The 267,216-nt window shown below is 40.2% G+C and overlaps 6 protein-coding genes and 1 pseudogene across 35 annotated transcripts; 4 read left to right on the top strand and 3 right to left on the bottom strand.

The window, feature by feature from the left end:
* Window positions 1-62,811: 62,811 nt before the first annotated feature.
* On the bottom strand, window positions 62,812-185,108 carry nfasca (neurofascin homolog (chicken) a). Of its 26 annotated transcripts, none has more exons than XM_035151927.2 (35): window positions 184,894-185,108; window positions 146,847-146,916; window positions 124,431-124,494; window positions 118,744-118,914; window positions 115,015-115,032; window positions 112,714-112,819; window positions 109,307-109,503; window positions 108,511-108,633; window positions 106,307-106,477; window positions 105,994-106,041; window positions 101,470-101,581; window positions 100,838-101,022; window positions 100,612-100,743; window positions 100,284-100,427; window positions 99,919-100,030; window positions 99,621-99,787; window positions 98,640-98,787; window positions 97,744-97,868; window positions 95,754-95,798; window positions 94,046-94,147; window positions 93,250-93,447; window positions 92,872-92,942; window positions 90,643-90,865; window positions 90,359-90,474; window positions 89,965-90,175; window positions 89,434-89,556; window positions 88,908-89,081; window positions 87,507-87,533; window positions 84,290-84,547; window positions 83,503-83,625; window positions 79,252-79,401; window positions 77,951-78,079; window positions 76,256-76,291; window positions 75,622-75,691; window positions 62,812-67,780 (listed from the first exon to the last, which is right to left on the bottom strand). In XM_035151927.2, exons 4-35 carry the CDS (start codon window positions 118,835-118,837, stop codon window positions 67,552-67,554), a joined length of 4,167 nt encoding a protein of 1,388 aa, XP_035007818.1. In that variant the 5' UTR covers window positions 118,838-118,914; window positions 124,431-124,494; window positions 146,847-146,916; window positions 184,894-185,108; the 3' UTR covers window positions 62,812-67,551. The 26 variants fall into 26 exon arrangements, 24 of the variants coding, with proteins under 24 accessions (XP_035007818.1, XP_035007840.1, XP_035007817.1 ...); XM_035151949.2 differs by lacking the exon at window positions 184,894-185,108 and adding an exon at window positions 74,000-74,041 and having other exon boundaries at window positions 146,847-147,131; XM_035151926.2 differs by lacking the exon at window positions 184,894-185,108 and adding an exon at window positions 147,053-147,102.
* A 5,008-nt stretch (window positions 185,109-190,116) lies between these two features.
* Window positions 190,117-193,397, bottom strand: LOC118105489 (zinc finger protein 235). The gene is made up of 2 exons (XM_035153334.1): window positions 193,079-193,397; window positions 190,117-191,803 (listed from the first exon to the last, which is right to left on the bottom strand). The coding sequence occupies exons 1-2, from the start codon at window positions 193,263-193,265 to the stop codon at window positions 191,046-191,048; spliced, it is 945 nt and encodes a 314-aa protein (XP_035009225.1). The 5' UTR covers window positions 193,266-193,397; the 3' UTR covers window positions 190,117-191,045.
* Window positions 193,398-196,321: 2,924 nt separating this feature from the next.
* On the top strand, window positions 196,322-201,900 carry LOC124851550 (annotated as a pseudogene).
* A 622-nt stretch (window positions 201,901-202,522) lies between these two features.
* On the bottom strand, window positions 202,523-213,998 carry zc3h11a (zinc finger CCCH-type containing 11A). 4 transcript variants are annotated; one of them, XM_035151573.2, is made up of 18 exons: window positions 213,884-213,978; window positions 213,542-213,615; window positions 212,324-212,396; window positions 211,792-211,929; window positions 211,556-211,675; window positions 210,131-210,254; window positions 209,861-210,043; window positions 209,652-209,717; window positions 209,373-209,546; window positions 209,032-209,109; window positions 208,811-208,909; window positions 208,561-208,623; window positions 207,933-208,442; window positions 207,720-207,778; window positions 207,207-207,630; window positions 206,674-206,846; window positions 206,162-206,349; window positions 202,523-203,868 (listed from the first exon to the last, which is right to left on the bottom strand). In XM_035151573.2, exons 4-18 carry the CDS (start codon window positions 211,843-211,845, stop codon window positions 203,649-203,651), a joined length of 2,535 nt encoding a protein of 844 aa, XP_035007464.2. In that variant the 5' UTR covers window positions 211,846-211,929; window positions 212,324-212,396; window positions 213,542-213,615; window positions 213,884-213,978; the 3' UTR covers window positions 202,523-203,648. The 4 variants fall into 4 exon arrangements, with proteins under 4 accessions (XP_035007464.2, XP_035007463.2, XP_035007465.2 ...); XM_035151572.2 differs by lacking the exon at window positions 213,542-213,615 and having other exon boundaries at window positions 213,884-213,998; XM_035151574.2 differs by having other exon boundaries at window positions 207,720-207,775; window positions 212,324-213,993.
* Window positions 213,999-215,241: 1,243 nt separating this feature from the next.
* Window positions 215,242-236,281, top strand: sypl2a (synaptophysin-like 2a). Its single transcript, XM_035152644.2, has 6 exons — window positions 215,242-215,458; window positions 215,672-215,746; window positions 224,786-224,904; window positions 225,984-226,182; window positions 226,697-226,870; window positions 231,938-236,281. Exons 1-6 carry the CDS (start codon window positions 215,444-215,446, stop codon window positions 232,067-232,069), a joined length of 714 nt encoding a protein of 237 aa, XP_035008535.1. The 5' UTR covers window positions 215,242-215,443; the 3' UTR covers window positions 232,070-236,281.
* Window positions 236,282-241,517: 5,236 nt separating this feature from the next.
* Window positions 241,518-261,908, top strand: atxn7l2a (ataxin 7-like 2a). Its single transcript, XM_035152642.1, has 10 exons — window positions 241,518-241,748; window positions 242,751-242,819; window positions 244,112-244,451; window positions 247,022-247,281; window positions 247,838-247,920; window positions 250,632-250,843; window positions 251,646-251,826; window positions 252,656-252,777; window positions 257,438-258,449; window positions 261,538-261,908. The coding sequence occupies exons 1-10, from the start codon at window positions 241,619-241,621 to the stop codon at window positions 261,553-261,555; spliced, it is 2,427 nt and encodes an 808-aa protein (XP_035008533.1). The 5' UTR covers window positions 241,518-241,618; the 3' UTR covers window positions 261,556-261,908.
* A 139-nt stretch (window positions 261,909-262,047) lies between these two features.
* Window positions 262,048-266,978, top strand: LOC118105175 (probable transmembrane reductase CYB561D1). 2 transcript variants are annotated; one of them, XM_047339415.1, is made up of 4 exons: window positions 262,048-263,343; window positions 263,461-263,649; window positions 263,874-263,911; window positions 265,342-266,978. In XM_047339415.1, the coding sequence occupies exons 2-4, from the start codon at window positions 263,493-263,495 to the stop codon at window positions 265,846-265,848; spliced, it is 702 nt and encodes a 233-aa protein (XP_047195371.1). In that variant the 5' UTR covers window positions 262,048-263,343; window positions 263,461-263,492; the 3' UTR covers window positions 265,849-266,978. The 2 variants fall into 2 exon arrangements, with proteins under 2 accessions (XP_047195371.1, XP_047195370.1); XM_047339414.1 differs by having other exon boundaries at window positions 262,048-263,369.
* The last annotated feature ends 238 nt before the right edge of the window (window positions 266,979-267,216 follow it).

Raw genomic sequence — 267,216 nt, 5'->3', positions numbered from 1 at the left:
ATTTTAGCATGTTTTACTTAAGAATGTCAGCTGTTATGTACATTTGGTTGCCTCTCCTTGTTATATATAATAATTTGTTTAAAACTAATTGAGTGTACTGATGTAGTAATGATGCAATGTATTTGGTTTTTAGAATGAGGCTGCTTTATATGAGAACAAGAGAATTGCTTAAATAAAGCTGGTTGGTGACCTCACTCAGACATAGTGTCATGCCTGTCTGTGTTTTAGTCCATCCACCTCACCCAACCACCACTGCACTGTCTGCTCTCTGTGCACCCTGTCATCCTATTCATTTTCATTTGGGCTCTGCATGCACACAAATCATCCACCAACTGTCACTATCATCTTCTCCAGGCTGGTTTGGGGTGTGTGTGTGTGTGTGTGTGTGTGTGTGTGTGTGTGTGTGTGTGTGTGTGTGCTGATGGTGTCAGATTTATCAAATGAGGTTTACAAATAGCGATGTTCAGCAAGAGTAAGTTAATTCAGTATGTCGTCTAATGAAAACCCACAGTGACAAATATATCTATATTATGACACTGAAACAATGGTATACAGTGTACTTTGCCTTATAGGTCTTACAGACTTTACCAAGGACTGGAGCCTAGTAACTTGAACCATTCTTTCTTCTAATACAATTTAAAAAAGAATTCACTAAAACATGGGTTAAAGCAAGAAATTATTTGTGACATGAAAAACTTTCCATGAGGAAATATGTGCAATGTATTGAATGAAGTTTAATTTAAAAAAGGCCAGTAATGGAAAATGTGTTGCTCTGTGTCGTCGGAGATATTATCCACATTATCATCAACGATGGTTATCACGAACATATGCACTGCGCCTCTTCTCTGCACTGGTCTCCCTGTCTTGTCTGTTTCGTCTTGAAATGTCTTTTATGTTTTATGCCGTGTTACATAAATCTGTCTTGATGTTGGAAAGGTGGAGCTCGATGATGCAAAATACAAAAATGACTTATAATTCACCTCAAATGCAATAAAACTAAAGTAACAAGCCTTTTAAGTTATATATAAATATATTTGTGTTAAATGTAGGGAGTAAAAGTTCACAGACTAACTGAACAGCTGTCAGGGAGTATTTGGGGCTCTGTGACTTGGCTAAGGACACTTAGTCATGTTGACTGGAGTAGCCAGGGATCAAACCACAACATCTGTTATCTCTCTTCTAGAGGTTACATTGTAGTAAGGTAAAATCGGACTATTTCTATATAGGGAAAGATAGGTAATTGTTAAATACCTTTTTTCAAAGTTGCTTTTTGGGCATTTCATCTTTATTGAAAGGACAGTTCAAGCATGAAATGAAGAGAGAAGTGGGGAAGACACAGGACTCAGAACCAAACCTGTAAGCGCTGCAGGAAGATTCAAGTTGGCTTCTGTATGAGATGCACCTGCGCTACCAACGCTATTGACCCCTTGGCACAACTAATAACATCTAACATTCATTCAGATTTTCCATAAACCAACAACAAAATCAGGACGAATAGACTGGAGTCCGGTCATTAGGTTAGTTTTACATCTATCCTTAGGGTTTCTAGATATGTCTGCCTTTTTAAACCCTTCAATGAAAAAAATTGACTTTCATAGTTTCTTGTTATCTGTTAACTGTTCTCACATGAACTATCACCATCATTACCTTGTACTGATTAGACAAATCCACAATTGTTTATGATTTACAGTATAATAAACTCTCAAGAGGTGAATGACAGACTGGCCAGAATGACCCCTAAGGCTGCGTCCATCTGTTGCTCAGGGCAACAGAATCAATACTGCTGATAATAATGGCGGCTAAAAGCCTACTGAGAAACATGAGACTATTTTAGCCCAGTCCTTGAAGACAGATTTGCCAAACCCAAAGAGGTTTCATTGTGGAATATCCATGTTGGCTGAGATTTTGCTCCAGAAGGCTATGTGCCAGTCATGTAAAAATATTTTTTACATTTGAAGCGTTTATGTGATTGTGAAGGCGTAAACCTCTCACCAAATGCACTCTCTATCCCCGATGCTCACAAATGCAGCATAACCGATATGTTTGTTGCGTCTACACATAATTGCGTGCATTCATGAGCACACTCATGCATGCGTGCACAAGATACAAGCTAAATTTGGACAAGATTTGCTCCGTTAATTCAGCAGTTATTGTCACAATTTCAACTGTGCCTGAAATGGTAGTTTTTGCATATTCCCTATCAACCCGATCCACACCAGACACACATTGACCATGGAGGCTTTGGGGGGCTAATGCTACTTTGCCTAGTAAACACACCATGAAGAGAACAAACAATGCGACATTGACAACATTTTAATCAGCATGGTAACAAATAACTTTTGTAATTCTGTAATTGCTGAGGTCCAAGGCAGGCTACACCTGGAGAAAAACATCAACATCCACAAGATCCTGTTGATCATTTTACAGGCAAAGGTTATATTGTAATGAATTAGAGTACTGTGATGTACTTGTGTGACATAGCTGTATCTCAGTCATCCAAGCTAAGTGGGCTTGGGATTTAAGGTGTCAATATTTATTGTTATTCTAACGTGGAATGATTTTGAGACCTGAGGGTTGAACCAGCAGGAAAAATCTAGGCAGGAATTTGAGAGAAGCTGTGCTGGTTCTGAAAAAAAGGTTATTCTTCGGAAATTTTAATAATGTCCTTAACAGTCTTCAACATACAAACACTGGGCACTCCTGAATACCTGAAACATAAAAGAAAATGCAGTGAGAAAAAAGTCAGTCAGAAGTATAAAACAAAGGAATTCAGAAAACTGCACCATAGTCTCTTTAACACTGAGATAGAATCCAGATGATTGTTGTGTTTCATGCTTTATCATGTTTTACAAAGTGTAAGAGCACAACAGTATTTTAGGCTTGGTGACTGTTTCCGACATAAATCCTCCTTGGAAAATCCCAAATTCATTATCCTGTATATTTGACTTATTTATTTTGTCCAAAGAACCAGATAATTTCTGAAACAGGTGCACACAAACAGGGGACTATTATGTCCATACATGCCTGGAAGTGCCCCTAAATTGAACAGTCACATCAACAATAATGTCAATGGAAAAATAAGAAGGACTTTTAGTTGGATCACTAGAGAATCCTAAAATAACTAATCTTTATTGAGGATCTATCGTGCATCATTCAGACCAGGAATGTGCAATGTAAACATCATCCATCACACAGAACATTTAATATATAGTGTTTCCAAAGCCCCACATCTATCCAACTGTCTCATACATCTTGAGCTTCTTTGTAAAGTGCCTTGAGATAATGTACATTAGGATTCTGCGCTATACAAATTAAATTGAATTGAATACTTGTAAACAGGACCACACATGTGGCAGCCACATCTTCAAAACACATTTCTCCTGCTCCTAAGATAAGCTCTCAGCACATCATCATCCTAACTGGGCTGTTTATTCACTGATGTGGTAAACTGTACAAGGTGTTTGTGGCACAGTTGCATCAGGAACTAAGTGTCTTGTATTTCATGTTGTGTAAAGTCACATTGCAAGATATTTCATAGTTTTCATAACTTCTGCTCCTTTGCACCTGGCAGAACAATAATCTATACATGAGCCCTGTGCTCGTGGAACCTCAGTTGTGCACGCAGACCAGAAATGCTGGGTCCCGAGTATTTCCCTATCCGGTCAATCATACAAAATTTTAGACTAGGTAGGACCACTGCTGTAGGATCACAGTTTACTCTCTAATTTATTTGTCCTTCTAACAGACTAAAACTAAGGGTGTGATTGTCATGTGAAATAGCACAGATAACTGCAGTTAATGTAATACACGCCACTTGCAGTGAGGCTGAGTGAGTGAGTGAGTGAAAGAGCCAAAGCAGCTGCATGACTGAATGTGATGTATTTGACTTTTGTCTGCCTCTGCTGATTTAGCATAGTTGTCAGGTGTGGTATATCTTCTATTTTGGGGAAACTGAATCTTGATAAAAATCCAAGAAAGGAGGAGAAATCTGCGAACAGACCCTTTTGTTTTACAAAGCATAACTCTACCCCAGCCTTCCTAATAGTGCAGTCTGGACCAACTCTGCTAAGTTTTGGGGGTTTGTTAATTTGATGTTGTTTCTGAAATTTGACCCCACCTCTCCTTTATTGTGGCCTTCTATTGCTGTTATCTAGTTAAATGGAGACAAGCCTTTTATTTTGTACACTGTAAATAAAGTCTCCAGTTTATTCTGGGTATTGTGCATTGATTATCACCAGAGAACTCTGTGTCCTTCTTTCCAAAGAAAAACTTCAAGCACCACTATCAAGTTACCAAGCATGGAGTTACCAGGGACTCAATTTCCTTAGAAGCATCTCTGCTATCCAAGAAATCCAATGCACCTCTCTTCTCCTGTCAAACTATCTCCTGGCAGTTAGAGGCACCAATCTCCAGTCACTAGCCCTTCCTGGCCACATCAATAATGCTGTCCAAATTATTCCTTAAGCCAAATCCTTCCTGTCGAGCTTTTGATAGAGGCTGCATCATAATGATATGGTCATTCTGGACATTGCATGCAAAACGTAAATTCAAATATCACAACATTTCCTATTTTCCTGGAGCAACATTTCCTTCTTCTTTGATGAATTCACTCAAACCATGGGCATTCAACTTTACACAGACATGACTCCTTCCATAAATTTCCTTGGCTACTATAGAGAAGGATGGTTCACTTCTGCTCAGCCATCACAATTCAAATCTCTTGATTCAGAGTCTGACTCTGCTTCATCTGCGCTATTAGCTATACCCAATCACAGCTGGGGCATGAATGTTCAGGACGTCTAATCATTCACATTGTCAACACTGCAGCTGTTGAGATCATAAACAAAGGTTGATCTCATTCCTCAGCCATTATAGTTTCAGTGCAGCGCAGACTGACTCTGCGCTCAATATCAGTTCATATGAGTTTCTTACATATTCAACATTTATAGACATTCAAACTGTGGTAAGAGATCATTTTCACTATTTTGCTGTAAACCATAAACTGTACACAGAGAATAGGCGAGACCCAGACTCTTTCTAACAGCAGCAAGGCTAACATGCAGGAAGTGAGAAGCTCACCCTTGCAGTGTGGCCGCTCTAACCTGATAACATAGCCAAAATGAAAAGGAAGACATTTCCCAATGCACACGTGCTGCTCACGCATCCAGTTTGGCCCAGACAAGTCCCTTTGCGAATGTCCCCTAAGATCTGCTTGACACATCTTGGTCTTGACACACTTTTGGCTTGTAGGTTGTTGCTGACCTACAAGCCAAAAGTTCAAATTTAAAGGAGCTGTAGTTTGCATCATTCCTGTCTGCAGGATGAGGGCTTCTGCTGGCATATGCTATGTTTCTGCACCTAGGCCAAAACTGCATCGGTATAGTATCATGATAGAAGATTAGATAATAACAAATTAATTAACCATACAGGAGAAACAATTCAACTTAGTGACATATCATTCACAGCTGAGGAGAAAGCATGGCTCAATGATTGATGTCTGAACATTAATCAACATCCACAGTGGCTACATGCTTTGTTTTCTTTCCATCAAACTAATTTATTCTGTCCTCTCTTTCATTTGTCAATTTTTTTCTGAGCCATTGCTTCTCATGTCCACCCCTTTGAGTAAAGAGATATCTTGCCCATTCTGAAATTACTTTTGCTCAGATAACAATCCAATCCACTCTGGCTCTTCTGCCTTCCTATCTCCAAAGTAATTTTTTGGCATTGCTTTACAATTAGGTTAAATGGTGTTTGTATTTGGAAGCAGTGCCTGAGTGGTGAGCGTTTTGTTTTGGTTTTCGAAAGAATTACATTGAAGGCTGCCTATAGAGCCAGACATCATGGACCCCAAATATTTACTGCCTGTATGTGGATAGTAATTGATGATGAATATCAGACTTATCTGCTTATTCAAGTGTAGTATTTGGATGCAGAGGAGACAGGATTTTGTATGCACAGTGGAGCTTTACTGAATGCACAGCATATGTGATAACTGACAGAATGGAATAGGACTGATTTGAATCCAATGATCACAAACATTTTTAAATCTTTTAAAACTTTGAGACGACAGGTCATTACAAAGTGAGCACATGGTGGTACAGATGCATGTGCAACAATTCAACAAAATATAAAAGTGCTAATATATATCAATATTCAAATCCAAATCTTATTTGGCCTCTATGCATAGTCAAGGGAAACAAAAGGAGATGAAGTGATTTAATACGACAAATCAAAGATGCATGAAATGATACAAAAGATCAGGGGCCTGTACTATAAAGCAAGATTAAGATAGTAAGGATATCTTTCCATTCTCTGGCTTCACAAGGTAGAGCCTTCAGCTACCAGGCTCTTCTCCTGTGGAACCAGCTCCCACTCTGGGTTCGGGAGGCAGACACCATCTCTACATTTAAGGTTAAATGTTCCTTTTTGATAAAGTCTACAGTTAGCGCTGGATCAGGAGAGTCCTGAACCATTCCTTAGTTATGCTGCTATCTATATCTCTGACTCCTGAGCTGCAGGAATAAGACAACAACTATAATAATAATCATAATAATAATAATAATTATTATTATTATTATTATTATTATTATTATTATTATTATTATTATTATTATATTATGAACTGTTGCTGCTATCATTAATAACATCCAGCTTGACGATAAGAAGTTGTGAAAATCAGACAGACTGTATAGGACTGAATAACGCAGGCAATCTTGATAGCTAGGCAGAATTATCAGAGAAAGGAAATTCAAGGGAGACTCCTATTCTCCTTAAAGTTGAATGTTTTGGCAAGTTTTCCAATTAACAGGAATTTGTTTCCATTTGCATTGGAAATGTTCCCAGGTTGATCAGTTCAGAGGAATGCATACATTTAAGCTCTTGTTCTTACATCATCATTATCTTACAATCAATGTAAAAAGCCTGAAACAATAGCAGCAGTCATATTTGTGTTACTGGCAGTTTAGCTTCTTTATTGAGGACAGTTTATCTACTGAGATAGTAGTTGGTTAAGGACTCTTCAGAAGGTAAATATTTGTGTCTATTTTTAATGTTGTACCAATTTTACACCTTTTGTAAACGTTGTGATGCTGATGCTTAGGAGATGGACATTTGCATTCACTAGACAGAGGCACGCTCTTCGAGAAGTAGATGTCTGCTGTAACTTTAGTCTGGACTGTTGTACTGAGGTGCAGTACTGGAACAAAACTTACAGTTCATCAGAAAAAAGTGGAGGTGCACCAGTGTTCATTCATCTACATCTATTGTGATCTGAATCAAACAGTGATAACACGCAGATACACATATAGTTATGTCAATCAGAAGTAACAGTTAAGATTGTCTCTATAAAAAGTTTACATTTCTTGTTATCAAATAATTAAAGTCAAAGAAGAATCTGAAGTTATAGCATAATCACACATGACATTTATATGTATGACTATGATTAACATGATCTACAGATGGGTTATGTATAAATTAATACTAAAAACAGCAATGAAAAATAGTGTGTTACAGGTTACAGGTCCCAATTGTGATGCCTGATGACCAGATTATGTGTAGGGTATTTATTTAGACACACCTGCATAGGTTTGACTTTACCAAGGTAATTTGGTCAAAGCTGAAGTTGCTGGCAGAGGGTTGGGGGTGCTTACACCACTCACAATCAAATCACAACTCATTTATTCTCCAATTTTAACAGAGGGTGAAAAATATACAACTGAGGGCAATGCATGTTTTGCACCCCCATAGAACTGAGCCTGGTGTTCACTACCAGATTGAACTATTGCAGCAATGAACCTGACGTCCACTGAGAGCCATCTATCTTTTCATCTTTCTTCACATGCTTCAGATTTCATGCACTTCTAAATATCACTACATGTTTTTGTCTGAGCCTGTACTAGCAGTAGAACCAGACTTATTACAGGCTCCAACAACCCTGTTCTGCATTTTATTCTTTTCGCTAAAGCACATTATTTCTTTAGTTCAGCTGCGTGTCTGTGTGGATGTTTGTATACTTGTGGTAGGCTAAGACTAACAAATTGAGAGAAATTTGAAATTAATGGGGGAAAGGTTGAAAGTCCTTTTATATATTTTTTTCTTGTGTGTGAAATGTTAGAAGTTCTCATTAGGTGAGAAATGCAACTGAGCTTGAAGAATAATTCAGTTTTGTGGTAATGTTGTAATTTAAGACAAAAGATACCCTGTGTGCACATTGATTTCCTTTGTGGAGAAACATAGATGGACACTTCATTCATTTTTGGTACATGTGCAAATGGCCTGTAGGGTAACCTCACTCTGATTAATACTGCATTGTGGCCGTGTCATCCAAATATGCTGATTACATGATGAGTTTCTGCCACCAAAAAAACCCCACAGTGTGGACACCCCACTCCCTTCCAGGAACAACCCCCATCATATCTACTCAATAGGTCGCAGGGGATCAGCCCTATTAAACCCATTAGAATAGATAGAAAGGGGATGGGGGGCAGAGGCATTGATTTATCTGAGTGGGCACATCTTGCAATGTCACATACAGAAATGGATGGAGTTTGTCAGTTACCTATCTATTGAGCTGAAAACTAGCGGTTTAGAAAAAGTAATTCATGCACTTGATCAGTCAGGCTGCATAAGATCAATTCCAACTGATCCAGAACCATGCTTTTGACAAATCCAAGACTGTACTTCATTTTATAACCTATTTTTTATTTCAAATTTAAGTTGCTTATGGGTCCGTTACCTGTTCAGAGGTAGGTCGTTTTGCACTCATGACTAATGAGTTTTGTCTCCCTACAAGTCTCCCTACAAACCCCACAGAAGCTGAATATAACAAGAGTTTGACATTGCTTTTCACTGCTGGTGACAGTTTTTGGTGAGAAAAAGAATGTTTGATGCTGAACTCAGGGTGTTTCTGAAAGATTCTAATTAAAACAGAATGAACTGAATTCATTTCAGTCTTTGTCTATCTACTAAAAGCCATTTTAAAAGCCTTTTACAGAAGTCTTCAGTTCAAAGAAGCCTCTTGGATGAGAGGTGAGACATCTTCAAGAAACACAAGCAAGTCCAGTTGCCTATACTTACACATTACAACTTGACAACCTGACCTGGATGACTGAGAATCTTGAGAGACCCTTTTACAAAAGGTTTGTAAAGACAGTTGGTGTTTGTGTTTTAATCATTCAAAACACTGCTGTCATATTTGTTTGGCTTTCATATATCTTTCTTTCAGTCCCCCACCAAATGTGAAATGGTAAATATTTTTTCTGTTCAAAGGAAAAAACTAACAAATAGTGGATGTTCTTAGTTAAAATAAATTGGGGAAATGTACTGCATATTGATCTATTGTAAGATCCACTGTACAGAATGCTGCCACTGCTCTTGCACAATATACTGAATGGCTTGACAGAACCATTTCAACCAATTTTAGAAGTATGTTAAAATCTCACCACAGTTGTAAGTGATGAGGAGAAAACCATCTTAAAAGTAACAACACATCCAACCTTCAAATGGATGGTCTGTAACAGCACAGTCAGGTTCCTCTACTCTCAGCCGAGGACAGAAATGTGAGGCTACATTGACAGTATTGTTGCTGACCATGTTCCTCCCTCTATAGCCACAGTTTACAATCTTCTAATGGCTACTTCAAGCAGGATAATGCTTCATGTCACAATGTAAAAGTCTCAGACTGGTCTCATGAACATTTCAATCCACTTGAATGACCTCACGAGTCACTAGATGGGACTCTATTAAAACATTTTGGGATGTGGTACAACAGGAGATTGGCAGCATGAATATGCAGCTTACAAATCTGCAGAACTGAGGCTGCTTGGAAGAAAAGGAGAGAACTACTCAGTGCTAGTATGGTGTTGCTACAGCTAAAGTACAGCACTCAGTGAGTGTACATTTACAATATTAATACAATCATTCACACAGAATCAATTCCCAAAAAATTCATTGAAGATATGCTGAATTCTTATGGCAGTACCATGCTGCAGCACATTTTTGCACATGCTGTGAGATTAATCCATAAGTATAATCTTACTTGTAAAGCCCTTACTTGTAAAGTATTTATACAAAACAAAAGACAATTGTGATAATAGCGTTATTGCCAATAATGGTAGTAAAATGGTTTTTAATGGTAAGTATTTATAGAGTGCATTTCTGCATTTTGATGACCACTCAAAGTGCTTTACATTACAGTTTGCCATTCACACATTCACAAACACACAGTCAAACAGTGCATCTATTAGCAGCACTTTTTTGTTCTATGAGGGGCAATTTGGGGTTCAGCATCTTGCCCTAGGATACTTCGGCATTAAGATTAAGAAGTCCTTTATTAGTCCCGCAATGGGGAAATTTGCAATTTCTCATGCAGATGGGGATCGAACTGCCGACCTTCTGGTTGGAGAACGACCGCTCCCTTAGCCAAAGCTAGTACATGTTAGAAGGCATATTGAATATCTAAGAAATCTAGTTGTAATCATGAATCTCGATCAGCTGTAATCCTAGATCTGCAACAATAAAGCACAAGGTCTCCAGGGAGGTCAAGTCAGTAACAGGTATTGATGTGTCAAGTGTCCGCCGACATTCTAGACCTATAGCAGCATAAATAAGAGCTGGTCCAAGCCAGAACTGAACGAACTCAAACTATAAACTTTATCAAAAAGAAAGGTTTTAAGTCTATTCTTAAACATAGAGAGGGTGTCTGCCTCCCGAACTGAAACTGGGAGATGATTCTACAGGAGAGGAGCTTAATAGCTGAAAGCTCTGGCTCCTACTCGACACATTAAAAACTCCAGTGTTAAATCAACTCCCACAGACTCGATTTCAACACCTTTTCAGGTTTTAGATAGCTCCACACTCTCCAGAGTTAAATTGTCATTTTTTTAACAAAAACATTTACTCTAATAAAAAAATAATTTTCAAAAACGTTTATTTTTGCCTTTTCTCCATTGTATAAAAACAGCACATGTTGCATGAACATTTTTGGAGACTTCAGTGCTGGTGGAAGGAGATATATCGGCAACAACAGGGAGGCAGTTTCTTGGTCAGTCACAAGAATTACCTGAAAACTCTTCAAATTTAGTGCTGTACAAGTTTTAATGTGAACAGGACAGCATTTTGTTCATATTTATCAGTACTCACCAATCTATTGTTCATATTTATCCCACAAACCAGATCAACAAATTAAACAATAAATGAACAGGTGCTCTTGTTTCCCAATTTTAATCAAATTGTCTTGAAAATAATGAATGATTCAACTGTAAATGTGTTTTAAAACAAGCAAAATCAAACACAACTCTTGCTTCATCCAGAGCACATTCTGGTGGACTTACTGCTGTCTGCAAGGGCAGAGGATGTCACACCATGTTAAAGCCCTATGAGACAAATTGTGATTTGTGAATATGGGCTATACAAATAAAATTTGATTGATTGATTGATTGCACCGTGCAGTCCTTTGGAAATTTGAAAGTGAAGTAGTGTTCCTGAAAAGAAAAGAATTAAATGTGTTCTCATTTTCAATCTCTAGAGAACTCAAATGTGAAGGCCAATTACTGCCTTTTGGAAGAAGAACATCAACAAACATGGCCGAAATGATGGGCATCTGAGCTCGACTGGAGTTGGATTTATTGAGTTGGATTTAAGACCGTGTTTGGTTTGTTTAAGTAATCGGTGGATCGAGTTGGGAGTAGTTTGTGGGAGCAAAGGCCGACGGCCTGTACAGGTCCGGTAGCGGGGCTTGCACGCTATTATTCCTTGGGCCTGATTGCAGCGGCTAAGGCGAGACTGGGAGCCAGCACTGCTAACTCTGCTTATAGGATGCAGCACTGAGCAGCAGATAGAGAAGGAAAAGAAAATGACTAGTAATGGGAACATTTTAATATCTAAAGTTGTGAGAGTGGGGGAGCAAAGGACCAGTGGCTGCAAGGGAGTAATCAGGGGAATACCTCTCACAGTAAGCATGGAAGAACTTGTGGAGATCTTGAGGGTGCGGAATAGGGCAGTGAAAAATGCTAAGAGAATGACAAGGTGAGCTGAGAAAAAAGAGACAGAGACTACAATGATTGAATTTGAAACAAAGGTGCTACCACAGGAGTTATACTTTGGATTCATGAAATATAGATTTAGGGGGTTCGTACCAAAGCCAATGAGATGCTTCAACTGTCAAAAGTTTGGGCATATTGCTAAGATGTGTAAAGGGAAGAGGAGATGTGTGAGATGTGGCGGGGAACATAAATATGGGAAATGTGGGGATGGGGGGAAATGTAAGTGCTGCAATTGTGTAGGAAATCACAGTGTAGCTTATTGGGGATGTGAAGCACTGAAAAGGGAGGTGGAAGTGCAACAGATAAGGGTGAAACGAAAAGGTTTCCTATGCTGAAGCAGTTAATGTGATAAGACAGGAAAGACAGAAAAGGGAGGGGGAGTGTAGTAAAGAGAAACTGGTAGAAAAAGAACAGCAAGGAAAAAAGAATGCATGGATTGAGAAAAAGAAATTGGTGACCTTTATAGCTGGAGTAATAAATGCAACATATGAGATCAAGTCTAAAACTGAAAGGATCCAGGTTATTGTGAAAGCTGCAGAACACCACCTGGGTATGATAAGACTAAAAATGGGAAGAAGTGATAGATGAACTCAGGTTACAGGCAAGTCAAGAAACAGTATGTGTGGGCTGATAATCAATCAATCAAATTGTATTTGAATAGCCCATATTCACAAATCACAATTTGTCTCATAGGGCTTTAACAAGGTGTAACATCCTCTGCCCTTAACCCTCAACAAGAGTAAGGAAAAACTACTAAAAAAACATTTTAACAGGGTAAAAAGAAGGTAGAAACCTCAGAGAGAGCCACATGTGAGGGATCCCTCTCCCAGGACGGACAGAAGTGCAATAGATGTCAAGTGTAAAGGAGAACATCAGCAAGATAAGGGTGTTTACAGCATTGATTAGAATAAACACTTTGTAGCATAACTGAAGGTCAATGAATTGATGGATTATTGTCAGTAATGGTTCAGTATCTGAGGAGAAATATTATATATCAAGCAGTCTTGTTGTAATCATAGTCCATCAGGATCCACTGCCGCCATCAGGATCCACCATCAGCTGCCACCTCAATCGTGGTCAACCACCATTATCAGATGCCAACACGATACAGGATCCGACATTATTATCATGATCAGGCAGCAAGATACAGGATCCGCCATTATTATCACGATCACTGATACGCGATCCACCATCATAATCCACGATGTGGCCGCAGCCGCGGCCCTGGATCTGCGGACGATAAGGCAAAGGGACTCCGGGGAAGAAGTCAAGTCACTAACGTGTATTGTTGAGATATTAATTTCTTTGATGTGATCAGGATGGAGAAGAGGAAGGAGAAGCTGGGAAGAGAAGCTCTGTGTGTCATGTGTCCCCCGACATTCTAGACCTATAGCAGCATAACTAAGAGCAGGTCCAAGACAAGCCTGGACCGGCTCTAACTATAAGCTTTATCGTGAAGGAAGGTTTTAAGCCTACTCTTAAACGTACAGATAGTGTCTGCCTCCCGAACTGAAAGTGGGAGATGATTCCACAGGAGAGAAGCTTGATAGCTGAAAGCTCTGGCTCTGGGAGCGCAGTGCTCTAGTGGGTTGATGAGGTACTATCAACTCTTTGAGGTATAATGGTGCCGTATTATTAAGGGCCTTGAAGGTGAGGAGGAGAATTTTAAATTCTATTCTAGATTTAATCAGAAGCCAGTGTAGTGAAGCTAATACAGGAGAAATGTGGTCTCTTTTCTTGGTTCTTGTCAGGACACGTGCTGCAGCATTTTGGACAAGCTGCAGAGTCTTTAACGACTTACTGCTGGAGCCTGATAATAAGGAATTACAATAATCAAGTCTGGATGTAACAAAGGCTGGACTAGTTTTTCTGCATCTTTTTGAGATGTTACGCAAGTGAAAGAAGGCGGTCCTAGAAATTCGTTTTAAGTGAGAATTAAAGGACAAATCGGGATTGAAGATCACTCCCAAGTTCCTGACTGTTTCATTGGAAGCAAGGGCAATGTCGTCTAGCGCAGCTATATCATTAGATAATGTATCTCTAAGGTGTATTAGAGTATTAGAACCTCTGTTTTATCTGAGTTTAATACGAGAAAATTGCGGGTCATCCAGGTTTTTTTGTCCTTGACACATGCTTGGAGTTTAGTTAATTGATTACATTGTTCAGGTTTTATTGACAAGTATAAATGGGTCATCCGCATAGCAGTGGAAATTTACAGAGTGTGTCCTGATAATGTTTCCTAGTGGAAGCATATATAATGAAAATAAAATTGGGCCAAGCACAGAGCCCTGTGGAACACCGTGGTTAACTTTGGTGTGCACAGATGACTCATCATTAATTTGCACAAATTGGAATCAATCTGAAAAATAGGATTGAAACCAGTTTAGGGCGGTTCCTTTAATGCTAATTAACTGTTCTAGTCTCTGTAATAAAATGTGATAATATCAGTTATGTTAATCCTTCAGCGGAATGCAAGGAGTTTGATTGCAAATGGGCAAGACTCTAAGCAATTTATTGGTGGTAGGAAAGAAAAAACAGATGTAATGGAAAATTCCACTGAACAATGTCTTACTACTGTTATGACTGTTTTCTGTGCACTTAGCGGATGCAACCTCAAAGTTCATTTCATGGTAATTTCACCTCCCTTTGACCCTGATCTGTGCAACTGGGTGCTGGGGTTGATCCCTCTTTCTGAAGCATATGGTTTAGGTTATTGAAGAGTTGCTAAATGAGAGAAATTTAGTATGCTTAAATGATGGCAGCTATGTGAAAACAGGAAAGGAGTCTGTACTGGACCTTACACTGGTATCAAGTGACATTGCAGCAAGATGTGATTGGTCAGTGTATCAAGAAGGAACTATAGCGAGTGATCATTATCCAGTCTGGTGCACGATAAATATTGCTTCACAGATCATAGAGAGTACTAGTGGAAGGTGGATCTTGGCAAAAGCAAACTGGGAAATTTTTTTGAAAGAAAGTGACATACGTCTAAGCCAGCTTAATGAGGAAATGAGTATAGAAGTGAGTGACTGCAAAATAAAGCAAGGCATTATAGCAGCAGCCTTAGGGTTATTACAAAAAGGAAAGGAAAGGTAAAGAAGAAAATAGTACCGTGGTGGGATAATAACTGTAAAGAAGCAGTGAAAAATAGGAACAAAGCAGTTAAACTAGTCAAAAGAACCCACAACTTTCAGCACCTGATTCAGTATAAGCAAGCTCAGGCAGTGTTGAGAAGGACAATAAGAACACATTGGAGGAGTTACTGTGACTCAATAGGAAGCAAAACACAGGTAGGAGAAGTGGGAGGTGATTAAGAAGATGGGAGGGGGCGGAGTTACCCTGTTCTGACAGATTAAAGTATCTATCATAGCAGTGACAAATAACGAAAAAGCAGAAGTGATAGTAAACACCTTTGTTAAGGTACATTATTATAATAACTTATCAGAACTTATCAAAAAACTCTTCTCCATCTTTTCCAACTTCCTTGATCCCCCCCAGTCCCCCTCCTCCTTCCACCCTTCTACCAAGTCACTTTGTCAACTACATTACAAAAAAGATAGATATCATACGTGTCACAACTTCAGTCAGCTCATAACATTTTAATTTTCTGTTATCTTATTTTTCATGTACTAACTCATGTCATTTCAGAATTCAGCCACTCCCCCCTGCTCTGCATCACCTTTTCCCACGGATCCCATTACCTGCCCCACCCCCAGACTCACCTGCTTTCCATCAGTCATTAGTCACCCAGTATATATACCGGCCAATTTCCTCTGTTCTCTGCCAGATCGTCTAGTGTGTTTTTCCTAGCTTTCCAGCGTTATCCCTTGTTTCATTGCTCTGCCTGATCTCCGCTCTGACCTGCCTTCTGGACCCTGGATTCCCGTTTTGCCTGCTCCCTATCGGATTTGTTTGCTATCTCTGACTGTCTGCCTGGTTTTTGACCCCGTCCCTTTTTGCCTGCTCCCTATCGGATTTGTTTGCTACCTCTGACTGTCTGCCTGGTTTTTGACCTCTGATCATCCAATAAACCAGAACTCTTGCTACTCCCATAACTGCTCAAGTGTCGTGCTTCTGTGTTCACGTTTGCCATTTTGTGCACCCTGACAATACGCTCCTCATTTTCAAATCCACCTTCTGTAACTACATTTCCATCAACTTCATCTTCATCCCCATTGCTTTCCTCTTTCACCCCCCTGTCTCCCAATCAAGTTCTTACCTTGGTAACCTCCGCCCGCCCAACCACCTGCCCCCTTGACCCCATTCCATCTCACATTCTCCAGTCTATTGCTCCTGACCTTCTTCCTTTTCTCACCCATCTTATCAACACTTCCCTGTCAACTGGCTGTTTCCCTAACTCTCTGAAGGAGGCAAGAGTAAATCCTCTACTGAAGAAATCCACCCTGAACCCATCTGAAGTAAACAACTACAGACCTGTCTCTCTTCTTCCTTATTTCCATCCCTTCAGGACCTGGGTGTCTCAGGCTCTGCTCTCTCCCTGCTCTCATCCTCCCTCAATGACCACACTTATCAGGTAACTTGGAGAGGATCTGTGTCTGAACCTTGTCCTGTCGAATGAGCTCCCCAATGAAATCAGGACAGCAGAAAGTCATTACATCTTCCGCCGCAAACTAAAAACACACCTCGCTCCCAAGTGGCTGGCTTCCTGTCGGGGAAGGGGCAGTGGGGCAGGGTCACCATTTTGGGGGAGCATGAGGTCAGGAGTTAGGGGAGGACCAACTATTTGGGATATGTTGTGCAGAACTGCACATGCCCTGATTATGTGGCACACTTTGGTGGGGGGTGTAGAGAAGTCTGCCACCTGAGGCATAAAGGCACCACCATCGGGACTTCAGGAGTCCGATGGCACGCTGCACAACTGAGCGCGCTCGTGTGTGTGCCTCATTGTAGCGCGTTTCCTCTGCACTGAGGATTTTGAAACGGAGTGAGGAGCCAGCGCCTGAGGGTATAGCCACTGTCACCTGCAGGTAATAGCGGAGAATCATTATACAACAGGGTTAAAAGGTAACATTTAATACAATACGTTGTTTATTAACTTACCAAGAAGCCAGCCACTGCTATGTGCCAGGATAAATGAATCATTTGTAGAGCCAGGCCATCGTGCCACCAAATTCGTCATGACCAAGTTTGAGTCACATATCATTTGAATGTTTATTGTGTGCACGTGTTTTCTGTTAACATACACATACTCGTTCTCTGATGGAGCCCTTATAGCAATATATTTTTTATCATATCAAACACATACCTGTCAGCTAATTCCCGCTGATAAGAGCCGTTTGCCAGAAACCCCAGAGTGATTAATAATTGCGTTGGTACTGGGATGGCACGGTTAGGTCGGGTCGGTCTCTTTAATGCTGGACCCAGTTCAGCACATAGATCCAAGAGAGTCATCATCATGGGCCAGGAGATCTGTGTTGTCCCTAAACACCCGTTCTCTCCTAATTCGCCTGTTAGCATAGCTCTCCAATAGAGCCAGTGCATCCATCATCACGCACAACTGTCACTGCAGTATTTATAGGTTTACAACAATCTGACAAATTGATCACACCTTGCCAAGTTCGTCTGTGCGCTCCCTGCGCTCTGTGTGCTCTGTGCGCCTGAGAGCACAGTTGCAGGGGTTGCAGGCGTCGGCCTTTCCGCTGACGAGGGACCAGGAACAGGGGTTGCAGGGGCTGCAGGCGTTGGCCTCTCTGCTGACAAGGGACCAGGAACAGGGGTTGCAGGGGCTCAACTTAAACTTCTTCAGCTTTTTAGCTCAGTCTCTCCTCCCTTGTGTCTCTCCTGTTTGAGTCTCCCAGTCTCTCTCCTCAGTGTCCGACCTACCTGCTAGTGCCATCTGACCTCTGCAGCTCATCCAGAATGCAGCAGCTCGACTGGTCTTTAACCTACCTAATTTCACTCACACTACTCCGCTCCTCCGCTCCCTTCACTGGTTACCAGAGGCTGTCCGCATCCGTTTCAAAACACTAGCACATGCGTACCGTGCTGCAAATGGACCGGGCCCAGTCTACTTCCAGGACATGGTCAAACGTTACACCCCAGCCCATCCACTTCGCTCTGCATCTGCCAATCGGATTGCTGCTCCTTCTCTGCGAGCTAACCACTCAACAAAATCACGACTCTTTGCTCTCCTGGCTCCTAAATGGTGAAACAAGCTCCCCAATGACAGCAGAAAGTCTACACATCTTCTGCTCAAATAAGATTCCGATTAGACTATGGAACACTATAGTGTATGGGTCAGCAGTAAAATCAGTGCTAGCAAGCCTAGATATGGCTCAGGCTCTTAGATTGTGCTTAGGAGCAGTCAGAACCTCACCTGTGGGTGCTCTTCAAGTAGAGGCCGGAGAAATGCCGTTGAGGAGGGAACAACTGGTAGCCCACTACTGGATCTGGATGTGCTGTGGCCTGTTAGACCTGTCTGGCTGTGTGAGAAGCGAGTCGAGATTTTGAGGTATGGCATATTAAGCGCAGTTATAAGAATGCAGATCTAATAAGTGAATTCTATTGCCATATGTAGAGTAGATATAAGGATTGGATGCAGATATTTACAGATGGATCAAAGGACCCACACACAGATGCAACAGGAGCTGCAATTGCAGTACCAAGTGTTCAGTTTGGATGCAGTAAGCGAACATCAGATCGTCTGAATGTGTCTGCTGTTGAGATGTTTGCCATGGTGATGGCTTTAGAGTGGGTTGAGTTTGGTAGCTGCAATAAGATAGTTATATGCAGCTCTCTGCATCAGCCCTCATAAGTATCAAAACAGGAGAAGCAAAAATTCATCAAGATTTATTGCTTGAAATATTATTTACAGTTACAAGAATGGATATAATGTTCATGTGGGTGCCAGCTCATTTAGGCATTTTAGGGAATGAGAGGGCAGAAATTGGCAAAGGAGGCAGTTAAGAGAGAAGCTGTTGAGGTCAACATTAAGTTGTCAAAGTCAGAGGGCAGAGGCATAGTGTGGAAGAAAGTAATTCAACAGTGGCAGCAGAACTGGGATACGGAGACAAAAGGAAGGCATCTACATTAAGTACAGAGCAGGGGAAATAAAAAAGGTAAGTAACAATAAGCAGACTAAGGATCGGCAATTTGAACGGCACACTACACATTATGGGAAAACACCCAACTGGATTGTGTGACTATTGTCAGGAGGATTAAACAGTAAAACACATGTGGGAAATTCGTACAGGAGAGACAAATAATGATGGATTATATAAAGGGAATAGGACGGGCTGAGGGAAGTGTAAGGGGCATTTTAGAATGTACAGATTGTGCACAAGGGAGGAAAGGCATTATAATGTTTTAATTATGACTGGACTAGACTAGCCGATATAAGATAACGGCATAATGAGAGAATGGAACCTGAAGGTGGCAGTAATGCAACATTCTGGATGCCAGCTGGCGTAAAACAACAAAAAGAAGAAGAAGATTACTGCCTCTTTGTCTGATGCCTGGTTGATGGTGACTGCTGTGTTTATGCAGGTAAGGGAGACTGGGAGACTGTTTTATTTTTCTACTTGAAATCTAATGAGGTGTCTTATACATTCAGTTGGGTGGCTGTGTACAGAGTCAGCCATCCATTGTTGCTGTGAAGTAAGGCCCCTTATTAAGCAAGGTAATATTTAATAGCAACATAAAGGGTGATCCCCCCCCATGTATTTGGTTGCAATTTGACGACTGACCTCTTTGCAGATTAAGTGCCAGACTGCTGCTTTGCCTACGACATTGGTTTCTGCGTTGGTTTTATACTGTTTGTCCAACATCTCATGCATCACATTCCTGATGGACTGTTCGACCTTTAACTGTTGTGATGGAAATTCATCTTGAGATTTGAAATAATGAAATTCTCAGACTGGAGTTGCCTTTGAGTCTTTATAATAGTCAGCTCTGCAGAGGTTACACAACAAGCACGGGTGCTCAAAATGGAACTCGCCGCAAGTTCACAAAAGCCAGAACTTATACAAAGAGGCGTTTCATAAAACAATATGAAAAAAGACAAGCCAGAACTAATACAAAGAGGCGCTTCAAAAAACATAATATGAAAAAAAGACATGAAATCATCATCTGTGTCTATCTGCTGTGTCCGTCCGCTGTAGCAAACTCCCTGTTTGTCAAGGTCACAGCAGTGAGACACCTGGTCAGTAGAATTTTCCCACCACATTTCTCCCTTTGATCATCAATAAAAATATGATCACTAACGAAAAATAATCAATAAACACCATAACAAACATCAATAACAAACATCAAATCATAGAAGAATATCGACGAGTCTTCAACCCTCTCACTTTGCGTACGTACAGGGTCACATCCACCATGGAGAGGTTCTAGAACATCGATGCATGGCAGGGAGGTGCAATACGTAGTCACTGCTGTTTTTGTGGAAAGAAAAAAGTTCTTTTCCTGTAATTGAGCAAGCATTTAAAATGAAAATGGAAGGAAATCAGGTCAAACAACATCATCATCTCATTAACCATTATCAAAATTTAACATACTGTATTGATTGGCAAAAGTAACTCATATTAAAATGTAATAAAACGTTAAATGTCAACATACAGCATATCTAAGGTTGAAAATATGCAGTAAAAGCTTTTTAAATTCTTGCTAGGAAGTAAAAATTGATTAAGTATGTACAAACTTCATAAAGTAACTCACATCAACCTTAAAAATTCACAGAGATTCAAATTAAAGCATCATAAAATATGAAGTTGAAAGGATAATTGCAGTAGCAGTTTTTGTCTAGTGAAATCACTAAGAAACACATAAGCAAGGTGGGGGGAGAAAATAACATAAAAAAACTAAAATTGAGTATCGTCATCAGAACCATCTGTGCTGTCAGTGTCCAGTGTGGAAGTATCAGTGTGTGTGCTTTGAGTTGAAGGCGTCATCTGGTCAGATGGAGCTGGTACTCATTTGCAGTGGCTGGCGTGGATCCAGGTGGCTCTTTCAGCAACTTTCACTGCTGTGTGGGTTGTGAGCAGTACCTGGTAGGGCTCTTGCCACCTGTTTCCTGATGTCTGAAAGAGAAGAAGTCAGGTTAGAGCAATAGGACAACATATCATGATCACACAAGTCTGTGGATGGAAGCGGAGAAGACGCAGGATCCACACCAATGTGGGGAGGAGTTGCAAAAAGAATCTCATAAGGTGAAAGATTAGACCTGGTTCGTTTTCTCATCCTCATGTACATCAGCACCAGAGGCAGGACTTTTGTCGATGCAAGACCTGTGCCTTCACAGCACTTTGCAAGTTTAGTTTTGAGTGTGCCGTTCTCTCGTTCCACAGCTCCACCACTGGCTGGATGATATGCACAGTGTGTTCGCACATCCATAGTTAGATGAGAACCGAGTTGTTTGACAGCTTCGTTTGAAGTGTCTGCCATTGTCACTGGAAATTCTGCTAGGAATTCCCACCGTGGAATAATGTCTCTTAACAATGCAAAATGGCAGACAGAAGATCTGTGATGAGACCGTGGTGTGCTATCTTTTTACCAGAAGATGTGAGGAAGTTTCTGTGTTGCCAAAGGGCGCCAAAATCATGAGTTACACCGAACGCATATCTGGAGTCAGTGTAGACTGTGAGTGTTTTACCAGTAGCCAATTTGCATGCTTCCGTGAGTGCGATGAGCTCTGCTGCCTGTGCTGAGAGGTGATGAGGAAGAGAACTCGAGAGGAGAACTTCGTTATCTGAACAAACAGAAAAACCAACACAGTTAGTACCAGAGACAGGGTCACGTGAGGCGGACCCATCGACATACAGAATCAAGTCAGAGTTAGAAAGGGGTTCGTCAGAGAGGTCAGGTCGTGGGGAACACTGGACTTGAAGTTCAGCCACACAGTTGTGTTCTTCCCCGTCATCCGGAAGCGGAAGAAGCGTGGCTGGGTTCAAAGTTGAACAGCGTTTCACTGTGATGTTGGGCATGTCAAGAAGAACAGTGTGATACCGCAACCAGCGAGCAGCAGAGAGGTGTGAGGTCTTCTGTTCTGTAAGAATGAGAGACACAGCATGAGGAACAAGGAGTGTCAAGTCAGAGTAACCTACTATGTCTCGTGAGGCAAGGACGGCTTTTTTTTTTTTTTCAGGCGGCCACTGCACGCAAACAACCACCGGGGCCAGCTGCCACCGGATCAAGTTCGGCGGAGAAGTAGGCGACAGGGCGATATTTGTCACCATGAGACTGAAGGAGGACAGAAGTCATGCAGCGGTCTCTCTCATCCACAGCCTGAACAAAAGGTTTGTCAGGGTTAGGGAGAGCAAGAGTGGGAGATTGCTGCATCGTCTTCTTCAGTGTGACAAATGCCTCGTCTGCCTCTGGAGTCCAAACGACACGTTCGTGAGGAGTGAGTGATTTGCCATGGTATAGAGCACCTAAGGGGGCTTCAAGAAGAACAAAGTCAGGAATGAACGTTCTACAGAAAGAACATGTGATGATGAATGACATAAGTTGTTTCTTCATCAAGGGTTTAGGTATGTTAACAATAGCTTCTGATCTCTTATCAGACAGGGATTTGCCATCTTTGGTGACGACATGACCCAGAAACGTGAACAAACTAGTTTGCTGAGGCTGACATTATGGCCCTCACGAGCCAGATGTCTCAGCAAAGTGATCGTATCTGTTTCACATTGCTCCTGTGTGGGACTGGCAACTAGTAGATCATCAACATACTGCAAGAGAACTGAACCCGGAATGAGGATGAGGGATTCAAGACTGTTCCTGAGAGCCTGATTGTATAATGATGGAGATTCACAGTAGCCTTGACATAGGCGTGTGAACGTGTAGGCCTTGTTTTCAAAATTAATAGCTAACCAGTACTGGCTGTCCCTGTGGACAGGAACACTAACAAAAAAGCATTGGATAAGTCTACAACCGAAAACCACGCTGCCTTAGACGGAATTTGGGAAAGCAGCGTGTATGGGTCGGGAACAATATGCGATCGAGCAATTACAGCATTATTCACAGCCTTCAGATCCTGCACAAACCGCCACTCAGTAGGTTGACCTTTGTCTCTGATCTTCTTAACTGGGAACAGTGGAGTGCGGACCGATGAATCAGGGCAGGGGACAATTACACCAGCCTGCAAAAAGGATTCAAAAACAGGACGTATCCCCTCCACTGCTTTCTGTCTGAGTGGATATTGTTGTTTACAGGGCCTATAATCAGATTTTGGAGTGATTTTGCCCACATTATATTTGTCCTTTGCCCACAGTGTTTCAGGCAGATCTGAAAGTAAAGGAGAAAACATCAGAGGGGCTGGACAACATTGCATAAGAATGAAGGTGATTTTCAGTCACAACAAATGAGCATGTGGCTGGAGAACAGAAGGTTGGAGACATTTTTGGATCAAATGCACTCAGACTGGGTGAATACATTACATCAGGCGTGGTTGTGGGTTGCCAATCAACGGCAGCCTGGCATGATCTGACAAATGGGCCTAAGTCTTGCCACTGGTCATCATGGGACTTGGAGAGCGAGATGTGAGGGCTGGAATTCGAGACGCGAAACTGCCATCTGTTGGTCAGTGAGTGAGACGGAAGCTGCACTTCTGGAACCAGACCAAAAAATATTGGACACTTTCAGAGAATCATCAGGAAAAGGCAAAAACAGAGATTCATAAACGTGATCTGCTGTGTCTGTCACATGTGAAGTGCAATGCAGTGAATCAGTGTGCATAAAATCAGAAAAAGGGGTGACAAGAGAGTGTGACGTGGAGAGCAGATCAGTGGAGACATTTATAGGAAGTTGCCACTGATATACAAACAGCTGCTCATGTGTGGTCTGTGACATTGTGAAGAAGAATAACGTAACTGTCACTCCATCAGGGGAGGATACTAAATTGAAGCCTAACACAATCATCAAATCTCTTTCTAATAGATTAATTGGGCAACAGGGAGACAACAGAAAATCCTGTTCAAACCTTATGGGATGTTTGTCAAACTGAGCGGCACATTTGAGAGGTTTTGTGAAATTTTATTTTACAGTGGCACCGCTGGCACCTTGAGAGAATATAAAGCGACCACTCATCTCAGGAGATGTGGGCAAATCTGACATCCTAACCACAGAATAACCTGCACCAGAGTCGACCATGAAATTAAGTTTGTGACCGTTAACACACAGTTCGAGTTGAGGCATTTTCTTAAAAGCGTCACTATTGTACTTAACATAAGAACCACAAAGTTGTGTTTGCTCTGGTGTGTGTGTGTGTGTGCGGTTAGTTTAGCAAGCGATTTCTTCATTGCTTTAGCTTCTGTGTGTGTGTGGTTAGAATTGCAAGCATTTTCTTCATTGCAGTGGCATGTATGTATCTGTGTTTCACTTCCCTTTCTCTGATCCTCGGTGGGTAGATTGGTCGTCTCCCCGCCGTCTGCCTCCTCCTCACTTTCTGTATTTCTGTCGGCAGTGAAAGTTCTTGGCTCCCCGTCCTCTCGCCATTGGGGGCAGTTCTTTGCCCAGTGTCCTTTTTGTCTGCAGATTAAACACTCATCTCTGGCAAGTGGGGGTCGTCGAGAGAAACCTCTCCCACGGCCACGTCCGTGACCGCGCCCCTCTCTTCCTGGTTCAGTGAAGTTGGCTCTGCTATCAGCGTTATCTTGTCTGTGTGGCCTTGACAGGGCAGACACAGCCTGCATCATGGTTAGCTGTGCTTTCTGGAGTTGTTGATCCTTTTTCTGCTGAGCTTTGTCTTTGGTTTCTTTGTGTTGATGTTCAGCATGTTCAGCATAACGTCTGACCTCTGTCAAGTGAGCATCCTCAAGCCCGATGCAGGTGTGGCCTACGTCTGCCCGTAGTGGGGGGAGCAGACTATTCAGGAAGGCCTGTTTCAGATGTGTTTCATAAGCCCCTGGCTCGTTGCCAAGGTTGTCAGGTATGGGGATGCCGCTGTGTTGATTAAATAGGACGGTCAGACGTGTGAGGAAATCTCCTACGGTTTCGCCTGGTAGTTGTCTGCACCCCGTTATTTTGGACATGTCAATTTTATTGGGGAAGGCGGTCCTCAGGGCATTGAGGAGTGTGTTGAGAGCGTTGACGTATGCTGCATTAACCGCATCATCCCAGTCTGGTGAAGTCAGACGGAGGTCTCCCCCACAGTGCTGACATATCTTTGCAAAGTCAGTGGGGCCTAATTTCTTCATTAGAAGTCGTCTGATTTCAGACACCGTTGGCATGAATTCACGGCAAAATGTTTCAAACTGGAGGGCAAATGCTGTGCCAGAGTTCCGTGGGTCTGGGAGGTGATTCAGTGCTTCGGTCATGTCTGCGTCAGTCCATGGGCGGTAGACGAGGGCTGGGCCGGTTGGTCCCATGACGTTTATCATAGGAGCAGTTATCACTTCTCCCTGCTGTTGATTTTGACGAGTTCTGTTTGCAATGGGAGAGAAGGAGGCGGAGCCTAGAGATGAGGAAGAGGTGACATCATCATTCAGTCCTCCCGCTGCCCCGTCTCCATAGACTGGGAGAACGGTGGGTGGAGTCTGAGATGGGCCTGATTGTTGATTGGTGGAGTCTGGTCTCTGCACATCATATGGAGGGGGGTTTTGTCGTTGGGGAGGAGGGAGGCAGGCGTCGAGAGGAGGACCGCCACACCCTGTAAGGGGAGGATAAAGAGATCTATATGATTTATTTTCAACTTTCTTTTCTACATTCTCAGTTTCCTTCTTGTCAACCTTAGCCATCTGTTTAAATGTTTGTTTTCTGTCCCTACATTCTGCCTCTTTTTCCCACATTTCAAGACACTTTTTATTGTCTTCTATGTATTTCCACATTGTGACCTTGACTTTTTTCTTGCTTTTTAATTCTTCCTCTCTCTCGAGGAGTTTCTCTCTTAAAAGTTTAATTTTTTCGACACTGAATGACCCGTTATGAGGAAAAGCAAAGTCTCTGGACCATACTGGAAGAAATGTCACACTTTCCCCTCCGTATCTTGCAACCATAGAGTCCACAATTGGACCTTCTGGGTTTTGAAGTCCCTGACTTCCCTTGTTACCCATCTTTATCAATTAAGTGTATGAAATTGTGCACGTCTACAATTTCCCTTGAACACTCAATTTAAGACGTGGACGTCTCCACGAATCCTTGTTTCTGACTTCTTTCTCCGGCAAAACAGGAAAAATGCCATCAACAAGGATGATTGCCACAAGGACGAGTCAGATTAACATCATTAATCCACAATAATCCAGAGAGAATGACTAATACACCCGTTCCAAATAAAACCCTTTAAATGTATTATTTCTTATGTTTGATTTTGTATTTGAGAAATCATCTAAACAGTCATGAAAATCAGAATTTCAACATCTCACCAGATATAAGATGACCACAGAGAGGTCTTTGGATCTCTGTGAAGAAGGTCCGGAACCCAAGTTATTTCGGCCCTCTCTTCTCTTCAATGTTGGAGGTAGAGGCAGAAGATTTTCTCTCCTGGGTGATCAGCCACCGAAGACTTCTCGGGTCCAGACGATCTTTCAAGGGATTCTGTTCGTGACGCCAAGTTTGTGATGGAAATTCATCTTGAGATTTGAAATAATGAAATTCTCAGACTGGAGTTGCCTTTGAGTCTTTATAATAGTAAGCTCTGCAGAGGTTACACAACAAGCACGGGTGCTCAAAATGGAACTGGCCGCAAGTTCACAAAAGCCAGAACTTATACAAAGAGGCGTTTCATAAAACAATATGAAAAAAGACAAGCCAGAACTAATACAAAGAGGCGCTTCAAAAAACATAATATGAAAAAAAGACATGAAATCATCATCTGTGTCTATCTGCTGTGTCCGTCCGCTGTAGCAAACTCCCTGTTTGTCAAGGTCACAGCAGTGAGACACCTGGTCAGTAGAATTTTCCCACCACACTGTGTTGATTGTTTTTTTTTTATATTTTAGTGTGACCCTGAACCAACTGAGCCTCTAACTCTTTTCTACGGTGGCCCTGAGAGCTCAACGCACTACAACTTAAGAAAACACATGCAACTAGACAAAACACAAGCAAAGTAAGAAAACATCTTCATCAATTTGACAACACAACACAACACATTACGCACAACACAACACATTCCAGAAACGCACTGCAATTCCAGAAACGCGCTGCAATTGCAGAAAACAACAACGGAAGTGTTTCCAGAGGACACCTAAAAGTGATGGACACGTCCGGTTGTTGTTGCTGCCGCAGTTTGGAGTTGTTAAAGTCGGTGTCCGTCAGTGATATTGGAAAATTAGCTAAACTGTAAACGTTTTTGGTTTATTTTAATAAATAATAAACTATTACTGCATATGTCTACTGTTAACCCTCTGAGACTCACTGGGCCGTATACCGTGTCCGTGGGTCTGGGAGGTGATTCCGTGCTTCGGTCATGTCTGCGTCAGTCCATGGGCGGTAGACGAGGGCTGGGCCGGTTGGTCCCATGACGTTTATCATAGGAGCAGTTATCACTTCTCCCTGCTGTTGATTTTGACGAGTTCTGTTTGCAATGGGAGAGAAGGAGGCGGAGCCTAGAGATGAGGAAGAGGTGACATCATCATTCAGTCCTCCCACTGCCCCGTCTCCATAGACTGGGAGAACGGTGGGTGGAGTCTGAGATGGGCCTGATTGTTGATTGGTGGAGTCTGGTCTCTGCACATCATATGGAGGGGGGGTTTGTCGTTGGGGAGGAGGGAGGCAGGGGAGGACCGCCACACCCTGTAAGGGGAGGATAAAGAGATCTATATGATTTCTTTTTTTAAATAATAAACTATTACTGCATATGTCTACTGTTAACCCTCTGAGACTCACTGGGCCGTATACGATCTCAAATATCATGTTGTCTTTAGAGCGTCATGACTCCTCAATGGTTTGAGCTAGAGACATGCCGTTTTTTCCTGTTAAACTGAATAAACAGCGCTAACAAGCAAGCCCATGTTTGTGAGTAATTTACAGCACTTAGCATTCACATTCTTCCTTTTCTCCAGGCAATGTATTGTCCATATTGTGGAACCGAATTTGTTGGATGTATTGGACGTTTTTGTGGCTCCTGTGGCAGCAGTGTCCATCACTTTTGGGTGTCCCCTGGAAACACTTCCTTTTCTATAATTGCAGCTTATTTCTGTATTTGCAGCTTATTTCTGGAATTGCAGCGCGTTTCTGTATTTGCAGCGCGTTTCTGGAATTGCAGCGCGTTTCTGTATTTGCAGCGCGTTTCTGGAATTGCAGGGCGTTTCTGGAATGTGTTGTGCGTAATGTGTTGTCAAACTGATGAAGATGTTTTCTTACTTTGCTTGTGTTTTGTCCACTTGTGTTTTCTTAAGTTGCAGTGCGTTGAGCTCTCAGGGCCACCGTACTTTTCCTTGTTTTAGGCAGCTCGACGACCTACGGGGAGTAGTTGTGGGATGCACACCACTTTGCATGCAGTGTAGTAGGCCTGAAGGATGGTGGTCACTTGAACAGTGTGTTGCGGTTTTGTCCTTGCAGTGTGATTTGCAGTGGTAGTGATCAGTGTGCTCACGTGGTGGTGTCTATTGGGGTTTGCAAAATAATCTCCCCATGGTATGCTGCCTACATAATGGTCCCCGCTATTTAGGTTAAAGTGTGTTTTATCTCTGTGGTCTCAGTATTTGTTATTTTAGCTTTTATAAAATTAGGACATAAAAACTTATTTGTTTTTACTTATAACTGTAATCTTTTTTTCCTTTCTCAGGTCCTCCATTCTAGTCCTCCCATTATTAAATAAAGATTTAATTGTGAACTGAATGCACGTCTCTGCTCTTCTTGATACATTTTATTGTGTCCAAACACACTGCGGTCATTGGGTTCTAGTATGACCCGTAGGCTGTTTCAGTTCTAAAACAGTCAATCTAAACACTGTGTGTTCACATTAGCATGCTGCGTGGCTAATCCAGGGAACATCCAAAGAATGGAGCCATCTGTGCCAAGCATAATTGTATTCCCATTTGTGCAATAAATTGTTCAATCATGACAAAGTGTTCCTGACTGAAATGGTAGACAGTCCACACCGTGACAATCCAGAGTTGAAACGAGGAGGCAGAGTTCCAATCTTACAAGCTTCTCTGCACTTCTATTAGAGCAGTAATCCTCACAATATACCTCACACTATCCTATAGAAACTGTGTCTGCCCCCAGACCACCTAAATTAATAAAATCAAAAGTAAGGAGAGGAGTAATACACTCAAACCTAATAAAAGTTAATACAACCAATATATCAGTACCAAAAAATAGAAGTATAAAATGCGGTTCAAATATCAGGTCACTCAATCCCAAATCCCTTAATGTTCTGATTACGGACCATCAGATCGATTTACTATGTCCAACTGAAACCTGGGTGCAAATGGTAAATATGTAGGTTTAATTGAAGCAACGCCCCCCACCCATATTAATACTCATTTTCCTAGAAGCACAGGCAGAGGTGGAGGGCTTGCAGAAATTTGTAAGTCCGATCTATCTATCAACCCTCGACCGAAAGATAATTACAACTTGTTTGAAAATCGTATAATCAGCCTCATACATCCAAGCCTGAAATCACATAAACCAGTTCATCTAGTTATCATATATCGTCCGCCTGCCCCTTACTCTGAACTTTTATCTGAATTCTCAGAATTTTATGTGAGCTAGTTCTTAGGACAGATAAAGTAATTACAGTAGGTGATTTCAACACTGATGTAGAGGTTGCCTATGACAATCTTAGTTCAGCATTTATCAATAGACTCAATTGGTTTTACTCAACATGTGAATAAACCCAATCACTGTTTAAATCACACTCTTGATCTTGTTCTGACATATGGCATAGATATTGCAAATGTAATAATATTTCCCCAAAACCCTATTCTGTCTGACCATTTTTTTTATTACATTTGAATTTACAATTATTGACTAAACTGATTCTGGACAGAAATTATATGGTAATCGGTGTTTATCTGATAAAACTGAACAAATTTAAAGAACTGCTTCCTTTGACAGTAACCTCACAGCCATGTGTTTGTACAGTACAGGGAATTTATCAAAAATTCACTCCCACTCTAGTTGATAACTTTGTTAATAGTACAGCAGCCACATTAAAAACAACCAATCAGAGGAGATTAGCTCCATGGTATAATTCTCAAACATATGTTTTAAAACAGACATCACGGAAGCTGGAGAGGAAGGGTCGTTCCACCAGCCAAGATGATTTTCACCAAGGCTGGAAAGAGCCTGATAAATTACAAGAAAGCACTCAAGAAATGCCAGAACCTCCTATTATTCATTATTATTAGAAGAAAAAAAGACCAACCCCAGGTTCCTCTTCAGCTCTATAGCCAGGCTGACACAGAGTCATAGCTCTACTGATCCATCTATTCCTCTAACTCTGAGAAGAAATTATTTCATGAACTTCTTCACAAATAAAATTGTAACCATCAGGGAAACAAATCCACCCCCTCCTCCGCATGAATAGCACAGATACATTGTCTAGTCCAGAAACCATAGAACCACCTGTAAACACCAGATTTATATTTGGACCACTTTTCTACAATTGATCTTTCTGAATTGATCCCTCTAGTTTCATCATCTAAACCAGGGGTATTCAACTAAAATTTAAAGAGGTCCAGTTAGAGAAAATTTCTTGAAGCAAAGGTCCGGAAGATCATAATGTCTAACTATTTAGTGTGATATATATTTAAGTAGCCTAGTAGTTGTATCAACATCTGCATGTACTAAATACCTGACTGTCAAATCAAATGAATTCAGTAGGATTCAAAAACCTTTTCACAATATTTATTGTCACGTAACATAGAACTGAACATATATGTATGATTGCAGATATGTATAATGTTCTCTTATTAACTAAATAAAAGTAGGGCTGCATTTCAAAATAAGAGAAAATAAATAAAATGTGAAAATTGTGCATGTTCAAATAAAGGGCTTAACTTCAGAAAAATAAAATAAAGGGAGCAAAAGCTGGAATTTCCCTTTTTCTGTTTCACATCTTGACTCAAAAGTCTCAACCAATTTTACAGATAATAAATCTCAACACATCTTAACAATTGAACAGTTTTAGAATCACTTTCTTCCCCTCTTATATCCCACTCCCCCACTTTGTTCGTCTGTTTCTTTCCCTTTCTCCGTCTCAGTCCTCTGTTTCTCTCCCTTTCTCCGTCTCACTCCTCTGTTTCTCTCCCTTTCTCCGTCTCACTCCTTGTTTCTCTCCTTTCTCCGTCTCCTGTTTCTCAACTTTCTCCGTCTCACTCCTCTGTTTCTCTCCCTTTCTCTGTCTCACTCCTCTGTTTCTCAACTTTCTCCGTCTCACTCCTCTGTTTCTCAACTTTCTCCGTCTCACTCCTCTGTTTCTCAACTTTTCTCTGTCTCACTCCTCTGTTTCTCAACTTTCTCCGTCTCACTCCTCTGTTTCTCTCCCTTTCTCCGGCTCACTCCTCTGTATCTCTCCCTTTGTTTTCTCTACCTGTATCTCTATCTGTCTTTTTCTTTCTACCGTCTTTTCATGTGTAACTTGCCTCTAACTCTCTCATCTGCACTGTAGAGTCACAATGTTTACCGCCTGGAATGCACAGACTTGATTGGCTGAGTAGTATCACGTGGGATGGCTTAACTCGCATGCAATTGGTCTGTGCGTTTCCTCATCCGCTAAACCACTACCGTAAAGACTACAAAAGCTGCGCCGGTTACAAATAGAAGTGCCCCGTCAGGTTTTAAATCATAACCTTCTGTTTTGGCTGTAGGTCCGGGTCCGTACGGGACGGCTTCTGGGTCCGGACTCGGACCGCGGTCCGCCTGTTAGTGACCTATGATCTAAACCAACAACTTGTCTATTAGACCCTGTCCCAACTAGACTTTTTAAGGAAGTTTTTCCTCTAATTGACAGTTCCATATTAAATCAGATTAATATGTCTTTGTTAATCTGCTACGTACCACAAGCTTTTAAGGTAGCTGTAATTAAACCTCTGCTTAAAAAGCCCACTCTTGATCCAGATGTTTTAGTTTATTATATACCCATATTAAACCTGCCCTTCATTTGCAAAATCCTAGAAAGAGCTGTTGCTAACCAGCTATGTGATTACTTAGATAGTAATGGTCTGTTGGAAGACTTTCAGTCAGGATTTAGAATCCATCACAGCACAGAAACAACACTATTAAAAGTTACTAATGACCTTTTCATGGCATTAGATAATGGACTTGCCTCTATACTTGTCCTGTTGGATCTTAGTGCAGGATTTGACTCCATAGATCATAAGATTCTCTGACAGAGACTGGAACGACATGTAGGGATTGAAGGAACAGCATTGGGCTTGCTTAATTCATATTCAAGTCAGATAGATTTCAATTTGTCAATGTTAACAATGACTCCTCCATGCACAAGTTAGTCATGGAGTTCCACAAGGTTCTGTCCTTGGACCGATACTCTTCACCTTATATATGTTTCCTTTAGGAAACATCATCAGAAAGCATAACTTACACTTCCATTGTTACGCAGACACCCAGCTGTACATATATATGAAGCCTGACGAATCTAATCACTTATTTCAACTTCAGGAATGTCTCAAGAACATCAAGGCCTGGATGACCTAAAACTTCTTACTTCTAAATTCAGACAAAACTTTGGAGTTATGTTTGACCAGGACATGTCATTTGACCCACATATAAAACAAGTCTCTAGGACAGGTTTCTGACAAGGTAATCACATTATCTCTTCCTGGTTTTTACAAAAGTTATTTTAATGTCCGGAACCTTCTAAAAAAGGCAGCAGGGGGACTCCCTGCACTGGCTGCTGCAGGACACTGGACACTATCCTGTACGGGACTGTGTTAGATCATCACCGCTGGGCAGAGGTCACCCTGTCCAGAGTGCTGCAGGCTGCGGGGGGTCTCCACGCTGGGCCAGGTGATGGAGCTGGCCGGGCCCCAGCTGGAGGACCTCTTTCTCAAAAAGATGCAGAAAAAATTAGTCCATGCCTTTGTTACATCCAGACTTGGTTATTGTAATTCCTTATTATCAGGCTCCAGCAGTAAGTCGTTAAAGACTCTGCAGCTTGTCCAAAATGCTGCAGCACTTGTCCTGACAAGAACCAGGAAAAGAGACCACATTTCTCCAGTATTAGCTTCACTACACTGGCTTCCGGTTAAATCTTGACTAGAATTTAAAATTCTCCTCCTCACCTTCAAGGCCCTTAATAATATGGCACCATTATACCTTTAAGAGCTGATTGTACCATATAATCCCACTAGAGCAATGCGCTCCCAGAATTCAGGTTCACTTGTCGTCCCTAAAGTCTCTAAAAGTAGAGTAGGAGCCAGAGCTTTCAGCTATCAAGCACCTCTCCTGTGGAATCATCTCCCACTTTCAGTTCGGGAGGCAGACACCATCTGTACGTTTAAGAGTAGGCTTAAAACCTTCCTTTACGATAAAGCTTATAGTTAGAGCTGGTCCAGGCTTGTCTTAGACCTGGTCTTAGTTATGCTGCTATAGGTCTAGAAGGTCGGGGGACACATGGCACACGGAGCTTCTCCTCACAGCTTCTCCTTCCTCTTCTCCCTCGTTATCACATCAAAGAAATTAATATCTCATCAATACATGTTACTTACTTGAATTCTTCACCAGAGTCCCTTTGCCTTATCATCCGCAGATCCAGGGCCGCGGCTGTGGGTTAGGGTTATGATGGTGGATCGCGAATCAGAGATCGTGATCATAATGGCGGATCCTGTATCTTGCTGCCTGATCGTAATAATAATGGCGGACCCTTTAACTTGCTGGCTGATCGTGATAATAATGTCGGATCCTGTATCGTGTTGGCATCTGATTGTGGTGGTGGACCACGATCGAGGTGGCAGCTGATGGAAGATCCTGACTCTTGTTGAGGGTTAAGGGCAGAGGATGTCACACCTTGTTAAAGCCCTATGAGACAAATTGTGATTTGTGAATATGGGCTATACAAATACAATTTAATTGATTGATTGATTGTTTGTTAGTGAGGTGGAGGTGAAGAGCGATCTTATGGGACAGCAGTGATGTCACTAATAAAGAAAGTACACCGATATGCTGCTGCTGCAGATAAAACAGTGAGAGTGACGACAATTGAAAGAGTCTGAAATAAAGGTGGAGGCAAAAAAAAATAATTGCCTCACACTGTCGGACTGTGAGGGAACCTGTTGTATCGACTGTTCATATTTTAATCATCCAAAACAGCAGGATTATTACATTCAGAGACAACTGTGATGTCCAAAATCTATAGAATTTAACAGAATTATTATTATATGCTTGTGTTTGTACTGGGATGGTTCTGTTCCGTCGGTCGATCTGTGTAATACTGGATTCAGTTTAGCACAAAGATCACAGATCTTCAGAATCTATATCAGCTGATCAGACATCATTATGGGACATAACATTTTTGTGATCGCTGAACCCTCGTTTCCTCCTTATCCTTCCATTCGCGTGCATCCATCACGAAGCAGTATGCACGAGTGTCACGGCAGTATTTACTTAGAGCAATCAGACCGATTACCTCACATCAGTGGATGCTAACCTCCACTTTATATATTATTTGGAAAGTGAATAGTTTCTTTATTTTTGTGAGTGATCTCCAGTGCGCTCTGTGCGCCTGATGGCACAGTCACATTCACTGCAGCAATTTGATGATACACGCACAGTGTTAGAAGATATTATTAAAAACTATTAATGACTCGGCTCTGTATCTTCGCTGTTCTGCATGTAATTTGCTGTAAGTTTTTATATATTTTGCAATTAAAAGGTTTGTGTGGAACAGATATGTCGCGCGAGCACAACTAAAGCTGTTGGTTTTAATCTCAATGATGAAGTGGATCAATAATCTGACTTCAGTTCACCACCTCACGTCTGCATCAGCACTTTCCCGTCTCCAAAACATTTGCAGGCATGGGTCAGAGTTTGCGTGGAAATGGCGTACATATGTTTCAGGCCCCGTTTTGTGCCTACGCAATGGTTATAAATGAAACCCCTGGTCAGGTAACTAGACGTTAGAAAATTTGCTGCCAGTTTTTACAGAGATCTCTTTAAGAATGAACTGGCAGACATCAATCAGGGACAGTTTCCTCACTGGTCTCCCTAAGGTGGACAACAAGACCAATACAAAACTGGAGTCTCAGGTCTCCCTCCAAGAACTGCACACTGCTCTAATGACACTTCAAAATGGAGCTCCAGGGTTAGATGGTGGGCGGCTGTGGCTGAGGTGTAGAGCGGTCGTCCTCCAACCAGAAAGTCAGCAGTTCGATCCCCAGTCTTTCCTATCTGCATGCCTATTTGTCCTTGGGCAAGATGCTGAACCCCGAATTTCCCCTCATAGAACAAAAAGTGCTGCTAATAGACGCACTGTATGAATGGGTGTATGAATGGGTGAGCAAACTGTAATGTAAAGCGCTTTGAGTGGACGTCAAGACTAGAAAAGCGCTATATAAATATTAACCATTTACAAACCATTTAGATGATCTCCCATCCTTCTAGTCTGTACTGGGTGAAGACCTGTGGGAGGTCATCACAAACAGCCTAGAGAGTTGACGGCTGCCTCTAAGCTGCAGGAGGGCAGTCATCACTTTATTGCCCAAAAAAGGAGACCTGCAGGAGATGAAGAACTGGAGTTTCCCTGCTCTGCTCGGACTATAAGAATCTGTCTAAGGTCCTGGCTGAGAGAGGTGATGGCTTCTGTCATCCACCCTGACCAGACTTACTGTGTTCCCAGCAGGCTGATAAGTGACACTTTAAATCGGGATGTTTTGGATACATCTGGAAAAAAAGGAGGATTTCAATATCTGGGAGTCTTTCTTGGAAACGATACTTATCCCTCGTGTTGTTCCTGGGTCGGATTGACCCAGAGTGTGTGTGTGTGTGTGTGTGTGTGTGCGTACGTGAGTGTGATCATACGCAAGCCCTGGCCGGTCAGGGTTAGGGTTAGGGTGACCCAAGGATTGTCATTATCCAATTCTCCTGGGGTAATTGAGACCAATGGTTTGTCATTCTCCTACCGCACCTCTACAACCCGGGGCCCGAAGTGACCATGGACGAGCAACTGGTTCTGTTCAGATGTTAGTCTTTTTTTTCGTTTAAAAAAATATATATATTATTATGCTATGTTATGTTATGTTATGTTATGTAGATAGCGGCTGCTAGTCCTCGTCCTCATCTCATCTCCTCTCATCTCTTCTCCTCCTGTTTTTCTCCCTAGGCCGGTGTCCGTTCCGTCAGTACATGCCCAGCAAGCCGGCGAAATACGGGATCAAGTCGTGGGTGGCCTGCGATGCGAAATCCAGCTACGCTTGGAAGATGCAAGTGTACACCGGAAAGCTGAGCGGCGGACACCCAGAACGGAACCAGGGGTTGCGGGTAGTGCTCGATGTAACGGAGGGACTGCACGGTCGTAACGTCACGTGCGACAATTACTTCACCTCCTACGAACTCGCGCGGCAGCTCCTGGAGAGGAAGCTCACCGTGGTCGGCACGGTTCGGAAGAACAAGCCCGAGCTCCCGACCGGGCTGCTCGCGGTCAAGGGAAGAGAGGTGTTCTCATCCAAGTTCGCATTAACACCCACCGCCACTCTGGTGTCCTACATCCCAAAGAAAAACAGGAACGTGGTGCTCCTGAGCGCACACCGAGGCCGACATCAGCGACTGTGAGGAAAGGAAACCGGTCATCGTCCTGGACTACAACCGCAACAAAGGTGGCGTGGACAACCTAGACAAGGTGATCGGAACGTACAGCTGCAGGAGGATGACCGCGCGCTGGCCCCTGGTCGTCTTTCACAACATTCTCGACGTCTCTTCCTACAACGCCTTTGTGATATGGAGAGAGATCAACCCAGACTGGATGCCGGGCAAGCGGAACAAGCGGAGGGTGTTCCTAGAGCAGCTGGGAAAGGCTTTCGTGACTCCGTTCATTGCACGAAGGGAGCGCACGAAGTGTCCGCCGTGGTTGTGAAGGCTGTAAAATCTGCCGCCGCACAGAGAGCTCTTGACTACGATGCTCGACCCGAGCGTCCGGCCTCCTCCATAGCCCTAGCAGCAGCCCCGCTAGGGGCGAGTAAGAGGAAGAGGTGTCAGATATGCCCCAGGAAAAAGGACTGTAAAACTCACACCGTGTGCCGCGGGTGTAACAAATACATCTGCAAGGGCTGCTCACTTGTCTATTGCCCTACGTGTGCGTCCTAATATGGGGTGGGCTATGTGAGGGGGCTAACAGCCGGGGGAAGCAGGGACAACACAAGGGTTATAAAAAAAAACTGTGAAAATGTCCTGAAAAGGGTCAAAGGTCGTCTGGAAAAACGGACCTGGATTTTAAAAAGAATATCATATAAACACAGAGTGCTAATCACAAACAATCTCACGTCTTCTGCTTTGTGGCATCGGTTAGCCTGTGTTGATTCCCCAGCTTCTCTGTTGTCACAAATCCAGAGGGTTTTAGTAGGGGTCAAGCTGCACTTGATTCCACAGTGTCCTGTTCCTTCCAAAGGGTGGACAAGGTCTGGTTCACCTGGTGAGCAGAGATGCAGCTTTACGCCTCAGGTTTGTTCAGAGGCTGCTGACTGGACCAGCTGACCTGGCATGGCGACCTCTGTCCTGTTGCATCCTGAGACGTGTTGGTGGTTTGGGACTGGACTTTACTCTGTTGCTGAGCACCTTGTCTTTGCCAGACTTTTATCAGAGCCTTTTTTTAGTGTGGTCTTTGCTGAAGAAGCAGAGACAAGAGCAGACGACCTCTCTATACTGGCTTTGACAGGAACCGGTACTGTATGGACAGCATCTGGATTGTCCTAGCTTGGGCGGATCTACTCTGTCCAGAAATGCAGAGTGGGTATTTCTTTCTGAGAATCAGAACCTTTTTAAAAGAAACAAAGGGACTGAGGGCTGTAAAGGTTGAGGATCATTTCCCTGACCTGCAGCTCTTTCATGACTCTGCCAAGTTCTTCATGAGGAACACAGGAAGCTTGGGGCAGTCTACTATCACTGATCCTGAGATCTTCAGGTCAAAGAAAATGTTGGTGAAGGTTCGAGCCCAATTAGAAAATGAACATGTGTGACATCAAGCCGGGTTCCTTAAATATCAACGGTGCTCAAGAAGAGGTCAGAGAGCTTCTCTGTTTAATTTAATTAAAAACAAGAATTTAAATGTAATGTTCCTTCAGGAGACTCTCAGCACAGTTGATGAATGAGTGTGACTGGAAGAGGGAGGGGGGGTGGGGGATTTCTCCTTTCTAGAGATTTCTTACCAAATCATTACCTAATCATTCCAGGTCGATTACTGAAACTATGTGGTGTATTTGAAAAAGTCAAAATGTTTTTTATGAATGTGTACGCTCCAACTGTGGGTTCAGAGAAACTGTTGTTTTTAGATGTGTTAAAAAGTGCTCTCAGCAACTGTAGCAGTGAAGATTATCTGTTTGTGGGCGGTGATTTTAACTGTACACAAAACCTGGTGTTAGACAGGAACCATCAGGAACCTCACCCTGCTTCTAAGAGCTGTCTCATTAAACTCACAGAAACTTTTGAACTGTTTGATGTCTGGAGACATTTCCACAAAAGTCAGCGACAGTATACCTGGTATACTCCAGAGACATCTTCCTGTCCCTGGCCAGACTCGATCGTGTGTATTGTTTTAAGCATCATATTAACGTTTTTAAAGCTTGTTGTATTAGTCCAATTGGCTTATCAGATCATTCCCTTGCACAGTTTTTCAATTTTTATAAAATTAAAATGTAAAAGTGAGTATTGGCAATCTCCCTATTGTCCGATAATGTTTTTGGCATAACCACTGACAGGATAAATGTGAGTACAGCTCTTTACAGCAGTGGTGGGATGTAGGCAAGGTAAAAATCAAACAACTTTGCCTACAGTACACTCTCAATGTCACAAAAGACATGGCCAGATCTATGAGAGCTCTGGAGAGAGAATTGGTGGAGCTGCAGGGTTTAGCAGACTCCACGGGCGAGAAAACTTTTCAAATTTTCAATAGAAAAGAATCAGGTCTGTCTGACCTGTGAGCTTTTATCAGGAACTTTACAAAACAGAGTTTCAGGACGAACCAGAGGTGGTGTGGTCCTTCTACGAGGGCCTTCCTAAGGTCTCTGAGGCGAAAAATACAGAGTTGGAGGCTCAGAGGTGCAAGAGGCCCCGCAGAGAATGCAGTGTGAAGGCTCCTGGGATAGATGGTCTCCCTGCAGATTTGTATAAGACTTTCTGGCCAGTTATCAGTGAAGATCTGTTGTTGGTCCTCAGAGACTGTGTGAGAAAGGGGAGGCTGCCTCTGAGCTGCAGGAAAGCTGTCCTTACCCTCCTCCCAAAGAAAGGAGACTTGCAGGACATTAAGAACTGGCGTCCTGTGTCCTTGCTCTGCCCTGACTACAAGCTGCTGTCCAAAGTGTTAGCAACAAGACTGAAGAAAGGGATGTTCAGGTCATCCATGTAGATCAATCATACTGTGTGCCCAGCAGGTTGATATCTGACATCAGTCTAATCCGGGACATTTACGAAATCTCTGGTTCATTGGGTTGTGAGCTTGGTCTGATTTCTCTAGATCAAGAAAAGGCTTTTGACCGAGTTGAACACTAGTACTTGTGGCAGACAATCCAGGTGTTTGGGTTCAGCTCTGGTCTCATAGATAAGATCTAGGTCTTATAAAGTGACATTGAGAGTGTACTTAAGATTAACAGTGGTTTAAGTGCTCCTTTTAGTGTTCAGAGGGGAGTCAGACAGGGTTGCTCTTTGTCTGGCATGTTATACTCTCTGGCCATATAACATGTTTTACACAAACTAATGTCACTTTTATCTGGTTTCTCTTTACCTGGGTGTGGGAACCGTTTTAAATTGTCTGCATATGCCGATGATGTTATTGTTTTTATAAAAAAATCAGTTTATCTGCAGATGTAGGATTAAACATACCGAAAGACAAGTGTTTGACTTTGTGCTTGATTCACAGAAATTGCCACCACAAGCTGCACAGAGGAGAGGAGAGGGGCAGAGGGACAGAGAGCACACGGCTGGAAGGAGCTGGGCAAACAGACTTTGACCGGACAACTACATGCAGTAAAGTACAAAACAGACCTGCAGCCAGGAAAAACATTCTTGGTTGAGTTTTTTTAATTCTCTTGAGTTTGAAGAACCTTTTTCTCCTCTGGGATGTTTTTCGTTGTTGGATTTTGATTTAGTGAATTACCTGAGTTGCCTGTTTATCGAAGAACAAAACTTCACCTTCTTTTTGAACCTTTGATTTTTTCAGTTAAATTGCACTACCCAACCCTAGCCCCCCCTAGTGACCTCATGACATAACAATGTCTGGACATGTTTTTAGCAGCCTCTTGACGTTCAACCGTGGTGAAGGAAAAAAAAGGCTTCAGTTAGCTCTAGCCTCAAACAAGATTTTATGCAAAATCAAAAACACAAAGCCTTGGATTTCAGTGCAATCAGCTTGCATGTAGATTGTTGTCAAATCCTCTTTGATAAAATTAGAGACGGTAATAGACTGTTAGTGAATGGAAAGGAAAAAGGGAAGGATTAATAAACTAACCACCCGTGACACTGCAAACCAACAAAACGTATCGTGAAAAAAGCGCATTACCTGTGTATAGGGGATGTCCGAGTGGTGCGCTGGCTGTTGCACCAAACGCCAACTCCGCCACGTCAACGAGACGATGGAAGGAGGGAGAGCTATGCACGGCCGCTTCGTTAAATATTAGGGCGCATTATGTCGCCTAGCAACCAGCGCGCCATGAAAGCAGGCACAGCGCCACGCAATGGCAGGGAGGGACCGCGCCTCCGGCTACAGCTAGCTAACCTGGACAAATTTGCTGTTAAGTCCTGGCAATAAATAATGCATTATAAAGCATATATTCTGCGGAAAGGTGTCTATACTAAATTTAATAGGAAGCAGGACAAAAGCGATCTCTTTTCCTGGTTGTTGTCAATACGTGGACTACAGCATTTTGGACACGCTGCAGAATCTTGAGAGTTACTGGTGGAGCCTATTAATATGGAATTACAATAATCAAGTCTGGAGGGAACCAAAGTGTGGCTTAATTTTTCTTTTTTTGAAACAGGGCGTGCCTGATTTTTGCAAGGGTGATGCCATCCCAAGTAGCTATATCATTAGATTATGCATCTCTGAGATGTTTAGGACAAAGTATTAGAAATTCTGTTTTGTCTGAGTTTAATAAGAGACAACTGCAGGTTATCAAGGTTTGTATGTCATAGCAATAAAATTGTAAAGGCATTTTGCTGTAACAAGATTAAGGAACTATTAAAAGGAACTGACAGTCAGAAAGAGAGTTTCATCTTTAGTGGAGAAAAAGATACATTACAGAACATTTACACAAGGACACTGGGGAGGCGTGAGACTCCCAAGGAGACAGACAACAATGGTCATTTCAGCAAGTAGGCTACATTTTGGCGATAACATGCACCAGGGCTATACAACTTCAATAGCTAGTGGGACAAATTGGACATTATTGTGGTAGCATTATACTAAAATCCAGACAGGAGCCAGTTCATAAAATGGAGGATAGCTATGGTTACAAGGCTTGATACGTATGTGCAAAAGGTTACATTTCACCACAACAAACAACAATGAGGTTTTTAGGACACATCAATATCCACAAATGAAGATACCAATAATATAATAATAAATGAATAAAATATCTGTATCCATCGGACTATTTAGCGTTTGAGACTCAACAGCTCTGATTGAAGTAACTCATCGACCAGGACATGAAATAACTAGTGGCAAACTAACAAGCTACCACACCCATGCTGGAGAAATAAATTGGCCTTAAAACCTAAAATTCTGTGCCTCAACACTACACTCAGACTCAGGTCTCAATGTATGAAATAAAAGTTGGTTTGTAGGTTTTTGAGGTTCACAGTGGCTGAAGTCATAACCCAGCATTCGATGGTCAAAGTCATATAATTAACCAGCCCCCTCTGCCCTTCAAAACAAAAGCGAAGTGACAGCAACTATAATGAAATGTACCATGTGAATGATTAATAAAGATCACTAAAGGCATCCCCCAATTAATAAAAGATGTGTTTGTTTTAACCTCCTCCCCCTGCTGTGCCCATCCTCCTCTAGCCCCTCCATCCTGTCCCAGCTAGACAGCCATTACACATTGAAATTCCCAGAAGGGACCCAGTGTTTGGGTGAGTGTCAGCTCAGAAAGGCACTGCTAGTCATGCAACACTAACAAGCTCAACAAGGAGGTGGGATTGGAAAGGATGTGGGGTGGGAGGAGAAGAGGGATAAGGGAGTTTTCTCAGACCCCTTTCAGGGAGGTTTCAGACTAAGACATCTTTGTCCATCTTTTTTATCATTATGAAGATTGTGTTGATTGATGGGCAAAAATGGCAAATTTATCAACACAACAAAGCTTTCAAAAGTGAAAGGGTCTGAACACCTCCCGTAGCTATACTGTAACCTATATGTTAGTCATTATTTAAAGGAGCAGAATGGACAGTGTGGGACCGGGTCTAAATACACCACGGTGTATGCATTCATGGTGATGAAGGAACATGTCACCAATGACTCATGTCTATGTGTCCCATTGCTGTGTTTTTAATAGTATGTGGACAACAATGGATCTGTACGAGTCCGATAAATATGAAGCACAAATCTTTAAAACTCTTGTTGGTTAGATACATTCCCTTTTGATTTAAGGCTTTTCATGAGACTTGTTGTTTTATAAGAAAAAAATGTAGAATATAACTTTATACCATATATATATATATAAAAATATATATATTTTTGGGACTTGTAAGGGAAATGTAACATTTTGATCACAATATAATCATGTTAATTTCCCCTTTGATTGATCATGAATGAATCTCATACAATGTAACCTTGATCATGCTGTATCCTGTACAACTGAATGAATCTTGGCCTGATTGCTTTAACTAAGGCATTGTTGCCTTGATGTCATCAGAAGATCCTGACCTTTGACTTTGTAACAACCCCAACCAGAGTGGGAGGGATGAGCCAAATGTATAAAGACAAAGAACTGCTTCCCATCAGGGTGCATATTAAAAACTATCCTTTGTCTTGTGCACTATGCTCTGAGCATTAAAGTGTGACAATACTGTAAGAGAATTGTGTCTCGTTCCTCGTTGTCAGAGTGGGATTGCAGAATTGCCACGACAGACTGTACAGAAGACTTAAGAGAATACATAAATGTACATGTTCTTGTTCTAAGTCTATCACACCCATCTTGGAAAACTCAACAGCCAATCCTATTTGCTGTAGTTTGCTGTGCTCCTATGGCTTATTCTGATTTTTTAATGGAATTCTTATCGAGCCTTAAGACAGACAAAGTAATTATTGTAGATGATTTCATGTTGACATTAATAATGATATCCTTAGTATGGAGTTTATTTTTACATTAGAATCGTTGTTTAATCACACCCTTGACCTGTGGTCACACCTGAGGTGTAAAAATTGAAAATGTAATAGTGCTTCCACATGATCTTGTTCTATCAGATAATAATATAATAACCTTTGATATCTTATTACTGGACTATCTGAAAGTGCTGTAACTATTTCAGGAAATAGTTCCATTGACATTTAACTCAATACCATTCCTCAATTTAACAGACGAGTCCTTTAGAAACCTTAGTTCCACTGAGATTGATCATCTTGACGATAGCACCAGTTTCAAACTTTTAAGAGTAACACTAGACTCCATAGCGCCTCTAAAAAAGAAGCAAAGGAAATCAGCCTCATGATATAATTCCAACATGTGTGAATTTTTGTTTGCAAAAAGTAGAAAAGGAAGTGGTGCTCTAACAATCTCCTATTTCTTTCTACATCCTTGGGAAAGTTCAACTGTGTGACTTTCTTCAGAACAATAATGTGTAAGAAGACTTTCTTCAGTCTGGGTTTTGAGCTCATCACAGCACAGAAACAGCTTTGACAAAGGTCACAAATGACTGCCTTCTAGCTTCACAGATAAAGGCTTTGTCCAGATTGTGGATCATGACTCGATCCCAGTTTTCCCCTTTTCGCACATGATTCCGCATGCTGAAGTGTCCTTGAGGAAGACAATGTACCCTACATTGGCCCTGACAGGAGTGCTGTTCTCATAGCAAAAGCGCTGCTCATAGATTTACTGTAAAGCGCTTTGAGTGGACATCCTGTCCAGAAAAGTGCTATATAACTACAGATCATTTACCATATTGCACTTCTGTCCATCCTGGCAGTTTTGATTTTTACAGTTATTATCGTGTTAAATTTTCAACTAATATCATTACTTTTTTTACATTTTTATTTCACAAAGTCTCTTAACACACAGATGTAATTGTTTATATTAGAGTTTGTTCCTATCATAAATTCATCCTCAAGAACTGAATCCTTTTCAGTGTATAAATATGACTGTGAATTGGGAGTAATGATCGTGAAACCCACTGATTACATTTTACAGCAGCTGAATTCAAGTGAGATAAAACTGACAAATTTATTTATTTACTTATTCATTTGGTCCCAGGAAATGCTTAAGGGGCTGCTGGAGGTCCACAGCGGCCACTCTATGTCCCCATTGACTCAGACTTTTTTTATTTAATCCTATAGATAATATTTTGTGCTTTATTTACCTCAGATATATTGATAATATATAATAATATAATATTGATTTTAATTTAATAAAACATCTTGACTGAAATTATGACTGAAAGTCATACAGTACTGAAGTAAACCCTTGATCAGCAGCATAACATAGATGAGACAGATTTGACCATATCTAACACAAACTGGTGACTGTTGGTCTAGGGTTGGCAGACGTGATATGAGCTAATGGCTGTCCGATGGCATCTGGCTACTTAGTATACATGCAGCTCATTAAGGAGTCTCTGTGCACTCCCCGAGAGAGGGAGAGAGACAAAGGAAGGAAGGAGGGGACGAGTGTAACACATGGTGAGGCGTCACACAAAATAACAGCAGGACACTGTTGTACACAGATTGAGTAACGTCACACTGCATTTTCGTTGAATGCCATTGTTCCCTGTAGCTGTTCGTCAGATTCAGAATCATGTTTATAAAAACACATATAAAGAAAACTTGTCCGTAGATGAGGTTTTGTCCTTATTTCTATAAAATTTGAAACTGTAATGCTATGAAAAGAACGCCTCGACCATGATTTCCCCTTAAGACGGGCTAAATGTTTCCGAAATGACACTCTGCGCTGTGTGTGGGGAGGTTGGAGAGTTCGTCAGCTTGAAATGGCGCCTTGTATGGCTGAGCGGGGGGTCGTTTTACACATTTGCCATGTTTTTTTTTTGGTGCATAACAAAACGAAAAAATGGTGGAGAAAAAATGAGGGGAAAGATCAAATTTAAAAGTGTTTAGAATATAAGGACGAAGACAGATCCATATCAGAACCATAATTGAATGTTATCCAATGAAATGAAAAATATAATTGCAAATGTATTTTAAAAATCTATTTGTAATTCAGGAATAATTGTTACATATGTTATGTTTCTGGAGAAAATTTGACCTTTTTTTGTAGTTTATTCTCTCCTTACTTTCTTGCAATGCGCGCACTTGACATGTGCAGGGCTTTTATTAATCTAGCCCTTTTTTTACTGTGAATATATTTGACTGAGAAGCTTGGTGATTTAGAGCATTTATGTTGCTAACACGCCAATAGCCAATGTGGTTCCGCTTGCCTACTGATTTATGATAGCCAGTCAACCTGGATTTGTCTTTCCATCTTACACATTATGGAATAATTTGTCATAATAATCCTGGCAGTAGGTCTAGTTTTGTTCCAATACACACTATACAGCCCATAAGGGACTGGAAAAATGTCAAATTTTTCCTAGCTGTTCACATCTTGTGTCATTGGGAATTCCAAAGTGACGTCAAGTCTAAGAGGTTATAACCGTATCTACAGCCCTACGTTTTGTAAAAAGCTGAAAACATTTAGGGAATGAAATGTGACATGTTTTAAAATTGACTGATGTGGTCTCAATTTAAGTCATTGATTATTTTAATGTCACAAGTTGTTCATAAAGAGTATAACTGACTGGACCAATTGTCAGGTTTTAAGTGGAAACAGGAGGATCCAAGTTGTAGAGACAAAAATGTTTAACTGAAAGTGTCCTTTTAAATGAGGCAAAAATCCACAAACCAAAAAGCACAGGAAAACTAGAGGCAGAGCTGACAAAAATCCTCAAACAGAAAAACACTGGGAAACTAGAACAAAATTCAAAGGGGCTAAACTGAAACAAGCATCACAAAAACCAGGGAAACACAGAGAACTCAAAGTGCAGGATCTAGGTGGGTGACGTGAGGGGACATGAATACGACGAACCGACAAAGACAGCACTGAGGACTTAAATACAAACTGAATTGATGATAAACTAGAGACAGGTGGCACAGGACAAACAGGTGAAACAAATCAAGGCAGGAAGAAAAGTAAACAGAAACACAAGGGTGATCAGACTTTCAAAATAAAACAGGATACAGAGTGGAACACAAATCTTAACAGAGTGGAACACAGAATGAAACACAGAATGAAACACAGAGTGGGACACAGAGAGGGACACAGAGTGGAACCAAGGAAACACAGGTAAATAAGAATCAGCTTTAAATTCTACAGACATTCCAGTGGTCTCCTACAGTCTTCATGCACATTTAGCATTATACATGTTTCCTAGTTTCTTAGTAGGATTTTGAGTATTTAAACACATATGCCAAGTAATCAGAGCATATGTTAGTTAATTGTATATTGGAGTTTGGAAGGACTTGCATGACAAGCGATTGATCAGGGATCCAATCATGGATCCAGGCAAAGTCAAGATTTAATGAAATGTTGGCTGTAGTTAAGACTCTATGATTCTGGGTTAGAGTGAGGGGTGCATGTGAGCCTAGCTGTAATATATGCCAACAGTGTATGTGGGACAGAAAATGTAAAAGCAAACACAGGCAGGTGCAGATTGATAAAGGAAATGAGAAGCAAAACATATAGGAAGGAGTTTGATTTTATTTGATTATTTATTTTGGAAGATAGCATGATAAGACAATGGCTGGACTGTTAAAGAGAGATGGATGAAAGAAAAAGAGAGAGCATTAGGAATTGCTGCCCATAAAAAAAAGCATGTGTTGAGATGGCCTGGTCCAGACAGTTTAAAAACCTAATGTGGAGCTGACAGCATGAAAGGATTGTGCTTCTTTCTCTGGACACTGCTCAGATCCAGCATTTTCATTTATATTCTCTGTTTGTGTTGGTTTTGTTTTAACTTACTTAATTCTGCTTACTCTCTCACTATCTTATACATCATCACAGCCGGAATAAGGGGAATTTTCAAAATACAACTTACAAACAGATAGCTCGAGGCCCATTGTAGACTTGCTCATTTGTGGATATATGGACTAGGGTTGGGGAACGCAGCATATAACTCATGATACAATACAAGATACATGGCCCACGATAACAATAAAATAACAATTTATAAACGATAATAAGGATCAATCAATATATTGCAAGACATTCATTTAACTATACATTACGATATCTGTCTAACTGGTGAATACAAAATGCCCCAAAGAGGTAAAGTGCAGGATTTGTGTATTTTTTCACTGCAGTTTGGTATTAGTTTCACAGAGTTTCACACAAACTGAGATTAAACTATGTAAAAAAAAAAGCACACAAGATCTTATCTTAGTGCGTATACATACATAAATAAATACATAAATACACTTTTACTGAAAATGTTTTGTTGACTTGTCTACTGTTATCCATGGTATATATAGGGACAATGAAAAGTGTCCTTGCATTTTTGTATTCTCCTCAAACTTTTCTATGTACAGTATAACTTTTAAGCATGTAAAGGTTAAACAGAAATTATTAAAAAAATGTATTCATCTTGTTACCTGTTAACCATGTTTTTTTTCTTGTGACAGGGTGAAACACTAACAACTTAGTCATCCTGCTTAATTTCTTGTTTCCAATCTCTTCCTTGAGCAGAGATCATTCGATTATATGAGTGAGGGGAGCAAATTGTTCCATATGTTTAATTGAAATGTCACAAGCATTCCATTTTCACTCACATCATTTATAAACCTGACACCATGGTCAGATAAATTTCCTCAAAATATTACTTTACCTTCAACTAGGGTTTAACCATATTATTTGCTGCAGAATTTCCTACAGACTGTCTGGGAGTTGTAACTAAAAACACAGCCAGCACTGATTTGCTTCGATAAAAAATATTCCTCATCAAATTAGCTGTATGACTTATATGAGCCAGGTAAATCGTTTTATGAAACAAAGGATGAGTTCTTTCTAATAACTGACTGACATACCAGCCAGTGTCCGGAGGCATTATGTTTTCGGGTCTGGTCCATATGTTCGGTCATGCTCAAATGGAATATTATTTAATTTGGCACAAATATTAACTTGGACTCAAGGATGACCTGATGACCTCTATGGTTAAAGGCCAAAGTCACTGTGACTGAGAGCTTGCAAACAAGAATATACTGGATTTAATAGTAAACTAGTGTAATTCACATACATTGAAATGATTGTTTGCACACCCACAACTTCAAGTCCCTCGATGTCCCCATTAGACCTCACTCTCGTGGCTAATATTTACATAGCAATTATAAATAAATATGGAGACAGGGGGCATCCCTGTTTCACTCCTCTCATTAGCACATATTTAGATATATGACCATTATTAATCCTTCAATTAGTGTCATTATAAAGCGCTCTTACCCAATCAATCAAGGACTTGGCAAAATTGAAAAAACCTAAACTTTCAAAAGACTAAGCATATCTTATCAAAAGCTTTCACCAAATCAGCAATAAAAATTAACCAAACTTTCTTACTCAGCTCATTATTTTTAATAATCTCCAGTAACTGTCTAATATTCTTACCAATATAAGGACCCTTTAAAAATATTACAAAATAAATACAATATGTCTTCATGTCTGGCCTATCTAACCTCTTTCCTCATCTCTGTAAACAGATGTCCAATGCAACATTAATTATTTAGTCCTGCCAGATTGAGCCTGTAGTGGCTCAGTGCTTTTTAAGCTACCACACCACCTTTAATAGCTCTGATCAATGACAAATGAACATTAATGGCATTACATGCTGAGCTGTGACACTTTTATCATTCTCTCTTTGATTAATGAACAACATATGACAAATAACACAGATTGATTATTTAAAGGCAGGCGGATGCACACATAACCAGGAGGGAGCTTGAGTCCTGCTAATCAGGTTTCCAAACAATGAATGAAGTGTCTCAATGGATAAGAATTGACAAAGATGGACTGGACTTTAGACAAATGGATGATACTAATCAGCTGATTGACTGACAAAAACGCAGATGAATGACCTTAAAACTGAGATTAAAAGAAACATTTCACAGATGAAAAAGGCAGCATGTAAAAGGAGACACGGACAGCAGAGCACCATGAGGAGAAGAAAGCCAGCCTCTTTTTCAAAACCAATTCCTTTAGAAACTACAATAAACGATGACCGGTTTGTACAGGAAGCTGAATAAATCATGATAAATCTGGAATGTAGGTATAGACATGTTTTATGTTGTTACAACACAGCTGTTTTTTGCAGCATAGTATAGGCTCCTTTTTTGTTACCTATTGTAATCCATCATGATTTAACACTGCCACAGAGCTGCTCCCAGGACAAGACAAGACTGATCAGAATCAGAAATACTAATTGTTCCCAGGGGGATATTGGGTTTCATTAAAGTCACTCCAACCAAGAATAAAAATATATACAAACCAAAACACTATCAATAAATAGAAAAACTAAATATTGGTAAGAGTTTAAAATAAAAAGCTTGTTAAATGTGTGCATTTTAATACAATATATCAAAAGAAGCAGAATAAGAATATTAGACATTAGACACATTGGACTGTAGGTCCAATCCAAGCTGTGTCTTTGGAAAAAATTGTAAGTAAAAGCACATTTTATGAATTAATTTTCTTGTGGTTACGAAAACTATCAATGTAATTGTTCAGTCAGTTGATTGAAAGATATTTCCACTACAGTGTGCTCTTCCAATTCCTTCCTGTTTGCTGTATTTGGGACAGAGTTCACCACAACTGGCCGGGCCCGGATCTAGAGGTGGGCAGGGCAGGGCAATGCCCACCCTAATTTCTGGTCTAACCAATGATATTACCACAAACGTAGGGCTCCCGAAAGCTCCCATAGACAGTAAAAGCAGACAAACTTAGTCATCTCTGTAATTGGAATAATAATAATAATAATAATAGTAATAATAATAATAATAATTATTGTTATTATTATTGGTTGAATTTCCCATTTTGACGCATTCTTTGAAACTTGGAAAAATTGCCTCTCCCACCCAATCTGAGAAATCTAGATCTGAAACTGGCTAAAAAAATATTATTCAACCTTTCAACCTTGTTCCTTTTCACAGAAACAAATCATATTCTTGACAGAACTAAAGGGGAAGCACACTGAATGCACAACACTTTCTAAAAACTTCCCAGGAAGACGCCTTGTAATGTTTCCAAAATGTTCCTGGACTATTCCTGGACTGTTCCTCATTCCACGAAGTGGGGTTCTTTTAAAGGGCAATGAAGTTGTGAACTATGCATAGACACACGACAAATGTTGAGTAAATTGCTGCCCTCCCATATAGACTTCCACATAGAGCTCCAAATCCTCTTTTAAAGACTGAGCCCAGCCATCCTACGCAGGAAACTAATTTTAGGGTCCTGTACCCACGATGTCATTCTTTTAGCCACGAGCTAAAGATAATTGACTGATGAAAAAAAGCTTTGCCTTCCAGCTCAGGTGGTGCCTCCTACAGCGCCTTGGCATACACATTCAACAGGAAGCTAAGCAGTGTGGATAATCAGTCGTCATTGCTGCGTGAATTTGCTCATTGTTGCAATCCCTACTTACATTAAAGAGTCCCAGCTATTACAGAGCACTAGTAATTTGTTTATTCAAAGTTTGGTCAGTCTGTAGTCCGAGTTGAACATGTCCTCTTCTACGTTCTTGGATTTAGAACAGCAGTGGTCAGTGACGGGGTTAAATCGCGGGTAAAAATCATCTACTTCAGAATTTGATTATTTGATTTCACCGTATCTGACTGACAGACATTCACCGGTGTCCTAGGTGCTGATCTCCATCATGGCAACAACATTCATTGGCTGTGTCTGAAATCACTCACTTATCACTATACTACATTGTGAGTTCGAGCTAATCACAGCACGGAGACAGCCTTGGCAAAAGTCACTAATGACCTTCTAATAGCTTCAGATCAGGGATTTGTGTCTGTCCTCGTTCTGTTAGATCTTAGTGCAGCATTCAACACAATTGACCATCACATTTTATTACAGAGACTAGAACAGTTAATTGGCATTAAAGGAACCGCCCTGAACTGGTTTAAATCCTATTTTTCAGAATGATTCCAATTTGTGAAAATTAATGATGAGTCATCTGTGCGCACCAAAGTTAACCACAGTGTTCCACATGGCTCTGTGCTCGGCCCAATTTTATCTTCAAATATATATTTGAGGATAAATGTTTTCTATGCTTCCACTAGAAATCATTATCAGGACACACTGTAAATTTCCACTGCTATGCGGATGACACCCAGTTATACTTGTCAATAAAACCAGAATAGTGTCATAAATTAACTAAACTCCAAGCATGTCTCAAGGACATAAAAACCTGGATGACCCGCAATTTTCTCTTGTTAAACTCAGATAAAACAGAGGTTACAGAGAATACTTGGCCCTAAACACCTTAGAGATACATTATCTAATGATATAGCTGCGCTAGACGACATTGCCCTTGGTTCCAATGAAACAGTCAGGAACTTGGGAGTGATCTTCGATCTTCAAGACCCTTAATAATATGGCACCATTATACCTCAAAGAGCTGATAGTACCTTATCAACCCACTAGAGCACTGCGCTCCCAGAATTCAGGCTTACTTGTCATCTCTAAAGTTTCTAAAAGTAGAGTAGGAGCCAGAGCTTTCAGCTATCAAGCTTTTCTCCTGTGGAATCATCTCCCACTTTCAGTTCGGGAGGCAGACACCATCTGTACGTTTAAGAGTAGGCTTAAAACCTTCCTTTACGATAAAGCTTATAGTTAGAGCCGGTCCAGGCTTGTCTTAGACCTGCTCTTAGTTATGCTGCTATAGGTCTAGAAGGTCGGGGACACATGACACACGGAGCTTCTCTTCCCAGCTTCTCCTTCCTCTTCTCCATCCTGATCACATCAAAGAAATTAATATCTCATCAATACATGTTACTGACTTGACTTCTTCCCCGGAGTCCCTTTGCCTTATCGTCCGCAGATCCAGGGCCGCGGCTGCGGCCACATCGTGGATTATGATGGTGGATCGCGAATCAGAGATCGTAATGGCAGATCCTGTATCGTGTTGGCATCTGATAGTGGTGGTGGACCACGATCGTCCTGGGAGAGGGATCCCTCACATGTGGCTCTCTCTGAGGTTTCTCCATTCTTTTTACCCTGTTAAAAGGGTTCGTTTTTTTTGTAGTTTTTCCTTACTCTTGTTGAGGATGTCACACCTTGTTAAAGTCCTATGAGAAAATTGTGATTTGTGAATATGGGCTATACAAATACAATTTGATTGATTGATTGACACATGAACAGAAATAAAACAAATTCAGTTTAATTTTGGGAGAAACATATAAAATCATAATTTTGCAACATAGACTGCACATAAAAAGCTCTGTAGACAACGTCCAGCCCACAAACAATAGAAAATTGTCAGTATAGTAGGCTTGTTTCTGTTTATCTTGTGGAGCTTGAGAGGATCTGCCAGGAAAAATACGTTAAACTACTCAAATCCAGCTGTGTAATGCCCGGGACAAAGTGACAAAAAGACATACAAAGACAAAAAAAAAATGAAAAGAGGTACAAATAACTGTAATCTGTTTGGGTTTGTATATTATCATGGGGCTTTACAGGATGGATGTGGTATTTTGTTCTGTTCATTCATGTTACATACATGTATTTCCACATACATTTTTCTGTTCCGTTCTTTTTTCCCTTTTTCCTTCTCTGTTTTCCTTCTTTTTTTATTCTTCTTTCCTCCCCAGTTATATGGTTACATTACTTTACTTTTCACATTGCTGTGGCATTAACTATTTGGGTGGCTGTGGTTGAGGTGTGAGGGGTTGTCCTCCAACCAGAAGGTCAGCAGTTCTATCCCTGTCTTCCCTATCTGCATGCCGAAGTGTCCTTAGGCAAGACGCTGAACCCTGAATTTCCCCTCAGAGAAAAAAAAAAGTGCTGCTAATAGATGCACTGTGTGAATGGGTGAATGGCAAACTGTAATGGAAAGCGCTTTGAGTGGTCGTCAAGACTAGAAAAGTGCTATATAAATACAAACCATTTAACTCACAGGATAGATTTGAGGATTGTTGAGTAGACTTTATTGAACTCTTCAAACTGTTTTTTTGTAGTGCTGATATTGTTCCATTGCCACTGCCTCCATCGACTGAAGCTGAGTTCCTCTGACTCATTAGCCCACAAGACCGTTAGCCCAACCGCCAGCTCCCCAGAGCAGGTGCTCTCTCCTGGTCAGTCTGAATTGACTTTCCCTGACAATTTATCTGCAATTGAGCAACCAGCCAAATTTGAATGTATTTCAAGTTTTAGCAAATTTTTTCCAGGAAAAGATGGCCCTTCAACTTTTGTATGGACCACCCAAAATACAATTTCTTCTTATGCCACTGGGCACAGCCAATTTGATCTCTCTTTTTATATATATTATTGATTAAGCAAACAGAATGGCATTAAGATTTGGGTAGGTTGAGTCAGATTATTTGTAGCCAATGACAATAGGGGTTGTCCTTCCAGGATGAGTGTGCTATGTATTTGATTTTTAATGTAATTATGGCTTGCATGTTCAATAATTCCTTTCGGTTGTGGTTTAAAGAGTTTGATGCATGTATTTATAGTCAGAGTATTATATAAATTGTAACTCGAACTCAAGAAAGGCAATTCAGATTTTAATGCTTTTATTGTTTTCAGGTGTAATTGCCAACTAAAGTAACTGCCATATCAACCTTTTAATGTCACCTTAACCAGTAAGCCATTCTCTATCAATCTATTCGCAATAAAACGTTCAATTGTTGTGGTTACTGGGGACAGAGACCAAGAGAACTTGGAGATATCTGACACTTTTACCTGTATCAAAGTCTTAATTTTATATTCTGTAGGAACAGGACCAATTAAGCTTTTTCGAAAAATAACATACAGTTACTTGGACACAGCAAAGGACAAGGCAAGAATGTTGTTGGTGGAGTTACGTTAAAGGTACCCGGCACAGTATTCGACAAGTAATGGTGTTATGGGACAGTTACCAATGCTTTACTAGAATGAATTGGTAACTTTACACCTGAGCAAGTAGGTGGCACAATACAAATTAATTTTGGTTTCATGAGGTAATGCAAGTAATGCAAAATGTGTAGTAGATGAAAGCCATATGAAACAAAGAAGGCAAACAGGTAAACAAGATGCAGAGGAGGTATAGCTTTTCTGTCAAAGCATAGAAATGCAATGTCCGATGCCACTGGGGTCTCCCACACACAGCCAGAGACGAAACTCTTGCTTTTCAGCATACTTTTTATTCTTTAATCAGCAATCATAAATCAAACTCAACTCAACTGAAAGGGTCCAGCTATTTCTGCTGGCCTGGCAGCTCAACTAAGTATTTTCCATGCGCCTCTGTGTCTCTGTTTCTTACATGTGCATCCCTTGCGTGTGTCTCTTTCCTCATGTGGCAGCTCAGCTGCTGCCTTTTGAATTCAGGAAGAGTTGATTGGCTAACTAGTCTCAGCTATGCCAATCACCTCTCCCTGGTTCACCTCGAGGTGCTCACTGAGCCACCTCCAAAATGTCTTTACAATTACAATATATATTTAAATGTCATTTAACCAAGTTAAAGAAAATAGAAGGAGGGAGAATGTGAACAATAAAGAGACAGGAAGGATGGATATAGAATGAAAGAGAGGTGAAATTAAAACTTTAAATTCATCTGATTATTTATTTGGTGTGATTCTGTGTAATTATGTTGTTAATTAGTTTATGTTAGCATATGGAACGACTAGGATGCTTTGATAATCAGGGACAGAAGTTCTACTTGTATAGAATCTGTCTACATCGTATATTCTATGCCAGAATCTGTGCTGTTTACAGAGCAGATTTAGGCCTCATCATAAATCAAGCATCTCTGCAGAATTCACATCATTTGTCATTGGAGACTGTCTGGCTTAGTTAAGTTGTTTAGCCTCCAGATATTGGTCCAGGGAGAAGCCCAAACTCCCCATGGAAAGTCAATTCATTCCAATGACAATGAATAGTGTAAGCCCATTCACTGGCAATATTGTCTTCAGTGCAGGAAAATGCTTGACAGACTGAGGCATTTGCAAAATGTTCAGGTCAAGATATAATTACTTTCAATATCAGGGGGCAAGAGAGGAGACAATGACCTCGCCATCAAACCCAACGACTCAAATTAAATGCTGTCTTAAAGAGATTCATGAAAGGAGACATGGAAGTTGACCTTAGCACTTACAATACTGTATATGTCTGTGTGTGTGGTCCTAGGAAAGGTAGCTAATCTGATTGGGTACCTGGCAAAAGGCTTGTGCTGTCTGCAGAGCATCTGTCAGTGTATACTGTGCACTAACGTTTCCCAGTGGACATGCCACATCTGTGAGAAAAGTGAAACACCTTTTTTCACATCACACTATGTGTTAGATCACAGTGCACCAGAAGTCCATTCATTCTTATGAAAGATATTATTTTTTAGATCTTCAACAAAAACCGGATAAGTTTAATTCAGAAATTGGAAGGATGGGGACAAAGACAAATGTCCTGGGTGTGATTCATACGTCAGAAATCATTTTATAGGCTAAAAGTGATAACATGTTTTTTCTTTTTTATCTCCGCCAAGGAGGATTTTTTTCACCCCTGTACATTTGTTAGTCAGTTTATATGTTTGTTTGTATTTTTGGAAGCAAGATTAGACTAAAACAATTGAACAGATGTCCACGAGAAGGATGCGGTATGGATCGAGGAAGAACCCCTTACATTTAGGTTAAGATCTGGATCAGGGGCCTGATCCAGGAATTTATTTTGACTTTCTTTAACATTGCCAGATATTCATAATTTTCCCAGTGAATAATGCATGGATCCTGATGAAAAAAATCTATGTGTTAAACCTTTGGGCATTGGAGGAAGCATGCATTGTACTGGCATTCTAGTTTGTTACTGTTACTGCAACACACACATTTCTGTGTATTTTGACCTCATAATATACAGTAATTTTGACTGAGTCCCATACACCTTGCTGATATCAGATGTAGCCTTCTATATTTGGATTAATACACTGCTGTTTCCCAAAGTGGTCCTACACAGTTGTGTATTTGAGTCTATTTACACTTTGGGACTATTTGAGGTCGTGATAGTGCTCTATTATATTTCTGATAGGACTGTGTACGTTTTTTGAAATCTAAGAAATATAATTATAACATTTTTTGTAAGTCAGTGAAGTCATTATACAGTCACTTGAATTTAACGCAGTGATTAGGTTACTTAGTACATATATACTGATTTAATTGAGTCCATGACCTCAGACACAATTTCAAGGAAAGAATAAACTCACTTAAACAAGCATCACTTCAAAATCAGGTTGTTGTCTAACTCGGTAAATGTTCAAAGTAAATTTCACACACACTGATTAAATACATACAACACAGATGCACACATTACATACATTACAGAGCAACACAGTTAGCCTTGCTCTCCATTTCCAGCTCAGATCACAAAGCAATCTAATTAGTTTGTCTTCTTGCTTTGGTTTGGTCACTGCAAATACCGTAGCTGTCAGGTTGAAGGTAGAAAAGGTGTAATAATTACCCAACACTTCCTCCATGGCTGACTCAATCTACTACTGTCCTGCATTCCATGAAGCGGGTTGCTAATGGCTTTTTACCCACTTATGTACAAGACGGTGGGAATGTTCATTTAAGGGCAGAGACATTAATATTTACCTTGCCTTAAAAGGTTCAAGGCAAACTGGATCAGGCTATCTTCAATTAAACATGTCACCACCAAAGCGACCACTCCCTTGTGCTCTCTCTTCCTCTCTACCACTGTCAGACCCGCAAAAAGATTTACAGTTGGAGTGTTTTATATTGATCTTTGAGCTGGTTTTGTGTGTTGTCTATGTAAAATGAGATGAGTGGTCATGACAATTTAATGGGAATGGTGTAATCCACTTATCTCAAGATACAGGGGATAAATCAATAGACTATAATGTTCTGGTTTGGTTACTCTGGAGGCTAAAGCATGACTGTGGTGTCTGAGGGTGTAAAAGCTTTTACACAGAATACCTGTGTAGGCTATCAAAGTTTTATCATCCTGGCTTTTAGACGCTACATATGAGGATTAAAGGAGTGGATTTATAGATGTCCTGGGCAGCAGAGTGTTCACCATTATTTAAATGTAATGTAGAGGTAAATCTGGTAGAGAAGGACATCGAGGCATCATCATTGATTTTTACTGGAGAAAATGTGGACATATCATGTATAATGTAACAGTATCTGGGCAAGACAGAGGAAACCCACACACATTTGATATTTGTGGGATCACCTGTTTTCCAGAGGAGTGTTACAGTGTGCATAATAGTGTGGCTCCGGTCCCTGCTCTCTGGATAACCGTCTGGACCTGTCACCTTTACCCCCATCGCTCCTGCCTCTGCCTAAAGCTCCTGGCTCACCACTACCAGCTCCAACTCTCCCTAAACTGCAGCCTGGCAATAAATATCTTTCACCTACTCCTGTCTCCACGTCTGTGCTTGCACCTGGATTCACCTGTCCAAAAGTTCCACATAACAATCAGTTTGGATACAATTTTATTCTGTCTATTGGAAGTACAACAATATTATAGTAGTGCAAAACCAAATGTTTGGTGTGCATGGGACTGTCCACCCAAAAAAGAGTGAACATTGTGTGAACATTATGACAGTGGCGTGTTGTCAAGGCAAGCCAAGCTAAAAATACATCAATTATATGATATAAAAGTGGAAGTGAGGGCGCTGTGGAGCAGGCTATGGAGTAGGATGTGCTTTGGGTAGCTCTGCAGAACAAGCTGTTAAACCATTACATTTAAAGGCACTTATACCAAAGTTCATCCAGTGACATTGTAGTACTAGGACATTAGATTGACATCTACGGGGTATTATGGCGCACAAGACTACTAAAAGCTGACAGAACGCTGCATCTGTGCAGAAGCCTAGTTCACCTGCTGCAACCTTCCATTATGCTACAAAGTGTTTATTCTAATCAATGCTGCAAATACCCTTATCTTTCCGATATTCTCCATTACACGTGGCATTTATTGCACTTCTGTCTGTCCTGGGAGAGGGATCCCTCACATGTGGCTCTCTCTGAGGTTTCTACATTCTTTTTACCCTGTTAAAAGGGTTTTTGTTTTTCCTTACTCTTTTTGAGGGTTAAAGGCAGAGGATGTCAAACCTTCTTAAAGCCCTATGAGACAAATTGTGATTTGTGAATATGGGCTATACAAATAAAATGTGATTTGATTTGAATACACAATATGGTTTTGTGGAGTGGGCCGGTTTAAATCATCTGCTTCTGAATATGGCCAAGACCAGGGAGATGGTGATCAACTTCAGGAGGAAAAGGACGGTTTCCTCGGCACCTGCGTATTCTGGGAGAGGATGTTGTCACAGGGGAGGATTACAAGTACCTGGGCGTCCACATCGATAACTGACTAAAGTGGAAAACCAACACAGATGCTGTGTACAAGAAAGGGATGAGCAGACTCTATTGCCTGATGAAGCTGAGATTCAACGTGTGCAGCATGATGTTGGAAATCTTCCATCACTCTGTTGTAGCCAGTGCACTGTACTTTGCTGTGGTCTGCTGGGGAGCAGCATCGGAGCCGGTGACACCAACAGACTTAATGTAACAAGCTGATTAAGAAGGCTGGTTCCATCATTGGCTGCAAACCAGACTCTTTTGAAGTGGTGGTGGAGAGGAGGCTTTGAACAAACTGTTATCCATCATGGACAATCACAGAGCACCCTCTCCACCACCTAGTGGACAGACAGCAGAGCACTTTCTCCAACAGACTGGTTCAGCTCCGCTGCCTGAAGGACAGATACAGGATGTCTTTCCTGCCCACAGCAATAAGACTGTTTCTATCCACACCAAAACTCTTGGTATACTCCTGCAATAACTGTGAATATATATTTTTTGCACATATTATATTTATATTCATATTTTACTGCACATCTTATAGTCCTGGTTATTTATTTTAGTCATGTTTCAAACAAATACTGCAATTTTGCACGTTTTTCTCTTGTCGTCTTTGTATTTAACCTTTTTTCTTTGCTCTATGTGAAATGCCCTTGATATGCTGTTGTGATACAATAATTTCCCAAATTGGGATCAATAAAGTACATCTATCTATCTATCTATCAATCAGCCAGTGGAAATTTAGGGTTCAATGTCCTGGCCATATAGACCCTTTGGCATACGTACCGGAGGAGCTGGGGATCAAACCACTGACCTTCTAATAAGCTGATGACCTGCTCTTGAGCTACAGCCACCCACAGTATATATGATATGTTGTGCACACAAAGGAGCAGATTGAGTCGTTGGCTAATTGTTAATAATCATAAAATATGATTATTAATAAAAAATTATAATAACGGGGAACCACCCTGGTATCAGGGACCAATAATCAAACTGTAAAAATCTAAATCAATCTCAATTTGGAAAGTTCAATTAATAATATCAATATGTAATATTAATGATTATAAAATTGAACAGTGAAGGTTTAAGTCTGAGCACTAACTGTCATAATCCAGCTGTAATCACATACAAATGCGCAAATAATCACAAACGCTAGTTCTTTAATTACAAATAGAATTTATTAAAAGATAGTAACAGTAATGCAAATCACTTAACACTATCTCAACAAAATCCACTATACCAAAAACACTAACTACACAAGCGACTATAAAGATGGCAACACACATGTAACACCTCTGGTGTGTGTGTGTGTGTGTGTGTGTGTGTGTGTGTGTGTGTGTGTGTGAGAGAGAGAAAGAGGAGGGGGGTATAAAGATGGCGTACGAGGCCACGCTGGTGACGTCGTATCGCCAACTTATAAATGGCGGCTGAACCGCGTGAATTAACGAAGGGGAGGTCGAGAACAGAGAACCAAAGTGACCTAACTCGTGGCTCTACTTGCCAGAATGGCGATGGATAACGACGTGGTTCGATCACGCTATCTGGCCCCCAGAATGTATATAAGTGTGATTGTTTGTGTAGGTACGTCTGAATGTGTGTGTTAGGAGAGGGAGAAAAACAAGAGTGAGAGAGAGAGAAGAAACATGCAACAAGTAATAAGAGGAGATCTTAATCACCACCAAAGGCAATATGCAGTGATTCTACCACGCAGTAAACAGGCGGGCAATCCAGCTGTGTACTGGTTTTCTTATGTGTAAAATAACCGCTATTGCTCTAACGGCGGCGAGTCTAAACAGCGCGTCGGTGCTGCGTAAAACGCTGTCTCTGGACACGCGCAACAACACAGTAACAAACGAGGACTCAGCGGTCCGACACAATATTACATTCAACAATAAAACTAACTATTCAACTAGTCTCTGCCCAGACAATAAGCCTCTTACTTTGTGCTGGTTCGCGGTTCGTCCGTGCGTAACTCAAGAAAAGAGAAGTTAACAACGAATCTGAAGATAAAACAAACGTCTGCCTGTTTGCTCCCTTTCAGTGAACGGGTCACACGGAGCAACTTGGAGAGGTCCTTCTAGTAACAACGGCGCTGTGGAGCCAGGTTCCTTTTATCACCTGAGTCGCGTCACGGGCAGCTCTTAGGGGGGTCATGGGCGTCTGTTGGCTCTCAACCAGTGAGAGGCCAGAGTTCGAATTCAAGCAGCGGTTTATGACTTCGGGTGTTTTCCTGAAGGAATTCGGGCACCCTCTTATCAAGATGCTGAAAACTCTAGCTTAGGCTTCTGGAGTTACATGTAGGCCCCTCCATTGTTCTCTTTACCTGGCTTTAGATCCCAACAGATACATGTATATGAATGCCAAGCTGAAAAAAGAGATGGACAGAGCTGTTACAAAGCAGTAAACTTCCACATTTGAATCTCCCCATTGAGATAACTGGTTCACTTGATAAAAATAAAACATAATATAAACAGTATATGGCTGAACTGTGGATATATATATACAGGTATGTGTGTGTGTTCCTTTTGTTCATATAGAAACAAGTTACCACGATCATAGCTTAGTTGTGAAATCCCATTACATGATGGAGTGTCTCTCCTGCCTGACAGCATTGCTAGCCACTGTTAACATGGGTAATTTATCATTTTTACTCCTGTAACTTTGCTTTCAGACATGGACTGAACTCCAGAGATTCTCCAGACATTCTCAGGAGGGGCTGTATGTGAAAACGCAAATCTGAGCGCTTTCTCCAAAGTAGGAGATCCTCTACAGGATTCACCACAAGGTGTGTTGATGACATTTCTAGCAGGCAACAGACAAAAAAAAAGACAAAATAAAAGAAAATCATCAAGATGAAATTTTGATAATTTCTGTACATCATCTAGACAGTATAGGGATGCCTGAAATTTACTTTCACAAAGTTTGATTGCTCCATGAGTGAGAAACTTATGTTTAAAGATTATTTCCATTGACTGCAATAGGTGACATGACAAAACATTAAAAAGAATTCTGTTATTAAGATAAAATTCTGACATATTACACATTGCATCTATCATGGCATGAAGATTTAGTCATGAACATTGGGAATCTGTTTAGTGAGAATTTCCTGTATCTGTTTGAAATACTGTTTACAGAAAAAACATATTGATGCACTGTTAGTAGGGTTTTTTGGTAAAATAGGACAAAGGATGTCGCACCTTGTTAAGCCCTATGAGACAAATTGTGATTTGTGAATATGGGCTATACACATACAATTTGATTGATTGATTGATTGATGCACCGTGGGCTCAATCTTTGATAAATAAAAAATCTGGCTGGATAATTTGTGGAGGACAGTCTGAGGATGCAGTGTAGCAAGTTTGGTGTCAATTGATCTAAAATTGTGTGAGGGAATAGCTTTAATTAGTTTAGTATTGGACTTCATAATTGATGCCATTCAAGTGTATGAAAGTGTCTGCTCAAATGGGCCTCTCAATTGAAAATATAAAGTTCTAGAAATGATGGTTGATTTGCTATGAATTTTCGAAGTTTTTTAACGTATTTATTGTTGTAGCACCACCATCAGGACTATTGGCCCACAAAGCCAGTTGAGGACTTTTGGCATAGGACTAGACCTATTTGTTAATTTTGGTTTATTTTCATGCATGGGACGGTGGATTTCCTAATAATAATGATAATAATGATAATAATAATAATAACATTGAGAAAAACAAGAGGGACGGCAGCAAAGCAGCTTGGCCCCTAATAAATATCTCAGTTCTCTTTACCTTTGGCCTCAGCGTACCCTCAAGTTCAGCCTGTATCATTGATTACAAGGCCTGAACACTTGATGACGCTAAGGTGCAGAACTGAAGTTATGTACCTAACATCCGCTGGTGGCCACTGACACCTGCTAACATATACTGGTGGTAGTTGGTGACCTAAATTGTGCAACAAAACAATGGTGCACATGCTTTAGGAAAAATATAAAAAGCTAAGAGATGAACAAAGAGACAAGGAGTCGGGAGGTAGAGAAAAGGAGATAGCTTTACTATAAAGAAGGCGTCGCTAGCAGAAGTTGCAACATCTCATCATACACGCATACATGGTGAATATATTAATGCAATTTTCTGTTGAGTAGATGTACCTAACAAAAGCCGTCAGCATGATGAAGCAAGACGTTGCTGCTCTGATACACTTGGTAAAAAGAAGATGCTAATGTGAGAAATTACAAAAAGCCATACCGCATGTGATCAACCATTTTACAAAATCCAGTTGCGAATATCATATGTGCATCAGGGAAATTCAAGACTTATATAAACTCAAATAAAAAATAAGCTGAAAAACTGCACGCTGACATTTTTCCCACATAAAAGGTGAGCTGAGACAAAGCAGTAAATAGAGACGATTGATTCTGTATGCACCTCAAATCAATGTTCACAGACAAACAAAATGACAGAAAAAGCACTGTGTATCAGCAAATATGTGAAGTTCACTTTGCTTCAGTTTACATTTCCCCACTGTGACACACGGGGAGAATAAGACATCTCTTTCTTGTGGAAGAGGTGAGAAGTACTAGACCAGAGCTGTTTTCAAAATGGCTGCCTGTAATCTGGACAATATCATAGTGGATCCATTACATCTTTCCTAATGTACAGATTTCCAAATAAGCAAAGAATGGCAGCCTCCTTCTTCCTGAATTTGGAAAATTGAATGAGAACCATTTACATGTTAAGTCACAGTTAAACTGTTCGTTCAGGTGAAGTCAACGTGAAAATAAACTTGAGTTGGCTCTTGAATTTGTTGTCCTAGTTTACCACTGGTATTTATCGCTTGTAACTTGCATTGAAACAAAGCAACACAAAGATAACAGGTGGCCATTTTCATAGGTTCTGCTTTTGGTCTCACTGTTCTCCACCTGATTTGAGCTTGTGGAACTACACTTTATGCAGGCGGTGATACTTTCAGTTTCTTTCAGGGGTTGGCAGCAGTGCTGTTGATTATGATTGGACACACGTGTTATCATAAAACAACAATTACTATAACGACATCTGGCATGTAGTAGGAATGGGGATACTGAGAGCCAGATACCACAGGGAGAAAGATGAACCGAAATGATTAAAAGATTAAGCGCATGATGGTGTAAATGACTAAAGCTACTGACCAGTTGGAAGCACTAGATGATATTTTGAACCAAAGCCTCATGGGAGGCCCCAGATAATGGATTTTTAAGATCCTGCAGTGAAAAGGTTACATTATTTTAGGGAAAACTTACACATGGTAATCTTGGAAATGTTACAAGTTGACAACAATCCGAACTGCAGCATGATAGGCCGAGGCAGATGGCCGCCCACATTGAGTCTGGTTCTGCTAGAGGTTTCTTCTAGTTACTGAGGAAGTTTTTTTCTCTCCACAGTCGCTAAAGTGCTGTTGGGTTTCCCTATAAATATGTAACATAATATATTGTATGATTCGGTGCTATACAAATAAAATTGAATTGAATTACTAAACCTGGACATAAGGAAACAGGCAGCATGGTGGACAGTGGACATGTATCAACCATATGTTTACATTATACTAGACATTTAAATAGATGGACATATTCTCATGGGCTTAGAGTATGGTGTGAGTAAAGTTTAGGCGTCCCACAGATTCTTGTGGACTAAATGTCACATAGACCCTCAGGGACATGGAAAGAATAATCTCAGCTTTTTCTTTTTGGCTATGTGAGTACTCAACTGTGGAGGAAAAGGCTCAAGTTTTATTCCTCTGAAATGGGACACAGCTATGCAACAATGTTGGGAAAAAGGCATTTGGAAAGAAGGAGTAGACAGTCTCAGAAAGAATAGTGTGAAGGACGGAGTTTGTTCCAATACATCAGAGAATGCATGTTTTTTAGGCCTACTAGCAGTATTTATGCGACAAATGCTACAAATGGGATATTGCAGAATGTATTTACATCATAGAGAATCTTACATATTCCTCTTTCACAATATAGAATTCAGACCATCATTAAGCAAGTGACTGACTTGTCACAGTCAGTTCTATATATTACAATGTCAAAGCAAAGGGAAAGATAGAGTGTAGGGTGGATCTTGTTGAGTGCAAATGCTAGTCAAAGCTACATAACAGAGGTACATGACACACTAGAGATGCACCGGTTGCATTTGCTTGGTGGATGCAAATTTGTGAATCTTTGTTTTCTTTTCAAATAAAGCATTTTTCAGGGGAAATTGACCATGAAATATTTACAAAGATAAGAGACCAACGTGTACAAAATATATGCCAAATAAATAATAAGCAACAATATTAATTTTCTGTGTGGTAGAAATGGTATGTTACATAAATCAGAAAAACAACACAGAATAACAGTAGTACAAGAAGAGCAGCACAACGGACAGATAACATGATGACAGGTACAGTATTTTCTTTTTCTGGTTTTGTTTACAGCAGAAAGCCAGCTGCTACAAAAATATCTTATTCATACTGTTGAGTTCAATGCCTCTCATGATAAGCAATAACAGATTCTGAAGACATCTTTACTTTGGCTATTTCTGGTGTGTGAAAACTAGAATAAGTCTGTCATGAGTGATTATAACAATTATTAAATAAAGAACTAATATATTAATACTATCCACATAATGTCATAAATAGAAATATAAAATAAATATTTAAAATACCATGTAAAATACAGTTTTTAACTGTATTTAAGTACCATGTGATTTAGCATTGGAGGGTCTAATAGCCCTCTTGACCAGCAACTACAGTAAGAGCGGCAAAACTCTGTGGTAAAACCAATGAGCACTCACTGAATGATTAGTATTAACTAAAGAAACATGAGCAGATGATTGAATGGCAGTCCATAAGTCTGCAAAGACAATGACTAGATGACTTATATGGTAGTAGGACAAGTGAGATACCGAGCATGCCAACTACTTAAAACATATTCTGTTAATTAAACAGTTTTCTCTTTTTTGTCTTTCTCTGCAAAAACTAAAACCTCAGCTTGTTTCATTTCAAAGTGGGTTGTGAATTTAATTTATATATCTTCATGCTGTAAATACTGTAGTTTCAAATGTTTCCTACATGACCCCATTGCTGTATTCTTTTTGTATGCATAACAAATTGGTCAAATTTATAAACAAAAATTCTGGAACTGGAAAAGGTGCTGACCATTCTGTACATTCTAAACACAAAAAACCTTTAGAGGCAGTGTGATTGACACAATGTCATGAATTGAAAATGGAGGTCTGGAGGAAAATATCAGAAAGAACTGAAATAAGTTGGGGCATACAGTAGGCCTACAAGTTAAGTTAAAGCTAACATCTGTACTCTGGCTGTTTGGGACTAAAGATTGTAATAAAAATCCTTTTCAATTTGTGTACAATACAATGCAACATTTTGTCTGAACACACCTTAAACTTCTCATATTGTATTCATGTCACACAGGAGAGAATGTATATCAGCCTCCAACCTGAAAACATAAGGATTTAGGAAATTTGGTGTTTTGATATGTTTTAACTAACCACAATTAGTCATTGCAATGAGCAATGCAATCCAACAATGTTGGATTTATAAAACGTACTTATGATACTTACATATTCATATGGTTAACAAATGAGAAACTGACAAAAAAGCAACAGAATATTGTAATACAGAATTATCGAATATTAATGGTAATAGTTGGAGCTTTACAGTCACCATTTGAACTATCCCATTTGACATGAATGCAACATTAGCCTGCATGCTGACTAGGAAATTCACTGAGTTGTAGTCCACTTGCCTTTCTACAGTGCTCCAAAATATTATTTAAATGGATTCATTGAAAACACACTATAGCAAAGTTGGCTGTTTGTGGTGAAATGGCTTTTGTTATGGCAGCCATTTTGATCGATTGGATTAAAGGTAAAAAAAAAAAAAGTCTACCACATGATACAAGGCAAAGTTAATAGAAAGCATGGGAGTTTGGACTGTATATGGTAAAAGTGAAGTTAAATGTACTGTTTACTGACCAGATTAAAACCATAATGATATTGTGGAAGTGACAGTGCATAGTTTTGCGGGGCACTAAAATGTGTGCCAGGACTGTATACAGCATTCATTAAGATTTAATGACTCATCTACCAGCTGTGGAAAAACTAAAATCTTTCATTGCTTAAATATCAATATGATAAACATATCTGCCAGCATCCTGTTGAGTTTGATGGTTCAAAGCTGATATGTTAAAACACGGGGCGAGTGTGTGGGTTTGTGTGTAACCACTGTGTGAACTTTACTGGGATGCTACACTAAAGTATGAGGGGCGCATCAGGAAGGACACTGAAAATGTTCAGAGCAGGAACAAACAAAGGAAAAATCTCTAAATAACACTTGTAGATGCCTCCAAATACTGGAGGCTGCCCAGAAGGCACACTTCAAGTCTGTGTGGGTAAAGGGCAGGCAGAGCACAGAGTAAAACAAGCACTGTCCACTTTGTCCAAACATCACCTCAGACAGGCCATATTTTAGAGCTGGAAACATAAAGTAAAGGCTTGTGGTCTAGTTGCACTCCCGAGTTTCTCGTTGTTATCATCAGAGGAAAGTCTACACAGTCTCCAGACAGGCCCTGCTGCATTTCTTCTGTGTTATTGGTGTTTCATATAGTAATATGTTTGTATGTGTGTGTGTGTGTGTCTGTGTGTCTGTGTGGGGTGTATGGTGCTGTTGTAAAACCCTAAAATCACTGGGTGGATGTTTGGGGCACTTAGCCCCCCATGTGCTGCTGGGAGGCTATGCCAGTGAGTAGATGGCATTGACAGGTGAAGTGGCCTCGGAGCTCTCGTTGCCCTCTGTCTCATCCTTGTCCTTCTTCACTGTGTACTGGCCAATAAAAGAGCCATCCTCGTTGAACTGACCATCGCCACCTTCACCATAGTCCACGAGGCTGTCGTCGCTTTCCTTCACATTGCCATCCAGCGAAGTCTGGCTGCCCTGCAGAGGCTTGTTGTCCTCATCGCTGCTGCAAAGGGAAATGAGGAGAAGAGAGTTTGAGGTTAAAATGTGAGCAGGGTGTTTTTAAAGTGTCAGCAGGAGTTTGCGACCTTGCCATTGGCATAGGTTAAAAGGGGAAATGAAAGGTTACGGAAGTTGAAGATAAAGAAATTAGATCAAAGTTAGTTATCAAATTGTATGGGTAAAAATTGTTTTGGGCAGAGTGTGCTGATCTGGGCTATTGTTCTATTTAAGTATTATGCTCGGTTAAGGGGATATTCTTACATGTCTTACATGTCATGCTTCAATGGAATCATGTCATGACCAAAATGGACAAAAGAAATAATTTATATTCTATCAATGTACATATGCAATGTGAGTACTCAAAATACTCAAAGAAAATCCAAATCAATCCTTTGAAAACATAGCTGCACTCACATTGTGTACCAAAGCTGCGTGTAGATTTACAGCAAAAGTCTAAACAGTATTCAAATCGGGGTTTTAAAACAACCCTGTCTCCTAAAAACATTTGTACAACTTGCATTAATATGTTTGAAGGAAACATATTGCCACCTGAAAGTAAGTTGTTTTGAACATATCAGTGAATGTACCTGCAAACCATTCACTGTAAATACAAAATGATTGCACTCAAAAAATCTGCAAAACAATCACTGTCAGCATAAAGTGCTTCATTTGTTTTCTGACTCGACATGAACTTTAGACTCCAATGTCCAAAAATTTATGTCAGCAGAATATATTGATGTAGGAATTACATTTCCTCCAAAACATGATTGGCAAAGCAATTAAGTTAACCAGTATTTTGTGGTAATGAAGAGATAAATACTGTCCTCAAAAATTCAAACAAGACATTTGCATACACATGCTAAATGCTGGCCATATTCTTTCATGAGACATAAGCCTGAAAAGTCCACTGCAATTCCTGGAGTTGCGGTCGATTTCAGTTCAGAGTATGGCTGCATGTCACTTCACTCTGATTTCAGGGAGAACATCATGCACAGGGAGAAAGAGCTCTAGACTAGCAGATGCTTTCTTGTGTCATATTAAGCCAGCAGCATGACGGTGGCAAATGCATTAGAAGAAGGCAGAACTGAGATATTTCTCTTCTCTGCTTGCGGTGGAGCATTATATTTCAAAAGGATCAAACATCATGTATTCAGATGCTCCAGGAGGACAGTATCTGTACTGTTGCTTCAGAGAATCATCATGCTCCATGCTAAAACACAAAGGGAATCGCACACATCATTAAATACAGTTTAGGATCTAGATATGTAATCATCAGGAATACAAATGGACCAAGGAAGATGCAGCATGATCAAGGTCCAACACAATTTTAAATCCAGCAAATTCAGCACAGTTGGAATCCAGAATATATTTTATCAAAGTACAGAAACTCTAGAGTACAGCAAGAAGCAGTGAAACATTCAAAGCTTTAAAAACAAATGCTAGCATGTGATAATGTGAGGCTCTGAAATAAAGTTATAAGCTAACATAAAGTGGATAAATGCTTGAGAAGTTTTGTCATCTTTTAACTGAGTAATATGCAATCTGATTACAATTGTAGCATAAATTCAGTTAGTATGAGGCCAGTGATGGTTTCTGTGTTGTATTTTGAACTAAATAATGAATTTTGATGGGCTGATTCTTAGCTGTTTACATTCATTGTAGCCCTTTTTTCAAGACTATCAATTGCAGATGACACCACGTAACAGCCACACAGGCAGTTCATGATTACACCTGGGTAGGGATTTATGATGTCACAAAACCTAATTATCTTAGATATGGACGCACTGTTGACATCATTCAGAGCCAGAGTCTGTGCAGTGGGTGCTGAGCTGAGGTAGTGAGGTCCCACCATACACCCTCCAAAGAATCAAGACAGCTTCAGTTGTCAATCATGACCTCTCACCTAATTTTTTATAGCATCGAATAATTAAAACCAAACCCACAAGAAACATGAACACTTGGACAACATCGGTACGACAAGAATAACCTATAACGATAGTAACCATCTTTGGATAAACATTTATTTAACATGTACTAAGATTTTTTATGTTTATGTCCCAACTCTTGGAGGAGACATGCTTTATGAAAGATATTGCAGCCAGCTACCAACAGCAACACAGTAGCTGGCAGATAGAAGGATATTCTTTAAGAGTGCCAGAAGTAAGTCAGAGAGGCATGTCTCCACACACCACCGCCTATGAAATGCTTCAAGATTGTAGTTTCCGGTAAGCTATCTCCCATTGCAAAACAGATTAACATGAGTCAAGAAGTGAATGCTGAGTTCACTTAGGACATTTGTATTGGGAAATAGTTTTTTTCTATTGGATTACACATGCTTAGTTCTTAGAAGTTCTCTTGATAGATAATATTCACTAGGATTTTAACAGTCAAGAATGGCTCTAACAAATGAAAATGCACTGCAAAGAAGCAATAGAAAGTGAGATTCTCTTAGAGTGGGATTAGGAGGACTAAGGTGGTGATACTTCTTATTTTCATACCTTTCAAGAGACCTTTTCACCAATGAGGAAATGAAATCCCAAAAGAGATAAAGAACACATAAATGAAGGTGAGGTGGGTAGAACAGAAACAAACAGCAAACAAGACATGCTAAATAAACAGATACTAAAAACGATGTTGATGCATTGAGATGAAGAATAACACTGACATATACAAGTCTTCGCTAAGGTTGGAAGCGAATACATTTCATAAGATAATGACATAAAACAAAGTACTGGTTTGACCTTTAAACAGTTATGACAATCAATTATAACAGTAAGGTCACACATTTTTAGGATGTGTTGACCATAGAATCATGGCCAATTTTGATGGCGCAGGACACAAGAGCATGTTAAGCAGTCAGACAATCAGACAGATGACAACAGCCCAGTATCTTATAATGACTACACACTGGAAAATTACCACCAACTGGGCGGCTGTGGCTCAGAAGGTCCACTAATCAGAAGGTTGGTGGTTTGATCCCCTCCAGTCTGGATGCTGAAGTGTCCTTTGGTCACTCTAAATTGCTCCTAATTTTCTGCAGTGTGTGAATGATGTTGGATAGAAAAGTGACTTATGGGAGTGAATGAATGTGACTAGTAGTGTAATACACTTTGGGCCTGATCTACTAAAGGTTTGCGTGTGTAAAAACGTGTGCAAACTTGATTTCACCTGCAAAAAAAAACATGCAGGCTGATCTACTAACGGTGCGCACTGAGGATTTCATGCAGAATAACACACGCTGTCCATTTATTTATATTTCTACCTGAGTTCGCGAAATATTGGGAGGAGTAGATGCAAATGCACAGATAGCTGCAGTTATTGTGGTGAGGAGATGGCAGGAAGAAGACGGAGAGAACTGTCTTTTTCTGCTCATGGCAGAAAGTGAACTGCACCTGCTGCTCAATGTTGGTCAGGCATCTCTTCCAATGTCCCCCCACCTGTTTTATTTGCAGAGGTTTTATCATGAGCTATTTTTTCTTTTTCTTTTCTTTATCTTCTCTTAATTTCATCGTTTTTTGTTTACCCACAGCATTAACTTTCTCGCGGATTCTCTCCCATATTGCGTTTCTTGAGTTATATTAATATTTCTTTGCTGTAGCTCAACAACATGTTTGTTTGCCTCTTCCACTAACACCTCCAATATCATTGTATTAAATTTTGTTGTGCGATTAGTCACTCTGCTATCAGTAATGCTCCATGGTGGAAAGCAGTAGCGCACGCAAAACATTCATTTAAATACTACTATCTCTACCATGTTTGATCCTGTTATCATTTACGCAATTATTTATAGTAGATCACCCGCAAAATGCCCACAAACAGAACGTGCAATCTGCACATGCAATTCAGCACTCTTTAATTGGGATCTTATTAGATCAGGCCCTTTGAGTGGCCAGTAAGACTAGAAAAGTGCTATACAAAAGCATTTAATTTAACTAATGATAAAAATTGCCAAGTTTTCAAATATTGACATTGTAATCTGGCGTGAGGCTTTGGGCTGTAAACACGTTTCCAGTGGCTAAACCACTTAATTTGGAGGTCAAACCTAAAGTTAGGTCATCTGAGATGTCACTGAAAATCCTTCATTGCAGAGGACAACCTACAGTTAGTATGGCAAGTTGAAGTTGGAGCAGGCTGTAAACTGTAATGGATGGTTATGAGGGTATTAACTATGGTATTAATTGTTTCATATGCATTTCTTCACATGTGGTTTCCTCTTCCTTTGTGTAGAAGTATTTCCTGACCGATCAGACTGTCACCATATTCTCAGAACTCAGCCATTAACTTGTTTGTACAATGCTATACACTATAAAACCCCATGTAGTTTTTAAATAGTAAATCTGTTTTTATAATAGAGTTATTATGTTTAACTCTTGCCCTGTACAACAAAACTAAACTAAGGATCCAGCTGAAAAATGTATGTTGTGTAAAACTTGTGTTTCTACTTTGAAGTATTGCAACAAGATGCATGAATTTCAGTTCAGAACATTTTTGATTGTATCTCCAGCCCTTATGCACCTGGTGGTAGATGCTTTTAAAATGTCCGGCAACAAAGGAAAAACAACGGAATTAGCCTTGAGAGGGGTGAAGTCATGTTAGCTGTAACAGGAAGGTGCAAGCTCCCACACTGTTCACTCATGCTGCTATCTGGAATCAATGTCTTCTTGCTGGAACAACTGATCCATGAAGAGCCTATCATGAGGATGGATGCTTTTATATGTACAAGATGAAGTTTGGCAACTCTGTACACCTCTCTGGCTAACAACATCCAACACATTAAGATACATTATAATCAATGGAGTTGTTACTTGCTGATTGTAAAGTGGTGCAAGCCGAATTTAACATTTCGACCCTCAATGGATGAGTGGAATAGCCAATGAACAAATTCAAATAATAAATTCAAATTACCATTCAGGTTCAATTAATGGAAGGTTGCAGTTGATTCAATTCAAAGTCATGCATAGATTACATTATTCTAAAGAAAAATTTAATAAAATGTATGTACTGTCCTATAAAGCGCTTTGAGTGGTCATCAAGACAAACAAAAATCTCTATATAAATACTTACCATTTACCCAAATGTATCTGATATACAGATGTAACTCCCCAAAGGTCACTCCGGTCCACGACCTTTGGCTTTGTCCCATGATTGTCCCTTTTTGGTAGGATATCTTTAATTGGTATTCTAACAATTATGATCTGATGCACTGTTTGGCTGCTCAGTAGATTCTCTTGCACTGCAACATACTGTACAGCAGACCTTATGTTTGGTATGTTAGTTGAAAAGAGGATAATACTCAGTGAATGGACGAGTGCTCTTTGTTTCTCCAGATGGTTTATGGTTAATGAAAAATTTGAGAGCTCCTGGGGCCCAAGTATTAGGCACCCTATCTTCCCTGAATAACTCCCTTTTGTGTGATATCCATTGTGGCTATTCCTCACCATATGCTTTGTTTTCATCAAATGATTGACTGACGGAGGCTGTAACTGCAGCTATCTCTGTCTTGTCTGGCTTTAATGTGGTTTTTGTTTTTTATGCTTTTGTATGTTTGTTCTGTACTGTATGTTTGTGTTGATGTTTTTTTTGTCTGTGTGATACATTTATTATATAATAATAAAAAATTATGAATTTCACCGTATTTAGCTCCAAACAACATTAAACAATGTAGAGTGACATTTTTAAAGTCACTTGTATCAGATTTACTGCAATATTTGTGAACTTTGTCATTTATTTATTTTCCTGTAAAAAATAGAATGTTGATTTTAAATCCAAATCTAAATGGTCACCAGACTATCCTTTACTGTGTATATGTATGTATCACTTGGATGTAATGTGACCACCATGGTCTGAAGTTTAGGTTGTTGACACTGGGATAGTTTTGTTACTGGTGATTATTAGATTTCCAGTTTGAAATTGTTATGGAACTGAAGCCTACAACTCGGCTGCTTCCATCTCTCTGTTAATCGGACCTCACAGCTAGGATGTCTAATACTTTCTATGATGTCACTTATAACATTGTTAAAATGATACTTTAAAAGCTAAAGCGGGACTGATTTTGCTGACATCGTCTAAGCTCAACAAAAAGCCAATAATGCTGATTGTCCCTGTTTGAGCAGACCCAAACAAGTTACACTTTATCCACAGCCCCTCTCCCCAGCTCAGGCGAAATATCTACTCCACCCGACATGCACAGGCTGCGAAAAATGCCGTGCCAAAACTTAAGTACCTGTTTTCGTTTTCGTTCCTGTCAGGGACAGATGACCCATTTCAGCGTGGGGGAGAGAGACGGACGAAATGTGAGGAAAAAGTGGAGACAGCAAGATAGAAGATGTGCAGAGAAAGAAAGAGGACAGATGACAGAGAAGCTTCACATGATACATGCATGTAAGTTCTTGCATGCACACACACAAAAACACAGAGACACAGAGCTGGAGTGGAGTGGGATTGATGCATTAGCACCAGGGACAGAATCAGAGTAAAGCAATGACCTTGAGTGTAAAAGAGGGGTTGAGTGTTAGATCCATATTAGATCCATTATTGATTAACAAACAGTGCAGGATCTCAGATATTGGGGATGCATGAATCACAAAAGCACACATTAAGCACAAAAACACAGCATTACAATAATTTTAGCAAAGAGGTTCATTATGTGTGTACTTTTCATTTATGTAAAAAAGAGTGTAGATTGTATGGATACTGTAAAGGGCCAGATTCTTGTGACTGTATGTGTGCTCATATATGGGCAATCACAGGTTACTGTTGTCTTTTCATCATTAGGATCCAAGGTCAGTCAGATGTTGTTGTTTTTCATTTAAGGGTATCTACAATCAAATATAAAAGCTGCACTGTCACTCTCACAGAGTTAGAACATGTACATCTCAGGTTTAGAAAGCAGGTTAATCTAAGCATGTTTTTAGTCAAAGTTCAGTGGGACCTGGAAGGAGATAAAGGCACATCATTCACCAACACATTCTTTTCAGACACGTTCTACAGCATATACAGTACATCCTAACATTACAGAAATATAGCATACTGTGTATGCTCAATTGTTATCATTGCACAACATAGCATGTGTCATTTTCATATGTGACCGTGCTTAAAAAATGGTGCCCAGAAAAAGGTGGTGCAAGGATGGTAAAGTGAACATGAAATAGTAGGATTCATTGTACCTCAGCTGCTTGACCGAGAAAGTTTTCATCCATGTGAACTCTTATGCACATATATTGTACATGACAACAACTCTCTTATGTTGCCCACAACTTTCAGTTTAGCCAATCACAAGATTAGCGTGTTATCACTAACAAATCTTTCTGTCTGTTGTCAGACCACTCCATTGAAGGGGTCAGCTGACCGCGGGTCATTAAGGCTACCTGCTAACTAAGTCAAACTCATCCTGGGAAGCTGCATTAAGACCTACAAATGAAGTCATGGTTATAACCTTAAATGAAGGGTGTGTTAACAACAACACGTGTGACTTTTTAATGTTTTAGTCCATGAACTGGTTTATTAAATGTATCTATAGAGCCTATAGAGCTGCATGAGCGATGGTAAGAGTCCTGTTCTCCATGAATCAGTTGTAAGCACTAGACTAATTGGCTGAACTCCATCATAATTGATGCACATGTCATCTGATCTGAATTTCCACCATCCAGCCTTCTTGCATCACTTGCTGTTGACAATTTCTGGACCTGGCACCAATAATTAAGGGGAAAAATGGAGTGGACACAATCCTAATCAATTTACCACAGATTCCTGTGACCTATACTTCAAATTATTTGAAAGGTCAGTATACAAACACAGATGATGTACCTAGGCAAGGAAGTGAACAGTCTGTATAATTATACTTACTGGTAATCGAAGGATCCATCCTGGTCTTTATGGTCCACTGAGTCTAAGGGGAGATCTTTTTTGTCACGCACTGAAGAAACAAGAACAAAAGTTACATTATTAGCCTTTTGCTGATATCGGCAAAATATCGACATGTGCAGGAGTTTCTGGAGTTAGTTTGAAAATATTACTAAATTCCATACATTTGTCTTTGGCCTTCATTTATCAAAGTGTTAAGGTTCACTATGTGCCAGCTGCATACTTATTCCCTACTATCATATCATACTGATGCGTGTATAAAGCAAACAGATGTGGACAGTGCACTACTTTGGCAAATTGTGTACAAGTAATTAATGTGCATGATATATCATGCCTATTAGTTCAGTAGCTTTACATTTTTGAATTTGAAAACATCAATAACATAGACAATAAATCTATGCTTTGTTTGCTGTTTAATCTTAGTATACAACTGGAACACAGTGCAAGTTAAGAGACTTTTGAGCTTGTTTTAGTTCAGTTGTTGGGTTGGATTTGTAAAGTGCATAAGTACTTCACTCAGTACTGAAAACTTGTTTACTCCAGTGTGTGTATTTGTTGCTTTACTTAGTTCATCACTGGGTGTTAGTTCTTAAAAGCATCACATGTCAGCACCTACCGAGATATTTTGCGAAACCAGTCACACAGCAGCCACCTAAATATTATAGAAACTGTAAAACATTAACACGATCCTCATTTCTTTTGTTTCAATACACTTAATTATCACATAGATCAGGATCAAAAGCAGGAAACTTGACTTAAACCATGGGAATGCACCAATCAATAAATTAGTACTTGTATAGCCCATATTCACAAATCACAATATGCCTCATAGGGCTTAGCAAGGTGTGACATCCTCTTAACCCTCACAACCTTATTCCCTCCCTATTTAGTACCTTGATAACTTAGAAGCAAACTATAAAAGACATCCAATCAGATAACTTTAAATGTTATTGCCATGGTAATGGAAGACAGAAATTAGAGTGTGAGCTAAGTAGAATGTTTTGTATAAATTCAGTAAATTGAGCCCATTCACTTTTAATTAATTGAATACAAAGACATGTTCTAGTCCTGATTACTGTGTTTATTAAGTCTTTAATCTTATTTAGCACGTGGCTGAGAAGAGCCACGTGCTAAACACTCACAACTGCTCAAGACCACCAGCAGTCGCTTGCTCGTCAAGTAAATTTTTGACAGTCTGGGACAGTGGCTGATGCTCCCCTCCTTTGATTGGTCATTTTTAATACTCCTTCCCCTTCATTTTTCTGCAGCAGCTGTAAACTTAACGGACAAATGGATAAATATCAATGCCATCGACACAAAAAGTTTATGTTCAATGTTGTTTCGTTTGGGGACCAGTCCAGAGTTTCTCCTGGTGAAAGATCATGAAGTGTTTGATCCCCTGTTTCCTGTCAGCCGTGTAGGATGAACAGACAACTACTACAAATCTCCAGATCACAAGGAAGTTATGTCGTGAGTACTGCTCAGCAGTTTATGGTTGAATGTGGGCGTGTAGACAGCAGACTTTGAAGCAGGTCCACCTACGCACGTTTCCAGGTGGACTGTGATTTATAAAGGGAACATTTCCTTCACGTGTGCACACAGTTTTATAAATCTGAATCTTTTTTGCGTACGCCATTTTTGGCTTTTGTGCACACATACACTTTTAGAATGTACACACTGTTTTATAAATAAGGCCCCAGGTCACTTGCCATGCTCCTCATTTACACAGGTCCAAGTACAATGATGAAACTGGTGTCATTGATTTTTCTTGTTTTATATTAGTCTCGTCTTCACTCCATACAGAGGGTTTTAAAAATGGGAGGACTGAGGAGAGGACTGCTTCCTGTGTTTACTGGCTGCTATAGCTGCCTATGTGCTTCTACATCACTGGTTCGAAACAGTCACGTACAATTATTATTTCCACCCATACACATTTTGTATGTGGACTGACAACACAACTGCATCTACAATTGTGTTCACGATGTGTCACTAACAACTCCCTCAGGTGATTTTGCATGCATTAACACCTGCACTTTCCTGTGGTCAATCACCCAAAATGCATTTTATTGCCAGGTGTAAATGGGGTAAAAGTGTTAAATATGTGACAATTACAGTATTTCAATATGTAATTTGACATAACGGCATAACACTTTATTTCTCAAAAACAAAATAAACCAAATAAGCTACAACTTAAAAACTCAGGAGACTATGCTGAAAATCGTTGAGTTTATTTTTTAAATGCTATGTTAAAATGAAAAGAATATAAGAATCATCCTATTACTGGTATCAAAGCCCCAGTGTCAGGTCTCACCTGGATATTTGCCACCACGACTCCTTTTGATGAAGCAGACGATGAGGAGGATCAGTATGATGAGGGCAATGGCACACATCAAGCCGATGAACCAGCCCTGAGTGGCGATGTCTACCTGGTCTATGTAAGCTGGAGACATACATAGAGCACATACACAGGGTGGGGCAGAGGGAGAGGGAAGAGTTGAAACACAGTGAGTGATTCTCAGGGCCATAAGGAGTCAGAGCAAACAAACCAGACAATCGATTCACATTGCAAAGCACTCAACTCAGAACCAGCATTTCCCCCAGCTCATATCCAAGATTCAGTTGTACACAGAATCTCATCCATAACAATAAGGCACTTATCTTCTCAGAAAAGTGTGGGAGAGACAGTTTTGGTGTGAAAGATGATTGTTACTTTCAAGACAAGGTTTCAGTACAACATAAATAATGCAAATACTTTGAATGGATTAGAATAAAATAAAGGCAAAGGTATTTGCAGCAGCATTTGTAACAATGTACAGATTCTTGTCAACACTGTCGTTACAATCATAAGTCTCATATGCCAGATCAGACCAAGCAGTTGTGGTGATGGCCATAGGGTCACCTTCAGCTCCAGTAGAACTGATGACTGTTGTTAACCTATCATATCCAGCAGTAGGTGGCTGCTGGGAACAGCTATTTTTACATGTTAACATCTTGTAACTAGCCTGACAACTATTAAACAAAGTAACAAAGCAAAACAAAGTTTATTCAGGTGAACCAACTGGAACCTTAAGACACCACAGCACATTAGCTAGACTAAGATTCATCATTACTTATGTAATGTAAGGGATGTATTGACAGGACACATATTATGTTTCCCTCCATGTGTATTTTGTATATATGATTTAGTTAATGATGTCATTTGGATTATAATTTTAAATTGATATTACACATACAGTACATGAGCTGTAGTGTGTGCTGTCTCAAAATGAAGATCTTGATGCATTAAATATACTTTTTCTACCTATTATGTGCAAACGAATCAAAGAATTTACAGTAGACGTGTATTTTCTTGACATGTTAACTACATACTTATAGATAATACTCATAAACACAAACAAGTTGAAGTTGGTGGTGCCCACATACAGAAGAGTGAAATGCCTTCTCGTAATTGACTGCAGGTTACTTTTGGAAGAACATGCATGCTGTAAAATAACAAAACCGTAAGAAGTCACCAAGCTTTTACTCGGTTGACATTTTACTACTGACAGACTTGCTCCCAGAGTAGCCCACCTGGCAGGAACGCTGGTTCCACCTAGCCTGGTGTGGTCTCACCTGCTTGGGTCTTAAAGTTGAAATAATTGCTGCTGATGCTGTTGAATTCATGGGAGTAAACCCTCAGACGGTACGCGGCACCTGCGATCAGATCCGCCACTCTAATGGGGGGCTGTTGAGTCACTCGTACTGTTCTCTCCGTGTTGTTGCCTTGGAGACACAAGAAAGAGGCCAATCACACTCCGGGGGGTGTGGCCTTCATCCCACAATAATGCCTGTGTTTTCTAGTTAAGGTCACAGCATCACAATGTTTTGAAGGGAGACTTTTTTCTCTGAGTGATAGCAGGGTTGGTGACGTGAATTGAGACTGATAACAATGCAGTGCCCAACCTCATCATTATGATTTATTCACCTCTGTACAGTACAGAAGCAAACACATGTTACTATTGAAATCTTCTAGTCATTACACCTAATGGATGAGAAGCAAAACTTTGAAGCTCAATTCAGCTGACATTCAGGATCATTCTCCTCTTTTATGGCTTGGAGACTATATTTAGTGACTAACTCTCCACAGAAGAGAAGAGAAGCACAAGGAGCAGGTCTTCCTGGCAAAACCACCACTTTGGTGTTCAAACATTCACACTCCTAAACTGTCTTGGGAATGGGCAGGTCTGCATCATGTTTGAACCAGATAGAATTGATTGATTTTGACTGCAGCAGAACTTCCTTGTGTAACATCAGGGGCTAAAGTGGCAAAGCATTGTTCGTCTCAATTAATCACACAGCGACTACAACCCGCGTCTTTCCTGCAAAAAGACATGTCGGTCATGACATGGCCAAGCTATGAGCATGACCCTGAGGTGAGAGAAGAAGGCAGCACGTGGTGGTGACATCATGCACCATGCTATCAACCATTTAACAACACTGAAGTCATCCAACAGTTTTCATTCCAATGCCATGCTATTAACTACCAGTCCTCAAACCCGCCAAACAAAATGTCAATTGTTGAAATAAGCAAAGACCTTCTTTTTCAATAATTAGTAAATGAAGTACTATGAAAATGGCCATGGCTGATATTTAGTACTGTTATAGTGATTTTTATGTTTTCAGGTCAATGCAGAGAAGACAGCAGCCCAGGAGCTCAAAGCACTGCAACTTAAGAAAACACATGCAAATAGACACAACACAGGCAAATTCATCGTCATCAGTCTGACAACGTGTACTGCAAACAACTCAACCAAATACAGAAAAACACTGCAAATACAGATGACTAAAGTGTCTCCAGGACGAGACACAAAAAAGGGACAAAATGTTAGTTCAATTGTAAATAACACATGTGCTGATGAAGAAAAGTTTGCCTGTGTTTTGTCTATTTTTATGTTTTCTTTAATGTGTTCAGTGTGTGGAGCTCTCAGGGCCACTGTACTCCAAAGTCCTTAAAGGTTTAGTGTTTAGGATTGAGTGGTGAAGTTGTAAAGTTCAAGGGCAACTGAATTCTCTCTGTTGAGAATTTAACAATTGTGTGAGTGCGAGGGTATTCAAATAAATTGGTAAGTAAGTCAGAGATGTGCTACTAGATTATCTTTTTGTTTTAGAACATTCTTTTATAAAGAGAAGTTCCTTTTTTTCTAACTTGAGCCCCTGCCCCAAAAAATGTCTGTGCACGTCCCTGCCTTCAGGTCACATCTTACATGAAAGTCCTGTGTTTGGTTTGTCTGTTCTGGGGTACTAGGTGATACAAGGTGTATTTTTAGCTTGTGTAACCCAGTGGTGGATCTCGGATTTTTCTAAATCAGGTACCAATTTTATGTCCAACATTCAATATACACAACTGATTCAGTAAGTTACATATTTAGGTCATTCCTTGTTCACTGTTAGCTCTATAGCTTTGAGCAAAGCAAGATATCGGTGAATATATTTTGAAAATTACTCCTTGTCTAACCACATTGTGTACTTCAAAAAAGATTACAAAGTACAAATTCTCAACAAATTGTCATGTTCAGTGTTAGTATTGTTGGTAAGAGACTATATTTTAAAGACTAAAGACAGGATAGGGTGACTTTGGGTCCAGCTCCCCCTGGCCTCACCCCTGGATCTGCCCCTGATGTAACCATTTCAACAAATATTATTAGAAATGGCAGAGCGATATAAGGATGGGATCAAGTGTGTATTCTAGTGTGATATAACTCTAGTGCTGTGGAAATGTACTTTTTCTTGAACATATGAAGATGACTTGGAGTGAACATGAAGGAAATTAAATGTAAATAGGATGGAATATCAGATGTATTTACATACTTACATATTTAAATTTAGGAGGATATATTTACAAAATAATGGAGAATTTGAAATGAAGGCAAGTCTACAATATTTAGACTGTTTCAAATAGCAGCTTTTCAGAGTTGATACAAAATAAATGATGCTTTCAGTGAATTTTGCTAAATTTCTTGGATGATATTATGACCAAATGCTAACATAGCAATTAAATGCACAAATAATATGGGGGTTATGTTCCCCCATTATTAATGGTTAAAAAGTGGCTACAATTTTAGTTTGGGAAAGGCAATCAGTTACACAAGTCTACATGAAACAAATTACTAGAATGATGTGCAAACACTCTTGAATTACAGTCAGGAAGAAAGAGGAAGAATGAAGGGGTTAAGATGGTAAGTGGTGGTGGTGGGGAGGGTGATGGCAGGGGCTCACTGCCCCTCTTTTTTGAGTCAAAGCTTTTAGATTTGACCTTGAAGAACAAGGGATGGGTGGGAGGGATGGAGACTATTAGATCAGTCCTATCACCCCCCCCCATACCCTTTCTCTTTCTATTCACATTCAGACATCATTAAGAATTTCAGCCACTGCCCAAGTACATGAATAACACATCCTTCATTCTTTCGGTCCTTAATGAAAGCTCATTGAGTGTTGAATTGGTAGAAATGGCCAGAGACTCTAAAGACAGTGGGTTGTTCAATCTCAACCAGGAAAGGAGGAATGATGTGTTTTAAATAAGCTGACTTCAAAATAAGCACCCAATCCAAAACAAGAGCAAGTGATTATAGAAGCTTGAAGATATTACTCAAACAATTCAGCAATAGCAATCCCAACAGCCCACTGACAGTGCTGATAAAACCAGAGCCATTCAAAGCCAGGCAGCATGTTGAAAGGAAACTATTGTGATGGTGGACTGCACAGGAAGTAGAGAAATGATGATGAACATTTTCTAACATCAAGAAGTGACAGAAAGAGTGCAAGAAAGACATAGATACACAGACTCCAGTATATTTCACATTTTAAGTTCAAACTGAGAAATTTATCATTAACTACCAATGTCACATCCTCAAGTAAAAAGCTGATAAAAAACAACAGGCCAATGTGACAGCAGCTGCTGCTACAGTTAAAGGTTTCGTCTTGTGAGAGATCTTCTGTTATGATAGAAGAGCTGTAAAAGCATATTTAATTAATTCTCTTTCTTTTCCCTTTCCTTTCTTGCATTCTGTTTTACCTACTCTTGCTCTGTTGCTCTGTGAGTATGACAGGAACAAGGACACATTTCAGCAAAACCCTTTAGAGGGGGGTTGGGGGGGTTAAGGCTAAGACCCTAACATTCAGGAGGTATCAAAGTCTGTATGGAAAAATGAGGTATAAATTACTGAAGCAGAATCATTCTTTAACTTTTCTGTAAAGGGACCTCTGATCATGTCAACCATGATCAAATGCTGGTAAAAGGACTGAATATGATCAGAGATGCAGGAAAAGGGAAATCTAATGTGAATTTCATAAATAAAGATGGACCGAGCAGTATTCAACCAGTGCTGTTTAAGAGAATGTTCTAGAGTCTCCTGTGAAACACACTAAACAAATCTTTGGATTGGAAGTGACAACATATAATATGAGCTCTTACAAGCATTTTAATCTTTTAAATTTTTGCATTTGGGGATAAAATGTTTGCAAATAATTATCAATTCACTCTGCAAACAGTGATGATTGCTAATTACCAAAAACTATAGCAGATGGAAACTACAATTGGTCAAATAAAATCTAATTCAATTATTTGTCATTTGAATAATTGCTTATATAAAAAAATATTGATTAGTGCAACTTTTAAATTAAAGCTGGTTTTAATTTAATAAATGTTGGATAATTTTTGAAATTTTGCCTGCTCTCTGAAAAAAGCCCTCTGTTTGCTCCTACTCTTTGTACTTAGCAAAATATTGTATCTCCACTGATATCTCACTACTATAGTTTTGGTTTACTCATTAATAAGTTCAGCGCTAGGTGTTGATAGCTCAAGGTGGGCTTGGTCTGGTTTCTTACTGTCCAGTGTGAACTCTAGCACAAACTCGCTGCTGCCGGCCGGGAAGTTGTGTCTCCAGCTGACGTTAGCGTAGTTACTGTTAGGCTCCACCGTCAGATCCCAGATCTTTTGCCCAGGGACCACTACACAAGGGGTGACGGGGGTAAAGGGTTAAAGGTCAAAAGCAGGGGGTAAAGAGGGCACAGTTACAACAGCGTCACACAGAGCTCCAATTAGAACTATGCATGGTACTATCACTAAGGGAATGGTTGTTTAGGTTAGGATTCATGCTGAACATGGTCCTCTCAAACCCCAAGTAGAAATGTTCATGGACAGAAAATTCACCCACAGTAAAGTTCCAGAGGATTTTTCAATTCATGAAAGGTGTAATTGCAATATTTACTTTTGGTTTTGAGTGAATTCCAAAGCTAATTAAACTAGAATAATAGAATAAAATGGCGAACTGAACTTGAAATATGTAGCTCTCCTAACTACAAAGTGTAAAGGGTATACTATCCAATAACGTTACAATCATCAATGTCCATTTAATGCAAAATACATTTTGGATTCTCACTCCCTGACTCAGAGGATAGTTGCTGGCTACATCCCAATATTCTGAAGTAATTCCCCACTTTTTGTGCAGTAGGTACAGCACAGCTTATCGGAATGCAGCCCTGATGTAGTTTCCTGATTTCGTCAGGTGGGAGAAGGCAATTGTCTTATGATATTCATAAATTAAATTGCCATTCAAGATCAACTTAAACACAACAAAGATGGTTAAAACCACAATGGGGCAACAGCATGTACCCAACACATTCTGATCGGTACGCCTGGTGGTGACTAGCACAGGAGGTGTGGTGGTAGTTGTTGCCTCAGTTGCAGTGGTGGCGGTAGTAGGAGTTGTTGTAGTAGAAGGAGAAGTTGTAGCTTTAGGAGTGGTAGTAGTTGAGGTGCTAATGGTTGTAGGAGCGATGGTTGTAGGAGCCATGGTAGTAGGAGGAAGAGAAGCGAGAGGAGGAGGAGTGGGAGTGAAAGTTGAAGCCACAGAGGTGTCTGTAAGGTTGACTACAAGGGAGGAGGTGGGAGAGAACAGAGGGTTAAACAAGCCATAGGATCATCAAACAGGCAGACACACACTGACACACACACACTGACACAGATAGGAGAAAGTCAATGAAGCCCAGAGATGAAACATAGTTCCACGATTTCCCCACGAGCTGCACTTAATCAGCCTGCCCATCACATGTCACACAACACACATCACACACACTGGAATCATCATCAGTCAAGAAATGATTTCAGTTTTCACTTGAGTGTCTTTCACTTCATCTCTATTGGGATAACCCAAATATTGCATCGGCACTGTGCTGCACACACTTAGAGGCCACTGCCACCAAGAGGACAAATGATGATATTACACATCCGTCCCAATGACTCTTTGAAGATGATGCAAATGATTAAAGCATTAAAGAATACAAATATATTGTAGAGCTCATAGCACCTTATTATTCCAATAGATCTCCTTGCTCCCTAAATACAGGAGTAGAACAGGAGGTAGAGCCTTAAGCTCCCAGGCTAAAGACTAGACTTTTTTTGTTGTCATTGCATTTACGTGGCACTCAAAAAAGTACCATTCTGTACTACTCATCATGTAACAATAGGCTATTGATGAGCCACAAAAAAATTACTTAAATTATGAAAGAATATCCCCCGGTGTCATCATTTGGTGTTACCTCTTTGATGATGATGCCATTTGGAGTTAGTGCCCTTCAGACTTGAAGGGCGAAAATGCAGTTAAGTAAAGTGCAATACTATGTTGTTTGTAGTAACTGACTTAAGAGACACGATGGCCAACCTCAGGCTCGTAAACAGCACATCATTTTCCAATGATTTCCACTTGAAAAGTTGTTCACTTTTACAGTACCTTGAAGCTGAGGTCATTTTCAGCCAGTGAAGAATCCCGCTACTGACGCAGCAACCCAAAAATCTCCCTCATACAACATGCTTGTATCATCATGCTGGATGCCAAGCATGCCCTGAAGTCACTGTGCAAGGGATAAATAAAGTGTTCCGGGGTAATGGAAACATCAGCCGCCCAAGGTTTCATGACACCTTACCTGTTGTTCCCAGTGTGTATAACTGACTCAGTGAACAAGCGATGGATAAAGATGGCAGAGTGATATGAGTGTTAAAAAAGCTCTGAAGCAAGACAATCAAGCTATTGAGTGAGCAAACAAGCCAACTGCTGATGGAATTTTGTTTGTCTGTCCTCCATGGCACACTCACCAAGTCACATCATTCATCAAAATGTTTCCAAAGTCTTTACATTCTAGTGTAAGGAAGGGAATTTCCTTTCCACCCCACACCCATGCACACACGCACGCAAAAACACACGCCCCAAAACAGCAGCATTTTCATGACATTGTATCCAATGACAGTGAGTGAAAAAAAATATTTAAACATATAGATGTTTAAATATGTATATATTGTATATAAATATGTTGCAACACAAGACTAACTTGTGTCTCATAGCAGACAGGGGGAGTGATGCTGCGAGATTGAATCGTAAAAGTGCACCGTCACGGACAGGCTCAGAAATCAAAGGTTGAAAGTTAAGAAAAGAGCAAAGGACTTGAAGGAAGATTGTGCAGCATCTCTCAGGGTGAACTATGAAGCCCACTTAGTGGATAATGATACAAAAAGTTTTGAGGGTGTGAAGTATGCAATATACCCAGTGTGTTATACTGTTGCATACTGTAATTGAGCTCAATTAATGTATATCCCGTTCACTAGAAAGGATTTAGAGAGTAACCTACAGCATTTAAAACCAATGATGACCTGAGCATGGTCAGTGGGCTTATTCAGTCTCTGACAGCACATGGTAGCAGACAAACAGCAGTTTAACATAAAGAGGAGAGATGAGGAGAAGCGGATGAGAAAAGAAAGAACAACAGTAGTTCAGTCCAAGAGTAAAAACACAGTCTGTTCTAAGTTGGAGCTTCGACCTGTTCTCAATTTAATATAATAATCATAAAGATGATGATTTCGGGTCTTTAAGAGTCACTTGCCAGAATAATGAACACATTTACTTACAGGTTGGGTCACCTGTGATAAGTGATTATTATGTTTAATGTTTTCATTTAAGTTTAAACTCATCTAGATAGGAAGTAATCCACTAATAAATCACAAACTTAAATATTAGTTGCAGAGTTTGCTCAGCTGGATCTGTTGACAAACAGCTGACATACTAATACTATAGTATTGCAGTATAACTACTGACATTGAATCACTAAGCCCCATCATATCTTAAAGAGTTCATAGACCCTTATTATCCCAGTGGATCGCTTCACTTCATAAATAGAGGCTCACTTTTGGTTCCTAGAGTTTCTTAAGAGTAGAATGGGAGGTAGAGCCTTCAGCTACCAGGCTCCTCCCTTGTGGAACCAGCTTTCAGTTTGGGTTTGGGAGGCAGACACCATCTCAACTTTTAGGTTAACTTTCCTCCTTGATAAATCTTAAAGTTATTCCTGGGGAGCAGGTGACCCCTGAACCATCCCGCAGTTATGCTGCTGATTGTTGTGATGTTTTCTTCTCTTACAGTTTGAGATCATTAATAACTTACTTGTCATTATGGGGGTTGTGGCATTAACAATTGCTCTGCCACTCAATACAGTGATTACAGGGATGGTAGATTCAAGCTTTAATTGTCCCCAGATTGACACTGGAGATTTAATAAACCTAACTTCTAAATGTGCTCCAGTATGTTTACATAAACAGGTCTTATTGGTCAGACTGTATATATTAACATGGAGTCTGTGTTAAGGTTCATTTGACTAAGAGCTGGAGAGTGAAATATTTAAACCCAAAGGGATTGATACAAATGCAGCAGCTCTACTGGTGTGAGCTGCAGGGTGGGGGGTGAAGGTGGACTGCACTGCTGCTGTGTTTAGATGGATAGAAAGACAGAGGTTGAGGGTGGGTGGGGGCGACAAGCAAACACACTGTGCTTCTCATTCCCCATTACCTAGACCTGTAGTATCAGTAAAATTATCTGCCAACAACAAGAACAAAAGAGACAGGAGAGAAGGGAGAGGTGTCAGAGAGGACGGAAAGAGTCAACAAGAATGACTGGAAGGTCAATTCAACAGATTCTCTTGCTTACCACAATCTAACAGTTTTTTTCAGTTTGTGTTGAATCTTTTTATCTGGACTACCCTATGCCATTTAAAAACTGTTCATTATGAAGTCTGCCCAGAGTTATAGGGGACACAGTTTTTTTCAAAAGAATCAAGTCCAAAGAACAATCACATCCTATTTATTTCAGATCTACTGGAGTTGACTAGAGGTTAATTCGAATATCTCAGAGGTTGATATCTCTAAACCTGGAAGAATAAAATCCAAACTATATGGGTGGGCAGATACCACTTGAGACACCAGAGGGTCTCTGGCTGATTTTAATCAGTGTGTGTGTGTGTGTGTGTGTGTGTGTGTGTGTGTGTGTGTGTGTGTGTGTGTGTGTGTGTGTGTGTGTGTGTGTGTGTGTGTGTGTGTGTGTGTGTGTGTGTGTGTGTGTGTGTGTGTGTGTGTGTGTGTGTGTGTGTGTGTGTGTGTGTGAGAGAGAGCGAGCGAGAGAGAGCTGTGAAACACCAGCTCATTCTCCTCTTCTCCATTTGATGTCATACACAAAGAGACCTGTGTTTGCTTAAGGGCTACAGCCTCTCTCACTTTCTGTATATTTCTACATCGCCCTCTCTCTCACACACAGACACACACTCACACATACATACAGCCTCCAGTGATTTACAAAACAAGACTCACAATGTATGCACACTTTCTCACCAACCAAGTTCCAATGTAGGTAAATGGTTAGAGTCTGTTACAAAGTCACATGAGAAGCTGAAGATCAGTGTCCTGTTCCTTAGACAGTAAGAAAAATATATGATATATATATTTTGCCTCATCATTTAAAAATCTAAATGTAAAACAAATGAAACGCAATAGAGTGATGTGAAAGAATTAACATTTAAATGCTAAATGTATTCAAAAATAATGTATATATATATATGTATATACGTTTTTTGTGAGACTGTATTAGAAATTTAGGTTTTTGAATTACGTGGAGGATGTAGTTATTGCTGCTGTAAACTATCTTGCATTCTGTTATACTTCTGACTAGCCTCATTAATATAAACAGCACCACTAACATCCTCCAAAATTACCATGCAGTTGAGTCAACACTCCTCTGTAACAATTTTAATTAAGCCTGAACATTATTAATTTCTTTAAATGCAGAATTGCTGCATGAGATATCGTGTTAGTTTTAGTTAGGTGTGCCTCATAATCTAATTACTTAAACCTCTGCAGTTTATAGGGATTTTGCAAATGTATATGTGTGTAATTTTATGGAAACACTCATTGTACTCACCCTCATTGGTGAAGTGTGGGGACTCCTCAGCGAAGACCTCTCCTGCTCCCACCTGTGTGAGCGCTGACAGTAAGAACTTAAAGCGGGTAGATCGATCTGGCAGGCGAAGGGTGAAGTCTGTCATATTTGGAAGAAAAGTCTCCAGCTGTTGTCGACCCACCCTGGAGCCATTGACTAAACACACACACACACACACACACACACAATAAGTAAGCTTCCAGTTTTTGCCCAAACTTTCTGTGAGATCTTTTGGATCCTTTCCCAGTTCATCTACCTCACTACTGCATACTGCAGTTGTGTATGATGTAATAATAATAATGTAAGAAGCTTCAGCTTTGTTTTCACTTCCAAATTAGCAGTCAAGATAAAAGACTAATACTGGTTTAGTGAAGATCTGTGTGACCTATTCCCCTGAGATATATTACGAATATGATGAATTCCCAAACCTAAGAAAAACAAATATTTAGAGTTTTTACATCAATTCCTCGCCACTATCAGTACTTGTATGAACATTGGAGCAGCTAACCTGTTTGATATTTGAGTTGGTATCCAGTTAGAATGCCGTTTGGCTCCAAAGGTTTATCCCATTCCAAGTAGATAGTGTCAAAACTCCTCCTGTTGATCCTGAAGAATCTTGGAGCATCGGGGACTGTATATGCATACACATAAAAATTAGTAAAGAGAAGAAACAACTGACACTACTGGCACTTTTACTGGCATTAATACTCACATACTCTCTAGGTAAATAGACATCCAATTGGGTCAAAAGATATCTCAAAATGTAAAGTCCTGTAGAGGGTCCTGCTGCTATTACATTAGTGTACTAAAGACATACCAAGTGTTTGTGTGATTGGCACTGCCATACTGACTTCTAATGGTTTATGTAATTCCACTCTAGGTTTAATGGATGGAACAGGAATTTTCTGGCTAAAGTAACAAAGTCGTAAATATGGCAGAAGGTAGGATATCTACATACTGGATTCAAAATGTCCCTTAAGAAACCTATAGATATGTGATTTGTGATGAAATACACTGATTGAGCAGCTGCCATCCTCACCTCCCTCCTTGGTGGAGAACTCCACAGTGTTGCTGGGAGGGCCTTCAAAGTGTCTGTTGGCCACAACTATAAACATCTTATATTTAGAGTAGGGCACCAGGTCACTGAGGATGCCAGATGGCTCGGACGTGGTGCTGTAGATCCCTTTGGTCTTATTCTCCTTACTGACCATCAAACCTGGGACTATACTGGACTCACGCCAGTAATACAGCTGGGAGGGAGAAGAAGAAGAAGAAGAAAGGGGTTAACAGGTAAAAGGTACAGAGGGGGTGAGGAGATTAAAACAAAAGACATTTTTAGAAATAAAGAAGGGAACAAGAGAAGAAAATACCATGCAAAATTTTCTAGACCAACTCTGCAGTGAGTTTTATTACAAAAACGCAGCTCTTCTCACCTTGTACTCTTTGAACTCTCCCTGGACAGAGTTTGGGTCCACAGACTTCCAGTGGATGTTTGCTTTGGTGCTGTCGACCTTTGATACCCTAAAGTCAGTGGGAGCATCTGTGGGCTCTGAACACAAAAAAAAAAATTGAATGTTTGTGCTGAGGTGTTTCTGCTGCACTAATAAAGGCTTAAAAATCAAATGTGCATCATAAAAAGCTATTTGTATAAATCAATAAATCAATGATGGTGTTGTCTGTCTTTCAAAAATATTATATCTTGTGTATATCTACTTACTGTCCTCTCCAGAGTATCCAATGACCACATTAGACTCAGGTCCTTGCCCAAACTCATTTCTGGCCTGGACTTTGATCTCATAAGGCACATAGGTTTCTGTGTTGTGGATGATATGTTTGGACCCCTCTGTGGTCACATTACTCCACTCTTCCCCCACATCCTTCCGTCTCCACCACACGTTGTATTGTAGATTTGGACCATTTCTCTCCAGATCAAGCAGTGGCTGAAGGAAAGAAAAATCGCACTGTTACTACAAACTGATTGAAGAGTAGATGCTGATGTGATACTTCTACAAATAAAAGGTATTTAATAATATAATTATGGAATAAAATTATAAAATTAGTCTGACACAGAGAGATTGCCTTTATATGGCAACAATAAAAGTTTGAACCTCCTTAAAGTTTCAGTTGTATACAGTTTATTAGTACTAATACTTCCCTGCAGTGTGATCTGCAAGTTTACCCGGAAGGGAAATTTTGTTGATTTTACAAATTGATTTTTTTTTGGGTCATAAACTGTATATAGAGATAGACGACATGACAGGTTCCAAAAGTGAAGCCAAAACATCCTGATTGCCCCCTGGTGGTTGGTTGCAGTATAGGTCATAATCGCAGCCCCCTCCATGTTATTGGATGGGAAACGGACCAAACTAAGAAATCAAAGTCAAATATATTTTTCCAAAGTTAGTTTCTGTGATTACACCCTGATGCACGTTCAAGTGTTCAAGTTTTGTTTTTAATTAATATATATGTACATTATTGATGCTATTAAAATGCTAGACTGCTGAGATTGTGATTGGTCAAGCACATGTATTGGCATTTATAACACATTTATTTACAATCAATCATCTTTTAGAAATTTCATATCGGGCCATAAATAAGTGTATGAATATGAAGTTTTACTTTTGTTTGAGTGAATTTTCTCCAGGTACTTCGGCTTCCTCCCACAGTCTAAAGACATGCAGATAAGGTTAATTGTTCTAAAAGACTCTAAATTGCCCATTGGCAAATGGTCTGTATTTTTATAGCACTTATTTTAGTCTAGATGACCACTCAAAGTGCTTTATAAGCGCTTTTCTACAATTTGGGGTTCAGTAGCTTGGCAAGGACAGCATGAGGAATGAGGAAGACTGGGATTGAACCGCCGACCTTCTTGTTAGAGGACGACCACTCTGAACGTGGCTGGTCCATTGTATTTTATGCAGCGTATGCTTCATATGCAATTAATGTCGATAAATGTTGAAAATGTCTGAACACCCTTGTGCTATCCAGAAATAAAACAAAAACTGAAAACAGAACCAGTCAGCCTTCATAAAGCAAGACATCTTAGCCTATTATTATCATACAGATGCATCCTAAAAGAATGTTCCTCTCGGTAGAGGAGTTTGGATCATTTTTCAACTGAACATGCCAGTATAGGGACAGCTTGGTGTTGTCTGTTGTGTGAGTGCCAGTCCATCCATCCATTATCTATACCGCCTATCCTTTTGAGGGTCACGGGAGGAGCTGGAGCCAATCCCAGCTGACATTGGGTCAGAAGTGGGGTGCACCCTGGACAGGTCTCCAGTGTTTCACAGGGCCAACAGAGACAATCAAGCATTCACACTCACATTCACACCTTAAGTCAATTTAGAGCTACCAAACCCCCAATCTGCATGTCTTTGGACTGTGGGAGGAAGCCAGAGTACCTGGAGAAACATACATAAATACTCCACAAGACCAAACCAGGCTTCGAACCAGGAACCATGTTGCCATGAGGCAACAATAGTAAACACTTTACCACCACAAGTATAAGTAAAAACAAGGTAAGAAGTAGGCAGCCTGTAAAATTACAGCCCCATAGCTTTAGGCAGCATACGAAAAAGACTTCTGCTGGACAGATTCAGCTTTACTTTTATTGTAGCACTGACTTCTGTGTCTTCCTTAACAACAACAGAGTTAAAAAAAACATACCACGTCGCATGTGTTTTATGTTGTGTGTGTGTTAAGGATCAACATATATGATTATGATATGCAGAACCAATATTCCAAAATGTGAGAAATGTAGAAAAAAAGTACATGACCTCAGTTTATTGTGTCAACTTTGTCACATTCCTTGATTTCATTTTCACATTTCCATGATCACAATAAAGAGTTTACACTTTTCTGTTTTGTATTACTATTTACAGTCAGCAGGCAGTGAGTTGAATACACTCACAGGATGTAATTTCTTGCACTGTACATGACTTACCTCCCAAGTGATCTCCATGTTGTCCTTCTTGGAGCCCCATCCTCTAAGACCTCTGGGAATTACATCTGGAGCTTGTTTTAACATAACAAAATTCACTCAGTTCCAACATCAGCTTCAACAAACCCCATTTCCAGAGATGCAGATTTATGACCTTGGGCTTTCTGGCTTGTGTTTGCAAGAATCTGTTGTGTATTCTGTCTCAGAGAAGAAGCTGGCATTTTATCATTATTATTGACAGATTTTTTAAAATAGGAATAAAAGCCCTTGATGAACAAGATCATGACTGTCCTTGATTAAGAGGCAGGCAAGCTACATTTAGCCAGGAAAAGTGTTTGTAAAGACAAATATGATTTAAGATGAGTGTGTCATGCTTCTCACCCGCTCCACTGGTCTTGTATCTTGGTGAGGGACGGCTGGGCTGACTCTGGCCAACTGAATTAATGGCGATGACCCTGAACTGGTAGTTGACAAATGGGGCGAGCTGCAGGATGACAGAGTTGAGGTCCCCAGGGTAAGTGGACAGGTTCTGCCACCTGCCTGGCTCCCAGCGGTCCTCCTCAAACTGGACCAAGAATTCTGCAGAGACGCACACATGGCTTGAGAAAAGGCAGAACACTCACTGTTTAAACACTTGAAATTTGGGGCTATCAGGTTATGATGGGGTTCACAAGGTTGTCTGGGATCTCAAAGTCCCCTCCTGCACCAGTGGGGGACCACCTGCAATTTTGGCTTTATGTATTCCTGTATCGTGTAATTTCATCCCCTCTACTCTGAAATTTGTTAAAAGGCCATACCGAATGAATGAGATGCATTATACAGATTATATTTAATACTTTATTAGTAATAAACCTCATTTGTCAGATGGATTATAATTGTGGTCTGTTAAAATGTATCCAATTTGCTTGGAAATGAGAATTTCTATCCCACCATCACGTCATCATCCTTTCTTTCAGAAACTAACTTACAAACCTGTCTTTTACTCACTTGGTGTGCCTACAGGATACACTGTACTTCCATGTGAGGGCACTGTGAGATAAGCTGCACTATTTACATACATAGACCTTATAGTATGCTTGTGAAAAGAGATCATTAAAGGCCATTTAACCCTTCAAATGATGTCCAGGAGAGCCCAGAAAGTACAAGTAGAGAGTATGAGGAGTGTCTGTACAAAAACCTGTGATGACACTCCTGTGATCATTTCCAGGGATCCAGGTGAGGCGAACACTGCGGGCTGCTGGGTCAGACAGATCTAGATCTATGGGAGGGTCTGGGCGGTCTGCAGAGAAACGGGGAATGATCGGATCTCAGACATGTCTAACACATAGATGCTGCAATACTGCAAAACACATCACTCATACTGTACAGTGTCATAGATTTTCATGGCCAGTCCTTGAAACTTGAGTTAAAATACACTTATTATTGGAATATTATAGGTTATTATTAGGGCTGTCAAAATTAACGCGTTAACGCGGGATGATTAATTTGTGGAATTAATTTGTACCGAGCTGGAGTTTCTGTGTCCTCCTCCACTCTGCTCTCACTGGAACTAATAAACACTCATCACTAGTTATCAGGACCTGATCAGCACATGAAGTCACTCAGTGTTTGTTTGATTCGCTCCAGAGTTTATGAGGCTGCATTTAATGAATTGTCAACATGTTGCTCAGTACAACACGAGACGTGACGTGAACAGCAGGACTCAGTGTTAAAGTGACCGGAGCGACATGCAGACATGATCCGACACCATCGATTCATAACCAAACACATGATTGTGATGATTGTCATGATGTTTGTCACCTAAATCATCCCAATAAAAAATGAACTATGAACGTGAACAAGTTCATTTTCATCTGCATGAACTGAACTTGGAACTCGTTCTTTTTAAGTGTGAACTGGCTCAACACTGCTTCTACAGATGGGCTCAGATTCAGATTTCACATTCACATTTAATTGTGTTAAGGTTTGGTTGGTTGTTTGATTTAAAAAAGAAAAGAAAAAAGTTTTATTCAACCATCCTATATTTGATTTTTTTTAAAAAAGAGCAAAGGCTAAGATGCCCCAATTGTTTAGGATGAAGGTTATCTTTGAGTTTGATAAATAAAAAAATTGTGCCTATATGCCTCTGAGCAATATGATTGCTCAGAGGCATATAAAGACACAGCCAAACTTAATTATGGTGTGGTATGTTTTAGTTTGATTTTATTTAATTTTTCAATCTTAATAACTCTATCATTTGGACTCATCATGAATAAAAATACAAATGTTAAATGTATATATCTGCCTTCTGTCATTTATCTTTGAGTTCCCATAACAATACATAGAAAATGTATTGTTAATAAAAAAAATGTAATTTTCGGGCATTTTGAAATGGTGATTAACCGTGATTAATCACAGCTACCCTGTGATTAATCTGATTAAAGATTTTAATCGTTTGACAGCCATAGTTATTATATAACAAATGCCCAATTGCCTCCAAATCTAGAAATGTATTGAGAACAATTCAGGAAATCACACTTATATACAATGAAATGAAGAAAAATATTAAAGTCTACACTACTAATAGCATCAACAACAGACATTTTCAGACTTAATATGAGAGTCAATTATTTGACAGGATGGATTGTGGTGCATGCATTAAAAATCCATTCTGCATCAAAATAATTCCTCTCCTCAAACACAAATTGGGAAAGAATATTAATTGGCACATAAGGAAATAATATCCATTAAAACGCCCATTAAAAGTGTTTTAATATAATCATTAAAATGTAACAAAGGCACAAGTTAAGACAAGGGCAGAGGAAAGTCAGACCCTAAGAACAAAAACTAGCGTAAAGCCAGCAAAGAAAAGACAAACAAAGACTTCCACCTGAGCCATGTGTTACCTGGAGGCAAGGCACTAGAGAGTGAGGGGTTGAGGGAGGCTTCCTCTGTGGGATGGGGTCAAGGACCAGGCAGTGGATATAAAGGTTTGCATGTTAGTCTACCAGCTAATCAACAGCAAGACAGTTAACTGTTAACATGTTATTTAGAACACAATTTACTAATGTTAATTCAGATCACTTGGCAAGCAAAAGTTTTTTACAGATGAGACTTTGGCATTAAGGTCTGAGTCACAGTTGTAAGCCAAAATCATTAAAGCATATACTTTAAGAACTCAGCAGATGAGTAACCCGACAGTAATATTTTCTGAAGACAAGTCCATAATCTCAAGAAAGTACAGAGACACAAACATTTGGGTCATTTCTGAAGGATCTGTTAATCTCTCTTTATTAACCAGTTTAACAGTAATATTTGCTGAATTTGCTTTCATTTTGTTTTCGGCTTATTTCCGGGACTCTTAACCACTGCAAAGTATCACATGTCAAAACACTGGTCACACAGAATGAATAAAGCTTTACTTTGGCAGTTTTGTAAACAGCACTACAGTACCTCAACACAATGCATGCAAACCGTTCTATCAGTGGGAGTACGTTGAGTTCAAGCTAAGCGAGGTAAGTATGTATTTAACTGCATCTAAACATGCGTGATTTCCATTTGAAGGGTTAGAGTTGAAAAACAGTACAGCGTGAAAAAGAGATGTTATAAAAATGAGAATATAAGATATAATATAAGAATTTTAAGAAATATAACAATTCACTAAAAACTGTTTATGTAGTCTAAATGTGTGTCACACATGAAAAGACATTTACTCTGAAAACATTTTTTGAACAACTGGTCCTTGTCTTCAGTATGTTAACTTTGTCAGCCTTTCTACTTTTCTTTTTTGAGTTTTTTCATTATATTTAAAGCTTGAGTATTATTACTATTACTGGGACAATTTATATGTTCATTTGTATATGCAAGTAGTTTTAGCACATTCAGTCTTAATGTACCCACATGATGAGTAACGTCTTGGCTAGCCCTTAATCCAGTATTCATCAGGTGTGTGTACGTAGATTATTTGGTGAGTGTGAGTATAATAGCATACAATGCTAATGCAAAAGTAAGGCAGGGAATCAGCAGACTCTTTCCAATAATTATTTTTTTGTTTTAATTTTTTAATACAGGGGTATTAAATTAAAATTGAGAGAGGTCCTAATAAAGAAAATTTCAAGAATATCATTGTGTCTATATATCATTATGATTCACTGCAACATATATTAAAACATTAGATGTATCAACATCATTGTGACTGTCAGTTCAAAGAAACTTTAATGCAATAATATATAAAAAAAATTTGAGCTGGAGGGATTATAAATAAGTACGAAAAATAAATGCTAGAATGGTGTAGTGTTGTTTCACATTGCTGCATTTAACAATCTCAACGCTCTCAGAACATATGAACAAATGTTATTGAACTGCCTGTCGGATGAAAGAACATGAGTCTGTTCAATCTTGATAAAAAACTCTTTTGTCTTCTCTTCAGGCCATATGAATTTACTTTTCTCACTTTTCTCTGAGTCAATTTTCCCTGTCTATTCGCCCTTCTCTCGTCTGTCCAGGCCTGTCCACTGACTTTGCAAGGAATGTTCATCAGTATGCTTGGATTTGATTGGCTGAGTGGTGTCACGTGAAATGATTTACAATGCATTCAACTGGTCTGTTTCCTAGGCCACTAAACAGGCTAGAAAAGCTATGCTGGTTAAGATTGAAAAGTTCCATTATCAGAATTTGACAACTCGAAATTATTTTTCTGTTATAGGTTTGGGTCTGGATTGGCCAGCATCTGGGTCCAGGTCTATAACAGGGTCCACCTATTAGTGACCCCTATTTTATTCAACTATGTAATTAAACTACAACTGTTTTTCTTTAATGTTTTAATTGGGTGATCTAGTGCTGTTTTTTACTTTAACTGAAGCCCACTGTTCCAGAACTGCTCTGTATGTGATGTACCTAACACAGTCAGGCGGGCAGATGCGGAGTCCTGGTCAATCTCAGATTTAACAGTGCAGGTGTATGTTCCCTCATCACCCTCATTCACATTGGGGATGGTCAGTGACTCATCATCCTTCCTCAGCCTGGGAGAAACAGAGATAGCATATAAATGATTCAATCTGAGCATAATACAAACTGTTGACTGTATTAAAAGTAAGACTACACAGTGTTTGTTTACCATAGTTGAACAACAACAAAAAGATTTTGTTTGCTCTGGAGGAAAATCAAGCTCATGTGTTATTTAGGAGCTGGGTGGAACTATGCGCCACTTGACAGTTTATGTTAGTGAAACATATCCGAGGGGGATTGACCTAATATCTATATTACAAGCAATATGAATTTAAATGGATTACTCAGTCAAGACAAATAAAGAAATATAACTGTATTTAAAACAACAGAAATGGAAAGTCTACCTCTCAGTAGGATACTATAGTTGCAATAGTGAGAGGACTCCTGGACACTTTAGGCTTTAGGCCTTTTGGCTTAAAACACGGTTTAAATTACTTAGTTTCAAGTTGAATATGACACTTGGATGCGACCACACGAGCAGTATGGAGGGAGTTGGAGGCCGTTGTTTTATTAAATCAGAAGTTTAGGTCGCCAGTTATTTCAATTGTATCATATTCGGCTGCTACAAAGTTCTTCTGGAGTCTCCAGAAGTGTTTTGTGGACTTCAACACTTCACCCACCCCTCCAACGGCATAGTGGTGAATACATGAGTGAATTCAAAATTTTGGGTGAACTATCCCTTTAATTTACAACCTGTATAAATATGTGGTGTTTTGTTCTTACAGGGGCATGAGAAGAGTTCATAATGTATGAGGGGTGTTAAGGCCACCTTTAAGTGCCATTACCTCCATCCTAGATAGAGAGCCTTGTCATCCTTGGTCCAGGTCACAGTGACAGGCAGGCTGGGATCCGACTTCACTTTACAGTTGAAACGAGCTGTGGAGCCCCTGATGGCTGACTGGTGCTCAGGGAATCTGACTATACGAGTTTGCGCTGAGTTGGATGAGTTAGTGCAAACGAACGAACGAACACACCCACACACACACACACACACACACACACACACACACACACACACACACACACACACACACACACACACACACACACACAGAGAGAGACCATTAGAACTCATGTTTAGATGGATGCAGGATATCAGTGGAAGATGAGTTGGTGTCAGATAACAGCACATCGTACAGTCCTTTCAAAAAAGGCACATTCACACCAATACACTTTACAGTGACTGTAGGGCCATATAAATCTGAGTATTAATTTCTTCTCATACTGTAAGGAAAATACTAATACCAAAAAATGACATCTATATAAAACAAGTCTTGTGTTGTGTATGTTCAAACATCCACCCTGAACTCCTCACCTCTGCACAAGAAGTCACAAGAAGCCCGATAAGGGTCCTTGCCACTTGAAAGGCAGCCTTGGTAGATTAGTTGGCTTGTTTTTTATTTCATTCAATGCCGTGCTACCTCGAATGCTACAATGGATATTTTTGAAGTACATTCACAAATGTTTGTTTGCAAGGCATTTTAATAAAAGGCACCTGAGATTTGCATATCATCCGAAAGTGCAAGCTATTTGGCAGAAGGAAAGGAAATCATTTCGTCTTTCACACAAAAATTGTGGCATGATTTGTCATAAAAGGTCATAAAACCTGCAGGAGCGGATAGCTACTGCACATATCGACTGCACAAGATACAAGTCATGTTAGATGGTTACAGGATAACTTCATACCAATATGTTACTGTGTAATTGATGATGATGACTTTAGTTCTCAGGTTTGCTCAGAGTGCAGCAGTATTGCAATGTCTGACCTTTGACCTCCAGGCGGACCTGGTTCTCGGCTGAGCCCAGGATGCTGTTGGCAACACATGTGTACGTGCCCTCGTCCTCTGTTCGAGCCCTTTTGATCTCCAGGGTGCCGTTGATGTAAACACGGTACTGACCACCATCCAGCCCACTGCCCTGTCCATTCTTAAACCTACACATGGTGAAAACACAAGCACATGGGTAAAGAAAAATTATATTAGGAACTAGTTTATTCACCTGGAAGCATCTGTGTAGAATGATTCCAAAACAAGTATGTCTTTGCAAAAAACGCTCAATTCTCACCAGCGTAGTTCAGGCAGAGGGGAACCAAAGAATGGACAATCCAAAAAGGTGCGGTTGTTCTCAATGACTTTAATCAATTGGTTTTTAGGGCCCAGCATCCTCGGAGGCATGTCTATAGGGGAGGGACAGTGGATAAAACTTTTATCATTTTGACATGAAAGAAGTAGATTTTCCGGAAAAATCGCATTTACTTTCTTTAACATAATCAGTCTCCATACAGACCCTCATATTTATATTTTCCGAGATGCCGTAATTGTTGAAGAGTAATGCTAAGGTACTGCATAAAGATGCATACTGCTCCCAGCCAATGTGATTTGGCTTCATTTTGAAATCAGCACACACCCCAACCCCCCTCCATGTCTTACCGAGAACACTGACGAAGGCATTGGACAACAGGTACCCATGCTGGTTGGAGGCGTTGCACTGATAAACAGCACTGCTTCCCATTTGCACTGAGCGGAAGAGGATGGTGTCACCAAGCACCTGTCTGCTCGGGTTAGCAGGAGAGGCTTTTGGGGAAAGGGGGAATGATAGCACTTTAGGACACTGTTTCTGAAAAATTCCAGGACAATAACAATGTAAAAATTGAGGGAAATCAGGCCCCTGCAATAGACGGGTTTAGGGGCAATATCAGAAACCTGAATGAATGAAAGAAAGAAAGAAAGAATGAATAGCTGAAACAGCTACACCTACTGTCTATAGGTTGTCCATTGATCAGCCACTGAATGTTAGGTTTAGGGTTCCCGTTGGCCCGACACACCAGGCGGCCGTTCTCATCCGGGGCTAGCACCAGGTCCGTAGGTTTGTCCAGCCAGTAAGGAGCCGCTGTCAGACACAAGGAATCAGCTTAGCAAGATTGACTCACTCACAAGTTTAAATACAGTAGTTGTGCAAAAACACATAATTGTGACCTCTTCACCTTTAACCTGGACAAAGATGCTGTGGCGTATGCTGCCTAAATGACTGTTGGCCATACACACATACTCCCCAGCATCCTCCTCTGACACACTGATAATCTTCAGGGTCTTGTTGAAATTCTGAAACTTCACTTTGTTTCCTGGCAGGTCCCCGCCCTTCTTGAACCACTTGACGGTAGGAGTTGGTCTGTAAGGGAGGAATGAAACAAACGCAGCTTTGTCATTAATTGAACACTGAACACACTATTATGCAGAAAGAGAAAGTCATCACATTTCAAGATTTTTTTCAGGAGCATAATCAGTTTCCTATCATCCTTCAATATCATTCTTCCAGTGCCGTGTTACAGGTGTTTGGACTACTTACAAATAGTGTTAAATGTTAAATAAATATATAGAACCTAGTTACAAACAGTGTCAGCTATAGTTAATCACCTACTGTTCATAGTGTGTGAATTCACATTTGTCTCCGAACAACATGCTGTTTTTTTTGTTTTTTTGTTTTTTAATTGAACACAGAGATGCTGTGTTTTATAAAACAAGACCATACTACCTAAATCTTATTCATCTTATTTTTTGCAGAGAGAGAGAGAGAGAGAGAGAGAGAAAGTGAGGAAGAGAGAAAGAGAGAGCTCACAGTCCAGCAGCGATACACTCCAGTAGCAGTTGCTCATCTCGTTGCACAATTTTGGAGCTCTCACTGCCTGATGGTGAGAGGAAGGTCGGCGTGGACTCGGATACTTTACGGCCTGCAGACGAGAAATTAGGAGAGGTTACAAAAAACAAACGTTCAGAATTTAATCCAACTGACTAATTACAAACAAGAAGAGATAGACATCTAATGTTGTTCATCTACAAAGCTCTGCTGTTAAAACTTTTTAAACTAAATTACCTAACCTCTCTTCTCTCATATAAAACCAGTACATACAGCACAAGATCCAGTAACTACTTAACCTTAGACAAATCCCTCATGTACGCACCAATGTTGGCAGAACTGGTTTGAGTTACTATGCACCTTATCAATGGAATTATTTACAAACTTCCCTCCAACTACCGCCTTGTATTCCCCTTGGAGATTAACATTTTTAAATTGTGATGTTTTTTATTAATCTTGTGATTGTTTTATTAATTTATTTTTACTGTGTTTTGTTGTTGCTTGTGTTTAATTGTTTGTTGCTAATTGTGAATGTTTCTTGTTCTCATGCCTCTCTTGAAAAATAAATCTCGATCTCAATGTGACTGCCTGATTAAATAAAGATTTAATATTTCCTACAAGGAGCTAAACATCTGCTCTGTGGGCACTGCCACATACATCTAACACTATTATTCTGATCATTTCCTTGTGGCTGTGCTCCATCTTTGCCTTGCTTTGACTCTCTCTGTAGTGAGGCCAAACACAGACATAGCAAAGACTTTGATCGAAAACTAAAGTAAAGTAGCTGATAAAATAAGCCTAGTATTTAATTCGGAATGAGATTAGCTCAATATCAAGCTGAAGTATATTTAGAGGCATGTAGTTGTCTTTAGCCTAATGTTAAATCTTCCCATGTGAATTATGCCTTAACCGCAACATGTAATTGGTTGCCATTACTAGACCTTGTAGACCATTAAGGCCTTCTCTAATCCACACAACAATGGGGGAGGATAAATCTATGAGCACATTTACTGGAATAGTACGACATTAGTTTTGCTTCACTTGAAAAAAGGATGAAACTAAACTGTGAATAGACTTTTGAGTATCAGACTGAGATGTAAGCAAAGTGCTGTCTTTGTTTGCGGCTTAACACAAACATGTGGCATTTTAATCAGGTATGAAGTCGATTGTAAAGTTACAAAACTCAATCCTTTCTCAAGGAAGGGAAGATAACTTGTCTTGGTTTGTTGAGAATTTAGCCTTGTTGTTCAGCACATACAGAGGAATAACTTTCTAATACTATCTCAAACAACAGTCAAGTTAAAAGCCAATTAATTACAATGTGGATGAGATTTTCATAGTTTTGGTTATCATCATTTATCAGTTATGGTAACATTGTAGTCATTTCAGAGATGTGAGGACAATGACATTGCTGGAGAAACAGCATTTAGTGGTACAATTGAAAGTGAGGCAAACTGAAATGTTGTGTGCATATTAATTTTGTTATAGCCATTTTCAGACAAGACCTCCAGAGAATGCTTTGAGAATTGGGTCCGGACTTTCTAGGGAAGTTGCCTCTTACACATGCACAATGTAGGAGGTTCTCCACTTAGACAACCACACAAGAGCATTCAGGTGAAGTTTGGTGCAGCAGGCAGAGACAGGATGTAACGTATAAATTTGGCTGCTGAGATCACGTGTTTTTGTGTACTGCACATCAACACCGGCCCTTATCAGCAAGAATTCTCTTGACATCCTCATCGGTGTCTTCTATGTGAATGGCTCTGCGATGTTGGTTTTCCCTTCTTCTAAATGTTTGCATCTGTCGCGTGTTAGAAACATCATCAACATCCCAACTCATTCGTGGAGAATGGTGCGGAGGATCCTGTGATGTGTTATCACATAAGCTCCACCGGACTTTCTGTAGATTTGATACTAGTGGACTAGACGGAGAAATACTGCAGAAAGTCTGGAGGCTCTTAGTCGGACATTTGCGTTCACACATACAGTCTGGAGAATGTCCGAAGGATCTCCAGAGTTTAGTGCACATCAAAATGCACCTTTATTTCAAAATTGTGTTGATGTTATGCTGCTTCTGTTTCGGTGTATGTTAGCCAATATCTACACTTTCTGCAAGATCAGCAATTACTTTTGGTAAATAGAATATTTCACTAACCAACAGAAATCATAGCCAAACATATAAAATATGATTCAATATGTAATAAAGCAGAATTGCCCTATAAATGCCACACAAATCTGAGAAGAATCTGTCAATGATATTCCATTACTAGTAGTAATTGTTTGCAACTACACCACTGACTGAACCAATTAAAAATTCTCCTTATTTTTATACAGTCTTGTTTTTCTGGATCTTGATCACTACTCAGGGTTGTAGACAGCACATTACCAGACTGCTCCAACCCAAGCACGAGTACCTTTAACACCATGGACACCAAATCCAGTTTGGGAAAGATACAGCCTGCTGACAAGTGTGTGGGATTAAATTAACATTGGGCTCCTTTGTAATGGAGATCTTTATGGGATTAAAGCATATGTTAGCAGGGAGTTTCTCCACTGGCAAACAGAGAGGAGTGGGTGAGGAGGATTGGTTATTGTTAGTGACACTGTGAGGAGAAGAAAAATTACAAGAGAAAGAGCCTACAGAAGACGAAGGCGTCAAGGGTCAGTGGCAACATATGCCAAAATGCTTAGGCACACTATCATTATGATGGATAGCTATGGGGATGAAGTAAGCACCCTGGAAACATGGCAAACAGCATGAAAAAAAGACAAATGTGGCCTTCGCATCTGTGTGTGTTAATAAGAGATAGGTTACAAAGTAGCTAGTATGTGTGAATGAGTGTGTGTTAGTAGCTGTGTGTGAACATGTCAACAGCTGTCTCTATCACTTGCTCACACTCACACAGAAACGTGTATAAGAGTAGAGGTAGGAGGAGGCAAAGCTTATTAATATACATACATGACTATTAATGACCACGGCATGAATCCAGACTGATTATTCAACATTTGACCTAATTCTTCTCATCGGTATCCTCAGTCCTACTGGAACTAAATTGGCAAGCCTGATCAGTCACACGGACTATGTGCTCCCTAAGGGACATATCCAGTCTTCCCCTGGGCTTCCTGAAAATGGAATATTCTGATTATAAACTGAATGATAATAAAACTTTAATATAAGCAGGCCTTGTTGGTCAGACTACACATACCTTGCTATTTTTTTAGATTCAAATTTGGGAAACATCAAATAATGATACATTTTAAACTGAAGCTTCACTCAAACAATGGAGGATGTTCAGAAATCAGTAAATGATGCAACACTCTCAAATGTCCTTAAACTCCTAAAATGTGGCCCAGATAATGTTCAGTTGTTTTTCTATTACTACATGTTGTGAACTGCATGATTTCATAGGGGGTACTCAATCTAAGGGTGTATAATTTTGTTACATGGATATTAAGGGTGCTTTTGAGTAGTCCATTGAGATTAGGAAGGTTCCTAACTGAGTGAAATGATCCGGAAGTATTTCAGCAGCTGCCATGATAAGAGCGTTTCTGATTCTCTAAATCCTAACTTATCTCCTTAGCATCGTAAACACTAGACCATCATTATGACAGGAAAAGAGAAAATGTAATCCCACAATTCTTTGTGGCAGCATCAACATTTAAAGCGACGCAGCCTCGTAGTGTGTAGGCAAACCCACGTTAATATGAAAAATCAGAAGAGATCTTTAATTCTCTTGTCATGAACCAGAACTGATGTGAATCCACATATGATTGTCTGATCTCCTGATTTCCTTGCTGCATCTACATCTATATCTGTCCAGTCAGGATTCACAATGCACAACAAGCATATTGAACACAATATCATTATCAGAACTAAATATAAATCTCATTTTAATCCCCAGATGTGGACTGCACACAAAAAAAAAATGTCTCCACGTATATTCCTCATGTTATTATTTCAACATTTCAGTCCAATCTAGTTAAATTCTATTTAGCTTAAAATCTATTTTGTTGCTTCTTTCTGTGAGTAACTGATAGCAAAATATTCTCTCTCTAAGAACTAAAAACATCTTTCCTCAGAACGTGTCATTCTGTTTTGGACAGGAAACTTTACTAAAACTGGGGTTGAGGGCCTATCCCATTTCACCCCTTCTTCCTACCCCTACAACTACCCCTTGTTTTCGAGGGTTATCTTGACGTCCCTTGAAACGGAGTCACAAGGGACGTCATCAGAAGTCGTCGATGTAAACAGACAAGACAAAACGTTTTTTAAATATATTTTATATTGATAACTTCAACCCAAAATGCCTTAAAATAAATTCAGCAACACATTTTCACTTTTCCATATGAAACCACACAGGGAATTCTACGCCTACAGAGAGCAGTTAGGAGGTTAGATCAGTGGACAGCTTCAGCCAGCAGGTTAATGTTTCTAGCCATGTAATTGTGGGGCGTGACTAAACAGGTAAACAGGAAGTGGAGCTGTCCTGACAGGAAGTGACTCACCACCATAGGGGTCAGTGGCATTGTAAGATGTTTCATTATATGGCTCCTCTGAAAAAAAGGCACACATAGTGGATCATCAGTCCACACAAAAACAAATACAGAGGGCATGATGGCACATAGTGGTGTTGAAGATACACGAGCAAAGCCGAAAGAAAGGCTTTCATATTACATCCAGAGAATCCAATATTTCATGTCTTCACTTTTCTGGTGCAAGCTGTTACATTCCATTTTAGTTTATTGGTATGTGATCAAAACACACAGCAGACATGACTTTCTCTCTCTCTCTCTGTGTGTGTGTGTGTTGTCTACTCACTGGTGAGAACTTTGAGTGTGAAGGGGTTCTTCTGCTGGATGGTGTGTGTGAAGAGGAAGCGAGCATTGCAGCTGTAGTCTGTGTGAGCATCTTGAGCAACAACATTGGAGAAGTACAGGTCTCCATTCAAACCTGTAGACACTCTCTTATCTTGTGATATTGGGTTCATAGCTAGAGAGAACAGGAGGAGCACAGAGGTGGGATAGAGGGATACGGAAAAAAGGAAAAGAAAGAGATGAAAGAGATGAAATGAAACCACATTAACAGCAACTATTAGACACTTGAGCATCACTCATGGCTGTATTTACATACTACAATTAACTATTCCTTTTCTAAAAGCCCTGGACCAAAGACATGGATTTGCAAATTAAATGTTAAATTGAAACATGAACTTTAATTTAAAAAACAAACTTCACCTTGGACAAGTACAAAACAAAGACGTATAGAGGAACATGGAATACACCCATTATGATTGTCAGGGAAAATGAAGATAAAGTAACACTTTATTTCATTGGCCTATAATTTCCTGAAGGTTTCTTGGGAAGTTTTGTGGATAGAACTATGTAATAGCTGATGCCAATCTGCTAATACAAGAACAATGTCAGTATTCTGTCTGAGCATTGCTTTATTTAATTCCAGGAAATGTCTTGGTATATTACTGGGAAATTATTCCGAATTTTTCAGCCAATAAAATAAAGCATTCCTAACACCACAAATGGATTAGAGCATCATGTTTAATATGAACATTAACTGACACTCCTGACCTATATCTTCAGGATCTTATACACTTCACTCCACCCACATAATTGATGGATTGAATAATAGTATGAAGGAGCAGGTGTACAGAGGTTCCTAATAAAGTGCTCAGTGAGTGTATTTTAGCCTGATCATAGCTGTTCCAACCACACACATTCCCTGCAGTGTCTTAATTTGAATTAGCCACCTTCACTGAAACAAAGCAGAAATTTAATTACCAAGAAATTGCTGTCACCATCAACTGAATGTCATAAAAGTAGAATAATAAAATGAAGGCAAAGATCATTTTAATACGAACCACTAACTCGCAGATTGCATATATTTTTACAACCAGCTGTTCAAGTCAGCTCTGGTAACCCGGTTGCTGTGTCATCCTACAGTCACTAAAGGCAAATGTTCACCCACACAGATGTCCAGACAGTTTATCGTCCACACTGTGTGACTGCACAAACTGATGTGAGGTGGTCAAGACAGTGCCCCAGGACTAATCAGCACCCAGCCAGTAGTATTCATCATGCGTTGGAGTGTTGAAGTGTCTGGGCTATATGACAAGTTGATATGATGTGTTGTGGTTGTGAAATTATATGATTGTGTGTGTATCATACAGAATGTTAACTGAGTGGGAAAAGTTCTCTTGAGGTGATTGGGCCATATTGCTAATTCATCTATTTTCTAACTCAGAAGGGCATCTTTATTGTTGTGAAATTTTCATCTCAGAGGTACAGGTACATCCTCAGGTTCTAAAAGTTGTATTCTGTGTTATTTTACAAGGTAACTTTGATGGTTCCTCTCTATGGCCATAAGATTGCCTCTGTCTGAAAGGGACTCTCTCTCTCACACACACACACACACAACCTAACATGGGAGAGGTGAGGAAAGGATGTCAGAGTGGCTCAGGACTGAAATGTCTCCTTCAAAGTGCGGAGAGAGAGGAGGTGAGAGAGAAAGGACAAGAGGATAAAAACTAAATCATAGGATTAGGTTTAAAGTATATCAGAGGACTTTTAGCCTAAAAACACAGTGTAAATGACGCTGTTTTGAGTCAATTTGAATGTCGGGGCCTCTGGACACTTGGATGACACCACAGGAGCAGTATGGAGGCATGTTATGTTTTTTCTGTTGCTTTATTACGTCTCAAGTCAATGTCACCATTTACTTGAATTGTATTGGATTTGGCCGCAACGCTGTTTATGCCTGAAACTCCAAAAGTGTTTTGTGGACTCAAACACCCTCCCCTCCATCGGCATAGTGGTGAGCAGATAATGACAGAATTTTCATCTGTGGCTGAACTATCCCTATAAGAGATAAAACTGCACCTAGTTGTCTGATAGTGTCATTTTTACTGGCTAATGCACAGAAAATCAGCAGGACACACATACAACACACTTCATTAGGAAGGAGAAATAAACCTGTATGTAGGTGTATATATGTGTGTAATTGGTGCTTACCGCTGCTCATCCAGAAGGTAAAGGGAGGAGGTAGTCCTGGTGGGGGGTTACAGGTTAGAACCAGTGGGGAGCCTTCAGTCACCACCACTGGCTCCAACACCTCCTTGGGCCACAGAGGAGCCTCTGATGGACAGAGAGGGGGAGGCAAGGGAGAGAAGAAAAGGAGATGATAAATGTGATCACATAGAGGTGAGGGAAGGATTTTCATTGTAATGATGAGATGATGAGAATGGAGCTTGTCATTATTGTTCTTGGAGTTTATTGGTTATACTGACAAAATGAAAGGTGTTTCTGCTGATTGAAGTTGTGGGCAACACAGTAGTATTAGTGGTCATCAAATTCATAAATTTCTTAAACATCAAATTGTTTAAAATAGGTCAAATTTGCTTAAAGAACCCAACACAGCATTCTTTGAGACAAAGATCAAGGTTTATCACTGTAAAAACCATTAGAACGTTTCTGATCACTCTGTGATCTCAGGCCTTCTATAAAACATATTGTCTAAGTCGAGCAGTAGAGATGGAGACTTATTTACAAGCTGAAGAGCCAAGACACAATGGAAGACAGATCAGCAACACATAACCGTAACAAAAATATCAAAAGGACTACAACATTCTATTTTTGCAAATAATAAGTAATAATATATACATATTTTTAATTTGTATTCACATACATTCAAGGATTTTAAAGATGTGTAGGAACCCTGAATAATATTTAAAACTTTTTCTGCAAGAAAGGATATGACAAAATATCATCAGAATTAGATTATTGTGTCATGACGTGTGTAAGTTCTTACTTGAGACCCGCAGCAGGATTTTGTTGGACAGAGCTACTCCAAAGTCATTGGTAGCAAAACATTGGTACTCTCCTTCGTAGTCCTCTGGTCGTCCCCCGCTACGGAAACCAATCTCCAGTGTTCCTGAGCGTTTTCGCATAGTCACCCTGGGATCTTTCCCAATGTTGAAGAACTTCCCATTCCTTCGCCATGAAAACCTGAGCAACAAAACAAAGAGCCAAAGAGTTTCATTGTTGTAATATTGCCTGGACCTGAAGCACACTGCGCTGTCCTCTTTATGTCTTCCAACCCAAAAAGCCACTGTAGTCACAGGACATTTATCTCAAGAAGCTAACATACCATTTATATTTGCATGATGTAAGATATCCCCCAGCAACTAAACACCTCAGCACAAATTTATATCCAGGCAAATGGTTGTGTGAGAGTACACTCAGAGAAAGGTTAGAGTGAGTGCAACACAACTCTGTTGATTGTTATACGGCCATTGAATGGGAGTTATCAACCCACGTCTGTCCCATACATATGGGCTGGTTGGGGCCTACTAAACCAAGGCCCAGGAGGCTATGATTACGTGCTTTGAAGTTTGTTATCAGTTGTTTTTATTATTATTATTATTATTATTATTATGATAGATAGATGGATAGATAGATAGATAGATAGATAGATAGATAGATAGATAGATAGATAGATAGATAGATAGATAGATAGATAGATAGATAGATAGATAGATAGATAGATAGATAGATAGATAGATAGATAAATAGATAGTGTTTTTTCTGGTGATCAGACTTTATTTGATCTTGCATTTGAGACTTTGTTGGACATTTTGTAGTTTCTGTCTCAGCAATAGAAAATGAGTCTGACATCCTTTTTCATTCTTCAAAACAGTCACTATCAAAATACATGGATTTATGTTGTTTAGCTTATACATAAGAAGAATCACCAAGGTGATTTTTTAGGAGGAGACGAAGAAGGAAAGAGAGACGTGGGCTGTAATCATGTTAACATGGACTTATTGTTAACAGCTAGAAAATGAGTAACTCCTTTGCTTGCCATGAATTTGCTACAAAAATCTATCACACAGCACAGCCTCTATGTAATAGTGCTGTTGCTTAATCCTGTTGCATGTGGTGCTCCCTGATTAGTGAAGAACACTGAATATGCTTACATAACACGCCTCTATTTTTAGTGAGCAGTGTGGATTTACAAAAGATGCTTCCTGTCATTTTTAAGTGAGTTAGTCAATTGGGGCGTGTTTGAGTTACAGCACTGAGCCTGAACAATCGTCTACTGTTGACGCACTGGAGACCATTGCTGTTTTTTGGTGTGTGTTTGTAGTCAGACGCTGATTGTGAGAGAATAAGTGAACGATCCCCTTCCCTGAATGTTTCATGAGCATGAATAGTCAACTGAGTGCATTACTGGAGGACAATGCCTGTCCTGGGAATGGGAGAGCCAGTATGTGTGCATGGGAGAGTGGCTGAGTGCTGTATTGTGAGGTGTGTGTGTGTGTGTGTGTGTGTGTGTGTGTGTGTGTGTGTGTGTGTGTGTGTGTGTGTGTGTGTGTGTGTGTGTACAAGTATTTGGATTGGTGTCCATGTGTATGTGTGTCTGTGTGTCTTACGTAAAGCCAGTCTGTCTCCTTATGAACAATGTACCACTGTCCTGAGCTGGTCATACCCCCACTGATGTAATCACTGGAGGCCCAATGTGTGTGTGTGAATTATGTGACTATTTCGAAGCAGATGAATACTGATGAATGAGTGTACATCACAACAAGTTTCGAGTGTGCTTTTGTGTTGACATACATTTTTTGTCTGTGGACTAGAAGAAAAAAGTAGTACTGTGGTATTGTAGAAGTTTCACATTTCACAGTTGAGTGACATGACTTATAAAAAGAGCAGTAAACAAAAACGTTTTACAGGACAATCACAAGCAGGGTTTAAATAATTAGAAAATACTGTATAAGAAGACAAGCAAGCAAGAGTTGAATAAGTTTGCAGCAGCTAGAACAGACAGTCAGACAGAGTGATGAATGTAACTGAATGAAAAATTAAAATTTTCCTTCACCTGAAAATATCTAGAAAGCTTTTCTGATTTATGTGTTACAAGACATCAGCTAGTCAACTCAAACAAAACAATAACATTGCTTATCTTAACAGTGATCAGTGCTACCATAGGAAAATAATGAAAGTTATGGCTCAGCTTGATTCCAGAGCTTATACAAATGAAAACACAAGTTTCATAAATCTCAGTGAGAGATGACATACTGTACATAGATGGAGGGATGTGCATCTTCATCACAGAGGCCGATGCTATACTCATCTTGAATGATCACATACATGCATATTTGATTGCATTTGTTTGGATCTTAGACAGAGAGCAAACCAAAACTGATTCCAATACTGCAACTCATTAAGCATCTGTTAATCTTTGACTTTGGCTTTTCACAAATGGCATTCGGTGTGCATCAAGCAGGTTTCACAAGAGGCCCATTCTTACAGAGAAAATGGCACGTTTTCAAACAGAGAATTTGTGCGGGAGTCGTGTGGCTATGTACAACACTTTGAATTGCCTTTGTGTTTGAAACGTACTATATGAATAAAGCTACCATGCATTGCCTTTTCTGCAGAACAAGTAGCTGGGCGGGGCATTGAAAAGCACAGCAGACTACTTGTCAAGCAGAGGCTGTACAAGGCATGCAGACAGGTGTCACACTGAGTTTAAAGGTTTGTTAGAGGGCAGCAAAGGAGCTTTAGGGCAAGCAACCATTCATGTTAGGGGAAAGGGGGTCACTGAAAAAGGAAGGGTGGTTAAGATGAAAATGTGCTATTGTGTGTGAGAGAGACACAGACGGTGGAGGACAGACTGGCAGGAGAGCACATCAGAGTGGCACTGTCACCCCTCATAATTCTCACTGGCACGGACAGACCAGAGTCAATGGAGATAGAGGAGTGGGGAGGGCAAAGAGAAAACCAAAAACAGACTGAGCAGGGTGACAAAAGGCAGCAGAGGAGAGAAATAAAGACAGAGAAAATACAATGCGCTTGAGTGAATGGATTAAATGATAAACAGTGGGAATGCATCACATGAGCCTTCCCTGCTTTGTCCTCAGCTTCATATCCCTGATTAGAATCTAGCTTGTTTGTTCATTTTGTCACATCAGTCTTAGTGTGACCTTTTCAGCATGTTTTCAGAATTACTGTCAGATTTGTGAAACGTGTCAAACTATTTAATTTTGCTAACCTTTAGCCACTCAGCTATTGTTCTTTAATGTCCATTATGGTTTAGGTTAAGTTAATAGTAGGCAAGTAGTAGCTAGAGTAAATGAATGTAAGTCAATGTAATGTCTTCTGACACCATGGAAATACGACTCTTAGTGTGTGTGTTTGTGTGTGTGTGCTTACGTTGGCACTGGGTTGCCCTTGGCCTCACACTCGATGATGATGTTATCTCTTGGGTCGACAATGTAGTCCTTCACTGACTGTTTGACTATAGTGGGGGGTTGCTTCACTGTGGAAGGAGGAGGGAGACAAAGAAAGGGTTACAGAAATTTGGTTGTGTATACATAATGAACACACACATTCATGCCCATGCACACACACACACACACCGTTCTGCTTTGCATGTCATTTCATTTCAGCTACTGAAAACTAGTAGCTAGTGAATTATGTACTTAAAGATCGATACATTGATTTCTTGCGTTACAGTAATAAAACCAAATGGAGAGACATTAGATGGCAAGAACTGAATGCCGACCAAACAAGAATATGTTTGAGTTGCAACATTCATGTTCAACTCAAAACAAGGTCATTTACACCATGTTTTAATCCTAAATGACCGCTGATATCTTCCTACGAGGTGCATTCAGGGACCCTCAGACAACCCATCGTGTAGCTAAGTCCGCTTCTGTTGGACCTTTAGGCTTAAAACACCGTTTAAATGACCTTGTTTCGAGTCAAATATGAATGTCCGGGCTTGCGGACACTTGGATGACACCACACGAGCAGTATGGAGGCATGTTATGTTTTTTGTGTTGCTTTATTACGTCTGAAGTCAATGTCACCATTGACTTCAATTGCATTGGATTCTGCTGCAACAAAGGTTACCCCTGAGGCTCCAGAAGTGTTTTGAAACACTTCACCCACCCCTCCATCGGCAAAGTGGTGAGTAGATAATGAGTGAATTTTCAGTTTTCAGTGAACTATCCCTTTAATCTTCTGCACAATCCTTAATATATTAAACCTATTGTCATATTTAAATTTTTAACATATTTTTTATAAATGTTATTTAAATCTCTATATATGTGACTAGGTTGTTCACTTATTGCTCTTGTACTTAAGGTTCCTGACTTTATCTTTCTTGTTAACTATAGTACTTACATCTAAATTTGATTTATCTTTCCCCCAATGTTTCTACTTAATGTTTGTTATGTACCAAACACCAAAGTAAATTCCTTTAATGTTGAAAACCTACAAGACAATAAGTATGATTCTGATTCTAATGAAACTAGAATTGCAATGCTTTGTTTGTATGCATCCGCCACCCAGTGCATTTTCAGTCTACATACATTTCTTTACCCAGACACAAATGAAGTCACCGTGACCTTTGACCTTTGACCACAGTTAATCTTTGAGTCCAAGTGAAAACTGGTCAAAGTTTGAAGAAGTTCTCTAAAGACAGACTTAAGATATCATGTTCAAGAGGCCAAAACATACTTTATGAGGCCACTGTGACATTGAACTTTGACCTTTCAGGGTTTCCACTACCTTCATTTTGCAGCGGCCTGTTCCCCCTACCTTACTCGCCTATTGACCTCCGCTCACTTTGCACTTAAACAATAAACACCAACACTAAACAGAAGTTATTAGGACTTATACAGTACCTGAAGATTACTTTTTGTTTGTTTGATTCGCCAAAGTCTTTATGAGTTACATATTTAAATACACTAATAAAAAGTCCAATATTTTGTGCAGACTAAGTTCACCTGCCCCACACAACAGGAGACGAGACGTACACAGCCAGGACTTCAGGGTTAAAGTGGCCGGAATGATCCGGATTTATGATCCGACACTATTGATTAATAACTGACTAAATGTGATAGTCATATGGGATTTGTTGACAGTAAGAAAATATAGAATATCACATTTCTATAATTTCCACAGATTTTTTCCTTTTTATGTTTGTTTGAATGAAAGGTGATGATCAGCTCACACAACACAAGATAAGTAGCACTTCAGAGAGCCAGCTGCCTCTGTAATTGAAACTCTTCAAGCTAATCTTATATAGAACTGAAACAGCACTGTATTATGGCCTATATAGCCCTTGTGTTGCTATGGTAACCATAAGAATATAGGTGTAAAGTAGCATGCATACTCGTGATAAAACCAGGCTATGAGAGCTATGGCACACAACACTCTTTTATATAACATAACTACCCATGAGTTATCCAAGCACATGTGATCTCAACATAGGCACACTAATTGGTGTTAATTACTGTTAATGTGTTCCTACAGAGTGATCTGCTCATGAGTGCAATGTACTGTATATGTGAGGGTCTTTAACCTCTATGGAACAAGGGGGGGGGAAATGTATTAGAAGCAAACACCGTTCTGTCTTTTTCACAGTCAACATTAGAAGCTATGAGCTAAACAATGAGCTGGTGGGAAAGAGGCATTAAGAGTGGCATGTTAAAAAGAAACACTTACGGTCTTGCTGGATCTTTGCTGTTAGTCCAACGTAAAGCCAAAGAGAGACAAAGAGACAGGTGGACAAAGTGTAATGTGATTGTTAATTATATCAAAGACAAAAACATTGATAATACTATGTTAGACATTTTTATATTCATCTTGATTATGTTATAGCTCAGTGGTTCCCAACTGGTGGAGTCCATTTTGAATGGGTCACAAGCAAGTATTTCAACTTCTTCTAGAAAAGAACTATGTTGGTCGACCTCAACTTGAAGGGAAATCTGGACCAGTTGGGGACCGTTGTTACAGGTTAAATACATACATTATGTTAAAAAGCTTATGTGAATAAGTATCTATATTAGTGTGATCAACACAATGAAACAGAGAAACAGTGACAAAGGACTCATCTAAAATGAGTTCCTACATCATAAAAGTATGAGTAAGGAGGAAGAGAAAGACCATACACAAGTTATGCTTTAGATCGTATATCCAACACAATAATACAATGTCACATACAATCTCAAGCGGGTTCATTCTATGACAATTAACCATCTAGTTACATAAGGGAAATAGAACTATAATTGTGTTTACACCTTCACATGCATGGATGTATGTGGAGGCCACCACATGAACTTTTTAAAGAGCTGTAAACTGTGTGTACTGTTTACTATTCTGGACAAGCCACAATATCCCACACAAAAAGAAAGATACAAGACATACTAAAGGTCTAGGATTAATGACTTTAGATTGTCAGGAGAGAGTGGAGCTCAATGCTCACCAGACTTTGTTTAATTTTATCAGAGTTTATGTGTGGTGGTATCAGATTCTGCACATGATTCAGATGCTTTTTTTTTCTTTCTGCAGCACCAATGATAGGATGATTGTAAATGTAGTCTGCTGTGGTTTACTGAGTTCACTCAATATATGTCAGAAAATACTTTTAGTTATGTTGTCATTTTGTCTGGTGAAATACGCAAAAGAGTTGAAGTTGGTGCCTTTCTGTCTGGGCATCTGAGTTAGATATGAAAGTCCCTCAATGTAGACACTACAAGGTAATGCTAGTTGGCCCTTTATCTATAACCTGACCTTGGGCACAGCGAAGAGAGTGTGTGTGAGGATGGTCAAAAATTCCTCAACAACCATAGATTATACTTTTGAAAAGACAGTCATCTGACAATAAGTTATGAATTGGGACACATTTATTCATCTGTCAAACTGTAAGTAACTGTGATGTCTTCCAACACAGGATTTCAGTCACATTAAAGAAGAAAAGCCTCATCCCACTAAGTTAGATAATTGCATGACTAGAGAAGATCATTATTATTATAATATATATAAATATATATATGTATTTAATTTTATAGATATATATTTTTTAAATTATATATATTATTATATTATTATTACTATTAGAAGGTCTTTATTTAGTCATTAAAGGGTTTCCTGGCTCTGGTTATAGAGCAACCCTGTGTCAGGAGCTTGAACTTGCGTCTTTTTTATTTTTTTTACAGCAGATAGCCTTGAAATTAGGTATGTGCTGTGCGCACACATGTCTGCATGTTACATTCATGCATATCCCAAAAAGAAGGCTTTGTTTTCTCAAGTGCTAACTACATAACTACATAGACCTATTTACTGAATTGAACTTGTATTCATCATCTAAAGGCCTTCCCTTTTAAATGTTCAGATGCATGTGAGGAGGATGTGTGGAAAGCACCAATTGATAAAGGTCAATAGTGCAGTTTGCTGTGAAGTAGATAAGTAGACATAAGGAAAAGAGGGGGATGGGGTTTCTCCCTACTGAATTAAAGCATCAGCAGTGGAGCATGTGGTGCCTTTGTTAGTGCTTCTGACGCAGGGCTAAGAGGGGGTGGAGTCTTGAGGCCTTGAACATATCATAAACCATGATTTTGCTAATAATGTGCAATTGAAAAGCTGAGGGATGGTTCAAAAAACACTTTATAACTAATGGTGTAATCAAAAAACATTAATTAACAATGGGCCTCAATGTCCAACTGTTCTTAAGAAGAAATTTCTAAACAAAACCCACTAATGCGGTTTTTACAACGATTCTGAAATTCACCAATACTTTTCTTATCTGGGATTTGTTCTGAGGTGAGAAACAAAATCTTCGCACACTCAAGAGCACTATTTTGCTTGTGGAAAATCAGTTATGGATTTATTTATTTTTTTGATTCTACAATTGTATTATGGGATTTAAAATAGCATAATACAAAGGTTTCAGTGCATAATTTTATTTTTGCACATTTTAATCCATTTCTTTAAGTGCCTCAGAGATTTTAAACACACTGAAATGTGGGTGTGAGGTGACACAAATAGTTACTATTCTTTAGATTTCACACACTGTTGTTTCCATATTAAATGTGTCAGGTGTTCCATGGTTTCACATCTTTTAGTTAAAATGTTCTGTCCAAAATAACCTGTTGATTTTGAAAAACGAGCTGATTTTCTGTGTATAGAGAACATTTAAACCAGATGCCCTTGGGGCTCTCTTGGTTTGACATCATTAATTATTGTACAGTTGAGGAACATGTATCTTTGTTGTGTGTGTGTGTGTGTGTGTGTGTGTGTGTGTGTGTGTGTGTGTGTGTGTGTGTGTGTGTGTGTGTGTGTGTGTGTGAGAAAGAAAAAAAGCAAAGAGAGGGTGAAACTGAGGAGAAAGGCTCCTCTGTGGTTTTGTCTCCAGATCCCTCAAGTATCTATTTAACAGCAGATTCCAGTCAGGCTGTGTCTTCCTGAATGGACTCCTGTTGTATCAGAATTGCTATCAAACATTAACATTTGCATTGATTTAATGATTACTTGTTATTTTTGCAGTGTGGCAACCACCTGAAGTGACACAGTATTACGAATTAAGAATTCGGTGTCAGGAAGCCAATATATCACTGTACACCCTTAGAAATTATTTGTATTAGAGCAGAGTGGCTAAAGTTGATCTTTTCTTTTCTCATCTTCCATCTGTTTGGTTCATTTTCGCACTCACAGAACATTTCAGTGGGTTTTACCAAGCTACAGTAATAGGCCTAGATTGCAATCTGTTACCTGTGGTTGACCTGTGTGTCACTTAGAAACCAGGTAGCCAATCATAAGTGAGGCCCAGAGACAGAGAAAATGCCCTGTTCTTGCTAGTGCTCCAGGGAGAAGCATGAGAGAGGAGATATTTAGATTATTTGGGGTACTTAAAAGCACAAAAATATATTTGGATATTTGGGACATCTAAACACATTCAAATAGAAACAATTTCCATTACTACTGAATTTATATTAATAGTAGTACTGTCTGTCTTTATTGCTTCATCTTTATTACTAACTAAAATACCTTTTTGTTTTTTCCAATGGAGCTTCCCTGCTAATGTGTAAATGGTGTGAACACCTAAAAATCTTGAAATGCAGATTGTTTTATTCGTACCCGCACCCCCGTCAAAATGTGAGCTAATAAAGGTTTGTACCACCTGACACCAAATCAAATACATCTAATTACTTGAGTAGCACTAGCATCTGACATACTGTAGTTTTCCAACATACTGTTTTACATAAAGCACGTCAATGGGGCAACAGCAATTCAGGCAGCACTGACCACTCTTAGGAAAATCAAATTCTAATCCTGTCAGATTGAAATGTCCATTTCAACCAAATAAACAGTTTGATCTAATGGTATAGCATTTGTATCACCATTTGCTGTAACATATTGAGGTAAAATGGATCTGATGATTGCCGGGTGACTTACGGTCTTGTGGGACTTCGATGGGTGTTGCCTCACGCAATGATAGAAGCAGTAAAGACACGAGAGCCAGGGCCGTGTGCCTGCCCTGCCCCAACATCTCTCCCTAATTGGCTCGCCTTGCTCCTCACCACTGCTTATTGGCCAGATAGTTCTCCTGAGAGCCGCGCCGAGGACCTGTGAATACAGAGACAGAGACAGATGGTTAGGATGAAGACAGCATGGTAGACAGTAGAGTAAAAGAGCAGTATACACTGTGTATGTGGGGGTGAGTGCGTGTTCTGACAAGAGAGAGTGTGTTGACTCTGGCCTACATTCACAGCTGAGTCTCTTTGTGGCTCCTTAGAGAGCAGCCTGGAAACAAAATAGAGGAGAAGCCCTGTGCCACTGCTTCAGTGGGATCAGGCTTGTCACAGGCTGCTTCACAGGAAGACACTTAACAGGAAAGTGTGGAATACTTTCAATGAATTTCCTGAAATTAGTATGCTGAATACTTGATAAAACATAGTCATGTACTGATATCAAGATGATACTCTTACATGTATCACAGTACTGTCTATACTGGTCTTAATGGTTAATGGTCATGATCAGTTTGGAATTTCGTCATTTTAGGGGAAAGGCCATTTGGCCTTTGATGTAACAAAACTCTTTAGGGCATAAGGGCCATTCAGTGAATTAAAAGTGATGAGCTAATAAACAAATAAACTCACTGATCAGAAAAATCCCAAATGACATGAAACATATTGTTGTCTTTAATTAACTTATCTGATATTTTTTTCTCGAAGAAGTCGTTGTTATACAATCATTGGAATGACTTCTACTTCTCCCTTACTGAAATGTTCAGAATCCATAAGTATTCAAACATTTCATTTCAGAAGTTAAATTGGCGGTAAGACCACCATAGGTCATAGTGAGATGAAGCTCAAACATTACACAGAATGAGCAAACACATTTTTGAGTGGGGGACTTCAAAATGCAATAGCCTGTCAACATGTGAATTTTTGGATTTCATCATTTTAAAGTTATCACAATTATGATGCAAGGTCGACATTGTTCCAAGCCATGTCACTTGAGTCCACACCTCTGTTCAGTTGTCTGTTTATGTCCAATGTGATGGCAATACTACAGTTCAAGCTAGAAATTTGGTTAGGGGTTAAAAAGGTACCAGTACCATCCACAATGGTGTTCCATCACCTTCCAGCTACTGCCATTAAGCTACTCACGCAAAACAATCAGATAATAATAAACACAACACAACACACACAACACACATCCCCGTGCCGTTCTGATCCATAGTCAGACTGGCCACCAGGACAGGCCGTGTCAGTCTCTTTATCAGCCCTCTCTGTGTGCCTCTCATTCAGGGTACACATGAGAGAGCCCTATGTGCCCTTCCCTCACTAAGGGTTGTTCAACTGACCTGTGTAAGTGTAAGTTCACTTCTTGTGTGCTAAACAAACATTTTGTTTGTTGGTGGTTACTTGTTTGTCACAATTGTATTCCATACCAGGTATCTGTGCCCTTTGTCCAAAATAGAATTTACTGGCCTGAGCAACTTGTGTATTGTGATAGGTTAACCCAAAGATATCAACATTAAGAAACCTACAGGTGGTGAAATGGACGCTATATTGATGATTTTTACAGTCAGTGCTGTCTTTAGCCTTTGTAAATATTCAGCAGCCAGCACACCACACAGAGCTTTCTAATTTACACCCCACCATGTCCAAATTAGAGCTGCGCAAAGACCACCTGCCCACTGTTAATCCCTGTACCCTGCATGCTGCCATCCCCCACAGTCCTCCTCTCTGCTTTCATTTATACCAGTGCTCAAAGCTCAGGTTGCCATTTCAAATCTCCAGGAACCTAGGAGAAAATGTGGATGGTAAAATTGACACAACACAAAGCACTGCTGATGAGGACTCTGACTTCGCTGAATACGCCTTAACTGTGTATAAAGTGTAAAGGATCTTACAGTTCAAATAAATGAAGCAATATTCTTTGTTGTAAAAACTGGACTAATGTCTTTCCAATGTAGTATTACAACTGCTGTTTCTTTAAAGTTATGACCCCCAAAACATTATACACTATATAGAATATACAGAAAGAGCAGTCAACCTTTTACAAATTACTTTTTGACTTATTGCTGCCACTGTTATACTGTGCTTTGATCAGGCCAGAAATATATAAACCTTTTCATTTAAGCTTATTCTGGCTCATTAGAAAATGTTCTGGCTGATTTTTCATTATCTCTGAGAGCCAAACAAATAATCCAAACCAAACAAACTGCTGTTTAGAAAGAGTTATATATACTGCCTTTTAAAAATGATAGACGAAAGCAATACACCTTTCTCTATAAAAAATGGATGATTATTATTATTTATTAATGCTGTACTCTACAGTGAATGGCATGAAGCATATCAGCATCATGATATTCAATTGGGATAATGTCAACAACGTTATTTCCTGATGATGATGCTATATAAAATATTTCGCTCACATTGTAGGAGCAAGCACTGACGCAGTGTCTCTTTCAACTGTGAGCAGTGGAATAACAGACTGACTTCACAAGAGAGGGGACTCAACAGCTTTATGGCCCAAGGGCAGTTGTCAGATTTCACCCAAAACCTGCAAACACCTCCCTCACTCACACACACACACACACACACACACACACACACACACACACACACACACACACACACACACACACACACACACACACACAGACATTATGCATAAACCATCTGGTGGCATGTCAGTCCTACAGTATTCAACTAAATAGCTAATCTGTCCCTCGGGAGGTGAGACCCCAGCATGGGCAGGCATGAGGAGCCATTCACACACCAATCTGCAGTGTGTTGTGAAATGACCAGTACAATTATCTCTTTATTAAAAAATACCACACAATCCACTTTAGAGAGAAATGTGATGAAAAAGTAAGAGAGAGAGATAAAGAAGATAGACAGAGAAGAGTAATAGCAGCAAAATCTCTGAATTAGGTCAGAGCTTGTCTCCATATGTGGAATCTCTCTCTACACCCTGCAGTGCATTATCGTACAAATGACAAACAACCACTGAGAAAAAGGGTCAGTGAGCATTGCATACAACATACTACACATTACCTCACATGGCAATGTAGCAGCAACATGTATACTACTCGGTTTTTACAGTCCCCACTGCATGGCACCAAGGAGGATGCTTCTGTTAAGTATACAAACACATGTAGCCTAAATATAAGTCCTCTTTGTAGGTTGATGCATAGATTGGTTGATTTATTTATTCTATTTATTCATAGTTTACTCTTTTCAATTTATGAGAAAGTACAAATTGTAAATGCAAGACCATCCCCACTCTGTGAATTAATAAGTTTGTACTAACATGAGTATAAGACATCGTCCTGTGTGTATGGGAACTGCCTTGACACTGAGTCACACGTACATCCACAAACAGACTGAGGCTGCTCCTCATTAAACATTATATTTTCATGGGGCTGTCATTAATACACACCTGGTCTATACTGGTTCTCATAAATGGAATAGCATTTACGCATCAAGTCTGTTAGGGTATAACATTTTCACTTTTCAGGCCAAATTTAAAATAAATCAATTAAACTTGTGACTCTGTTTCTTCTAATAGCCCTCACATTTTTTGTATTTCTTAATGGAGGCCTCTTAAAATGCAAGAGCTCGAAACATTTCTCACCATCAAATGAACTGTGAAAGCAACCATGATTGGTGTAGCTGAAAGCATGATGAATACAGCTGCAGACACAACAAAGGGTTTGATCTGGGCTAGTTTTATTATTATTTGAATGGGTTCACAGACTCAAAAAAGTAAACTACATCGAGATTTGGTCGCCTCTTTGAAAATAAATTGCATATTACAGAGTTAAAATTCGGGCCTTGTTTCAAAAAGGTGGGTTAATTTAGAAATAGGTCTTTCATGTGTTTTCTCTTTGTCTTTGCAGAAAGAGCATTCATATTAAGCTCTGCCCATCTGCCCATCCCCAACACACTTCACATTAACACTTGCGCAATAATTGTACATTTCATTGTTCCCAACATTGTGAGAGTCTCTTTGGATTCTCGAGTGCTAATGGTGCAATTCTGGGTCAAACAGAGAGGGAACAGTGCTATGGGGGTGAAATGACTCCTTGTTCTGCTTTGCATTGGCTAAAGCTGCAGCTGTACCTGTATGTCCTAATTGCAGCTTTCAACTCTCCAAAATTCTGTCACATGATTAAACATACATTATAAATTCTTACTTGTCAACCTAACACCAAATATAGAGATTTTGTGAATCAGCATTTGTTTAATTGACAGATGCACAAAAGATCCAGCAAATGGGGTGTTTTTTTGCAGATGATGTGTAATGATCCTTATCTATCCCTAAAATAATGCTTTACTGTCATAAAACTCTCCTCGATCAAGGCTGAATACCTTGCACTAGGATCACCATTTACTATGACGTGGACAATTCTTCAATAAATCACAATTTGTCTCATAGGGCTTAACAAGGTGTGACATCTTCTACCCTTAACCCTCATCAAGATATCTTAATTATAGGATACGCAGTGAACTGGAGGAGCCATGAACCATGAATCAATTTTTCTGCTTCATTTTCAACTTATATATGAAATATCCTAATATTAACATTACATGACTTACATGACATTTACACTCACATTACATCCCCCTTCTTTCACATTATAGCCTTCTGTTTATTCACTGCATATGTTATAAACAGACACTACTCCAAGTTAGCTTAATAATAAGGCAGGCAAGTAAGTGAGTTAAGGTGTTTTTTCTACTTATTGTCTCAATATGTTATACAACCTTTATTTGAAAACAAATCTAACTATTTGCAGAGGACCACCATAATCAGTGAACTATCCAATTTCTGTAACTGCAAATGGTTGCTCTAAATACTAAACCTGGTTATTTCTCTGGACTATTTTTTTTTTTATCTCAGTAGTAATACTGGAGGCTATAACACATGAACTACCCCCTCAACCATTCTGCTGACCTCCATATATACCCCCAATCCAGAATCACCAATTTTCCTCTACAAAGAACCCGAAATAGCCCTCCACAAGTCGTACTCAATTATCATCAACCACAGAAATGGAATGACTAACACACACATAAATAAATACTGTAGGTACAAGTTGCCAGCAGCTGCAGCTGCTGCACTCACGGCAACCACTTTTATGGCCTAACCCCTACCTGTAACCTTCCCCTCATCACCCATCATTTGTCAGTGAATAATCACCGTGTGCCATAATCAGTCAAGCAGTAATACTGCAGCAACAGAGAGAAAATAAATAAGAAATCTGGAAGTCACTTTCCCCTAAAGTGTGTAAGCAAAGCACAGGAGAACCAAGTAACGCTGATGGTCAAGCAGGTTGTTAAATTAGTCTGAATTTAGATATTCATAAGCATATATTAAGTCTCTCAACTGTTATCAGGTAACCTTAAATCAAATTAACCTAAATCTTCCCACATAAAAATCTCAACCTTTTTAATCAGTTCAATTCAAATTCAATTTTTATAACTGTTTTACTGAGGTGGACCAGCAACGTTTAAAGAAGGATATTCACAATGATATTGAACCCTCTTTTACCATAGACAGATGCTTGAGGAATAAGTAAGAATTGGTGCGTAAGGTTTGCAGTAAATGTATAATACACTGACCTACGTACGCGTGTGGACACGTATTCTGTCTGTCCACCCACTTTGTTTCGACCACTTAGCAGACCTGATGGAAAAGAGGGAAAGAAAATTATAACCTCATGAATTATGTTAAACCAACAAATGAAAAATCAGTTTCAAAAGAGGTCTGGGATCAGTGCACATATTTAAGTATTCTAAAGAAGCACTATGTGTATCACAAGGTTGTGTGTCATGAAGAATGCACCACTCAACAGGCCATGGTAAATAATGAATATTTTTATAGCTAAAAGGTTCAGAACTCTGAAGGGAAGCCTTGAGTCTGATGTGCTGACTGCTAATAAGTCTTTGTCAGCCTGAGCACAGGAAGATGCAGAAGATGCAAACGATACAGTCGAGCAGACACACACACACACACACACATACACACACACAGACACACACACATGCCTCAGGACTGTCTGCATTAGTGTTGTTCTCCAACTGTGTGTTTGTGCTATCAAAGAGCTTGTCTGTGCACCAGCCGCTGCCCTTAGGATCACAGGATGCTCTTTCTTGTTGTCCTTCTTACTGCTGTTGCTGATGCTGCACACACTCACACATCCCCAGTCAGCTCACACTTTAACACAGTCTGCCTTTAGGACTGGAGGTAATGCCTCTATGGAAGTAGAAACATAAATCACTAGAACCTGACCAATATCGATTTTTGTGGGCTGATTGCCTATGCTGATATTAGGGAGTAAAACATTTCTGATACCAATACAGGGTTTTTCCTGTCCCAAAATTAGGGGTGGTCTTTATCATTCATGCTGCACACTGCCAACGGAATCTAGCCATTTTCTAAAGAGCGGGCGAATGTGTGTGTGTGTGTGTGTGTGTGTGTGTGTGTGTGTGTGTGTGTGTGTGTGTGTGTGTGCGTGTGTGTGTGTGTGTGTGCGTGCTGTGTGTGGCAGGTGTGCGTGTATGTGTGTGTGTGTGTGCTTCCAGACAGCACACACACACACACACAGGCCCCCGCCTCCACCCCCCGCTCACTCGCTCAGAGACACACAGTGAGATCAGAGCTCGTTCACGTGAAGCTGCTTCTTAACAGTGGAAACAGTGAAACACAGAGTTTCTCTGGTCTCAGCTGCTCAGAGATCAGCGCTGCAGCTCCTTGATCAGAGCAGAAGCTGCAGTTGGTTTGTACTGAGCTTCAGTGTCTGTGTCTGCCTCCAGACTGACCTGCTTTCACTTTTAGTTTTAATATTTCGTCAACTAAAATATGCGTCACATCCTCTTACGTCTGCGGCCCGGCGCTTTTCCCTGCAGGTGGCTAATCTTGAGTGTCAGACCCCCGGCCTCGGTAGGCTAACTATGGATAAATCCCCAAAAAGAAAAGTCTGGGAGGAAAATAGAGAGTTTAATTCTTGCGTGGACAGAATGTTCTACTCTTCATAAGAGTTTGGTGTTTTCCTTTGTTGTAACAGGTAAAAATAGCAATAAAATGTCAACAGTTTTCTTTATTGTCGTTCTATAATTTCATAAATGCAACAAACTATAGTTTTTATATATATAGTATAACTATGTATAAAACTTTATAATCTGTGTTATCAAATATGTTTTGCTGCTCCAGACAAATTTTATTTGGGGGAAGAGGGCGCAAAATGGCTCTTTTGTTAGTAAAGGTTGCCGACCCCTGGTCTAGGTTTACAAATTCTGAGTTGAGTCTGAGTTTACACTTACACACACAGTTTGTGTGTGTAAGTGTGTCAGCGAAAGAGATAGAGAAATGAGCAGCGGCGTCATTGTGTGTGTGTGTGTGGGCTGTTACCTTTCCCTCAAGTTGTGGGACTATCATACAGAAACTACGAAATTATGATATAGTAATCAACCGCTTAGTGATGAATTTAGCCTGGGAAAAAACGTGATCAGTATCAGTTGTTACCACTCAACTAGAATTTTGTTGGGAGGCGGAAGATAATTTGACGGAGGAGGCCACCTCGCAATTCTCTATGCAGGAAAACCCTGCAATATATCGGACAAAAATATTATATTAAAAAAAAATATTATCAAAATGTAAACATAAAAAAAAATGATCAATGATTCCTAAGATGTCGTTATCAAACCCTAATGACATTTTTTTTTTATTTAGGCTTGTTTTTTTTACAGTTACCATATACTGTGTTATGAATTAATATACAGAATAGGAAAAAACAAATACAACCAAAATATATAGAACTTGAATTAAGAAAATTATCATAATTTCTTTACTCTGTAAACTCCAGTTCAGGTGGTGTAACACGCATTGACATAAAAGCATCAGGTACAATTTAGGGACAATTATATGTTGCAGTGCAAACTAACTCAAACAAGTTAGAAGGTCCATCATCATTAGCACAGCCATGCTATAATGTGTGTTCAGACTGTATGGTAATAGTAGCCGTGGTGCCTCTGGTTTAACAGCACCGTGGTGGACAGTGACAAGTCCAGGACTAATGCACGTTAAAGTGCACCTAAACTGGCTACTGGCTATATCTAAGCTCTGATCACAACACACTGCTCAGAATGAAATAATTCTATTATATCTTTGCACGTGTTATAATTTTGGGCTGCTTAATTAAAAAAAAAATGACATGTCAAGTTTTGATCAAAAATAAAAGCTCTAGCAGTTAAAAAGATTGACATTTTGTTAACATGTTTGTTAACATGCAGTCTGGTGGTACTGCTGATATTGTTGCTGTTTCATTTGATTACATTTCTCAGCAATTTATTTTGTATAACACAAGTACACTCTTATTATGACAAGATGTATAAGACAAACAGGCTATTTTGGTCTCAGTAATCCATTTGTGATGAAGCTCAATCAATCAATGGACATGCTATTAGTTTATAAGTACTCTTGCACTGAGGCTTCCAGATAGTATTAGCCGCTGGAAGAAGCCGCTTATGCTGACTCACATGCAAGAAAGCTCTCAATTCCTGCATTAGCTTGGACAGTGAGCATAGCACAGATGTAGGTGAGGGAGCTTGGTAGTGTGTAACAGAGCAGTGAGAGTTAAATAGTCTGAATTTATATAGCGTTTTTCTAGTCTTGATGACCACTCAAAGCACTTTACAGTACAGTTTATTAGGGTTTGAGGCCTGAAGGGCCAAAACCCTATTGATTTTGCTGCGGTTTGTTATAATTAAAAATATTTGTAGTCTGCTGCTTCGGCTCAAATTCCGGTGAGCTGGAATGAGCTAAAACATGAAACTTGCCACAATAACTGGAATTGATGTGCATCAACTATCGCTGAAATATGAGCTCAATCGGCCACATGGTGGCGCTGTAATTAGGCCTCTAAAAGACACATTTTGACAAGCCACGCCCCTCACACCCTAAGTCTGATTGACTTAAAATTCAAGACACAAGTCCAGCTCAATGTGTTCTACAAAAAGCCTCTAGGACCATAAAAGTCTGTCATGAATCTTCTTTGCAAATTTGCATCCTATCAACACCAAATTTGGTACACAGCACTGTGAGACTAAGATACACATTTCTTTTATAAATAACCGCCATTAGCCAAAAACGTTTCGCAAAGGGCGGATATGTTATGTGGTAAACATGTCAGAACCAGACTGGGTCCATGCTTAACAGGACATTGGCCATAACTCATCTACATTTCGTTCAATCATCATCAAACTTGGTAGATATGTTTGAATATTGTCCGGAAACAGGCAGAGCAAAGCAGTTTGAGTTCTGCCGATAGGGGGCGCTAAAATCTATAGCGCAGTAACCACTAAACCAAATTTCACCAAATTTGGTATGAATGCTCTAGAGGCAACTACAAACTAACATCTAAATTGCCGAATTGACATAATTTAGTCTAGAAACATAAAAATTGGTACAACTATTGGGAAAGTAATGCCCAAGAAATTCGAGTCCAATCGGCCACATGGTAGCGCTATTACATTTGACCCTCACACAGTTTGTTTGATTGACTTGAAATTTCACACGCAAGTCCAGCTCAATGTGTTCTACAAAAAAGCCTCTTCGACCATAACTGTCCGCCATGATGGATTTTTGGTAATTTGCATAAAATTAAAAACAGTAATCTCCTTTTTGGTTTCTGAACCAATCAACACCAAATTTACTATAAAGCATTGTGAGACTGAGATACACATTTCTATTAAAAATTATCAGGATTGGTCAAAAATCACTAATAATAATAAACTTTTGCTAAGGGCAGGGCTTAGAGGGAAATTGGCCATAACTCTTTAAATATTTGAAGCTGTGAAACTATATGTGAAACTATTCAAATCTGTTTATATCGTATTGAATGCACATGGAAGTTGCTTTGGATGAAAGTATCAGTTAAATGACATGTAAGGTAATGTGCTGCTTCCTTCTATTAAGCGAATTAAGGCTTGAACCTGCTATAATTGACGTTTACCCATTCACACATTCATACCATGCATCTATGGGCAGCACTTTTTCTATGAGGGGCAAGATAACCCACAAGATAGTGGTGGGTTTAATATCTTGCCAAGCACACTTCAGCATGCATGTGGGGAAGATTGGGATCGAAACCGCCGACTTCTGGTTAGAGGACAACCTCTCTAGCCCCTCATCCACAGCCGACCCAGTGGTTGGATTTCCACTATCATGCTAGAACTAGCGTGATTTCCAGAACTTACTATTATAGCTTTAACACGATCTGATGACTAAAGCATTCATCCAATATTTGTTAAAGCTATACAGTATATGCCTTTTAAGTACATTATGGCACATATTGAACATCTGGGGGTGAATTGTTGAACTAGGTTAAGTGCTTTGCCAAAGGGTATGGTAGTATGCCCTACTTAAGGAAATGTGTATGTGAAGAAGGCTGCAGTGCTATGTATACAGTGCTCTCCTTGCTATCTTGTTTGACAGCTTCAAATCAAATCAAATTTTCTTAGACCATATAGCCCATATTCACAGATCACAATTTGCCTCAAAACGCTTAACAATCTGTACAAGGTGTGACATCCTCTGTCTTTCACCCAGCTTCCCCCGACAGTCTCTCAATCTAAACTAACCTAACCAGCAGCAGAAACACACCAAAAAACAACTAATTTCAGGCTGCTTTTGATGGGTTAGAATAATTCGTGTGTATGACTAAAATTTCCATTTGCCTTTGTATACAGCCTCAGTTTCTGCACATTCCACATTATTTTGTATTAGTTTCTAGCCTGTGTAAACGTTCCCATATTATTCACGATGATCATGTCATGTTTGGTCTGAAATGGTGCCATATGCCAATCAGGAATTAGGGTTAACACCTTCAAGGGATAAATGTGCAATGTTATAAAAAACACTCTTTTTGACATCCACAGCATGTATGATCAGCGTCTTTAGCTTTTTCCTCAGGACTGGTCTGTTTATGTACCAGCGTGCATGACTGTCATTAATTGTTAAAAATAAGTTAACTTTTTTCAGTCTTTCAGCTGATGTAACTCACTATTTTCTTTTTCTAATTAAATTATCATTATGAAGGATCAAGAAATTAAGTGAAATATGCACATGAAATGTAGGGACAGTGAAGAGACAGATGCAACTTAATGATAGTGACAAAGGTGCTTGTCATTATATCTGATGGCAAATATACACAAAGAAAGGCATTTATGCAACTTTATCTATTCAATGAACAATATTCACATTATTATCAATTCATATTTACAGCATCTGTTCAGTGCACAATATTTAGCTTCAGTTCAACACTATGTTTTGCAGAGGAGCTGCTACTGCAGCACAATGTTTTTTAAATGGGCTCGAACTTGAATATGGCCATAAATGTGACTATTTCCTTGTATGAAAGTTAGTCCCTTGTACTCAAATAAGTACAATACAGTATGAAGCCGTGCATATTCTGCTCCTGCAAATATTTCACAATAAAATCTCCTTTTTAAACAAAAGAATGGATTCCGTCAACAGAAACGCTGGAGTGCTTTTATTTTGAAACGCCTACAGAAAGTGTTGCAATCATTTATGTATGTAACATAATTTCAACAGATAAACATTAAAACTCAGCTGAAAGATAATTTTCTCTGTTTATTCTTCTGTAAAATACAATGTTTATCTGTCTGTGACAGAAACGTATTTACAACACTGGCCGAACCCGTTTCAAAGTAAAAGCACTCCAGCGTTTCACTTTCTGAATCCATTCATCTTCTAACGGGGGTTTGATTGTTATCGACAGACTGGAAGATGCGCGTCTTCCTACCGTAGTTTCCTGGTGTTTAGTTTAGTACATAAACTGACTTGTTATGAAGGCAATGCAGTAGATAAACCAGCAGCTTCGCCGCCAGCAGCGGACCCTCTGCCGTGTAAACAACCGACACACAGCTGGTCTGCGGCGAAACCGCAGCCAGTGAGTCCAGAGAGTTCGGGGATCGACAGTGAAGACTGCGAGATCGACTGGTAGATCGCGATCGACAGTATCTTGCCCAAGGACACTTCGGCATGCAGGTGGGGAAGAGTGGGATCAAGCTACTGATCTTATGGTTAGAGGACGACCGCTCTAACCCCTTAGCCACAGCCGCCCCTTTGTGAGAGAAAGCAAGTATATTGACAGCCTATCATTGAGTCATGTCCACTGAAGCACCAAGTACTTAAGTACTGAACAAAATTTGGTCTAAGAATGCTTACAGTACATTAGTCATGTTCTTTTAATTGATGTTAAGGTTTAAATATAATGAATTTCTGTCAAATGACTTTGCAGAATCAGAGATTATATGTCACTACAATTAGAATTTACTGTACAGATTAACAGTGGACTGCTATATGCATTGAGACAAATATATTGTGTAAATGTTGTATTCTACTTAGTCATCTCTACTCATTACAGGATATGTTTTTGTAAATGTGGCGTTCTTGAGAATTCTGTTACAAGAATGACGTTGAACACTTTACATAATATGTGCCAAATTCACGGAGTGTTCCTTTATTAACAATATAACACACAGTAGAAGTCTATACTGAATGTGTGAAGTGAATACAAAATTACTGATGTGGATCAAATACAAACCATTTTAGCTGTGTGTTTGTGTGTGGTGCTGGTGGTGGGGGTAGGGGGGTACTTTGATGTCCAGTCTATCACCTAGTATTCCCTGCCGATTTACTATAACGGGTCTAACACTTAACAATTCACTAATGTCTATCCCTGAGGTGTGTGTGCGGGGGTGCGTGTGCTTGTGTATCCCCAATCCCTCCAACCATGGCCTTTGAACCCAGTGTATTACACAAGAATGTCATGGGTCATATGCTAAAAAGGTTTGAGCAGATGGGATAATTGGGAAATGTGTGGGAGGTGTTGGGTTCATGTATGTGTCTAAAGCATAATAAGAACTATTTGTGATTCCAATGTCAGTATTCACTAAAGCATAGCAATATTTTGAAAATGTTGTTTCTCACTTCCTTTTTTATTATTTTAATCATGTGACCAAAAAATAATTAGCTTTTAGTTTGTTTTGTATTTGGTCTGTTCAAAAGAACACAGTGTACAATGCAGAAGTGCTGATATCCTGGTCTGTGTCACTGCTGTAAGATGCCCTGGTCTGTGTCACTGCTGTCAGATGTCCTGGTCTGTCTCATTGCTGTCAGATGTCCTGGTCTGTCTCATTGCTGTCAGATGTCCTGGTCTGTCTCACTGCTGTCAGATGTCCTGGTCTGTCTCATTGCTGTCAATTGTCCTAGTCTCTCTTACTGCTGTAAGATGTCCTGGTCTGCCTCACGGCTGTAAGATGTCCTGGCCTGCATGTGTCACTGCTGTAAGATATCCTTGTCTGTCTCATTGCTGTCAATTGTCCTGGCCTGTCTCACTGCTGTCAGATGTCCTGGTCTATCTCACTGCTGTAAGATGTCCTGCTCTGTCTCACGGCTGTCATATACCATAATTACCCTCACATATTCTGGTCCACCTTTAACATCTGCTGCCAAACATACCTATAACAGGATGGTAAGTTACATTGTAACCTTTGGACCTCTACTTGCCTATGTGTGAAAGTCAGCATAAACGACTGTCAAAAAAATTTCAAATCTGAGGTTTATAATGTTAAGACAGGGCTGTTGTATTGTAATAAAGTGGCCTGGGAGTTGAAGTAAAACTATAAAAATCTGGCTGTTAGCTACAGAAGTGTAACCAAATTAATTCCTTTACTGAGCCTTTAGATGCACATCATTGCCTTTTTCATGAATTAAGATTAAATGCATTAAGGAAGGCAAAGAGGAAATTGACGATTGAAATAGCTCTATCACACTAACTGTTGAGGTAGAATGTTAGGTGCAATTTAAAGCTGAGGAAAACACTTAGATATACATATATATATATTTTTTTTTCGCTTTGACGCTCTTGGCTCTATAATGTTTAAGTTACTGTAAAATTGCATCTGTCCAGGTTATAAATCTCACAAATAACCCACGTTTAGTTACAATGCAGCACCAAAATGTGTGTGTTTAGACTATTACTGGGCTCTTCTATTGTACATCTACAGACATTGTGTAAAATGAACCCTCCTTTCTTCTACAAAGCCCTGCTCAATTAACTCTCAGCCCCTCAATGGAACACGAACAGGGACAAAACAAAGCAGTGTCAAATTGCAGACCCAGTCTTTTGCACCAAGCTCAACCTCCAGGGAAGGTAAGATGGAGGGAACGAGGATAGAAAATTGAGAGGGTGGAGGGTGAATGTGTGGTTGCCAGGCAATACATGTGTGTTTGTGGATGTCATTCTTGGTGGGGGCTGCAGTTCGATGTTGCAGAATGACCTACTTTTAATCGAAAGAGAGAGAAAGAGCGAATAGAAATAGAGAGTAGGGATCAGCAAAGTGGAGATGCAGTGGAAAATAAACAGGTTCAGTGATTTTATTCATTAAGAGAAAATAAAAGAAAGGAGCATGGGGAAAGACAGAGATGTACAGGGAGAAAGAGAGGTGAAAGAGACTGAAAAAGATATCCCTGAGGGTCAAGCAAGAAAGAGATGAAAATAAAGAAACAACGGAGAGCTGTAAAAGGGGGAGGTGTGTGTGTGTGTGGGTGGGTGTGTGTGTGTCAATCTATAGTTATGAGAGCCAATTTTGGTTCAATACCATCATTGTGAGGACATTTTGATGTGAGGACCAGCCAAAACAAAATGTCCTCACAAACTCAGAGGGCTGTTTCTTGGTGTGTGTGTGTGTGTGTGTGTGTGTGTGTGTGTGTGTGTGTGTGTGTGTGTGTGTGTGTGTGTGTGTGTGTGTGTGCTGTGTGTGTCTGTGTGTGCCCTGAAGATCAATTCCAGATAAATCATCCGAGTTCCTGGAGTGATGTCAGTTGAAACACTTCCTGTGTCCACACAGCCTCTTTTATGAGACTTCTTAATAAATTATGACTGCCACCTGCAGCAATAGGAATACATACCCACAAATGCATGTCAGCCCAGACTGCTGCTGTGACAATGACAAATTATTTATTGTTTTAAAAAAGGCAAACTGTAACTACAACTTTGACTAAATCTACCTCTTTTCCCAGTACCCATGTTGCTACTGAACTTTTTTTTAAATGGCTCCTTCAGCGCAAAGAATTGCAAAAAAAATGGAATCAATGAGTAGCATTTTTACCTCTTAACCACAACTGAAATTATTAATATGTAGGGCTCCGGTTTGCTGGATCAAACACCTTAATATTATTAGTTACACGTGTTAACTAATTAACTAGTTACACATGTGCTTATCTCTGTACCAAGTCAAACTGACCACCATTAAACAGTATTACACTTTCTAGTGACAGTTCCACAGTGGTGTGAGGCATTGAAGGACAGCAGGAATTGAGCCAATTGCAGAAATACGTGTCAATCGTCATATCCATCATGTCAAGGCAGATGGCCGCCCACATTGAGTCTGGTTCTGTCAGAGTTTTTTCTCTCCAAAAAAATTGAATTATATTTCAGATTTTATTGAAAGACCACTCTCAAACATGAACTCTGTATCAGTCTAACTATTATCAGCAGTATGTATTTCATATGATGCTTAGATGGTGAACATATCCACAGTGAATGGTCTGTATTACATAGCACTTTTCTAGTCTTGATGACCACTCAAGTGCTTTACAGTACAGTTTTTGCCATTCACCAATTTACACACAATGGCACAGCCATCAAGAAATTTGGGGTTCGGTATCTTGCACAAGCACACTTCTGCACACAGAATGGGGAAGACTGGGATTGAACGGCCAACCTTATGGTTAAAGGATGACCCACTCCACACCCTGAGCTACAGCCACCCAACACACAAAGCAAAAATGTCTTCATGTAGATGCACAAAAACAAGTCACAAACAAGCAGAGCACACAGCAAGACCAAATCCTATGCAGATCTTGCAGGACTTCGAACTAAGGAGAGTTCAAAATATGATGAGGAAATACAAGCGATGGGGGGACCCTAACCAGTTCATTACTCCCTGTCAGTTTCTACCCATCACACCCACAAAGACAGGATTGAGGCAGGCAGACAGAGAGATGGAGGTGGGGGGAGGCGAGGCAAGAGGGGAGACAGTTACAGATGTAGACAGAGAGATATCAGCAGACAAGACCAGAGAATACAAAAACAACACAGATGATGTGGTGTCACAGAATTTGACTCATACGGCTGAACAATCTGCACATGGTGTGACATCCTCTGTCTTTAACCCTCGACTAGGATGAGAAAACTACAAAAACGCAGAGGAGAGGAAGGGGAAAGAAAAAGAAATGTGGTACTGAGAGAGAGGAAAAGGGCCATAACACAAATACCAGGATGTAAAGAAAAAAATGAGAGGAGATGGTAAGAAGAAAGAAGGGGTCGAAAAATGGCAGATGTTTACTTCACAAATCAACAAAGAAGGTTAACCTCTCTTCCTATGTCCTTCATCTGAAATATTGAAGACCTCCCACTTGCAGCCAAATCACACTAAAGACTTCCCCTTACACCTTCTTATTGACATCATGAATTCATGACATACAAAGAGGCCATTTAGTGATCCCTCCAGGCACACTGCTCAGTCAAAAACCACACCCACCCGCTGGGAGCTGGCAGCCTCTCAAATACGTTCAGCACTATACATGGTTTTCCAGTATGTTATCCAAAAAAACAACAAAAGGACCATGTTGAATCCACCAGTCCAAATATAGAACGTGATTTAATGAATGTGTTCAAAGTCACATTTCTATGTTCTTTCATTGTTACATATTTTGTTGACATTAAACATGTTCATTAGCCTACATTGTAAAGTATTTAGCTTGGAATCCACATAACCGACTATAAGACAGCAGTGTTGGTGAATCAGTGAGCCGGCACTGTAGCAGACAAGATGGCAGGTTAAATAAATGTTAGGTCTTGTCCTAGGGCTCAGCCAGAGGCTTATGACAGTAACACTGCCACTCTGCTCCACTGAAGATGGCTTATTAAGGCTAAATCCTGAACGCAGCATGTCTATCTGTTCGTGTGTGTGTATGTGTGTGTGTGTTTGATGCTGCAAATGATTTGAACAATTCTGTGAATTTCACAACCCATTCATTGTTTAAGGAATATTGTAAAAGAAATGACAAACTGCTGCCTGTAATAAGATAGCTTTGGTATCAAATTAGTTTTACTTTAAGGTTAGGAAATTGGTCGTAAAAGACGGGCCCTTACTTGTACCATAATACAAAACTGTGTGTGTGTGTGTGTGTGTTTCCAGAGGTAATGTTCCTTTGTGCCAGCCAAAATAAATGAATGCTGTCTGCCCCCCATCCTCTCTATCTCTCTCTTCCCTCTGCCTTTGTTGTCTTTGCCAAAATGATCTCCTCATATTTGTCTGTTGTTTGTCTCGCAATAAGAACCTTAACCAATAGTCAGTTTTTCACTCGCTTTCAGTCTTTCATTCATTGCACTTGTAATCTGTTATCCATCCTGATTTTTCTATCAATCCAGCCATCCTCTTCCTCCATGCCTGTGGTGATGTCAGGCAACCTGCCACCTTACTAGTACATCTGGATCTCACTTTGTGCTCCTTCTTCAACCATCCATTCCTCCAGCAACTCCCCCAGCCCCTACCCACATACCCCCACCCTAGCTCCCTTTTGCTCCATCCCTCCTCCTTTCCTTCACCTCCTTTGGTCGTCGACCAATGAGAAAAGTCCCTGGTCACCAGGGTTCCTTAGCAACAGCCTCACAAGAGGAAAGATGGAGGAAGGAGGTGGGGGAGGAAGAAGAGAGATAGGATTGGGGGAGGAAAAGTGTGTTTGCCATTATCAAAGCCTTGCATCTGAGGAGTGTGTGTGTGTGTTGGTGTGTGTGTGTGTGTGTGTGTGTGTGTGTGTGTGTGTGTGTGTGTGTGTGTGTGTGTGTGCGTGCATGTATCCTTGACCTGACTGAGGTCCATCAAAAATACCCCACAGTCACACTTCAAAGCCCGGCTAATACTATGTCTTAATCTCGCTGTACACAAAAAACGAAATCCTTCTCAATTAAGAGCCAGTGTTTCTATTTTATATTTTAATGAATTTACAGAAACAAAAACGCCTGACAGCAAAGTCAAAGATGGGTATGAAAAACATGCAGACTAGGTTGTTGTAAGCTCCCATGTGACTGATGAGGGAGAGAATGAATAAACATGAGAGTAGCATGGTGTTTTTTCTAGCACAGACACTCATACGCTGTGTCCCTTTGGTTGTGCTTTTAAGCATCTGCACAGGCAATTACTGACCTAAGCCTTTCACTCAGAATGGAGACACTGGGGAAAGACTCATGTCAGATAATCACTATATACTTATATAAGTGATTATAGATGGAAGCAGATAAATAACACAAGAATGATGTAAACATACAATCCGACTCAGAAAGACTGAGAGTTAGACTTAAGTTACATCAAGTTTGTGTTTTGTGTTAATAGTACCTCGTCAACACTTTATACATCACAAAGAAAGCTGCAACCAGCAATAACTCGAGAGTTGGGTACTGAAATCAAATGCCAATCGGGCACCGGTTCCTAGGCAGCGATACATATCATGGCGCAGATTTCAGGGGGCCTAATTTTGATGCCTGAACTCTGTATTGAAATAGTTACCCTACTTACTGGCAACATAAACATTACCACTCGTGTCTAGTTAACTCTGGTGACAACAAACTCTTCGCACAGTTAGCTAGTGGCTACATTAAACTTGAGTTGAGACGAGAAAATGTCTAAAACTAAACGATCGAAAGTGTGGCTGTATTTCATGTGAAAGGATTCCGTCACTGGCGTGTGAAGCAAATGTCCGAGCAATAGCTGAGGGCGGAGCAGCGACCTGGGAGCTACTCCTGAGCAGCCGAGCAGCCGAGCAGCAGCTTGCGGAGTTGGTGGCGTAATGTACCATGTTGTTTGGGATCCACCAGTAAACTGTAGGAAGAAGGAAGCCGAACGGTGGAAGTCAACTAACTTAATGAAGCACCTGGCGATGTATGGAAGCAGAGGGATGCTGCAGGTTTAACTGCTTGTGTGATTCCATGTCAAACACATCAGTGGGCAGTGTGAGCATCCCTGGCCCCAGTGGTGGGGAGAGATGCTGTATTAAGCACTGAAACCATTGTTAAATTATTGTTGTTGGGTTAAGTTTTATTATGTGATATTGTTATGTAAATTTGTTGAGAGTATACCCAACCCTAATCAACACAGGACAAGCAAACAGACCATTCCAAACAGGCACGTTTAGAATGGCCAATGAACTAGTTCAGACTAAAAGAAGTGGTGTCTCAGAAACAACCGTAGCAGTTTGTCTTTTTTATCCCACCTCAGCAGCACCCAGGCTAAGCTCCCTTTGTTCAAATTAGAATTAAGTTATGTAGCACTGATGCTTAATTAAAGGAAAACTTTGATATTATAGGAAACATGCTGACTAACTTTCGTTTTGACAGTTAGCCTAGATGAGCAGACTGATGCCGTTTACATCTGTCACTACAATATAAGGGTATAGCCGGAAACCTGGTTAGTTCAGCTTAACATAAAGATTGTAGAAAGGATGACAAGGTTAGGGTTTGTCTAAGGTAAAAACATCTGCCTACCAAATAAACACCGGCCATATTTCAACAATGCCATCTTAACTCATGTGAACCTAAGTTCATGGATAGAACACAGAAAAGATGCAGGAAGGTACTGCACCCAGCAAAGAGATAGCTCCTGATTAACTGTATGTGATTAAATAACAATATGATGTTAATACTGAAATACTATTTCATTTCAGAAAAACAAGACAACTCACACCTGACTTCTTCTGACAAACACATGGCACATACATATAATAATGTGGTGTGCATGTGTGTGATTCCTCAGTGGACTACTGGGGTTATGTGTGGGGCTTTCATTAAAATGTCATGAAAAGGCAGCTGTATATATATATAGTACAGAAGGCCTCAGCAGCTAGGCTTCTTACTGGTTTTAACAGATGACATCACAACACCCCAATCCTTGCTTCTCTCCATTGGCTCCATGTCCATTCATAAGATTTTACTGATCACTTATATTGCCGGGTGTCTGGCCCCAAGCCACATCACAGACATGTAGACCTCTAATGTGCCTGTTCACAGCCTTAGATCCTCAGGTGGAGCTCTGCTGGCTGTTCCAAAGTCAAAGCTGAAAACTAAAGGTGGCTTTTGCCCTTTGCATTTGCTGTCGAAGCACTTTGTAAACTCTGTTTTTGAAGGTACTATATAAATAACGTTTATAATGGTTATTATTATTATCATACTGTATATCACATATTTACAGGTTAACGCAACTAAAAAAGACTTTGTGAAACATGCATATCACATGTGAATTAATAAGATAGGAGATGGAGGACAGGGGGGGTTTCACTGTGTCTCTTAAGTTGGACACACACACTTCTCAATGGACTTAATATCATTATACAGGTCATACATACCAGAGAATGGACTGGAGGGAGACAAATTTGAGAAAATTGAATTTGGTAGAGGTATAATTATCATAGAACAATTTGAACTGACAGCTGTGTGTGTGTGTGTGTGTGTGTGTGTGTGTGTGTGTGTGTGTGTGTGTGTGTGTGTGTGTGTGTGTGTGTGTGTGTGTGTGTGTCTGTGAGCATGACTACCAGGTCTAATTTGCCATCATGGCCCCATCTGCCACTGGCTAGTTTGTTCTGCAGCATCAAACACACACACACACACACACACACACACACACAACACACACACACACACACACACACACACACACAACAAACAGAGAGAAAACTGACATAACTATAATTTAAGGGGAAAGGACAGTGAAAAGAAGGTTATTTTCAAAAATGTTGTCCTTATTGTGCTACTGATATTTGAGTCAATCCTAAAATCAGTCAAAGAAAGGAGGCTGAGGGCTCTCAATCCTGACTGACACATTAGATTAACATGCTGCTGCATAAGTGCACCCTCAATCAAATATCTATGTTATGATCTTAACAAATTCTGACAAAATAAACCCAAACTGTTCATGTCAACAGCGACACTGATAGCTCAGCAATATCAGCATTTGTAATAGGAGAAGTAACGGAAAAGCACAGATGTGGGTGTCTTCTAAAACGTGTGATATCATTTTTCATCAAAATTCTATTCTTGTGATTCAATCAATCAATCAAATTGTATTTGTATAGCCCATATTAACAAATCCCAACAAATTCGTCTCATAGGGCTCCACAAGGTGTGACATCCTCTGCCCTTAATCCTCAACCAGAGTAAGGAAAAACTACCAAAACTAACCAAAACCCCTACTAACAGGAGGGGAAAAAACGTAGAAACCTCAGAGAGAGCCACAAGTGAGGGATCCCTCTCCCAAAACAGACAGAAGTGCAATAGATACCGCGTGTAATAGAGAACATCAGCTATTTACAACATTGATTAGAATAAACAGTATGTGAGTCTGCATTTTGTATATCAAGCAGTCTTCTTGAAAATAATCAGCTGCCAACACGATCAGGATCCACCACCACAATCAGATGACACCATGGTCTACAATTCATGACCTGTTGAAGCTAAGCTGCTACAGAAACAGAGATACAGTTCTCTGTGATACTGCACAAAGCATGGACAACTTTACCAGAACTTCGGATTAAAGTAAGGATAGGATGGGATTTCTGTGATGTTTCTTTAACAAGCTACACTGTGTCTATTTCCTCAATTGAAATATCTTAACCTGCTTTTTTATTTGTAACAAAATAAAAAAGATAAGTTCACATTCAGATAAAACAGGAATAGATGCCACAACATATATAATCCTGATCTAATTGTCATATCTGAGTAACTGGAGGATTTAAATGTAAGAAGATATAATATAACCTTCAGTTACACATGGTCACAAATTAAAAGAACCATTTCACAAGTGAGTGGAGCAAAGGCCAGTGGCAAGCTGAGCCCTGAGTCCTAAACAATCAAGAGAGTCACTGAGTGGAAAAATAGCATGTTCAAATTGAGGGCAGCCATCACCACGTTTACTATTCTGGACACATTCTTTAAAGAGGCACATACACGTGTGCACAGAGCTAACACGCTGTTTTCAACACTGCTAGAAACAGTCAAAACAGAATGAAGGAACATTTCAGGCATTTCTGAAGAAACCACATTGAAACTTATAGAAAATCTAAGCAAAATATTTACAATAAAATTAAATAATCATTCCAAATAGATTGTATTAAAAGCTTCAGCTGAAAGACCATGTGTTTTAGTCTCATGTCAACAGACACAAGAGGATGGCCTCAGAATGATGTTGTGAGGAAACATGGATCACGGATGACAGGTTGTTGGGGAAAGAAGAGTGGCAGAGTTGGATTAGACATTCCAGAAAAGAGATTAGATTCGATGTTGAAAACTTGTGGTCAAATGCAGGAGAGAAGGAGGACTAGAACACTCACAGTACTGTACAGCATGAGTGAGTATACCACACATATTGATGGGTTTTTTGTAATCAGTATTTTTTGTTTTGTTTCCCCAAAGAAAATGTCTTAGCAATCCGTGATGCATTGGACTGCATCCTTCTGTTAGTGTCTGGGTGTTTAGTCCATAGGGTTAAAAGGCACAGTCTTCACAACACTCCAAGGGCAAGGAACGGCAGAAGAGCAATTTGCTATCATGTCATAACACACTAAAGAAGAATTGACCTGGAGAAATAAGAACAAAAATAGTACTTAAACCCTGTGGCTATCCAAACTGGGCCCACTCATCCAAGAATCATGTTGGATGAGTTGATACACAAGCAAGTCTAAGTCTAGATTTTAAGGGCCAAATCATAACATAATAAGGTCAAGACCTGAAAAATTGACAGAGAAACCCAACAGTTCCTACAGAAAAGTATCATTTTTAAGAATGGTATCACTCATTATGTTGTGTTACGTGTTGATATTGTGGCGGTGGCTACAAACAAATCAATGTAAGGACACTGAGAAATTAAAAATATGTTTAAAATGTAGCCGGTCACAGACATCAGCTGTTGTGTGTCTGTGTGTGTCCGTGTCAGCGCGAGCACGAGAGAGAGACAAAAGTGAGGGAGCAGCATCAGGATGGTATGAATAGATTAATATATTTAATATTATATATATATATATATAATATATATTAAGTGTCAGTTCCTTTGTTAATGATTTATAGAGTTGAAAGAATTGTTGAGAAGGAAATGAATTATATTGGCAAAATAAAAAGACAAAATAGCCCCAAAAAAACAATCAAGGATGGACTCTGCCAACTGTTGATAATAGACAATATATTCGACCTATTGCCCAACCCTAGTTCTTTTTTTAACCCAAACCACAATCTACTGCCACTTTGTTAAGTGGTGCGAGGAGTCATTCCTCCAACTTAACATTTAAAAAACCAAGGATATGTTCATCGATTTCAGAAAACTTGCCCACACACACAAAACCATGTGACACTTTTTTATCATGCTTTTATTGAGTCTGTTTTATCTTTTTCTTTGGTGTCATGGTTTGGTACCCTGTCTTTAAAGAGGCCCTGTACACCAGACAGCTACAGAGGATAGCCAGCTCCATTAGCAATGATGACTTGCATCCTCTACAAGGGGGATTTTAACTTCTAGCCTCTGGTCGAAGGTTTACAGTCCCAAGGGGTAAAACAAAACACTACACAAATAGTTTTGTTCCATCTGCAATTGTTCACTTGAATGGGTTATAGCCAAATTTGCACTTTTGTCCCTATCCAGTTTTCTATTGATAGCAATGCATTTGAGCACTTTTCTCAATGGTTTTTGGGGTCTTGTCTTCTGTCTGTGTGTTTATAATTTTGTACTGTTTTGGATGGATGCCTTCTCTTTTTGTTGCTGCAAAACAAATCTACCTACGGGTACAAATAAAGTAACCTTAACCTTAACCTTACTGCAATCATTCCTGAACCTAACAAAGTCGTTTTTCTGCATAAAACATAAGCAAAGGGTGACCAAAGTGAGAAATTCTCAGTAATCAAATCACACAGATTAGTTTTCTCACAATTCTCAAATTTTGCCAATTTAAGGAAGTAGCACATCTCTTCTTACATGGTTTTCTTCTGTCGTCAGTAGATTTACTTAATTATTGTAACTATACAGGTTTAGTTTTGATGGTGATCACAGGAAAACAAGTCAAGAGAATCTTGAGATTACAGAAAACTATTATCTCATTACAAAAGTGATAATATTTCCACTTGAAATATACTAGCACTGAGTAGGACCTGTGACCCAAAGCATCTTCTGCTTATTTCATGTGAGATGGAGCATCAGCAGTGAAGATAATCTTCAGCTTTCAGACAGAATATTTCACGACAGGAACTTTGTTTCTGCTGCATGCAATGTTTTTTCTGCTGGTGAGGGCTTATCCCATGATACCGCATTACATACACACACACACAAACACCCACCCATGCACGCACACACACTTTGAGCCAACAGATTAAGTTGACATGGCAGAGGAGTCATCTCGAGCTAAATATCTCTGATTACATAATATGCAACAGTCTAAGCAACAGAAGAGGGGCAGCACACTGAGGAAAAATATGTTTTCTAATGCTACTTTTGTTTATGTTCTACTTCAGTACTGATTTTATTCAACAGACCTTATTTTCATGCTAAAAACTACACTAAAATATAAATATAAATGAAAATAGTCAATCTGTGTGTAAAAAGCCTAATACATGGGCCTGAGCTCTTACTACTGAATGTTAGTTGAAATGAAATAATTCCCTGCCTTCATACAACAGACAATCAAACCACTAACATTATGTCTCATAGTTTTCAATAGTAGTGGAACCAAATGATACTACAATGAGGTGATAATGCAACCATCAAAGCCATTAAAGGTTTGTGATGTGAAAAAATACACCACAAAATCAAAGCATCTAGATACATTCCTCTTGCTATTCTATATATGCTATAATTCCTGTATAAATTGTGATATTATTTGATACTTTCAATCAGAGCAGGAATTTCACTGCAGCCACGACACCCATGGGGATCATCCCCCCTCAAGAATATATGCCTTGCGGCGTTAGTGGCCTTGCACCCCGCCGCTCAGTCCCAGCTGATTTTACTGTTTTCTCTGAATAACTGAATAAAAGATAACCTCATATGATAAATTATTTTGTGAAATAAACATCTATATTTCAATGATATCTGGACTATGTATTGAAAATTAAATCATCCTTAGCATTCAAGTTGAATTCATTATTACCATGGAAGGCAAAGGCCATTCTTAACTATTAAATGTTCAAGTAAACTGAACCAATGTAATGTCAGTAAATTCAATTTGTATGCTTATCTTCTGTGGGAAAATGTCACTGATGTATCCATCAACCACCCTGGCGTCCACAACCTGACTTTGCCCTGAACTACATTAAAGTAAGACTACTAAGATACATTGGCCTGCACATTGGTTCTGTAATATCAAGCCTGACCCATGGTGTTGAGATGTCTGGTGGAGGCTGCACGTCTTCTCAGATTTTCTTCCTAACACAATGATTGGACTCAGATATATGGCCTTGAGTATTGTTCTATCTAGAAAGAAAAACGTAATGTAACCGATCAGATAGTGACAATTTATTCTAATCTTTTCTCTTTTGCCACAGTGAGCGGGTGAGCAGAGACAGAAAGGGGGATGGGATGGTTAGAATGAGACCTCTTGACCAAATATTTGCAGTGAAAGGCCTGTTGTTGTCCATTAGGGGCTCTCTTTCTCTTTCTTTTTTCTGGCTGCATTAACCTTTTCTCCACAATGCTCCCAAACAAAGGAAGGACTGTATTTGTGTATATCAGAATGTGTGTGAGCTTGACTGTGTGTTCGCGCATGTGTGTAGTGTGTGTCTGTGCGTGTGTGTGAAGTGTGGGTAGTGTGTGTTTGTGTGTAGTGTTCTCCTCCCACTCCTATCAACCCTCTTGCATCCCTGAACAAACACATACTATACTGCACATGAAAAAAGTATTAATGTATTAATGCAATTATCCTCCTACCTGCATATTTCACACACACACACACACACACACACACACACACACACACACACACACACACACACACACACACACACACACACACACACACACACACACACACACACACTTTTGAACAAAGGAAAAGATGTTGAATATCCCTTGTATGTTTAAAGGTCCACTGCACAAATTAAGTTAACAACTACCAGCAGATGTTAGGGACATAACTTCAGTTGTGTACCTTAGCGTCATCAAGTGTTTTGGCCTTGTAATCAACGTTAGAAGCCGAACCTGAGGGTACACTTAGACTAAAGGTAAATCCGACTGGCTACTGGCCTGTATGTCAGTTCTATAAAAGCTATTTGGCCTGCTTAGGAGATCAGACATCATTACCTGTATGCCTTTGTTAAACTTAACAACTAATGTCGAAGGCAACAAAGTCAAAAGCTGTCCCATAGGACAAGATGGAGAATATCCCTTGTGTGTTCTACAGCATTTATACACACATACAAAATAAAAATCAGAGAGCTGTCTCGTAAATGGGCGTAGTGTGTTCTGTGTTTAAACCGCCCTACGTTACAATCACATAGCATCTTCAGACAGCCCTTAATCACGACACACACACACACACACACACATACATGGGTGCCCTTTATCAGATTGAAGTCACTAATTCTTTCCTATAGAGCGACTTCTGGGTCTGCACCATCCACTTAGACTCAATCATAAGGGCTTATGCTCCTTCACAGTCTCTCTTTTGCCCCAAAGGAACGTCATCTGGCAGTGTCATCTCTGCACAAAAGACTGTTTTCATGTGTCATTCCCTGATGATGGAGTAAGCTGCCAAATACTGTCTCTTCACCACTCTCTTCAAAACTTCTACAGGTCTCATCTCTTCTGAGAGCCCCTTCAATCCTAAAAGCTAAATGGACTATACTGGTACTATTATATAGCACTTTTCCAGTTTTATCAATCACTCAAAGTGCTGTACAGTACAAGTTGCATTCACACACATCGTCATACAGCACTTCTACAGAGAGCACTTTTTCTATCAAACCATTCACACATTTCAGTCAGGGGCAAATTTGGGGTTTAGTATCTTGCCCAAGGACTCTTCAGAAAGGAGACTGGAGCAGCTGGGTTAGTGGACAACCCTCTCTTCCTCCTGAGCCACACTACTGCCCACCTCACCTCTAACATCCTAACATGCCAAACTAATACTTACTATGCACCTGATCACCTGCATTTTGTCTTACTGAACAGACTTAGTACTTACTTTTGTTGTCTCTCAGTTGTAAGTCGCTTTGGATAAAAGCGTCTCCCAAACGAGTAGACTAAATATAATGTAATGTAAATTACTGCAAAGTCAAAGTACTGATTAGCTAGCAAATAAGCCAGCATAACCTTATTCAATAAGCAACTTCAGTTAATTGTTTTCACAAGTACTAACATAAGGAGCTACCTAGTATGAGACAACCAACAATTATTATCACACAGTTAATTATTATCAGCCACTGTGACGAGACCTGGGTACATCACATCATATCTTGTGTGATGTTTTTTTGTGAAACTCCTAACGCCGCTGATGTCATAATATTTGTCTGAGAATGAAGCAGATTTATGTGGCCAAGTTAAATTGAAAACAATGGAAACAAAGACAGAAAGAGTCATAAGCAGAAGGCAAAATATGTGTGCCAATGAGCTTGCGTGTGTGTGTTTCAATGGTTTCTGAAGACATGAAACCAGTGATAGAAAAATGTGGACAAAACAAGGGACAAAGGCTGAACAGGTGGATTCAGACCCATACAGTACAGTACTCTGAATTGTGTTTAATCCTTGTGTAAGTGTTATTGCTAAATGGTGTTTACCGTGAGCGTGCCAATCTGATATTTTTGCTGGAAAAATGAAAATGCTGAACTGCTGTTTTATTCTTCCCTACTGAAACACATACACACGCACACAGACAAACACACACACACGCACTGTAAATGTGCAGACAAACTGTGTTAGTACCTCTGTCAGTGCAGCTCTTGTCTCCAGGTGTACAGCAGTGCTGAGTGACTCTGTTGTATCTCCATCAATCCTGCAGCATCCAACGAACCAAAGAGAAAACAGCAAACAAAAAGACTGAGCAACTGTCAGTCAAATCCACCACAGCAGCTCTACGGCAGGAGATGTCACTACTGTCAAAATGTAGGAAACACTAGACTCTGTCTCACTCTTTCATTCAATCTATCGTGTTCCTCCCCTCTCTCTCTGTCCTTCTCTGTCCCTCTCTGTCCTCTCGCTGTTGTCACACCGTACACTCTCTCTCTCTCGCTCTCTCTCTCTCTCACACACACACTGATTCTCCATCTGTCGCCACCCCCTCTTCTCAACCCCTCCCACCTCATACATTATTAATAAGCCTCACACACGCCAGCTTCACTGCTGTCAAATACATTCATGCACACATATTACAAACAATGCACAACTGTCCCACACACAAAAAGTCAAATACTGTAGAAAACTGTATAGTCTCTATGAGATCATAGAACATTAAGATCACAGGTTGTGATCAATCTAAAAAAAACATCATAACCATTTTCTTTCTACAGGGATGTATTTTCTTCTTTCTAAAGTAAACAAAACCACAAGTAAAACCTTCTTAACCAAAACGACATAGAAAAGCTAAAAAATGTTGTTTTGTAATACACAATAACCCCAACTGGTTCGGTGATACGTTTTCCCATTTTGGAGAAACAATTGACCAATCAGAGATGGAAATACAGACATTGTCTTCTGAGGTCAATGTCTGTTTTGTAATTGCATTTAGTTGATAGTAGCCTATAATCTTGCTGTTTGTATGTATTCTTTATTTTAAATTCTCCTATCCCAAATTGGATATAATTATTGACTGATGTGGTGTAAATTTCAATTATAGTCTCAAGCAGGTGACAAGAAAGTGTCAGTGTTCAGTGTCTGGTGCTTTATGATTTAGATCACTTCCTGTGATCAAAGTAGAATGTGTGCCGCATTAGTGTTAAACTGAACAGTGTGATGAAGCATGAGTGGATGAATATGTGCTAAAGCGTCATCTAAAACACTATATGAAACATATGGGATTAAGGTGCAAGTTAAGTTTTTGTTCCTTCTTTGATTTTCTTTCTGAAAGATTCAGACACACTCCAGACACAGTTCTCAGTGAGTCTGTCCAATGAAAAGGAGATATACATCCCCCACAGTCTACTCACATGTACATTTAACCAATGGAGGGTCCAACACACACACCAAACATGAATACATTCACATGCAAAACACACACAGGTCACAGAGAAGACAGGGCTGATCATGCATGAATGCAAAGTAAGCATGCACACACACAAATTCTCACACTAACAGACACACTTGTTCATGCATGTAATGCAGAAAAGGAAACCCCCCTCAGCTGGAGGAGGCTATTTGAGTTTGCTCATGGACGAGACATGGCTGGAAGAAAGGTCAGTCAGAAAAAGTGTGTGTGTGTACATTTTAGTTATAATTATATATATATAATTAAACACTACTAGTATTTTTGTACTTCTGTATTTGCGCGCTTTCCCAGAGTCACATACTGTACAGTAGGTGCAGACTATACATTGCTCAATATCAAACTGGTCTTTAAGCCATACAGGAGTCAGAGTTGTTTTTTTTCCAGATTTAGGGCAGACTCCAAACCTGGCAACCCCACATTGAGGACAGGGCCTGTAAGATGTTGTGTCAGTGTATGCAGCTGTCAATCACAAAGGGGCTCCAGTAAGGGCCTCATGGTGGCCTAAGGGTTCATCTGAACCACTGAAGCCTCTTTTCCAGTGGTCAAAAAGCCCACTCACTAACATCTGGCTTTTGCCTGCAATGGGACTGAAATCGGTAATTCACTCCCAGGTCAAATGAAACAGGTTTTTATTGGCTCTGGATCCAATCAGCAGTGATGGAAACATGACACCAGAATGATCTTGCTAATTTCTTCTTCCTCATTTAATTGGCAGTCTAGAAGCAGCAGCTGCATTTTTCCAGCCTGACGTTATGATGTGCATTGAACTTCGGGGTAGTGTTGCCTAAATGCGTATTCAGTTTTAACATCTTTGGATGTGCAACAGCAGTTATTTTTTGGCGAAGGACCGGATGTGCTGTAGGCTCGTTGTCATAGCGACCATAGACAAACAGGAGTGTGAAGACCCTCATCATCTAAGTCTGCTGTGTGGGAACCTAATATACAGTCTATGGTGGGAACACTTCAGTGTGACAGTCACTATAATGACGATGGACAAAGACAAGTGGATCGTCCAAAAGCCGACATTGCGCAACTGCAATCGGATATGTAGCTGGGAGCACATCCAACATGCCGACTCCTTTGAAACGGCATCACCAGAGTGATGTCCTCTAACATTGAAAATAACACTAACATTAGTGGGACAAGGAGGAACATTAAAGCTGCTGCTTGCAAGTAATTCAGACCACGTCAAAGCAATAACGAGCGACATGCAACCGTTCTGTTGTTGAGAACGCAGGGTTCAAACAGATGCTGAAAAGAAAAACAGCATCTTGCAGTCAGTGGGGGCGGGGCAACGTGCCTTAACAGAACCAAGTTGAGCATGTCTTCGTCTACATCCTAGATTTATCTACAGCTGCAGGTCAGCAGGCACACAGGCCAAAATCACCACTAGACTATTTTGATAATTTCATTATTTTTCTTTCACCATTTTGGACTGACATAGACATTCACAGATATTGCTGGTGCTGATGTCCTTCATGGCAATGACATTCACTTCTTGTTAGGCAATTTTTCTTCAAAGTAAAGGCAGAATGTTGTTTTATTAATGCAATACTTTATATTGAGGTGAATTACAAAGCTTATATTTTTCTAAGTTGTGAACTTGGGTCTGAAGATTGAGTTGCTTTCTTCACAGACCTTGCTGACATGCAATTAGGGGTGGGCGATATATCGAATATACTTGATGTATCGCGGCTTGTACCACGTGCAATGTATAAAATGTTGGCGAGTGTTCAAAGACGGTTATTGACAGTTTCTTCATATTCTTTGTGGCATTCACTCCAGCGAGAGTGGACGCTTGTATGCTCGAAGCGAGTTAGAGTTTTCACACACACACACACACACAGGCCCGGGTCTCCGCCCCCATTCACTCAATCGCTGTGAGCTGAGAGGCGCGTTCACGTGAAGCAGCCGGTCAGTGACTTTGTTGAAGATCTTCCGGCGAGGTGTATTCAGGGGCCGTCGGAAAATGCTAAAGTCCGCTAGCTTAGCCACTTCCTGTGGACTTTTATGAATTTAACATTTGTACAGTGATTTAGAGGAGATTTCAAAATATCGAGATATATATTGTGTATCGCGATATATCCTAAAAATATCGCGATATTTATTTTAGGCCATTTCGCCCAACCCTACATGCAATGTATGAAAAATAACACTAGTTAAATAAATCATTCAAACCACACACCACGTGAATAGTAATGAAGCAAACTCAATTTCATTTTATAAAAAATAACTATATGTCTATGACTATAATGACTATAAAATCTGTGCAAAAAAATGAATACTGTTGATCATGGACACTCAACAGCTTCACTGCAGATAAAACAAGTAGTATTAAAACAAACTTCACTCTGCACCATTGAGTGTTTGTAAAACATTCTGCAAACAACATCCACCACACAATCAATAAAAAGTGACAGTTTGTTGTAGAACTGTTTCAATCAGGACACGTTCAGAAGTGGGGGCACGGCTGCAGGGTTCTGTGGACTGAGTCCTACGGCTGGTCCTGAGCTGCTTCGGCTCACTTACAGTCTTGGAAAGAAAACTGCAAGCAGCATTACCACAGGCCAAGCAAACAGCCCATTTCAAACAGGCATGGGCACTGCACTAATTTAATTTAATTTAATTTAATTTAGTTTAATTCAATAAAAAAATATATTATTAAATTCACAATGCTGAAAGGTACCTAAAAGAAGAGAAGATCTGGAAAGAGCAAGAATTATCAAGAAGTCCAGATAGGCAGATTGAAAAGGTCCATAGGAGGTAGTTGGTTTGAATGGAGGAGGATTATGAGCCTTCGGGCATGTTAAAGCCCCCCCCCCCCGCAGAGCCTCAACTGACCTGAGGCCAGCTGAGGCAGATATTTTCATTTTTATGATCTATTTGTTGTGTACTGGTGTGTGTGTGTGTGTGTGTGTGTGTGTGTGTGTGTGGTGTGTGCGTTGTGTGTGTGTGTGTGTGTGCGTGCGTGTGTGTCGTGCGTGCGTGTGTGTGTGTGTGTATCTAGGTTTGACCTCCTAAAATTGGCCAGCATTTTCACCTCCCCTCTCTGTCCAGCCACACCCCCAAACAATCAATAACGCAACCTCCCACTGCCTCTAGCTATGACATGCAAATGACCCTTGCATATGATTAAAACATATGCCCAAACAACAAAAGGAAAACCTCAACACCCCCCAACACCCCCTTAAGACATGCGCCAAGACATACACTCACCCAAACAACACACACACACACTACACAAACAAAACCAAAGACAACATCAAATTGTGTCCAGATGGACTCCAGTCAGTTGACCTCTGCAATAGACAAGCAAACAGACAAATATACATCGAGACAAGTGCACTGTGGCCCCCCTCACACCACAACACACACAAAGGAAACATAGCACTTCAGATCTATAGCTGACTGCTTGGACTTCTGCTCATGTCCTGTAAGTTTGATTGCATACTATGCTTGATACTGAATTTAAATGATAAAGCCTGAGGTCAGCGGACAAAAGGTCAACTATGGCCCTAAATCAAACAAATATTATGTCAATTAAACCTTGATGAAGTTCTACAATTGTGTAACATGATATCATTATATGTCCTCTAACCATAAGGTTGGCGGTTCGATCCCAGTCTGCTCCATTCTGCATGCCGAAGTGTCCTTTGGCAAGATACTGAACCCCAAATTGCCACTGACAGCTGTGCCGTTCTCTTAGAAAAAGTGCTGCCCATGTCACTGTATGAATGTTTAGCTGTTTTCAGAATTGACCTGCGGATAAAGTCCGGAGAATTGGGTACCCTTTCACACATGCACAAGACAGCGGGAGGTTCTCTGTACAGACACATTCACAACAGCAACAAATCCTCCGCATTCTTCAGGCGAGAGGTGGAGCAGCCGGGCCAGACAGACAAAGTTTGCAGATAATCCGGAGGCTCTCACTCGGACATTTCCGTTGACACATGTACGTCCTCTGAAGAAAGTGCAGAGAATCTCCAGAGTTCAGTCCATGTCTGAAAGCAGCTTTTGTGTGAATGGGTGAATGGCAAAAAGCTGTACTACAATGTGCTTTGAGTGGTCAACAAGACTAAAAAAGCACTATATAAATACAGACTATTTACCATTTAAAATCCTGAAACAAGCCATATAAAGAGAGTAAAGGGCCACAAGCATTAAACATTGACTTATTAGCCATAAATTAGCACTGAAATGACCTAAATTACCCCAAAAAAATTATCAGATTTACTTATTAACTGTTCAATTATGCTTGCATATTAGAATGTTAATTGACAAAATAGTGAAAACTGTCATAGTGGGACACACAATACAAGAGTACATAAAGAGGAACGAGAAATGAAGACAAGCGAAATAATAACTGGATGCATTACAGCATAGGCCACAGGTGGTCATGCGTTAATTAATTATATTATGCCCGCACACACACACAGAGTACAGCCATGTCCTGTGGTTATTGAACCGGGTGTTGGGGACAGAACTGACCCTGGGCACTGAGGTATTTTTTTCTAATCAAATAACAATAACACACGCACACACACACACAAACACCAACAACAACTAACTGTACAACACTGTCGATTAACTCCTTCAATACTAGTGGCTGTAGGGTCACACAAGTCTAGAATAGAGACCAGTCTTTTAGTGTTAATGTAATATCATTTTGTGTATGTCCTGCAGTAAACAAACTGAGAACAAAAATATTACTTTCACACTGATATGTCACAATTCTACACACAGATACAGTCTTTGTTAGTGTGTTTGTTTACAGATTGTTTTGAGGCCTGGGTTGGAAACATTTTCTTATCAAATTGTGATTTGTGAATACGGGCTATACAAATAATATAAGATTTATTAATTGATAAAAAAATATTAACCAGAACAGCAATACGTCACACACAAACACACACACACACACACACACATGCAAACTCACACAAAGATACATGGTCACACATGAGCAGGCCCCTTGACCTGTATCAGGTAGCTCCTCACTAATTGAGCTCTTTAAAAATGTATGGTGAGATAAAGGGAGAGAGGGTGGGATCAGGAGGACAATGGGGGTATGAGATTAAAAATAGTTGTCTCATATTCATAGACAAAAACACACATGTTGACTCGAGAGAATATTAACACATAAGGATGACTAAGATAGATTACGGAAGAATGCAGTAAAGGACAACCTCAACCTTCCCCAAACTATTTCTGCTGTTCATTACACTGTAATCAATCACTCACTAGCTGCTTAATTAGACCAAACACAGTTTAGGATGGGACGTGCATGTGTGAGAGAGAGAGAGGGAGAGAGAGTTGGGGGACATCCAGAAGAAACCAATGATCCACATTTACTTGCTCTCTCTCTCCAGCTATCTCTGGAACACTAGACAAGCCACTACTGAAGAGGCCAATATAAAAGCTCTCATCTTTGAGTAAAATCATTGAAATATCTGTTTTCCAACAATTGAACAACTTCTAAGCACAACACTGTTTTGATGTATTCCAGACAAGCTTTAGACCACAGCACTGAGATTGCTCTCATTAAGGTCTTCAATGATGTCCTAATAAATACAGTGGCAGAATCGCAGTGCTGCATTTGACACAGCTGACCACAGTTTATTATTAGATCACATGGAAAACTGTGAAGGACTTATGCCAAATGACCTAGATAGACTGAGAGACTGTTATACTGTGTACATCAACTTCTGTTTGGACACCTCTGTTCCAGTCAAAACTCTTCCTGGTTTACCATGACCATCAAAGCACCCCTGAATAAGAACAAAAAGAAGGTGTTCAGGTAAGAGGACATGGAGGCAGCTGCCAGTCAATATCAGAGGAGAGAAATTGTGATTTGTGAATATGGGCTATACCAATATAATTTGATTGATTGAAAGAGGCCTGTAGGAGGAAGCTGAAACCAAGGCTTCAGCAGAATGACACCAGAAAAGGATTACAGACCATGTCTTTCGTAGATTCAACATGCAGCCTCCCATTGAGCAAATGCATGGCAAAGGATGCTGGTGCTGATGGCATATGGAAAGCCCTCAAGGCAGCTGTCTGTTCAATTCTAGCAAAGTTTATATCAAGAGAAGGTCCCTCTAGAAAAGAGATGGTGGACATTTGGTAATGAGTGCAAATACCTAGATTTCCACTTAGACACGAGTGAGTGAGTGGGGCCGGAGCCCCGGGGTCTGTGTGTGTGTGTGTGTGTGTGTGTGTGTGTGTGTGTAAACTGAGCACAGACACGCACACAAGCGTCCACTCTCGCTGGAGTGAACGCCGCTCACTTTCATCATTTGTAAACAGCTTTGTTCGGTTCAGCGTTCAGAAAATTATGAACTATGAACTAACTGTCAATAACCGTCTCTGAACTCTCGTAAACTCGCTTGGGCTCCTCTCTTTCTTTCTTTCTCTCCACGCTCTCTGAGTCTCTTCCCTCCTCTACTGATACAGAAATACGCATGCGCGCAAGAGAGTTTTCTGGATGGGCGGGGGAGTGAGCAGTCTGCTGTTAGGGGCATGGGAAGAGAGAAGCTAAACTCAAAGAGAATTTCATGCTGGCAGCGTAAAACATTCACTTGACAATTTATACTCGATGGTCACAATATAGTCATTTTATACATTGCATGTGGTACAAGCCGCGAAACATCGAGTATATTCAATATATCACCCACTTTTGTGCTGCTGAATAAGTGCAGGCTAGAATGTTAAAATAGAAACGTTGAGTGCCAAATCATAACATACATAGAGAAACCAAACAGTTCCCACAATAGGCAAGCATGTGATTCTGTAACAAAGTAAATCTTGAATGCGTTTTGTATTTTGTCAGATACAAAATTAGGAACTGTGATTGAGAGTGATAGAAAGAGATACATTTAAATGAAAGTAGTGAGAAAGTACAGTGAAAGGGGTAAGAGACAGTGAGTGGAGAGGGAGCAGCTGTCGCAGACAGTAAGGAAGAGAGAGGCTCGCTGTCTGGAGATAAACAAGCCACACACCGGTAATTGAGCAACCGTTGCCATGGCTGCACTGATGATGATTACCACAACCCCCCCCCACACACACACACACACACACACACACAATCTGATTTAATCCTGCACTGTGACACTAGTCAAAAAAATTCAGTCCCAGAACTCAAAACAACCTTCAGATGAGCATTTTGCTTCATTTTAAAATACTTAAACAGGGACAGTAACCATCAGGACATAACCGTTATCAACACATGAGGAAATAAGAGCCACAAGAAACTTTTAAACTATTTTAAACTAACCAGTCTAGTAATCATGCAGCAAAATAATGAAAAGCCAACAAAGAAATCTATTGCATTTTACTGTGGATTTATCTTTGAAGATTTGTCTCATTACTCCTTGAATGATGGTTTGAATATTCTGTTGTAGCTGAATAAATGTGAATAATTCATCACATTCTGAAGAATAGCTATTGAGCTATTGAACATATAAGGGGGGGTTTCAACTTCTTACCTGGTGGCTTAAATCTTCAAAGAGGCTTTGTAATTTCTGCATACAATTAATATTAAACTATTAACATGCTTTGCAGCATTTTGTACTAATTAATGTATAAACTGTCCCTGAAATGCCATTCTGCACAGGAAAACTGTTTATTGAGTAAAGCAGAGCTAGAAACCTTTTGATACTGCAGGTTAGACAGACTTCCTCTTGGTCTGTTGGATGATTATTTTACAGTTAATTTTTCTTTTGCTCTTTCAGATAAGTCGGTTAGTGTCTGTTTGAAATGTTTACTGATTATATGGCTCCTCATATTTCTGACTTTGTTGGAGGGACGTTGCCACGTTCCCTGATCTTAGATAGCTTACTTTGGAGGGCACAATGTTAATACAACCTATGGGGGGGTATCAGACCATCTGTTGCAGGACTCCTTGTCATCCTTGTCTGTCAGGACAATTTGAAATGTCTCTGGCTGTGTGTTGTCCATTGTCCTCTTGCACAATAAACCCGGGATGATCAGATGCCTCCTGAAGGGACTCTGTGATGGATAACGAATACCGAGCTTACCTAAAACTTTTGTACAGTACTGTATGTGTCTTGCCTCATCCAAACATGCATGAATATTTATCAAAACTTAAAGTCAAAAGTTTTCCATTCAAATAAAAACAGCAAGTGACAATATAACCCTGACTGTAAAGTCCCAAAGGTCAATCCTGAAAAACGTTTTTAGACTGACAGCAAAGATGTTACAAGATGACAAATCTGAAAAGGATATTTCTGTTCGACGGGGACACATTTTTTTTGTTTTAAAAAAAAATAACCGTCTGGTCTCTGTTGGCCAGACAACAATTCAGATTTGAATCCTTCTGTGTTTCCCTGGCTAGAGTATGCTGTAGTAACTGCAAGATTGGGTAAATAGTTGAAATGCAAATACAAACATAGGCTTCAATAGAAATGAAATATGAACATTTTCCAGATTTTGTGACTTACGAAATTCATAAATAAACAATGTCTTCTCTTGAAAACTTGTGCACAACTTATTCTACAGAAATGACAGGGTTAACTTAGACACATTTCCCTTTATCTTTTTGGAGATCAGACACCCATTCTATCCAGCCTACACGAATGAAATTAATTCATCCTGAGATATTTGTATTCTTTTTATATTACTTGTCTTGCATCCGTTGCTTATTAGAGATGTTAACAACATGCATACTTCTCCAGAAAACATCCTGCTGTATTCTCAAATGAGCACAGTTGGACATTGTCCAGATATTTTACTAAGGGGCGAGAGTTCAGTGCATGTCTGAATAATAGAAAGATTATTTTTTATCCAATCATAACTCTTGTTTTTTGAACAAAATGACTGACTCTCAGCTGAATGCATCTTTAAACAGAAAATGAAAAGAGAGGTTAGAATCCAAGCAACGTAGATAGAGGGAAGTAATGAAGTGAAATGATAGGGGGGCTAGGGGGACTGAGCCCAGTAGACTAGACCCAGAGACAGCAGGACATGGCATCAGCAGTGTGTGTGTGTGTGTGTGTGTGTGTGTGTGTGTGTGTGTGTGTGTGTGTGTGTGTGTGTGTGTGTGTGTGTGTGTGTGTGTGTGTGTGTGCACATAGTGGTTAAGCAGGTTTTCTTTGGTGGGGTCAGAGTCTGGATCACAGGCTTGGCGCGCGACAACCTTTATTTGACTTCACAATAAGGGAAGAAGTGTAATGCCTGCTGGATGCACACACATGCATACACACACACATTTAAATCCCCCACGTCTTTGTCTCCAGCAACAGGAGGTGTGTCCGTTTTTCTACAGTTAATGAGTTGGAGGGGCCACAAGGGCCAAACGGAGGCACGGGTCATTCATTAATTTTGCCCTAAGCCTTCTTAGCCCACTTCCCCCTAACACACACACACACACACACACACACACACATATATATATATATTAAAAGGTGAGTATAACAGTTAATTGAAAGTTAATTGAAATATTAAAAGGTGAGTATAACAGTTAATTTCATTCACAAATGAAAAACAAGTTTCTTAATTTTCTGAAAACAACAGCACTCTAGCTAAAACTCTTCATGCACACACAAACACACACACACGCCCATATAGTCCTGGCGTCTAGTGACACAATAGCCTCTGGTAGCAGCTGGTCAGCAGTAACCACAGGAGTCACACACACGCACACACACACACACACTGGTCCAACATGTTCAAGCCCCTGCGTGTCTAATGACGTGCCAAGACGACACTAAAACACAAGAAGATGACTTGACTAACCATCTGTGGCATGGAGGCCATGTAGAACATATGCACTAATCAATAACACACTCACTCTCACACACATTTACAAATAGAGGTATGTATAAGTTAACACCATAACCAGGATTGTATGTTTTTAGAGGCAGATAACGCTAGGGGTACTATACTCAAAATAAAACAACATATTTTCTGTCCCCAAAGTGAGTGCAAAAATAGTTGTCTATTTATTCCCAGTTTAATTTGACCTGGTGAACTTCACCATCCTTCAAACTCTTTTGATACCATATAGTGCCCTGTGTGTCAGTAAATACAGTTTTGCTGAAAATATATTCACATGGTGATATATGTTTTATATTCTTGTTGCTAATTTGCTCGACTAGAGAGCCTTGTAATTATCATCATTTTTTTATTTGTGCAGACAGATCAGCAATTTCTGCTCAAATTCAACCAAATTAATGTGAATTTACTGTAACAACAGGAACATAAGTCACTGTACAGATTGCAATGTATACCCTGGTCCTTCAAGGAATGTTCAGCAGCTGCTATTAAGTTCTGATTTGTCTACAGATGATGTTATCATTAGAGTATCAGTTGCAATGAGGTTAGGGTTTGGGTTAGGAATAGGGGTACAAGGAATATGGACAACTTTGTCTGCAATCAACCAGTCACTAATGTTTAGGCTAAAGAGATAGTTAAGGTGGTCAGGTATGCCCAAGATGCATCCAATGTAGACATATAAAAACGTTATATAATCTAAAAATACATATTATTTCTGACATTTATTATTCTTCAAAATATATATATATATTTGTAACTTTTATTGAACCAGGAAAAGTCCTGTTTTTCAAGGGAGTCCTGGCCAAGACAAGCACCAACACAAACAAAGTACAAGTTTAACAGGTAAAAAAACAAGACAATAGAGTTACAACATAAAACAACAATTAAGGTTCAAACAACCTACAACATCGGTCAAAAACATCGACACCCCAGGGATTCCATTTCCTGGTCTTTTAATATGGATTTAAAAGCATTCAATCATATACAATTAAAAAGTTTATTCAAACTTTTTGTAAAATATTCCAGTCTGATGGGGCTGAGTATCTAAATGCCCTTTTCCCAATCTCTGTATGCACGTTTTGTACAGACAACATGTAAAAGTCCGTTGATCGAAGGGAATACGATCCATCACACTTCTGTGTGATATAAGAGCAGAAATAGGATGGAAGCAGCCCAAGAATTGCCTTGTATATGAAGTTAAGCCAGTGTGAACACCTGCAGGTTGCAGGGGCAGGCCAACCTACCCTGGAGTTAAGCTCACAATGATGAGTCAAGGCTTTGCAGTTAGTGATGAAACGAAGGGCAGCATGGTAGGCTGTATCGATCAAATGCAATGGCTGAGCAGGGCCATGCATATATAAAAGATCCCCATAGTCCAACACAGGTAAACGCTTAGCAGCAACAAGTCTCTCTTTCACATTAAAAGAAAAACACAACTTTTTGTGTTTGAGTCCGGAAACACTTCTGGAGTCTCAGGGTTAAACTTTGTTACAGTAGAATCCAATACAATTGAAGTCAATGGTGAGTCCTTCTTCAGACGTAATAAAACAACAAAAAAAACTCAACATGCCTCCATACTGCTCGTGTGATGTCATACAAGTCTCTGCAAGCCCCGACATTCATATTTGACTCGAAACGAGGTCATTTACACCATGTTTTAAGCCTAAATGTCTGCTGATATCTTCCTACGAGGTGCATTCAGGGGCCGTCAGAAATGCTAACGTCCGCTAGCTTAGCCACTTCTGGTGACTGTCTGGGCTTGCGGACACTTGGATGGCACCGCAGGAGCAGTATGGAGGCATGTTGTGTTTTTTCTGTTGTTTTATTACGTCTGAAGAAAGGTCACTAATCAGCTACACTGTTTAGCCCTGAAACTCCAGAAGTGTTTTGTTGACTCAAACACTTCACCCATCGTCATAGGGGTGAGTAAATAATGAGTGCATTTTCATTTCTTGGTGAACTATCCCTTTAAGCCTCAGTTTTCTTACCAAGCTCTGAACATGTGCCTTAAAAGTAAGGGAGTCATCAATTAAAATACCCAGTCATTTGAAGGTATTAACCTTTCCCTCAAGAGTGACCATTTAAGGGATGTTCTGTGGACAACTCTTTGAATTAGAAAATAACATTATCAGTATTAGGGAAAACTTTGGTGAGTGTTGATGCACCACAGTAGAAGACTTATTAATTGAGAAGCCTCTGTTTAAGAATGAAATGATCAACCATATCAAAAGGCTAAGTCTATAAAAAGAGATGCACAATCCTGTTTTTTTTTACCTTCATGGCTGCTGTAATAGTGCTATGTTTTTTGTAAACCCAGACTGGAATGTCGATAAAATATTGTTTGAATATAAAAACTAAGTTGTTCACTGATTGTGAGTGCGGTAGCGTCAGCATGCTAGTGGTCTTTCTTTTTTTTTGCATGATAATCCCGTATTTTCACATAATTTCATTTCGCATCCCCCCCTCACACACAATGCACTTGATTGAACCCACGAATAGCAGCGATGTTACTTAACTAAACTGCTCCTCTAATAACAAAGCATCCTGGCAGGGTTGCCTACAGACCCCTGCTAGCAGCCTGTGTACTTTTGATTTATACCTGAAATAATGCAGAGCATCCAAGCTTTATATTCTCAAATATAAATGTTTCAGCTGCATCAGCATAGATGTTATTTGGATATTATAGTTTTGTCACTTTAGTAACTGCAAACAATAGCATTGGTTTATTTAAGATCTCCACAATGTTATTACAATGACATCCCCGGCAAAACTGTCTTGTCTGTTCACATCAACAACTACTGATGACATGTCGGGTTTTCGCGACGACTGCTGATGATGTAGCTTCTTGTAGGGCTGTTCCAATTAGTAGGGAAAGATTTAAACCACTACCCCTTGTGACTCCATTTCAAGGGGCAAGATAACCCTTGAAAACAATGAGTAGGGGTAGGGGCAGGGCCAATGAGTGAAATGGGATCGGGCCTTAATCTCCTGAAAGGGGCAATTTTATTCACAATATCGGTGAACCCATCACAAAAAAATTACCATGCTGTCTCCACATCAGAAAACAGCCCAATTCTGTCCCAATTAAAACCTGCAGAAAACACTGACAGCAGAGAATTTGTAAGGGTTAAAATTAGCTAAAATTAGTTAAAATCAGGTCAATTAATTAGGAATGAAAATTATTTTGTAACAGTAAAGTCAGTCATGATAAGAACAAGTTATAGCAAAATTACAAACATTGTAACAATACAAACATGATATACTTAGTACAATTTTTTATTTTAATTATCAAAATATGATGTACATATATACAGTATATATTTATATATAAATATACATATATATATATAATCTAAAATAGACAAAAAATATGGTATATATATATCTGTGTGTCTATCAAAACATAAATCATAATCATGATACATATTTTTCAATCAAAAATATACAAAAGATATACCATATTTTTGATTATGGGGGAGTGAGGAACATGATTGTGGGTCACTACATGCATGCAGTATTTTTGGTGTGTATGTGTGAGTAGGTGGTTTAGTGACCTATAAGTGCAGTGTGCCGGAGAGCCTTGGGCTTGTGCTATGTTTGGTCATGTTAACTCAACCAGCAAGGACACACACACCATAGGTCAGAGACAGAGCTCATAATGTTAGCACTATCGTGTATTAGCCTTGAATAAATGAATCGTGTCCAAACTGCAGATTAATGTTTCACTCAGACTAAAGTCCACAATCTGAGACTTGACTCTCATGGACCTACTGTTCAATGAGGGAGAAACATTCTCAAAACAAGGTCAAGTCACAGCGTGACAAGTACAAATATTAGTGTTTAAAACAAAAACTATATTACACCTACTATGCAGGTACTACATAGAGAGTGCTCAAAAAACAGTTATGCCTGCGATATCACCCCACAGTGAGCATAGCTAAAAATGCTTGTGAACCTCCAAGGTGACTGCTTTGGGAAAGGCATTGTTTCCTGCAGGTCCAGACAAAATAAAGAGTAAAAATCTAATATAATTTCATAAAAGAAGCCTAAATTCCTTATCCTTGGACTAGTAGGTGACTTCACAGGGCAAAGAATGACAAGCATGTCCTAGCTGAGATCATTACTGTGTACCCTGGGAGCACTTCTATTGTTGACTGTGCTGCTTGCAGTGCATTTCGGTATTTAGTTATGTCATGTATTGTCAATTGATATTTTCTTACTTTGCTGGTGTTGTGTGAATTTGCAGTGCATTGAGCATTCTCATATAAGATCTACTTATTATTGTGACATGGAGGTAGTATAAAAGCTCTGCCCGCTGACCAAAAAACAATCCTGTGGAGCTGGGTGTGGATTGTTAGAGGGTATCGGAGGAGGTCAGGGTCTTCAGACACAGACCAATCCTTTTGCCTACTCTGATGAGTGTCTTTATAAAATATGGAATAAGTCAGCGGCTGGAGCCGAACATAACCAACCTGACACGCAGGAGCAACGTTCTTACAGAACCAACCTGACACGCAGGAGCAACGTTCTTACAGAACCACAGACTGTCTGCATCGCTCTATGTTTCTTTACTTGCGGGAGTTACTTATATTGTTGTACTGGGTGTGTTAGCGGTGGGATAACCAGACATAGTTTTATAATTCTATGATTCCCTTTAAGTAGGTTTATCCTATGAAATTAAATATTTATTTGGAATGGGGGATAGATAGTTTACAGATTTACCTTGTGAAAGCCTCCTTCTCAACATCTCAATCTCTGTTTCCAGATGCGCCAGATGCATCCTGTCACCAGAATACCAAATGTGCACATTCACGATCTGTGCATGGTACTCGAAAACAGGTCCATATGTTTTTATTGACTCGTAATTGAACGTCTTCCACCACAGTGTGTCCTCAGAGTCAGTGCAGACAGTGTGTGAAACTAAAGCCCATTAAAGAGGCTTCGTCAGGTGATTAAAACATTTCATCTCTCATCCAAGAATCTTCTTCAGTTCAGGTCGAAGGGTCTTGTTAGTAAATAACAGATTCATATCTGTTCCCACACGTTATAGGTGTGTCATCGTCACATCATATATATTTTTCCCATAATGTCACTGGAGGCCTCCGTAACTTACACATCACACAATCAGAGACTTTTTACCAGCTGTCCTTGCTGCATTTAGCAGCTCTGACAGTGTCTCTTTTAGTCTTGATGATGGGTTTGTGCTGCTCGTATTTTTCTAATATAACAGTTTGATCCTCGTTTGTGAAATATGTGGCTCTGCTGTCACCTCACTTGTCCATGTCAGTGATTGGTCATACACAGTAAGCACCGCCCCTTTTATGTACACATGCTCAGATCTTGATGAGACAAACCTGTGTTGACTTAGTTGATAACCAGCTTTGTGTGACCACTTAGCCTGACTGCGATTGTTAGGGTAAGTTCAGCTGGATCTCAGAAAGATATCCTGGGTACCTTGAACTCGCTTCGTCGTACTGACCCCTGGTCTTTGTCCTTTCTGCCACTGCCTCTGTTTTGCTTCAGTTTACCCTGCACACCACAAAAAAGTGACCGTATATTGTAGTTTGAGGAGGGCTCACTAATGCCAAGGGATAATTCCAAAGTAGGCTCTTGAACGTATTAACGAAGCAGTCATTCATAAAATTACAATACACATGTATTATTCACAGTATGGAAAGGTCATCATTAAGAATATTTCATGACTCAAATAGGTCATTAATGGGTCTATCCATTGACTCTTTCATTTCTTGCGTATTCTCTATGTAAGCTGCAGTGTGGAGAAGTTCAGTTCTAAACCCAACTCATATCTCACAACTTCGGGCATGGGTGTTCTAGCAAGGAGGCTAAAACCCATGGGTGCTAACGCCTGTAGCTAGCAATGTTGGGTAAATAATAACCGCATGGTACAACCCGCTTGTTACTTTTACATCTGCATCTCCCACACATGTAAATAAAGACACGAGAAGGAGATTATATGTGATTGCTATTGAAGGTTTATTAAAGTGTGCCAAACCTAGATACAAACACACAACTGTGGCTCTGTATATTTCTGACAGCACTACACAATTTGTCGATAGTGACTCAGTTAATGAAACATTCTCTAACAGTTTGTCACAAATTGCAAGTGCTTTTTTAAAAATTTGAAATTTATTGATTAATTCTCTGATCATGTTCTGGCTTGCCATCTACTGGCCTAGAAGCTAAACTTACTTGCCGTCCCCTGGTGAAGATACTTCGGTTTTGTCACAAATGTTTGTGCTGCGCAGAGAATTACATTGCTCTGAATAGCATTAGGTGAAGGATCAGTCTATTAGAGCTGACCTCCATCACTCACACACTGATAACCTGTCAACAGTTACCCTTGGCAGTGGATGAGTGTGTGTATGTGTGTTGAAGGTCACAAACTGGAGTAATTGTATGGTTGTATCTCTTCTATAATCCCTACCTTGGCATTCAAGCATGACCTGCCATGCTCCATTGACTTCAGATTACTCTGCACACAGTCCCAGAGCACTGTGAGCACACATACACATACATGGAAGTTGAGACAGATTACCTCGTCCATGCATTTGGGGTATAGCCAAGTGTGCACTGTAAGCATGTATGTTATCATTACCTTTCTTACCAAAAAGTGTGTGCACACAGAAGTAGAAAGAAACAATTTTTCTAACAAAAATATCCTGGTGAAAAAGCTGTGACACACATAGAAAACACAGATGTCAAGATAGTTTTTGGTGATAAGAGCTGATGACTTTGCCGGACTGCTGTAAACATGATCATGTGATCTCCGCAGTGGAATTAATAAGTTACTTCCTGCCTCTGTCTCCTCCAATTTGGAGGATTTGTTGCTGTTGTGAACAAATCTGTGTAGAGACTCTCCTGCTGCATTGTGCATGTGTGAAAGGCAAAGTCCAGGTAAGGTCCAGACCCAATTCTCTGGACTTTACCCGCAGGTCATGTCTGAAAATGGCTTACGTCTATCAGATCACATTCAGGGTGAAGAAACACACACATAGCTGTTATCTTTCACGACTGAAAAACATCATGGTGACTGTTAAGAAAAGAACAGTTTGTGTGTAAAGTTGTAATTTTAGACAAGAAAAAAAGAGAAGGAATTGGGTTTAGTTTGCAGGGACAAGCTCACAGTGATGAAAATGACCAATCTCCACATCGTTACAGCTGAAAACATGCAGCTAAACTGGATGACTTCAAGGACAAATGTTCTTGGATAAAGTTAATGATTGATGCCCTACAAGCAGCTCTCACAACACCACATTGTGACAGAAACCATGTTACACAGGTAAGATTTGCAGTGAGTGAGTTAATCGCTAAAAAGCTAAATCCTCATTCAGGAGAGTTAGTGAGGAAGCCTAGTTGCCACTGTGTAGCTGCTAGAACCAAACAAAGTTACATTGTTCTAAAGTGTCATTTTTTCATGAGGAACCATCACAGACCAGAAAACTAATACGACACAGAATACTGAAGAAACACTGAGGGACAGCACAAGAAAATTCCAGTTTTTCTCTCTGGCCTGTGATGAAATAACAGACATAACAACAACTAGTCATTTTTGTGCTTGGGATCACTGCATCGGGGGGGATTACAGTTTTTGCTTGACATACATAGAACTACCAAAGGTGAGGATTGGTTTGAGCAAATTGTTTTGGCTGAAATCAGCTGTGAGCGTCATCATCACCGCCATCTGTCATCAGAGACCAGTTCCAGGAATCGCATCATAGAGGTTAGTGTCATAGTGTTAATGGCCCTCAAAGGATGATACGAAATATGAAATGACCCTTAAGGGGAAAAAGGTTCCAGGCCCCTGATTTAGAGCCACTGACCTTCAACATTGTCACATTCTCACATAGTTTACGATTACTCTCCTCCAAGCCTTATAAGCAGCTACAATCACACAGCAATCAGTATGTGTGTTCATGCATGCTTTCAACACAGCTCATCTTGTACCCACTTCTGTCTATATATTCTAACGTCCCAATCATCATTCAACCAAGCACAATTTAGGCAACCCATTTTCCATTGGGGTATGAACTTTGAGGGTGATTGGCCATCCACTCTGACTAAGTCTGGAGTCTTGTCCAATCAAATTAGTGAATGTCCTGGGCTGGCCTTATCAAGCGCATTGAGATAACAACGTCCAGGGGATAATTGGTGGGCAGGACCACAGGAACAGACGGGTGACCTTTGGAAAGCTGCTCTGCTTTCATCTCTCATCTGTTCCTACATTCATCTTTCACCATCTCTGTTTTCTTCCTTTCCCCTACACTTCATTCTGCCAATAATTTGTCAAACTACATTTGTCAGCTTGTCTCTGTATGTTGACAGAATAATGAATGTGAGCATTTTGTATAAAGTAGATTAATTAGGGGAGTGCAATGCGTACAATGTTAAATATGTTTGATATTGAAATAACATTTTCAAACATACCTCTAAAGACTATTCACCAGAAATTAAAATTCCATCAGCCTTTCACCCTTATATACATGAAATGTAGAAATGTTTTACAACAAGTTAATTTCACCTCTTACATTTGGACTTAATATTATTACCTGGAAAGATAGATTTCGTGAGGTGAATACAATTTGTAAGAGAACCTTTCTATGCATTTTCTGCAGTTCTCACTACAGCTCTTATTTGGGAGAGGTAGGGCTAGACGGGATGGCAATTGTAGATGTTATCAATTACGTATAACTAATTACAAAGGCAATTCAGACAGAACTGGTATTTGTCCTCTGGGAAGACACACAAGATGAGGACTCACCACTCAGCTCTAACCTGATTGTTGGCTCAGGGACAGTATGACTACATTTTAGATTCAAACCATCCCTGTAAGAGCAATTTTACCCTGAAATATCTGCCTAAAGGCTTCAAACAAGGAGCATTTTCTAATATGTTGGGTTTATTAGCACAAAAAAATACATTGAAAAATGGACAATATCACAACCCTTTCAGAAAGACAAGAGCATCAAGTTAGTTAATTTAGAAAGATGCAAATGGTGGGAAAATACCTTGTGCTCGACCACTAAGTTAGAATGTGTAGTCTGGTAATTGTATCCAAGCACAACTTTCAAAGCCATAAAGAATATGCAATACGACTCTCGATCATACATTGATCACTAAACAACCAGTGCAGTTTCCGTGTGTACATATTTCTACATTTTTCTACATCTTTCCCAGATTCATTTAAGGTCACTGTGACCTTCGACCTTCGACCACTGAAGCCTTATCAGTTTATCTTTGAGTCTGACTGATCAAACGTTGAAGAAATTCCCTCAAGCAGTCTTGGGATATCACATTCAAGGGGCCAAAAACATGTTTTTTGAAGCCACCATGACCTTGACCTTTGACCACCGAAATTAGATCAGTTAATCTTTCAGTCTATGTGAATGTTTGTGCAAATATGAAATTATTATTTGACGGCATTCCAGAGAAATCACCTTCACGTTCCAGAAAAACATCCACACATTTTGTGAGGCCACAGTGATGTTGACCTTTGACCTTTGGCTACCAAAATCAAATGATTTAATCCTTGAGTCCAGGTGAATGTTTGTGCCAAATATGAAATTATTATTTGACGGCATTCCAGTGAAATCACCTTCACAAGGCAAAAACTGTGCTTTGTGATGTCACTGTGACCTTGACCTTTGACCACCAAAATCTAATAACTTAATTTTTGAGTCCAAGTGAATATTTGTACCATATTTAAAGAATGTCCCTCATGGCGTTCTTGAGATATCGTGCTCACGAGAATGGGATGGACAGACGGACGGACAACCCAAAAACATAATTGGCCATAACCAGCACGAAGGCATAACAACGCACATGGTATAATAGGCATACTGCTACGGTATCAAAACGAAACCATTAACCTTTTTAACCGCTGTACTTTTTCAAATTAGTGTGATCATGTGAATAGTTGAGCCGATACTTTAGTCAGTTTTTTAAGTAGGTCTCCTTTATTGTTACAAAGTATAGGGGTCCTTATGACTGTATGTATACCAATGTAGATGGTTATGCACAGTAATGCACAATAAAAATAAAAAAAAGATTTTCATGTGTAAATCTAGGGTAATTAGCCTTTAAATTTCTGGCAGGAGAACAAACTACTTATATTCCTATTCTGAGGAAATTTGCACTAAATATTAGTAAAATTCTACTGTTGTGTGTACAGAGGTATGTGCATTTTTCATGTGTCATTGCTCACAATGGCAAATCCATGTCTCACCATCATTTTCTTTACTCGTAATCCTTTGGCAAAAGGTTTCCTTTGACTTCCTTTGACTTTATGAATTAGAAAACGTTTTAAAAGTCCTTGTTCTTAGTTTTGTTAGGATAAGAAATCAAACAACTCCCTAGCAGTAAAGGAGATCACATCAAATCAAGAGAAATGTGAGGATTTCCAATGAGCATGTAACCCAGAGCTCATCCACACAGCTTGCCATGACAGCTCAGTGCCTGAGGCCAGACTGAACGTCTGTCACTCACAGCAATGATACACTCCTTCTGCACATATGAATACATAATGAAGAGTACGGGAACCCAATGAGTGGGCTCACACGCACACTCACTGTAGTCCCTTGTGGCTGACAACAAATCACCACTGATAGAGGAGGGTACCAGATTAGTCATCAGATTAGTTGCTGAGTGAATGAATCAACAACACTCCAAATTGGCTCAATGGCCTCTTTATTGTATATGAGGCACTTCAGTAATCAGGCACAGGGTTTAAACTGAGATTAAGACCTTGATTAATCATATAATTATTCTTGGCCTCCATTTAAAACTAGACTATGGCTGTTTGGTTCAGATTAAACGTGATTGGTAGAAGTGATCAATTTAAGAGCCAGGTTCTTAAAATCCCTTGAATGCAGTTTTATAAAACATACATAATATATAATCCATGTTATGCTGGGACTAAAATGACTCAAACCAAAGCAATGTAAGCCAATGAGAAATGATACAGAGGCTGTGCAGATGAGAGGATTAGACATCAATATCCACTTTACTCGAATACACTAACATGAAAGGCTTCCACTTTTTAGAGGAAGCTCAAAAATAACGTTTTTTTTTTTTTACAGAACATGTTATTCTGTTAACTCTAGATTACCAAATTTTTTCGATCATCTTAAAAAACAAGTTAACTGTTATCAACCACTGCAACATTAGAGAGCCATTTGTATTTGTTTGGGTCGAACATTTTACAGCTTCTGTCACACATGAAGCATGAAGAGGTATTAGTTCTATAGAACAAAATGAATATATGAACTAGTCTTCAACAGTCTTATTTTCTACCGAAAATCCTCTTGCTCCTGTGTTTGCACAGACTATGTTGCTGCGAGAGAACAGCTTTCCACTGACCAGAAAATCAATACCATTTCCAACGTTGTGCAGCTGTTACATTTGTTTTAAAAGACAGTAGGACTCTACATTTGAGAGATGTGTCACAGCTGCAAATCAGGCAAACTAAAATGCAAAAGACTATCAGACAAATCAATGGACGTCATTTTCTGAGGAGAAATTACACTGACTCTGTAATAATGGGTAATTTACGCTTCAAATCAAAGTAGACAGGGTGTCATTTGGTTTGGTTAAGTGTTGTATTATACAGCCTGGACAAAACACTCTCTCTCTCTCTCTCTCTCTCTCAGACACACACAAACACATGCACACACAGACACACAGTGTTGCTAGAGTTAAATGAAAAGGAAATCAAGCAGACAAATCAGCTCTGTGGTGAAAAGGCATTAACTGAGAGTTAATGCGCACTGAAGAGATGTGTGTGTGTGTGTTGTGTGTCCATGCACATATTTGCTATCAGAAAGCCTTACAGTATCATCCCTAAAATGGCTAAACCATGTTGAAAATCTGAACCATGACTGCATCTATATATTCATGTATGAATGTGCACGTGTGCATTTGCTCCACAGATGGAGTTTTCTAGAATTTGGCAGGGTTTTTCCTTTTAAATAGGGGTCAACATCATCTGTGGTTGATTACGCTCTTTTACAGCATCTGAGGCCCCTCGAGGCTCAGCTGGGAAAAAATGACCAATGTGTTAATCTGTACATTTGGTTTACTAATTGATGATTCAGTCCAATTTATCCAGATTTAAAGGTAAAGCTAATGCTATACTGCATTTGACTTAAACATTTCATACATTTGTAATGGTGTTTTTACTGTGATTTTCACTCTAGACAAACCTTTCAGTTTGAGGCTTTGAGTTTGGTTTGTGGGCACAAATTGCAAAGAGGTGAGTGCAGTGCCCAAGGATTATGAATCTGAATAATCAGTTTCCTCAGCAGCATAATCTTAAGCCTCCACCTTCCATAATAAGGGAAAATGTGACAGAAGTTTAAATCATGTCAGATTTATTTCATTAAACCCAATACCCTAATCACATATTGTAGACTGCATCATTCAACACCCTCTGTACGTAGAAGTTTGAATAAAATAAGATTCCAAAACAACTAGCCTACCCAATATTGATCAGTTATTGTCTTGTTGACTTTTATATATATGAAATGACCCTCCCATCTTTTCATCACCCTCCCTGTCTTGGATTCATATAATCCAACACCTCTACACCTCCATCTTGATATTGTCTTTTTCTTTCTCTCACTTTTTCAGCTTTCCTCGGTCTCTCGATCACTACCCCCATATTTCTCAGCGCTCGCTTCCTTCTGTCCGCTGCTGCTGCTGTCTTTTTTTTAACCCACTTTCAAGGCGAAACAATAGAGACAATAGGGAGTGAGCCCCTGAGGCAATGGGAGGGGATGTAGATTGCAGAGCCAGTACAAGTATCAAAAGACTGCTCCCCACTGAGAGCGGGAGACAGACAGAGAAACACAGAGACAAAATGACAGAGAGAGAGGGAGCACTACTGCCCATCTGCTGAGGTGCTGAAAGGAAAGAGGGGGGTTTAGAGGATGGTGACGGAGTGAAGTGTGTGCGTGTGTGTGTGTGTGTGTGTGTGTGTGTGTGTGTGTGTGTGTGTGTGTGTGTGTGTGTGTGTGTGTGGACAGTGCTCTTTTCTCCCTCCTCTGTTCTGTCTCATGTGATATATTTATTACCAGTGTAAAGTGCCAGAATTCAGAGAATTTGAAGTATCATCCTCTTTAAATTTTTTCCAATTAAATCAATTTTCTTTTCTCGAATAAAAAATATTTACATCTAGATTTAGTACAGAGCATGGTTTACAAAAAAATAATATCTGAATGATAGTAAAAACAGCACTTAAGAATGTAGCCACAGTGGTGTGGGCAGAACGTAATAGCCAACATGCAGCATGTCACAATAGTCTCTATTACACACACACTCGCTTTCTAAACATTGTACGGTTCTTTCCAATTGCTGCACTGAACAGAAAGAAAGAACCACAGTATGTCTTATGTATTGTATTGCAATATATTGCATTGTGTGTGTGTGCTTGTATTGTGAGTATACTGTATAAGTACTGTAGCGTATCAACAAAGGGGGCTGCACAGTCCTGCAGATATGGACAGGCTACACTGAATGTGGTGTTAATGTATGCAACAAGACTTTCATTCAATGTAGACACTGACAGTTTGTGTCCAGGCAGCGCCCTGTTGGATGAGGTCCCACTACATCCCTTGTTTAAAACTATACACTGATATTACAATTATCTTTATCATTTTCAACATATAAACAAATTTCCCTTACAAAAGATCAGGTCCCAAAACAACACAACAAACAAAACGGTGCTGCAGCAAAATAAATGACAAAAATGACATAAATAAGCAGATCCAGTTAATGGAAGAACTTGATCTTAATGTATGTTAATGTACGCAGGGACAAAATATCTGAGTTTGGCTGAATGTGAATTGTGCAAAAAATCTGAAAGTATGACAAAGGGTGGACGTTGTAATTGAGAAAGCCACATGAAACATGCCTCACTATCTTCATATTTACACCAGAGAGAGAGAGAGAGAGAGAGAGAGAGAGAGAGAGAGAGAGAGAGAGCAAATAGATAACAAATCAGCTCCATCTTTTTTGTCACCTTCTGTCCTTTAGGTCACAGTCACCTCAGTGCGTGTGTGTGTGTGTGTGTGTGTGTGTGTGTGTGTGTGTGTGTGTTTGTGTGAGGGAGAGGGAGGGAGAGAGGGAGAGAGAGAGAGAGAGAGATTGTCAGCTCTAAGGTGACAAAGCCAATCATATCAGGTGACGGGGAGGGAGGGTTAGCTGTGATCGATACAGCAGCGACCACTCGTCAGAGAGCAGTGGGAAAGCCCCCAGGTTAACACAGCAAGCAGGAAGCCTGTCCTTTGTGAAGTGTTTAGGTGGTTCAGCTTCATAATGAGAAGGGTCTTGCATTGCAGACACTCCTCACCTGCTTGACAGACGCAGTCAGTGCCTCGGGAAGACGCAGTGTGATGACAGATGGGATGCATGGTGAGAAAGGCCCTTTAGTCATCCAGCTTTAGTTACACTCAGGGTGGAGCAGAGCTGGAGGGTCAGATGATACCTCACAAGTCTTTGCAACACACAGGCTAAGGCCCGGGACACACCGGCAGCGAGGCCGGCTCGCGATCTGCAGCGAGGGTTTCTGCGTCTGTTCTATTTTTTCCGCTGGCAGCGAGCGAATCGGCCCAGAAACACACTGAAAAGCGATTTTAAACGATATGAATGATATATTATACATGATATAAATGATCACATATGCATATATACTTTTGATTTTCCTGCTGTTCTCCTGGAGTTTCAATTTCTCAGATTTTTCCCCCCACATGATGTTTTTTTTTTTATTATGTACTTATTCCACAAATTGGTTGTGTCTAAACAGATAGACACACACAAGCACCCATGACAGATATCAGCTAAATGTGTGATTACAAAGTAGCAGAAGAAGCAGAATCGCGGGCTGACCGGCACAGATAAATGTGCGTCTGGCGTGAACAGCCAGACGGCTGCTTGCAAGGGTTAGGCAGTGAAGTCCAAATATATCCTAACATGCAAAGCCCCACTAGTGACCCTTAGAGGCTGAAAGTCCTCATTACACCCCACATTCCAACTGCTGCTGCAGTGTAGGTACAATCGTTCCTCCCTTGGGTTTATACAGGTTACATGAAATGCAAACTATTTGTACTGTGAATCACGATCCACAGCAACAGGCATCACTGCACCTGTCTGTTTCCTGTAACATGGAATTATGTGGCTGCCTTGTAAAGTCCCAGAGTGAGCAAAAGAAAAGATTGATTTGAACAAAGTGGAACAAACAGTGCACTAAACAAAAAGCTGATGAAACTGAATGGACTCAGTTAATGATTAATCATGCAGGGCTTGTAATGAGGCTCATTTCCTCCACCTAACAGCAGCATGTACTTCCTATTTATGGCCAGAGGCTGTCTACAGGCCTTGCTGACACACACAGACACACACTCACACTGACACAAGATTTGACTTTAAAAGTTTGAATGCCCGTAGTCTGAATGATAATGTTAGTTTGTCACGAATCTGGTTAAACAAAATGCTCTACTATCTGAGACAAACTAGCGCCTCCCCTCTTCCTCTCTACCAATGGTACCTGCAGACAGAGCAGCAGGGAGACAGAGAGGACTGATACTGACTAATGTCTCATGTCACTCCTTGAAAAATGGTTGTCATGTCAGATTCTCCAAATAATGTTTTATAATGCAGTTACCTGCCGTTACATATGTGATCAACATATTTCTCACCATCATATTTGTGGTTTATCTTGTCACTGAATCACTTTCTTGTGCTTTGTGTGAAATTTGCAATTAATAAGATTGGTGTGCCTGAAGGAACAGTGTCATTACATGTGCCAAAGGGGAAAGAATCTGTGTTTTTACTGAGGAGAAGCCTGTCCTGGCTTGTTTAACATATTTCCATCTTTAACAGTAAAAGATCAATCAATCAATCAATCAAATTTTATTTGTATAGCCCATATTCACAAATCACAATTTGTCTCATAGGGCTGTAACAAGGTGTGACATCCTCTGCCCTTAACCCTCAACAAGAGTAAGGAAAAAGTACTAAAAAACCCTTTTAACAGGGTAAAAAGAAGGTAGAAACCTCAGAGAGAGCCACATGTGAGGGATCCCTCTCCCAGGACGGACAGAAGTGCAATAGATGTCAAGTGTAAAGGAGAACATCATCAAGATAAGGGTATTTGCAAGATGCCTGGAGGTTTTCAGACATGCTGCACTGGAGCTCCTTGTCCCCGCTGGTTTTGGCCTGAGTCCCTTGCAGGGAGAAGATAACACAAACTCAGTGCAGCTACATTAAATTCATTGGGCTGGAGTTGTGTTTGGAAAATGAAAACTGAAAAGCTGCTTGTCGGGTTAGGCTCGGCTTATTTTCTCTCGGGCTTGGACAGGTTCAGTCAGAAAAATGTCTTTCTATTGCATAATTCTGTAGTTTTCTGCTTGTGGGATGATTTAAAACGAAGTTTTTTGTTTTTAGCCCTGCTGAAAAGGCCATGTGTCACTTCTGTCCTTTATGCATATGCATGGCCTTCTGTTGTAATTCTGCAAGGGACACACTCATACACACACATGCACAGACACACACACATATATACAGAAACAGCGGCATTACTTCAGAGCTAGAAATTGCCACAGTGCCATGAAAGTAGAATCATCATGAATTAAGGTTAAGTTGAGGCTTCATAAGCAGCATTAGAATTTATCATCGTGACACATCAACTACTGTCCTATATGGTAGTGGGTACAAAGTACAAAGATTGGGTGGTTTCATAATCTTTTTAGCAGTAATAATGCCATAATATCCAATCTGAATTGCATTGGACTTATATATCTATAATATTGTATGGTCTCGACCTTGCTATGTTAAGTGCCTTAATGTATGTAGTGATTTGGCTCTATACATAAATAAATATATTGAATTGAATTGCATTGCATTACATTAAATTCCATTGATTTAAATTGAATCCATTTGCACAATTTAAAGACAGAAATGGTCACGGTCCAAATTGTCCACAGCTTTGTCAGGCACCATAACTTAAGCTAAATGAAATGACCCCTCAGTCACCTCTTCTAATTGTTTGCTACTTTTATCATATTTTTCAACCAATGTTACTTACAGAAGTGTCGACCATTGCCTGAAAAGGTTTACAGATAACTTAACTTTAAGATAATGTGCATAATCAAACCAATGCCACACTGCTGAGTCCTTTTTTGGAACCAGCTCCTTAGCCACCCTGCTGCTAACTCATGTTGACTTGTTTTTCAAATACACCACACATGACAGAAACCATGTAACACGGACACATGCTTTAACCTGGATATTCAGCACAGCCATATGGCAGACAATGATTTTGGTTTGTAACTGCAGTTTGGATTCATGTTATCAGGAGAAATGTCAGAAAATGTCGCAATCTCTACAGTTCACTGGAAAGGTAGATCTAGGATGGTTTCAAAGTCGATCACTCCTGATTAATTTCAATAAATCAGACAAGGTTTAAACAGGAGAAAGAGCGTGTAAGCAATAAATCCAGAGATGAAGAGAAATGGTCCTAAACAGAGACAACCACAGCTTGTATTATCCCAATAACATCTGTCTGAACAACAGCTTCTACCCAATCAGACGGTTTGTCTCCCAGGGTCCTATCTGCTGAATGTATACTAATCTTAACCATAGAGAAGCTGCATTTGAAGAACAGCCTGGGGCAAAGCTGAAGCTAAAATATTCTCTGTGTGAATATCGCCTGAACAGAGGTATGACCTTACATTGGGCTCTCCTTGCCACTCCTGTCTCTGCCTCCTCCAGCATTTTACGTCTGGTCTCCTGATAGTCAAGTAAACTCTCCTGATCCTAGATAGATGCTAAATAACTAGATGCTGTTCTCAGTTTATGATAAAACTGGATACATGGGTCTGAGATGACAGTGACACTACATAAAGTCATGATCTTATAAAGTATGATGCATTGGTAGGTTTAAGCTGCCATTCAAGCAGCTCAAGCATCCCAAGGCATGAATAGACATAAACGACTCCAATTATTTTGTACTTTTTCAATATTCTAGCCATCATTGCACTAATAAAATATGATTCAAACATCTTATTTATACATTGATCTGGCATATTAAAAATATAATTGTAGAAATTGAGTCATTTTCCATTATTTATATGAAGAATTTACATGAAAAATGTAACAACAAAAGCTTTAAAATTGACCGCAGACCTAATAGAAAACTTTTGATAGAAGTGGAGATAGTCAAAGCATTGTCCTGACATAAAACTTTTCTAAAGCTGTTTGCTGAGAATTACTCATATATCCTCTTAAAAGACAGAGGTGTGCACTGAGTATATTGTTGGAACAACAAGTTTTCATTGAATTTCTGAAATGTTACGTTATATTAGTGGCCATTAATTCAATTTTAGTGTTCTCTAGTTTTAATCTAACAATATCAGTAGTGAAATCATATCTCTCCCCCTGTCCTCTGTTTTGTATTCATCCAGTGAGTGGTCTCAGTGGAGACTGAGGCCTGGAGCAGTACCAGTCAATCAGCCTCACCCTATCATCTGCTTATCCTCTCCACCTGGCAGCCCGCCAAACAGTGCGGTGCCATTGGTTTGTCTCCTTTTCTTTTCTTCCTTTCCCATCAGTCATCTTTTCTCTCGATCATTTCCCCTCTCTCTTTCCTTACAGCCCTCATCTTCTGTGAGGTGTTTAAAAATAGAAGCTGCTGAGAAGCAGAAAACGTAGCCTTGAAGGTACAGTTCAGGTAACCTGAGAGAAGCTGGAGACGGATGGGGGATAGTGAAGAAAAAGATCTTCCATTGAAAGACAACTCTAGGCTGGAACTATGTAGTGCTTGTACCAGGGATGAGCAATAGCCACAGAAATAAAGGTGCATATGACTGACTCTCAAGAAAATGTTTTTTTTTTAAAAGTTTTTAAGGTATCAGGTGCTTGTCACAGTGTATCAACCAATTATTTACCACCCACTCGTCATGAGGGTACTGGATACAGAAAATACAATAAATGAAACGAGTCAAAACATCTGCACACTCTCTTTTGCAGAAAGCCTAATTGTGCTAGCATGGGAATATGCATTACCTCCCTACCCTACAAATAGTAACTGGTCTAAAAATGTAGTATAGTTCCTTTACACTCAACCACACTCTCTGAACGATACACAGGGCAAACTGGGTCTAGCTGTTTACAAAGTCATTCAGCAATTGCACATTTAATTGGAAACCATCCAGCTACACAGACTGAATAACACCTCTGTTTCCAGGCCTAGTCAGACTGCTTGGTGACCTGTGGTTCAATCTAAATTTGATGCCAAGTAAAGTATGAAAACCCAGCATTCTACCCAGTAGGGACGTTGTTCTAAATCCCAGACAAGACAAGCAGAATACACACACACACACGCAGACACCATGCCAGATGATCATATTGATGCCAGCAGGCTTCCATAATTCTAAATTAATTCACCTTTTGCCCCATCAGTCCACCTGGCCTATATATGTCCCATGAAGGATGGACTGACCTGGTAGATTAGGTAGATGTGGAGTTTAGAAAGTGAACTTTCTGAATTGACACTGGCATCCCCCCTTAGTTGTAGTTTACTGCTTCGGTTTAAGCTTTATGTATATTTATAGGAAAATATCAAAAAGAACAAAATTATTGGCATTTGTCTGTTATACATTCCATTTGTAATTAAACAATGAGCAGTGACACTTTACAGGATTACAATAAAGAAAGAAGGTCAATAAAAACAAATCTTCTATCTACTATCGACTATTGTACTTATACCAGAAAATGTTTGTGGAACACCTATCTCAAGAACCATTTATCAGTGATCACAGCACTCAGCAGCATGGAGGAATCAAAACATGTTTTGAAAGCCAGTTTTTGTTTGGATAAATCCATGTATTTCTATAACTAACAAATAACAATTTATTCATCACCTGTATCGTTTTGTCAATGCAGCTTTTTTGCACCTCTTTATCATGCAATCAAGTAACACTGAACCTGATTGTAACATTATGTCTCAGGTTGTGTCTTGTTGAGCACGGTTGAGCTATCATCCCCAGCAGAGGAGAGTTTCAGATTACAGGAATCATCACAGTGAAGGTATTTTGAATGTAAAGTTTCCTCTCTCTTAATCTCTTAATCTTTTCATAATGGCTTGTGTGGAATAAGGCAAAATGTATAAATCACCAATTCCCTGACCCACTGAATTTGACTATAGCCAATTGTAGCTGCACACAAAATGTTTTAGAAGAATAAAATGTCAGCAAAATTGTAACTGTTCTGTTCGATCCAGGACTTTTTTATCTTGTAGTTGTAATTAAGATTATTGTTAGAGATCTGGTCTGAAGATGTTATGGTTGTTCCGCATTTACATTACTTGCACACCATAGAAAACGTTTCAGTCATGAGGCATGGACAACTCTTTCCTGCTGTTTGTAAAACACCTCAGAATATAAAATGTTTGATATTGATTACACAAAATAAAATCCTCAAAACAGCTTAATGTAGCAGTGCAACTCCAGCGTCAATGTTTCAAAACAAAAGAAAGCAGCCTCAGCAGCCTGTGGTACACAATGCACTCACTGAACTGCAGTTTGTGTCTGTAAACGTTAAGACACGTATTAATGTATTACAATGCTGACACCTGCTGGTCATAAGCCTGAACTGTAGCATTGGGAATTATAAAATCTTTCATCAAGAGCCCGGGGTTTTCAGTAAGAAGCTTAAGGGAAATTATCACAGGATTACAGCTCCTACGGTATTTTACATCCACATGACCCTTTTCTCTTCCTATGTTCTTTATCAAAGGGTTGCTGCATTCCCATGGCTCCTACAAAACTAGGATTGTTCTAATTGCAGTTTAACAGTCATGAAAATGTCAAGAGAACAGCAACATTGGCAAATGGCAAAAACAGGGGGGACAAATCCTGTTAAACAGATTGTTAAACTGTAAAAGATATCACATACATAGCCTGGTTGAAATTTTATTTTTGACTCAACCTGAAGCTGCCACTGTTCTTTTCAGTGATTTGTTACGAACAGTTTGAAACAAATAGGGGACTCACCTCAATATGTCTCAAAATCTTAAGTCCATGCATGCGTGCTTTGCACCTGTACCTTGGATTGTGGGATGGTGTCAGTCTTAGAATAGACTCTATATAATGGTGTCAGACCTTGAGGCAAATGGCAGTTTGTATCTCGATGTATTTACAGCCATGGTTGGCTCTGCTCTAATGGCTACTTCCATGTCACAAACAAGTTTCATTAAACATGACAGTGACATTGACCTCCACAGTCACCAGATGTGAACCCAGTAAAACCTTTGGGATGTGATAGAACAGATTGGGAGTATGAATGTGTGCACCTGACAAATTTGCAGAAATGATGTGATGCAGTCATGTCAACATGGAGCAGTATCTCAGAGATAGTTTTCGTCTTGAAGGCTGTCCAAGAGCAGAGGGAGGAACTAGTATGGTTCAATATAAATAAAGTGTGTATCTAGATCAACACATAGTTCAGCCTGAAACTATAAATGTATATACTGGTGTCTAGGGATGTATAGAACAGTATTTCTTCAATTGATATCATCGGGACTGCAAAGGCACATTAAGATAATTATTGAAAAAAGACTGGGAAGATAATGGGAAAAAGCCAGGAGGCGGCCTCTCACCCCACCTGTGTGGGTTGGTTGGAGTGAACGTGGCCATTTGGAACAAGAATCATCACTCTTGCCTTTAGATGTATTTGGATGACACATCATAGAAGCTTTTGAAGCATGTTGAGAACAATATTGTCTGGCCTCAGGTGATTAAAATGACATTTTTGTGTAGTTGTCCACAGCATTCACACGTCTCTTTAGTTCCTTTCCAATCATTCAACAGAGGAAGAAAGTCAAACTGCTAATACCTGACACCACTGGCAGTGCCAGGACGTCATGCTTGGAGGAGCTAAATTACATTGTTACCACATCACACGTTTCTTATTCTTTGCTAAAAAATAATTAAATTAGGTAATTTATATGATCACATCGATGATGATTTATGATTTTCTAATGATGTTCATTATTAATTCTGCTCTACCTGATGTGGTCAATTGTCACCTCATATAACAGAATCAGGATTGTGAGGCATTTTAAGTTTTAAACATTTCTGAAAATCAGCAAACAAAATAAAAAATAATTGTGAACACAAAAAGTACTGCTAATAGATGCACTGTATGAATGTATGTGTGAATGGGTGAATGGCAAACTGTAATGTAAAGAGCTTTGAGTGGTCATCAAGACTAGAAAAGCACTATATAAATACAAACCATTTAACCATTTAACCATTTACGATTCATTAACATACAGCATGTGTCCTGTTACAGGCTACAGGGATTTAATGACCTGAAGGAAAAGCACAGAGAAGATTCTCCGCTCAGACACGTTCAGAACAACAAAGACATTTCCAGAGGATTCAGGAGATCACATGTTTTTGTTTACAGCAGTGTCAACCCAGATCACATAAAGCTTTCTTGCCATCTTTGTCAGTGTCTTCTACGTGTGTAGACACTTTTTCCTCTGGACATATTTGTTTTCTTTTTGTTTAGTCCAGAAGCTCTGACTTGGACATTTGCGTTCACACGACAGCTCCAGTGAATGTCCGGAGGATCTCCAGAGTTCAGTGCATGTCTGAATGCAGCTCTAGGAACAGATATCTAAAAAATAAATGCTGACTACTTCACTGCTTTAGCCATATTAAACTCAACATTTTTATATCCATGTTTCATATCATGTTTGATTAAACAAACTTAGTTATATTTTCTAAAAAAAATGCTGAAATAATTTAGTTTGCTCTTATTGATAAAGTCTGAAGATCCAGCAGAGGGACAGTGCTTTACAAACAGGTGTGGTTGTGGTAGTTATGTGCAAGTGGACCCATAACCTCATTTATAATGCATTAGGCCTGAATGAAAAAGAGGAAGCATCGTGTGTGTGTGTGCATCTGAGAGAGAGAGAGGGAGGGAGAGAGATTGCAGCAGTAATGGTCTTACATAAGAATAGGAGAGGCTAGTGTCTGGAAATACTCACAGACAGATAAACAAATACCTACACACAAACACATGCATTAAAGACTAGGGCGTGGCGATATGGCAAAAACCTATATCTCGATTTTTTTTTTAAATGTATATCAATTGATCACGATGAGTATCGCATTATTGTTTCTTTTAAGTTGAAAGACAGATTTTTGCTCCTGAGCGAAGGTTGTGGATTGAACTCTTCTTTATGAGCAGAGAATGAGTAACACTGGATAAACAGGAACACATAAAAATAATACCTACCTCACTGTGCTTGCACATTGCAGAAGCATTATATCAATATATATTGCACTTTTGTTATATTGCTATTGATGAAGATTACATGATATGGTTGGGATAGGGTTATGATATAGTTAAATTGTCAAGCCCTAATCCAGACACACACAGACACATGCATGCCTAACAAAGTTGAAAGTCTGTAGACCAGTTGTTTGCACTACTGTGGTCCTCATGAAGTCCGTTTAGACTGGGGACCAAACAATATAGATTCTTTGTGGAGCAGTAAAAGCTCTATTAGGGTCTGAGCTGCTTGGAGCTGAGGCTGTACATCTCTGCTGGTGCTTGTACTGGCTGAGGCTGCCTGTACTTCACCTGTGTCTGTGGTGCCTGCTAAGAATGGCTGTAGTGGGTCTGTGCTGATAGTGCTCGATTTGGATCAGCTGTACTTGTATTGGCTGACTGGCTGGAGTCCGTGCTTTTACTGTAAATTCAATATCCAGCTTGTCCTCTTTTAAAAAACTTAAGCATAGCACCAGTGTATTAACAATACTGTTGTCTTCAGAAGTTGTTGATGAGGCACTTAGAACCTTTGAAACCCCCAAAATAAGCAAAACTGACAAGGAAGAGGACAAGAACAAACAGAACAACATTGTGATATTGTATAGGTTGCATCTTGTCTTGGATTTTTTTTACCTGTAAATTTCAAGCACAAGGGACACTCTTTTGAGGATGGTAAAATACATATTTTGGCCAGAGAAGCCATTCTGGTCGACCTGGAAATAACACTATTAACACTTAACAGATGAGCTGGTTTAATTTAAGACACCAACTTTCAGCCTCCTTCAATGCTGTCCTAAATTCTCTCCCCATACAGCTTAACACCCAACCACACCCAACTCCAGTGCCCCCAATGACTCAAACAATAGCAGGGTGGCTCTATGTCTTACATGTATTAACAGCCATTCAAGCAATCAATAAAGATGGGCAGGCCAAGAAATGCATTGTCCACAAGTAGGTTAGCAACACCAGAGAGATTCACTGCAAGCTCTTCTTTTACCTGACTAATGTTTGCGCCATTCACTCTCACTTTTTTTGAAGTGAGCATATAGAAAGGGCCAGGTCTGCTTATCTGTCCAGCTGACTGCAGATAGCAGCTCCATAACCCAAGAGGCTGCCCCTGGACTCAGCATTTTCAGCTGCAGGGATTTTTCTTTCTAGCTCTCCATTTTTATTCTTTTCACAACTACACTGCAACCCTATGAATGCCCCACCCCCAAAACCCATGCCACCCACAGTACCTCTGTGAGGTAGTCTGTCCCATTCGAGACTCAGGCTCAGGTTCGGTCTGACCTTCATGTCCTCTGACAGAGTGGCTTTCAGTGGACTGTGTTCAATAGAGGACGTAGCCCCTGACAAGTGGATTCCTGCTTCCTGATGAAGGTGATACAGAGGTTGATGCTGACGCTTCCTTTTCTCATTACACTGTTGAACTGCATTTGAAACCACTGACTAAACTGGTTGTGAAGATTTTACAACAAGAATATATATGCTGACAAAGACTGCAAAAAGGTGACCACCTAAATGACTCACAGTCTGATAGATATACAGTTGTAGACATAAATGGAGTATGTTTAAACAGTCAGATGGTCGTCCCCCAACCAGAAGGTCGGCAGTTCAATCCCCAGTCTTCCCCATCTGCATACTGAAGTGTCCTTCATACAGATGCACTGTCCATTCATACAGACGCACTGTATGAATGTGTGTGAATGGGTAAATGTCAAAGACCAGAAAAGTGTTGTATAAATACAATTGGGTAATCAACCCAGACAAGACAAGCCTACACACACATACATGTGTTATGGGAAAGAATTAAACAAAAATTTGAAATAAAAAACTGCTATAATAAACAGTGTTGCTGTGACAACAAGACATCTAAATAAAATATAAATTGCAGTGTTTTAACTCATTCATTGGCTATTTTGGCTTTAATTTGTAGATAAATATATATATTTGCTATTGTATTTATTTAATTTTATATGAAATCACACTGATTCATATGTTTTGTCTTTGTCATTCAGATGTTGAGGTGTGTTCACTTGCACAACACATCTCTCTCCACTGACTACATGTAGTAGGCGCTCATTACACAAGTCACAAGTGTCCCACAGTCACAGCAAAACACATCTAGGCCACAGCCATAAGAACGCTATAGGGATATGAACATCACACAAGAGGAGATTAGGAAATTGTGCATATATAAGTAGAATTATGGTCATTTATTATCTTAAATTTTTTTATTGTCTCAGAATTTATGATGATTAATTTAAAGTGGTGAAAATCACAAATGTTTAGAATAAGAGAATCACATATTCGAAACAATTAGGCTGTACAGAAACATTGTTGGAATATAACTGGAAAGTAAATTTGATCCAGAACCTGATGGTACTTCAGGTACTTAAAATGTTTACGCAAACACATTTTTGACATAAAGCCTAACATCTAATTACTTGTGATTATGAATTTACCAAAAAAGACAAGCTTATGAATTATGATCCACTTTAATCATGCAACAGTATAAATATATGCTACTTTAAACTAGCTTCCCCTCTACATGAGAAAAAAGGTGCGTCATGTTAATGAGACTGTAATGAGACACTGACAGGAGTCTGTATGTAATGGAGTATTTTTACAGTGAGGATCTGAACTTCAACTTGTCACTAAAGTCATGCACCATGATCAGCTGTGATAACCTCCAACAACACAAACAATTTAAAACTCCAAATATAAAACTGAATGGTTTGAGGAAATCAGTCCAATGCACCATAGTTTACATCAAATGTAGCCTGAGACTAAAAGAGACCAAAAGTAACGTGACTGAGCTCAGCATTAGAAACACGGTGACTGAAACACCAGGCCAACCGGTGACACACAATGTTACAGATCAGTATAATGATTCAATGACATGGCTAATCTCGTCAGGCGCAAAGACTCTATGAGGCTTTCACAGGAACACACTCACTCTTATAAAGTGAACAACAAGGTCATCGTCATAATGTGCCAGCCTGCTGTAGAGCACACATACACGTCCTCATGTACGGGAAGAGACATTCAGTTTCTGTGAAATGTGTCGTGATATAATCATCCATAAATAGTCAACGTTTCTTTCCGTCACCTCCCTGTGTCAGATGTTCTCTGATCCACTTCCAGAGACAGACCTGACTCAGCCTGCAGCCCCGGGGCCTAACCCAGCAAATCCAACTTTACATCCTTCAAATCTCTCGTCCTCTGTAACGACACTTCTGCTCACACACCACACACACACACAGGCCTCTGCAGATGCACACAGCGAGGCCGGCCCCGGTCATGTCACCGTAACTTGGTGCCGTTGTTCGCGATTTGCGCAGAGCAGCACAAATATCTCAAAACCGCAGCATCATCCAGAAGATGCGCAGAGAGAGGCGGGGGCCGTGCGCGCCGCATGCCCGTAAAACACTGCAGGGAGACGGGGAAATTGCGTTCGGGGCCTCGTGGACGGCTTTCCTGTGCTGCTGTCATTTCTCACATCCTCTCATCATCAGCCCGCACCTGCACCGCCCGAGCCGGGACACCACCCGATGCGTCACTGCGATGGGAGCTATTACTACCCTGGATCACAGTCCAACATAGGAAGCCTCCGCTTACCCGCGTTACTCCGCCGCTCCTCTCCCCAATGCGGCGCCGGGCACCGTCAGCTCCGCAGAGGCATCAGAAAACAATCCGCCTCCTCCTCGGTATTGGTTTCCGTGTTTCCTGTCTCCTGTCAGTGCGGTGCAGGTCTGTCTCTCACTCTGGTGGACTGTGTCCTCCGCTCTTCCACTTGCTCTCTCTCTCTCTCTCTGGTCTGCAAGCGCGCATCCCCGGTGTGTCGCTGCGTGCACACGCTCCACGTAACCGGAGGTCTTCGAGCAGGGGCCAAAATACTTAAGTCAGAGAGATGGGACCTATTTCAGTGTCATTTTCCCCTGAGCACAACATAACAAACCACATGTTACAACCAAGGTCATCCTTTACAACTACATTAAAAGAGCATCAAAACATGTATCAAAGTTGCAGTGTGTAGAATTTAGTGACATAAAGTGGTGAAGTTGCATGTAGCAGCTGAACACCCCCCACCTCATCCTCCCCTTCCAAACATGACAGACAACCTGTGGTAACCTTCAGTTTTCATAAAAACTCAAAGGGTGTTTAGTTTCTCCAGTCTGGGCTACTATAAGAAACATGGTGGCCTCCGTAGAGAGGACCCCCCCTGATATATAAAGTATTTCAATATAAAGGGCCCATTCTAGGGTAAAGAAAACAACAACTTGTGAGAATATCACTAGGATTATTTTATATTAAATTTCTGTCAATAGATTGCTTTCACCTAAAACACTGGACCTTTAAACTTTCCAAATTATAATCCCAACTCAAATTCCAGCGCTGGGATTTGACATTAAATGGCCTGTACATTTGAAGGATATCTGGTTAAAGTAGATCATCATTTATTTAGTCGTGGTTATTTATTATTACACTGCGAGGCAGCCTTTCTCTGATTTGGCTTATTTTCCATCTACATGAAAAGGTTTATCTCCACATATTGGTTTAATGGAGGCATCCACAGGACCACTAACAGGGATTGTTGTTACTGCTTTAAAGAGGAACTGCTATTTCAGAGCCTGTGTTGTGTTGTAAAGTTGGATCTAAAAGCAGAATTGGTACAAGAGGCTTATAAGACTTGAAAAGCAGTATTATTAAGAAGATGATGAGGTGAGGTTTGGGGAGCAGAGTTAAAGGTGAACTGGGGCAGGGAGAGGCAGCAGAATAGTCAGCTGGAAGGCAGACTGGTGAGGATAACCGGAGGCACAGGTTATACACAGTTAAACAAGGCTCAGGCAAACACAACAAAAGTACACACTTGAGTTTAGGTCAGGCTGCATGGACTCAAATGACGGTAATTGTGGGACTTGTTGAGCCAAAGAGACACAAAGACACAGAATAAACCCTCATTTATGATGCTGTTGATTTGTGATCTGTGTTCATGGTTACAAGGAGTCCAGCTCCCACAGGTATTTAAAGCAGCTGCACTGCAAAGTAAAAAAAAAATAATGCACCATTTCCTTCCTGAAAGGTGTGGTCGATTTTCAAGATGGTCAATGGTGCAGACCTGCCAAGACCCAAGTAGGTCTGCATACATAAACGTCTTGTACAGGCGGGTGTGGCTCAGGGGACAGAGTGGGTGGTCCACTAACCAGGTTAATGGTTCGATCCCTGTCTCCCCCATTCCGCGTGCCTTGGGCAAGATGCTGAACCTCCAATTGGCTGTGCCGGCATTGTATGATTGATGTATGATATCGAAAGTGCTGCAAATAGATGCACTGTGTGTACGTGGGTGGATAGCAAAACTGTAAAGCGCTTGTGGTCATCAAGACTGGAAAATTGCTATATAAATACAAACCATTTACCATATACAGCATCCTCAAATAATATTCAACCCACCTATCTTCTTAACGCTTTTCCTCCTTAAATTACAGGCCAAGTAAAAGTTGACAATACTGAATTTACAAATGTTTGCTATCAGCCACAAATACTCCATAAATCACCTGCACGTACAATATGAACCCATGAACAAATATTCTTGATATCAGATATGATCTTTAAACAATCATTTATAACACACAGTAGAGCTGATTACATGTGTCACTTCATCCTTGACTGAGGCAACTGTCAGTGTGGAGGTGAGGTTGAAGTAGCTTATTTGTTGTCAGAGCCCTTTTGACATGAGCCAGAGTGTTCACGACAATATGCAGGACTGAAAACTATACTAAATATTAAATGTATACATTTTAATATCAAATATATAGATATTTTTAACAAACTACAAGTATGATGCTGAAGTGCTGACTCAAATGACTCAGAGTGGTAGAATAAGAACTACAGTGATGACTACCCAGAATGCCCTCACTCTGAAGAAATACTGAATCGGCCAATAGCCTCCAGAGAGTATGTGTCAGGGCTGCTGGTACCGCACCATTCATATGGTTTATACACATCGCTTTTTTCCTCATGCTTCTCAGTCTTTCATTTGGAAAAAGCAGACCTTTGGCTTCTTCAGCATGAGATCATCTGCTCACTGCTAATCTGAACTCGTCTGACATTTCATACTTTGGTGGCACAGAATGATCTTTCCTTTTGAAAAATGAATCGATTGTTTCATATCCACCAAAGGGCCAAAGAAAGATTATACATTTATAATTATCTTTCATTTCCATTCAGCATACATGTGTGAAAGAAAAAATGATGGGCAAGATGCTGAACCCCAAAAATGTCCCCTCATAGTTGTTGAATGCACTAATTGTAATTCGCTTTGGATAAAAGTGCTAGCAAAATGACATGTAATGTAATGTAACTATGCTGCTACACAAAAGTGACGAATGAGGATCCGACCACTAAACAGTAACAGAGAGCACATGTGCACCCAAATCTCAAAATAAATGATCTATAGCCATTTTACATGGTAAGGTGGAGACTTTACAATATTATGGAGAAACCCAACAGTTCCTAAAATAAGTAAGCACTTAGAGACTGTGGGGAGAAAAAACTCCTCCATTAACTGGAAGAAACCTCTAACAGAACCAGACTAAATGTGAGCAGCCATCTATCTCGCCTGGTTGGGGTGAGCAGAGAAAAATGGGGAAGAGGGGAGAGGTGGGTGGAAAAGAGTGAAGAGAAGAGAGAGAGAGAGAGAGATGGGGAGAGAGAAGTGCTCAGTGCCTGATAAAAGTTCCCTTAGCAGTCCAGGCCTATAGCAGCATAACTAATCAGGGCTAACCTGAGCCAGTCAGCTTTATCAAAGAGGAACATTTGAAGTCTAACCTTCAATGTAGAGATGGTGTCTGCCTCCGGAACCAAACTGGGAGCTGGTTCCACAGGAGAGGAGCCTGGTAGCTGAGGGCTCCACCTCCCAAGTGTCGGTAGGTTTGTTAGGCAGCTCTGTGAACGTTAGTTCGGCTCAGACTGGACTGAGTTGCCATTTAGACTGAGTTGGAGCTGGTGACCGTGCAAGGAAAAATATTGATTAGAAAATCGAAACATAGACAAAAATCTAGTTGGGTATAAAAAGCAGGCGCACACAGAAAACGAATAAGTAGTAAATGAGCTGAGAGAGTGAGGAGGCTTGTGGATGAACCGAAAATAATTTTAGCGGTGAAGAAAAACAGTTTTACCACTGAACAGCAATAAACAATGTCAATAAACCGAGGATTCAGCCCAAGATGCAAACCACTGGTATGCAATAGTCAGTCCAGATTCAGTTTATATTCATGATTGTTGTCATGGAGTGAAGACTGAAGAAATCTATCTAGTGATTCCAGAAATGAATTAATTCGTCCGTCCGTCCGTCCGTCCGTCTGTCTTTGTCTTGCATATCTCGAGAACCGTTCATCTTATCGGCTTCAAGCTTGGTATGTGTATTGATAAGGCCAGGGATGGGAGGTGCAGTGACAAATTATTAAATTAATATTTAATTGAATTAAGACAGGACAAGTGCTCTATAGCAGCAGCGGCTGGGACTCGTCAAGTATTACCACATTACCACAGCTCAAGCAAACAGTCCAAACAGGCATGCTTAGAACGAGCACTGCACTACTTTAATAGATGCTACTTTTGGTAATTTATTGATTTGTGATATATGAATACATAAATAAAATAGATTTGACTCTGTGGTTCCTGTTCTGCGATATGACTGCTGTATTAGTACATTCATTAAGAGAAACCAACAGTCAAACTCCTTGTATGTGTTCACATAATTGGCCAATCAAGCCTCCTCCAGGATAGAATAGATAGGACATAAAGTTGTAGCCATGACAGCAGAAAATATGGATTTAAATATGGATGTTTCTGCAAAGAAGCTACAAATTATAAAAGGTGGATCCTTCACACATATCATGTGAATTCAACTATGCAGCACAGATCTATATAATTACCACAGTATTAATGTGGGCTCCTAAGTTTAATTCTATTAATCTTTAGTTGAATCGCGCCAAACTCCAACACACCCTATCTCAAGGCACTTGTCATGTTGTCATTTTAACAGTTTATCCTATTAGAAATTTGGGTGAAATTTAAACATTATTGGAGCATTATTTCTTGAGTTATGGACTAAAGTGTGATTTGTAAGGTCACAGTTACCTTTGACCACCAAAATCAAATCAGCTCATTCTTGAGTTCAAGTGAACATTTGGGCCAGATTTGAAGAAATTCCCCAACGGCTGTCCCAAGAGGGATATAATTCCTTCAGCCTCAGCAGTTTTCTCCCACATGGTTCTTTCTGTATTGAAGTATTGCTCAAATTAAAGCTGAGACTTGACACTTTAATGTATTATCCATTATTTTAGAGCTTCAGAATGTGAGCCTAAAGAACACAATCTGTGTAACTCTAGAAATATTTTCAGTCAGGTCAAGTCAAATTGTATTTATATTTCCCTATATCAAAAATGACATATTCATCTCCAGGGGCTTAACAATCTGTGCAGCATCACAACATCCTCTGGCCTCAGACCCAAGAATTGGATAGGGAAAAACTTTATAAAAAAGAAAAAAAAGGGACAAACCTCATGGAGAGCCACAGAGAAGAAGATCCGTTTCCAGGGCAGACATGCATGCAACAGCTGTGTCTACTGTACAGGGTGGATTTAAAGTGTGGTCAATCAGGACAACAACATTATAGGATATAAACATGAATGAGAACCATGATGTGAGAGAAGATCAAGCAGCTGCCAACAGTCTGAACTGTATCATCCAGCTCATGTTACAATGTTATTCAATTTAAATATACATCAAGCTGCTGTATTTCCACCCAAAGCAGGCAGAAACTGTAAGTACACCATATGATATTGTGGCCAAAATAGCAATTTATTAGGTGCAATCAAAAATCAGAAACACAAAAAAACGTTTTATTGATTTACTGACTGATTCATCCGCCACTCATATAGGATTTCAAGTTTGGTTGTGTACCACAGTCAGTTATTAACTGACCACTGCACAAAGTAACACTGAGCTAAGATAACAGGATATACTTCATGTTTATACAGAGAGGAAGCTTATTAGAGAGGAAGTCATTTTCTACTTTGTTTTCCCAAGTGCCAGTAACAGTGAACCTCCGGCAGATGTCAGCGTTATCATATTATCACATCTTGGTGGACATGACAAACTGTCGCAATGACCAAGTCTTACGGATAGTGCTTCAAATAAAGGCAGCAACTTTTAAATTCAGAATATGGAATACCAGGTTCTGTCTGATGAAAGTCAACACAAAACATCATGTAAAAAAATCACAAACATCCCCTTTTCATTTTCATTCTATTTTCACACAATAGAAGTTGCCTATTAGGTTTAGCTTCACAAAAATGAATGTTATTCCTGGTAGAGGTGACTTAACTCACTCAGATAATGTGACTTTCTTTAACTAATACAGTTATAATGATGAAATGTTTGCCATTTAGTTTTCCAGTTCCAGCTCTGGCAGTGCTCACTTAAGTTTCCAACTGTCTTCATCATGTCTCTGCTCCTGTGAATCGCCTTGTTGGTTCTATCGAAGCATCTTAGTTTTGAAACAGGTCAGTAAAATGTTGCACAAATCTGTCCTTTCTAACACATTTGGTGGTGATGAGATAAACAACAGAATAAATCATAAATCTTTATATACAGTGCTTTATTGCACAACAAGACACAAACCATTATTGTACACTGTCTGAAGCTGAAAGCTGGACATTTCCAGAATCTTACAGTGAACAGATTCATTCCCTGTTAATCTGACTTCACTTGGGGTGTGGTGCTTGTCTCCAGCTGGCCCTCTCTCTGGTGTGAAGCCTGAAGTGGGTGTTGAGGTGTGCCGACTGGTTGAAACATTTCCCGCAGACATGGCAGCGGAAGGGCTTCTCTCCGGTGTGGATGCGGTGGTGCCTCTTCAGCATGCTGACCGTGGTAAAGCTCTTCCGGCACACTGCACAGCTGTATGGCTTCTCCTTGGTGTGCCAGCGCATGTGGACCTCCAGCTGGCAGGCAAAGCTGAAGCCCTTTCCACACTCTTTACAGCTGTGCCACCTCTGGATGCTTTGGCTTGGGTGAGAAGAGCGAGACAGAGGAGGCTTCAGGGATCTCACGCTTTTCATCTGCAGGATGTGAGAACTCTGTTTTGCATTTGAGCGGAGTAAGCCTTTCACCTGCTGGTCTGCTTTCTGAGTCCTGTGACTCTTTGCAGTACTGGAACAAGAATCACTCTGAGCCACTCTGCAGTTTGGGTGAACAGTCAGAGAGGGGGCTAAACTGTTGTCTGGCTGGTGCTTCCTGTCGCCCTCTCTGTCACTCTCTGCCTTTATCTCCTGGGATGTTAGTGGAGGTGGGGAGACAGTCTCAGCTGATGGAGGACATGACCTTTGTATTGGCTCAGCATGATGACAGTTCCCCTCATCTGAGCTTGTGATGTTTGGTTCTTCTTTAACTTGTGGCAGCAGCTCCACAGTGCTCCTCCACTCACAGGGCTGACCATCTTCTCTGGGCTGGAGAGTGTGAGGTTCTGAAAGGTGACCAACATCACAGTCAGGTGGTTCTGAATGAAAATATCACTGTCTCTTCTAGGAATGTCTCACCCTGACCTGCAGGGACGATCATCAAAAACATTCAGTTCCCCAACTATCAGATTCATTTCTTCAGGTAAAACGTATCATACCTTGGCTCTGTGGTCTGACCATAAGGTTTTACTTCAGCTTTTACATGATCCTGCTGCTCTTTCAGTTCTCTCAGCAGTTCACAACTGTTTTTCTATTTAGTTTCATGAGAGATAATTCAAAGGAAAATGTCCACCTCCTTTGTTATTGACACATTGCCATGTGTCAATACAATGAAGGTCAGTTATCTCAACTTTAGTCCCACACACGACGCTGATGCTGCAGCAGCCTCACTGTGTACAAAACCCTCAACACTGATGCCATCAGAAAGAGAAATTAGTGAATCAGAGATTCATCACCAATAGAAGGAAAACAAGTCATCACCCCCTTCATTGGCACAGATGCATTGTCCAGTACAATAACCTTAGAATCAATAGCACCTGATCTATATTTCAACTGCTTCGCTCCCGTAGATCTCTCTGAGCTGGGTTGAACAGTTTCTTCATCTAAACCATCATCTTTTAGGTCCTATTCCCACTAGATTTTTAAAAGACTATTTACCTTTAAATAACATTTCCATATAAACACTTTTTGTGAAAAGTGTAATTTTCAAATCAAAGCTGGATCCCAATATTTATGTTAATGTTGCTTATTTAAATTACACGCCAAAATACCCATTTACATAGACTATTGCACCATATATCAAGATTTATTTTTGGCAGGATGATTATCTTAATGTGCTAGGTCCTTATATCTGTTCTGTATTGCTACGAGAAGTAATTCTGCATTGTCAGTGTATTTGTTCTGTGCTGATTTCTCCACTGCTTCATGATTTAAAGGCTGGTGTTGGTATAATGTAACTACAGCGATTAATGTAAACCCCATGTTGTTTAAGAATATTCCACAATGCCATTTTAATGTAGGACAAGACTTGTTCATACTGAATCAGGAGTGAGCCCTTAACATATTCATTACTAAGATATGTGGTGACCAGAACCAGTGAGTCTGTGAGGTTAGTTCCTGAGAGATGATTCCATCTTATGTTACTCTAATGACACAGGATACGACACAGGGCCACCACACTCATTGAAGCCGTGATCAGAGCTCCATTAGAAGGGATGCGTGTTGAATGGGACGTGGCCTCGTGTTCAGAGCACACCGATGACAGCTCAGCGGGCGCTCACCTGGCTGCAGCAGCAGCCGCTGGACGGCGACGTTGAGGAGGCGTCGGAGCCGCTCGTTCTCCTGCTTGGAGCGGAGGATTTCACTCTGGTACTCCACCACCGCGTCTCTGACGGCGCGGAGGATCTCCTCACCCACCGCTGTCAGCCTGTCGTTCACAAACACGGTCAACGGCTCCAGTCCGCTCATGTTTGCAGCGCTGCTGTCTCCAGAGGGGACGTCCTTCTGTTTACATCCACTCTCCAGGAAACACCGGCTCCTGCGTGGTCCCGACACTCCGGCTGCCACGCCCCCGTCTGGACGGGAGACTACACAGCACCGCACAGTGCACAGCGCTGCCTCGAGAAGTACACTTCACTCACAAGCGCAGTGACCACGATGTAGTGGGAAATACTTCATGAAGCTCGATCTAAAAACTGAGTGGGCTCATATCACATTACTTATTTGCAGATTCCAATTTTGTTTCTTTTTGTCAATGTCAATGTTCCGTGGTGAAATTTCGTTTAGTTCATTAAGTGTTAGGGAATTAAACTTTTTTTTTTTTTTTTACATGAGATTTATTCTGCTGGTGTGGATGCAACTGTAAGGAGACATACAATTATTCAGACATGTCTCTCACTGGAGGTGTGGCAACAGATGCCCTGGGAAAATGATGACTCACAGCTGAAGGAGGTGGTCACTGGTTGTATTAAAAGTCTATTTCAGATAATAGCTAATTTCTGGTCATAATAACAACAGCCTAAACAAAAGACCTATGGAAAATTCACCTGATGTGATTTCAGATCCTAAAGTGTCCTATACCCTCCTGATTACTTTCTAGAAGGAGGTGACTGGATCATGACAAATGATAAATGGGAAGATAGGTGGCCTCTTAGATGAGTAAAGCCTCAATATAATGACATAGTGGGAGGTTTGATGACAGACAACAATTTACCAGATGTATGGAGAAACTTAAGACCAGGGGTTACAAGTTAAACATGGTTTAAACCCACAGGAGGTGTACTGTACTAAGATTAGAGAATTGATGAAGTTGAACGTGATAAATCAATCAAAGGCAATAATGGCAAATGGGAATTTCCTAAATTTAGAATTAGAGTATTCAACATAAAGGTTTGCAAGGAACTTAACAGGAAAAGGAGGGAACATGAGAGTAATCTTACAGGAAATAAGTCAGTGCTGCAATGAATCTGATATGGATAATCAAGATAGAAATAGATTCATGGAATAAAAAAAATCCAGCTAAATGATCTTTAACTTGAAACAGCTGGTTTTTTTTAAAGATCACAAGCGAAGTGGATTGCAGCAGGAGGATACAGCAGAGAAACTCAGTTACAAGTCTATTGATAGACTGGGTGGAATGTAAAGATTTTAGGAATATAAAAAGATAGGATTTTATATTCTACTCCAAATTGTATTTGTCAAATTACTATTCAGTAGATGCAGATATCCTTTTTAATAAGTCCAGGACGATGTCTTATGTAGCAAGGACTCCTTTAAAGATCTATGTGAGACAGTGCTGAGGATTGAGGATTTAGATTCAGTTGTTCTGAAGATGGTCTCAAACAAAGCTCCAGGAACTGACTGGTTTACTGACCATTTTTACGAGTTCTGTTGGAAGGATGTTAGAAATCTATAATTCAAATCTAAAATATTGTATATTGGGGAAAGAACTAATGACATGTAATCTATGAAACAAGGTTTAATCACCTTGATCTTGATCCCTAAATCTGGTTTTAAAAAAACAATACTGTACTGTAAAGCACTTTGAGTGGCCACCAAGACTAGAAAAGGGCTATATAAATACAGACCACAAATACAGACCATAAAGACAATAGAATCTGCAACACTGACAACAAATTACTCTCTGGAGTTATTGCTGCTAAACTGAAGGAAGGTACTTTGTCCATAATTAGTAAGATACAATCAGGATTTTTAAAAGGAAATAAAATTAGTTTTGTGATAGGGGAATTGAAAGTTTTGGAACATGTGGTTTTTCAGTGTGAATCAGTGCACTCTTTCTGGAAGAACATGTAACTCCAGTCCAGGGAGATTGATCCACCCTGACTGTCAACGCAATCCATTTTGTTGTTGTGGTTGAAAACAGGGACATGGAATTTCTCCCTCACTGTATGCAGCCATTATGGAAGTTTTCTAAACATAAATGTAGATCTTTCAAAACCAAACTCAGCTTAAGCCATTACTCACAGGAAAAAAGGTGCTAACTGGAACCAAAAGTGGTTCCTCAGAGTATCCTAACCCATTTTTAGTTCCACAAAGAACCTTTTAGCAAGAGGCACTGTTAAGAACCATTTCTTCAAACAGTTCTTAAAAGAAACTCAACAGGGGCCTCAAAGAACCATCCAAAAATAGTTATTTGAGGCACCATAAAAGGTGCTTTAAAGAACCTAAGCAAAAATTGGTTCTTTATCCCTCGTGTTGTTCCTGGATCGGATTGACCCAGAGTGTGTGTGTGTGTCTGTGTGTGTGTGTGTGTGTGTGTGCGTGCGTGAGTGCGTGCGTGTGATCATACGCAAGCCCTGGCCGGTCAGGGTTAGGGTTAGGGTGACCCAAGGATTGTCATTATCCAATTCTCCTGGGGTAATTGAGACCAATGGATTGTCATTCTCGATTCTCCTGGGGGGTCATTTAGACCCCCAGAGAGGGCGCTGTGGTGCTCTGTGGGGTCATTTAGACCAACACCTGGTTCCAATTGAAATCAAGGGGGGTACATTAGACCCACATATAAGTCTCAGTGTGCCACTCTCTCACGGACCATGGCACGATGTCACGTCAGGAGCGTTTCACCAGAGAACAGGTTCTCCAACAGCTATTCTCCCAGCAACCATCCTCTGAACCCGAAGAGGACGCGAAAGAGCCAGACCGAGAAGCGGACGGACAAGGAGATGGAGAAGCAGACCGAGAAGCAGACAGAAAAGCAGACCGAGAAGAAGACAGAGAGGACGGAGAGGATGGAGACGACGGCGACGACGACGGTGACGAAGACTACGACCCAGTGGGTGATGCTTCTGTAGATTCTTCATCCTTGGAAGAAGAAGAAGAAGAAGGACAAGACCAAGGCGACACCACCACCACCACCATGGATGGTAAGAGAGACCTTCCCGTCAAGAAACGGGGAAATAACATGGTCCTCGAGGGCGTACGGCCGAGAGGAGGGCCACTGCTCCTCCTCCTCCTCCTCCTCCTCTTCCTCCTCCTCTGCTGCGGCTCAAAGCGGGGTCCCCTGGGGCCCCACGATCCATGCGACGTCCCGCACCGGTGACCTAGCCTCGACGTTCCGCCTGTTCATCACACCGACGGTAGAGAACATCATCCTGGAGATGACGAATCGGGAGGGTCGACGAAAATACGGCGACGAATGGAAAGGGATGGACGAGACCGACCTGCGCACCTACGTAGGGTTGCTGATCTTAGCGGGCGTGTACAGGTCCCGGGGCGAGGCCGCCGCCAGCCTGTGGGACACCGAGAGCGGCCGGGCGATATTTCGTGCCACGATGCCCCTAAAACTCTTCCACACGTACTCCAGACTGCTGCGCTTGACGACCGCGAGACAAGGCGCACGAGGCGAGCCACGGACAAATTGGCGGCCGTGCGAGAGCTACTGCACCTCTACAACCCGGGGCCCGAAGTGACTGTGGACGAGCAACTGGTTCCGTTCAGAGGTTAGTCTTTTTTTTTTTTATATTATGTTATGTTATGTTATGTTATGTTATGTAGATAGCGGCTGCTAGTCCTCGTCCTCATCTCATCTCCTCTCATCTCTTCTCCTCCTGTTTTTCTCCCTAGGCCGGTGTCCGTTCCGTCAGTACATGCCCAGCAAGCCGGCGAAATACGGGATCAAGTCGTGGGTGGCCTGCGATGCGAAATCAAGCTACGCTTGGAAGATGCAAGTGTACACCGGAAAGCCGAGCGGCGGACGCCCAGAACGGAACCAGGGGTTGCGGGTAGTGCTCGATGTAACGGAGGGACTGCATGGTTGTAACGTCACGTGTGACAATTACTTCACCTCCTACGAACTCGTGCGGCAGCTCCTGGAGAGGAAGCTCACCGTGGTCGGCACGGTTCGGAAGAACAAGCCCGAGCTCCCGACCGGGCTGCTCGCGGTCAAGGGAAGAGAGGTGTTCTCATCCAAGTTCGCATTCACGTCCACCGCCACTCTTGTGTCCTACATCCCAAAGAAAAACAGGAATGTGGTGCTCCTGAGCACACGGCACACCGAGGCCAACATCAACGACCGCGAGGACGGGAAACCGGTCATCGTCCTGGACTACAACCGCAACAAAGGTGGCGTGGACAACCTAGACAAGGTGATCGGGCATTCAGTTGCAGGAGGATGACCGCGCTGGCCCCTGGTCATCTTTCACAACATTCTCGACGTCTCTTCCTACAACGCCTGTGATATGGAGAGAGATCAACCCAGACTGGATGCCGGGCAAGCGGAACAAGCGGAGGGTGTTCCTAGAGCAGCTGGGAAAGGCTCTCGTGACTCCGTTCATCGCACGAAGGGCGCATCCCCCGCATGGACGCGTCCGCCGCGGTTGTGAAGGCTGTAAAAGCCGCCGCCGCCGCCGCCGCACAGAGAGCTCTTGACTACGACGCTCGACCCGAGCGTCCGGCTTCCTCCATAGCCATAGCAGCAGCCCCGCTAGGGGCGAGTAAGAGGAAGAGGTGTCAGATATGCCCCAGGAAAAAGGACTTTAAAACTCACACCGTGACTTGTCTATTGCCCTACGTGTGCGTCCTAATATGGGGTGGGCTATGTGAGGGGGCCAACAGCCGGGGGAAGCAGGGACAACACAAGGGTTATTAAACCATCTTTAAGAAAGTTCTAATAATAACTAATTAATTTTATATAATAATGAAAAACATTACCCAGTGGTCACATCACTGATAGTCATACCTTTTGCCTTTCACAAATAAATAGGCGCCAATTGTTGATTCAATTCACTTCAATTCAATTTTATTTTATTTATATAGCACCAAATCACTGCATACATTATCTCAGGCTATTTGTGAAGGAAAAAAAGGGAAACATAAAACTGAGACTCATAGCTCAAGAGGCTCCTAAGAAAGGGATGTTATGCTGGGAAAAAGATCAAAATCCAGAGTTCAAGGTCCCGGCGAGTACTGCAACTTTGTGTTGTTTATTGTACCATTTAGAAAGCAAACAATGAAACAAAGTGTCTGTCAAGTAATAATAATAATAATAATAATAATAATAATAATAATAATAATAGCAACTACTAAATAAATATATATATGTACTCAACATTATAAACTCAATAATAGCTGTGATGGTTGTGTGACTGTATTTATGCACTGTCAGACTGGTTGTTATAATAATGACCATAATAATAGTGATACTTGTAGATGTAATGATGTTATTCAAAATAACAGCAGCAACTCCAGTTAATCAGAGTAATAATTATGAGTTACTAGTTCTACATCTCATTGTGTATTTACCAACATAAGGCTGTGTAAAATGTACATTTACAGTTAGAGTTAGTTAACCTTGTCATTAAAATAAATGCCCTGTGTCCCTATTTGACTGGTGTTTGTCCTTCATAGAATCTGATGTATTATTCCACCTATGGTAAAGATCGTCATCAACAACGCCTACTGTGGCTATGTACTGCATGACTGATATACAGTCCTGCTCACCATTATTGGCACCCAAGAAGTTTAAGTACATAATGTGGAATATCTCCTGAAAAAAATGAATCAAGGGAAACAACTTTTTTCGATAGAGAATTCGTGTTTGATACAAAAGAGCAAATGATAAACAACAATTTAAAACAATAAACAATGGGGGGGAAATAGAAAAACTTAAAGCTTGCTGTGTCACTGATATTGGCACCCTTTGCTGTAAATCAGTATGGAAACACATTATGACTCACCTGTGGTAAATCACAAATGAGAATCACCTGTGATAAATTGTCTGTGCCCATGTGACATTAATTAGCCATGAATGATGACTTCCGTGTTTTAAAAAGCCACCTGTTATTCCCTGTTCCTTTGTCACAATGGTGAAGACAAAGGAGCTGTCTGAGGACATCAGAAGGGCTATTATTAGCATACACAAGACCTCCAAAGGGTATAAGGCCATCTCCAAAGACCTGGGTAGCCCTGTTTCAACAGTGCGTAATGTTATTAAGAAGTTTGCCAAGCATGGAACTGTCAAGAACCTCCCTGGACGTGGGGGGGAAGAGAAAAATTGATGAGAGAAGTCTTCGAAGGTTGGTGCGAATGGTGGAAAAAACACCACGTCAAACATCCAAAGACCTGAAGGCCAACCTGGAACAGTCTGGGGTCATGGTTTCAACAAGTACCATACGCCGCACACTAAACCAAACAGGGCTTTATGGGCGGAGGGCCAAGGAAGACACCATTGCTGAGGAAAAGACATAAAAAGGAACGACTGATCTTTGCCAAAGAGTACCTGGACAGTCCTTCTGGGAAAATGTTCTGTGGACAGATGAAACAAAAATAGAGCTTTTTGGCAATGCACACCAACAGTTTGTTTACAGACGGCGCAATGAAGCCTACAAGGAAAAGAACACTCTACCAACAGTTAAGCATGGTGGAGGATCCATAATGCTGTGGGGCTGCTTTGCTGCATCTGGTACTGGAGGCCTTGGCCGTATCACAGGAATCATGAAATCAGAGAATTATCAAGAGATTTTAGAGCGAAATGTCCTACCCAGTGTAAGAAAACTTGGTTTGAGTCGAAGATCATGGGTCCTCCAGCAAGACAAAGACCCAAAGCACACATCCAAAAGCACGCAGGAATGGTTGAAAAGGAAAAAATGGACTGTTTTAAAATGGCCAGCAATGAGTCCTGATCTCAATCCGATTGAAAATCTTTGGGGTGAGCTGAAATCTGCTATTGGGGAAAAGAACCCTGCAAACATTCAAGAGCTTGAACAAATTGCAAAGGAAGAGTGGGAGAAAATACCAGCTGAGAAGTGCAAGAAGCTTATAGATGGCTACAAGAAACGTTTGGAGGCTGTCATCACTGCCAAAGGGTGTGCAACCAAATATTAAAGAGGGGTGCCGTTATTGCTGCACATGATGTTTTTTCTGTTTCTTCTTTGAAATTACAATATGCAAGTTGAAAAAACAATTTTCTTTGTTAAATTACTTTGGACCTCCAATTAAAAGATCCTGATGATATAAATTTGGTACATTTCCATTTATTTCTGAAGATATTGTACAGGTTATGCAAAAAATGAAGGGGTGCCAATAATGGTGAGCAGGACTGTATGAATCAGATCATTTTTAATTGTGTTTGAATTTGAAATAATCAACTACACACAAATTGGGAAAAAATCCAATTACAGTCATTTACCAAATTTAGTTAAATTATTTCATTGTTATTAACTCCACTACCCACACGACAGTAAAACTGCTGAAAACAGTGCTTATAAAACTTTCTCCCCACATCCCTCTTTGATGGTTTACAAGAAAGTAATCCAGAAATGTAAATAAATAAATATCTTGGCAGAAATTGGCAAGATTTTTTCTTTGATGAAAGAAGTTAACACTAAGTAACATAAATTGACACTAGACTGTCCTTCAGGGCGGTTCTTTCTCACTGTATGCCTGTCAGGTCATGGTCAGGCTGAACCAAACACACACATCGCTGAAAAGCATCATGGCAAATAAGAGCCATGACAAAGGATACTGTGTTATGAACACTTAATCGTCACAATTTATCAATCTGTCCATTTATAAACCACAAATGATTATGAATCAATTTCCCCTGCTTTGCTGCAAATGAAAGTGACAACAGGTGCAATGGAGAGGCAAAAGCAAAAAAAAAAACAAGACTCGTTTTGTGTTCTGCTAGTGTCCTTGTCACTACTGGTAGCATGAGGCGGTACCTGCAGCTCAATCAGGTTGCACAGGTAGTCCAGCTCCTCCAGGATGGCACATCCATACATGCGGTCTCAAGAAGGTTTGTGTCTCCTAGCACAGTCTCAAGAGCATGGAGGAGATACCAGGAGACCAGCTGTTACACAAGGAGAGCTGGACAGGGCCGTAGAAGGGCATCAACCCAGCAGCAGGACCGGTATCTGCTCCTTTGTGTGAAGAGGAACAGGAGGAGCACTGCCAGAGCTCCACAAAATGACTTCCAGCAGGCTACAGATGTGCATGTTTCTGATCAAACTGTCAGAAACAGACTCCATGCTTGTGGCATGAGGGCCCGACATCCTCTAGTGGGACCTGTGCTCACAGCCCAGCATCGTGCAGTTCGACTGGCATTCACCAGAGAACAGGTCTGCCACTGGCCCCCAGCTTCTTCACAGGTGAGAGCAGGTTCTCACTGAGCACATGTGACAGGTGTGAAATAGTCTGGAGACGCCGTGGTGAACGGTTTGGCAGTGAGTCAGTGATGGTCTGGGAAGGCATATCCTTGGAGGGTTGCACAGAACTCCATGTCATAGCCAATGGTACCCTGACTGCTGTTAGGTACCAGAATAAAATCCTCAGAGCGATTGTCAGACCTTACGCTGGTGCAGTGGGCCCTGGGTTACTCCTGGTGCAGGACAATGCCTGGCCTCATGTGGCCAGAGTGCGTATGCAGTTCCTACATGACGAAGGCCTTGATGCCATTGACTGGCCTTCACGTTTCCCTGACCTATATCCAATTGAGCGCCTGTGGGACGTTCCGATCAGTGTATCTGACGCCGCTAAGTACCACCACAGACTGTCCCAGGGCTCACAGATTCAAGTCTGGGAGGAGATCCCCCAGGACACCATCTACCCAATCATCAGGCCCAGACATTGTCGGGAGTTCATATAGGCACCCAGAGGCCATACACACTACTGAGTCACATTATGAGTTGGGTCAGCCTGTAATTTAAAATTTTTACTTAGATTTTCAGGGTGGTTTTGAATCCAGCCATCAATGGGTTGATGATTTTGGTTTCCATTGACCGTTGTGTAATTTTATTCGGAACAAATTATACAATGTACATCACTAAAGATTTTCGACTTGAATAATTCGTTCATCAAGATTGAAGTGTTCCCTTAATTCATTGAAGCAGTATATTTACAATCAGTCTATTATGTGCAGTGAGATAACAAATGCAGGCTAATCCAACAGTGAGTTTTTTTGGAACTACTTGAGGCAAGATTACACTTCGTGATGATTCCAGATTCTGCAGTTGGTTCTTTTCAGCCTCGTTGGGTTGTCCTGAATATTCTGTTCACAGCATTTCTTTCTCATTTTAATTTCATCTTCTTTACAGTACCTTATCCCATTGAGTTGTGTGGAATTGAGGAAATGGTTATGTTAATTAAGAGCTAAACTGAAACATGAGGTTACACATCTTTTCTTGTATGAATCAACATCTGATGTAGGTCCCAACCCTGGCACATAGTATTAGCTGAATTGTATATTAATTGATAAGCTATTGATCAAGTTGGTCATTAAAAGCATTATTTTATTTACACAGCAATTTGTACAAGTCACTCTGAACAGTAAGCATGAGGAAACAGGTCAGGACAACGCAAACATAAAGACAAAAAAATGACAATGATCTCGGCTCAGACCACTCATAAACCAATGCTTACACAATAGCGGGAAAAAAAAAAAACATACACAAAAAATACAACTAAAGACAGCATTGTTGAAATGAAATACAGTGTTTGTGAATCATATGAAGAGCATACAAAATCAGAAACAGTCCCTGAGGTGTTCCTTAACAAAGACAAGAAAGCGAGTTTAAGTTGATCCCAGACTAGTCTTTTTAAAGTTTACCCACCGGATAAAAGATCTGGTTAAAAAGTATACATACATTATACAAAAAAAAAATATTTAAAAAAGACTTAGGTCGGGACAGTCACAGGCAGAAGGTGCATTCCATAAGATCTGAGTGGAAAAGTATATAAAGCACATTAAACTGATGGATAAGATACTCATGTTAACAACTACTTCTGGAAAACATAATTTCTCAGGGACTGACCTTTATTGCTTTGTTGACAGGGTCGTCATTATCAAAATAAAACATTTATTGTCGTAATCTTGGAACGAGCTGAGCAGCAACATTCTCTTCCAAACATAAACAACAGAATGAAAAGTTAGTCGGCGACAGTCTATTATTAAGTGCAGCAGTCTTGATTATTTCTTTAATTCCGCTCGCTATTCCCTTTGCATAATCGGTATACCAATATTACTTCACATAACAATATCCAGAGATTTTTGACAATCTCAGGATGTTTACTAACAGAACCAGAGCCTCTCTCAGGATTTCTTCTCAGGGCCTGGACATGTTGCAGGCCCTGATCCTAAACACTGATCACACTGATCCTAAACCGACATGATAAAGAAAACCAAAGCCCTGCAGAATAAGCTCCTGGGCTATAAGAGGATCATACGGGCAAAATATTTGTATCTGACAGGATGAAAAATCTTGAACATAAAAGCTAAAAAAAAATTAAACAAAAATGATCCGTAGTAGATATGATGGTCTTCACTTCTTGTAAATAGAAAGCCATGGTTGTGGATGAGAAATTGGGGTGTAGTGGTGATTGTTTTAGATGGAACCCTCAGCTGTCAATCATCTCTGACAGTTCCTGCAGCAGGTCGTCCTCTCCGATGCCCGGGTCCACATCGTCCTCCAGATGGTCGTCAGTGAATTCGTTTATCAGGTCCTCGAAGTCGTCCACGGCTGAGGTGGACAGAGCAACGCTGGAGGTGGAGGGGGTGCGGGATACAACTGCGCTTTGTCTCCGTGCCTTGGGCTGAATGGGGGTCTTCAGGACTGGGCTGACACATAAAAAAGGGACTTGTTATTTATTTAATGACCGACAATGCTGCAGCAGTGTTTCTACTTTAAACATTTTGCCACTCTAGTGTAGCAATGTCATGAAATCAGTTACCCAACTCTGCTGAGAGCTTTTAATTTGAAACAATGCATTCAGGAAGTGAAGTCATCAGGCCAAGGCAAGAAGAGGAAGGTGAAAGATGTAAGATGAAAAGTAGAACAAAATAAATAGCTTACATTAAATAAGATTCACGCTGACAACCAGCTTACAACACACGCACCACCCACATGCCTTGACTGCTCAGTGGACCAGGACAAGTCCCAGTGAGCCATTGCATTGGGAGGCCTCAGTGTTTTTTACTGGACCTCTGAGCGCCTGTCATTCAGACTGTTCTGTGATCATCTCCTTGTTCAAGAAGCTACAAAACCTTAAATGGCCGGGGATTTGTACAATATTCATATGACTCTAATTAAGATGACGTATGAAAGGCTATTTGGACTGGTTCCTCTTCATGAGACTTGAGAAGTTATTAAATGTTTGAGTTAGAGGTGTGAATCTTCACATCTGAATCTCAATGTATCACATCGTCAAAACAAAGAAACCCAACAGTTCCCACGACGAGGAAGCACTTTGGCGACTGTGGAGAAAAAAAACTCCCTCATTAACTTGAAGTAACCTCTAGCAGAACTAGACTCAATGTGGGCAGCCATCTGACTTGAATAACGTACATTTTTCTACATCACTGCACATGGCTGCTTTTTCATAAATGAATACAACAGTCAACCAGTTATTCAAAAAGTATTAGAGACTGCTATTACAAGTTTGCTGTAATTTACAAAGTAAGGTTTTTCAATTAAAAAAGTCAGTCTGTCACAGAGGTCAGTGCCCTCCGCCCCCCCACTCGTCAATATACCTTCAGTTATTTTGATGTTCTGCAATTTGATTTGACAGTCAGTCATTCAGTTTAGATTTGTGTGGTGCACCCAAGACTCTGAATACTCTGATAAAAGCCTTTACTGTATCAGGGTAGCCCTTTCTGGACCCCCTTGGCAACACCACTGCATTGAGGCGCATTACCCTGCGCTGGTCAACAAGAGATTTTGCTCCTCTGCTCTTTTCTAATCCCTCACATGTAGAACTGATCTTTATAATAACCTGATGAATCAATATATTCCTAGATAAGCAGGGTGTTGCTTCTTCTGCAACTATAAAGTTAAAAGGAACATCACAGTGTGCAATAATTTGCAGGAAGAACTTTTCTCTTGTCTGCAGCCTGGATGTGTGTGTATGCTCTACACAATCACATTTATTTAGTAATTAATCAATGGTGTCGGTTCATGAATCTGGATTGTTCTGATCACTTTAACCCTGATGTCCTGGCTGTGCAGTTTGTTGTGGGAGGCAGGTTAACTGCATGCGCATGGTATGTTTAATGCCTCATAAATTCTTGAGCAAAACAAACAAACACAAAGTAAACTTCAAGTACTGGATATGAACATCTATGCTAATGCAGATGATGATCAATGACATTTGCCCTTTATCCAATGGAAATTTAAAGCTTGGCTGCTCGGCATTATTTCAAATATAAATCAAAAGCACACAGCTTCAGACTACTAGCAGTAGTTTGTAGGCAACCCATCCAGGATGCATTGTCATCAGAGGAGCAGTTAAGTAACATCGCTGCTATATGCTGGTTAAATCAAGTGCATCTTCAAAAAAAGGGGGGCAACATGAAATTCTGTAAAAAATAGGGGATTATCATGCAAAAAAAAAAAATTGCTAGCATGTTAAAGGTAGCAATTTTTTTAAATGTTGAGAAACAAATTACAATAATACATTGAAACTATATTAGACTACAATATTATAATTATTATCGCAATTTTTTAATCCTTATTAATGGAGAAAATACTACATTTGTGAGCTCCTCTCCCATCTTTCCAGTGATTCGCAAGGCATTCTGGGAAATTATTTGGTGGGGTTGTACAGCCCGAACACTTGCCCCTACCTCTCCATCCCAACAAAGATCGGGACACACTACCCCTAGACGCAAAATGGAGGGGAAGGGGTGAAATGGGATTGGGACTAAAAGGTGACCGGACCTATAATGTGAGTCTGCCCCAATACTGAAGCAGTGGGCCACTGCTATAAAGTGAACGTAGTGGAAAACTATAATGGTAAACCAAGTTTAAACATGTCCACGCCAGCCTGCAGACATTTCCTTTGTGAAGTCTGATATTACCAACAAGTCAATGATCATGTTTTAAGTTAATGTTTAAAACCCTGTGGACATTTACCTTTGGGGGAGTGCACCGGTCTCTCTGGAAGTATTAATACTGAAGATGGGCTTCGTTTCCTGGCTCAGACTCTCATTGAAAACAGGGACAGTCTGGAGCTCCTCTCTCAGAGGGCTGGAGCTGCAGTCCAGGCAGTCCAGCAGGGTGCTGGGACTGGGGGGAACAGCAGCACTGGAGGATGGTAACACCTGGTAACACAAGTCACTGAAGATCATTCACAGCACTAGATTGTTTAGATTCTCCATCCCACTTTGCTGTTTTTTCTTTATACTTTAGCTTAGATGACAAATCTATTAATTGCAGGCAGATTATAAGACGGCACCAGATACATCAGAGAACTGGGTAACCAACAGGGACATGTCAACATCTTTAGGACTTGTTGAGTAGAAATACTTAAAATGTTAAGGACACAAAATATACTCATGATATAAAAACAAATGCAATATACAGAAATGGTTCAAGATTTTGGCACCTGTCCCAGTCATATCATGAACACTGTGTGTTGAACCTACTTGTCCATCTTGGCATACTGTCTCTTGCAGTGGCTCCTCCACCTCTGTGCAGCTACTGTTCAGAGGTTTCACAGCAGCCACAGCAGATCGCTCTGTTCCCCTCCTCTTCTGGCCTGGTTTCACCTGCACTGCAGGCTTCATGACAGATGGCTTCACATTCAGTTTGGGCCTCACTAAAAAGGAACAGAAGTTTTAAGGATAATACATGAAACAACTGGGTGCGTCATCTATTCTGAACTAGACACTCACTTGATACTTTTAAAAATAAATCCTGTTTGAATACCAGTTCTATCAGGTTTCATGAAATCCCCAACCCCCTCCAAATCAAAAACTGGGTTTTTATCATTTACATAAAATTTTAGATAACAGGTGTCTGTAGAATACTAACAATGACATGGTCACTCAAGTGCCTATAAGTGCAGAGATGGTAGTAAGTTGTTCGAGCCTTTAGTATTTCCTGCTTAGAAGAGTTTTCTTTGAAGAGTTTCCTTAGCACTCCAATAGAAATGTGGGTTGCAAAAGAGGTGAGCTACCTTTGGCATCTCGAGTGCGTTCTGGGGATTTCTTCTGATTATTGCTCAGTGTTTTATCAGTGGCCAGGAACTCTGCAGGTTCATGAGGAGCTGCTCTGGACTGCTTGGCTGGTGGCGGTGCTGTGGAGTTCCTTGAGTTTTTGTCTGAGACCTCCCTGGAGTTTCTGGGAATCTGTGACTTAGACTCACACGCCCTTGGTGAAGAGCTCTGCTTAACAGGGACTGAGGTCACAGCTGCAACTCTTGCACCAGGAGAAGTAGTGCTGTTGAGAGGTGATGCAGCCTTGGATTTGAGGGGGATCAAATCACTTGCTTCAGCTGAGGTTTTGTCCTGCTCCTCCATTTCCTGCCTGCGGAGGCGCTTCTCGCGCATGATCTCCTCGAAGGTCTTGACCTTGACGTTGTAGGTCTTGGCAGGGCTGGTCTAGAAAGACACAGGAAAATTACTATCTACAGCAGTCAAGAGGTGAACAAGCAACAAAAGCCAATACTGCAGTGTCTTCCCGACTGTACCTCAGGAGCAGCAGTTTGAGCTGTAACTTCAGCTCTGTTCTGTGTTGTGATGCTGCCTGCTGATATGAACAGAAAGATCACGTTTAAATACACTGTATGCAAGATGAAGATCAGCATATTGAAAATGTAATTTAATCTGAAAGACATTTACAACAGTACAACAGCCCTTGAGCCAATATACAGAGAACTATATAAATTGTCTTGCTGTCTTACTTTGGAGAGCTGGTTCGTTGATACGCAGTAGGCAAGGAATCTTTTCACCATTTTCCTTAGTATCAGTGCTCCTCTTGTTTTCAGCCTGCATACCCTGTTGAGCCTGTATCTTTGCTGCCTTCTCCCTGCGGATCTCCTCCAGGGTCTTTACTCGAACTTCCTCTATGTTTGTAGCCTCAGGACAGGGCCCAGCTGCATTCGGCTGTGCTTGGCTCTTGCCTGGGGGTTTCTCCACAGTGTGCTTTGCCTTTTTTGGGCTGGGGTTCTGCTCCTCCTTCCTTGTCTTCTTGGCTGGAAGGATCTCTGAGAACGTTTTGACACTGCGAATTGAGTCATCTTTAACACTGATGGCTCGCTTAACACCTTTATTGGTTTTGGTGCTCTCTGGACCCACAATAGAAGGACTATCGTTCTGGCTCTTAGACATTGCTGCCTTCTCCTGTTTGATCTCCTCCAGAGTTTTGATGCGTATCTGCTCATGAGCTTTCTTAGATTCTGTGTTGGTCTCAGCTGTTGGGAAAAATCCGGGCACAAGATACAATATTTTACTCAATGTGCATGATTATTAATTCAAAACAAAATAATGGACAACATCAAGGTAACATTCAATATTCTTCTGATTTCTTACCTGGGTCAGTGAGTGCAACAAGAGCAGTTGTTGATCCAAGTCTTTCCTTAATAGGCTTAAAAACTGGAGAAAAGGAAAAAAGAAAGTAGTTTAAAAAGACATTAATTCGGGGCCCATCAAAGCACAACCTGTTTATATACACATTTTACAGTTACAACTCTTCCCTCCTTCTGACTAATATGATTTCAAATAAAATGCTGCAGATGATGCAGAGAAAGAACCTCTACTTTTGATATTTCATGATACTCGCCTTTCTGTGGGGACATTAATGGCTCTTCCTCATCCACAACTCTGCCCAGACGTTCAGCCAGACTCCTTTTCAGCTGGACACCGCCTCCACTTTTTTCATCTACAGCAGGGAGAACTCATGAGATTCTGTATTGTTACCATTAATATAATTTGCAGTAGCACCTCAATTCTATTGGTAAGCTCAAAATATTGTGATGAGTTGTAACAAGAGTGCAAATTTACTGATAGTTGGCATCTTCCTTCCGAGCCTTTCAGCCACACTGCCTCTTGATCTCCCAGTTTCTTCAAAGACAAATTGGCCTAGGTTAAAAGGAACAACATACTGGTTGAGAACGGGATGATAATGGCTTGACTTCTCATTTAGGAGTGAAGGTATTGGTAATATGCTTTCAGTTCATTTGAAATTGTTATCTGTTTAACATGATCATTTATTTTGAGTTTTCATGCAGCGAACATCCAGAGCAGATATTTTAGTGTGTTTAGTGCCTGTTTCAACTCATCATCAGATGAGAAACAGAGCAAAGTAAGAGACTCGTAAGTCCCTCAGAAGAACTGCTTTTTACCATCTCTGGCCTCATAGAGGGCTGGACGACATAATGACTGGATGTTTTCTTTCTCTCCGTTGGCCAAGGTATCAGAACTCTGGATGGGGTAACCGGCTCTCTTCATGCTGGTCTTCAGAGCCTTCCTGAGTCTGATCTCCTCCAGGGTGCTAACTCCAAAATTCAGTGAGTCATCTGCCAAGTTACAAAATCTTATCAGAAAACACCCTGAATTTGATAATATTACAGAATTGGCAGCAACGTTTGTATCCAAGTTTTATGTGTGTGGCTCAGTCTCACCTAATTTGGGTAGCTTTCGATGAGAAGAGCCGGCCCTGCCATCATCTCCCTCCTCTGAGAAAAGGTCTGGAAATATTAAGATACACATGCTTAAGACTACAGGGAATAATGTGTCTCAATTTGAGGCAAGTATGTTTAAACAAAATTCTAAGAAAAGAGAGAAAGAAGCAAGAGGCAAGGAAGGAAATTCGAGATCAAATCTAGCTCACCATCTTCATCCTCATCATCATCTGCAGGATTGATCACCACTGGTGGGTGAGTGGGGCTTGGTACTGGCTCCTGACTTTCGGTCTTAATGACCCCTCTGAGCTGGGGGTTGGCTGCAGTTGCAAGAGGGACAGTTGGTGGGAGAACTGTTTCCTCAAGTGGCTGCTCCTCATTCTTGCTCAGACCTGGGAGAATTACAAGGATTATCATCAGTGCCTCTCACAAGTGGATGTAAAATGTATTTTAACTTTGTGTGAAGGAAGTCCACTCACCTTTATCAGGTGGGAAAAAGATGCCCTCTATGTAGCGGGGCCTTTCATGGAGGAAGGCACAGTGTGATTTCTGGCAGCCGGCAGGCTGTTTCTCCCAATAGCAAGGTATCTCCTTTCTGTTTTTCTGTTTTGATGCACATGATATATGTATAAGCATGCATGGTGGACATGGGCTGATCATATCTCTATCATTTCTCTTTTGTCTATTAAACTGCCCTAATGCATGCAACAGCACAATTGAATTCAATGGAAGGTTAGACAACGTTTGTTTGTTTTTTCAGGATTGCTAAGGATCTGAATTTCAATTTTCACTGATGATCAGTTGATAAAATGTTCACTGGTCATGTTTAAGTTAACCGGTCAGTGAAAGTGAATATATCCAATTGCTGGGGGAAAGCATTTAGATGCACTGTAGATGTTAGATTTATTGTCAGACAAAACATGATTATACTGTACTCTAGGGCTGCATGATATTAGGAAAACATGCGACATGCTAGAACATTGTTTAAAAATTGGGATGATAAGGAGCCACTTCGTTTCGTCAAATCTCGGTTTTCAAATTCTCTCTTTTCTCACTATTCTCTTAATATACATCTATCACGCACGTTGATATCACGATCGATTTTCGATATATCGTGCAGCCCTAGTTCATTGTAGTGTAGTGAACTGAAAAGCTACTTGTGTGATTGTGAGGTTCAGTGTGTATAATTTAGTGACATCTAGGGGGAAGTTTCATGTTGCAGTTGAATACCCCTCACATCACCTTCCCCTTCCAAACATGAAAGAGAACCTGTGGTAGCCTTCAGTTGTTATAAAAACTCAAAAGGGTGTTTTGTTGAAAACATCGCAGCCTCAGTAGAGAGGACTCCAGATGTAAATATAAAGTATTTAAATATAAAAGGGCCCATTCTAGGGTAAAGAAAACAACAATTTGTACAATTCAGATGATTCCACGATTGTGAAAAGATCATTTGGATTATTTTATATTCAATTTCTGCCAATAGATCCCTTTCACCTAAAATCGTACACACTGAACCTTTAAGTGTTCCTCCCAACAACTCCAGAGGCTGGAGTGGAGCTCCTGGACAAAGTTTATGGGGAATGTTTTTCTATCCAGGTAATGGACATTAAAGGGATAGTTCACCGAAAAATATAAATTCATTCATCGAAGTAACTGGTGACTTCTTCTTCAGACGTAATAAAACAACAAATGACCTTGTTTTGAGTCAAATTTGAATGTTGGGGCTTCCAGACACTTTGATTATACCAAACAAGAAGTATGGTGGGAGCAAAGCCTGAGGGAGATTTCCTGCACATAGCAGCTCTTGGCTCATTGATATAGTGTGCATTGATTTAGAATTTCGTTGTATTATCTTGTGCAATGACAATAAAGGATTTCATTCATTATGTTAAAATTGTACTTACTGTGATTTCCATGTGTCGAAACTTGCAGATGGTCCGAAAGCAGCGTCCTTCCTGCCACAGATTGCAGACTGTTTCATTGCCCATTGCGGCCTCACAGTGTCTGAAGGGGCAGCTGTCTCCCTGAAGCATAAGTGAAAGGTATAAAGATCACACTCCTTCAGCCCACCAGTCACATTCCAACTGGTTACATTATGCATTTACAATATGTGTGATCTTTGCGCTCAAACTTTGCTTACTTTAGTGCAGGTGGAATAGTAAAAGAAGTAGCAGTCATCTCCATGGTTGGTCATAGTAATGCTGGTATGCGTCTCCAACTTAAGACTTCAAACTTTAAACGCGGTGGATGGTTCTCTTCAGGACTGACAGGACTCTCCCTGACAACCAAGAGCACAGTAACACATCAGAAAGACACTTTCTCCACCTGTCCCCCGAGCATTAAGTCCGCAGAAAGTCGATGTGAGAACACAGCGAGCGACTGGGGGGGTTAATGCCGCTTCTAACACGCAACAGAAGCTAAAATGAAAAAACTAAAACAAAACCAACCCAAATATCTCCCGAGGGACAAGCGGTTTGTGACCAGCTGGTTTGTGCATGCGTGAAAAGCAAACTGCGACCCAAAAAAGTGTTGTTGTTTTTTAGCATTTAGATAATTAAATTCACCTTTCAGGAAATTTTTATTCAGATGCCCAGGAATAGTTCTATCTTAAACTGGGGATATTTCGTACTAAAAAGCTGTTGAGCACAGTTTTAGCATGATGCCCTGTTTACCTGAGGTGGCTGAGAAGTTTTCCTCCCTCTTGAGCGCACTGCTGGTGGGGTGTCTCCGTGAGGATATGGAGTCCTGAAGGAACACTTGATCCATGAGATAAGAGGAAAAGGGGGTTGGATCGCCCAGAGACACTTGTCTTCCTACGATATCCCTCCTCTGAGACATCTTTATCTCCGCCAGACTGCTAACTATTACTGATGGTGGATGCAATAGAGTCCTTTGGTGATATTTGTAACATTGTTTTTATTAATTGGTGTAACTAATTAAAAGAAATAAATGGGGGAACATGGACAGCCACAAAAGAAAGAACTTGATCCAAACGGCTTTAACTGGTGTGGCAAAAAGGGGCCAAATGTGGGTAGATGGGAAAAAAATCCTCAGCTTCATCTTGGATTTGGTGGCATTTGATGATGGCAGCAGAAAAAAATGGGCAAGATACTCAAGCTTCTAGATATTATCAGGTGTAGGTAATCAGTGCTGAAGAAAAAAAATCTTCCGCCAATGAATTCTGATGGGGGAGTCAAGCTATCCATATCCAGGGATCCCAACAAAGGGCGGAGAGGATGAATTTAAACCTACAAACCAATCAAAAACACTCCCCAGGGAACTGAAAATAAGTTATTAGGAGACAGACATTTGTGCAGAAGAACAAATGAATTTGACATTTCCACAAAGAGATACACAGCAACACGACGACACAAATATTCTTTCAATAAAAGACTGTAGGGCAAACTAGGATACAGCTATAAAAGGGAACCAGGTCGTGGAACAGACTGGCTAAAATCTCAACCCATGATTATGTGTTGATTGATTTCATGTATCTAATCCAGAATTAAGGACAATTACATTTACAATGAGTCCACAGCAGTTGGGTTGTGTATTTACTCGAGACATGGAGGGCCTTGTTCGACACTGACGACCAGCTTGAACAACACGTCTGCCGCCCATCTGAGTAATAGATAGAAAGCACTCTGAGTGACGATAAAGCATTTCAACTGAAATAAGAGTCAAACTAACAGCTATCCAAGCTGCTACCTCGAAAATCACTTATGCCGGTGACATTAACGCAAGTTTTAACGCAAAAATATTTGAGGCTGCTGACCAGAATCGAAGTTTTGTGGGAAAGCAAGTGACAGGGCACCTTCTGTGTCGGTCCAAGACACGTATGATGAATAACTGAAAAACCAAGACAGTCAAAACAACATTAACATACTTACTGTGGAACAATAGTAAGCAGCCCAAAGCTACCTGAGACGATCTACAAGCGGTTCCCAGCAGCCAAGGAAATGAACTATCCGGTAAACGATAGACAATGTGTTGACGAGATAACGTGTAACGAGATAACGACTTTCTACGTTTAAACTTTATGAGTGTATGTTCATGTGGTTTAAGGTTATTTACGCTGAACAGAGGCCTACCTAAACCACCTCGCGACCTTATTGCTAGCGTTAGCTAAATGTTAACAGTTTTTATTTGATAATTAACCTCGTACACACGTTCGACATTTAAACACTACCATGTACCAGAAATGTATTGTGTCAACATGTGGTGTTAATTACCGGTTTCAGATTTAAAAAGATATTAAAAGTTGTGTGATGTAGGAGAGAAGCCGTCCCTCTTCGTTTTCTGTAGCAGCCGGACACAGACTAAACAAAATGGCGACTGCAGGATACTAGGCGAGCACGGGCCACTCAGTGTGTTGCGTTCAGGTCGAGTGGAAATACTGTAAATTCTGCATGTACAATAATACATCACTCAGTGTGCATATATATATATATATATATATATGGTATATGTTGCGTTTATTGTTTGTTGGTATAATTAAGTAGCCATAAGTAATTACATGTACAAGAGAAGCACTAACACTAAGAGTCACACTGATGTCCTTAAAGCATTCAGAAATATGAGTATGAGCTTCTTTTTATCTGGTCGATGTACCTGAATGCGACCTTTCACGTGTTGTGGGCAGGGTTACATACATACATGCAAATTGTACTGTATTACAAAAACCAAACAGTGCTTCCAACATATTATCCAAGATTTGCAATTCACCAAAGATAAATGCTGTCTAAACATATTCATCCCAGAAAACACAGAACTGCTGCTGTAACAAATCTTGTCATCATAATTAGTTGAATTAAATGTCTCTAAAAACACTTAATCCCCTCAATTTATACTTGATTGTTCTTTCTTTACGCGCCATTGCTCAATGTTAGACACATCAGGTGCCATAATACATTAATTTCATAGCTTCCAATTTATTTTCAAATGCATTAACTTTAACTTTCATTATTGTCTAAACCATTTTTTGTTCATTCCAAAACTAATTACTCAAACCTCTGTATTCAGATTAAAAAGGCATTCATATTTCAGGCTCATTCTGGTTGGGATAAGTTACCTTTAAACTTCCGTTCTCTGTCGTCATTTAGTTTATTCAAAAATTAATTGCTTTCTCATCTTAAAACAATTGCGTATGTTTTCAGTAATGATGTCACTGTTCAATGACTTCTTGTATTTCCTTCTGTCCTTATTTGTTTATCGAGTGATCCTGTTCCTCTGTTTAGATTGTGTGTAGTCTAAGGTTGTAACCTTTTCATTTGATTTTTCTGTCCTTACTTTGTTTTCTTGTTTGTTGTTGTTGTTTGTTTTTGTAACTTTTGTGTTCTGTATTATTGTCCCCCGCACTGTTTTGTTTATAAATGTTTGGGAGCACATTGAAAACGAGATGATATGTCTGAAGGTGTTCATCCCATGACAATAAAATCCCTACAATTTACAGATTGATTAATCAAAAATAAATAATAGAACTAATATCCCGTAGTAGAACCGGGTTAACTATATTAATACATGTTATTGACTTCACATTACTCAGAAGGGTACCGGAAGTGCTAAAGTTCTTATTTTGGTGTTGGTGACAGCGGATCACTTGTACACTGTGGAACAGGCTTGGATGACTGTAGGCTGAGTTTATCAGTCAGTCGCCTCCTGCAGCTCTGCCTCTCGCTGACAGTCAGCCAGTAGCCACTGGATCGTAGTTCACCATACGAACAAGTCGGATTTACAACCGAACTGAACTTCCGGAGTTAAAACAAACGACATTGTAGTTGTTTCACGCCCCAATGGATACTGTTCAGGTGGGTGGGTTTGCAAAAATAATCCGGATGACATGAGTTAGAGTTAGCATGCTGCTAGCAGGGGTTTGCTAACAAGGGCAGGGCCAGTAAGCCACAAGGTGACGAACAGGTAGTTTGGCTGCTCTGACGAGCGCTGCTGCCTCTACACCTGCCTAACGTAATGTTTGTCTCCCCCTGTTCTGCTTTTTTACACTCACTGTTTGTTGCACCCAGAAATTGGCGTCTGGATTCTCTCTGGACCTGGGACCACTGAAAGAACCTCTTGGGTTTATTCGTGTCCTAGAATGGGTGAGTAAAGTCAAAACGCATCTCAAATGTGTCAAAAGTAGATGAGAAACCTCGTTAACGTCAGGGAGAAGTTACTCACACCTGTTAGCCACCATATCACCATATCTCGATATGAGCAGGAGCCCTTTTCATGACCATGGCAGTGTTTGCTGTGTTGTTCGCTAACGCTATACTAGTTGTACTCGTGTATGGAGACGACTCTTTCATTAATAACTAACTGTTCAATGGAAATATTATACATAATTGTTTACTAATTTATAAAGTCATTCTTTGTTTGATATTAAAATCGACAATAAAAAATAGGACTTAAAAAAAAACAAGTTCCAATGAAAAAGGGGTCTACAAAACAACTTAATCCAAATAAGTACTTACTGAATGAACTAATAATAATAATGGTATATAAAAAAAAACGCATTTCAAAAAGATAAATGCGTAGTAGGGTTCCTAAACTAAAATCTGTCCTGTTTTTTTTTTACACCTGCCTCTTCCAACACTGTGTGCCAAAAAGAGCTTATTTGTAACATATTTGTTTGACTTTCCTTTGTTTGTTTTCTCTTAAAATGTCAACACTATCTAGAATTCTAAGAGACATTTCCAGAGAAATGTGAGTGTTGCAGAGTTTGAGACAAATCGTCAACTTAAGCACCCACCCTGATTTTCTCTTTCACACATCCAGCTTGTGACAGTCATGGCAGATTTGCATTGTTCCAGCTTGTTTTATCATTGAAAAGCATGTGAGATATGTGTGCTAAAAGAGAAGCGATATGTCTCAGCAAATCAAACAGTTTATAGTGAAGAGAAAGTGGTAAGGAAGTTGAAATGCACATTGGAAAGGAAACTGCCATTTTAAATGCTTGATTAACATTGTTTGTGAATACAGTTATTTACTTATATCTTTATTTTTACTATTAATTAATAAATGTTATTTAAAATTATGTTCTTACATAATTCATATATCAAATTAGAATTTATTGTATTTATTAATAGAATAATAGTTATTAAATCCTATTTTTTTTGTACAAGAAGCTTTGCCGAAGAAAACTTGTAGTGTCAGAGTCTTCTCTTTTAAGTAATTAAGTAAATTAAATGAAATATATCATGCTGCAGCTTGTGGATTTACTTGTAGCTATGGATACTCCAAATTAAATGCTAAATGTAACTACTAATTTAAATGAGAAGTCACGTTTCTGTTGTAAACCATTGCACTTTTTCCAAAGTGAAGCCCAGACATTGTGAGTATCTCACGTGAAATGCTAGTTGTTGCATAATTTCAACATGTGTGTGTTTAAGGTGCGGGTCTGTGGAACAGCCATGTCCTGTTTATAACCAACACACAGTATACAGTTGCTCACTGTACTGTGGAGTTTCAAGCCAGCTAGGTACATTAGATAGGCCCACTCTCTGTTTCACTGTTCAAGTTTAGTGCACAATTGTCACTGTTATGGTTGTTTATCAAACGTCAGTATGTTAAATCTCAACCAAATAGTCACAGAAGCAGATCATTTTAGTTTTTCAGTGGTTTTTGTGGCCTAAATTCACAGTGGTGCAGGTGATTAGATAGGTTGTACTCAAGTTGTTTAATTTGAAGTTAAAACTCAAAGTGAAGACACACGTTTTTTCTTTGCAATAAGGTTTAAGCAGAGTTGTTAGCTTTAAATAATCATTGTCAGAACCCTGAATAAAGATAAGAAATGCTGATACCTGCAGGTACATTCAGTAAAAGCGACAAACGAGATATTCAAGGTTAAATGTAAACAGTATGATCACATGACTAGAACAGAAAAGAGCATGAAATCAATTTTTGTTTTTAGCTCCAGAGCAGGTCAGAGGTGCAGCTTGTTGCCATGGTGATTTCCACCAGGAAGGAATGAACCAGCTTCCTTGCATTGAACAGAACACCCAGAGTTTATCCTGAAGTTACCTCTGTAACAACAGATCCTGCTCCCTAGTATAGTACCCCAAAGTAAGGTAGTGATGAATTCAGTTCAAGTTTACATAGCAGTAATTACTTATCTTGTCAAGATGATAATTAACGGTGAAGACATACTGTGATTGATCACACAGATTTACTGTCGATGAGTTTATCATCTCTTTTGTTGAACATTTGATGCAGATAAATAAGTGAAATGTTGAAACTGTTTGTGCTGCCATAGCAGAGAGGAGAGAAGATAAGTTGTTAATGTGTGATGAGCTCAGTCTGACTGAAATGTTGATTTAAAATCATGAGAAATATTGAGACAGTGTCTATTTTTTTAAATAAGACATCAGAGGCTTTAGTTTTTATTTCTCCTTATTCTGAGCTGCAATGATAGAACAACACAGTGAAATTATCAACACTGTCAGTAATTATGTCACAAAGAAAGAGTCTGTTAAATTCAGATGAAGCTGTGATAGGTCTGATGTATTTATTTAATGTGATAAACCCCCTTCATTTGTTAGAAACAGTTTTTAAAAGTCTGGAACATCAAAACTATTCCACTCATCTATAAACCTATCTGCTGCTCTTTCTCATTTCTCACTTTGTCCTGTGTCCCTGTCAGGATCATGTCAAATTATGTCACTTTTCAGTGATCTGATTGGTCAGTAGTTGGGCTGTTGACAGGTTTTGATCTCTTATCATGAACCTACCTGCTTTAGAGCAGATCAGAGGTGCAGTGTGTTACCATGGAGATTTACACCAGTAAGGAATGAACCAGCTTCCTAACATTGAACACCCAAAGTTTATCCTGAAGTTACTTCTGTAACCACAGATCCTGCTTCCTAGTACAGTACCCCTAAGTAAGGTAGTGATGAAATCAGTTCACAGTTTACATAGCAGTAATTACTTATCTTTTCAAAATGAGGCAAACAGAAATACAATGTTTTCCTACCAAGTAATTTATCAGGAAGGTGTGCTATGATATATGCCACTGGGCACGGGAATGCCTTGCCAGATGTGGTTGTGGTGTGTTCTTGCAAAAACCGTGCACAGGTTGAACCTTTGGCCGTGTTGCTGGACTGACCCCATTTTAGGGAATGAGAGGGCCATGTTTTTTCATGCAGGGCTGTCGTCTGAACACAGCTTTAAACTCAAGGTTGGGTTCTTGCAGTGTCACCTTAGTTTATGTACCAATACCAAAATAATGTATTTATGAATCTGTCCTTTGAGGAATATGTGTGTGTACAAACCTCTTTTGTTCATTTGGCAGAACAAAAACACTTTTGACAATTTATAGCCATCTCAACCCAAGCCTCTGGACAAAAGTTTGGCCAAAGAGAGATACATTCTATATGTAGGAGTATTGAGTTGTCATACCTGTGACTCTCCTGTAGAGTCACAAAGGCAGGGTGGAATGTTCCTGGCGCGTAGGTTTTAAATGAAAATGATGAGATTATATCCAATATTGTCCTTTTGGGTGATGTTCCCATTTATTGAAAAAATCATGAGAAAATTAACTTACATTGAATTGTTGTCTTTGTTGTCTTGTAGATAAAGCTACGGTAAGAAGCGTCTGCTCCACACCACCTACTGCTTAAAAACTGAACTAATTGGCTCTAGTGTACACCTAGTGCTCCACTGAAATGATGCGAAACAAAATAAACTACACCTTCCCTAGTGGTCAAAATGACACAGCACATTCATATTCAACTCAAAACACTGTCATTTACACCGTGTTTTAAGCCTAAAAGTCCACAAGAAGTGGCTAAGCTAGCATTTCCGACGGTCCCAGAATGCACTTCATTGAAAGATATCAGAGGACTTTTAGGATTAAAACATGGTATATATGAAGCTGTTTGGAGTTCAATATGAATCTCGGGGCTTGCAGACACTTGGATGAAACCACACGAGCAGTATGGAGGGATGTTATGGTTTTTCTGTTGTTTTATTACATCTGAAGCTTTGGTCACTAGTTACTTCTATTGTATGGTGCAACGCTGTTTACACCTGAATCTCCTAAAGTGTTTTGTGGACTCAAACACTTCACCCTGCCCTCCATTGGCATAGTGGTGAGTAGATAATGAAGTGAAATTTCATTTCTGGGTGAGCTATCCCTTTAACTGCAGCTTCAATGCGATACCACTCAGTGCGTTTTCTTTCATTGATACAACTGCTGTGGCCACCAAACAACACAGTTCTGCACCTCACTCACAAGCTCCTCCATTTTGGTGTCAGAAGCATGGCGTCTCGCTTGATCATGATTCACCATAAAAAAAACTAAGTCTGAACATGGAGGCTAAGCCCTGTCCGAAGGGGTTTATTCGGGGGCTATGTAAGATTGGCCTGGGTGGGTCAAACACGGCTGAGGGGACAGTTGGGAAATGCTGAGATCCAGAGATACCTGAAAGATGAAACTCATTCCTGAAAATCCTCCGTGGGCTTGAAGCTTTCAAATTACTCATGGCTTAAAGTTCTCCGGCACTGTGCCGGAATTCCGGCGCAGGCCAGTGGCGGTTGGATTCAGAAATAGATAATTATGTGTCTCTGTAAATATTCTTGCCTTTTTAAAGTGTCGTATTGCAAGGATATGGCTGTGTCATACTGGATATTCTTTATGGCTTTGAAAGTTCTGCACCCTGTCTGACTGAGGAAAGGGTCAGCACATGATGCACTTTTAATGTATCGTTCAATTAGATTTGGTGTTCTTGTCTTTTTGAAAAGGTTTGTGATATGTGCCACAGCCATCATCCATCTTACACCACAGTGTGCCAAACTATTTTTTGATTTGTGGTAATAAACTGGACTGGCCAATCACAGCCCCCCTCCCACCACCACCACCCCCTGCAAATAACATTTCCTTGATTTATCCCTGAATACTGAATTTGATTTTCTGTTTATCTCTCTGTCTAATGTGTCTATGCTACACTACTGCAGTCTACCACTGCAAACAACTGCTAAATTGGTTGAAAATGTTTTGAAATGTGCTGGTGTTAGATGGATCCCCTAAGGGGGAGAGATGTTAGGAGGTAAGGGTGCTGTTCCTCACATAGTGTTTGTAGGTACTGTATTGCTTATTCATTCTTACTTTACAAGGTTATTTCTGCAACACTGATATTTGGTTATGAGAATACAGCCATTTTGCAACCGTCACATAAACCCTGTTATATGAAATCATTTTAATTGCTTATGATAAAGTTAAAGGATTAAATGCTGTTAATGATTGAGGGGAATTTTCTCACCCAAAACCTGGCAAACCTTGGCAAACCTTCATATGCCAAATGTCACCAAGCTACAACTCTACAAATTTTTTATTTTCTTAATTCAAGTTCAATATGTTAGATTTTTAAGGTCAAGACCTTAGCAATTACAGTAAAACCCAACAGTTCCCACAACGAGCAAGAGACACACTTCATTTTAATAGGAAGAAACCTGCAAAGGAACCAGACTCAATGTATGTGGAGAAAAATGGAAGTGAGAGGAGAGGAGAGGTGGAAAGAGGGAAACTGACGCCTTTAATTTGACAGTGTCAAAGTGTGTTTTCTTTTTTTTCTTTTTCATTGGCACTGATCTCCCAATACCTTTTTCTATTTTGCTTTAATTCGATTCAGTTACATCAGATAAATATATTTTGGGCTAGACCAGACAAAATCTCTCCTCTCCGTATTATAGCTCCTTGTGTTTTTCATAAATAAGGTAACTCTGGGGAATAATATACTGGGTTTAGTATTAAGTAATAGATAAAATACAATTAGAAATTGGAGAAACATTAGGAAGTCATCAGATTTGACCTTAACTTAGCAAATGAGAAGAAAGGAAATAATAGAATTTAACAGACTTTAGAAAAGCTAATTTGACAGGGTTAAGAGGTAGTTTTAGGAATGAGGTTTGGGGTGGTATTACTACACCAGGGCCAGAACAAGTGAATTCAGGAAGAAGGTGGTTTTATTTTAGAATGACAAAGAAGGAAATAAGTCAGGTTGTCAGCCTTTAATTATATTGATTTGAATAATGAATACGAAAATTTTGGAGATTGATGTACTCTGCTTACTGATATGCTTACTGACTGCCTTAGGTATTTTGTGGCTCTGAATGGACCTCTGGTGCGAACCTAACTTGGAAGGTTTTTGGAAGAGGTTGGATGTATTCTATAATTAGGACTGTGTTCCGTACTGAAACTTATACATCTTTCCATACAATGTGGATTGCATAGTATCTGCATTAGCAGAGTACTGCTAAGGACTGAAAATTTGGCCAGTCTGATCGACTCAGGTCTGAGTCCAGTCCAGGGCCCATATTCCCAAAGCATTTTATTTTAAAGGGGACATAGCATGCCCATTTTACCACAAGTTGATATGGTTCCTTGGGGTCTTTTCCTTACTCTTGTTGAGGGTTAAGGGCAGAGGATGTCACACTATGTTAAAGCCCTATGAGACAAATTGTGATTTGTGAATATGGGCTATACAAATAAAATTTGATTGATTGATTAATGAAATGTCTGTAACATACTTTGGTCAAAATACCACAAGGATCATTTAAAACAGCACCCTTTTTACCCTGTCTAAAACAGCCCTCCACAGAGTGACCTGTTTTGAGTGCCTGTTCCTTTAAATGCTAATGAGCCAGCTCCCCCTCCCCCCATGATTTTAAACGATATAAATTACATATTTTATATGATATAAATTATCAAATATGCATCCCATACTTTGTATTCCCCTTCTGTTGTCCTGGAGTTTTAATTTTCCCAATCACATAATTAAATGTCCCCCTCTGCCCATCCACTACAAGCACACAAGCAGACAGACAGAGAGAGAAAGAGAGGGGTGGGGGCTATGAAGACCATCATTTACCCCCGAACCCCGACATTCAACGGGTACAACAACAAGCGGAGAAAGCAGAATCGCGGGCTGACCTTATATATACAGTCTATGGGGCTGACCAGCGCGGAGAAATGCTCGTCCCGTGTGAACAGCCAGGCGGCTGCGTGCTGGAGAACGGCGCTGCGCTGCCTCGCAGCGGCGCTTCCGCGTCTGGTGTAAACCCGGCGTAACGAGTGGGGGGGCTCTGTGTGTTTGTGCCGGTGTTACAGTAGCGCTGAACACTGCGGAAGTCTTCCACACTGCTGGCTGTGTGGCGCTGACACAAATTCCAGCTCACGCACGGGAGAGCGAGCGGTCGCGCCCGAGCAGCTGCTGCAGCCTCCCAGTCCCAACGATCCAGACAAATGCCACATGTGAGTGAATCGCGGGCTGACCAGCGGAGAAATGCTCGTCCCGTGTGAACAGCCAGGCGGCTGCGTGCTTGGGAACGGCGCTGCCTCCGGTGTAAACCCGGCGTAACGAGTGTGGGGGGACGGGGGGGGCCAAGGCCATGTAGGGAGACTTCCAGTGCCTTGTTATGACACAAAACCCAGGAAGCTCAATCGAGTCACTCAAGCATGACGTTTCTGACTTAGAGGAACCATAACAAAACGCGCAAGTGTTTTTTTCCCAGAGTTTTTGGGTTGGTAGACATGCCAGATACCCACATTAACCTGTAGAAGCACTAACAAAGTGGAATTTGCATGCTATGTCCCCTTTAACTCTTAAAGGGCCCATATTGTGTAAAATAAATTTTCTGGGCTTTTACTATCTGTAGTTACTTGAAGGGGGTCAGTAGGTCACTTAGTCCATTCTAAGAAATATGTTATCATAACGTCTCGTTTCGTACTTCCTCCCCCGTATGATGTCATTCGGGATCGAACTCCCACCCAGCCGGTACCAGGCTGGTAGACTTAGATTTTACTCTGTATTGAAACTCCATTGTTAAACTCCGTACTGTAACTCGGGACGTTACTCCTACATTGGCCGACTGTCCTGCTAAAACTTGAACAAACATGAGGACGGTGTAACTTACCGTTCAGAAACATCCTGCCAATCAGAGGAGGGGCTCAAGAGGCAGGTGGAAACAGCCTGTTCTGTCTGCAGCTCCAGAGAGAGGCAGAAGAGAGGACATGGAAATAAACATTGCAGCAGTTTTCCCGACTTTAAACCACTGACATATCATCTTAGGGGTACCAATACCTCAAATTCAATCCCAGAAAAATATGTGTAAAATATGGGCTCTTTAAAATATGGGCCCTTTAAGAGTACTCCTAAGTCACACTACAAGTTTCTTACTAAAATTGTCCTACCTAGATCCTATTCACAAAGCTGCTGTGCTAGTGAAAATGCATGTTCATCATCTGGCAGTAATTAATAAAAGAAAAAAATATAAATATAGGTTTATTATAATACAAAACAGTGGACTTGTACCCTTGCCTGTTCATAAAAGGAAAATTCAGCACGGGTCTTTTATCTACAATAAAACATTTTGTTCTGTGAAGAAAAAAGGCTGTTGAAATCTTGCTGCTAGAGTGGAATCGTTGTTTCTCTGATCCATGTTAAAGGTTGAAGGAAATGTTCTTTGTTTCCCTCTTCCTGCTGATGTCTGTTGTTGGTCAGCATATTTGAAGATAGCATTTTTCTCACTTGATAAGAGTCTTGCTGACATTGATTCTTTTATGAAAACAATTCTACAGAGTTAAACTTTTTAAATCTTTATCCTTTGTTTTGCACTTCTTTAGTTTTGTATTATTAGTGCTGCATTACACCTGTGTTACACTTGCAGCAGAATACTTTCCATTCACTGAGCACAGCTGCAGTGACGATAGTGATGGTGGGGAAGTTGGTAAAAAAATCACAGAGAGAGGAAATGTTAATCTGTAATCAGTTGTTTATTGGCTGTAATCTACAAGTTTACCTCTGATCTTAAAAAGTAGCATAGTTGAAAAGGAAACTGTCTTTTATTTTAATGTCAAGATTCAATACTTCACAGCCATATCAACAACGTTGACTGGATTCATTTGGTGAGCTCACTCAAACGTAGTAATGAAATACGTTTGAGAGTATGAAACAGATAAATAAATTCAGAGCCCATAAAATGGATTGAATAGTTAATTCTTTTAACGAATGTTAAAATAAACGCTTTGAGTGGTCATCAAGACTAGAAAAGTGTTTTATTAATAAAGACCATTTACCATTGAACAAACATCTCTGCTATCCTTGAAATATATTTTACAGTCTTTTATTCCTCTGCCATTTCAGGTCTTTACCATCTTTGCCTTCTCTACCACTGGAGGTTACTTTGGGACAACCCACTTCACAGTCAAATGTGGAGACAAGGAACCACAGGATGTTAAGGCTGCGTTTGCATACCCATTCAGGTACTGTAGAACAAGAGTGCTCCTTTGCTCTTTATTTCTTTTATAGGCCCTGTCCACATTACTGTCAATAAGCACTGAAATGCTGGATTTTCAGATTGTATACTCATGCCAGAATATACACCTGGTCTGACTCCTGTTTCACTTCACAAACAATTCAATTGTGGATTACTGCCATCAATAATGATTTTGATTGCTGGTCTGAATGCTGAATGCAGTGTTTCTTGGATGGTTGCATTTAGATCCTCTATCAAAAAGCAGTGGATTACATGGTTAAACATCAAATGCATGCAGAACCACTTAAAATGTGTGTTATTTGTGTCATTTTGAGACCTGACCCAGAGCTGCCATTTTCAACCACTAAACATTAAAACCATATTGGTTTATTTTTTACTTATGGACTGCACTGAAGTTTTGTACAGATAAAAAAAAAAGGGAAAATCACATGTAAATGTATTTATTAAAATACAGAAGAAATGTATTAATATTGCACAATTCATCCATAAGGGCACTTCATAATTGTTAAAAACAGGAACATCATAAATCCTTCTAATTAAAGGAATACAACACAGAGCAGTGGGCAGCTATGGGGAGCAGATGTTAGAGGAGTAAGGTTTGTGAGGAGTAAGTGCTCAGGGGCACTTAGACAGTGGGATAGGGAGAGTCTTGAACTTGAACAGATCCAGGTCTGGTCCGTGGCCAGTCCGTGGCCTCGAGCTGACGGAAAACTACACGTCGTACTGCTTCAAAGTTTTCGCGGGGAAATACCCTGTTAGGTGAGAGCGATTGACTATCTGCCAGAAATCATCTATAAATCTGCCACCAAACTGCTGAAAATGAATTGTATATTCATTTCTCAGTTATGAAAAAAAACATTACTTAAATGTACATGGAAGGAAGGTAAACATTAAATCTCTTTGTGGAATCTGACAAATGTGTCTTAATCACTTCATATTCTCTGTTCTTGCATTCCTTGGATAAAGAGTAAGTGAGGTGAGGACTTGTTTTCCCTGAAATCCCAGAGTATGAAAATAATTGTAATCAGAGTGACTGTTGAAAGAGTTTTCTGTAATTCTTTTCAGGTTGTCAGCTTACCCATATAAGATACCATTGTGTAATGGTGGCCAATCCAATGAGACCTACCTGCAGGGAGACTTCTCCTCCTCAGCAGAGTTCTTTGTGTGTGTCAGCGTATTTGGGTTTCTTTATTGCACCGCCACGCTAGTCCTCTACCTCGGCTACCAGAATGTCTACCGCCAGACCACCCGCGGCCCCATCATTGTAAGTACATGTCCTATACTAACCCTCATGAAGAGAGTTGGGATGGGTTTTACATCCCAGGATTGTTTTGTGTAGTTAGCTTGTTTTATTTTCTTTCTCTCACTGGGTGGTCACTCAGACCAAATTCAGCCTTGCAGTTAAATGTGTTGTCGGGGGCATGTATTTGTTCAGGGAGAGAGGATTTGACCAAACCACCTATGTATTCATGTGCATATTAATCCAATCAACCAATCGTGGCAGTAGTGCAGTAGCCTTTGCATAATCCTGCTGACAACTGAACAATCCAACAGATATGGGTGAAAACATAACATCCGCAGTGGAGCTAATTGTGAGTTTTTATTGAAACCTGCCCACAGATGAACGCAGCCGAGAAGTTTGAAAACTGTGAATGTTGTTTTGGGGGGGACAACATACTCATTTTTTAAATAGTAAATTATAGTTGCATGCAAAATGAACTGAGACCGTTCTGAGTAGTGATGTGTAAGTGAACAGTGTACTATGTACTCTTTACCAGGACCTTGTGGTGACCGCTGCCTTTGCCTTCCTGTGGCTTGTGTCCTCCTCAGCTTGGGGCAAAGGCCTGACTGATGTCAAATGGGCCACTAACCCTGAGCACTTAGTGGAGTCATGCAAGGACATCTGTCACCCCGGAGAGTTTCCTTCCATGGGCCGCCTCACTGCCTCTGTGGTAAGTCATGTTAGAGCAGTGCACCTGCTGCAGTGGCGGGAACGCAATGGTCATATTTTGTAAACTTTTATGCTCTTAAAAAGCTCATCCTATCTCCTCCATGATTTAACAGAGCTGCAAAGCCATCCTCTCAACAGTTTACAACTTTTGATTGTAAACATTAGGGTAATCAGTGTTCCCGTTGTTGCCCAGTGTTCAGGCCCACACTATTTACATAGGTTTTCCATAGATCTATAGAACCCTATTTGGTTCATTTTTGTGTATCAGTGCTGGCGCCCATTTTTATTGAATAAAGAACTACACTGTGTAAAATACTAGTTATCAATACTTTGAAGCTGCTGTTATAAACTGAAAAAGAAAATGTCTTATCCATGCAGCAGTACAGTTACATCAGAGAAACTGAGTTTGATCAGACTAGAGGAGAGTAGACTGACAAGGAGGATTTGTTATCAAAGGATGGTAAAAACATAATAAATCTTTTAACACCACTCCAGCTGGATGGACAATGTGTTAGAGAGAGAGCAAAACACATACCAAAACACCTAAGCTAGAGTTGCTTTATGTTATTATGAGGACTGTGAAAAAACCTTTCAGATTATTATGAAACTGTGCAGGACAAATGAGATGATGGCAGGCCGTTAATGTCTGGGTAATTATTGGGAAACACTGCACACACCTTTTGGTGCACCACAAGAGTGAGGCTGCCAGCAGTGACATCGAACAATAAAGATCTTAGTAAGAGTTCAACACATATTGAGCCAACACATGACTTTTCTTGCAACAGATTCTATGTCTGTTGTAATCAGCAACACTGGTGTTGTCATGAGTTTATTACCCGGTTCGAAAATGTCATTCCTAGATAACTTAGTTACTTACTTTAGATTGTGTAGTTTTACGACAGAGGATAGTGTCAGTTGTGTTATTTACCTCCACATATTACATTATGTGTAAATGGTTGTGATGTTGCAGTGTGTGTGTGTGTGTGTGTGTGTGTGTATATATATATATACACACACACACACACACACACACTGCTCAAAGAAATTAAGGGAACACTTAAATCACACATCAGATCTTGATGAATGAATTATTTAAGTTGAAAATCTTCAAAACAACGGTCAATGGAAACCAAAATAATCATCACTTTTGAGGGCTGGATTCAAAACCACACTGAAAATCAAAGTAAAAAATGAATATCACAGGCTGATCCAACTTGAGCGAAGTTCATCACAGCAACTCATAATGTGACTCAGTAGTGTGTGTATGGCCTCTGAGTGCCTATATGCACTCCCTGCAACATCTGGACATGTTCCTGATGAGTTGGTGCATGGTGTCCTGGTGGATCTCCTCCCAGACCTGGAACAGGGCATCAGTGAGCTAGTGGATAGTCTGTTGCGATACTTGGCGGGCATCGGATACACCGATACATAGTGTCCCATAGGTGCTCAATTGTATTTAGGTCAGGGAAACGTGATGGGCCAGTCAATGGCAGCAGATACCGGTCCTGCTGCTGGGTTGATGCCCTTCTACGGCCCTGTCCAGCTCTCCTTGTGTAACAGCTGGTCTCCTGGTATCTCCTCCATGCTCTTGAGACTGTGCTAGGAGACACAAACCTTCTTGAGACCGCATGTATGGATGTGCCATCCTGGAGGAGCTGGACTACCTGTGCAACCTGATTGAGCTGCAGGTACCGCCTCATGCTACCAGTAGTGACAAGGACACTAGCAGAACACAAAACTAGTCTTGGGGGTTTTCTTCCTTGAGCCTCTCCATTGCACCTGTGTCACTTTCATTTGCAGCAAAGCAGGGGAAATTGATTCACAATCACTTGTGCTTTCTAAATGGACAGATTGATAAACTGTGACGATTAAATGTTCCCTTAATTCTGTTGAGCAGTGTTCATAACACAGTATCCTTTGTCATGGCTCTTATTTGCCATGATGCTTATCAGCGATGTGTGTGTTTGGTTCAGCCTGACCATGACCTGACAGGCATACAGTCAGAAAGGACCGCCCTGAAGGACAGTCTAGTGTCAATTTATATGTTACTTAGTGTTAACTTCTGCCAAGATATATATTTATTTACATTTCTGGATTACTTTCTTCTAGTTTTGAGCAGTTTATATATAAACAAACTTTAATGAATTCAGCTAACGTGCTTTATTTTGACTCTGCTTTCAGCACCTGGACACACCCCATTCTTAGGAGGGTCAATTCAGTTTTATTTGTGTAGCACCAAATTATATCATGCGTTATCTAAAGGCACTTTACATAGTAAGGTTGTGACCGTACAATACTATAGAGAAACACAACAAGTCCCACAATAAACCAACACTTGTTGATAATGGAGAGAATAAACTCCCTTTTAACAGGAAGAAACCTCCTACAGAACCAGACTGAGGCTGGGAGCCATCTAGGTCATGGTTATAAACTTCTTACAATTTGCATTTTACAATCGATTAGTACTAACTACTTGCCTCAGTGCCGTTATTAGCACAGGAGTCAGCAGTGTAAACTATATATAATAAAATATGAATGCACATTGTAACATGAAAATGTGGTCTTATCTAGCATCTTTATTTTCCATTTCTGAATTTAATGTTCGAGGGAAAATACATTTTAATATCCTACATTTAATGTCAATAATGTAAGTGTTGATGTACAGGTCAACTTTTGAGCTCTACTTCAGAATCAGAATCGGATTTTTATTAAAGATATATATAAAACAATAGGAAACAAAAAACAAATTATATAGAAAATACTATAGGCAAATAAAAAAGATACTTTAAGCGGGAGGGATTGTGCAAAATGTACAGCTATTGTTATTGTAAAGTGTCAAAGTCACAGGTAGGGACATCAGTGCAGTTCGGTAAAGGGTCCCAGGCCTTATTGATGAGGCCGGCAGCAGTCGGGAATAAACTTGTTTTGTTGCGTGAGGTTTTGGTCCTGATGGCCTGCAGGCCCCTGCCAGAGGGAAGTGGGTTAAAGAGTCCATGTCCAGGGTGGGAGGGGTTGGCCACAATCTTACCTGCACACCTTAGAGTCCTGGAGACGTACAGGTCCTGGAGAGAGGGCAGGTTGCAGCTGATCACCTTCTCGACTTCAGGTCCTGGGTTATGAAGGTGCCCAGGAAGCAGAATGACTCCACGGTGTCCACTGGAGAGTCACACAGGATGATGGGGGTGGGCGGGACCTGGCTCTTCCTGAAGTCCACAGTCATCGCCACTGTTTTGAGAGCGTTAAGCTCCAAGTGGTTGTCACTGCACCAGGTCACCAGGTGGTCGATATCCCACCTGTAAGCAGACTCGTCGCCGCCAGAGATGAGTCCGATGAGGGTGGTGTTGTCCGCGAACTTCAGGAGTTTGACGGACTGGTGACTGGAGGTACAGCTGTTCGTGTACGGGAAAAGAGCAGAGGAGAAAGAACGCAGCTTTGGGGGGATCCGGTGCTGATGGTCCGGGGTTCAGAGGCATGTTCCCCCAGCTTAACGCGCTGCCTCTTACAGTATCAGACAGGAAGTCTGTGATCTACCTGCAGATGGAGTCAGGCACGCTCAGCTGTGAGAGCTTGTCCTGGAGCAGACCAGGGATTATGGTGTTGAATGCAGAGCTAAAGTCCACAAACAGGATCCTGGCGTAGGTTCCTGGGGAGTCCAGGTGCTGGAGGATGAAGTGGAGAGCCATGTTTACAGCATCTTCTACAGAACTGTTGGCTCTATAGGCAAACTGTAGAGGGTCTAGCTGGTTGGTGATGTCCTTGAGGTGGGACAGGACAAGATGTTCAAAAGACTTCATTACCACAGAAGTCAGGGCGATGGGGAGACAGAGTCAGGTCCTGCTGCTTTACAAGGGTTCTGTCTCCAGAAGATCTTGTTAACGTCCTTCTCCAGGATGGAAAAGGGTGAAAACTTTGGTAGAGGGGGAAGCAGGCACTGTGGTGGGTAGGTGTGATCACTGATATTTAAATTTCAGTATTATAACAGTTACCATATATGTTAACATGAGTGGTGGTGTTGTTGCTGGTGAGCCGTGTATTACTGCTACAAGTAGACATGTTAATGTAGGCAGATTAAACCTTTTAATGGAATGTGTTTAGATGACATTACGATATTAACCCATAGATTTGCTTCGCCTTTATACATCTCATCTTGGTCTGTCTGCCAAGGGATTGTTCTATTCTTGTTTAATAGGGTTGTTAAAAAGGAAGTCAGTGATCTTCTCTGTGATTTTTTTGGCAATTTCTTCAGACATTTTCAACTTGGTCAACATACTGTGGTACGCTGCCTCACCCCCTGCCTGCAAGATGCTCTTTGCCTGTTTATAAAAATTGTATTACTATTGAACAAACTGCTTGTCCAAATAGCACCAAATTCGTCACTGTAGTTCCCCAGGCCATGAAAAATACATGTGCCAAGTGTGAAGCTGATAAGAATGTTTGGTGAGATATGTACTTCACGTACAGACAGACAGACATTTGTGGAATTAGAAGGTAGAGTAGATAGATAGTAGATTAAAACATTTAAAAATCTGTCTGCTGGTAGCATCACCAGTCCTACCACTGGATGTAATGATACACATTTACATGTTTGTGCCATCAGTGAATACAATGAGTGAAAAGAGCAAATGTATAATGGGCATCCATTTATAATGCTGTATTCCTGGGGCTGTATTCATAAAGCTTCCTAGTACAAAGAGTTGACACATTTCAAAAAGAATCTTAGATTAATGAGGTTTTCTAAGAAAGTCCCCTCACAGTTGAGACTAGATACTGGTGAAGATGCTGGTTCCTCTTAAAGAATCACAGACCTGATTGTAACCTCCTATGGTAAAAAACTGTTAGTCGTAGGGGCGGGAGGAGGTCTTCTAAGAGGCTTAAGTTACTTAAGAAATGTATATGCTAACTTACAAAGTTATTTTGAGTTATACCACAATCCAACAAAATCAAAGGGGAGGATACAATATCAACAACAAAAAATCTAAAGACTATTGCAACTCCAGAAAAAAAGGACCTTTGAAATGAAACTGTGCATTGTGTGTCACCAGTCATCTGTTTCCCTGTCTTTCTACAGATATTTGGCTTCTTGAATTTGATCCTGTGGGCAGGTAACTGCTGGTTCATTTACAAAGAGACCCCTTTCCACAAGGATCCCAACCCACCGGTCACCATGGAGGAAGGGGAGGCGCCTAACCCACAACAATGAGGGTCCTCAGGCATTGGCCTGCACCCACAGCTGAAAAGCTTTGTGCCCAACACTGGTCTCTCGCAGTTGTGATTTAAAAATCCCCCAATACTTGTCAAAAAGATTTGTCAATTATAAATAGCTAAAGTTAACCTCAAACCCAGTGGCTGAAAAATCTTAAACCCCATAAACCCCGTGCCTTGAAAACACTAAGTGTGAATACAAACTAAGTACTTAACACTATCTACCACAAGACTTTATGTGAATTTAGCCTGAAACCTAAACTGTATGTAAGTGGTGTTCAGCAGAGCAGACCTGTATAGTATTTTTGCTTTAACATCGTCTTCCCTTGATATCTGCTCTTCAGGGAGCCACCGAGTGATGAAATTGTGATGTAAGAACATATAATCTCTGCTGGTCCTCTTCTGGAAAAGGCAAAGGACTAATAGAAGTTGAAATCAAACAATTCTCACATCCAATAAAATCAGTTGTTGCGATAAAAAGCAAAATCCAGAATACATGAATTATATGGGATTAGATGCACTTTGTGGTTTCTCTCTTGAGCAGGATTATTGTAGGCCCTGCTCTTTTTGCATTCATTTATCTGTAAGAGCCAATGCTACAGTACAGATTCTAACTCCTTTATTTCAATTTCAATAAATGACTCAGCCTCAAGGTCAAAATATGTTGTATGCTCTTTTTCCTTCAGTTATAGAACCAGCTGAAACGACAGGCCTGTTAGACAACCAGACTAAGAAAAGTGCTGATTGACAGGTATAAAGGAGTGTAACTGTCAATTTAACAGCCATAACATGCCCCCACCTCTGAGTCCTGTGAGAAACACTGCAATATGTTAGATAACCACATATTTGTTAAACTTCCAATTCACTTGGATTTTCCTTTGCTTTAAATAGAAAACACACAAACATGGAGAACATCACACAACAATCTGCTTTACCTCAGGAGGGGAAGCAAAGCTTTTGACTTTTGAAATGGTTATTTTCAGTGATGTTACAGCATTTGCCACACTACTGTGTCCAGGCCAAGGCAGGCTCTCTACATGTTTACTCCCACAGCTAGTGTACTGATGTCAGGTTAAACCTCATTTAGTTCCTGTTAGTTCAAAATGTTATATTTAAACTACTCTGTAACAGTAAGGCTCCCCCTTGTTTGCAAAACGAGACTTTATTTACATTATTATATACAGGTTATTTGTATTCTTTCTACATTATTTGGTCTGTTGTATTTTTTTAAAACCACTGTTGGGTTTCTGTTTGTATTCCCCAATGAAAAATTATCAGTGTGCAACTTTTTTTTCCCTTTAATTTTTGGTGATGTCACATTCATTGTACCATTGTGTGTCAAAAGGGGCAAGATGTGGTTGCCAGATTGATGTAATCCTGCTGTATTTCTTTATTACTCCTTCACCTATTTTTTCTGTACATGTAACTTGCAGCAGTGCAGTACATAGTACTGGTTTTCTATTGGAGTCCTATAGCCTTTCTAATGAAGAATGTCAGTGTTTAGGCATGAGGAAAAACAAAACAAAATCATGCCTGACCCTAACACTACAATACTATATTGAGTCACTGTTGACTCAGAGGGCCTTAATTACCCTTATGAAGTATATGTGCATTAATAGATCGAACAGTGACTCATATGGAAACTATCTGTGCAGCTGTATTATTTCATAGCCTGTGGAATGTATGAGGGACTGTTCGAGGCACTATAAGTAAAGTAATATAATTCCACATCATATTTACATTGAATATATATATATATATATATATGCTTAATCAATTTTAAAATAGACTTTTTACTTTTAGTAGAGCAGGGTGATATACTGATGCTCACGTTATGTTTATTGACATTTGACTTAATTTATTTTATGCCTTGTATGTGCTAAAGGAAAAAATGGTTGGTCTGTAATGATATGTAAAACATGAGCGCTGCAACTGCTGGATACAGTCTGCTTTCTTAATTACATCACAAATGAATGAGAGTCTTTTGATCATCCACACACATGATTTGCAGTAATAGCAATACTAGACATCAACAATTGCTTTTTATTAAAAGTTACAATTCAAAGAGAAGATTTTCACAATACAATGTTTACCTTAATATCAATTTAATATCAAAAATGTATTTCTTGGATATGTACAATAAGCATTTTCACTTCTAACTTAATTACAACTTGTCAACTATTACCCTTTACTTCTACTCAAACTCAATCAAAGGTATCTGTAAATAATAAATACATAAATAATTTGCCTAACCGCTCACGATAAATGTCATATCGTTTTCAACAATTCATTTAAACTAGTAGCAATGCTAAATATAAATATCTACAATTGCTCTTAAATCACAGATGTAAGTGTAATTCTAGATATCTAAACCTATATTTACTTGCAATTGTAACTAGTAATTTAGTTTCTAGTAACATGAAATTTCAGATATCTGAAATGTAATGGTAACTACTGGAAAGTCAGGTCATAATACCAATTATATTTAAGATGTCTACATGATAGAATTTTTAGATATCAAACAACACAATTCCACCAGTCAGAATTGCATATCTTTAATAACAAATGAATGTGGAAGAGTACATCTCCAAAATACAATTTTAACATGTCTAAATTGTTTTAGAGATATCTTATTGATTCATATTTTTAATTATTAATAAACATTTGGTGTTGTAAGAATGACAGCTTGATATGTCAAAAGTAACATACAAGTTAGGCCAACAAATCCGAAAGGATTTACTATGTCAGATCTATAAGACTTTGCAACTGTTGATATGTGAATTGGAAAATGACATATCTATTATTCAATTCATTTTTTATTCAATTTTGTTTGCATAGTCCCAAATCTCAAGGCAGTAATGTCGAGATCTTACAATATTATAGAGAAACCCAACAGTTCCCACACCGACCAATTACTTTGACAACAGGGGAGAGGGACAGAGAGAAGTGCTCAATGAATGATGGGAGTTCCCCCAGCAGTTTAGATAACTATATCATAACTAAGGGATGGTTCAGGGCTCACCCGAGTCATAACTATAGGCTTTATCAAAGAAACGTTGTCTACCTCCAGAACCCAAACTGGGAGTGGGTTCCAGGAGAGGAGCCTGGTAGCTGAGGGCTCTACTTCTCGTTCTACTCTTACAGTACGGAGCAAAATTTATGCCAAAACTTATCAAACAAACAATGTTTTACAAATTCCCCACCTTTCACTTACAAACACTGTGAGGTTTGCAAATACAAAACCCAATTAACAAACCAATGCATTTAGTTTCACAAATACAAAATGCACTTGACGAACAAGTACACTTCATATTTCTAATAAGTAATGCTTCATCATTTCATGCAAGTACAAAAAGGAAAATCCCACAAGGACAAAAAAATGTGTCCTACATGTACTAAAAATACATCTGAAAAGTAGGACACAAAAAATCACGTGACTTTTGTCACGATTTTTCCGCTGTTGTGTCATGCTAGGTAAGTGTCCTGAATACTTCTCCTTCCAGGCCACAACAGCAGGTGGCACTGTGAGCCAATTTACAGGCACCAGGAAGTCAAGAGTCAAGAGATTGAACCCAAGTGAACGTCACCGCCACTATCAGACATGACGCGTGCATTTATGACAGTATCCAGAGGCAGACAAATGAGAGAAATAATATTGTGTAATGTATAATTCCTCACTCCCTCAAACATGTATTTCCCCCTAGCCTGGTATTTGTCATATGAAATCAATGCTTTTTTTCTGTTTTTCAGATGAAACATTGTTACTATTACGTGTAACAAACTGATAATTTTAAAGGGTTAAAATAATGAAAATAAATGAATAATTGGTATTTTCGAACAGGACTAAAGTTAGTTACAAAAACTGTGTCATTTGAAACGAAAAAATATGAATTTATAGTAATTTTATAGCAGTTTCAGGGAGGGGCATATTTTCCCTTACAGTAATGAGAGGAATTTTTCTTTTAAATGTGATACTACCTGATACTACACAAAAACAATAATGGTTTAATAATAATTGTTAATAATTGTTGCTTATCAGTGACTATATGCCAGGCTGTGTTAACCCTCCAAAAGAAATCCCATTATCATGTTGTATATGGAATATTATATATTAATGTTATTTTTACATAGAAATTGTGGTATTATGTAAACAAACTGGTATTTTATGGGTCACTACAATACTGAAAATAAATGAATATTTGGTATTTATGATCAAGACTGATGTTGATTAATAAAATTAAGTCATTAAAAGTATGTGTGGAACTACCCTAAACATAATAATTCATAAAAGTCAATGTTGTTGCTAATCAGTGACATATGTCAGAATGTGTTAACCCTCCAAATGTGAGTTCATGCAAAGAAACTCATATTTTAAAGGGTTAAAATACTGAAGATTCATGAATATTTGGTATAAATGATCAGAACTAGAATTGTCACAATGATGACATTAATGAGGCTCTTATTTGAACTGTTTTATCTGCTCCAGTACAGTCCAAACAGCTTTTGGTAACATGTGGGGCTTCAATGATATAAGGTCTCTTCTTTGTTCATGAAGCTGATTTGCTCCTCACCCTTTTGGAGAAGTTTCTGAACTTATCTGACATTGGTAACATACTGCCTAATAAAGAAAACAGGACATCTGCTGTGTAATACATTTAATAAAAAAATAAATGAATTACTCAAAGGGTTCGAAGAAAATAAATAAATAAATAGAATAAAACATTATGAAGTATCAACATTTTAAAGATCCTCCTGCAACAATGGAATTACAATTTTACTTATTACACCAAATATCCTGAACCAAGGTCAGTAACCATTTGACTAAAAACAGATGACTGCATTGTTGTTGAGTTGTGATAAATGTGTCAAAATTAACCATCTGAGGCATATCATCTGTATTCTCTGGAACTTTAAGAAACTTTGATGTTTTCAAATTCAGAGCAGATCCTTTTAACAGAAACAGATAACATCAAAATATCAACATTTAAAAACATAGAGTCACCGTTTTGTTGATGAATGTGTGGCTCACTATAGTTTCTACTCATGGTTGCTGGTGATCCCCTTCTTATCTCTTCACGGTCCTGATGGTGGTAGATTTCCACAGGCTCAGACACTGGACTGACAGGAAGAGGCTGGATAGACTGATTAGGAGGGCCAGCGCGGTCCTGGGATACCCGCTTGACCCAGTGGAGGTGGTGAGACAGAGGAGGATGATGGTGAAGCCATTCTCTGATGGACAACATCAGCTCCATCCCTGCATGACACACTGCGCAGCTCCTCCAGTGACAGACGGATTCACCCTAAGTGTGTGAAGAAGAGGTATCACAGGTCGTTCCTTCCTGCAGCAGTGAGACTGTACAACCAGCTCTGCTCCCAGTAAAACCACATGCACCACCATTATGGACTGCACTTTTTAAAATTCATTTTTCAGTTGTAGTTGCACTGAATAAGGTCACAATAATAAAACAACAAAAGTAAAAACAAATGGGGAGGGGGTATCACCCTCTCTTTAAACCTGAAGATCCATTCTTTTCAGACCAGCTGAGAACACGATGCACTCTTCCGTTTGTATACAGTTCATTTTCCCCAGCGCTGTTCGTGGAGCTCTGCTTTAATCCCTAAATGATGAGTACATTTTTCCATAGAGTATATTTCCTTTACAATGTCCAACCTCTGTCCTGGTAGACACACTAACTCTCTAACTGCAATATTCATCTGTCTGTGCAATATCAACAGTTCATGTGCAATCCATTCACTGTACATATTCTCCCACTGCGCATATGTTTCCTGTCTTTACACTGTATATATTAGTTTAATGCCATTCATACTTTTATATATTTCTATAAAAAATGTTATATTCCTTCCCCTAAGTATTGTTACTTATTACTTGCTGATGCGTATTTGACGCTTGTGGCTGTAATACTGCAGATTTCCCATTGTGGGATTAATAAAGGAGCACAAAGGTCCTCCACTAGCTTTCAAAAACAGGGAAATTAAACACCAACAGTCATCAGGGAAGCTGGCAGCAAGGCAGGTTTAGATTAGGTAACATATGCAGCATGAATTCAACATTATTATTTTTTACCTTAGTGGACTCAACAAAAGAGTGCTCCTCATCCATGAACATCAACAAAGCCTATATCATTTATCTACTGTAAAATTATCCTCGCCAACATTTGAAGATAAAAGCTGGTTTTAAAATTACTTCAAAGTCTTTTTAACTGATCTACAGTTCAGCATTACTGTTGAACTTGGTGGACCTGGCAATATAGAATTATTTAAAGAACGAGTATTCGGAGTGAGGAGTGGAAATGAAAGTGACACCATTCTCCCTAAATCAAGGCAGTGTTGCTTTAAATGATCTAATCTCTATCCCTTTTCATTCTGTGAACTTCTGTTTAGTTTTTGTATAAACAAAATCAATTAGGACAAATCTAATGTAAGTAATATTATGCTAAAAACGTGAGAGCTGCAATTTAATTTAAATACCAAGATTTTCTCTTTTTGATCTAAATCTTGTAATGTTTTATATTTGTTTCATCCACAAATATTTGACAACTAAAGCTGTGGTCACTAGAGGGCGCTCTGACTCTTGTGTAGTGATTCCTGCTGAGGGTCACGAGCACCTTACAAGAGTGACGATGTAGAGAAGATTGGCAAAAGGCAATGACGACTGTTTTAGTGTATACTGCATGTTTGAGGAAAGCCTAATCTTTATTCCTGTCTGGCTTTATCTAGCACACAGTATTGTAAAAGGTTAATACCATTTTAACCAGTTTTGAAATTAAGATTTCCCCGGTTCATGACCCCATGTTCAATTTGGTCAAAGTCAATGTTTCATTTTGAAATGGTGTAAGACAGTGTACTGATGAAGAGCTAATTGAAAGTAGGCATCACTCAACACTAATATTGAAGCCACTCTGGCTTCAAATAAATTTGAAATATGCATAACCTGCCCACTACACAGAGACGTCAAAAGAAGTGACCCAGTGGAAAATGTGGTGGCAATGATTTAAAAATAAGATAATCAGTACTTTTCGTTGGTGGAAGTTGTCAGAAGTGCTCAACTAAAAGCTTTCCAACACAATGAAATTACACAAGTGTATTCAGCAAGTACTAATAGTAAGAATCAATGATATTATTTATAATTTTATATTTTGTTAATACTGATACAACAATGTGTCAGCAGCATCTTATACTGTTCCAATTGTTCAAGGTTAATGCATGTTCAGGTAGCTTGGACCGGTCAGGGAAAAGTGTTTCATTGGGGGAAAAAGTCTGTAATATTTTACTTCTCTCTAACTATCATTTACTAGTTGTGTCTAAACATGAAATAAATCATTAATAACACACTATAGTAAAGTTGCATTCAGATTTAAATGTTAATTAATGCATTTGTTAACAAATTTAAAGCCTGTATAAACAGATACAGTTGTGCAGATACAGTCATAATATAAAATATGTTTTTATAGTTTGTTAAAGGCAAAAAATCTACAATATCTTTAAATAAAAAAATAGCTGCTCTGAGAGCCAGCATAACAAATATTACCACTCAAAATCTCTAGGATCTTCCTGCCCATGAGTCAGAGAGGTGATTATCATGATGAAGTCTTTCAATTCAACTCAATTCAATTTTATTTCTCTCGCACCAAATCATAACATACATTTTCTTCAGGTACTTTACATGTTAAGGTCAAGACCTTAAAAATATTAGAGAAACCCAACAGTTCCCACAATGAGCAGCACTTTGGCGATTGTGGAGAGAAACCCTGTCCCAACCAAGGCCCTGACACATATTTTTGATCATCACCATATCAACTACCATTTGTACCATGACCTCTCACAACTATATACCTCTGTTTCTATTATCAGTTACAATTATTTGAGGAAAATTATGCAAATTTTAAAACTGGATTATTGATTCACATTTAAAATAAAAAGATGCTGAAATGTTCATTTGTGCCTTTCTTACTTGCTAAATGGGATTAGCTAAAAGGGAAAATAACTATAGCTAGTTCAAAATGCTATAGCCAGAAAGAAAGCGGATTAAATATACACTGAAGACCCTACACTGGCTACCTGAACCTTTCAGAATGGATTTTAAAGCTATTTGAATTGTCTAGAAGCTTTGGACTTACCTCCTGACAAAAGATGTTTACTTTCATGTTCAAGTCAACAATGAAATCCTCTACTTTTACTTTTAAATGTTCCTCATGTGATTTATACATGCCTCCAATATTAATTACATGGTAAATTGTATTTAACTTGGATTCAGTTAGAACTCTGGGATTGTTAAGTTCATGGTTGAATGCATTTATTGTAAGTCGCTTTGGATAAAAGCGTCAGCTAAATGAAATGTAATGTAATGTAATGTTAAGAGTAAATATCAATTTAATAAAAAGATAAAATTGAAATGCCAAAAAATGTTTTTCCATAATCTAATCAACAGTTTCAAGTTAAACTTGATTATCGTTCAGCATATTTAAGAGACACTTTGACAGCATTTTTCACAGTGAAGTTTCCCACTGACAGAAGCACCCTGTGCTTCTTTTTCATGAGTTTGATGTATGATGATATTATTTATGAGCTAACATTACTAGAACACATACACAGCGTCCATGTTACACCACGTCCTCATGGTGAATTGTGTTTGTATTTCAGCATGGCTCAGACTAGCTGTGTGAGGCTAAACCACTTACAGGGATGAGGAAAAGGCTAGGTGTGTTCACACACGTGTGGACCTGTGATTTCTGATCACCACTTCGGAAACACTCTCCATGTGCTTAACTTCCCCAGTGAACAATAGTGTGTTTGTCTGTACAGATTTACAAATACTGAACCACATCACTCTGCATTGTACTGATGATGAATTGCACAAGTCCCACAAAGGTAAATATCCTTCCAGTGATTCACATCTGCTGTGCCCTGGAATGGACTGTCAGACAGCTATATATATTATTTTAGGACATAAATGGTTTGCGTGCACTGTTGTGACATATGGACATATGGACAGTGGTCCAGGGTCAATGGAGGCCCAAGTGCATCTTATTATTTACAGTGGTTGCTTATAAAATAATAAAAAAAATTGATTAAACCCTAACCCTAACTTAAGTTTATCCTGTGATCCTCTCTGTGTTTCAGCGTTCATCCTGCTTGTATGTGCACATGACTTTATGTGTTAACGTGTTACTGAGTTTATCCAATGGATTTATTTCCCCTATGTAGATGACTTTGCATTGACAGGGTTTGACAGGTGCTATACACATGAGCCGTCATGTGCTTACGTTTCTACAGATATCTGTGTCTTACTTTACCTAAATGTTACTGTTGTCTCTTTGCTAACGTCCTGTCGTGTCTTCTTCGTATCTTTGCGCTTTGGGTCAGTCACACAGTGTCAATGTTTAAAGTCTCTTAAAGAAGAACAGCAGTGACATCACTCTGTGTTCCAGTCCCTTGTGTGTGTGTGGGTGTCCCAAGAACGCGCTCGCAGGAAGTTCCTATCCTGTCGAGAGCGCGACATATGACGTAAGTTGCTTGCCGCGCAGTGATGATGGCGTCGCGTGAACGCGCAGTAAAAGTAATGGCTGCTCTGGATCGGCGGGTGCCTAGCCTCGATGATTTCGTGGGTCAAAGCTGGAGTACCTGGGCCGAGTGGGCCGGTGTGACAGCGGCCGATGGTAAGGAAACACCTCGACGTACACACTGGCTGCTACAAAGGCTTTTTACCCAAGAACATGGGTTTATTTTCGTGGAAACGGAGGACAGCGCTAACCATGTTACCCAAACAAAGACCCTGCCGGGTCCTAGCGCTGGGTGGGTAACATGTTGCTCTCCTCCAGGTCCCACTACAAATGCTCTCTTCTAGAAAAACAAGTGATGGTTATTAAGTTAAAGCCATTACGTTGTGCGCTTTACTGCCATGGTCACGAAACATGCTGCCAGTGCTTCAGGGACACGCTTCATTGTGGGGAGAGCAGCCGGCAAAGGCGGCTCCAGAGCGGAGGCTAGTGTGGATGGTCGGGCGAGCAACTTCTCGCCGTGGACAGCTAGACTAGCTAGCAAGGAAGCCAGAGTAGTCGTTGACGACGAGGCAGTTAGCGTTAGCATGCTAGTGGTAGCAGCAGGAGGATTGAGAGCAGACACCGGTGATGGAGGAGGAGTCTGTGCTGTTGCCACCATGTAAATGCTGCTGGCCCAGCCTTTGATGTTAGCAAACGGTACCCTGTCTTCCTTTAGCTTCATTTTTACGTTGCCCTTTGGCTGCCAGCGTCGTCGCCACCATTTGAATGATGTTAACATTCATGTGTGCGACAGGAAATGTCAAATGTGAGACTTCTGCTCCAAAAGTGCTCCTATCCTTCTTGGTTTAAGTATGTGCGCTCAATCATTGTCTGGCATACCTCCAAGTGCTACTCTGGACATAACTATCAAATAAAGTCCTCCTCCACCGAACAATACAATTACCTGCTGACTGTTGTAGTAACATTTAGCAGCCCACTGTGGAAGAGAAGCTGACCTGTAAATTAGTCCTTTACATAACACAGTTTAAGAGCCTGTAAATGTGCAAAATCTATGTAAGGTCATCTTTGTCTTGATGATGGACCTGACATACAACTGTTGGAAAGCATCTTTCCTCCCAAGTGGCTAATCGAACATGTATGTGAAATGCCTTGTTTCAGGGCCTGATGTGGAGGACTGCAGCAAGAATGGCAAAAAAGCTGCGGAGGCCATGTCTCTCAGTAAGGAGGGTAAGTCTGCACATCATAATCTACAAGACAAAGTCAAGGCTGTTGTCTGTGAAAACCTTTTCACTTATCTGATCCAAGAGTTTTAACATAGACGTGGGTCGTATGCCATACATATCGTTAATGCCCTTGTGGCAAATGTGTGATATGTGAGAATGGGCTATATCTGAAAACAACAAAGCACAAACTGTTAACCCTAAATGTATATAGTTACATTACTGTGCATGTACAGGGACCTGTAAAGTTAATCGTGTCTCAGCATCTCCTTGGTTTCCAGCCTTGCCCAGAGACGGTAAGTAAATGGCGCCACTGGTTCACAGAGACCTTGGCGACTATTAAAGCTAGGTCGTGTAATGCTTAGGCAGCTTCTGAGTCGTCTGTAGCTGCAGCTGTCTGACAGACATTCGACATTTGTATGTGTGATTGTTAAAGGTTATTTGATAATATTCGTATGCAAGTATATTTACTTTGTCCCACCAAAGCTGAATCTACATGAAACACTCAAAACAGTGGATATTAATAAAAATCAGCCGATGTCCGCACATTTTGTAAATTTTAAAATTCTCCCTTAGTTTGCATCGATGTAGGGATTTGTTTCAGTTCATATTTTGCAGAAATCCTTGAGTTGCCAGATTAATATCCATTCATCCCATTCACTTAGTCTGTTCAGGAGCATGGGGGCTGAAGTCTATCTCAGCTCAAACTACAGCTGCTTTCAGACATGCACTGAGCTTCGGAAATCCTCCCTACATTCTCCGGAGGGGCTGTATGTGCAAACGCAAATGTTCAAGTGAAAGCCTCCGGACTCTTTGTGGAATTTCTCTGACCAGTCTCTTAAGCTGCTTTCAGACATGCACTGAACTCCACATATACTGGTCACTAGTTCACCTAGCCTGCAGGTATTTCGCTTGTGGGAGGAAACCATAGCACCCAAAGCAAACTCATTCAAGACAGCATGACAACATCCACACATGACACGCTGAGCTTTCACTGCATCACCAATGCTGCGCATGATCAAATCAGATCTTTAACCCAGTGTTGAGCTGTGTCTAACCATGGCATTTTAAACTACCTAAAAGTCCCAAATGAGCCATTTACATATTTTTAAGAAGTGGGTATTTTATTTGTGTATTATTTCTGATGTTACAGAGATGGTGAGAAGATCGATCATCTTTCCATTATGTAGCATTGTCCCCAGCTGTTACACAAATAGACTTGTTTCCTCCTCTGCAGCCTAGCATTCGAGTATCTGCTTTTCCTTAGCTCATCGCTTTTCCTCTCTACTCTCCTCCCAGACATGTCCATCTTTGGTCTTTATCCTGGCCATGATGACTTCTACCTGGTGGTGTGCAGCCATTGTGGACAAGTAGTGAAGCCGCAGGCATTCGAAAAGCACTGCGAGCGGAGACATGGCCCTGTTGCCAAGCTGTACGCTAGACTGCGCTCTCCCACCCCTGCACCCCAACCCCAGCAGAGGCCCCACCATGGCCACTCTCCTTCTCATGGGACCAATTCTGCTTCTGCTTCATCCTGGGAGGGTAGAGGTCAGGGTGTTGGCCAGCTACGGGCAGCCCCACTGTCACCTTCTACCCCACCCCAGTACAGACACTCCAAGAACTCCAAAGATGCAGTACGGTAAGAACCAAGTTCTCTAACATAGAAAAAAAGCTCAATGGTCATAGACTGAATTCTGGTTATAAATGTCTACTTCCCTTTTTCACCAGGATGTAGACAGCTCTAACTGCTGGACAATAGATTGTCAGCATACTGCTTCATTTTCTTGCTGAGAATTAGATGAGAAGATCGGTACCACTTTCATGGTTGTCTGGTAAATATAGGACTACAGGAAGCTTACTTAATACTGTGAAACGAGGAAAAAGTTAGCCTCACTCTGTCCAAAGGTAACAAAGAATGCTTAGTTACAGCACCTCCTAAAGCTCACTATTGAACACATTATATCGTATTCTATGTTAAAGATTTGAAGACTAAAAAGGCTATTTCTCTTTCTCGCTTGGGCTTACATGCAGACACATACTCAGACTTAGCTGATGTCGTTATGCTTCTTGGTGTCCATATTGATTTGTTTGTTATCGTCCCATTATCAACACTGATCACCACATAATGATTGATACTTTTCTTTAATGGGTCAGATCTTCTTTGTTGCCCGCATTCATTTGTTCAGCCCATGCTTACTTTGCTCCCGCTCTTTCTCTCTCACTGACGCTCAGACACACACACCGACACGTACACTCACACACATGCACCAACATAATGTTACTGTTCACAAAAAGCAACATCATTTGGTCTTCACAAACACAATCGAAGGTATACATTTTTTGCAAGGAGCTCATTCGCTGATACTGACTTGTGAAAATATATCATGATTTGACGACTGTTGAGCTGACGGTGGTTACTTAGATCCTTTTAGCAGATCGCCCAACCCTACTTTGAGCAGTAACTAAAGCCTTTGCATCGCTGTGAGGTTGTTAGATAACTGCACTGGATAAGAAAGAGTCCAGCTCATAGCTACTGAAAAGCCACATGACTTGCACTGCACTTCGGCGTCCTCAATAGTTTGTCAGTTAAGGACCATTAGTGTGGTCCTTAACACTGTTAGGTAAGGGTATAAATTGACAGTTTCATCACTGTATGACATTGATTCTTTGGACATCAATGCGATATTTGCCAATATCACAAAATCTGCCACATTTTAGGTGCCTGCGATTGATATGAAACAATATTATATGCCCATTTTACCCAATCATTACAAATGTCAACTCACAAAAAGCAACTAAAATATAATTTCACAAATTATCACTTATTTTGTATGTTTTTTTTTCCACATCTTTAATCAAGAGTGTGGTCTTTGTATGAGAGAAGGACTTACTGATTTTACGTTCACATTTTGTAATGCTCTCACTTATTACCCTGTGCCTGCACTCAAATATACCCTGCTTGTGCTTAAATCTCCTGTGCTCCAGCTTCAGCTTTTCAGCTCCTCGCACTCTGCCTGCTTCTGTGACTGTGTACAACAAATGCTCTTGGATTTTTTCATCTGCTCCTGGATTTTTTGGTGCAACAAGTCAGTCAAATTTCCCTAACCATTAGAATGCCAGGTGTAGTCATGATAAATGAAATTTTCTTGCCAACATTTTGTGTCTATTTTGTTTTTTATAGCTGTAACAGTAACTTTCATATGTAAAAAAAACTTGATATCTGCTGGGATCCTGCTTGTCATTTTTCTTCAAACACACTCGTGTAAGGCCAGTGTAAGCTGTGTAGGGCGCACGTGCATGAATCCGGTTAAAGCAACCACCTGTTCAGAACTTGAAAAGACATTAAGCTAACACATCCACAATGAGGGCAGGACAATTTAATTAGTCAACATTATACATGGCAATGTATTTCTTGGGGAATTTTGACTGACGTGTTGCACAAAAAAATAGGAGAGCAGAAGAAAAAAATCCAACAAGAGACGTTTCACATGCACACAGAAGCAGTGTGAGAAGAAGAGCTGAGGCTGGAGCACAGGAAATCTAAGCGCAAAGATAGATAGTAATAGAGCTGGGTAAAAAAAAAAGGGTTTTGCAGCATTTCACCGTGTCCGTGGCAAGGCCCTTTCCTGGAGGGAGACACAGACTGTTGGTAAAGATGAGACATTTTGCAGCTGGTTTGTCTGGGAAAAGAAGTGCACACAAGCCCCAAGCAGTGCTCCTTGATGAAACAAGCCGGTGCTTGTGTTGTTCTGATTGGTTTTTTTTCCCCCTTTTTCCAGCGGTGGTGTTATATTTTTCTCAGTGGCAGTAGAGCAGACTGCTTGCCCCTTAAGGGTGAGAAGGGTGGAAATGGTCACTGTAACACAAAGGCATTTCAAAATAAGGGCACATCAACAATACACTTTTGCATGGACACATTACGTCGTTGCTCATTGAATAGATATATTGTACCAGGTCGATGAATCGTTACGCCTCTCGAATGTCAATGTTCTCTCTGTTTGAGAGAAAGTTGGGATCCAAACAGACAAGGTTTGGTCCAGGATGGTGATCCTGTACGAAACTATAACTATGCATCAAATTACGAGTCCATCCTTAGCAGGCTTCACATGTTTTTAAATGGGAAAAACTGTCCCCGTACCTTTAGTTGGGATAACCAAATTTGAAAAATATGTAGTAAAATGTTTGGTAATTTCTTTCCCGGCCATGCAGACATTCCCCACTGGAGAAGTTGTCCTCCTACAGCAGTCACACAGAGTCATCAGTATTCAAGCAGCCGTCGCCTTTGGAGCCTCCGATGAGCTCTCCACCCCCATCACTCAGAGATCCCCCCTGGCCGCACGGAAGCACTCCACCTGGTAGGCCTTCGCCTAGTGACAGGCCACCCACCCAGAGCCAGAGAAAGGATTCCCCTCTGGCCCCTGCAGTGCCATCTCACCGGATCCCCAGACCCTACAACAAAGTGGCCTCCAGTGAGTACATATATATATATATATATATATATATATATATATATATATATATATATATATATATATATATATATATATGAGCATAAGCTTCTCTCTGTCCTTGGATGTCAGAAATATTGTTTATATTGTTTACACATCTTACGGGATGCATTTAGGGTTTGATGTGCTGTGTGGTCACCCAATAATTGGCAGCTTTTGGGAAGCGATACACAAATAATTGTAGTTAAATACATGAAAGTGAAGAAATGAGACATATTGTGTGAGACAGCTGTGCTTATTTAAAATAGCCCATCTGTTCTGTTTGTGTATGAAACAGATGACTGAGAATATTTTTTTAAATGAGTGTCAAGTGGTCAGACCCTCACAGGACATCATTTGATTCTTTAACACACTTTTGTAAAACAGTTTGAAATAATTTGAATGATTTTATTATGTTAAATAAAGTTCAGTAAGTATTTGTCATCATTGACCATGCGGTGTAGAGATGCTTACATCTTTTAAAGTGTTTGTTGACTGTGTTGACATTGTAGCTGAAACATTGTTTTTGTGTCCATAGAGAGGGAGTGTGACTTGGATAAACACTGCGGCGTCCTTGATCCTGATAGGAAGAAAGTCTGCACTCGCCTCCTGACATGCAATGTAAGCTCCAAACACACTATGCTTCACAAGACTAATATCCCTCTTATTTTGCCTCCGATTGTCTTGCCCGTGCATGTTTTCATTTTTCTTTTGTGTCTCTTCTTTTCAATTTTTGTTTTCTCTCTAGAGTTCTTACTGTAGTTGAAACAAAGGTTAAGAAGATGAATTTCATTGTCCAGTCCTGTCACCTTTGTTTTTGAGCCATTTAGTACACAAGACAACAGCCATCAAGTCAGATAATATTAATTGTGGCTTTGGCAGACAGTTTACAGCAAACAGAAATCTGACTATGGTTTATTATAATTCTAACATTCTACATGGGGAACTGGAGTGCACTGAAGACTGTCTGACCAAAGAAATGATAAATGATTGATTGATCAATTAATTTCAGTCATCATTTCTTATGTCAAAGTTAGGTTTTGGAGGAACTGCCCATAGGCAGTGGCCATGTTTTCACGTTGTCTGTCCATCCTACTCTTGAGAACATGCAATCTCATAAACACCTTGAGGGAATTTCTTTCAATTTGGAACATTCAGTTGGACTCAAGGATGAACTGAATACATTTTGGTGGTCAAAGGTCACACACACACACACACACACACACACACACACACACACACACACACACACACACACACACACACACACACTTGTACAGCTATCTTATTAAGGACAGCCCCTTACCCTAACCATCCAAACTATATGCTTAACCCTTAACCTAATTCTAACCCTAACTGCACAACAAAGTCTTAACCCCCAAACAGTCCATTAAAGGGGGGTCACAAAGTGAGGACCAGCCAGAATTGGAATAGATTTGGAATAGGTCCTCACTTTCCTAAATGTCCTCACTCCGTTGGTTGTTTTACAGTTTTTACCGACTCTGTCAGTAATTTACTGCTCCTCTCAGTGTCTCTATTATTCATGCTGCGCGCTGACAACCGAATCGAGCCAAACTGGAATTATTTAGTTTTTACCCAGTCTGAGTTTACAAATGTGTCCGTTGACATTGTTGGTGGCTGTGTGGCGTGTCTGTGAGAGTGCACGTGTCGGTGTGTTTCTGCGAGCGAGAGAGAGGAAGAGAGCTAGCGGAGTCAGGACAAGCTGAATTAATGAATGTGTGTAACTATAATGAAAGATTTCACTCAAGAAAAGTATCTAACATAATGTGGTGGTCACTGCCGATATTGTGGTGGCCATTTCCAACAAATTAACTTTTAAACTTTCGTCTCTCTTTGTCTGTCAGCGAGTAAAGTAATAGAATTTGTTAGGACGATGGCATCATCCATTGCTATGTTTCACAGCATACATCGTCATATGCCAATTTAGTTTACACCGCCCAACCCTAGATGCCTGTCGTCGTGAACGCCCTGTTGTGAACGACAATGTCATTAACGTTGATGAGTCCCAGCTGCCACTGCTATAGACTGCTGGTTGCTTGTTTATTCTGTTTATTAATATTGAATGTATTGCGTGTCCATATCGCACCAAATATATTATTGTACTTGAGTAACCACACATTGTACTTGATAGGTCTCAAGGAAATACTATTAACATTTATGCTAGCAATACACTGATGATTTATCTTATAAATCTGAGATTTTCACTCTGATTACAAGGTTCTTTTTGTTAGTATATTAAATTGTTATCTGTTCATATGTTGATTAGGAATACAGATGTGTGACAAATGATGGGAAAAAGATGGTTAGAAAAGTATTTATCTGCCATTAGCCTCCAAAGCATCAGTGCTCCATGGCATCATTTCTACCTGTCTCTGACCGCAACTGGAGGATGACCTCTATTTAGATAGTCTCTAATTAGGTGTTCTGATGATGGTGGTGGAGAAGCTAGCTGTATAAACCAACAGTTCAAAATCTCCAATGGTGATGGCATTTTACATTATTTTCGTACTCATCATTCATTTAATGTGTTAAGTTTTTGATTATTAATCGGATAAAAAGACAGAAGCTACATTTGATCCTTTCCAGCAGTTAATTCGAAAAGCAACGTCCTCTTGTACAGTGCTGTTTCTAAATGTGTTACATGACAATCTGCAACTTAAATGATGATAATTCCAGATTCAGATACCTACAATTTATTTACCAGGTGACACTGGCACAAGCATAATTTCCACTCATTGACAGCGCACACTTCCTGCAGTTCTCTTCTGATACAGTTTCTAAAAGTCGGTGATGACTCAGATGTGGCTCCTATACTGTTAGTTGAGGAACACTGCTTGCTCTCACTGGAGCTGTGTTTCCTCCTCAGGGATGTGGGTCTAATTGTAGTTATGATGAAAGGTTTTTACCTCCCAAAAAAATCCCTGCTTGGATCTTGGAACTTTTGGGGTGGGTCTTGCCCCACTGAAGATGCCTGATTAGTCGAGTACTCCAGCATTTTATTTCAGTTACTCTCCATATTAGCTCATAAAATCTGATTCCTCACTTAACTTCTAGCATTTCGAGTGTTTTGAATTCGTTGCAAGTGCTCTTTTCTATTCCAGCTTGGACTCATTAATCCCATTTGCAAAGCAACAAAATCACGATCAACCCCGCATGATTTGAATCCCTTCCATGTTTAGACTTTTGATTGTTGAGAAATACAGCTTGTAGTTGAAATCTAATATATGCGGTAGAATTCTTACAGCAGGGCTCCTTTTAACTCATTGTGTTGACTTTTAATCCAGCTCAACTGCCTGTGTCTTGGTCCTCAGATTCACTCCATCCACCAGCGAAGGAAGGTGGTTGGCCGAAGCAAGAACTTTGACCAGCTGGTGGCAGAACTAAAGACCAAGGTTCGGGAGAAAGGAGGCCATTCGTTGGAGGGTGGCTCCTCCAGTGGACGATCCCCCAGCCCAGAGGCCCCCGGGGAGCAGCCTGGGGCACCGCACTGCAGAAGACCTCTGGCCAGCCTCCCTGCTTTCAGGTTGGTGAGCTTTACTGAAGCTTATGTGTATTGAAGTGCGCGTGGTGATCGCAACTAGGCAATTTAAAGACATTTAAAAAAACAAAACATATAGCTGTTTTCAGTTCTCGCCTGTTCTCTTATGGGCTCGCACACAGTTATATTGTCCTGAGCTTTGTTTTTTGCTCATCCCCTTTCTCTCTGCCTTGTATTTTATGGAAAATTAAATATCATGATTATTGAAATAACAACTAGTCTACACCTCCCACATAGTTAAAGCTTAATTCTTCTTATCTTCTAAAGACATCTTATCCGATCATGTCAATGTTTATTGAACTAATTAACTAAGTCAATTGACTTGTAAAAGGAAACTTATAAACAAATATGATTGTGCCTGATCCTTTATTACCTCAACCTCAGAACAAAGTTTCATGACATTTTTTTAGGAGTACATACATACATACATACATACATGCACACGCACACAAATGTTGTATAAATCTGAAAACTCAGACTGGGTCAAAACAACATAATTTTGCCTTCAAATAATATTCTTACGAGTACAATGAGATTGGTTATCTGGTTCTCACTGTCCTCAATTATGTTTTCCTCTGGATTCATTTTGTTGATGTTTTTTGTCATTAAGACAAACGTTTTCCTGCATCACGTGCATGACTGCAGTGCTCATTTTGATGCAGTTGAAGTCCATTATTAAAATGCAGCAGAATCATTGTCAATAAGAAAGGGGATTGCACATGTATCAAGATCATGATAGTATTATGATCATCGTATGGTCCTTCTAACAGTTTGTTTTGTTCTACAGACGATCCACCGTTGTGTCAGAGTGCAGCCCAGAGGACGAGAATCAGTGGCAGGATGAGGGAAGTCTCCGAACCCAATCACCTCTCGTCCATGGACGAATCTCCAGTGATGAAAGTGAAGCAGAAGGACCCGAGGAGCCCTTAGAATTCCCATCTTCTTGTGCACATCCGAGACCACTAGCGGTAGGCAGTTTGTACCTGCGTTTAATTCTTACTAAAACTATGTATTTACATGTACAGAATCTATGTCTGAAAACTTGCTGGACTTTTTAAAATAATACTTGGGCCAGAGAATCCCAAGGCCCATTACAAAGTCTTAATTTTTTAGGTGACAGAAAGTCTGGGATCATGCTCATAAATATGACCCTGGTATAATGTGACTATATCAAGTTGTTTTGGGCTGTGTGTTGGAAAACAACTGCTTTCCCCAGACAGAAGATGCTAGTAAATAGGGTTGAGTGATGGAGTGATTTGAGTCCATCATTAATTTGTTTTTTTTTGGGAGCGATTGTTAAAATGATGAATACTTTTCTTAAATGAGTAAAATCTTTCTTCATAGTTGAACCGCAGACACACCCACGTATGTAAACTCGGACTGGGTGAAAACAACATCATTTGGTCCTCAGGAACACAAATGAAGGTCGTATTTATTTGCACACAGAGGGGAGAAGTGAGAACCGAACACAAGTGGTCACAGCTCTTTTTGACATTGCATTCGCTGATACTAGCATGCACATCGGCGCCCCGTGCACAACCACGCATGTACACACACAAAAATATATTGTCAGTTGTCGGTTGTTGGGCTGACGGAGGCTGAACATTTTTGTGTATTGCCCAACTCACTAGTAAAACAAAGCTGCCTTATGATGAACATACGATACTGTCAGAACTCTTTGAGCTATTGTTAACCATGTCCAAAATTTCCATATTTAAAATCTGATGATAAAACCCATAAATAAATCTCAACAGAGCATACTAGATCATCCCAGATTGATAAGTCTTTTTTCTCCAGGTGTGTTCATTTGGCAGCCATGCATTTGGTCACGGCATCTACACGTTTGACAGGAGACTTCACCACCTACGGTCGGCTCTCAGTAGTATGCTGGAACAGCACATCAGCGCCCACCTTTGGAAGTAAGAAACTGAGGCTCATATTCCTTTCATTGTTTGCTTGAAGTGGTTTTAATCTCTGGTAGAATTATCTGTCAGTACCAGATGGATGACACGCCTACACTACAAATGCTATATTTAATTACATGTGATCTACCACCACACATAGTTGAAATTTACTAATCACAAATAACACATTTAAAATGCTAAGTGGTGAGTTTTATTTCTACAAAATTAGTGTGTTTCACAACAGAGGATTGGTTATTCTGTCTGGTCAACATAAATGTGATTGTGTGGGCGCTGGTAAGGGTGAGGTAGAGTATGCCCCTACATTTCTCCTCCTCCCTTCTACAAGGGATGAGGACACATGACCTTCACACTCAGAATACTTCAATATTACTACGTTTTCATTTGAAAATTACGTTTTCGAAACTATAACTCCATATCAGTTTTACAAGTCTGAAAACGCATATCATGTTACCACCCTGTACACCGGGAATGCGCATGCCGGTGTAAACAGGACGGCATGTGCGTCCCGCTTGACATTGTAATTGTCACTGATTGCTTGAATTATAGCCCATCTCTTACACATGTAAACAGTGACAACAAAGACAACAGGATCTGCAACACTTGTAATTGATTATCCATGTTGTTTTCTGCACTGGTAGCCGAGGCTAATGCCGGGTGTTTTCTTCTGGAAGTGGGTCATGTGATATGAGCCTGACGAATCCATGAAGGCTATGTCGTCACCGAATCAGCAAGTCTATGTCATTGTCTCCAAACCTCTCCATTCCTGCCCGCCTATACCAAAACGCGGCACTGGAGTTGTCATATTATAAGCAGGGTTTCCAAACTTCTGTCTTATGTAGTAGTGTGGACCCCAGGCGTGTCTGTAGCTGAGTTAATGCGCATTCAAACGAAAACCAAGTAATGTTGGGAGCCTCAGGTTTTGTCAGCTGGAAGACTAGAGTATTATCCCATTCTTCCTCTGTTTCCTTCAGATCGGATGAAGCATCTGTGAACAGCCTTCAAGTCTCCTCAGATGTTATATAGGCCTTTATCACAGCAGAAATTTTGACAGGTCAAATCAGGAGAAGCACCAGCGTTACTGACAATATTAACAATGGCTCTGCTCCCTTTTCAAGTGTAAGACAATGTAATGGTGCGTTAGCTTGCACAATACCAGACCTGAAACTGATGCAGCCAAATAGAATTGAAACATTATTCATTTCATTATTGGCTGACATTGGGCGAGATGCAGGGCACACCCTAGATATCGCAGGGCCAACATACAGAGACATGTGGTTGAAGTCTATGCTTTGACTGTGAAACTAAGGTTAAGTTAGACTTCATATACATAGACTGTACATACACAATGTGTGTGTATGTGTCAAATAGAAATGGAAATATTAAATAGAATTCAGTGTTTTCGCACTATAACCTGTAATATTAATGGTAAAAGCTTACTACCATAGGATTCACAAAGCTCTCATTTATCAGTATTAAAAAGCACACTATGCTAATAATATCGCAAGTAACGACTTTCTAGAAAGTTCGGTGGCTAAACAACCATGCTGAGGGATGGCTACTAACTTACATCGCACTAGCTAGCACTGTCTTATAAATTTCTCAAATACACATAATTTTCTATAATTAATTGCATTTTATGTTTACATGTTTTAAACATTTTTGGTCAGTTCTAGTTTATATTTCCTCAGTTCCTCAGAGATTGCCCTCTGTGGGAGCTTTACGACACTTGTTGTTTGATTGTCAGTTTGAGGTTATTTTTACATTCTTTCTCTAATTTCTTCTTGCAAGATAAAAATAGATTGTTTTTGTTTTGTTATTGTCGTTTCCCAGAGTAGAATTGGTGAGGTGTGCAGACAATTATTTGTGTTCAAAAAGGATACCCACTCTCTCCTTAATCAAATAGTCTAGCAATCATTACTGGGTTAAATCTGTGATAATGATTTTATAATCAAGGAAGTCTCAAAGGGTTGTTGAGAAAAAAGGGGATCAAGGCTTCTTTGTAGATTATCATCCACTGTATGGATAAGTGAAGGTTACATCAGATCCTGTGTATTGTAACACCAGCAGTTAAACTTGAGTGTAATGTACTGCTTAGTCACTAATACATGAAGCAGATGGTGTTTTCTGCAGCCCAGATTAGCAGTGGTAAAGAATCTGTGATGTTGGCAGGAAGATGGTAACTGATTTCGCTGAATATCAGCTACTATTGACTGTATTTACATGCATGTGAGTCAAAATTTCAAAGCTTGAAATTCAAAGAAAGAAATTGACTGGAATTACATCATGAGAGACCTGCAGAGACCTTGCTACTGATTACCATACCATTCACTGAAACACAGATTTGTAAAGAGATTTCTTCCCCAACCTGCTACCTCTATTGTTGAACCGATACACGAACATTCTGTATCTAAACTGTATTATGATTATTATTATTGGGAGCGGGGTTAACAAATTGATTCTCTGATCAAAATCGATCTTCATTTGAATGATCTGACATTGATTCATAAATGGCAAGATCGATCTTTTAATATATGCCTTTGCCTTCAGGCAATCCCATTGTTTACATTAAATTATCACCAACATTTTTGTGCTGCTTCTCTTATCTCATCACTGTATCTGGGAGCGAGGTGGAGTTTACACTCACACACACGTCCTGGGCTGGCTGCACTCTCACAGAGAAACAGACATCGAACCAGCCAGAGATGAAGTGAAAATATTTTGGCTTTAAACCTGAGAGTCCACTTTACCCTTAACAATAACACCAACACTTATCAGAAGTTATGAGGACCTGAACAGTACTTGAATTTACTTTGTGATTGTTTGATTTATTAGACACACATTTGAACACATAAGAAAAAAATGTCCAACAATTTGTGAACACGCAGTTAACCTGCCACGCACAAGACGAGATGCGCACAGCCAGGACATCTTGGCTAAAGTGACCTAGATTCATAATCTAACACCATTGACTGATAATTTAATATATGTGATTGTCAGTTTTTGTGAGTGAAGAGTGACAGAGACGAGCAGAGACACACAATCCTAGAGGAAACACTGGAATACTAATCTAACATAAAAACTAAAAGCTCATTTAAAGCATGACCATCCCATCCAATTTACTGAGCTGGTAACATATATCCTGTTCCAAATGTTCAATATTTATTCAAGGGGAGTTTAAAAAAAAACAACGTTTTATTAACAGAGCCAGAGAGTCTGTTTTATGAATTGTTTTGGTTGTGGGAAGTTTTTTATTAATTTATTATATTTCTATATTTGTATATACCAATGTCAGACTATGACAATGATGTGATTTATAGCAATAATCTCTGGGACAATATATCTTCCAACAAAATGTTTCATCTTGACAGGCCTACCTTAATATTTATATTATATATCATTATTATATTGTATTTTTAATAATGCACATAGTTAAGGGTTTCCTTGCACAGCCATATTGATATAGATCTTGTAAACAAAAAACTATATTGTAGTGCTGTGGCATAGGGTTTAGAGCGGTAGTTCTCCAACCAAAAATCGACCCCATTCCGCATGCCGGGCAAGATACTGAAGCCCAACTTGTAATCACAAAGAAAGCGCTGCACATAGGTGCACTGTATAAATGTGTATGTGAGTGGGTGAATGTAAAACTGTTCTTGCTTTGATTGGTCATCAAGACTATAAAAGCGTTATATAAATACAGACCATTTAAACTTGAGAAAACAATCTAAAGAATTTGTATCCATCCATTATATATACAGTTTATCCTTTTGAGAGTTGTGGGGAGCTGGAGCCATTGGGCAAGAGGCAGGGCACACCCTAGATATCGCAGGGCCAACATACAGAGACAAACAACCATTCACACTCACATTCACACCTCTGGTCAATTTAGAGTCTCCAATCAATTAAAAAGTATTATAAAGCACAGAAATACAGAGAGAAATTCTAACAAACCACATTCAGTTAATTTTAGGACATTTTGTGAGACCGGTACAATATCATATAAACCTTCTTGTCCCAACTAAATGTTTCAAAGATAACTCAAATACAAACAAAATGCTTTTTTATGATTTCATTTGTTTATGGGAAAAAGGCCATCCAAAATAACCTGGCCAAATGTGAAAACCTAATTGACCCTTTAGTTTCTAAATCAACCACTTAACTAAATTAAATTGATAATTAGGTTCAATGTCACTAGTCATACCCAGGGATGATTACAGGCATCTGTGAGGCAATGTGAAGGAGGCAAAAAGGTCTCAAAAGCAGCAAATGATGCCACAAACTAAGACATTTTTACAACAGAAGAACAGTGAAACAAAGTCATGTAAATCTATAAGTTGAGAAAGGATCCCAAAGCATGTCTAAGACTGTGGGACTCCAGGGAACCACGGTGCATGCTGCAAATGAAAAAAACTTAACAGTGCCCAGCTCACCAAAAGTCCGGCAAAAATTTACTTAATAAAATTGAGGTTAATACATGTTATATAAATAACAATCTAATCAGACACCAAGTTTCTGATCAAGTTAACAATACTGCACACTGAACTGTACATGCTTTGTTACACGTTCAATTAAACAATTAAGTAAATTCTTGTTATCCGACAGTTCAGGACATGTTTGATATATTGATTTGTGGATTTATTTTCTCTCAATCCAGGAAAATACCTCAAGCCACAGACCTTCAATCTCCACCTCCCTCAGCCAAGACCATCACTTCCTTGTCCCCCTCCTCCACAGCCACCATGTCATCACATTCTAAAGTCCGAACAGGAAGTCACATAAGCTCCTCTCTTAAAAGTGCGTCCTCTTGCTCCTCTTCCTCATGTCGTGGTCCAGGAAGACCCCAGACAGCCATGCAGTCAGAGAACTCTGCGGGCAGTGGTGGCAGCAGCAGCAGCAGCAGCAGCAGTAGTAGCTGCAGTAGCAGCTGCAGTGGCGGCGGCGGCATCGGTGGGGGTCATCTGGTGTCTCCAGGTAAGCCTGGGGCAATGTGTCAGATCAGTCCAGGGCGACCCAAGAACCCTGTTGGGCGTCCAAGCAAGCAGATGCTGAAGCTGCGCGAGGAGGCTGCTGCTGCCGCTGCCCTTCGCAAACGCAAAGCCCCATCGCAGGAAGGGGAGCACTCAGGCCCGGACAGGAACTGCATTATCCTCCAGGACCGGGGCCGCCCACCCTCTGCCACCTCTTCCTCCTCATCTTCCTCTTCTAAAGTCACCATTCCCTCACCTCTTCCACATGGACAGACCAATGGCACGCTTTCTCCCAGCAGCAAACCCCGCCCACCACCCTCCCCGTCAGAGTCCCACTCACCAGCCGCCAAGGCAGTTTGGACCTACAAACGGACACACTCTTCTCTGGGCCATTCATCACCCCCAGACCTTTCCTCCACCACCAACAACTCCCATAACCGGGCAGGTATGGGGGACTCAGGACTACACGGGCAGGCTGGTGGGAGGGGCTTCGAGCACCAGGGGCTTGTGAAGAAACGCAAGGGGGGAAGCATGGAAGAGCACTCGCCTTCCTCCAAACCCTCAGCACACCGCCTGCCCTCTTCCTCCTCTTCCAGCTCTGCCACCACCTCCTCTCCACGCTCTAATTTCTACCCCTGGAAGGACAGTAAAGGCGGGGGGCTGGCTGGGGGTGTGGAGAAGAAACTCGGCACACAGAAGGTGAGTTTAGTCAGAAAAGCAGGGAAACTGAGCAGCACATGGGCTGGTGAGAAAAATAATTTGAAAGTTTAAGTTACAATATGCAGCTATTCTCCTTGAGGCTGAGCTGTATTGTGAGCCTTTGTTCCCAATTGATATTGTGGGATCATATGTGATCAGACAGAGGCAAAACAAAAGCATTCTATTTTAATATTTATTGGAAAATCCCATAGAAATGAGCAGACATGTGGTTTATGCTCACTGTTCCTGTCCTTGTGCACTGCGGCGCACACCAGAAATGACATTTCCTCTGGCGCACTGCACCATTTTTGGCTGATCCCAGCTTTTTAATTGCTAGTTATGTTTTCGGGTTGTCTGTCCATACGTATGTCCATTCGCACACATGACACATTCTTGTGAACGCATAATCTCAAGAATGCTTTGAGGGAATTTCTTCAAATTTGTACAAATATTCACCTGGACTCAGACAAAGGCTGGTTAGATTTTGGTGGTCAAAAGGTTAAGGTCATGTGACCGTACACTGTTTTGAACGCAATATACTGTATCAGGAATGTCCAAAGGGAATTTCATTACATGTGGCACAAACATTCACTTAGACTCAAGGATGAACTGAAAAGGTTTTTGTGGTCAAAGGTTAAGGCCACTGTGACCTTTTATAAAGCACATTTTTTGAATGCGATATCTCCAGAACACCTTGAGGGAATCCTTTCACATTTTGCCCAAACATTCACAAAAGCAGTTGGATTTAATTTCAGTAACCAAAGGTCAAAGGACAAGGACACAGTGACCTCAAGTATAGCAGCTTGAGGGATTATCTTCAAAATTGGTACAAATATTCACTTGGACTCAGATTAACTACTTCAAATTTGGCGCTTGACAGTCAATAGCCAAGGTCACAGTGACCCCAAGTTCCTGTGAATGTGATATCAGGACTGCCAGTAGGGTATTTCTTTACATCTTGCACAATTCACGTTGACTCACCTCTTTACCCCTCATACTTAAAGGGCCCATATTGTGCAAAATACATTTTCTGGGCTTTTACTATACCTAATTACTTGAAGGGGGTCAGTAGAGACCCTCAAAGTATGAAAACAGTCACTCCGCAGACTTTTTCACTCAGTCCATTCTAAGAAAAATGTTATTGAAACGTTGCGTTTCGTACTTCCTCTCCATATGATGTCATCATGGAATCGCACTCTTCTCTCAGCCCCCCCCAGCCGGTACCAGTCCAGCCTCCGAAACCATAGACTGTATATAAGCTCCGAACCCACCGCTGCCCACCACCACCACCTCCACACCGAACGCGACACCAAGCAGACATGTTGCTGAGCTAGCAGCTTGTTAGCTACCACAGGCTAACCACAACAAACAACACTGAAGAAACACTGCAGCGTGGAGGGATGCAAGGAAGACAATGTGTCCATGCACATTCCTCCTAAGAACGTTACTGTTCGAGACCAGCGGTTACGCTTTATTTCTTCTGACGTGCCGTGTCGGTGTGCTCGGCTCATTTCACCACAGCAACATATCAACCTACAGCAATTCCTCAAGGATAGAGCTGTTCCACACTGCTCACCACATGCTCTACATGCAGTGGTACAGAGTAACGTAGATGTTACTCCATACTGAAACTCCGTACTGTAACTCAGGACTTTTTCCTACATTGGCCGACTGTCCTGCTAAAACTTGAACCAACATGAGGACGGTGTAACTTACCGTTCAGAAACATCCTGTTGTAACCGACTGTAAATATGTGGCTGGTCTTCTATAGCTGCAAACATAACGTGACTTTCAGCTGTGTTTACCAGAGAGATTGTCAATGCGCCAGAATGAGACCGGTGATTGGCCTGGTCGCGTGTCACTCAAAGTGCAGTCAGCCAATCAGGAGGGACTCATAAATAATTAATGAGGCAGGCGAAAACAGCCTGTTCTGTCTGCAGGCAGAAGAGAGGTCATGGAAATGCACATTGCAGCAGTTTTTCCGACTTTAAACCACTGATATATCATCTTAGGGGGACCAATACCTCAAATTAAATCCCAGAAAGGTGTAAAATATGGGCCCTTTAATGGAAACTCAGTCAAGTCTGAGCTGAACTAAAACAACACAGAGCTGCCTAAGAAGCATTCAGTAGCCAAGTATCCGATTACTTATGAACCCCTAAAAGATTAAGCCCTACATTTGAGGTTATTTTGAGTTGTTTCTACTGTAATGCACACCTGCTCAAATTTAAGCAGGACTTGGTACTTAAATGTAGTATCCATTAGAGCCCGACTGGCCTACAAACATAAGCCGACGTTAGGCTTTATTTCAAATTGAATGTGCAGGAGATCAGTGCATGAAGAATCAACAAAATGTGCAACTGTCCATATTTGTAGGGTCTGGATTGTAAGTAAGTCCCTACCTGGAACTTGTGGATGGTGGCATGTGTGTATATTAATGCCAGCATAAGTTCTGCTCTTACAGAATCTTATCTATTATCATATTATTTAACATGAGGATAATAGTCTGTATTTATATAGCGCTTTTCTAGTCTTGATGACCACTCAAAGTGCTTCACAGTTTCAGTTTCTTAATATTCATACAGTGCATCTATGGGCAGCACATTTTTTTTTTTCTATGAGGGGCAATTCGGGGCTCAGCATCTTGCCCAAGGACACTTCGGCATGCAAATGTGGAAGACTGGGATTGATCTGCTGACCTCCTGGTTAGAGGACAACTGCTCTACCCCTCAGCCACAGCTGCCCAATAACCAGTGGCCAAACATTCAGTCTTTTAATATTTCAGATGAAGGTTTGTCACCCTATCCCCAGGCTATGAGGCTGAGATCTGTCTCTCCCTGGCACCTACCTGTGACCCCTGAGAGACATGATAGTGGGAAACTGTAGTAACCTGTCGTACTGAGAGACAAATTTATGTAAAGGAGCAATTCCCCCCCCAAAACAAAAAGTTAAACATTACAGAAGTTTCTTATCAAGTCAAATTTTTCTTCTGATGCTGACTCTTCTGACACATTATTATTTTTTGTGTATGTACAAATTGGTTGATAAAATTGAAGTAATAATTTCAAATATTTATTTTCCCCCACAGCCAAAACTGCACCATTAAGTGTGCCTGCCTTACAAGCCACTATGAGGGAGCCAGCTCTGCGGCCTCTGAGGCAACAGGACTCAAATATGTGTGTGTATGTCTGTGTGTTTGTTTATGTGTGCGCGCGTCTGTCTTTTCTCTATTGAGCACATGTTGAAGTATGAATGTGTCAGGTTGTTTGTATGTGCAGAGTTAGTGGAGTATGGATCTGGTGTGTGTTTGCTGTTTGGATGAATGTCTGTGGGAGAACTCGGGGAGGGAGGAATGAAATTCAGAGTATGGATTTAGAAATACCTCAAGACCATCCGGTTATGCTGCTAAATTAAATATGTTGGTTTATAAAAATGGATTAAAATGTCCTTTACACTTGCTTTCTGTGACTGTTTTTTTAACAATATTATGTGTTGTATTTATGTTCTTGATTTATCTGTCAAAGTTTCCATTTTATTTAAATTAAGTCAACAGAATTTGACAGTTTCTCATTAGGGTGTGCATTTGCTGTTTTCAACACTTAATTTAATCTATGTGATGGTCACAGCGAAATGTTTTGAGTTTAAGTTTTTTTCAAATGGAAAAAAAAAGTCAGCCTGTGAGTTAAGCATGAATGGAGCAACTGTTTTTCTTCAAATTTTAAAGAGTTGTTTAATTACTGTGGGATGATTAACTTTGAGATTTGAATTTTGCAGATTAAATTATCTGTTAAAATTGCCAAACTTTTAGGAAACTCGCATTCGAAAAATATCTGGATAATTTTAACTGAAATATGGTGACAGGGTCTGTAAAGAGTACAAAAAGTGCACTTTTTCAACCTGGTAACCAGGATGGACTATTTGAACCCCATATATCACCGACATGATTATTGAATGAATAAATGCTAAATATGCCAGTAATTAATCAGATGAATATTACAGAACTGCAGAGGCCATCTATGGTCTCAAATCCAAAACAAAGGAAGAAAAATGTAATGGGCCATACATTTGTTAAAGTCTATACATTTGTTTAATTTAAGAAAACAATAGTGACTTAGAAATACTCTTTACTTATCACACTATACTTACATTTATCCTCCAACAGTTTTTTAAGTCTTGTTTTTGGACGCTCCTGTCTAGATTAAAACACAAGTATCAATATTACAGAACTAATGCAGATACGATGCAGTAATTAACAGTAAGCCTTGTACTCGTCACATCGTTAGTTGACAGGAAGCTGCTGTAGTACATCCAGATCACGCTGAAAAGAAGGAAAGGGGAGGTGAAGCATCTCACTTGTCTCTTACTCTTCGGCGTTGATAGAGAACCAAAACAGGAAGTAGAATCTTAAGACGGAACTCCTCCTTTATTGTTTAGAACCAGATGCATAGTTTGGACGAGCGTGAGAATCAAGCCTGGAGCTGTTTGAGATAGAACCCGCTGGTTTGAATCCGTAGTTCACATCGTCCGCTTTATCGGCTCCGTCAAGTCGACGAAAGCAAGACACCGACTGGAAGTGAATGGATTTCGCTTTAAAGCGGACTCTTCGCCGCACAGGGAGTGATGATATGTGGCTGAGGACAGAAGCCACAGCTCTGCTTCCTCCAACCTGACCTTATATCCGCTGTAAATCCACGTGTTCACGTCATTGAAGACGCTCAATGTGAAACATTGCACACCGGAAGCGCTGCGAGCTGTCGTTGTGGAGCATGTTATGGAGCTCGTGTGGTGTCTGGATAGCACAGCACTTCTTCCACCCGTTGGAGCCGGCAGGTAGCAGGTAGCAGGTGGCAGAGCAGGTAGCAGGTGGCCGGGCAGGTAGCAGGCGGCCGGGCAGGTAGCAGGTAGCAGGCGGCCGGGCAGGTAGCAGGTGGCAGGGCAGGTAGCAGGTGGGTGGCGCAGGTAGGGCGGGGGTAGCGCGGCCGGCAGTAGCGGCGGGGCGGCGGCCGGGCAGGTAGCAGGTAGCGGGTGGAGTAACTCGGCGGCATGCGGACAGACGTGGAGTACAGCCCGGTGGGAGAGGGGCTGGGGATGCGGGACTTCTGGCTGTATGCGTGGCTGCGGAGGGCGGCGGTGATAGCGGCTCATGTCACCGGTCTGGGCCTGACCCTCATCATCTCCATGCTGTCCAGACCCGGAACCAGTGAGTGAACATAACAGACTATAACCAGTGATGATATAACATGAGCTTCATTTACCAGCTACACAGACGTTAACATTACACCTGCCATGACTCTAGCAGGGTCAACCTATATGCATCTAAATGTTTTAATGGGTTATTCAGATAAATGTATCACATTTGATAATTCCATATAAAGTTTGGTCAGTTGTGCATTGTAAGATGCTCAATGTTTCTCTGTGTTCCAGGTCTGTTTTCTTGGCATCCAGTGTTGATGTCTGTTGCTGTAAGTCTACAGCCACACATGATCTCACCACACACACACACACACACACACACACACACACACACACACACACACACACACACACACACACACACACACACACGTCATTTAGGTAGACTGATCTGCTCTTGAGTTGAGTTGGTTGCTGGTTGAACACTGCGGATTCACCCTGCTCTGTTACAATTCCCCTCAGTCTTTCCCCTCTGTTCTCCTGCTATGACAGATATCTATCCCATCATCTTCTTGTGTTTGTCTCATGGTCCCAGTGTCATTCATGATCTTGAGAGAACCAGAATAGAGTAGATATGTGGATATTACTAATAGAGGGGGAACTCCTCAACATATGAAAACCATCAATGAGATAGAGTAAGTAAAGCTAGCACAGGATGATCTGCCAAAAACAATGTTTGTAAAGCTGATTGAATTTAGTTTAAGGGCCAGTTAAAGGTAAACTAATAAAAGAATGTAGTCCACTAATAATTCATCTGTTGAATGTGAACTTTGAACATGCCTTTGCCTTCAAATCCTCTGGTCTCTGTGTTGCCATCTTCTTTCCACAGTGAATAATAGATAGGAGTGCTGACACTAATGACTGCGGTGCAGCACTGTCACATATCATGTTACAAACTGACCTAGAACATGTTAGTGAGAACAGCGTTTTACTCTGGACTGGACCACAGGCTGATGGTGGGGTTTCAGTAACTAACTGTGGAGTGACGAATCACTGATAGTAATCTGACGTCATAGACTCTGTTTAACGTGTCTGCTTTTCTTCCGCACAAATGAATTCAAAGCAGACACAATAGAAACCATGACTCACTTTGTTAGCACACACCAGATTAGACTGATGTATAATATTTTGTTCATTTAAAAAAAATAATATTGAGCCTAGTATTGCTTAATCCAATCTTTGTCAGTGTAACCTCTGCTCTGTTGTGTTCATTTTATTCAACAGCTCCCCTCTTAAATATGACTTTTTGTTTTGGATTCACATTCAAAGAGATCAATCAAAGACTGGCTCTTCTCTGGCATGAAATAGAACTAGTTAATAAAGTTCAGTCCTGAACTGTGCCACAGTGACATGATGGTGACCAGAACAGGACAAGTTGGAGCCTAAGATATAGACAGGTTTCAGAGCAACGTAGTCAGTGACATGCTGAACAGCTAGGGGGCAGGAGACAATCCAAAATGACTGAGGGCTTAGGAGGAGATGAGAGGAGATGAACTGATCTGTATTCAGTATAGAATCCATATTGATTTAAGCACACATTTTGTAAGTGGCCATGGCCATAATGCACAAATAAAAATAAGCTCTCTAAGATCTCTATCTCATTCTTTATTATTTTACATGGGAACATCTTGTTTTGTCTTTCTTCACACACTTGATACAAATCCTGATGGTCTTTATAAATTCCTTTTCTCTCCTGCAGTACTGCCTGTGTTTGACTGAGGGCATCCTCCTCTTCTCAGCTGAGGGATCCCCTTTCTGCTTCAAATCTCGTAAAGGTAAAATCCGTCTCCACTGGTTCTGTCAAGCTCTGGTCCTGATAACCTCAGCTAGCGGGCTGGGCTTCATGGTGGCCAGTAAGAACATCTCAGAGCGCCCCCACCTGGTCAGCTGGCACAGTCTGCTGGGCATCTGCACCCTGGCAGCCACTGCTCTCCAAGCAGCTGTTGGTATTTGTGTGATCTTCCCTAAGCTGCTGCACCTCTCCTCCTCTCTGCCCAAACTGAAGCTGTACCATGCCACCTGCGGCCTGGTGGTCTACCTGCTGGCCACAGTCACTGTGGTGTTGGCTATGTTCTCAGACTGGTTCCAGGCCACTGTGAAAGGGGTGACCTGGTGGGCCTTCTTCCTGCTGCCCTTCTTCCCTGCCCTGGTGGTGATGAACCAGATCACTAGCGCCTACCTGCTCCGCAAGAAGATCACCAGCTAGGAAGCACAAACGAAGAGTCCGTTACTTTGTTTACGAAGTGACCACACTGGATTCCCACACTGATGGAAGAAGGAGTCCTCAGTTCAAAAATAAAACAGCTAAAGGAAAAGGCTTGACACACTGGTAGTCCCATAGGCAGTAGAAGAACAAAACACCTGGGTGTCTGTCTTACATCACAGGTCTCTGAAGGGAAGTGTTCCTTTCAGCATCTCTATCATTACTAAGTAACTAGAGTGAGGAAATGCTCATTAGTTAAAAGGGCAGGGTGTCTGAGATCAAACATGCATTGTTAATCTGGGATTTCTTTGTTCTCAGATTATTCAGTTTCTCCATTCAGATGAACGTGTGAAGTCATTGTTCACCAGGACATGAGCCGCAGCTCACGCTACTTCAGAGTGCCGAGGTCACACATTTACTCCATCTGAGGAACAAGTTACATAATTAGTGGAATTAAATACACTAATTTCGGCAGAAGTTATGACCTTAAGAATATGGATGTGTGCACATATTGTCATATATGCTACCCCTGATACCTCCTGGACAGAAACTTAAAGCACTTCAACTCAAAGAATAGAATAGCACTATGCAAAATAAATGGGTAATTATGTCATTGTATACACGACACCCAGAGGAATATTTGCACTACAAATGCAGCGAAATGAAAAGTCTCAGACACTGTGTTGAGTGGTTTTCAGAAGGGCTATGAGGCACCTGCTGCTGTTCAAGCTTCAGTGATGAATGAGCTGTGGATGATTCTATACCAGCCTGTAAATACTATTTATTGATTGATTGATTTTTTTTTTTGTGTCTGTCTGTTTTGGCTGCTTGCAGGAGCTAAATGAAGCAATACAACATGAAAGCTCCATCAATTAACATTGAATCAAATGTAAAATGTGAAAGTCAGAATATCACTTATCAGCTGGTTGTTCTGGTTTAAGGACACCTCTACTGTTTGGTTCAGTTTTATGTCTCAACAATGGGATGAATGAGAAATGTAAAATCCCTCTATCTACTCACCACTCGGCCGATGGATGGGTGAAGTGTTTGAGTCCATAAAACACTTTTGGAGTCTCAGGGGTAAACTTCGTTGCAGCAGAATCCAATACAATTGATTTCAATGGTGAGTCCTTCAGACGTAATAAAACCACAGAAAAAACACAACATGCCTCCATACTGCTCCTGTGGTGTCATCCAAGTGTCTGTTAGCCCCGACATTCATATTTGACTCCAAACGAGGTCATTTACACCATGTTTTAATCCTAAATGTCCACTGATATCTCCCTACGAGGTGCATTCAGGGACTGTCAGAAATGCTAACGTCCACTAGTTTAGCCACTTCTGGTGGCCTTTTAGGATTAAAACATGCTG

Source organism: Hippoglossus stenolepis, chromosome 3 (assembly GCF_022539355.2).
Source record: "Hippoglossus stenolepis isolate QCI-W04-F060 chromosome 3, HSTE1.2, whole genome shotgun sequence".
NCBI lineage: Eukaryota > Metazoa > Chordata > Actinopteri > Pleuronectiformes > Pleuronectidae > Hippoglossus > Hippoglossus stenolepis.
The sequence above is the reverse complement of the archived record's forward strand: the minus strand, read 5'-3'. Positions and strand labels throughout refer to the sequence as shown.

Coding starts and splice junctions, on each gene's coding strand:
- nfasca (XM_035151949.2), bottom strand. CDS start 118,837: ATGTTGGGGCAGGGCAGGCACACGGCCCTGGCTCTCGTGTCTTTACTG. Junction 106,478..108,510: donor TACCTTCTGGATGAGCAGCG/GTAAGCACCAAT, acceptor TGTTCTCTCTAG/CTATGAACCCAATATCACAA. Junction 76,292..77,950: donor TCGTGGTGGCAAATATCCAG/GTGAGACCTGAC, acceptor TATAATATTTAG/GTGGCTGCTGTGTGACTGGT.
- LOC118105489 (XM_035153334.1), bottom strand. CDS start 193,265: ATGAGCGGACTGGAGCCGTTGACCGTGTTTGTGAACGACAGGCTGACA. Junction 191,804..193,078: donor GCGGCTGCTGCTGCAGCCAG/GTGAGCGCCCGC, acceptor GTCACCTTTCAG/AACCTCACACTCTCCAGCCC.
- zc3h11a (XM_035151572.2), bottom strand. CDS start 211,845: ATGACCAACCATGGAGATGACTGCTACTTCTTTTACTATTCCACCTGC. Junction 208,624..208,810: donor ATTAATGTCCCCACAGAAAG/GCGAGTATCATG, acceptor CCTTTTCTCCAG/TTTTTAAGCCTATTAAGGAA. Junction 206,350..206,673: donor CAGTATGCCAAGATGGACAA/GTAGGTTCAACA, acceptor TTGTGTTACCAG/GTGTTACCATCCTCCAGTGC.
- sypl2a (XM_035152644.2), top strand. Junction 215,747..224,785: donor TTATTCGTGTCCTAGAATGG/GTGAGTAAAGTC, acceptor CTGCCATTTCAG/GTCTTTACCATCTTTGCCTT. Junction 224,905..225,983: donor GCGTTTGCATACCCATTCAG/GTACTGTAGAAC, acceptor AATTCTTTTCAG/GTTGTCAGCTTACCCATATA.
- atxn7l2a (XM_035152642.1), top strand. CDS start 241,619: ATGATGGCGTCGCGTGAACGCGCAGTAAAAGTAATGGCTGCTCTGGAT. Junction 241,749..242,750: donor CGGTGTGACAGCGGCCGATG/GTAAGGAAACAC, acceptor GCCTTGTTTCAG/GGCCTGATGTGGAGGACTGC. Junction 247,921..250,631: donor CTCGCCTCCTGACATGCAAT/GTAAGCTCCAAA, acceptor CTTGGTCCTCAG/ATTCACTCCATCCACCAGCG.
- LOC118105175 (XM_047339415.1), top strand. CDS start 263,493: ATGCGGACAGACGTGGAGTACAGCCCGGTGGGAGAGGGGCTGGGGATG. Junction 263,650..263,873: donor GCTGTCCAGACCCGGAACCA/GTGAGTGAACAT, acceptor TCTGTGTTCCAG/GTCTGTTTTCTTGGCATCCA. Junction 263,912..265,341: donor CAGTGTTGATGTCTGTTGCT/GTAAGTCTACAG, acceptor TCTCTCCTGCAG/TACTGCCTGTGTTTGACTGA.